The sequence below is a fragment of the Mus caroli genome, unplaced genomic scaffold (assembly GCF_978045245.1).
Source record: "Mus caroli unplaced genomic scaffold, Mus_caroli_1 scaffold_4, whole genome shotgun sequence".
In the NCBI taxonomy this organism is placed as follows: Eukaryota; Metazoa; Chordata; class Mammalia; order Rodentia; family Muridae; genus Mus; species Mus caroli.
This window is the reverse complement of record NW_028227259.1, coordinates 94,198,218-94,486,575: the sequence shown is the minus strand read 5'-3', so window position 1 is coordinate 94,486,575 and position 288,358 is coordinate 94,198,218. Positions and strand designations below refer to the sequence as shown.

The 288,358-nt window shown below is 41.5% G+C and overlaps 5 protein-coding genes and 1 long non-coding RNA gene across 17 annotated transcripts; 1 reads left to right on the top strand and 5 right to left on the bottom strand.

Annotated features, from left to right (window-relative positions):
* Positions 1-82,043: 82,043 nt before the first annotated feature.
* On the bottom strand, positions 82,044-101,240 carry LOC147005198 (uncharacterized). Of its 2 annotated transcripts, none has more exons than XR_015046952.1 (3): positions 98,337-101,240; positions 82,958-83,133; positions 82,044-82,344 (listed from the first exon to the last, which is right to left on the bottom strand). It is a non-coding gene; the product is annotated as an uncharacterized LOC147005198 (long non-coding RNA). The 2 variants fall into 2 exon arrangements; XR_015046951.1 differs by lacking the exons at positions 82,044-82,344; positions 82,958-83,133 and adding exons at positions 92,674-94,241; positions 95,188-95,263.
* Positions 101,241-101,303: 63 nt separating this feature from the next.
* Positions 101,304-141,961, top strand: Rassf6 (Ras association domain family member 6). 7 transcript variants are annotated; one of them, XM_085836847.1, is made up of 12 exons: positions 101,306-101,452; positions 110,385-110,483; positions 122,389-122,545; positions 124,206-124,284; positions 126,053-126,195; positions 132,119-132,216; positions 132,951-133,180; positions 135,086-135,187; positions 135,496-135,547; positions 137,581-137,699; positions 137,799-137,896; positions 137,991-141,960. In XM_085836847.1, the coding sequence occupies exons 5-12, from the start codon at positions 126,083-126,085 to the stop codon at positions 138,064-138,066; spliced, it is 888 nt and encodes a 295-aa protein (XP_085692973.1). In that variant the 5' UTR covers positions 101,306-101,452; positions 110,385-110,483; positions 122,389-122,545; positions 124,206-124,284; positions 126,053-126,082; the 3' UTR covers positions 138,067-141,960. The 7 variants fall into 7 exon arrangements, with proteins under 7 accessions (XP_029333786.1, XP_029333782.1, XP_085692973.1 ...); XM_029477926.2 differs by lacking the exon at positions 122,389-122,545 and having other exon boundaries at positions 101,304-101,452; positions 132,990-133,180; positions 137,991-141,961; XM_029477922.2 differs by lacking the exon at positions 122,389-122,545 and having other exon boundaries at positions 101,305-101,452; positions 137,991-141,959.
* Positions 141,962-144,189: 2,228 nt separating this feature from the next.
* LOC110294754 (alpha-fetoprotein-like) lies at positions 144,190-188,562 on the bottom strand. 5 transcript variants are annotated; one of them, XM_029477063.2, is made up of 14 exons: positions 187,928-188,562; positions 185,445-185,496; positions 185,145-185,283; positions 182,880-183,091; positions 179,595-179,727; positions 177,450-177,547; positions 176,413-176,542; positions 164,799-165,013; positions 163,090-163,222; positions 160,845-160,942; positions 159,522-159,660; positions 158,901-159,127; positions 149,396-149,528; positions 144,190-144,619 (listed from the first exon to the last, which is right to left on the bottom strand). In XM_029477063.2, exons 1-14 carry the CDS (start codon positions 187,977-187,979, stop codon positions 144,551-144,553), a joined length of 1,830 nt encoding a protein of 609 aa, XP_029332923.1. In that variant the 5' UTR covers positions 187,980-188,562; the 3' UTR covers positions 144,190-144,550. The 5 variants fall into 5 exon arrangements, with proteins under 5 accessions (XP_029332923.1, XP_021018849.1, XP_021018850.1 ...); XM_021163190.3 differs by having other exon boundaries at positions 187,895-188,561; XM_021163191.3 differs by having other exon boundaries at positions 185,445-185,492; positions 187,928-188,560.
* Positions 188,563-195,580: 7,018 nt separating this feature from the next.
* On the bottom strand, positions 195,581-218,327 carry Afm (afamin). The gene is made up of 15 exons (XM_021162458.2): positions 218,206-218,327; positions 215,727-215,775; positions 215,388-215,520; positions 213,724-213,935; positions 212,743-212,875; positions 212,063-212,160; positions 211,195-211,324; positions 206,390-206,604; positions 203,007-203,139; positions 201,175-201,272; positions 200,218-200,350; positions 198,709-198,932; positions 197,638-197,770; positions 196,520-196,577; positions 195,581-195,722 (listed from the first exon to the last, which is right to left on the bottom strand). The coding sequence occupies exons 1-14, from the start codon at positions 218,291-218,293 to the stop codon at positions 196,530-196,532; spliced, it is 1,827 nt and encodes a 608-aa protein (XP_021018117.1). The 5' UTR covers positions 218,294-218,327; the 3' UTR covers positions 195,581-195,722; positions 196,520-196,529.
* Positions 218,328-224,467: 6,140 nt separating this feature from the next.
* Positions 224,468-242,137, bottom strand: Afp (alpha fetoprotein). Its single transcript, XM_021162958.2, has 14 exons — positions 242,041-242,137; positions 241,319-241,370; positions 240,285-240,405; positions 236,843-237,054; positions 235,702-235,834; positions 234,660-234,757; positions 233,281-233,410; positions 231,367-231,581; positions 229,286-229,418; positions 228,559-228,656; positions 227,901-228,039; positions 226,241-226,464; positions 225,026-225,158; positions 224,468-224,522 (listed from the first exon to the last, which is right to left on the bottom strand). Exons 1-14 carry the CDS (start codon positions 242,123-242,125, stop codon positions 224,478-224,480), a joined length of 1,818 nt encoding a protein of 605 aa, XP_021018617.1. The 5' UTR covers positions 242,126-242,137; the 3' UTR covers positions 224,468-224,477.
* A 20,773-nt stretch (positions 242,138-262,910) lies between these two features.
* Alb (albumin) lies at positions 262,911-277,648 on the bottom strand. Its single transcript, XM_021163503.2, has 15 exons — positions 277,498-277,648; positions 276,759-276,816; positions 275,717-275,849; positions 274,363-274,574; positions 273,581-273,713; positions 272,594-272,691; positions 271,084-271,213; positions 269,863-270,077; positions 268,948-269,080; positions 267,788-267,885; positions 266,486-266,624; positions 265,950-266,173; positions 264,806-264,938; positions 264,170-264,237; positions 262,911-263,050 (listed from the first exon to the last, which is right to left on the bottom strand). The coding sequence occupies exons 1-14, from the start codon at positions 277,574-277,576 to the stop codon at positions 264,196-264,198; spliced, it is 1,827 nt and encodes a 608-aa protein (XP_021019162.1). The 5' UTR covers positions 277,577-277,648; the 3' UTR covers positions 262,911-263,050; positions 264,170-264,195.
* Between the last annotated feature and the right edge of the window lie 10,710 nt (positions 277,649-288,358).

The window sequence follows — 288,358 nt, the reverse complement described above, 5'->3', positions numbered from 1 at the left end:
ATCAATAATACCATCATACTGAATGTATAATGGTGTGCCTGTCTTTCCTCAAAAGTGTGTTTTAAAGACTTCCATTTACATCGAAGCAGACAACCGTTACAATTCAACTCTGTGATCATTGCATTTTTACTGGTCTGGCTAGGAATGGACCACAGTTGTTCTTACATAAATGCATTTACCAACAGTGTCTCTCTTATAAGCATCTTCATATGACCTTTTATGGACATGGTTCAGAATGTCTCCAGGATGACACTTGAAAGCATTAATACTGGGACAAGTTGTGCATATCTCCTCCTAAGTATTATGCTGTTTTAGAAGGTGTTTATATGCACACCCAATGCTCCCTCATCATGGCTTACATTTGGTTCTCTTCAGTGACTGTCTTAGTAAGCTCTCTGTTGTGATAAACACCATGACCAAAAGCAACTTGGAGAAAGAAGGGTTTATTTCAGCTCACACTTCCAGGTAATAATCCATCAGTGAGGAAGGCCAAGAAAAAAGACTCAAGGCAGGAGCTTGACACAGAGCCCATGGAGGGAAGCTGCTTCCTTGCTTGCTTCTTGCTTTCCCTTTGAACCCAGGACCATGAGCCAGGAGTGGCACTGCTCACAGTGGGCCAAGACCTCCCACATCTGTTAGCAATCAAGAAAATGCCCCACAGACATGCCCAGAGGCTAACACAAGGGAGGCAGTTCCTCAATCAAAGCGCCTTCTTTCCATGTACCCTAGGTTTGTATCTAGTTGACAAAAACTGATCGGTGTAACCCTCGTGAAAATGCACCAAACCAAAACAGATGTTATAACAAATGCATGATTAAATCCTATTAACTAGGTGAATGTCATCAGAGACAGAAATGAGAAAAGGATGTATAGGAACTCAGAGAAGCATAAAATGAAATGAAATGCATCTTGAATTAGGGCTCCAATACCATGCTATCCAGAAAAAGGACTGCGTTTTAGTTCATAGCACTAGCGTTACTTAGAAATTGTGGTAAATGGACTGTGGTCTGGAAGAGGGAAGCATTAAAGACAGCAAAGCAAGGCATGTGTGGGACCGTCTGGTCTCTGCAGTCCTCTAAATCTGCTTCTGTAACAGTCTCATAAAGTAGAAAATTAATTCTTTATTTACCTGACTGTCACAGTTATATTACTTTATCATAATGAATGAATATTATTTAGAATTAGACATAGGTACATAGATAGTATAGATAAGTTTATAGGTATAAGTATATAGTAACAATAAAAATTACATAGATAAGTATGTAGATATAAATACATAGAGAGTAAAGATAGAAATTATATATGCTTGTTTCCTATGTTCTTGGAAGACTCATGTATTAGGAATTATATTTACTGGGTGGATGTTGATTCTTACAGAAACCAAACTATACAGAAAGATATACCCTTTGTGAAATTGGTAGCTTTTAATGAGATTTATTCTAAGGAAAAAAAGAAAAAATACAAACAAATATATACCTTTACTCTATGGACTTTCTGTAGCCCCAAAAGATTTTAACAAATTAAAATTATGTGATATTCTTTATTTTTGGTTGCTTTGGGTCCTTGAAGTCTTGAATTTCTCAAGAAATCTCCATATAAATATAAATATACATATCTTTAGTTGGACTTGGTGTCTCACAACCTTAATTCCAGCATGGGGCTAAGACAGGGAGATTGCAATAAAGTCAAGGCGTGTTTGCACTACAGTGTAAGGTTCTGCCTCAAAAACTACAACGGAAAAAAAAACAGAAAAAAAGGAAAACATAAAATGCATGTAATTATTAGGCATTAATAATCCAAGTTTATATAAATCACTTTACTCAAGATGTTTCTAAGGAAATAAAAAAAATGTACAGCATTCTACAGTGGTCCTAGAGTGTATCACAGAAAATCATGTTCTACTGGTAACTTCACATAAAATAACTCTGTAAAAAAAAAAAAACTATGTTGTCTAAGATTTATTGAAGCCCTTTTAAAGAGACTCCAAGTACTTAGAAAAATTAGTTACAAACTATGACTGTGTGTGTGTGTGTGTGTGTGTGTATGTAAAACCATGGTATTTTAAGTATCATTTTGGAAACTGATGAAGTTTTCACCCAGCTTGGCTTGCACAAAATTCAAAAGCTTTGACTAATGAATCATTCTCTATGGCTGAACAAAACTCCATTGTGTGTCTAAGCTATCTGTTATTGGATACCTACGCTGATTTCATAACTAGGCCATTGTAAATATTGCCGCAATAAACATGGATTTTAAGTGTCTCTGGAATGTTGACATGGACTTTTTAAGGATGTAGTTCCAGAGTGGCGTCGAACACACGGTTGTTTTATTTTTAGTCTTTGATAAATCTCTACTCTGATTTTCATAGAGCCAGAATAATTTACACGCCCACCATAGTGTTTGAGAGTTTCCTTTCCCTCTCCTCTCACCGGCATCTGTTGTTTGTCTTCCTCATGGCTGCCATTCTGAAGTGTGAAATGGGATACCAGGAAGTTTTGATTTGCACTTCACTGTGACTAAGAATGTTGAACCATTTGAAAGTATTAGTTAAGAATTTATATTTCATTTATTGAAAACTATTGGTATATTTCATTTGCTCATTTGCTGGGAGCCTCCAGCCTGGAGAGGGTAGTGGTGGAGCCACAGAGTAGGACTTTGATGATGGCTAGATATTTAAGCTATTGGGATAGTATTATTTGTATTTCTTTCTCAGCATATCTATTGCAGGCATGGAAGAAAGCTAATAATTTTGAATATATTTGACATTTCTAAGAGTTTTCTGACAGAGTCTTTCCCTTCTTCCCCAATGGTCCCCGAAACATTGATTTATTTAAAGTACAATTTAACAATACTCTAAATTTCATTGTTATCTGTAGTGATGTCTTCCTTTTACTTATTTTTTGTTCTTTTTTTAATTAGATATTTTCTTCATTTACATTTCAAATGCTATCCCCTTTCCTAGTTTCCTCTCCAAAAGTCCCCTATACCCTCCCCCTGCCCTGCCCCCCAGCCCACCACTCCTGCTTCCTTGCCTGGGCATTTTCTCCCCTCCTTTTACTTATTAATTTGGGTCTTCTCTTACTACCTTTTGCTTAGTATAGTTAATGGTTTGTCGGTCAATATCTTTTAAAGGAGTCACATATTTTTTATTGAATTTTTGTGTGTTTTTTATATCTATTTCACTAAACTATACCTTGATAGTTGTTATATCTTTCCATCTATTTTTTGGTTGCATTGTTCTTGTTTTCTAACACTTTAAGGTAAATTGTCAGATTATTAATTTGTGACATATGCAATTTTTAATGTACACATTTATCACTATTCTGCTCTTAAAAACACTTTCATCATGCCCCAAAGATTTTGTTATGCTGTGTTTTTATTTCTGAATAGTTCCAGAATTATTTTTATTTCTCTCCATATTTATTCAATGCCCATTAATAATTCAATAGTATATATTTTCTGCGTTTTCTCTAGATGCATATTTCCAGTTTTAGTCCAGTATGCTCAAATAAAATGTAAGAAGTTACATAGACTTTTAAAAATCTATTGACTTGCCCTCCATCCTAAAATATGACTAATTTGGGAACCCATGGATTACTGAGAATAATATATATCCCCTGCTCTTGGATAGAATGTTCTAAGAGTATCTGTTATGGACGTCTGATCTAAGATGTCATTAACGTTGATGTTTCTTTGACAACTCTTTTTGTGGGTGACCTCACACCTGTTGAGAATGGGAATAATAAAGTTGTCCACTATTATTATGTCGAGGTCAACTTGTGCCTTTATATACTGTGGTGTTTATTTTAATGAAACTTGGTGCATACATCTTTAGAATTGCAGTCTCACCTTGATAGGGGGTTTTCTATAGCCAATAGAGTAGTACCTCCATCATCTCAGGCAATCATCTGACTTGTGGGAAAACAAAAGGAGCAACTACAAGACTTTCTGTTTGGAAAGTCGTTGAAGGTTTTTGCTCCTATAAACTTTAGCTTAATCTTTATATAGTTTAGCTTCACTAGCAATGACCCACAGGAACTGGCCAACACTGGCTCATGAGAGCCAAGCAATGACCCACAGGAACTGGCCAACACTGGCTCATGAGAGCCATTTATCAGCCATGCAGAAACCTCAGTACCCAGCTGTAAACCACAGAGATTTAGAGGGAACATGTAGCAAGCATTTATATTAGGAACTGGTGAGTGCTAAAATCAGGATTTTTCTTTTGGAGAGCGTTTTATGAAAAGCTGAGGCAGACAGAAACCCACAGCTGTAATCCATCACTACTTTTGCTTAAAGCCCAGCTTTCCTGACCTTTGCCCTTAGCTAATAAGGAAGTCAAGCAGGAAGATTCGTGCAGACCCCTTTCCAGAACAGGTAAGTTTTCTGGGACTGGTAACTGGCTCTAAGATTCCCCGAATGATATAGCTAAGAGTTCCTTTGAACTACACTGCCACCCAAGATGTTTCCATTCAACCTACTCCTTCATTAGGAACAAGAGCTACATCACCATCTGACAGCTCACCCAGCCTTTCCCACACTCATTTTCCCTTGTAATCCTCCTGCATATCTAACACGATGTTGACATGTCCTTCTTGGAGAATTCAGACTAGCTCATATGAACCTCCAAGCACAGCGTCATCTGCACCTAGCCGGGTTTCCCCGCTCCAATCTCTTCTTCAGAGGTTTTCCTCCTCATTCACGCTCCTGACTCCATCTTCTGGGATGGGCTTCCATCTGTCTCTTCGTGTTCTGTTCACTTCAGACCATGATCACTCACTCCTGTAAGATGTTTCTAGTTGCATGTGAAAGGTGCACAAATTTCAAGCTGAAGAATCTTCGCAAAACTGAATCAGCTTCTACTTCACAATACAGAGCATTTCCAGTACAGTCTGGAGCCTGTGGGAAGGCGGAGTGTATCATGGCTGAAATTAAGTGTGGAGAATGGTACTCACCTCATGGTGGTGAGAAAGAGAAAGAGAGGGAAAGGTTCAAACACAGACTGACCACCACTTAACCTTCAGTGCCCTGGCCCTTAGAGGACACCATCAAGCCCAGCACTGGATCATGGGATGTCTGCCTGTCCCTCAGCATGTGGAACCAGCTCCCCAGAGCCAACAGAATTTAATAGCTACAGTTGCTCAAGAGTCACAGCAAATACTGAAGTTGTTTTTTTTTTTTTAATTTACCTGCTTTGATGATAGTTGTTCAGCTATATTGCACTGATACTTTAAAGGACACCTAATTGCCTTGCCTCTGAATTTCATACCATAAATAGTGATTACCATCTATTTTTAAATAGTATTTATTGGTGTGTGTGTATGTCTGTATATGAGTATTTATGGTGTGTTTGTATGCATGTATATGTGGCATGTGTGTATATGCATGTGTATATGTTTGTGTGCACATGTGTGCGTGTGTGTTTGTATGTATATTTGCTGTGAATGTTTGTATATGTGTATTTATGGTGTGTTTGCATTGTGTGTGTGTGTGTGTGTGTGTGTGTGGTATGTGTGTGAGGTATGTATATGCATATATGTATGTGTGTACACACATGTGTGTGCACCTGTGTGTATGTGTGTATGCATATGTGTATGCACATGTGTGTGCACCTGTGTGTATGTTTATATGTGTGTTGTGTATGTTTGTGTCTGTTTATGGTGTGTTTGTATGTGGGTATGCATGTGTATCTGTGTGTGTGCACATGTATGTGTGTTTGTATTGTGGTGTGTATGTGTATTTATGGTGTGTTTGTGTGTATATGTGTGTGGTGTATGTGTGTATGCATGTGTAGATGTATATGTGTGTGCACCTGTGTGTGTGCATGTGTGTGTGCATATGTACGGTGTCAACAGTTTGAACTATACTGTTTTATTAAGTTTAACTCTACCTTTGAGTCAAGATGTTGCTACCTTTCACATCCTCCTGAAATGCATAAAATGATGGTTGTCCTCAACCCATCCTCCATCTTGATGTAGTGCACATTCGTGGATATTCTGACCACATATCAAAGCAGTAGTCTATTTCCAGATCAAGAAGTATAGTGACTTAAATGTCCTTTATCACTGTCTGTCTCCCTCTGATTCTGTCATCTTAATCTCTCTCTGTCTCTGTCTCTCCCTCTTTCACTCGTGTGTGTGTGTGTGTGTGTGTGTGTGTGTGTGTGTGCTTGTTTGCATGTGTTTCTGTGTGCTTGTCTGTACATATCCATATGCATGCATGAAGAAGCCAGAGGAGGATACCCGGTGTCTTTTTTCTATCATTAGCTGCCTTGTTTAACTAAGACACAAGGTTCAAATTCACACATTAAGCCAAAAACGTGGTATTTTAGATAAGCTAGCAGGCCAGCAAGATCCTGGGATCCTTCTGTCTCCATTCCCCAATACTGGAATTACAGACTCTTATGCACAAGCCCAGAACTTTATGGGTACTGTCTCCCTCTGATTCTGTCATCTTAATCTCTCTCTGTCTCTGTCTCTCCCTCTTTCACTCGTGTGTGTGTGTGTGTGTGTGTGTGTGTGTGTGTGTGTGTGCTTGTTTGCATGTGTTTCTGTGTGCTTGAACACAGAGCCTCGGGCTTGTGGAATAAGCAATCTCACCCACTGCCAAGCCATCTCCCCAGCTTCTTGAATGTGTTCTTTAGAAATGATCAGCTATGACAAGGTCTGTTATTGTTACTATAGCAACCAAGCAAAGGTTGGCAGAAGTGACACAGCTCCTACTCTTCTGGCCCTAGGCCATGGGAGATAAGAGCTAGTTCTGGGTGTTTCCCAGCTTTGTTAGTTTTGCAAAGATAACTGCTTTCTTTTTCCTTTTCCTTTTGTTCTGCCTCCATACATGTCTTTATTTGACATTATGGAATGTCAAAATTACTCATGGACACTACAAAAATGAAGCCAAGATCGTTGGAAATTTTCTCGTTCAGGAAGCAATAGGATTTAGTAGCATGCAAATCCAGTAGCGCCAAATTGGAAAACAGTCTCCAGAATTGAAAAATTCAAACGTGGGTTTTTGAAATTTTGTAAACGGCCTACTTCTGATAATTCTAGCTTGTTGGTTGTATATGGCTTGGATCCTTCTTTTCTTCGGGCACCCAATTGATCTCTACTTCTGTACGTCTTGGCTTCCCAGAGGAACCCATGGAAATTCTACACTTGGGCTCAAGTTAGCAAAAAAAAAGAACAAAAAGCTAAATTTGAGGGTATGAAACTTCTTCATAGCAGTGCATTGTGGTTTTAAGACCCAAGGATATACTAAAACTGAGAGTACTGTAGACAGAGCTCTGCACTGATCACGGCCAGTTGCCTCTAATCATCTTTGGAGTCAATCCAGGCTACGTGCTTGAAAAATATTTGTGTCACAAAGCACACTGGCACAGGTCACTTTTCCTAGGAGACATGCAAACGATGTAAAACTTTGGCATTTACATCTCCTCAGATTGCTTTCCCAAGAAGTGACTATATGGTAATCAGTTGCTTTCTACACCTTTATTTTTACAATTTAGTGCTTTGAAAAATCTTAAAAAGATGGAAACATGACTTGCTTACTTTACAGAGTTTAATGGATTTTATTTAGTGTGTGTGTGTGTGTGTGTGTGTGTGTGTGTGTGTGTATGTGTGTGTGAAAGAAAGAGACAGAGAGACAGAGAGGAGAAAGAAGAGAGAGAGAGACACAGAAAGAGGTATGGATGTACCACAGAAAGCACAAGAAGGTAAGCGGACAACAATTTTTTTGAGTTGTTTCTTTGCTTGAAACATGGATTCCAAGGATCAAACTCAGCTGGCAGGTTTACGTGTCAAGCAAAGCATTTTCCCCTGCTGAGCTATCTCACCAACCCAAAACAAGTTCCTGAAGGATGCACAGTGTAAGTGGAATTATTACATTTGAAGGAATAGAAGACAAATGAGAGAATGAAAGAGAACAGAAAATACAAGTGTGTGGGATGAAGAGACGAACAATGTGTTTAGCTTTGCACTGCCCTGCCTAACAATGTGCCAAATTGACTCATAAATGCATAGACTGTCCATCTACAGTTCGTCCATGTTGGCAAATGTAATCTACTAAAGATGAAAGTTTTACCTTTGTGTCACATGAGTGAGTCACCTATGGGTTCTGACTGTTTCTGTGGGGCTGACTCTGTCTAGGGCCTGAACACAGTGCTTAGGGACAGCTTCCTCAGAGTCCAGGGGTAGAAAGGCTGTCCATGGCATGCTTAACATAGTATGTTAGACATGATTGCTGCCCAGATTTCACAGAAGTGTGTGCCTTTATGAAAATTCCAACTTTACACAGCACTTGGCAATGCCTGTGGCATATAGAGTATTCTGCTGTAAGTACAGCCAACGTTAACATTAATAACTACATTTTACTCAGTATGAAACAAGAGGAACTGTGGCTTACATATATTGCCTAAACTTTCCAGCAGAGAGACTAAGAGATACTTGATAATTAATTCTTATGAAACTAGTTCGAATGAACTCACAGAATCCTGTTACGTAATAATAAAGAGAGACTTGATCCAGAGGACCCAGTACCAAGTTGTGGCTTGAGGCAATCTTGAGCAAGTCCAATAAATTATCTAAATTTTAATCTCAACTATTAGGCTGGATAATATTACTTTCTCAATTACCGTCCTGAGAGATATCTCAGTTAGTAAGATAACTGATAGTAAGACCTCTGGCAAGCCTGAGGTCTTAAGTTTGATTCCCCAAAACCCACATTTAAAAGAGCATGGTGGCACACGCATGCTTACAATCCCAGCCTCAGGAAGACAGAGATAGGCAGATTCTTGGGGCTCACTAGCCAGACAGACTGCTCCACTTAAGGAGTTGCAGGTCAGTAAGAAACCCTGTATCTGCCGGGCAGTGGTGGCACACCTTTAATCCCAGCACTTGGGAGGCAGAGGCAGGCAGATGTCTGAGTTCGAGGTCAGCCTGGTCTACAAAGTGAGTTCCAGGACAGCCAGGGCTACACAGAGAAATCCTGTCTCAAACAAAAACAAACAAAAACAAACAAACAAACAAACAAACAAAAACAAAAAAGAAAAAAAAAACCTATATCCAAAGAAAATTGGATGGTATCTGAAAAAATGCCATCTGGGTTGTCCTCATGCATACATGTACACACAGCCAACATACATATGTACCTGCATGTGCGTGTGCACATATGAACACATGAACTCAATATATTGTATTAAAACAGAAGGATTTATAAATGTCAATGAAAAGCAGGTATAGGAGTGTATTGTGTGGGTAACATACATTTCATTCTTGTGAGTCTTGAACACTAACATTCAGTGAGAATGAGATAATTGTTTGTATTGCTCCTTTTTGCACTTAGAGTGAGGTATTGCTTTAGCTTCACACCTGATTTCCCCTACAGAAAGAATTTCCTGGAAGCCTTTATGAGACGTTATCATATGCAGAGCATGGGTATAAATAGCTTTATTAGCATCAAGTCACATTGAACTGTGAGGTAACTACCCGTGCATACAGTGCCACTCACTCTACTGGAGAACACTGATGTCCCACTCCTAGCAGGTACAAGTGATAACTCAGTTGTTAGCTTCTACTTTAGTGGCTAGGCTTCCTTCCTTCCTTCCTTCCTTCCTTCCTTCCTTCCTTCCTCCCTCCCTCCCTTCCTTCCTTCCTCCTTTCTTTCTTTCTTTCTTTCTTTCTTTCTTTCTTTCTTTCTTTCTTTCTTTCTTTCTTTCTTTCTTTCTTTCTTTCTTTCCTTCTTTCTTTCTCTCCTCCCTCCCTCCTTCCTTCCTTCCTCCCTTTCTTCCTTGCTTGCTTGCTTTTTCTTTCTTTCATTCCCTTCCTTCCTTCCTTCCTTCCTTCCTTCCTTTCTCTCTTTCCATTTTTCTTTTTTTTTTAAATATAACAAAATAAAAGATCATAAGATAAAACTAAAACTATCACATCAAAGTCGGACAGGACAAACCAACAGAAGGAAAAAAAAGCCCAAGAGAAGGCGTAAGAATCAGAGACCCACAGACTTGCACAGTCAAAAAGCTCATTAAAACTCTAACCTGGAAGCCATACTGTATTTTTAACAATTCCACACATGTATTTTGGTCATTTCCACCTCTATTACCTCCTCTTGATCCCCACACTACAACTGAGTTTTTTCTCCTCCCAACAAATCCCTCAGCTGTCTCTGTGCCTTCTGTTAGCTTGTTTTGCTTCCTTGTGACCCACTGAGTTGAATTAGGGTTCCTAGCACAAGCAGGAATGGACAGAGGCTTATTAACTAGAACACAGCCAACGGAACCATGGCAACACACCCGAGCAACTATTACCTGTCCACAGTTCCTCGTGGAGAAGAGAGACCTCATGAGCCTCTTTTTCATCCACTGTGGAAGGTTGGTGCATCCCATCTTGAAAAGGTCTTGTGTGTTAGCCACAGATGCTGCAAGGTCACACATACAACATTGCGTGTCACACACTGTTCCTCTCCATCCTCTGGTTTTTGTGTTCTTTCTACTGCCACAGAGGGGTGTGGTAGTCGACCTTTTCAGGGATGAAGACCCCACAGTCACTTATTCTTAGCACTTGGACCAGTTCTGAGTCTCTGTGTTGACAATTGCCCACAATCACCAGCAGCTTCTCTGACAGAAGCTGAGAGCAAGATTTACCAACATGTATCAACATAAACGCTTAGATGACAGTTTAACACCGTGGGATTCCCCTCTGTGACCTGTGATTTCCCAGCCATGGGCTTTTGACCAGGAAGTTTACAGAACTAGGCTAGAGTTCTGTGCCTAGATGCTCTCACAAGGCATCTGGGTACCACCCATAACCATGGTTACCCCCCCTAACTATCACCCCACCTTTGCACCAGTGAGGACATTCTGATTGGCAGGTCAGCCTGCAGCCTGCAGGACCCACAGATGACTTTCCTCCCCACAGGCTGCAGAGCCTCTGACGCTCTGAAAGCCAGCAAGCAGGAAACCTCCAGTCAGCATGGTATCTATAGTCCCTACAACTAAAGTGTATAGTGTCTTCAACAATAGCACCTCCATTCAAACGCTTAGTTTTTCATTATATTTTAATTAACTTATAAACTAGCACATTGGTATTTTCAATACATTCTAGATTTCAACTAATGATTCCCACACTTCTTCTCTAGGCCCCTCTACCATCTCCCCTTAAACCTTCCCACTCCCCCAGTCTGACCCCCTGTATTTCCACATCACATGTTTTCTACTATTATACCTCCCTTAATGTCTCCCCCTGTGACCCTCTTCTTGCTTTCTGGACTCTACTGGCATTCTGAATTAAACACGCACGTCTAAAACATAAAGGCGGGTTCCACATTTGAGAGGGGGCATGCAGTGTTTGTCTCTCTGAGCCTGGCTTACTTCCCTGGCATTTCCAATCCCATCCATTTTCCGGAAGTTTTTGTTTTTCTTTATATATGAACAAAATCCCATTGTGACTATGGACTGCATTTTCATTATACATCCACAGGTTGATGGACATCAAGCCTTATTCTACTTCCTAAGCTATCATGACTAGAGCAGTGATGAATAAGGATATGAAAGATTCTATGTGGTAAGATGGGGTTTGTTGTGGATATATCCAGGCATGGCATAGCTGGGTCATATGAGAATTCTATTTTTATCTTTTTGGTTTCCATGGTAAACAACAGTACACAGGATTTCCCCTCTGTCTCACCCTTGCCAGCATTTATCTTCATTTGTCTTCTTAATCATAGTCATCCTGACTGGAGTGAAATGGAATCTCAAATATAGTGTGAATTTGCATTTCCCTGACAGCCTGAACACTCTTTGAATCTAGTGAAATTTTAAAGCCCTCATGCTGACTTGTTCCATTGGGAGTGAGGGAGGAGAACAGTAGAAGTGGGAGATTGGGTGGAAATGAACAAAGATAGAAAGAGAATTCATAAGGCTGTCCATCACCTTGTGGATGTATAATGAAAATGCGGTCCATAGTCACAATGGGATTTTGTTCATATATATAAAGAAAAATGAAAAAGTCAGGAAAATGGATGGAATTGGAAATGCCAGGGAAGTAAGCCAGGCTCAGAGACTGCATAAACATTTACCTAAATAAAAGGGGAAAAGAAAACATAGGCAGTGCCTGCCTATGCTTGACCTAGAAATTCAATACAGTTAGTCTAAATTTAAAAATACTTGAATATTCCTCACCTACATCTTCTCAAGATACAATCCTAGACTATCTGTTTCTGTCTGCCAAATTCTTTGTTTTTAGGGCTAAAGAGAAGATATCAACCTTAAGTTGAAATCAAACTGGAGGCCATTCTAGCCAGGCAGAGAAGCTAGAACCAAAGGGCAGGTGCAGGTAAGGGGAGGGTGGGTCAGAACTGGAAAACCCCTCTCCATTATTACCTCTAAAGCTCGCAGGGAAGGCTGTAGTTAGAGGACAAGAAAAGTGGTCCAGCGTCAGAGTTGCTGAAACAGAACACAATTAGGGAACTTTATGATTCTAGGAGAAAGCCACAGGCTAAGTAAAAGGGATCTTTGCTTTGGTGGGATACCAGGCAGCTGTTATGGAGTCAGAAGACAGTCCTGGGTATGCCAATCCATCTTTTTCTGCCTTCACATGTCCCTCACCCTGCCTTTTGTTTTGGTTTTCTACAACTGGGAGATTAAAAAAACAAAACAAAACAAAAAAAACTCTTTCAGAAACAAATTGGTACTAAAGAGAAACAAGTATATACAGGGCAACAGAAAGTGGGGAGGTTTTCCTCCTTATCCAGATATCAGGGTAAATACTCCCTTGATTCTAACACACACACACACAGAGAGAGAGAGAGAGAGAGAGAGAGAGAGAGAGAGAGAGAGAGAGAGAGAGAGAGAGAGAATTACAGAAGGGCTGATCTGGAGTTCTCCAAAAGCACCAAATTCAAGAACCAGCTCATTAGAAGAGCCAACTAATAAATGCAGGTGTCCGTGCTTGCCTATGTGTTCACCAGCATCCCCATGTTCCTGCCTGTGTGCTTACCAGCATCCTCATATGCTCAGTTATGTGCTTACTAGCATCCTCAGGTGCACTTCAAACTGAAAACCAAACAAAAACATCATCATAGGATGTTTTAATGTTACTGGTAAGATGCTAACAAAAGGATATATTTTGATGGAAAATAAAGATGGTAAAACAATCACAGACATTTCCAGTTCGAGCATGTCTAGTAGTGGTTTTCACAATGTCTTTAACTTAGGAGAAGGTTCAGAAGGATCTTAAAATCTGAATTTTCTCAGTAGGACTATTCCCATCTGTTGAATTGATAGCAAGGCTTCCTAGATTGAAGAAAGCTTATGGCTGAGCTAGTCACAAAATTGACTGGCAGCTGTAAAAAAACATTTACAATGTGGCTGGAGATAGTGCACGCATAACAAAATGAGGCTGCTGCAGATCTGTGAATGCCTAAGTAGCAGCCAAGTCCTCACTTAGATGCAGTCAAATGGCACCACAAGCAAAGCAAGCTAAATACATGCCATGAAACAGAATTTTTAGATACATTCAAATCACCTCACACTGAGATATTTTTTTAAGGTACTTCAATATTCCTATAGACATGGCTGGACTTTCCCTATAAACTGCTTTCATTGTCTTCTCATCTTCATACATCAAAGGTAGCACTCTTTAGTTTGCAGCATATGTTGTCAATATGACTTATGAGTTAATTAAAGAACACTGTGAAGTGTACCACTAGATATGCTCAAAGTGGAAACTTCAATGATTGTCTTTCCATCTTTATTTTCCATTAAAGTTATTTTTTTAATGTTGATTATTTGAAAACACAGAAATCAGTGGCTCTTTACTCATGAGTTGGAGAATCCCTGACTGCCCCTCCTAGATTGGCCCAGTACCTATTCTGCCACTCTGAAAAGTCCCTGACGGGTGTACACAGTCCCTGCAAAGACAAACTATGCAATCGACCTTGACTCATTGTTGGGTTTTCCTTGTAAGCATCAAGTGGAGAAAATTATGTCTTAGGAAACTTTCTGGGTCTTGTAGGTTGGTACATCTTAAGAAATATTCATTTACCGTATTTCTACCATAAGTGACCTGGCCTTAATTTTTCTCCAAAATTTACAAAAATGACCCATATAGTAAAACATTTATTTTGAAGTTAAAAAAAATTATCAACCAATTTCTTGAGAGTAAATTTTTTTGTGTTTTGGGAAATTTAGCTGGTGGATCTGTTTCTAAACAGAACTAAAAACACACTCTGTAAATATTCTGAATAGTACAGATTTTAATGTAACATTGGTCAGATAGACCCAACGTATAGCACTAATTCACAGACTGAATACCACTAATGTATTGTAATAATATTTTATAAATGATTAATACCACTAGATAAAATAAAATGGGGCATTTACATTTATTTTAATGTCATTTCACTTATTTACAATTTTATTCAATCATGTATGTTTTATATGTATGTTTTCGATCATTCTATGCAATCACTTTATTGCTATATTTACTTTCCCTTTCTTAAGATAATGATATCATTTGACTCTTTTACGATGACTAGGTTAGCTAAACTAGAGAATATTACCCACAGCTATACTTAGATATTGATGTATTGAAATCTTCTTAGCATATTTACCCAAGGTGCCACAAGCATACACAGCCCTTTCCAGTCAGAAAACATATTTCCTGTTCAGTTGCTGTAGAGTGACAGTGATTATGAGTTACCATGCTGGGATGAAGCAGGCTTCCTATACCAGGATGATGTTTTGTTCCTGTGACCTCAGAAGGACATCTTTACCAAAGTTCATTTTTCAACATGTCCAGTGCATTTTTCATGCTGATGATAGACAACACCAAGGCATCACTTTCTTTAGCTCTGTTCTTTACACCAGTCCTTGCTGGTCGTACAAGAATTCTTATGTCCCCTATCATGCTATTGCAGGAATGATCGTTCCCCAGAATCTATATCTACTCATACCTGTTATCCTAAGTGTATGATCACGGACTCCCTTGCCCTCTCAACCACAGTAAGCCAAACTTCCATAAGAAGGCAACAGACCTCTCACTGAAATTTACCAGAAGAAGCCAATAGTTGCAACATTTAAAAAAAGAAAAGCAAGCAAGCTACTTTTCTGGTTAGAATCTGTAATAGTTACTTTGTGTCACTGTTACTAAGATACTTGCCAGAAGCTATTTAAGGGAGGGAGGTTCCTTTGGGCTCAGGGTTTCCCTATTCAGCAGCAGAGCATCTGATACACATTGTTCTTTCTCCTCAAGGAAGCAGGAAGAGTGAGGAAGACGGGATCCAGGAATAATACATCACCGAGGAGCCACACCCCCCACCTAGTAACCTACTTCCTCCCCCGAGCCTCTTCCCCAAGTTTCCATAATCTCCCAGATATTGCCACCACCTGGATACTAAAAGGGAAACTGTGAACTTTTCGGCCTAGGTCAGAACAGAGTGAGTGTAAGGGCTTGACAGTACCTCATGACTAATCTCTCGGTTCACAAGCACTTGACAATATCAAGAGTCAAGTCAAGTCATCAGTGGTCGCATTAATGCTAACAGCAGTTTCTCACTCCGAGAGCTCTTTATTGGTCTATTGCTTTGTTGCCTCTTGTGTGGTTCTGATAAGTTTCAGAACTTTCTGGACTCACTCTGTTACTCTTCCTTTTGACCACGGCAGTTGAAGCCAAAGTCTTTAATCATTCTGAACCATTTTCATGACATTTTTACTTCAATTAAAATGAATTTAAATAAATTTAGATAATAGAAAATAAAGATGATATGAGCAGTATTTCCTGTCAAAGTTGCCAGTGGTGAAAATTATTTAATTTTTGTGTGTTGTGTTTAATGCACGTATTATAATGTTTTCCATTTAATAAAAGTTTAAAATAAGCATTTTTTTATGATCATGTCGTGACTTTTAATTTTGATTTTATTTGGAAAGCTAGATTTGTAATTTAAAGGCCATAGAAATGGACCAAAGATCTGAGGCAATAGTTTTAATAAAATATTTATCTAAGCATGTGTGCTAATAATAACTCTGTCTATATATCTAACTTAATATCAAGGAAAAGCCTTTTTCTGAAAACAAAAACAAAAATGTATATATATATATGTATACATATATAATTATGGTAATATCATTGAAGCAAAATGCAGCATTGATTTAGGTTATCAAATTCCTCAGCCTTCCCTTACTCTCCTTTGGTCTTAATTCACTCTCTGGTATCTGTTCATTCTCTTCGTGTGTGTGTGTGTGTGTGTGTGTGTGTGTGTACATTTTCATGATACTGAAATTCCAGTTTGGTCTGTGTGACTCCCTTTTAGTAAAATATCTTGCTGTCTCATAGTTAGCAGCAATATAGACCGAGGGTAAAAACCTCATTTAGAAGATTTTAAAGACAATAGTCTCCATGGTGAAGACTCCAGGTCTGCAATTGTTTTTACTCTGCATTCAGTGTTGATCCCTGATGAAACCACAAGTATGCACTTCCCCTGTCAGAGAGGGTTTTCTGAGGCCCTGAAAAGATCCTAATGTTAGACATTTTGTGCTGTTTTGTGGCTCCATGCTTTGGAAATAGCATAAAACTCCACAGTTTGAAATTCGCCTACTTGAAACACATTAACCTTCTGACCCATTCTCAGATGGCTCCACAGACACTGACAGCAAGGAAACAGCCATCTCTCCAAAGACTGGACAAATACCCCCCTCCCCATATCCATTCCTCTAGGTTCCTCAGAGACACCATCACCACAATGTCAGCATGAAGCAGCCAGATATCATCGATGACCCTATTCCTGCTTTGCTATCACCTCTTTCTAATGTTTTCTCTTTTAGCTAAACCAAAACGGGGAATGTTGGTATACTGTCTAAACTGCACCCCCACAGTTCCTGGCAGTAGCCAGGTAAGCTCCTCCCCACAGTTACCTGGCAACAGTAGACTGGCCCAGTATAAGAAGGGGCTGCTTGACCTCTCCTCTCTCTCTTACTCTCTTGTCTCTCTTACATCTCGCCCCCTTGCTACCCATTCCCTTCCCCCCTCTCTCCACGTGGTCATGGCCAGCTTCTACATCTCTACTCTCTTTTTTTCTGTCTTTCTCTGTCTCTGCTACTCTCTGAACTCCCCTGCCCACGCCCTGAATAAATCCTATTCTATACTAAAAGAAAGAAAGAAAGAAAGAAAGAAAGAAAGAAAGAAAGAAAGAAAGAAAGAAAGAAAGAAAGAAAGAAAGAAAGAAAGAAAGAAAGTTGTCAATTCTAACTGCAATCTAATTCAAGAGATGCAGGCTCCACTCTGTGTTTAGTCCAGGTGTATGTTCAGCTTCACAGCAAGCACCAGTCACACCAACTGCTCAAGTCATGTCTAGGTCTTGTCTTCAGCTCACTCCCTCCTGCTGTCTAGACCTCTCAGACCATCACCTCCTTCTTCCCATAGAGTGACTAAACCCCACTCATTGTACAAGGAAAAACATCAAGTCAAACTTTCTCATGAACTTCTGAGTTCGTCCCATTAGACCATTTCTCCTGCTTTCGGTGAACGCTGTTTTGTTATTAAAACCCCTCATTCAGTTCCCTTTGTATTCTATGAAACATACAAGCTGAGATGCTGCAAAGGGTACAGGGACCTTCGATTGAAATGGAGGAGCATGAAGAACGTGGGGAGATGACTGAGTTACTAGAGTGCTTGCCTAGCATGCACCAAACTCTGGATTCAATCCTCAACATCTGGCATAGAGTAAAACTGGGCATGGAGCCTCATGAATGTAATCTCAAGAACTGGAAGATGAGGGTGGAAAAATCAAGAGTATACGGTCATCCTTAGCTATGTAGCAAGTTCAAGAACAACCTAGGCTAAATAAGACTTTGTATCAAAAATGAGAAAGGTGGGGGGGAGGAGGAAGGGAGGGAAAGAGACAGAAGAGTACAGAAATACATTTTAGCTACAACTCACAAGAAAATTAAGAGATGTTTGCAATGCCCATAGAGATGGGAAGAAATCTCTAGAGGGCAATAGTGAGATGGCTCAGCGGGTAAGAGCACCCGACTGCTCTTCCTAAGGTCCAGAGTTCAAATCTCAGCAACCACATGGTGGCTCACAACCATCCGCAACGAGATCTGGCGCCCTCTTCTGGAGCGTCTGAAGACAGCTACAGTGTACTTACATATAATAAATAAATCTTAAAAAAAAAAAAAAAGTTGTTTCTCAAATATGAACGCCAGACTGAATTTCTAACTGGTTCCTGTTTCCGTGTCATTCATATGTCTTTTATTAACTCCAGTATGTTTTATTAACTCATGGTTTTATTAACTCGTGTAGTGACAATTTTCAACTTTTCTCCACCCCACAGATGATGTTGACACACAGAGACAATAGCAGCTGCCACCACACATTTTACTGTCAGTAACCAGATAACCTAGGAAAAGTGGTTGCCAAGGCAACACCACCACTGAGAAAAATCAGAGGATGCTCTCTTCCTCATCTTAGGTGTCCCTTAGCATGCCCTATAAATATGAAAAGAGCAAGTGACTTCAGAGGACCCTGTGTCATCTGTGTTACAGAAAGCTGATTAATTAATGTACCAAAGCCTGCCTTGCTTGTGACCTTGGAAAGCCTTATTAACACAGAAGAGTTTTTGTAGATTGGATTTGAGTCAAGACACTCCATCTGCCTCCATAGAATTCTTGTGTGGCTTTGCCCAACTGTTTCCCTGTTGCTATGAGTCTTAGTGCTAACTAGGCTTTAGATTGCCTTTTCCAAGTGCTTGCTCCTGGAGTTTAAGGAAGCAACCCCATAAACTGTCTGCATACCCATCTAAAATCTTTATCCTCCATTCAATTCCACCTTGAAAATACATGATCCCTGTTCATTATTATTACTCAGGCCATGGCTTGGTGAACAAGGGAGTTTTCTGCCAAGTTGATGAGTTACAGTCCCAGAACTCATTTGATGGAAGGAGAGAAATTATTCTCTTTCTCTCTCTCTCTCTCTCTCTCTCTCTCTCTCTCTCTCTCTCTCTCTCTCTCTCTCTCCAAATAAATAAATATAAAACAAATTAAAAATATCTTTGTTCCCATCTCATTGCCTGCCTAAGGTATTCCAGCAACAGCTGTCAGTTCTTACGTGCAACTGAGGGCTGAGAGATGAATTGATCTAAGTGTATCATGGGAAATCATTAGGAGTTGATATAATATTGTGTCAGTTTAGCCTGGGATAGTAGTGTATGCCCTTAATTCCAGCACTTAAGAGGCAAAGCCATGTTGGTCTCTGTAAATTCAAGGCTAACCTGGTCTACAGAGCTGGTTCCAGGACAGCCAAGGCTATGTAAGCAGATCAGGCTTCAAAAATCTAGATATATATAGATATAGATAGATAGATAGATAGATAGATAGATAGATAGATAGATAGATAGACAGACAGACAGATAGATATTATAGAGATCGATGACATAGATATAGGAGAGAGAGAGAGTCATTTAGCTTAATAAAGTAGAGGATTTTCCCCTAAAGCTTAACTGACAGGTAATGGGAATCTATGCCTGGATCTTACTTTCTCTGTCTCTGTTGCAGGTGTAACGTCCAGAAAAAAAATATATTTGAGGTTCTCATGAAAGAAAGTAGAAGTGAATATGGAGTTGAATAAAGATGAAAAAGAGAATATTCATATTACATAAAATCAGTATATGTATAATGTTTCCTTTCTCCTTGTTCAAAGTAGCAAAGCCAAATCTAATTTTTAAAAATTAAAAGTGAGTCATCCTGCCAACCGAGGCAGTCTTCTTGGAAATTCTGGTAAAGCCAGAGCAATGGGAAACCCTGGCTGACAGGAGGTTTGGTGTTCATCCTTCATAGTCATTTCAGGTCCCCAAATGGACAAGTGAGTCAAGAAAAGCCTATGCCATCATTTCACATAAAAGGGAAACAACATTTAAAAAGACAACTCACACTGTGCACAGTTTTAGACACAGGGTCAATTGTTCTCCCAAATTCATGGCAAGGATAGTGACGAAAACCTTCTTAACCTTTCTCCTTTAACTTGGGGTCCCAAATAAGACTTCCAGGTTGGACCTCTCTGCTGTTTAGGGGATAATTCTCCCATTTGGGGTGAATTATTATTTGTCACAACAACCATCTACACTATAACCTTCTTAACTCTCCCACACTGCTTACTAAATGAAATCCCTCTTTGTGGTTCCTCAACCAGGAAGGCGGAACCACTTCCCACAAGCCCTAGTGAAGTTCTAAAAGAAAGAAAAGTTGTCTGGTTCATCCAAGCAGGTGGATGAACCTTCCATACACTTCCTTCCCCTGTGCGGTGGGAAGTTTGGAAGCTAATGGCACTGGAACCTGCAAAGTTGGAGAAATGGGAGGGAAGAAGGTAGACAAGAAATAATACACACTCACGCAGGAAAACAAGATGCGGAAACACTGTCACATGCTCAAGAAGAAAGGAAGCAGGTGTTAGAGAGTCAGAAATGGATTAAAATGTCACTTTTTTTTCCTGGCTTTGACCTATTTGGACTTTAGCAACAGATACAGAGTTGCTGCTTAAAAGTAATTGGGTGGACAGGATCTTGTTGCTCAGTGTATTTTATTCTGGTACTATTCACGTCAACCCTACATTTTGGTATTCGTTATTCTTTTTTTTTTTTTTCAAAGTGAGAAAGCACACTCAGAGGCATGAAACAACTTGAAGAAAGAAGTTTATTCCCCAAATAGGAAACACAGCTAAGCTTCAACAGGTTTCTCTCTTGTATCTACCAATCTCACAGACTGCTTGGGCACAGGTCTTTTTCTTTCCTCCAACCCACCCACCCGAGAAGATTGAGAAAGCTGAAAGGGATCTCCGAGTGCAGCATGGAGACAGTGGCATCACATGCAGCAGAGGGGCTAGCCCTGCCTCCTGGTGAGGCCTCAGACCTCTGGTGTATTCTGGAAAAGCATTTCTGCCACCTCCTCTTCTGTTTTTCTGTGCAGCTTAGTGTGTAATACACAGAACTCCCTCTATAATGGGGATTTCCCCCAACATTCAGATTCTCCAAAGCTTTTGGGGAATTTGTGCTTATCCTTGAATGCTGTTGAGAAAGTTCTCAATGTCGAGAGAAGGGTGTGGGCTTAAGAAAGGGGAAGGCTAGAGAGAGGGGTTGAAGGATGGTGACACTGACCATAGGACATCGCCACTGTACCTCACACAGTGGGGTGTGAGCCAACCTAGCCTAACTAATGAGCTCTGTTGAAAAAGAGAGACTCTGCCTCTGAAAATAAGGTGGCTGTCTACTAAGCAATGACTTCTAAAGTTGATGGGCAACCTCCACATGTACCCACGCATATGTGCATGCACACACAAAGGCAGACACAAGATAAACAACATGTATCTCTCACCTCAACCACCTTAAAAGTACATACTTTAGTAAGTGTGCTGGCACTGTCATGGAACCAGCGACCACCACCACCACCACCACCAGCTGTCTCCAGCACTCCTCCCACCAACTTCAGAATACATATTATTTTCTTCCCCTGACACAGGAGACTCAACATCTGAGGCTTCAGTTTCTCCCATTTTCAAACTAAGACATCTTTACAGGCGGATATGATTACTGTAGGGGCTACATAATCCTTGTGAAGTTCTTAGTGCAGTGATAAATTACAGTGCTCATTTTTGTTATCATTTTAACTTCCTGGAATTCTGGCCACCACTGCCTCCCAATGAGCACCAGCATCCCCCATCATTACTCAACACGATGAGGAGTCCCTGGTCTTAGATGCCTGACAAGTGTGTCTTATTACCCCACAGATTTCCTACAGTGTTGTTATACATTAGGTTTGGAGAGCATGTACTGATGTGTTATATGGCAGAGCAATAGCTTGTAGTAAAAGGTAGACCCAGAGCTAGTGCAGCCATCCTGGTATCCATCACTACTTTGTTCCAATGTCTTCAAGCTGACAATGCATCTGTACAACCACAACATTGAAGTCTGAATCAGGGCAGAGGAGCCTAGCTTCTGATGGAGCCTGGGACAAGCACAGTTTTGCCAGAAGAGTGTCCACCTAACATGGCAGACTCAGTGACCTTATGCATGCCCTGTCATTGATGCTTTTTAAGAAGACTCCGATTTTTATGTCTAGTTGTGTGCAGAAGGGTGCGTGCATATGTGTGTGCGCATGTTCACATGTGTAAAATACGTGTATAAGGATGCCTATGGAGGCCAGAAGCAGACAGAAGCTGTAGTTATAGGCAGTTGTGAGCTGTCCAACATGGTTTCCAGCACCTGAACTCAGGTCCTCTGCAAGAGCATCTCTCCAGCCCCCACATGTCTAGTTCCTATCAGTGCAGTGGCCAAACCAGTGGTCAGGCAGGGGGCTCACAGTCAGCCTCCTCCCTCCAACCAGACCCTGGAACCATCCGATTTCATATATATTATTCCAATTTGTTTTCAGCTATGGCTCCTCATCCAACCCTCTCTTTTTTTCCTTGTCTTTCTTGCCCTTTTCCTCCCTAACTTTGAATTTCTAATTAAAATATGAAGCCCTTTTGGTACAGGAAATCAAGGACATAACAAAAATGTAAGAAGGACGTATCTGTGACCTCACCTCCTAGAGAGACTGGTTGACATATTCTTTCCAGAATAGTGTATTTAGTTTACATATTGAGATTGAGATATCGGACATGCAATGAGGTATGTCTTTGGCATGCTGTATTCCTACTCCAAGCAGCATTTGCTATTATCCAATATTTCTATTTATAGTTTTTTTTAATTTCTGTGATTATTAGTCATTTTTCATAATGTCTCCTTATCTGGAGGGGATCTTCATCAGCAGAGTGCCACTGTGCTACACCTTTCCCTGCATTCTGACTGATCCAGACTCCAGCTTCTTCCCCCTTCCTGGCCACTACGTCTCTCAAGAGACCTTCCCGAGCTGCAGCTCCATCTTGGTCTTCTCTTAGCTTTAGCCTTCATTCTAATCATTGCCATGGTCTTCAGAACATCACTTATGTTCCTTGCCCAATCAATCGTCCTTCTCCACATAGACCTTTTTAATCTCTGCAAGCTCTCCCCGTCCTCTCTTCCTCCCTTTGCCTTGCCAATGTGTGCACATTCTTTCTGAGAGACACTTCTTCCCTTCTCTTAATACTCAATACTGATTCTTTTTAAAATGTCCCAAGACACACGCCTTTCTCAGCACTGCTCAACTCTCTCCACCTGGCTCCGGTAGTCTAAGGTCTGCAAACCATCCCTCAAGCCCAGGATCACTTCGGGCTCTAATGTGCATCAGAAGCAGCTGGCAGGTGCATGGGACACAGTCCAGTCACTGGGCTCTGCTCCTACAATCTGTTACAGAGGTCTAGAGCCCTCCAGAGTCAGCCCTTCTAGCAAGGCCTTAAGTGACCTGATGATCAATGTCCTGGAGCAGACGAGTCTCTGCTTTACCCCCATGTACTTCTTCATAAATGATCTGTGGTGGCTCTCCCTGCCTTCTGTATAGCAACAGCTGTGTAGCAGGGTCTCAGTTCATTCCCAAAGTCCTCATATAAGTACATACAAGGCTCTCCAGTGTCTGGGGGAGTGGTTCAGCTGGAGGATGCTGGCATAGCATATCTGAGAGCTTGGGTGCTATGCCTGGAGCTGCAATAGATAAATAAATAATAAATGTAATTGTCCTAAAGAGAAGAGCTCCCTCCTGAGTTCTCTAGCCCAGAAACTATTGATGGTTAGCTTTCTTTCAAAGGCTCCAATCCAGTCTCAGATTCCTGCAGCATGAATCAGTACCAAGTCCTGTGAAATATCATTTGCTGTCATAACCCAGGAGTCACGGGGGTGAACTCCTTGACCGCAAGTGGAATTTCCCAAGGATTTGAGAAATCTCCCTTTTAAGTCCCCTTTCCTTCAGTGAATTTTCCATTGAAGATGTCTCAAGGAGAGCAATTATAAGGCCTCGCTTGCCTGAAGGTAATTTCCACCTCCCTAAAGGTTTCTCATTAGCTATCAGGAGTCACCAAGAAGAGTGGGGAAGAAGAGAGAGGAGGGGAAGGGAGCTCTGTGAACTTTATCTCAACATTTTGATAAAGCATCTTTCATTACCATTGTGTTTGGTAGAGCTGTAGAACACAAGAAAGGCAGAATAGAATGTTGAAGAAAAACAAAAATAAACAATGTCATAGACAACAAAACCCCCCTTTGAATGTAACCTAATACAAGTTTCTTATGGAAAAGACTCTAGTCTATTAGTCACACTGCTAGTCACATCTACTTCCCACTCTAGGCTACCAAATCTAGGAAAACGGCTGTCAATCCTCTTAAGCATGAAGCCAAAAAACCAAGTCCTGTTTCTCTCAAGTGGTCTCACTTCATCTTCACACGATGAACTATTATGTATTAAAAACAGTCTTGTAAATGTGCTAGTAATTGTATGTTAAGGAGCAGACAATGGGCTTCGTGGTTAAGCAGATGTACTGCTCTTTCTGAGGACCCAAGTTTAGTTCCCAGCACCCATGGCAGGTGGCTCCCAACCACTTAAGACGCCAGCTCCAAGGGATCTGATACTCTTTTCTCAGTTTTATGGGTACCTACACTCACATGTGCATATACCCAGACAAATAAACATACACGCATACATAATTAAAAATAAAATTAATCTTTTAAAACCACATAGTAGTGATTTTTAGTAACTTTTACAGTATACACAAATAAAAGGATTCATTCTGGCCCCATGGTTTTGAAGAACCCTAATAAAAGAAATTTCTAGTGATTTTAGTGATCTTTCACATTAGGAGCTAAATTTTCTTCCCAGTATTAAAAAAAAGAACCATACAACTGCCATAGCACACTTACCCATAAGTTTTAATGAATACTGCCTACCTTTATTACAGTTACCCAACTTGAAGTGGTTTTATCCCTTGACTAGCCAAGGCATAAACTTGAAGATTACTTCAGAAGACAAACTAAAGCATGATGCTAAGAGGGACTTGCTTCTTCGATGACGAACAACTCAAAGACGATTTTAAAATACTCATGCCACCCTGGTTACAGCTCAGAGACCAAGAAAAAGTTGTATATAAACATATAAATATTTTATATTGACAATTGGACAAAATTATATAATATCAAAACGAATCATTTCTCTGAAAAGAGACAAAACTCCATCTTTGAAGTTTTGGTGATCTGATCATACAAGATTAGTGTCCCAAACTACAGAAGCATAAAAGAAAGCCGTGAATGTCCCTAGAATATAGTCATAACAGGGCTTTTGTTCTTTGTATTGGGAGAGGGCATTCTGGTATTAACTTGCCATTGGGCATTTGGCATCCATCCACTGAGTTAATATTTATTAAATCTCCATTAATGATGACATCAGCATTACTTCAAACATGAAGTTTGTATTTGTAACTTATAAATATTATTTCACCCAAAGCTCATTTAAAAAAATTGCCCTTTCCTATGGCCAAAGGGAAAATAACCATATTATCACTATGATACAAAACTCTACCACCTGATCATCCAAGGACAAAGCCAGACTGTGCCCACAGTTTTATTTTTCAGGAGTGTCTAGTCCCTCACACACAGCCTCACCAGATTTCCTCCCCCCACCCTTCTCCTGAAAGTCTGTTTTCCTCTCTTCTGGTGAGATGCAGGATGAGGTTGCCAACCAAGCAGCCATTGCAGGGTAGACTTTGAGTCTCAGCATCTCGGGTTCTACACCACAGGTTAGCAATGACACGTAATGTCTTGTATTTTTCCCCCTTCCTGCCATTCTTTCTTCTTTCCTTCATTCTTTTGTGGTTATATGGTGTCTCTTATGTACCTAAGAGGGAATGTGGAGGGAGAAGAGGTGTGTTTCCTTACTGAAGTTTGCCATACTTGTTTCCAGGGTGATTTTTGTTATGTTGCAAATATCAGAAAAAATAAGCCCATGAACATTGGGTCTCAAATCTAGAAGACACGTCTTTTGAGGACAAGCGAAAGAACTGGGTCTCCTACAAGGTGTTGGTCACCATGGAATTCCTACTTGGACTTCTTAACCCATTCCTTTTTCTGTCAGCCACTGATCTCAATGGGATTAACTACCAACAGGCTGGAGTTGGTATGTGAAGAAAGAACAGACATCACTGCTTCCTGGCAGACTGTGATTCGTGGCCTTGAATGGGATCCAATGGCAATAATGGATAAAGACATCAAATGTACCAACTGTATGTGTGTGACTCCATTCCCCCATGCACCCCAGCCCTGGATGGTAATATTCTGACTTTTGTGGGCACAAGATATTATATCAATGTATACAAGAATCTTTCCTGGTATGTGAAAATAAATAGGAAAGACTTATCAAATACAAAAATGTTTCTTGAACTTTTCAGTAAAGAGAAATGATCTGGGAAGAATTCCACTTTCCTATGGGCCAACAAGCTTTTAACCAGCAGCTCTCTGCCTGGCCTATTGGAGAAGCTCTGCTGTGAGGCAGAGAAGAAATAGACAACCATGATGGTCTCCCACATAACCCTCACTCCCCTCTCTGCAGCACCTGACAGCTTGTTGCAGGTAATTGGTCCTCCTCTGAAGACAGAGCTGTGTTATTTCAGTATTCTGTCTTTTTCACTGGCTCCAGAGTATGGCTTGGTACCCCATAAAAATATCAAGACTCATACATTCCATCACAAATGTTAAACTGGGTCTGTTCAAGAAGAGCGTTAGTGGGAAGGCCTACTGTGGGTTCCTGCACACTGTGTGCCATGCTGTCTCTAGAATGCTCACCTAAGATCCACAACTCTTCTTCCTCTTGTCTTTTATAACATAAATCGCCTTTAAAGGGTAAAGAAAATGTGCCCTTTTCTCCTTAATACACAAAGAAAACATGTTTTTCAATAGAAAATAAGAATTGCAGACATCAGTCTGGGGGTGGATAATTTAGTCATGGGGCATTCCCAGTTCTGCTAACTGCACACCACCCAGACATTACATATGCATCTGGCTTCTAAAACTGGCCCTAAATCGACCCTAGGTCATAAGTCAGACTGAAATCACATTTTTATGAAAAAAATGCTAATTTTTTTCCAAAGTCTAAAATATGCTGTCGGTACCAGACAATACTGCACACCCTGAGGAATTCGTTGACATTCACATGGACTTAAACCCAGAGTAGAGAAAGTTCTGTTCTTCAGACTATAAAAATTTCACTGAACCTGAGATTTTCCTTTTGTAGGCTATCCAATGAGAAGAATTTGGGTGAATTACAGCAAAGCCTATTTAACAGCCTATTTTTACCTTGACCAAAGTTATCCCTAGGACTTTCCATGTTTGAAGTCATTAAATCTCCACCTATGGAACCGGCACTGTTATCCCCTCTTGCAGAAGAAGCCTCTAAAGGAGAGAGGTTACACCATTTCCCAACAGGCCCACAAGGAGCCGGAGGCAGAACCTGAACTCTGAGATCTGTTTCCAGAGGCTGCCATCTAAGCGACAGGCCATGCCCTGCAAGGCTCTCCCAAGACAAGAACCAGGCCTCTCTTATGCACAGAACAGCTTCCTAAAGAAACTGCATAGCAGGCCAGGCCCACAAGGTGGGATAAAACTCCCCAAAAGGTACACGTTCATTGTTTGTCTGAATTTCCATAGCATGAACACTTAGAAACGCTTTTCGAAACCTCTTTCCTTTAGACTATTTTAAAGTTCTATCATATTTAAATTCCGGAACACTAAGATAAATAATAGATAATCATCAGTGTTGACCATTTCTTTCTCCCTCTCATGAACCCTAACAAAAGGTTCATCCCATTGCATACAATTTAATTACATGTAAGCCACAATGCCACTAAACTACTCAGTGCCACGTCGAGGCTGAGAGCTGTATCTTGCATTATTGTGTTCTTCAGTTTTCCCACAGGATGGGCTTTTGTGGTGTGTTTCAAGCACCTTTCAAGGATTCAGAAATGTTTGTGGGATAAAGGGTTTCTACCTACCAAGTCACACAAAGTCTTTACACATGACATGGGCCATTGTTAGCACAAGAACTGAGGTGTGTGTCAGAGCTGTGTGTCAGGACCTCTGGAGGAATCCTTAGCCTGTAACCTGATACGGACTCAGCATGTTTATCTATGAACTACCTTTCATTTATAATCTGCCACTTGTATGTGACCAAAGAATTGGACACTGATAAACTTCTTTTTTAAAAATTTTATTAGATATTTTCTTTATTTACATTTCAAATGTTATTCCCTTTCTTGGTCTCCCTCCGAAAACCCCCTATCCCATCCCCTCCCCTCTCCCCTTGCTCACCAACCCACCCACTCCCACTTCCTGGCCCTGGCATTCCCCTACACTGGGGCATAGAGCCTTCACAGGACCAAGGGCCTCTCCTCCCACTGATGACCAACTAGGCCATCCTCTGCTGCATATGTAGCTGGAGATATGAGTCCCACCATGTGTACTCTTTGGTTGGTGGTTTAGTCCCAGGGAGTTCTGGGGGTACTGGTTAGTTCATATTGTTGTTTCTCCTATGGAGCTGTAAACCCCTTCAACTCCTTTGGTCCTTTCTCTAGCTCCTTCATTGGGGACCCTGGACTCAGTCCAATGGATGGCTATGAGCATCCACTTCTGTATTTGTCAGGCACTGGAAAAGCCTCTCAAGGTACAGCTATATCAGGCTCCTGTCAACAAGCATTTGTTGGCATCCACAATAGTGTCTGGGTTTGGTGGTTGTATATGGGATGGATCCCCAGGTGGGGCAGTCTCTGGATGGTCCTTCCTTCAGTCTCTGCTCCACACTTTGTCTCTTTAACTCCTTCCATGAATATTTTGTTCCCCCTTCTAGGAAGTCTCAAAGTATCCACACTTTGGTCTTCCTTCTTCTTGAGTTTCATGTGGTTTGTGAATTGTATCTTGGGTATTCCAAGCCTCTGGGCTAATATCCACTTATCAGTGAGTGTATATCATGTGAGTTCTTTTGTAAACTGGGTTACCTCACTCAGGATGATAACCTCCAGATCCATCCATTTGCCTAAGAATTTCATAAATTCATTGTTTTTTATAGTTGAGTAGTACTCCACTGTGTAAATGTATCGCATTTTCTGTATTCATTCCTCTATTGAGGGACATCTGGGTTCTTTCCAGCTTCTGGCTATTATAAATAAGACTGCTATGAACATAGTGGACCATGTGTCCTTATTACCTGTTGGAGCATCTTCTGGGTATATGTCCAGGAGTGGTCCTTGGGTAGTACTGTGTCCAATCTTCTGAGGATCTGCCAAACTGATTTCCAGAATGGTTCTGATAAACTTCTTAACTATTCAAATACCTTTTACATGCCCAGAAGTTCAAATAAATCTCAAATAGTGAAGTCTTTTTAGTAGTAAAAGTTGATAATAAAATAAAATGATTTCATTTAACTTCTCTCCCTGAATGTAAACTAGCCACACCAGAGAGCGCTGACTTGCTCAGCTGGTCCATGACTTTGCAAAAGCCACCCGATTCCCACCTACTAAAGTGGGTGGTCTGTTCTTTACTGATTCTTGCATGTCCTCAGTGACGAATTACATGAGGAACCTCCACACTACAGTCTTATTTGGAGAAATGGCCTAGGTCAATGACTTCATCCTTAAAGTTCCTCAATCAAATCCTGTGTGGAAAGTTGTGGTTTCTCCAAGTATTAGCCATGATGTGTTCGCATTATGTCTTCCCTTGTAGATTTAAAAAAAAAAGTTACATTTTGTATACTTACAGTCAAACTTCGGGTGTGTGTTACTTTAAAATCACAGCCTTCGGTGAGCTAGGCTGAACAGGTTGCTCTTGAGGACGGTGGCATGTCACCAGTAAGGGCTGTAGTGACCCCTAACTGCCTTCAATGTGACCTTGGTGCTCACTTCAGCTGACATCCGTCTGCTCATGTGTTATTCTCGCATTTTGCTTTGTGGACCCAAATTATTTGCCCAGTCCTAAGACAGATAAATAAATGTAAAAGATTCTGAAGTGCAGGGGGCCAAGATAGGGCCAGCTCCTGCTACTGCGGCTAGAAAGGCCTATAGAGAGCAGCTATGGGTGTTGCCTCTCACCCTCCCCATCCCGGCCTATAAGGTTCCACCAAGTTCCTACGCTTCTTCTCTTTCTGCTTTACTTTTAAGGTATACAGAAAGCAACACATCCTGCCTTCTAGCAATACCAGCCAAGAAAAGCAAGCAGGGAAGGGGCAGAGTGGGACAGAGACCTACCTGTTAGAACAGAAAGCCACAGACAGCCTCAGTGTGGCAGAGCAGGCCTCTCCCGGACTCCACCTAGGCAACTCCCTCCCCTGTCCCCAAGGCAAGGACAATAGATAAGATCTTGCTGCTGAAACTTCGGAATAAACACACCTAAAACCCTTAACCCCCAAATTTTCAGACTTCATTTAACTGCTGTTCTTCTCCCTAACAGGAACAGCTAAAATGATGTTCATGCCTTTTAACCCAAAATTCCCATGCTTCTTTATTTAAATGTTTGTTTTTCTCCCTAAGAGGAATACCTGAAACAATGTTCCTGCCTTCTGACCTAAAATTGCCTTAAAATTTTTCAATTGGTTTAAAATTTCTTTTAAACTTCAAAGATCATATTGAATCTACTCCCACAGGTCAAACCAACTATGTCAATAACCATTTATTGGATCCTTAACTAACAACCAGTCTCCTTTTACAGACAAGCTGTTACTGCCTATCCCAGATACATAGTTAACATGTTATTTCTTCCTCAGCCATCCAAAGCAGATAAAACCTCAACTCTTCGCTTTGCTTTCTTTAATACATACAACACTTAATGGATTCCTTCCAGGTCTAACTTTCTCAAACACCCTGGCCTTTTTCCTAGGACCATAACAACAGACCACCAGTGTGCTCCCAAGCAAACTGTTACAGGCTTAACATACATTACCTACCCCATACAGACACCCCCACCCCTACTGGGGTTCTGCCCCCTTATTGTGATTACTCAATAGGTTTATCTCTACAAAAGGGAAAAGGACAGCACAGGCCAGACACAGAAGTCCCACCATCTTCTTGGATCTGCCTGGGGCAGTAAAGCCACCTTTGTCCAGACACATCATCTACCTGAAGACTTTCCAGACAGAGCTGAGACTCACAGATGACAGCTGAGACCCACAGATGACAGACTTGGGATGACAGATGAACTCTCTTGCCTGAACCTAATGACTAACGAACTTGGGGAAACTTACATGATGTCTATGTAAAACTGATGTTAATACCCTCACAAACTATATAATCCACTGAACAATGAATTGGTTCAATAACCCCTTGTCTTCCTGAACCCCACCCCTCATTACCCCTGGCTTATGTTGTGCTACCCCTCTGGCTTGTGTTGTCCCAGGCACCCACCTAGACTCCTGGTCTGGAACATGTGACCACACTCCCCATGTCAGTCATGTAGCCCAGAACAGAGTTCTTCATGCTAATGAGGTATCCAGAGGCCCTGAGTGTTTAGCCAATAAGCTTCCCTTCCTTGACATTCCTTCCTGCAAAAGGTATTTAATCTCTGGTCCACCCTGAGAAGGTGGGATGCACCTATTTTCCACAATGAACAATCAATAGGCAGTTTTGAACCAAGGACTGTCTCTTTCATCAAGAACTGTCATGGGGAGCACAGAGAAGGCCTTCAACTACTATCTGAGCCTCCAGCAGAAGGCCCCTCTGTTCTCTTAGACAACCGCCTCTAAACTAAGGACTATTGTCTGTCAATAAGCTAAGCCGGAGTTCCCATTCCCCTGCCCCTGGGCTTCTTGTCGTAGTCCTCAGCCTGCGGGCCCCCAACTCCATTCCCAGCTCCCTATGACCCAGCCACACCTGTATATCCACACCTGTATAACCAATCCTGGGTTCCTCATCACAGGCCCATGAACCCCCAATCCTTCATTTCCAACTCCTCTGTGCAAGTTTTCCAGCAGTGACTGGATGTCCAGGAGTCAAGGAACACCAGCCTTGGCCTCCCGCATCCTAGGTTGTGTTTTCCCACCCCCTGAACGGTGTCTTGGTACTTCTCTCAAGCCCAGCACCCAACAGGCACAACCCAGGGTAAACATAACCTAGCATCTCCACATTTCGTCTCCCTAGGGCCCTAACAGTGGGGCAGAAAAAGGACCCACATGATCCTTTATCCAGAAAGAGTTGGTTGAGATGTGTGAGAGACTAGACACACTTAAAAATAAAATTGTGACCCAGTGTGTCTTTGGGCATGCAACTAGAGTGTACACTGGATGATCAGATCATTCTGACTTTCAACTCTGAATGTGATACATTCATCAGCAGAACAACCTTCAGAACTTATCCTTTTAATTACAGAGCCTCTGGTTTCTTCTATGGACAGGTTCGATGATGAAGGATGGACTTAGTAAGTGTGTGTGGATATGTATGTTGTATGAGCAGTATACAGTAGGCATTTGATAAATTAGAATTATTTATTTAGTATCATTTAGTTATTTTAAATGTTTTAAATTTATTATTATTATTATTATTAATGTCCCAACGGCAGTTTCTCCTCCCTCCTCTCCTCCCGGTCCCTCCCCCACCCCCCCTCTGCATTCCCCCCCATCCATCCTTCCTCCATTTCTGTTCACAAAAGGTGGGCCTCCCGAGGATAGCAGCCAAACATGACAAATTAAGTTTCAACAAAACTAGGCACCTCCCCTGGTCTTCAGGCTGGACAAGACAACTGAGTATGAGGGGAAAGTGTCCCAAAAGCCTGCAAAAAAGTCAAAGGCAGCCCCTGCTTCCACTGTTAGGAGTCCCACAAGAAGACCAAGCTCCATAACTGTAACATATGTGCAGAGGGCCTAGGTCAGTCCCATGCGTCTCCATGAGCCCCAGTGAGCCCAGATTAGTTGATTCTGGTTAGGTTGTTGTGATGTCCTTGACCGCTGTGGCTCCTACAATCCTCCCTCCCCTTCTTCAGCAGGGTTCCCCCTAATGCTTGGCTGTGGGTCTCTGCATCTGTTTCCATCAGTTCCTGGGTGAAGTCTCTCTGATGACAATTGGGCTAGGCACCAATCTATGAATCTAGCAGAATAGCATTAGGAATCATTTCATTAACTTTGGTTTTTTGTTTGTTTGTTTTTGTTTTTGTTTTTTGCCATTGTGTTTGGTTCTATTCTAGGTCTCTGGGCTATCTAGCCTCTGGGTCCTGGCCCTCCAGGCAGTGTGAGAGGTAGACTCCTTTTCATGGCATGGGTCTCAAGTTGGACCAGTCATTGGTTGGCCACTCTCACAATTTCTGTTCACCTTTACCCCAGTACATCTTCTAGGTCAAAGGACAAATTGTAGGTCAAAGGTTTCATGACTGGGTTAGTTCCCCAATCCCTCTACTGGAAGTCTTGCCTAGTTACAGAAGATGGCCAGTTCAGGCTCTGTATCCTCTATTACTAGGAGTCTTAGTTCGAGTCACTCTTCTAGCTTCTAGCTTGTCCCCAAGATGCCCCCAGAGAGTTACTCCTAAGTCAGCTTAGAATAGGTTCAGAGTAGCAATGAGCCCTGTCACTCATGTTAGTTATTGGTTAAGTATGAATATTGATGCTTCTTCAGGAAGTTGCTACAGAAGACGGCCGGACATGAAAGCAGCATCCTCTTCTCTCGCACGCTACTGGCACCATCGTGAGGCAGCATGTGTTGTGATGATTTAGGAGTTGGTTCTGCTTATGAAGACGCGAGCATTTTGAATTCTATGTGTCAACTCTTCTGCCAGGATTCTGTCCTAGAAAGTGAAGAAAGTGATGACTTCTCCTTTTGACATCACGGTTCTAACTGTAAAGGTTGACAAACGGCTAGAGCGTTTAGTTCCCTTTTAAAATTCTCTTTCCTCTCTTAAGTCTCTGTGCTTTGCGTGTGTGCTCTGTGATTGCTTGGGAGCACATTTCTTTTCAAAGATAGAGTCATGGGTACTCAAACTCTATGCAGCCCAGGCTGACCTTGAATTCCTACAACTGGTTCCAACAGACTACACCACTATAGCTGTTTTGGCTTTTGTTTGTTTGTTTGTTTGTTTGTTTGTTTTATCTCATTTTCTTTTTTAACGTAGGGCTACTAACTATTGAAGACCCAAACCAGGACTCTGTACATGTTTGCCAAGCATGCTACAAATGAAGATACTATTCCGAATCTATTTTGTTTTTGTTTTTGTTTTTAAATATCCTTTAGAACCATGTATCACATTTTATCTCCAAACTCTGTAAGGTAATTCAGCAGAGCCTGATGACCTAAGCACAATGCCCAGGAATCAGATATTAGGATAGGAAGGACTCCTGCAAGTTGTCCTCTGACCTCCACAGGCACACTATGGCTTGCACCACCAAAAACACACAATAAATTAACTAATTAGTTAATTAATTAAACAAGAGTAGCTTACTCTGTATTTTAAACGTCTTAGAGTCTGTGCTGGTCCTGATTATGGATGAAGCAAGAGTGCTGGACACAGACCATCTGTACTTGTTTTCACGACCTGAGCCCCTGCCACTCTAGACAAGTCTTCTACTGCACACCCGTCTCTTTCTTGTTCCCCAGGACTGTGGCACCATTTCATTTGCATTTTTAACTCCCTTCTTGAAAGTTACAGCACAACCCTAAGGAACATACTCTTATGTCAGGTGTCCCTGGGCTGACACCTGACTCATTTTCAAACCTTGCCTTCACTGCAGACCTGGGCAGCAGCTTTCCCTTCCCACATTTCTGCCAGTCTATGGAACGGCTGTTCATACTACCTCATAGTATACAAAAAAAAAAACAAAAAAAAAACCAAAACAAACAGACAAACAAAACAAAACAACTCTACAAAGAATTAAGTTTCCAAGCATGGTAGCTCTTTCCTTTAATCCCAGCACTCAGGAGGCAGAGGTAGGTGGATCTCTGTGAGTTTAAAGCCACTCTGGTCCACAAAGTGAGATCCAGAACAGCTAGGATTGGCTGTGTTACACAGGAAAACCATGTCCCAAAAAAAAAAAAAAAAAAAGAAAAAAAGAAAAAAAAAGAATTAAGTTGATATTAGTTAAGGTGTGCAATTCATAATAATCAGGAACTTTCATTGTTACCATGAGTAAACAAAACTAAGAAACTTACTATAATTCAGTTTGTGTGTGTGTGTGTGTGTCCTTACATGCTACCTCCAGATCAAAACATAACAAAATAGGAAAGTTCTTTACAAAGTTTTCAAAAGTTTCAAACTCTCTATCCCACTTGGGAGCACTCTGTTATCCTGCCCAGGATGATTATCAGTGAGTCAGGACACAGATCATGACTAGAATTCAAGAATTCTTGGTAGTCTGGCAGGCTTGTTCCTCAAATGTAGTCAGAGAACTCATTTCCCTTTCCATGGTGACGCCAACAATGTTCAGTGTCCTGGCAAGAAGACAAAATGTTCTTCCCTCTGCTGCTCTACTCACAGTTATTCACCTAAGGTGAAGATGCAAATGTAGGAGCCACTGAGTCAGATCTTATCAGGAAGGACACGATCCAGAGAAGTCTTGCCCCACCTCTCCATGGTTCTCATCAGATATCTGATGAATACATTCCACTGCGACTGTCTTGACGTATAGCAAAGACCCCAGAGGGCCATCCATCTGTGAAGGCAGCCTTCTCAGGTCTGGAACTCTACCTCTGTGATCTTCTCAGTTTCTTTTTCTTCTTTGCTAAGTGGGGGAACTGTTAGCCCTCCAGACTCACTCAGCCCAGAGCAGGAGAGACTGAGACCATTGGCAAGCCCTGGCCCATTATTAATATTGGTAGTTAACATCATGAGAGTTGGAGAAGTTAGTCTCCATGAAGATTGGTCCTGCTACTGAGCATAGTAGCACATACTTGCAACTCAGAAGGCTGAAGCAGGAGGATGGCCTCAACTTCAAGATTAGGCTGGGATGTATAGCAAGACAACCAAAAGAAAGGTTGCCAGTCAGGCTGAGGAACTAATTCAGGAGTAGTGTGTGGAAGTTCTGGGTTCAATCAACCAATATTACAATCAGCCAATCAATAAGTAAATAGATAATCTTTTTTTGCTAAACAGTATTTTACATAATTACTTTGTTTTAACACAAGCACTTACATCTTACTACAGCTTTCTATTATAGTTTTCTCTTTCTGAAGGGCACAAATGATCCTTGAAAATACACTAGTTTTCTATTTTCAAATAAATTGAAGCCAAAGAAACCCTGTTTTAGGAGAAGAGGAGGAGATGGAAGAAAAAGAAGAAGAGGAAGAGGAAGAAATATGAAATTTATTTTCTGTGTATTTTTGTAGTTCTAAAATCTCTCCTGGTGGCCCAGTCTCTGTTAGCTGATGATGTATGGGCAGCCCCCTGGTTCAGCTGACAGCAAGTATGAAGTCAAGGAGCTCTAAATTGGACTCCAAATCCCTATGCATCTCTGTGGCGATACCTCTGGAGTCCAACCTATTTTCTAGAAAATATGTCTAAGGATCTCTCCTTTCAACATCCGTGAGATATCACATAAATAATGGTTCACCAAAAGGCAGCAGGCCGCCTGTCCCAAAGCAAGCCTTCCATGTATACTTGAACTCTCTCCCCCTTTGCAATCTTTGCTCTACTGCAATCTCAAAATTCAACAATCCACATGCTGTGCAAATCTTTGAGACACATCAGTCTAATGCTTTTCATCATTTGCATTTATTTTGCTGGACACGAGAGATTTGAGAGTTGGTCATGTGCAGTGTAGCTGAGGAACGTGGCTGATACAGGGGGTGTGCTTCACCTCATGCATAGTTGCACCATACTATATACTCTCTGGAAAAGTTTCACTAAAATTGATTATGAAGGTAACTATTTGAGGTTGGCATCATTGTTTCTGAGTGACACTGAATGGAGGAGATGCACGGTACAATTCTAGTCCTGCAGTTCACTGTGCAACAATCACCGATAAGTCATAGGAGCCAGACACATAGGAGAATATCCTCAATAAAATGGCCACTCCAGTGGGATGGATACAACCACAGTAAAGTGCATCTATCCTAGAAGAGGCCTGGCTGACTGACTCCCTTGTAAATGCCCAAACGGAACGACCTACTTGAAGCGAGTAGCATTCTTCTTTCACAGTTCTTCTAGGACCAGCTTCTAAAAGTAATTCTATATAATCAAATAGAAAAGGAAATGAACACCTCAACAGAAATTATTAAGGTGTTAATTTGCAGAAGAAAGTCTCTTGTGCTCTCCTGCCCTGGTCTTCTCTTTTCTCCGTTGAGTCTCCTCCTAGTTCTGGCTCCAAGCCCTTTACTGAGGGCACCTTGCTTATCTTCAGTGCTGCTCAGCATCACAGGAGGCAAGCCCTCTGAAGACTGTCAACATCTACCTGTGCCACTGCTAAAAATGTAGCTTTTTTTAAAGGAAGGATGCTGTCTGTTTTATTTACAGGTGAGTCCCAGGGGTTGACAAGAAGAGTTGTTACTTAGGAGATGTTCACAGGGATTGTTTTAAGAGACAGTCTATTTAGCATGAGTAAGGAAACTGGCTGTGACTTCACACAAATTCCACAGGGCCGAGGTCTGTCCATTGGTCTAAACTGCTAAGAATAGTGGACCAAGAATTGTCTGTCTCCCATTATCTCTTACCAGCCCTGTGAAGTATCTACTACTGAGTCCAGGTCTTGGAAAGAATAGCCACCATGGCACATGTGAATAACCTTTTTGAGAAATCACTCTTCTCTAGGTCTCTATTTCTCTAAGACACATCAAGCCATTATTATGGGTTAAACGTGCTATCAGATGGAATGTTTACATCTTGCTATACACATAGTGGCATAAGTAATACCTTCCTTTAAAAACCCAGAATGCTGCCAGTATCCTGGCCTAAAATCTAGATAACATAGTGCAGGTTTAAAAAAAAATAAAAAGACTGAACATAAAAGCAAGGTGGAGGGTTTGCAGGCTGTTTTATCAGAGGCAGGGAGTTATCTCTACAATAAAACCACCTTCGAAGCCGGGCGTGGTGGCGCACGCCTTTAATCCCAGCACTTGGGAGGCAGAGGCAGGCGGATTTCTGAGTTCGAGGCCAGCCTGGTCTACAAAGTGAGTGCCAGGACAGCCAAGGCTACACAGAGAAACCCTGTCTCGAAAAACCGAAAAACCAAAAAAAAAAAAAAAACACCTTCAGGCTCCCCAACCATTGGAATATCCTCCCGAATTCCCCAAGCTCCTTCTTTGTTTTCTATATAATGACTTTAATTAACATTTTATATAAAATTCTAATTTCATATAACTCCTAAGGAAAACATGATAAGGTAAAAGTTTGAAATTTTTGGTACTGATTTTAAGTAAATTTCCACTTTGGCTTTAGAGTACTGTCTTCTCAGTGACTGCCTTTCCAGCAGGTCTCATCCAGTCCAGCTCAGTACCTGCCATGAGAGTGGTGACCACAGGGAGAAATTGGAATGCCTGGCCCCAAGTGCACAGAATCCTTGAGGGATTTAAGTAAGGAATGCCACAGATAACAAAGGAGATTGCACTCACCACCTTCTCAGACAGCAAGTGGCACATCACCCCCGGTGAAAATTATCTCAGTGTTTCATAGGACAACTAAAAGTCTTCACCATAAGCAGGTCACGTACCTTGCAATCTATTCTGCAACTAAAAATTTAATTCTAGGAAAGCATTAATTCTAAAAATTTAATTAATTTAATTAAAATTTAATTAAAAATTAATTCTAAAGCATTTAATTCTAGGAGTCCCAGTATCTAAGCCCATGTTTAACATATATAGTGAGCTACAGAAAATCAACTATTTTTAGAATTGGATACATGTTAATAACATTAATATAACAATAATAAATCAGGTATAGTTAAGAGTGGCCCACAGTGGACATTAGGGCCTTAGCCAGCCCCAACAATACATTATGATTGAATAAAGTCAAAGCTTACCATATACTCATTGGAACAAAGAGGAGAGAGTTGATTGTTTTTAGGTGTTGTCCTTTCTCACTCAGAGCCATTGCATAGCCCCTCTGTCACAGCCCACAGACTTTGACGGTGGATTAGGGCTTGGTGTGAACATCAAAAACGAGGTGGGAGCAGTAACAGCAGTCTCCAGACTAGTCACTCAGAACTGCTTTTTGGAAAGTGGATGCTACACCAACCCAGGACATTCAGAAAGGAATGGCTGCTTTCATGGGGAGTAAATTCTTCATCTTTCACGCCTCATTTCTCTCACCATGGCTTGTATCCAGAGTCTAGTCAAAGTAATCTTTGGACAATCACTATCTGCCAAGAAGCATCCTGGGTGGGAAAAATGGTCTGACTGAACGTTAACTGGGACAATGGAGCTACCCAGAGAGAACGATGCAAGTGGCAGGGTAGCTATCTATTCCACTCCACATATTCATACAATACAGGAACGGAACTCCAGGTACCTGGTGGCCAGATATGGGCTCCTGTAGGAAAATGGGACTCTAGTTGTACTCTTGCAAAATGCTTCTCGATGGGGATTTTATTTTAGTGAAACTTACGTCTGAAGTATAAATGGCTACCACCTTCTCACTTTAGTGTTTTTATTGATTGAAAGGCAAGAGTTTTTTGGTTTTTTGGTTTTTTGGTTTTTTTATTTTTTTGCTTTGTTTGTTTTTTCTTTCCTATATGGAAGCTTGGCTAAAAACAATTGACCAGCCCTCACGTAACAGTCCCTTTGTTCCCAGGATTAGGTGGTCGTTAGATGAAACCTGGTCCCTTGAGACAGAGGATGCGTAATATTAACTGAACATCATCAGTGACAGTGCCTGGCATGTCCTCACCCTGGCTGTAGGTCCTGACTTCCTGCCTCATGCCTCAGACCTTGGTCTTTCTGTGAAATGAATTCCCATTGGCACTGGTTCACATGATGTTTAGAAGCCAGACTACAACACAGAGTAATACTATCCTTGTGTTTGTCACAAAGGAAACCAGGAAATGTTTGGCACTAAGAAGTAGCCTTCGAGAATCATTTCCCATGTTGCATTTGCATTGAATGAACATGGCCCTGACTTTCCAGAGAAGGAAAAGAGCGTGACCAGTACCTGGTGGCATCCCATTGACCTCTACAGCCAGGGTCAGGCTGTTTGTCCTCTTGCCCCATCCCTACTCCTCGTAGCTGCCTGCCAACAGCAGAGCTGACCTGCCAATAATTGTGTTTAGCATCGTGTGTGCTCCGGGTGAGCAGCCTGCATTGTGCAACCAAAACTCACTTAGCAAATATTTCAGTTTGTTGAGTCATGAGCCTGACAAGTAGCTACAACCCATGAAGTAGCATTTCCTGGGTCCTAGCATGTGAAAGGGAAGTGCGGCTAAGCCTTTGTTCAGCATGGTGCCTTCTGCACGTCCACCTGAGACCACAGCTGCATACTCAAAACAGTTTTCTCTCTACTCGATTCAACATCAGTTCCCGTTAATCCAATGCAAAGCTCAGACCTTCAGGACTATAACCCAAGAAACACAATGAACAGTAACGGGTGCCTTCTCCTGCTCTGGGAAAGTGGCCCACCAGGAAGTGACAAGTACCCTTAGCCTGCTAATACATGAGCAATTGGATGCCTCTTACATGGTAGCACAAGCTGAGAAAAGAATTTCCTGCTATTGAAATACCAATACCTTGGGAATTTTTCAGGGAAGAAATACAAGTTTATTCTTTGTGTTAATAAGGCAAAAAGTATTTCATAAAATTCATCAACTGAAATGTCTTAATACACAGGGTGGGGTGGGTTTCTGGACCATAACATCATGGCTCAACCTCATGACTAAGCTTTTTATCCCTCAAAGAACCAAGACAAACAAGGTAATGATTCTTCATTTTTCCTGGTTATGCCTCATTTTCTATATTATTACCATTTCATGGTGGCCTTCTATACCATATGATGAGCCCCCTGGTAGAAGGAACTGCTTCAAATGACCCCTGGACACCCAGTGTGAGTACTGGGAACCGAACTTGCATCTCCTGAAAGAACAAAATGTGTTCTTAACCATTTCCCGGTCTCTAAATTTCTTTTAATTATCACTTTGGTTAGCATACGAGGAACTGAGTTTCACTAGGACATTTTCATATACATATCCCTATTTTTTGTTACTTGCCCCCCTATATTGCTCTCTTCCTCCCACCTTTCTCTCTCTTTCCCCCCACAAACAGTTCCTTCTTTTGCTTTCTGCAGACACATAATTTTTTTTTAATTTTTGATATTTTTATTACATATTTTCCTCAATTACATTTCCAATGCTATCCCAAAAGTCCCCCATAGCGCCCCCCACTTCCCTACCCACCCATTCCCATTCTTTTGGCCCTGGCATTCCCCTATATTGGGGCATATAAAGTTTGCAAGTCCAATGGGCCTCTCTTTCCATTGATGGCCGACTAGGCCATCTTTTGATACATATGCAGCTAGAGACAAGAGCTCCGGGGTTCTGGTTAGTACATCATGTTGTTCCAACAATAGGGTTGCAGATCCCTTTAGCTCCTTGGGTACTTTCTCTAGCTTCTCCATTGGGAGCCCTGTGATACATCCAATAGCTGACTGTGAACATCCACTCCTGTGTTTGCTAGGCCCCGGCATCGTCTCACAAGAGACAACTATATTTGGGTCCTTTCAGCAAAATCTTGCTAGTGTATGCAATGGTGTCAGCGTTTAGAAGCTGATTATGGGACGGATCCCTGGATACAGCAGTCTCTAAATGGTCCATCCTTTCATCACAGCTACGAACTTTGTCTCTGTAACTCCTTCCCTGGGTGTTTTGTTCTCAATTCTAAGAAGGTGCACAGTGTCCACACTTTGGTCTTCATTCTTCTTGAGTTTCATGCGTTTATCAAATTGTATCTTATATCTTGGGTATCCTAAGTTTTGGGCTAATATCCACTTATCAATGAATACATATTGTGTGAGTTCTTTTGTGATTGTGTTACTTCACTCAAGATGATGCCCTCCAGGTCCATCCATTTGGCTAGGAATTTCATAAATTCATTCTTTTTAATAGCTGAGTAGTACTCCATTGTGTAAATGTACCATAATTTCTGTATCCATTCCTCTGTTGAGGGACATCTGGGTTCTTTCCAGCTTCTGGCTATTATAAATAGGGCTGCTATGAACATAGTGGAGCATGTGTCCTTTTTACCGGTTGGGACATCTTCTGGATATATGCCCAGGAGAGGTATTGCTGGATCCTCCGGTAGTACTATGTCCAATTTTCTGAGGAACCGCCAGACTGATTTCCAGAGTGGTTGTACAAGCTTGCAATCCCACCAACAATGGAGGAGTGTTCCTCTTTCTCCACGTCCTCGCCAGCATCTGCTGTCACCTGAATTTTTGATCTTAGCCATTCTGACTGGTGTGAGGTGGAATCTCAGGGTTGTTTTGATTTGCATTTCCCTGATGATTAAGGATGTTGAACATTTTTTCAGGTGTTTCTCTGCCATTCGGTATTCCTCAGGTGAGAATTCTTTGTTCAGTTCTAAGCCCCATTTTTTCATGGGGTTATTTGACTTTCTGGAGTCCACCTTCTTGAGTTCTTTATATATATTGGATATTAGTCCCTTATCTGATTTAGGATAGGTGAAGATCCTTTCCCAGTCTGTTGGTGTTTTTTTTGTCTTATTGATGGTGTCTTTAGCCTTGCAGAAGCTTTGTAGTTTCATGAGGTCCCACTTGTCAATTCTCGATCTTACAGCACAGGCCATTACTGTTCTATTCAGGAATTTTTCCCCTGTGCCCATATCTTCAAGGCTTTTCCCCACTTTATCCTCTATAAGTTTCAGTGTCTCTGGTTTTATGTGAAGTTCCTTGATCCACTTAGACTTGACCTTAGTACAAGGAGATAGGAATGGATCAATTCGCATTCTTCTACATGTTAACAACCAGTTGTGCCAGCACCATTTGTTGAAAATGCTGTCTTTCTTCCTCTGGATGTTTTTAGCTCCCTTGTCGAAGATCAAGTGACCATAGGTGTGTGGGTTCATTTCTGGGTCTTCAATTCTATTCCATTGGTCTATTTGTCTGTCACTATACCAGTACCATGCAGTTTTTATCACAATTGCTCTGTAGTAGAGCTTTAGGTCCGGCATGGTGATTCCACCAGAGGTTCTTTTATCCTTGAGAAGAGTTTTTGCTATCCTAGGTTTTTTGTTATTCCAGATGAATTTGCAGATTGCACTTTCTAATTCGTTGAAGAATTGATTTGGAATTTTGATGGGGATTGCATTGAATCTGTAGATTGCTTTTGGCAAGATAGCCATTTTTACAATGTTGATCCTGCCAATCCATGAGCATGGGAGATCTTTCCATCTTCTGAGATCTTCTATAATTTCTTTCTTCAGAGACTTGAAGTTTTTATTATACAGATCTTTCACTTCCTTAGTTAGAGACACGCCAAGATATTTTATATTATTTGTGACTATTGAGAAGGGTGTTGTTTCCCTAATTTCTTTCTCAGCCTGTTTATTCTTTGTGTAGAGAAAGGCCATTGATTTGTTTGAGTTAATTTTATATCCAGCTACTTCACCGAAGCTGTTTATCAGGCTTAGGAGTTCTCTGGTGGAATTTTTAGGGTCACTTATATATACTATCATATCATCTGCAAAAAGTGATATTTTGACTTCATCTTTTCCAATTTGTATCCCTTTGATCTCCTTTTGTTGTCGAATTGCTCTGGCTAGGACTTCAAGTACAATGTTGAATAGGTAGGGAGAGAGTGGACAGCCTTGTCTAGTCCCTGATTTTAGAGGGATTGCTTCAAGCTTCTCACCATTTACTTTGATGTTGGCTACTGGTTTGCTGTAGATTGCTTTTTATCATGTTTAGGTATGGGCCTTGAATTCCTGATCTTTCCAAGACTTTTATCATGAATGGGTGTTGGATTTTGTCAAATGCTTTTTCCGCATCTAAGGAGATGACCATGTGGTTTTTGTCTTTGAGTTTGTTTATATACTGGATTACGTTGATGGATTTCCATATATTGAACCATCCCTGCATCCCTGGGATGAAACCTACTTGGTCAGGATGGATGATTGTTTTGATGTGTTCTTGGATTCGGTTAGCAAGAACTTTATTGAGGATTTTTGCATCAATATTCATAAGGGATATTGGTCTGAAGTTTTCTATCTTTGTTGGGTCTTTTTGTGGTTTAGGTATCAGAGTAATTGTGGCTTCATAGAATGAGTTGGGTAGAGTACCTTCTGTTTCTATTTTGTGGAATAGTTTGTGAAGTACTGGGATTAGATCTTCTTTGAAGGTCTGATAGAACTCTGCACTAAACCCATCTGGTCCTGGGCTTTTTTTGGTTGGGAGACTATTAATGACTGCTTCTATTTCTTTGGGGGATATAGGACTGTTTAGATCATTAACCTGATCTTGATTCAACTTTGGTACCTGGTATCTGTCTAGGAACGTCTCCATTTCATCCAGGTTCTTCAGTTTGTTGAGTATAGCCTTTGGTAGAAGGATCTGATGGTGTTTTGGATGTCTTCAGGATCTGTTGTTATGTCTCCTTTTTCATTTCTGATTTTGTTAATTAGGATGCTTTCCCTGTGCCCTCTAGTGAGTCTGGCTAAGGGTTTATCTATCTTGTTGATTTTCTCAAAGAACCAGCTCCTTGATTGGTTGATTCTTTAAATAGTTCTTCTTGTTTCCACTTGGTTGATTTCGCCCCTGAGTTTGATTATTTCCTGCTGTCTACTCCTCTTGGGTGAGTTTGCTTCCTTTTGTTCTAGTGCTTTTAGGTGTGTTGTCAAGTTGCTAATGTGTGCTCTCTCTAGTTTCTTTTTGGAGGCACTCAGAGCTATGAGTTTTCCTCTTAGAAATGCTTTCATTGCGTCCCATAAGTTTGGGTATATTGTGGCTTCATTTTCATTGAACTCTAAAAAGTCCTTAATTTCTTTCTTTATTCCTTCCTTGACCAAGGTATCATTGAGAAGAGTGTTGTTCAGTTTCCACGTGAATGTTGGCTTTCTATTATTTATTTTGTTATTGAAGATCAGCCTTAGTCCATGGTGATCTGATAGGATGCATGGGACAATTTCAATATTTTTGTATCTGTTGAGGCTTGTTTTGTGACCAATTATGTGGTCAATTTTGGAGAAGGTACCATGAGGTGCTGAGAAGAAGGTATATCCTTTTGTTTTAGGATAGAATGTTCTGTAGATATCTGCCAGATCCATTTGATTCATAACTTCTGTTAGTTTCACTGTGTCCCTGTTTAGTTTCTGTTTCCATGATCTGTCCATTGGTGAAAGTGGTGTGTTGAAGTCTCCCACTATTATTGTATGAGGTGCAATGTGTGCTTTGAGATTTACTAAAGTTTCTTTAATGAATGTGGCTGCCTTTGTATTTGGAGCATAGATATTCAGGATTGATAGTTCCTCTTGGAGGATTTTACCTTTGATGAGTATGAAGTGCCCCTCCCTGTCTTTTTTGATGACTTTGGGTTGGAAGTCAATCTTATCAGATATTAGAATGGCTACTCCAGCTTGTTTCTTCATACCATTTGCTTGGAAAATTGTTTTCCAGCCTTTCATTCTGAGGTAGTGTCTATCTTTTTCTCTGAGATGAGTTTCCTGTAAGCAGCAAAATGTTGGGTCTTGTTTCTGTAGCCAGTTTGTTAGTCTATTTCTTTTTATAGGGGAGTTGAGTCCATTGATATTAAGAGATATTAAGGAAAAGTAATTGTTGTTTCCTGTTATTTTTGTTGTTAAAGTTGGCATTCTGTTCTTGTGGCTGTCTTCTTTTAGGTTTGTTGAGGGATTACCTTCTTGTTGTTTCTAGGGCGTGGTTCCTGTCCTTGTATTGGTTTTTTCCTGTTATTATCCTTTGAAGGGCTGGATTCATGGAGAGATAATGTGTGAATTTGGTTTTGTCATGGAACACTTTGGTTTCTCCATCTATGTTAATTGAGAGTTTGGCTGGGTATAGTAGCCTGGGCTGGAATTTGTGTTCTTTTAGTGTCTGTATAACATCCGTCCAGGATCTTCTGGCTTTCATAGTCTCTGGTGAAAAATCTGGTGTAATTCTGATAGGCTTGCCTTTATATGTTACTTGGCCTTTTTCTCTTACTGCTTTTAGTATTCTATCTTTATTTAGTGCATTTCTTGTTCTGATTATTATGTGTCGGGAGGTATTTCTTTTCTGGTCCAGTCTATTTGGAGTTCTGTAGGCTTCTTGTATGTTCATGGGCATCTCTTTCTTTAGGTTTGGGAAGTTTTCTTCTATAATTTTGTTGAAGATGTTTGCTGGTCCTTTGAGTTGAAAATCTTCATTCTCATCCACTCCTATTATCCGTAGGTTTGGTCTTCTCATTGTGTCCTGTATTTCTTGGATGTTTTGAGTTAGGATCTTTTTGCGTTTTACATTTTCCTTGATTGTTGTGCCAATGTTCTCTATGGAATCTTCTGCACCTGAGATTCTCTCTTCCATCTCTTGTATTCTGTTGCTGATGCTTGTATCTATGGTTCCAGATTTCTTTCCTAGGGTTTCTATCTCCAGTGTTGCCTCATTTTGGGTTTTCTTTATTGTGTCTACTTCCCTTTTTAGGTCTAGTATGGTTTTGTTCATTTCCATCATCTGTTTGGATGTGTTTTCCTGTTTTTCTTTAAGGACTTCTACCTGTTTGATTGTGTTATCCTGTTTTTCTTTAAGGACTTCTACCTGTTTGATTGTGTTATCCTGTTTTTCTTTAAGGACTTCTACCTGTTTGATTGTGTTATCCTGTTTTTCTTTAAGGACTTGTAACTCTTTAGCCATGTTCTCCTGTAATTCTTTTTTTTTTTAATATTTTTATTACATATTTTTCTCAATTACATTTCCAATGCTATCCCAAAAGTCCCCCATAGCGCCCCCCACTTCCCTACCCACCCATTCCCATTCTTTTGGCCCTGGCATTCCCCTATATTGGGGCATATAAAGTTTGCAAGTCCAATGGGCCTCTCTTTCCATTGATGGCCGACTAGGCCATCTTTCGATACATATGCAGCTAGATACAAGAGCTCCAGGGTTCTGGTTAGTACATCATGTTGTTCCAACAATAGGGTTGCAGATCCCTTTAGCTCCTTGGGTACTTTCTCTAGCTTCTCCATTGGGAGCCCTGTGATACATCCAATAGCTGACTGTGAACATCCACTCCTGTGTTTGCTAGGCCCCGGCATCGTCTCACAAGAGACAGCTATATTTGGGTCCTTTCAGCAAAATCTTGCTAGTGTATGCAATGGTGTCAGCGTTTAGAAGCTGATTATGGGACGGATCCCTGGATACAGCAGTCTCTAAATGGTCCATCCTTTCATCACAGCTACGAACTTTGTCTCTGTAACTCCTTCCCTGGGTGTTTTGTTCCCAATTCTAAGGAGGTGCACAGTGTCCACACTTTGGTCTTCATTCTTCTTGAGTTTCATGCGTTTATCAAATTGTATCTTATATCTTGGGTATCCTAAGTTTTGGGCTAATATCCACTTATCAATGAATACATATTGTGTGAGTTCTTTTGTGATTGTGTTACTTCACTCAAGATGATGCCCTCCAGGTCCATCCATTTGGCTAGGAATTTCATAAATTCATTCTTTTTAATAGCTGAGTAGTACTCCATTGTGTAAATGTACCATAATTTCTGTATCCATTCCTCTGTTGAGGGACATCTGGGTTCTTTCCAGCTTCTGGCTATTATAAATAGGGCTGCTATGAACATAGTGGAGCATGTGTCCTTTTTACCGGTTGGGACATCTTCTGGATATATGCCCAGGAGAGGTATTGCTGGATCCTCCGGTAGTACTATGTCCAATTTTCTGAGGAACCGCCAGACTGATTTCCAGAGTGGTTGTACAAGCTTGCAATCCCACCAACAATGGAGGAGTGTTCCTCTTTCTCCACATCCTCGCCAGCATCTGCTGTCACCTGAATTTTTGATCTTAGCCATTCTGACTGGTGTGAGGTGGAATCTCAGGGTTGTTTTGATTTGCATTTCCCTGATGATTAAGGATGTTGAACATTTTTTCAGGTGCTTCTCTGCCATTCGGTATTCCTCAGGTGAGAATTCTTTGTTCAGTTCTGAGCCCCATTTTTTCATGGGGTTATTTGACTTTCTGGAGTCCACCTTCTTGAGTTCTTTATATATATTGGATATTAGTCCCTTATCTGATTTAGGATAGGTGAAGATCCTTTCCCAATCTGTTGGTGGTTTTTTTGTCTTATTGATGGTGTCTTTAGCCTTGCAGAAGCTTTGTAGTTTCATGAGGTCCCACTTGTCAATTCTCCATCTTACAGCACAAGCCATTACTGTTCTATTCAGGAATTTTTCCCCTGTGCCCATATCTTCAAGGCTTTTCCCCACTTTCTCCTCTATAAGTTTCAGTTTCTCTGGTTTTATGTGAAGTTCCTTGATCCACTTAGACTTGACCTTAGTACAAGGAGATAGGAATGGATCAATTCGCATTCTTCTACATGTTAACAACCAGTTGTGCCAGCACCATTTGTTGAAAATACTGTCTTTCTTCCACTGGATGTTTTTAGCTCCCTTGTTGAAGATCAAGTGACCATAGGTGTGTGGGTTCATTTCTGGGTCTTCAATTCTATTCCATTGGTCTATTTGTCTGTCACTATACCAGTACCATGCAGTTTTTATCACAATTGCTTTGTAGTAGAGCTTTAGGTCCGGCATGGTGATTCCACCAGAGGTTCTTTTATCCTTGAGAAGAGTTTTTGCTATCCTAGGTTTTTTGTTATTCCAGATGAATTTGCAGATTGCACTTTCTAATTCGTTGAAGAATTGATTTGGAATTTTGATGGGGATTGCATTGAATCTGTAGATTGCTTTTGGCAAGATAGCCATTTTTACAATGTTGATCCTGCCAATCCATGAGCATGGGAGATCTTTCCATCTTCTGAGAACTTCTATAATTTCTTTCTTCAGAGACTTGAAGTTTTTATTATACAGATCTTTCACTTCCTTAGTTAGAGTCACGCCAAGATATTTTATATTATTTGTGACTATTGAGAAGGGTGTTGTTTCCCTAATTTCTTTCTCAGCCTGTTTGTTCTTTGTGTAGAGAAAGGCCATTGATTTGTTTGAGTTAATTTTATATCCAGCTACTTCACCGAAGCTGTTTATCAGGCTTAGGAGTTCTCTGGTGGAATTTTTAGGGTCACTTATATATACTATCATATCATCTGCAAAAAGTGATATTTTGACTTCATCTTTTCCAATTTGTATCCCTTTGATCTCCTTTTGTTGTCGAATTGCTCTGGCTAGGACTTCAAGTACAATGTTGAATAGGTATGGAGAAAGTGGACAGCCTTGTCTAGTCCCTGATTTTAGAGGGATTGCTTCAAGCTTCTCACCATTTACTTTGATGTTGGCTACTGGTTTGCTGTAGATTGCTTTTATCATGTTTAGGTATGGGCCTTGAATTCCTGATCTTTCCAAGACTTTTATCATGAATGGGTGTTGGATCTTGTCAAATGCTTTTTCCGCATCTAACGAGATGACCATGTGGTTTTTGTCTTTGAGTTTGTTTATATACTGGATTACGTTGATGGATTTCCATATATTGAACCATCCCTGCATCCCTGGGATGAAACCTACTTGGTCAGGATGGATGATTGCTTTGATGTGTTCTTGGATTCGGTTAGCAAGAACTTTATTGAGGATTTTTGCATCAATATTCATAAGGGATATTGGTCTGAAGTTTTCTATCTTTGTTGGGTCTTTTTGTGGTTTAGGTATCAGAGTAATTGTGGCTTCATAGAATGAGTTGGGTAGAGTACCTTCTGTTTCTATTTTGTGGAATAGTTTGTGAAGAACTGGGATTAGATCTTCTTTGAAGGTCTGATAGAACTCTGCACTAAACCCATCTGGTCCTGGGCTTTTTTTAGTTGGGAGACTATTAATGACTGCTTCTATTTCTTTGGGGGATATAGGGCTGTTTAGATCATTAACCTGATCTTGATTCAACTTTGGTACCTGGTATCTGTCTAGGAACTTCTCCATTTCATCCAGGTTCTCCAGTTTTGTTGAGTATAGCCTTTGTTAGAAGGATCTGATGGTGTTTTGGATGTCTTCAGGATCTGTTGTTATGTCTCCTTTTTCATGTCTGATTTTGTTAATTAGGATGCTTTCCCTGTGCCCTCTAGTGAGTCTGGGTAAGGGTTTATCTATCTTGTTGATTTTCTCAAAGAACCAGCTCCTTGATTGGTTGATTCTTTGAATAGTTTTTCTTGTTTCCACTTGGTTGATTTCACCCCTGAGTTTGATTATTTCCTGCCGTCTACTCCTCTTGGGTGAATTTGCTTCCTTTTGTTCTAGTGCTTTTAGGTGTGTTGTCAAGCTGCTAATGTGTGCTCTCTCTAGTTTCCTTTTGGAGGCACTCAGAGCTATGAGTTTTCCTCTTAGAAATGCTTTCATTGCGTCCCATAAGTTTGGGTATGTTGTGGCTTCATTTTCATTGAACTCTAAAAAGTCCTTAATTTCTTTCTTTATTCCTTCCTTGACCAAGTTATCATTGAGAAGAGTGTTGTTCAGTTTCCACGTGAAGGTTGGCTTTCTATTATTTATTTTGTTATTGAAGATCAGCCTTAGTCCATGGTGATCTGATAGGATGCATGGGACAATTTCAATATTTTTATATCTGTTGAGGCCTGCTTTGTGACCAATTATGTGGTCAATTTTGGAGAAAGTACCATGAGGTGCTGAGAAGAAGGTATATCCTTTTGTTTTAGGATAGAATGTTCTGTAGATATCTGCCAGATCCATTTGATTCATAACTTCTGTTAGTTTCACTGTGTCCCTGTTTAGTTTCTGTTTCCATGATCTGTCCATTGGTGAAAGTGGTGTGTTGAAGTCTCCCACTATTATTGTATGAGGTGCAATGTGTGCTTTGAGCTTTACTAAAGTTTCTTTAATGAATGTGGCTGCCTTTGTATTTGGAGCATAGATATTCAGGATTGATAGTTCTTCTTGGAGGATTTTACCTTTGATGAGTATGAAGTGTCCCTCCCTGTCTTTTTTAATGACTTTGGGTTGGAAGTCAATCTTATCAGATATTAGAATGGCTACTCCAGCTTGTTTCTTCATGCCATTTGCTTGGAAAATTGTTTTCCAGCCTTTCATCTGAGGTAGCGTCTATCCTTTTCTCTGAGATGAGTTTCCTGTAAGCAGCAAAATGTTGGGTCTTGTTTGTGTAGCCAGTTTGTTAGTCTATGTCTTTTTATTGGGGAGTTGAGTCCATTGATATTAAGAGATATTAAGGAAAAGTAATTGTTGTTTCCTGTTATTTTTGTTGTTAAAGTTGGCATTTTGTTCTTGTGGCTGTCTTCTTTTAGGTTTGTTGAGGGATTACCTTCTTGTTGTTTCTAGGGCGTGGTTCCTGTCCTTGTATTGGTTTTTTTCTGTTATTATCCTTTGAAGGGCTGGATTCGTGGAGAGATAATGTGTGAATTTGGTTTTGTCGTGGAATACTTTGGTTTCTCCATCTATGTTAATTGAGAGTTTGGCTGGGTATAGTAGCCTGGGCTGGAATTTGTGTTCTTTTAGTGTCTGTATAACATCCGTCCAGGATCTTCTGGCTTTCATAGTCTCTGGTGAAAAATCTGGTGTAATTCTGATAGGCTTGCCTTTATATGTTACTTGGCCTTTTTCTCTTACTGCTTTTAATATTCTATCTTTATTTAGAGCATTTGTTGTTCTGATTATTATGTGTCGGGAGGTATTTCTTTTCTGGTCCAGTCTATTTGGAGTTCTGTAGGCTTCTTGTATGTTCATGGGCATCTCTTTCTTTAGATTTGGGAAGTTTTCTTCTATAATTTTGTTGAAGATGTTTGCTGGTCCTTTGAGTTGAAAATCTTCATTCTCATCCACTCCTATTATCCGTAGGTTTGGTCTTCTCATTGTGTCCTGTATTTCTTGGATGTTTTGAGTTAGGATCTTTTTGCATTTTACATTTTCCTTGATTGTTGTGCCGATGTTCTCTATGGAATCTTCTGCACCTGAGATTCTCTCTTCCATCTCTTGTATTCTGTTGCTGATGCTCGTATCTATGGTTCCAGATTTCTTTCCTAGGGTTTCTATCTCCAGTGTTGCCTCATTTTGGGTTTTCTTTATTGTGTCTACTTCCCTTTTTAGGTCTAGTATGGTTTTGTTCATTTCCATCATCTGTTTGGATGTGTTTTCCTGTTTTTCTGTAAGGACTTCTACCTGTTTGATTATGTTATCGTGTTTTTCTTTAAGGATTTGTAACTCTTTAGCAGTGTTCTCCTGCAATTCTTTAAGGGATTTTTGTGCTTCCTCTTTATTGTCTTCTGCCTGTTTAGCAGTGTTCTCCTGCATTTCTTTAAGTGTGTTATTAAAGTCCTTCTTGAAGTCCTCTATCATCATCAGGAGATATGCTTTTAAATCCGTGTCTAGCTTCCGGTGTGTTGGGGTGCCCTGGACTGGGCGAAGTGGGAGTGCTGGGTTCTGATGATGGTGAGTGGTCTTGGTTTCTGTTAGTAAGATTATTACGTTTACCTTTCGCCATCTGGTAATCTCTGGGGTTAGTTGTTATCGTTGTCACTGTTTAAAGATTGGAGCAGAAGCTGTGTTCCACTCACCAGCAGTCTCTAAATCCTGCGGCGGGGGTCGTGGGTAGCTGACGGTACCCTGGTGCTGGTCCAGCCGGAAGAGGCCTGTGGTCCTACTCAGGCCGTTTTTCTGCTTCCCTAACTAATGCAGACTCTGGTCCTGCGTGCAATTGGATTGGAGCAGAAGCTGTGTTCCACTCTCCAGAAGTCTTAAGATCCTGTGGTGGGTGTTGTGGGTAGCTGGTGTGTGTCAGCCGACCCTGCGCCCCAGCTGCCCTGGTGCTTTTCTGACCAGAAGAGGGTTGTGGCCCTATGTAGGCTGGATTTCTCTCTCCCCAACCAGAGCAGTCTCAGGTCCCGCGTGATTGGACTGGAGCAGAAGCTGTGTTCCACTCACCAGCAGTCCCAAAATCCTGCGGCGGGGGTCGTGGGTAGCTGGCGGGTGTCAGGCAACCCTGCGCTCCCGCTACCCCGGCGCTGATCCGGCCGGATGAGGCCTGTGGCCCTACTCAGGCCGGTTTCTGCTTCCCTAACTAATGCAGTCTCAGGTCCCGCGCAATTGGATTGGAGCAGAAGCTGTGTTCCACTCACCAGCAGTCCCAAAATCCTGCGGTGGGGGTCATGGGTAGCTGGCGGGTGTCAGGCAACCCTGCGCTCCCGCTACCCCGGCGCTGATCAGGCCGGATGAGGCCTGTGGCCCTACTCCTCTCCTGTAATTCTTTAAGTGAGTTATTAAAGTCCTTCTTGATGTCCTCTACCACCATCATGAGATATGCTTTTAGATCCGTGTCTAGCTTTTCCGGTGTGTTGGGGTGCCCTGGACTGGGCGAAGTGGGAGTGCTGGGTTCTGATGATGGTGAGTGGTCTTGGTTTCTGTTAGTAAGATTATTACGTTTACCTTTCGCCATCTGGTAATCTCTGGGGTTAGTTGTTATCGTTGTCACTGTTTAAAGATTGGAGCAGACTCTGTGTTCCACTCACCCGAAGTCTCAATATCCTGTGGCGGGTGTCGTGGGTAGCTGGCGGGTGTCAGCCGACCCTGCACTCTAGCTACCCTGGTGCTAGTCCGGCCGGAAGAGGCCTGTGGCCCTACTCAGGCCAGTTTTCTGCTTCCCTAACTAATGCAGTCTCAGGTCCCGCGTGCAATTGGATTGGAGCAGAAGCTGTGTTCCACTCACCAGAAGTCTTAAGATCCTGTGGCGGGTGTTGTGGGTAGCTGGCGAGTGTCAGCTGACCCTGCGCCCTAGCTACCCCAGTGCTTTTCTGACTGGAAGAGGCTTGTTGCCCTACTCAGGCCGGATTTCTGCCTCCCCAACCAAAGCAGTCTCAGGTCCCGCGTGATTGGACTGGAGCAGAAGCTGTGTTCCACTCACCAGCAGTCTCAAAATCCTGTGGCGGGGGTCGTGGGTAGCTGGTGGGTGTCAGCCGACCCTGCAGTCTAGCTACCCTGGTGCTGGTTCGGCCAGAAGAGGCCTGTGGCCCTACTCAGGCCGGTTTTCTGCTTCCCTAACTAATGCAGTCTCAGGTCCCGTGCGCAATTCGACACATAAATTCTTATCTGGTCTTCATTTCTAACTCTCTTCTGGCCAAGTCACATGTAGGTAAAGACAAAAGGGGAGCCATGCTGCTGGAAACTGGCTGCCTGCACAGTAGTCAGAACATCTACCTAGACTGACAGCATTATTGGGTTAAAACATGCCTGCCCCTCCCCTTCCACTCCACCTCCCCCCCCTAAGCTTTATGAAGTTAATCTTAAAAGGAAAAAGAAAGATCTTTAAAAGCAGAATTGATGAAGTTTGCTTTGGAATATTGATGCTGAGCTGCCTAACTACAGGAGGAGAGAAAGCTGTACAGGTCACTTGAGATGGGCCAGGAAGCTCCTTGGGGGAGGGGTCATTGAGAGCCTGGTCTACATCCCCCATAGTGAAAAAGCAGAGTCCACTTTAACCCCATGTGCACAGTAGAGCTACCTTTTCAAAAGCAGGCAATTTGGGAAGATTTCCAGAAAAAGAATGCCACAGAGAGTGGCTGCAGAGGAAGCCCTAATGTTGGCCTGGCATTGCAGGACCTTCCTGAAGCTCTCCTGCAGTGGATCCTTACTTTTTTTTTTCTTTAAATATGAGCTTCTATTCACATAAAGAGCAAAAATACATTTGTAAACTTTATTATAACTATGAACTGATGTACAAACACCACCAGACTAAGTAAGAAGTAACACTACAACTCCCTTCCCACTCGTCTGGTAGACATGACTTTTTTCAGTAATCATTCCCTGTCTTTCTTTACATCTTAACCTTCTATGTGTGCATTCTGAAACAACAGGATGCATTTTGTGGGCTCGGTGCTTTCTGTAAGAGGAATGGCACTGTTTGCATTGCTGGGCCCAGGTTTGTTCACTCTGGGGTATGTTTGTGTGATTCACCCAGGACACTCATGCAGCTGTAATTGACTTGTTTTCTTTTCCATTAGTGGCTAAGAGTGGGCACTGTAAAGCTGGACTGAACACAGAAGAGACAGCATTGGATATCAATAGAGGGATGTGCTGGGATGATCATTTACAATTCTATGTATGGAAGGAAAATAAACTGCTCTAAGTTTGTTTTAAGCCCTAGGTTTAAGTCCCAGCTCTGTCACCACTCAGCTGTGAAACCTTGTACTGATTATTCCATCTCTTTGTGCTTTAGTGGTCTTCACCTTGGAGGTATTGTTGAGGCATGGTGTGAGTTAAAGTGGTTTTACGTGGACCTCCTGGAGAAACGGTCTGTGAGCTTACAGTCTCTATGCTTAGTACTTATTGGAAAATGGGTGCTGGAAAGACAGCTGAAAAGCACTGGGTCCAAGAGGTGGGTGCCAGAGGAAGACAGAGAATGGCAAAACACATCAAGGAGGCGGCAGCAGACACCATGCGGAGTGCTGGCTCTACAAGAGCCATCCCAACTTGCCTCAAATTCCTGGAACTTATACCTTTACAGCAGCCATTCTGGGGGTATGCGCTGTCTCAGAAAGAAGCTGGAGCCTCAAGCAAAGCAGCTTTTGTAGGCAAAAGCTTTTTGTAGGCTTCTTCAGAAAACATTCATCTATGGACTGCCAACATCAATGCTTCACCAAGATAAATTACCGTCACTATTCTGAATGGGAAGTTTGGACCAGCTACCACAAATTTAGAGCGGTTTAATTTGTTTTCCTGTATATAGAATTGTACCTGATTGCCCCAGTACTTTTCTCTATTGGCGTGCTATGCTGTCTCTTTTGTGTTAACTATTAACACAGAATTCCTTCAGTAAGCTCCTTTGAAATATTTCCGATTTTCAGGTCAATTACTTAATTAAAACAGATTTCAAGTAACTTATGTGTAGATAGACAATGGAAGAGAGACAAAGGGGAGAGACAAAGTCTCGACTGTCAACAGTGTCTGTGATGCTCTTTAGTCTTTCTCACTGCCTTTCCTGTGAATAAAATGACCTCACCTGTCATAACCTTGCGAGACATGTCATAACCATGCAGCCTTCAAGATTAAATCAGTCTATGATTGACCACAGTAGTCCTCATTAGCCTTATTCCCATGTAATTCCTCAGAACCTCAAAACCTGGCTCATAACATGCTATATGTTCACATCCTGAGCCAACTCCTACCTATGTGGTCCTTATCTTACTACGTATTTATCTACATGCTTTAATATCTTTGTAACTATTTATCAAAGCTGAACTTAAAGTGATTATTGTGTTTTTATCTTATTTTCTATTCTAAAAAATAACTTCTCCAGTAGGGGTCACGGGCTCACTTTTGCATTTCCACTGTCTAGGTCTAGAACATGGTTTCATGCTATGAGTAGAAGGTGAATTCAGGAGAGTAATTTTCAAAGCTCAGAATGCAAATAGCATGTTGCCTTATTGGTAAGAAGAGTCAAAGCCATTCACTGATGTCTAAATCCAGTACTGGAAAATTCAAACCATAAAGCTAACAATGATCTCCTGAATTCAAAGCCATCACCACCCTACATAGGAGCTCAGTTCTTCCTATACGTTACAGAAAATAAACTGAAAGAAGAGGAAGAAGAGGAGGAGGTGGTGGTGGTAGGAAAGATCAAAGGACGGAAGAATAGAAGGAAAATAGAAAGGGAGGAAGAGAGGAAATAGATGGGAGGGAGTCGGAAGGGGGAATAAGAAGAAAGAGGAGGGGAAGGGAAAGGGAGGAAGAAAACAAGGATAAGGGATAAAAGGGGGAGGCGAGAAGGGCAGGCCGTGTCTTAACACAGCACTGTGCAGGCTCCGAGCCTTGCAGTATTTCTCCTTCAAAGGCAAACAACAATCAGCAATAAAGTTGACCATCTCAGGTGAGCATCCTCCAGAATAACCGATGTGTACAATGTTGACAAACATATGCTTTTGTACCCCAAGCCCAAAAAAAGAGAGGGAGGGTTCATAATCTTAAAATAATTGCTCGATCCATTTCCAGGAACAATACATCCAGAAATACTGAGGTCTGCTTTTTGTTAAAATAAACATAACTGAATTTGTTCTGCTTTTGATTTTTTTTTTCATGTTAACCCACAAGAAATTCAAACCCTGGCTGGCTATTGCAACAATGGGCAAGTGTGACTATTGGCCTGTGGTGACCCCTGAATGAGTTTTTCGTGAATATCTGTATGGGAAGGCTTTAATCATCAAATGAGACCAAATGACAGGGTCGTTTTAGATATAACTCACTAAGAGAGCTTGTAAAGGAACAGGGCCCTTACTGGTGCTGCCTCCCCAGTCCACGCTGTGTGGAGGGTGAAGTTACTCTGGCCCCTTCCCTGCCCTAAGTTCTGAAGACGATGCTTTTATCATTTAATATGACTTCACTGTGTCAAATCACAGTCAAAAAAGTAGACTCAACAAAAAGAAATTTATCATATAAAAGTGACACACACACACAAATTCCTTTCCTATTATCAGTAAGGTTCCTTTGGTAGAAGAAAGATGAAAAATTGAGACCAACATTGGATCCTAGAGCCTGTAGGCTCTGGGAAGAACACAGAAAGAGCCAAAATTGACCAGACTGTCCTGGAGGTTGAGCCAAGTTGCCTGGTCCCACACAGCTATCTAAGGCTATTTACAAGGTCATGGAGAATGTCTGTTCCTGTTTCAAGGCTTACGGCCAGAGGATGCTGCGAATTAGCAGGTATTTCTTTCCCAGAACCACCTTTGTTTGCCCTGAAAGCACCTTGGCCTTGCGGTCAGGGCTCAGCTCAGTGAAGCGGAAGTGCTTTCCTGCTGTGGAACTTAATCTCCCTCCTGAGTGACTATTATTGAAGGTGATCATATGACAGCACTCAAGACCTGTGGGATTTTAGGTCAGTGGGGCATGAGGGAAGTAGGTCAACTTGGCGGCAGTCCTGAAAGGATAGGTCTGTAGACTTTATCCTTCCACCAAAGGCAGTGTGAGTGTGGCTGTGTGTGACTAGTGTCAAAGCAAGTTTGGGTGACCAAGCTCTGTCTAGCTGAGCTATCACCCACTGAGGTGAACAGCCTGAAGGGCTAGGCATGGGAAACTCAGGATGCACTCACCACACTTTCTGCTCTCTGTCAGCACAGGTCTCTCTGAACCACAGAACACTCAGGGCAAAGACTCAAGTCCTCAAGTGGTTGTCTGTTTCAGGATATTTGATCACACTGTGAATCCTGGGTTTGTAGTGTTTAATGGAAAAAAGTTGTTTCTGGTTGCATAGCTCAGCCTCAGCATGCATCTTTAATCCCGAACAACGAGAGTAAAGTTAGTTGTAAAAGAAATCACCCATGTTTGGAAGTGATGTCTAATTGAGTGGTAAAGTGACAAGTCAGAGGAAGATTTGGCAGCATAAGATGTGCCCAACTCTCAGGAGAAGAGAGAAGAAAAGGAAGCTACTTATGAGAGCTGTGCAGAGAAGGAGAGACAGAGGCGGTTTTACTGGAAGAGTTTTATAGAGACAGGATGAAGAGAGAATGAGACAGACATAGGTGAACACAGAATGAACCAGAGAATGAGAAGGAGCCAGAAGGTTAGAACATAGTGGGAAGGTTACTATGAGGCCAAGCAGAACAATTCAGTCAGAAGCTGAGAGGAGCCAATTTGAATCAGTCAGCCTGAAGAAGAGTTTGAGCCAGAACACCTGAGTTGAACCAGCCTGCCACAGTTTGGAAAGAACTAGAAAGCAAGTAAGTCTCAGAGGCTGAAAGCATTCTAGGTCTAGATTGGATTGAACAGAGGCTAGAAGCTTATAGGAGTAGGCCTAGGTTAGCAGACAGAGGCAATAAGCCTCAGAGATAACAATTAACTCAAAAGAGTAAAAAATACTTTTACAGTTGCCATATGTTTTGGCAAATATAATAACAAAAGCAAAAAAAAAAAAAAAAAAAAAAGGGACCTGTAGGATTCCAAGACAGCAAATTCATGGACCAAAAGACAAAGAAACAGACAGAATGCAAACATAATGACGTTCATAGAGACCATAAGTTTTTCATTTTCTGATATTTTAATTACTGGACAGATTTTGGGGGGTTAGTTTTCATAAGTGACTACATGCAATTCTGAACTGGCCATATGGAAGGGAGTAGAAGTGTCCCCTGGGAATGTTTTTTTTGTTTGTTTGTTTGTTTGAAGAAGAGAATTGTTTTGTTTTGTTTTTTTTTAAATTTTTAATATTTTTATTACATATTTTCCTCAATTACATTTCCAATGCTATCCCAAAAGTCCCCCATAGCGCCCCCCACTTCCCTACCCACCCATTCCCATTCTTTTGGCCCTGGCATTCCCCTATATTGGGGCATATAAAGTTTGCAAGTCCAATGGGCCTCTCTTTCCATTGATGGCCGACTAGGCCATCTTTTGATACATATGCAGCTAGAGACAAGAGCTCCGGGGTTCTGGTTAGTACATCATGTTGTTCCAACAATAGGGTTGCAGATCCCTTTAGCTCCTTGGGTACTTTCTCTAGCTTCTGCATAGGGAGCCCTGTGATACATCCAATAGCTGACTGTGAACATCCACTCCTGTGTTTGCTAGGCCCCGGCATCGTCTCACAAGAGACAGCTATATTTGGGTCCTTTCAGCAAAATCTTGCTAGTGTATGCAATGGTGTGAGCGTTTAGAAGCTGATTATGGGATGGATCCCTGGATATGGCAGTCTCTAGATGGTCCATCCTTTCATCACAGCTACGAACTTTGTCTCTGTAACTCTTTCCCTGGGTGTTTTGTTCCCAATTCTAAGGTGTACAGTAAGAAACCAGAACGTCGGAAGAGGAGTTATTGGATCATTGGATGGTTTCCATGAGCATGAAACTTCTAGAATTTCATCTTCATAAACACCACTTGAGTCATCTGCACTATGAGATCTAAATATCCTGCAGTCCTCAGTCCTTCATATTTCAACTACCATTTATTTCTTTATGCCCTTGCTTTGCTCCAGCCTTGCTTGGTCTCCACAGTCTATCAACTCAGTCTTTCCCTTGCCCTTTTCTTTGAATTAAACTTTCTGTCAGAGCCCGGCTCCAGATAACTGAACTGCACCTTAGCTCCCTGGATGCAGGAGATGTCTCCTGACCACACTACATCCCCCAACACGTAGACTTTCTATGCCTCATATCTCCCCCATATCATATCTCATGCCAATGTGCTCACTCTGCCAACATTTTATTTCTTCCCAAATGAAGTAATAAAGCCATCAAGATTAAGATAAGCATTTTACAAAGACACAGTAAATAAAGCTGTCAAAAAAAATGCACATTTACTTAACTGTGTTTGCATCCCTCCTTTTGTCATCTGTAAACCAGCCTGGCCTGTTATCACTCACCCCAGCTCTTTATTTGGAGTATCCACACTCAGACTTCTCATCTGTCATTTTGAACTTCCTGTGTGAAATGTCGGCTGAACTGCCTACCTTCTCAAGAACTAAAGTCTTGTGCACTCAGTTAAAGGTATCTAGCTGATTCACCATGTTTTGCAGTATAGCAATACTGAAGTTCATGTTACAAGATGTATATTATTTAGCTGTAAGTTGTTTTACTCCCCTTTGCATTGCACACTCCCTGTAGAACAGTTAAGGTATTATATTGACTTTTGCAAAATTAAGCATACATACAGATTATACTGCTTCTGTATTTCATTCCTGGATATTAAAGAGTAATACAAAATATTTGCAATATTAAGGAGGGACTTATATCGTGTACTTGTAGAGAATAGAGATAATCCAAGTTCTCCATCAAATACGAAGGGGCAGATACTCTCCAAGATGGCAATGCTGTTGACAGTTGCAGAATGGAACAAGGATGTCAAATGACTTCCATCCATGCCTCTTTATTCACAGTAGATTACTATAATAGCATTAAAGTTCTTGAAGTATTAATAAAAAAATTTTAAGAAGAAAAAAATTATTGACCATGAATTTTTCTTCTAAAGAAAAATGTGAATCACAGTTGGATTCTCTGAAAGCACATCTATGAAATTTTAGTCAGAAGTGGATTCCCTGAACTCACTTCCAATTCTTGATTTCTTCAAGATGTCTACCAATTATGTCTTCATCATTGTGAAAATAGTGTGCCCGCTCACTGCACAGCTGTATCACTGCACAGTTGAGTTTATAACATTTAGTTTTTGTTGGTTGTTCAATTAAGTCTCCCAACACTGTACCAAATGTACACAAAACACTCCTGGAATGGGCATGTCTTCACTTTCTGTAGAATAATCAAATCCCACGGATTTCATACCATCAAACATTACATAGGGAGAGCTGCAAAACAACAGCATTTCAAATTTTAACATACGAATGTGACAGTGTCCACTAAAAAGAAGTCACCAACAAAGCCAGACTTTGAATGGAGATGCGTTTTGTTTATTAAGAACAAGTCTTTTTGCTTGGGAACCTGACACATAGATGAACACGGTAGCCATGTTAAAAACAGTTTCAAACAATGACTTGTGTAAGGTGACCTCAGAGTACCTTTGCGTCTCTCCTCCCGAGAACCTGTAACTGTATTTGCTTACCCTCAAGTGGATTGTGTTGTGTCTATATTCAGATATAGGATCATTTCCCACAGATGCTGTCAGCAAAATTTGTGCCAGTATCATAGCATGAGTCACAAGGCTCTGCCTTAAACTACTTGGCTACATGCCTGATTTGTTGCAACACATATCTCCACTAAGCAGAATAATTTAGTACCTTCTGAATATTAGGTGCTAGAAGTAAGAAATAAATATGAGGCTCTCTGTCTATGTGTTGAAGAAATTGCCTGGTTTTAAAAGAAAACTACATGCTTTTATCCATGGTCCACTAGTTCCATGGCTGTTACCCTTCCTAATGCCGTGGCCTTTATTACAGTTTCTCATGTTGGGGTAACCACCAGCCATAAAATTATTTTCTTGCTACTTTATAACTGTAAGTTTGATACTATATGAACCATAATGCAAATATCACATATGCAAGATATCTGATATGTGACCCCTGTGAAAGGACCATTCGACCCCCCCCAAAGGGGTAGCGACCAACAGGTTGAGAACCACTGCTCTAATAATGGCTTGGTATGACTCCAAACAACACAATTTTGTGTTTTCTTTTGCATCTTAGAATTGCTCGTGGATAAAAATCTAAGATTAAGCTAGGAGTTTAAATGTTCTCCATAATATTCTACTACATGGTCTACTACGTGACAAGATCCAGTCATATGGAACTTCTTAAAGTATCAGTCTATTCTAAGGCATCTGGATATATTCGCAAGCTTGTTTCCCTTCGAATAGAAAAACCCAGTTATTAAAATGCATACCTTTGTGCTCCAGTGGAGATTCAGTTTGTTATTGAAAGATACAATGAATTATAACTTTTGTCCTTTCTGTTAGCTAAACACAAATATATTAATATGTACAATTAGTTGTACTTTACTCTGTGATTATGAATAAGCAGGAAGAAGTTTTTTTCTAGTGGTGACAGGCTTGAGCCCTTAAATTCTACAGGTTTACTGGTTAGACTAACGGGTTCAGAGGGCTTTAGTTGAAAGCCCTGAGAACCAGAGGTTTTAGGCTCCAAGTTTGAGAGAGCAAAGAGCTCAGGTTAAGGTCTTTTTGCTCTAGGTTCTGGTTGGGACTAGCCCACACCTCTAAGCTACTATAATCCTCGCCACTAGCAGCTAGCACTATGTGCAGCCATACAGTTAATATCATACTTCCCAAGCCGTGGGTATCAAAACCTACATTCCTTACAGCAGCTAGGGTGGACCTTTATTAAGACATCTTCAGCCCATGGAGAACAACCCAGTGCTATCCCTCATCTGCAGTTCTTCATGACTTCGACTTTGTGTGTATTTCCACTGTCTTCCATTGTCTCCTGTGCCTCATCTCTCCCACGGTGCCTGCCCCTCATCATTACCAGAAGCTCCTCAGCCACCTCCTCAGTCTTTTCAGCTTCATCACTGTTGCTGACATTTGTTACTCCTGCAAGTGCTGGGGGCTCTTCTTCAGGTTACCCAGCTCTTCCCATTCTCCCCAGGATAAATATCACAAGCAGGCAAGAAGAGATCATTCTTAGACAGAGCCACTCCAGACGACCTTCCTTACCTTGTAAGGTTTTTTGTTTGTTTGGTTTGGTTTTGGATTTTTTGGGTTTTTGTTTTGTTTGTTTTGTTTTGTTTTGTTTTGTTTTGTTTTGTTTTCTTAATCTAATGTTGCAATACCCGGGAGAAGCAGCACATGAATTCATCTCCTTACTGACTTGATACACAGCCAAAAAAAGGTACACAGCATGAGCATGATATGCAAATGTGGCAGTGTAATTTGTACCAATCGCAGCACAGATCCCAAATCTACCAATCACGGACCTTGCATAAGGACTGGGCACAAGCCTCACATTTCATAAATGATGAGTTTCCTGCTGAGCCACGGAGGGAAGCCTACCACCTCCAGTTCCACCATACAAGGTGAGGAGGGTCATCTTGTCTAAGAGTGATGTCATCTGGAGAAACCTTGTCTAAGAGTGATATCTTCCAAGGCAGGTAGGTCTGTGTTATCTGAAGGAGTCATAGACAGGTCAAGGCCTTCTAAAACAGAAGTCACAGAATCAATTGTGGCAGTCCTTGCAGCTCAGGTTCCACAGGATGGTGGGGAAGGGTTTAAAACATCCTGGCTGTCTTGGAGGCAGGATAACTGACTGTCCAGGGGCTGCTCTCTTGACCATTCCCTCCTTAAGTAAGTCTATCTAACAGCTTCTGCTCAAGAGGTTAAACTGATGACTTATTCTAATTGTTCAAATTATTGAAAGGAAAAAAAAAAAACCCAAGGCATACACACACATCAAAGACCTGGCATGAAGCTAGCATTCTTAGCATTTAGCAGAGCTTCATTTTTCTTCTCTATTCAGTGATAAGCTTTGCTTAATCCCCTGCCGAACCCTGGGAGGAATAGTTGGGTTCCTCTCCTCTGTCCTATTGGGACCTTTAATACAATAATTATTGCCGGATGATGAATGTTACAGTGAGCCTCCCTGTGCTATCACAGGGAATGTGTGTCACTTCGCAAGACCAAGTCAGTGAATAGGTCAGCTGGATGAGGCAAAGGCTCGTGAGCTCCTCGGGTTACTGACAGGTGATGTCTGCTGTGGATGGAGGGTGGGACTACTGATGGATCTACCATGTCACAGTGAATGGCCTCGCACTCATAGGAACAACACAAATTTCACTCCATGCGTTTATGGATGCATACATGTGTGTGCATGCATGTGTGTGTGTGTAACATGAAGTGTGTGTGTGTGTGTGAGTGTGTGTGTGTGTGTGTAATATGAAGCTGGAAGGGAATTAGAAGTGGATCTGAGAGGAATTTGGAAAACACGTTGGGGGAGGTGAATGTGATCAAATACATTTCATTCACACATGAAATTATCAAAGAAATAAAAATATTACATTTAATAAAATGCTGACATAAGTATTATCTAGTAACATTAAGTAGCGTCACTCTGGAAACTGAAGTTCAGGTGACAACTCAGCATAAGAAGACAAAGTATCAACGATAAGATCTGTCTTCAGTGCTATGCTTTCACAGGAATCGTTTGAGTCATATTTATTGAAAGATAAGCATTAAAGAGATAAGAACCTGGCTATGGGGGGAAACATTTTCCTTTCTTGGTTCCTAGATTTGCCAAAACAGTTCACAAACTTGGAGTGGCAGTTAAAGTGATAATTCAGAGATGATCGCTTAAGCAAACGAAGATTTCAGAAGAATAAACAAATCAACAAATCGGCGCTCGTCTTACACTTCCCAAACATTGTTTTCGCTCAGCTAGAATGTGCCTTATTCCAGGTCCCAGAAACATCTTTAGGAGAATGTATGAGAAAGAGAGAGTTTAAGGCAGTTAAAAGAAGTTTAATCCACTAAGTTCTCTTACTTTGGCATTCTAAATGCACTTCAAACCTGTGTGCTTTCCTGAATGGTCAGTGCATAAGACCAAATATCTTCATTCCTTACCTGGACCACCACAGCAGCCTACCAATAATGCCTTCATTATTCTATTCACCAACTAGAATAATTGTAGGGAAAGAAATCCCACTGCTGTTTTGCTTATAACCTTCAATACCTTCCCACTGTATTTAAAGTGCTTGCCTTGTCACAGACCCTCCGACTTCTCACACCCTGACCTCTGTCTCAAACGTCACTGCCTCTGTCGCTCTGCTTCGGCCTACTTTCTGATCACAGTTCCTTTCTGACTTGGGGTCTTATCTCTACCTGAATGCTCTGTTTACAGAATGGCACACAGCTTGAAGTCAGAGTTCAGTATCCTCACAACCAAAGTGAATCACAACTCTCCCTTCTATGGAGTAATTCTCGTGCTATTTCTTGTTTTATTTTATTTTAGATAGAGTTTCTCTATGTAGCTCAGATTGGTTTAAACTTGCTATGTAGTCCAACATGACTTCAAACTCATAATCCTCCTGCCTCAGCCTCCTTGGTTCTATGACTAAAGGTGGGATCTACTTCATCTGGCTACTGTGCTCACTGATCTATTATCTATGCATCTTAATTTGTGTAAACTCTGAAAGAAGACAGCTGATTTCCTGGTGACTAGAATGGTGTAGCACCTAGTAGGTGCTTTGTTTTGTCCATTTCTCCCATCTTTGTCTTTCATCAAGATGATTATAATCTGAGGGGGGTAAGAAAAGAAATTCACATTCTCAGAAGTAGGACAGTTCTAGGTCAACAGGAAATGAGAATCGAGGAGATGAACTTTGCACACAACATAAAAAATATACATCATAAGTAGACTGGTGACCCTGACCCACTCTAGAATTAGGGGTTTTCACAAATTGTCTTTGAAGTGTACATTTGCTTTTCATGGGTCAAATATATTAAAAAGCTCCACTATGTGTTCACAGGACTCCATCCAAACTGATGAGTCACGATAGTTTCCTTTTGTTTTTGAGCAAAGAGGTTTCTATTGACCTAAGATGTGTCCTTTGTTCTGTAGATAAACAATTGCTCACATGAAAAGAGGCTTTGTTACTTTGATACTTGAACTGTTACTTGAACAATTAAAATTCAATGTGAGGATGATGAATTCTATTTAAGATCATCTTGACTTAAAAAAGAAAGAGAAAACATAGTAGTCATGGTTACAAACCCCTTGAGCCCATGGTCAGGGGACTACTGTTGAAGAACCCCAGACATACTACTGGAAATCAATTACACTGCTTTTAAAAAATGAACTAAAAAGTAAATACAGTTTCACAGAGAGCAGCTGCCCTCTCTGACCAGAAACTAGTACTTGTTTTAAGCACCAAGCATCATGCTCACCCAGAATCAGCCTTGGGTAAATTCTGACCCAAAAGTCTAATAGCAGCAACTCTGTTTTCTTGGGAGGCTCTTGTTTACTGGCACAATATTAACTCCTGTTGCTTCAGAAAAAAAAAGAGAGAGAGAGAAGATGTTCTGGGATATAAGGAATATGAGGAAACATATGGGACAGAATGCTGTAGTGGAAAAACAAACAGAAAACCTGATTTCTAACACTATAACTTCTTTGAGTTTCATATTCCAGAATGTAAAGTAAGAATAGAACACTCTTAGGAAGGAGAGAGACAGAGAGAGAGAGAGACAGAGACAGACAGAGACAGAGACAGACAGACAGAGACAGAGAAAGACAGACACAGGGGGCGAGGAGATTAGCATTTTCCTTGGGCAGCAGATGATAAAGGGTCTATCTACACGGAATTATCAAGAGAAGAATAAAACATCGTAAAATATGGCCTGGAGATGAGGAAATGGCTCAATGGGTAAAAACTTGCTCTGCAAGCATGAAGACCTAAGTTTTAATCCCGAAATGCTGATGTAAAAAGCTGTCATGGCTGTGGGTAATGGCACGCTGATCTTGAGAGCTCGCTGGCCAGTCTAGCCAAAATTACAAGCTTCAAATTCAATGACAATATCCTGTGTTAAAATCACAAGGTGGAGATAACAGAGGAAGACCCCCTAACATACATACATGTACATCACACACTCATATGCATGTAACACCGACATTCACGTACACACAGACCCATGTGTGTCACACACACAGACACACATACTCACATGCACATCACACTAACATGCACATACACAGAGACCATGTCACAAAGGCCTTTTCCTGCTATTTATTTGTTACTGAGATGGACCTCACTGGGTTTCCCAGATTAGAATCAAATTCATGGGTTCAAAGGATGCTCCTACTTCAGGCCTCTCGAGCATCTGGAGCTAGAGGCTCCATCTACCTCACGTTGCTCTCACTTACTTTAATTAAAATGATACTTCTTGCAGCTGGAGAGAGGACCCAGTGGTTAAAAACACTGGCTGTTCATAAGGATTGTTTGATTCCTAGTACCCATATGGCATTTACAACCATCTATAACCCCAGTTTCAGGGGGCCTGACAGCATTTTCTGGACTCTGTGGGCATCAAGCGTATACATAGTATGCATGCATACATACAAGCAAAATAATCATACACAGAAAATAGTGTAAATATATACTTAAAATGAAAATATTTAAATTGGTACCTTCCTGTGGGCCTAGTTACTCAACTGCCTTCTGTCTTCTTAGCTCTGTTCAACATCTGCAATATATATTCATGTAAATACTCTCTCTATGTATGTGCTTGCATAGAGTACTTATTAAATACATTTTAATACATTGATTAAATATACTCAATAAATTTGCCCATCTTTTAGAACAAGGGAGGATAGTGACAAAATGGAGAAAGAGGATTCAACGCCATTGTGTGGCTGGCTGTTTCTTTCTTCTATATCTTCCAAAATGTTGACAATGGCAACAATTGTAGCTCATACGAGATGAACACTCTACTTTCTTCTCTTCATGAGATGACCACACTCTTTAGTTTCCCCAGAGGTAACAAGGCATCTTCACACATTTTACTGTCCTGCATGCAAAGCTGTTAGCTAAAGCCTAGGAATAAGGTCTTGATAAAGGTGTACCTGATACCAACTTCTTTTCTCTCCCCCTTTCAAATCCACAATCTCTAGCCTTGATTTCATTGGTCTGGCTGACACTGTCAAGTTTGGAAAGCTTGTTTATATTCTTTTTTTTTTTTTTTTCCGAGACAGGGTTTCTCTGTATAGCCCTGGCTGTCCTGGAACTCACTTTGTAGACCAGGCTGGCCTCGAACTCCGAAATCCACCTGCCTCTGCCTCCCGAGTGCTGGGATTAAAGGCGTGTACCACCACGCCTGGCCATTGTTTATATTCTCAATGCACTGATAAACCCTAGCAATTGCTTGCATGCCTTACTCTTCCTCCATCTGTGCTGTTGGTCAGTGTAATTTCCCAGTTCTTGAGCTCCTAGAGAGAACAAAATGAAAAGGCAGGGTTCATCTTCTCCTTTCTTATTGGGCTTAGAGGGGAGCCACTACCATTCTAGGATCATCAACAAAAATTAGTGTCTGATGATTCTTAGTAGATGACATCCTCTGGGAGCATTGGGAGACAATTCCTGTTTGTGTCAGAAAGCACATGTTATATAAGAACTCCTAACACTGTACCTCATTACTGAAATTCTCTATAATATGATATAGTTACTGAACAGCACTAGGATTTTCTGAATAGATATAAAATTGGGAAAGTAAATATATGTTTAGAAGTCCCTCGCTCCTGGACTGTGCTACAGTGATGCATAGGACTATGAATACCCCCAGTGTCTCTGTATTAAATACTCCTGACATCATACAAAGTAGCTCAACTACTTGATCTGGAAATATCCTTTCCTTAAAGTGGCAATATTAAGTCCCCAGCTCATGTATGAACACTCGACAGTGTCTCACCCAGACGTACTTCAAGGTCTCTGCCTTGCTCATCCTGGTGTTCACTGATTTCCCCTGCCCTGCAAAACTTGCCGTAAGATTGCTCATTTTGAGCTCTAAGCCAAGGTTATTTTCCCAATCTGGCATTTTTAATTTGTGACCAACACATGGCGGTATCCTAAAAGACAACATTGTTTCATCAAGAGGCTTCTCGGGCAGTCTGTGGGGAATTGAGAGCCAACAACCTGAGTCCAATATGTTTTATTTTAAGGATTCTCTTTCCTCGGTCAACAGATGACAATATAAGTAAAAACCAATCAAGTCATTTGAGGATGAAGAAATTAACTCAACTATTCAGAACCTGAGATATCGATCACTCTTGAACTATAGCATGCATAGAGTGCTAATATCATACATGAACTGTTAAATAAATAGATAGCATTTATTATACTAATTTTGCTAATGAATAATGTGAAAAGTAGCTGAAGTAACCTTCCCCCAGTCAAACACCCTGTAAGTAACGGAACCTAGATTTATCCCCAAGCCTGGTGTTAAACCATTCTTAATAGGCTTTCCAAAAATGGCTTCTATTGGAAAGCCACTCCACAACTCAACTATTAAAAATAATTCCAGTGTTATTTTCATTAATTTAATTCATGGTAATTCACCACAAATATTGTCACACATAGGTCCTAAAGAGGCCTGTTAACCTTGGAATTACACAAACACACTACAGCATGCCATGGTTTTTGTTTTTGTTTTTGACTTTGTTTATGTTCTTTCTTTTCTTAGTCCACACCCACCACTGATACCCAAGGAAGCATTATTGCAGAAACGTCTATTCCCAGATGGCAGAGAACAGAACCTCAGACTCCCTTCCTAGCCTTCCTGGCACCAGACTGCCTATTACAAAGAAGCTTGCTCTATATTTTCCAAGTGAGTCACAGGAGAGAAAGCCTTTGTCACAGGTCTCTAAGCATCTATGGCCAATCTCCATGAGGTATTTAGTGTGTGCTGACTCTGAACTCTGCATGAATGCCCTCCTAAATGTCCATGTGTTAAGGGTTTGATCCCCAGCGTGGCACTACTGGGAGATGTTACAAACTAGAGTCTACTGGGAAAGCCTCAGGCACTGGTGTGTGGCCCCAGAAGGAGTTCTCAGATACGGATCTCTCTAGTTCTTTTTCTGTTTTACTCCATAGCTTTAGATGGAAGCAGTTTGCTCTACCACATGCTCCACTGTAGTGTATGACACTTGCCAGGGGCACAAAGAAATTGATCCTCCTGCCCTTGGATTGGGACCTCTAGGGCTGTAAGCCAACGTAAATCTTTTCTACTCAGAATTTAATTGCCTCAGATATTTCATTATAAATAATATGAAATTGAAAAATGTATCATGTTGGGTGATTCTGTAGATAGGTCTCTCAAGCAAAATCAACCAATTTAAAATATGGAACATGAAACTAAACAGGGAGTTCTCAAAAGATGAAATACAAATTAGGGAGAAATAATTTTCAATGTTCCACATCCTTAGCCATGAGGTAAATTAAAATGACTCTGTAATGTTACCTATGACAGTCAAAATAACCAATATCTTGTTAAAGACAATAAATGCTGGTACAGATTTGGAAAAGGAGAGCAAGGATTTACCTCAGGTAGGAGGACCTACTGGTACAGTTGCTATGGAAATCACTGAGGAAGTTCCTCAGAAAGCTAAAAATAGATCTGCTCTGGGATCCAGCTGTACCACTCTAGGACATTTACCCAAAGGACTTCATATCCTACTCTAGAGATAACGTGCTCACCCATCTTTATTGTTCTGTTCACGATAGCCAGGAAATGAAAATAGCCTAGATATCCATCGACAAATGAATGGATGACATAACATTACACATTATAAAACTGTTGTAGTTCCCTATGTTAATCACCATCATATCACCAACAATAATATTGCACATACATAATGGAATATTATTTTTATATTTTAAAAAAAATCAAAATTGTTAAATTCACAGGAGCTGTATGCAAGCATTCTGAATGGGGTAAAACACACCCAGAAAGAGAATGGTTCACTGTTGTATTAGTTACTTTCTTATTGCTCTGAGAAAACACTATGCTCTGACAGAGGCAAGTTCTAAGGGGAAAAGTCTATTTGGGGTTGTGATTCCAAGGTGGTAGGAGTTCATCACTATCACAGTGAAGAGGGTGGCAAGAAGCTGAGAGCACACACCCTAAACAACAAGCACAATGAAGAGGGGGGATTAGAAATGCCCCACTCTTTAAACACTCAAATTCCACTCAGTCACGAACTCACTGGCAAGGACACACCTCCCAAGCCTCTCCAAACAGTGCCAATCTGGGGACCAAGTATCCAAATGTCTGAGACTACGGGGAACATATCATTCAGATCACCATACATTTTCTTTTATTTCTGAATATTAGCTTGAATCTTTAGATATGTGTTCCATTGGAAAAAGCTGTAGAGGTCATAAAGTTAGTAGGTGCCAAAGGAGTCCGGGAGGATATTAAAAAGGAGGGGAGAAAGACAACTGTGCTTCAAAACCTTAAAGGGGATTAATGGATCAGAACAAGGAGGGTTAATTTGTATGGAGAATAGGAGTGCAGAGCGGAGGAGGGAACGTGAGGAGGGTAAGTAACTTAAACGACCTTTCAAAAATAGAAAGTGGAAGGCTGGAGAGATGGTTCAGTGGTTAACAGCATTGACTGTTGTTCTACAGGTCCTGAGTTCAATTCCCAGCAACCACATAGTGTCTTACAACCATATGTAATGGGATCCAGTGTCCTTTTCTGGTGTGTCTGAAAATAGCTGCAGTGTACTGATACATATTAAATAAATAAATAAATAAATAAATAAATAAATAAATCTCTTTTAAAAATAGAAAGTGTGTGGTGTGTGTGTGTGTGTGTGTGTGTGTGTGTGGAGAGAGAGAGAGAGAGAGAGAGAGAGAGAGAGAGAGAGAGAGAGAGAGAGAGAGAGAATATTGACCCTTTGTTGGGACCCCATGCCACTACTAGACACCACATAAGCTAACCAATAAAAAGCCCAGTGTGAGAAACAAATTTTCTTTTTGAAATTTTTGACTAATCAGGTAGCCTAAACATTATAAGCTATTACCAATGCTAATGGCTAGCCCCCAGAAACTTGACAGTAAGACCCTTTTGATAAGACACCATAAACTTGCATGCTAGAACTTGAAGCTGTTAAGCTGTTACTAACCAAGATGTATTCATACAGGCTAGAAGGTACTATGTAAGCTACTGGAAAAGAAAAGCAGCCATCACTGCCCATCTGTGAACACTGTCATCTACAATATTGACTGGCCTGGCAAGAAATGCCCACTGGTGAATTAATGGTTCATGGGAATATCTAACCACTTCCCTATTAAATTTCACTCACACTTCACAAGATGAAAAACATCCGTGGCACCATGGGCCAGGAACCTGTGACAAGACAGGTCACAGTCCATAGAAAAGAACTTACTACCACTATTGCACTAAATGGACTCACTCTGACCTATTGTTTCGCCCTTAGATTAACACATCTGAAAATCTTCATCAGAGAGGTTTCCATTTGCAGTGGATGGTGATTAACATAGGGACCTACAACAATCCAATATACAGAAAACAGAAGACTGAGGAGTGCTCTGAAGTGGGTCAACCCCGCTTCAGTAGGAGCTCGTACAATCATGAATATGTGAACAGTACAAATTGGACTTTAGTGAATTCTTTTTTTAAAAAGACACAAAGTTAGAAGTGTAAGGAAGATGGACAGATCTGGGAGGAGGAGTTTGGGTGAGGGGTAAATAGGGCCAAGACACGCTGCACAGAATTCTCCAAGAACTAATGAAAAGATGAGTAAATAATCACTGGCAGAGGGCTCTCCACGGCTGAGAGGAGCCCTACAGTTCCTGGAAGGTGAAAAATTAGAATTGCAGTGGCCCAAGCCCTGCTGGCTGCCCCTCAATTATCCAAGGTCTCTCAGGGCAGGCAGCACTGAGCATTTGAACTACTGTGTTCATTGAATTGAATGTTGCCTCGAAGTACACAAAAAGGGGAAATGAACACAAGTTAGTATTCTCATTTATATGATATTACCTATAGTCCTGGAAGGACAACAGTTTCCACATGTATGTCCTTGTATCTCTTCTTATAGACTCTCATGATGTTTGTGAAAATGTCTCCCCTTCCATGAGTTTTCTCATGTAAAAGTGAGATGATAAAAGCTCTATTCTAAAGGGTAGTCAGATCAACGCTAGCACATAGCAAACACTCATTAAAGACGGCCATTACTACAGCCGAGCTGAGTTCAATATGGCCTTTGGCAAGTTATTTCTCCCTTCCAAGAGCTTATTCTCAAGCCTTGAGAGTTTCTAGTGGCTTAGTCTATCAAAGAAAGCAATTGAAAGAGGTTGGACTCATTGAATAGATCATAATAAGGTCACAGCCTGTCTCGTCATGACTCACAAATTCAAACAGAAAACAAGGTGGGTATCCAATTCCAGCACCTTGTAGTCTCACCAGACCTAAAACCATTAATAGAAATGCAAAGTAGACTTCCCTGAACAAGTCTTGGTGCTAACCAGGAAAGGAATAGTCTCTATCAGTCTGCTCCTTGACAAGGCAGAGTCAAGGATTGCCTCTGGGCAGAAGTGGCTTTTAGTCCCAGCATACAGGAGACAGAGGCAAGCAGATCTTTGGGCTTCATAAACCATCCAGGTCTATGAAGTGAGTTCCAGGACAGCCAAGGCTACATAAACAAATCCTGTCTTGAAAACCCAAAAACTAATTAATTATTAATTAGCTAATTTGTTAGTTGATTAAAGCTCTCATCATGGGAGGCAGAAGAAGGGAGGGGCCTGAATGGGTAAGGGTAAGGAAGGTGACTCCTCCTGTGGAAGAGTTAGGGAAGTATTGAAGGCCCTCAAGGAGATGGCAACCCCTCAGGAAGACCAACAGCAGGGTCAACTAGCCTGGACCCCTGAGAACTCCCAGAGACTGAGCCACCAACCAAAGAGCATACATGGACTGGTCTGAGGCCCCTGATACATATGTAGCAGAGAGTCACCACTTCTTGCCTCAGGAGAAGAGGATTTGCCTAATCCTACAGACACTTGATGCACCAGGGTGGGGGAGCTCAGAGGTGAAGGGGAGGGAAGATGGGAGAAGGAACTCTGCCGGTGGGATCAGGGGGAAGGGCAACATTTGGGATATAAATAAACCAATAAATTTTTAAAAAGAAAACCAAAAAATTAATGAATGAATTAGCAAATTAATTATTTAAAAATAATTCCTCTCATCACTGAATTGTTTATAAAGGTACTGTCTGCAAAGATAGAACTAATCACTGAAATACAAATGCTAACTATAGAGTGGGGAAAGTACTTGATGTTTTAGCTGACACTCACAGTCACCTAATGATGTAGATTAATGTCTTCACACTAGTTCTCTAGGCAAGAAAATAGATCCTTGGGTCATCGAACCAGCCTAGTCACATGCCAGGTGTGTGTGTGTGTGTGTGTGTGTGTGTGTGTGTGTGTGTGTGTGTGATTCTGAAGACTTCAAATCAGGAGCCAGTGCTTCTAACCAGTTTCTGCAATACCAACAAGGGTCAACCCACAGGCCTGCTGGAATAGTCTGTTGAAAGTGCCCACCACATGGAGTGTACAGATGGGTGCATTGGTTTTTCAGAGCCTGAATAGCAAGACAGTTCTTTCAGACCAAGATACACTGCTGTGCACAACACTTACTTATAGAAGACATCAGAAACTATTGTGACTTCTGAGTAGTGCCAACTGCGTGTCATTGTGTATAAAAAGAAATCCTACCATTATATGACCTGTTCGTGAGTCTTTCTCATCTCTAAAGCAGGATAATTCCTCGGTACCACAAGCTCTACTTTCTTCTAAACCAATAATAATCCCACCATTCAATCCTTCCTAAAACAAAGACCGTGAGGAAATTCTAGTGTCTCAGGATGTTGGGTGGGTGGGGAGATTATGTGATATCCTAACCAGATCATGAAACTGGAAGAGATTATATCAACCCTGGAATTCAGCTTTCCTGCAATCAGGGTCGTTGCAGGTAATTGGATTAATTGCCTATTTGCCCTGGCACTGGAAATGACCTGCTTCTCAATCGATATTGTTAGTTATGAAAATAAACCATTTTATTTCACATAAACTGATTTTTTTTTTCATTTTAATTTGAGGGTAAACCACTTACAGGTAAGATATTTAAGAAATTTTAACAAATAAAAATATCAATGCTGACTAGTGACCCTCTAAGTAGCTCTATAATGTCTAGTACTCCTGTAGCTTAGCTGTTGTCCAAGTTGGTGCTAACTGTATACAAATACCCACTTACAGTTGTTCCTATGAGTTCCTATATGAGTGCTTTCTATGTGGCACAGCTTGCATTTAATGTCCATCATGGCTCTAGGATAGAGGTAAAGAGAGTAAAACAGTAAGGCAAAGTCAGGTGATGTGAACAGCAGAAGACAGACTTGAACCCAGGACATGTGGCCCCAGTGTCTGAGCTCTTAGTCACTACACTCTGACTCACTGACACTTCCAGCACGTCAGCGTCAAGCCCAGGGCAACATGTATTCGTGAAGAACTATCACTGAGGGAAGCCAGGCCCTCTGTTTCCTTTCAGGAAAGATGACGAAGGCTCTCAAGACCAAGAATGACTGGCAAGGCACCAGGTAACTGGTCTAGCCTGGGTCTGTTCGCCTGACAGAGCCTCAGAGTGCTGCCCTTACCAAGAGTGTTCAAAGTCCAACCACCTACTGTGATATGGTGTGCACACCACCCTCTGACCCGCAGTCTCAGCTACATGGGAACAGGGTTAAGTCTGCAGAAAACATCTACGTGATGACTGAAGGTGTCAGAGAGTAAAGAATTATATATAGGCTTCTGCAATCCAGAAAATCACATTCTAGCATCTAGAATCCTCGGGTGCTCTCAATTTCTACTCCCCTCCAGTGGTCTTTAAATACCTTTGAAGTGTTTCATTTTTGAGAAACTTCTAGAGTTACATGTTGCTTCTGTATTTTCAAACTGTGATGAGCTGTTCATAATCACTCAGCCCATGAAAGCCAGCCAAACAAGATCTAGTGGCCACGTCCACTCCCCAATGCTCTGACTCAGACATGGCCTCACGGATGCTGGATGAGTTGGCCCCTGCATGACTGATGTCCCTCTTCTAGAATGGTGGGCCTTAGTTTGCAAACAAGCTCTGGACAAGAGAAGGCTGTGTGCTAGGAAAACAGGGAAAACAGGTGAATCCCTATGCCCACTTAGTATATGCCAGAGAATAAATCCATGAGCTGCTAAGTAGAGCATTCAAAATAACTCACTACTAACCTGGAAGGTCTCTCCTAACCCGGAAGATCACTGCTAACCCAGAGCGTCGCTGTCAAGCTAGATAAGGTACAGAAATCAGAAAATTAAGACAAAGACAAGAATCTTATCATACTGCCAACTAACTTTGGGCAAAGCCACATGCCTGGACATTGTTTCAGCCCAGCATTTACTGAACCAGAAAGCACGTTAGCGTCTTAGAGTACAAACAAGTCGTAGCCACCATGGATGTAAAGCTGGTAACACTGCACCAATTGAAGCAACAAATATACATGGCATCTTAATTCAAGTGGAACAAATCTGACTGGGATTTCACCCCCCCCCCTCCCCCAGGAAAAAAATCTGTTTTGAAGATAACGTAGAAAGCTGGTTTACTAACAACTTACTCTCTTAGTCTTAGATTTTAAAAAGAATATGGGTATTAGTGTTCTCCGTTGCTAAAGAGAACTTCTAGAAAGTTCTTAATGGTGAACAAACCAAGGAGACAAACTCTGCATGGCACAAGCTAAAACCATCTCGTGTAGGTAATCAGTTTGCAGGTGAAATGCTCCCAGGACTCCACCAGGACCAGTGAACTGTCTGCCTCCGAGCTGGGAACAGTCAGGACCCTGGTGCAATAGAGATTCTGGTTGCCAATCCATTAGCCCACCATCTCCCTTTCTAGGAGGGTCTTGACTTGACCATGTATCCCTCAGAGTGAAAAAGTAGAGTCCAACCCCTCCGCCTAAATTTGGGCTGCTCTGCATTCGGCTGAAAATTCCTCCCACTGACTTTTCCTGGCCTCTTAGATAACAAGATAACAAGAATATTTACCAGGAGGCACCTGAAAAGCCTTTCTTCTCTGATAATGTGATAAAGATGTGTTTGTGTACCTTGAAGGCAAAGCACTTGGAGCCACCTTGCTATCTCAGAACCATGACAAATGACAAGTCTGGGCCAGCAAGATGGCTCAGCTGGTAAATGGTGGCTTGAGTAGTTTAATGCCCAGGAGCTATGTGGGGAAAGGAAAAGAACCAATTGCCACGAATTGGCTTCTGATGATGCACATGCCGTAGGTGGCATAGAAAGGCTTCTACACAAATGTACATAGAAAATAATTAATAAATAAATAAGTAGTCTCACAGGAAAAAGTTAAATGGTATTGTCAATGTGACCTGCTTAGAAGAAGCTTTCCAGTGCGATCAAGTTTCCAAGGAACATTTGAAACCACCTCAGGGCTTCCTGTTACGTGAGACCATAATAAGTAATTGTTTATGCAAATAAGCAAATCACCTTGCCCAAAACGCAAAGAGAATAAAGTGAAGGGGCAGGATTTCAAGCCCAATTATATCAGATGCTGAAGCCACTGACTGAGACCTTTATGCAAGGATTAAAGACTTAAAAACCAAGACAATAAGGAATGGATTTTCATCATACTGGCTAACTTCTTTGAACATGAATTCGCCATTTGGCAATTGCCTTTGCCCTGTTTACTGGTGAGTCCCAGACAATCCTGGATTTGCCCAGGAGTCTCTATGTCCATACCTGAGTCCAGCCATTTGAACAGCAGCCAGGGACATGGTGAGTAGTGGAGTTTACTATAGTTTGGTGACAAGACACCTTAGGGATCCAAATCTAAATAGCAGAAATATTGAGTTATTGCTATCTGATTGAGTATTGCTTACTTTTGTAGTATAAAATTATTGTCTTTAAAACTTTTCCAGATCAGGAAGATGACTGATTGAGTAGACTGCTCGCTACACAGCAGGAGACCAGAGTACAGATTCCCAGGGACCGAACACACAAATACAAGCACACACAAGCACACACACATTTTAAAAAAATCTATTCACTTTACATCCCAATATCACCCACCCCTTCTCCTCACAGTACCTCCTCACGCAGATCTTCCCCACATTCCTCCCTCACCTTCTCCTTTGAGAAGATGGAACACCCCCTCCCGCACCCTCTGGATATCTATCCCCTCCACTATCCTATCCCCAACCTGTCCCATCAAGTCTCTACAGGATTAGGCATATCCTTTCCCACTGAGGCCAGACAAGGCAGCCCAGTTAAGGGAAAAGGATTCACAGACAGGCAACAGAATCAGGGACAGCCTTTCCCCTGCACTAGTTGTTGGGGGACCCACATGAAGACCAAGCTGCACATCCGCTATATATGTCTGTGTGTTTGGAACGAGGTGGGGGGGGGAGGGAGTAGGTCCAGCCAATGCTTGCTCTTTGGTTGGTGCTTCAGTCTCTGGGAGCCCCCAAGAGTTCAGGTTACTTGACTCTGTTGTCTTCCTGTGGAGTCCCTGTCCTCTTCCTATTCCTCAATCCTTCTCCCAACTCTTCCATAAGACACCCTGAGCTCTGTCTAATGTTTTGCTGTGGGTCTCTGCACATCTTTCCATTGGTTGATGGGTAGAGCCTCTCAGAGGACAGTTATGTGGTACACTTTTACATATATGTGTGTGTGTGTGTGTGTGTGTGTGTGTGTGTGTGTGTGTGTGTGTGAAAAATACCTTTGCATGTGAGTCAAATTTCTGAAGGTGTCTATGTGTTGATGTTACATTGAACACCTCACGGCTACTTTTTACTGTTTAAAGGGGATTACCTTTAATCATCTTCTGCTGAGAGAAGAGTGGGTCCATTTCTTACACAAGTCCAAATTTCTCTAAGACTTATAAACAAAGCTCGGGACCTAACTTAGTGGGTGAGCACTTTCCTGGCCTTGCATGAGGCCATCAGTTGAAATCTAGCTTGGGGGAGGGGATCATTTGAAACTAGAAGGTGACATTCTGTCCAAGCATGCATCAAGATGGATGTGGCTCAAGGAGGAAGGTAGTCCTTGGGGGAGAGTGTCTTTTACAAAATGTTCGGTTTGGTGCTCTCGGCATTTCAGTTTGGGTGTTTTTACACAATTGGGTGGAGATGGAGGAAGAAAGGAGGCAATACACTTCTTAGAATCAGTTATAGTCTCATCGAAGCATGGTCCAAGAACCAGAATCTTAGGGATCTAAAGCCTAATGCTGAAAGTGCAGGGCCTCAGGCCCCAGCCCAGAGCTGCAGGGAAATGACCGCAAGAAAGGACAGGTGACTGCCAGACAGACAGCACAGGTGACCACCCGCATGGCTGGAGTCTGAGAAGAGTGACAGAGCAACCAGTCTCTGCCTCCGCTGCACTTGGGACTTTTTGAAGTTTTGAAAAGTCCCAGGGTGCAGTTCAAGGCCAGACGTTAGGTCTGTCTAGCTGAAGCTGGAGCATCGAGGTTCTTGAAGGTTTTGCAGATGGTTAGAGTATTTTGTTAAGGCTGAGGGCTGCAGGCTTAGTGCGCTCGCACTTCCAGCTTCTTTGTGCTTCTGGCTGGCACTCAGAAGCCTATGGAGTCCTGGTTAGACTTGAAGCCAAGAGGCTCCGTAATGAGAATTCCTTATAACAGGTACAGAATATTTGACAGTGTGCTGAGAAGGAAGCGCTCTGCACTGTGTAGTGGACATTTCCTTCCAAATGTATGTATGTATGTGTATATATCCCGTTTATGTTGTGCCCTAAATATTTATCATGCACTGTGCAAGACAATCCTATCCATTATATGTAAGCATCCCACATGTTCTACTAAGCTGTTTTATCCCTAAGGATAGGGCCCCACAGCTTGTTACTGGGCATTCTTTTTGGAACTTTATTTGGAAACTGGAACTAAGAAAAGTTAACGATGGACTCCCAAGGTAGCCCATCGGAAGGACAGGGTTGCCAGGATGTAGGTCTCATCCTCAGCGCTGGTTTATACGTCTTCCAGCAATGTGGGCTTGCTCAGCAGGAAGTGACTATCCTTTAACCAGAAACCTGTTACTGAGTTATTTGATGTAACAGAAACACATCTGTTGTCTCCGAAACTAAAGCATCTCCTTGACCTAACGCCTCTGTGCATGGTAATTCTCCCTGAGAAGAATGCCCAGTAGCAAGCTTTTCTGTCCTTAGCCCACTTCAAAATGGTATCCCCTTTGCCAGCAGTTACCAAGTATCACAAGGTGGGCCACAGTGTATGCTTCTGGTACTGTGGTGTGGTGCTTTGTAGTTTAAGACTGCCACCTAGTCCTCAGGTCAACGAGAAGAGTCTGTCTATGGCTAATAAAAATGATGTTGAGGGATGAGAATATCAGCCTCCAGACATAGTGGGCAGAACACAAATGCCCAAGCCACTAAAAGAGATACCTTGAAGGCTCTGACAGCTGCCCGCTTAACACACAAACATCTTGTTCCAAGAACAACAAGCCCGTTCATTCAGCCCTCATGGTGACTCTACACGGACCGTTTTACTGATTTCATTTTACAAATGGGGAAGCTGAGGCTGCTTAAGCTACCTGCAGAAGTTTATTGTTAGTATTTTGTGAGCTAAGGATGCTGGGGCCTCAGCCAAATCTAGCCCGACACTGCCACCTACAGGTAAGATGAAGTATCACTGTTTACTAACCTTAACAGGGATACCGACCATTCAAATGTCAAAGTCCTGACTGGAATCAGATTCTCTGCATTCCCCTCCACGTCACAACATCGGTTTTTCATTTAAGGAAATACCTGAGATTAGTGACCGTGGAGTCGGAGGGTTCTGACCCGTTCTTGTCTCAGGAGGTCAGTGGGCACATTCTCATGTTTTCCCAATAAGTCTTGTCAATTTACTCTGCTCAACCTGAGTCAAGATTTGTGAATATGATCGGAGATTCTAAAGGAGGATACTTTCTAGCTTGGGTGTGTGTGAGGAAGCATGTAAGCCAGATGGCCGCAAGGGAAGCATCTTGCGGCTGTGATATCATAGCTAGGGATGAAGACAAGGCCAGAATGAAGGTGGACAGAGCCGAGGTCTTGACCAAACTTGTCTGATGTTGAGTCTTCCTTTGGTTTTCGGCTTAGGTACCCCCAAGCCTCCTTTGTTGCTGAATTCCCACTAGGGTTTAAGAAACCAAACTTTCTTAGCCTTTGTGTCTGTTCCACTGTACTGTAAGTCACTTCAGGTGAAGAATTTGTTTTTCAAGCTACAGTGAGTGAAGGTCCCATTGCGGAGCTCTTCCTGCAGAGGAAGAGGCAGGGTTGTCTCTAGGTGAGCACAGTGTTCAGATAACTCTTCCACAGAGCATCCAGATGTCACCATCGGGAGAGGGTAGGGAGAGGAAAGATGCTGGTGCTGAGTCAGCCCGGGTCCTCTCACCCATTTGCGTAACTGCATGAAATCCAGTTTATGTCAAATTCAAGGAAAAGCCAGCTCTGCTTCCTGCATGTTTGGTGGAAATGCAGTCATGGCTGGTACTAAGAACAGGAAATCGCATTGAGAAATAAAACATGAGCAAACCGATTGTTCTTACTTTGTGCGAAACCATTCCTCCCATGACTCTTCACAAGAATTCAGGAAATTAGCCGGGCACAGTTGGTACATGCACGCCTGCAATCCCTGGACTTGTGAGGATAAGAATTTGACACCAGGCTAAGCTAGATGGGAAAGCCTGCATTTGTAAGATGTAAGAATTAAGATAAGATATAAAGACTCAGGAAATCCTGTGTAGTGTGACTCAGTCTTCCACGCTGGCCTCGTTTACCAAGGATGGCAGAATCTTGCTCCCTAGATGTTGGAGTGACACATCCCCCAGAGATAACCATCGTAAGGACCCCCTTTAGGCATGTTTCCTTTTGTGTCCGCCAATCCTTCTGCTCACTCCAAGATGCTCGGCTCAAGTCTTCTCACCAGTAGGAAGCCTACAAGTATCAAGTATCCTTCCATGGGACAGAACGATGGCTCCGTGGATAAACCCTTTGCCCCACAAATGTGTGGACTGGAGTGCAGGTGCACGTCTTCAGCACCAAGGCAAGTGTAGGTTTCATGTGGTGGCATGCCTGTACTCCAAGGAGACAGAGACATGCGATCTAGCTAGACAGACAAGCAAAATCAGTCTGCTCTGGGTTCAGGAAGAGACCCCATCCCAAGATATAAAGTGAAGAGCAACTGATGGAGACATCTGACGTCACCCTCTGGCTTTTACAAGCATGTGCATACACCACAGGTGAGTTCACATGCCTGCAAGCACATGTCCGAGCATGCACAGCTCAGCTCAGCGGATAAGGGTGGCTGCCACAGAGCCTGATGACCTGAGTTGGAGCTCTGGACCCATATGGTGAAAGGAGAGAGCTGGCTGGCTCTTCCGACTTGTTCTCAGACCTCTACAGGTAGAGCACATGAGCACACCCCTTCACAGCACACACAAAAATATTTAAAAGAAAATATTAAGTATTATAGGCAAACAGAAACTGGATTATCATATACTTCATGAACAATTCTATTATAATATCACTTAACATGAGAACAAATTTACATATTTGAATATGTATTAGCTATATATTTAGGGAAGAGGAAGGTTGCCAAGTACTTGCCAAAACTCTTGCTACCGTGTTTACTGTCTGAAGTATATTGGAAATTAAGAACAGATTTTGTTTAATTTAATAAAGTTAACCTGGAAGAAACAGATTATTTTAAACGACAATTTCCCTTGGTGCTTATTTGAGGGAAAAAATTGTTTTGTCCTCCAATTAGTTTACTTGTATCAAGTTGAAATCAATAGTAGACATGCGGTCAAGGATCTCTGGAAGGATCATACCTGAGATTGGATACATAGTGTGCATAAAGAGCAATTAAGAGCATGGGGGGGGGACGGGGGGGGGGGAGAGGGGAGGGTGTTGAAGCTGGAGTGCTCAGGAGGAGCACGGGACAAGGTGGGTAGAGGGAAGCTAAGGAAGCAGGATTGCTCCGGATTGGATGTTGTCAGGACAGTGCACTGGTGTTCACGGATCTCTCAACTCTTACCTGAACCAAGGAAGATGAAAGTTTAATGAAACAGGTCATCAGAGTCACGGATGAGCGACCACACTGCCTAATCAGGATGGAGGTGGGCTGCTCATCTCTGTAGCTGAGCACGCACACTTCGCGGGTTCAGACTCGGCTGCAGGTCCTTCCTTGGTCATGATCCAGCCTGGTTCTGTCTGATAGGAGTGTTTTATGAAACTGTCAGTTTCAGAAGAGAACATGAGAAGCAGGTATCTCTTTCTCAAAATCACATCTTTAAGTGTCCAAACACAGAAAGCAAATGTATTCACTAGGCAAAGAAAAGGTCCCCAATGCCTTAATAGGTATTTAGAAATTAAGGAGTGAATAGGGAATTGATTTTTACCAAGTCAACAGAGGTTTTCTGTATGCAAGTTGATAAAGTTTCCCAATTTCTTCATTTAAATTTGGATAAAATTTTAGATGCTTCTCAACAGAGGTTTTAAAAATAAGATAACCATTTTCCCCCTGCTTTTTAAAAAGCTTACAACCTGTCTCGAAAAACCAAAAAAAAAAAAAAAAAAAAAAAAAAAAGCTTACAAATATCTTTCAGGCATGTTGGTAGACACCTGTGATCTCAGCACTCAGAAAGCAAAGGCTGAGAAGATTCCTGTAAGCTCAGAGCCAGCCGAAGCTACATAAGGAGACTGTCTCAACAAACTAACAATACATTCCCTAATTTTTTTTTCATATACGGAATCAGAAATGCTCACAGAGTTTGGGTATGTGGGAGCATGTGTTTTGGATTATGCCTCGGCCAATCCGCATGGCCCTTTCCAAAAGCGAGCACAGAGGCTGAGCAAAGCGCCCACGCCCGGGCTCCCACGGCATGTAAGAAGTGGAGTGGCTGCAATTCCGAGTCGTCCTTGGACACACGGGCAACACGAGGATCTTGAGGCCAGCCTGAGCTACACGAGATCTTCCTATCTCAAAACAAAACAAAGCATAAGCTCAATTAAATCACTGCTCAGACAATAGCTGGCAGGTCTGGAAGCCGAATGCCAGAGGTTGGTACTGCTGTACCAGCTGTGCATTGAATGTAACTCTGGCGGCCCAACTCCCAGAGTGCACTGCTCTCTGCTCACATCCCTGCTAGGGTCCCCCTCACACAGGGAGAGTGGCCCTCACCAGGTTCTAGGACTCTTTCTCCCCAGAGGAAACTTAGGACTGAAGAATAAATAAGAAGAAACCCCACCACCACCACCACCACCACCACCACCACCACCACCACCACTGAAGCTCAAAGGATGGCAGTTAGTATCTCTGTCCTTTGATGACATCTGTGGATGTCCCTTCTCTGTGGCTGACACTTCTGATTCTCTAAGAGGCTTTTCTGGTATTGTGAACCAAAAGGCTGGGCCATAATTACTGCAGCTGTCTATTCACCCAAACCAGGCAACAGAGCACCAAGAGGCACCAAAATGCATCGTATGAGTTGGGTCTTCTGGCATGGGATCCCAAGTAACATTATGTCCAGCCCAAAGATACACAAAGTATGAGGGAATCTGCACATGGCCGTGAAACCTATTCAGGAGTCACCAGCCTGATAGATATTAGAAAACCCCAGTACCACTTAAAGGTAATACTGAGAATTCAGAGCCATTATCAGGTACATCTATGTTTACATGTGTCTACACCTTGAAACCTGGGCCTTCATATGAAGCAGTGCCCACATCCGGATGAGTGCACAAATTCAACAGACAAAGAATGATGCATTAATGAACTTGGTTAAAACTGGCCTGAAGGACACATGTGAAATTGATGCTTTCTCTCCCACCAACTCTGGACTCTTCATGGTTAAAAATTAGTTCTAGGGGCTGGAAAGATGGTTCAGCAGTTAAGAGCACTGACTGTTCTTCCAGAGGTCCTGAGTTCAATTCCCAGCAACTACCTGGTGGCTCACAACCATCTGTAATGGGATCTGATGCCCCCTTCTGATGTGTCTGAAAAGAATGAAGGTGTATTTACATACATAAAATAAGTTAATAATCTCCCCCATGTCCCAGCCAACAAGAACAAGTCACCGTCATAACAAAGTGAGCCAGACCATCTGACGTCAGAGGAAGCAGAGATGCAGGGTGTTCAGTAGGGAATGTGTGTGTTGGCACAGCTGGACTAAATCCATACAATTCAATCCCGACCTGTGAAGCACTCGTGTCTTGACACACCCAATGTGCCTAATTGTTCTTGCTCAAGTGACTTAGAGTGGAGTCACTGACAAAGCAGATAAATGTGACAATCATGGGCATCAGTTTAGGTTATATTACCCCAGGAGGCAGAGGAGACTCTGGGAAAAGTCATAATTGTATATAAATTGCTCGATCCACTTGAGAGGGAATTCTTCTTTGACGAGACTGGGAATGAGCGCTCTCACCTCATCAGTGGTTCCATATGGGTGAATTAAAGTCAGGCTTATTCGCTCTAGCAAGGGCAGTGCTTATAATGGGCAAGATTATCCCCTGCTTGCATTTGTGAAATGCGACCATCCGCCAGTCTCATTTGCTTGCTTCAGGAGCCAAGCCATGAAATATAAGCAGTACCATTTTCTTTTCCTTGCGATCTGTGAGACTGGTGCTAATTGTCACTGCCTATCCGTCAGGATACTGTGTGCTTCTGTACAGTGATTGAGCCTAGATAGGTAGCTGGCAAGGATGGTGTATGTGCATCCACTGGTAGCCTCCACTAGCACAGCTGTTACTCGATGCCAGAAAATGCATCTGCGACAGCCCTCAAGTACACATATTCCAGTTATAAATCTGGAAACAGAGAAATGACTTCCAGGAGGGTCAGTCTGTGGGTTCACCAAACCAGGAAAAGTACCAAGACTTCCCATAGGATGCACTCATCTGGCAAGGATCTCGGTCCCCCACTGGTGTGTTCTCAGCATTCCCGACTCCCTTTATAAACGTCAGAGAAGCTGAAGGGTAATTCACACATGACAAAATCATCAAAACTGTGAGTGCCAATTGACAATATTTGACAAATAGTCACTAGAAATGCAGTTTGTGCCATTCATTCCCAGAGTTCTCTGGTTCTCGGGTCGACCCGTCCCCCTCCCCATCCTGAGCCTCTAGGAAGCATTTTTTCTAATTCCCGTTGCTCCAGTTTTATGAATATAAGGATTCTTTGTGATTGAAATCACGAGTCATCAGTTGTCCCCGATCTGGCTCCTTGAGCACAGAGTGACGTTTTTGAAATTCATTCATGTTGACGCGTGAATGAATCGTCTCATAGAGCTCCTCGGTGTTCCGCCAAACCACACAGCTTACTCGGGTCTTCAGAGATGTCTGTGTGTTTGAATTGTTCCCATCTGGGCTAGTTTACTGTGAATGAAGCTGCTGTGAGTGTTTTTCGCTAAAGTGCGTAACAAGTTTGCATTTCCCTTTTTATAAGAAGAAAACTCAGCAGATTGGAATCTGAAATCCTCCTAGACTGGAAGCTCCTTGGACCCTTGAGGCCAAAGAGCTCCTATTTCATTCATTCACTCACTCCTGTTTGTTTGTTTGTTTGTTTGCTTGCTTTTTGACAGGATTTTTCTGTGAACCCCTGGATGTCCTGGAACTCACCACAAAGACCAGGCTGGACACAAACTCACAGAGATCCACCTGCCTCTGCCTCTTGAGTGAAGTGGTGCCTAGCCTAGAGCTACTCTTTCCCCTACAAAGGTCATATTCGGTTAACTAGGTATGTTATTTGTTCTGTATGGCTTTTGTTTATACTATGGGGTAGTATAACCATTACAACTTCCCCTTCCCTGTCAACAGGGTGGAGGAAGATGGAGCCATGGGAGGCTTTATAACTTCATAGAAGTTTGGAAGAGCCTCTTCTGTAGCTTGAGAAGCCCTGATGTGTTATTTCTCTTGCCCCAAACAAGCTCTCTCCTACCATTCTCTTCTCTCTTTCTTCCTTCTTGTTATCATGGGGCAGTCAGCCATCTTGGTCTCTGAGTCTTGGGGGTCTTGCCAAGCCTGGACACCCCGTATCTAGAAGCTCTACATACCTAACACCTCTCTGCCTTGCTGTCAGGGAACCCTCCGGGTGCCCTCAGGGAAGGAGCTGAAGCTGCCATTCAGGGGCTCCAGGATTCACTGACCTTCCCGTTCCAATGTAGACAGATATCCTCTCATCTCTCAACACACCCAAAGCTCTGCTCTCTTTTTCTCCTCCTCCCACCTGATTCTTCTCAATACATTTATCTTTAGGGAAGCAGAAATCAGAATGACTGTACCTCTAATGACTTCTTCTTTCTAGATTTCCTGGGACAAAGGAGCACAAGAAATAGGAACCAATGAAGGGGAAGTCCAAGGGGGAGCTAAGTATCTCGATAAATTACACCATTGTCTTCGTACCTAGGAGACAACTTATCATGGTCATGGTCATTTCAGAACTGCTGTCAGTGAAGACTAGAAGGAGGAAAGTGGGGTGAGGGGAGTTTGACAGTGGGAAAGAGGAATGGCGAATCATTGGCTAAATTCTCGGGGTGAAGCTGCAATGGTGAAGGCTCCTTCGAACATTCATAAAATCCCAAAGGCTGGTAGATTTGAATCAATCTTAATGCCAACCTATGGCCTTTGACCTCTAATTAACTCTTCTCATTTCCTAAAATAGCAACCGTGCCCCTGAACAGTGAAGGAGCCATGGTGGCAAGATGGCACCACCTCAGAGGGGACTGAGTTTTCTGTTTCCACTGAACTCGATGTGTCCTGGGTTTCTTTGTATAATACTTCCCTTCTGCATTGTTCCTTACACCCCTGCGTCAGCTTCCCCAGTCTCCCGTGTACAGGGTGTGCAACCAACCTGATCACTGACCCCTCCTTTACATGTCAAGACAAAAGTGTGCACTAAGACCTTTCTGGGGACCGGCCACACTGATCCCACAGGGGGCTGTACGGTTTGCACTCCCTCCCCCCACCCTGCTGTCCCAGCAATGGATGGTGTTCCCCTCTCCCTACCTCCTCACCAGCATAAGCAGCCATTTGTTTTACTGATCTTGGCCATTGTGACTAAGGTAAGATGAAGTCTCACAGTAGCTTTAGTTTGTATTTCCCTGCTACCTCAGGCTGTGGGACATTGCTTCACTTGTTTCTTCAACATTTATGTTTCATCATTTGAGAATTCTCTGTTTAGTTGTATACTGCATGGTTAACTGGGTCATTTGTTTTTGTGATCATGGGGATATAAATATATATATATATATATATATATGTGTGTGTGTGTGTGTGTGTGTATATACATGTATATGCATATACATATATATACATATATGTGTGTATATGTATGTGTGTGTATGTATGTATATATATATATATATATATATATATATATATATATATATATATATGGTGGTGGGGTGGGGTGTATACATCTATATATCCTAGTACTAATCCTCTATCAGACGTACAGTTGGTAATGTTTTTTTTTCCCATTTTAGAGTCTTTCGCTGTGCTCAAATGATGCTGTGCTTTGCAGCCTCGTGAGGTCCTATTTATTAGCTGTTCGTCTTAGTGTGGTCTCAGTGTCCTGTGCAGAAAGTCCTTTCCTGTGCCAATGAGTTCAACCTGTTTCCCACTTTCTTATAAAAGAGATTTGAGGGATCTGATCTTAAGTTGATATCCTTGATCCACTTGGAGTTGAGTGTTGTATAGGGCGGTAGATATGGGTCTATCTTCATTCTTCTACATGGGGACATCCAGTCTGAAAAGCACCATTTGTTGAAGTTCCTGTCTTCTATCCAGTGAGTGTCTTTGGCTTCTTTGTCAAAACCCAGATGGAATTATTTCTTCATTTCAGTTTCGCCGAAACATGTGTCTGCTTTTCTGCTAACCCTATGTTGCTGTTTCCCCTGTAGCTCTGTCTGCAGGACAGCTTGAATCTGTGCTGGCCAGAGTTCCAGTTCTTTTTCTATGCGGCATTTCTTTTTTTTAGATATCCTGAAATTTCTGTGTTTCCATATGACGTTAAAAATTGCACTTTCTTTTGTTTCTTTTTATTTTTTTTCCAATTTCTGTAAAGAATGGGCTGGAATTGTGATAGGTGTTACAAAGGATCTGTAGATTGCTTTTGATGGGATGATCATTTTTACAATATTAATACTACAGATCTCCAAACATGAGGGACCTCTTCACCTTCTGGTATCGTCCTCAATTTCCTCAATATCTTAAAGCTTTTAGTACACAAGTCTTCACCATCAGTCGTGTGAACAGTATTAACTGTGTCACCACAGCCTCATGTGGGTCTCTTAGCCCAGCACCTCAGCTGTGCTATAGAACTGTTAACTGGACTGAGTTCCTTTCCTGTCTAAGAGGGCACAGTTCTCAGGCAGTCAAAATGCCCAGGGAGCCTGCAAAAGAAGGGAGAAAAGAAATTTGGGTTGCCACTAGAGGGAGCTACAGTCTACGCCCTAAGATGTGACTGCCTGAGGCTGTGGTATCATATGGTATAAACTTATGTGGTAATGCTTGAATTTCATTAGAAAAATATTTTATTAGCTAGTCTAATATGTCTATATATTTAATAATAATGCCTATAATTAAATGTATCAATTAAATAGTCAATACATGTTGCAATACATCAATAAAAGAAATGGCAGAGCATGCTGAAATAACAAGAGATGAAATTGGAGCAAAACCAAGCCTAAGTCACTCCAAGCAGAACCCAGGCTCGTTTTCAGTGACAGATGTCACAGTTATAAGGTCACAGTGACCTGTCCATCTTGTCTCCTCAGAACCTAGACCCTTGCTTGCACATGGTAGTCACCAAGGAAAATATCTGAAAGGATGAGACACGATTCTCTTGCACATATGCTCTTATCTGGTTGGACAAGCAAATTCATCAACTACCCCTAATGTCAAACACAAGGAACTTTGATTACCCATAGCCCTTAGGTGTTTCCCGAATGAGCAACTTGAAAATCGGAATTCTGTGGTGCAGCGGTGGGAACAGCACCTTTTTTTTTCCACATTTATTTATTTTTAGTTATGTGTATATGTGTATGTGCCCGCTTTTCTGCACGTGCATCAAATATAGATGCCCTGGAACTAGGGTTACAGAGGGCTGTGAGCCACCAAGCTGCTCTAGGAATGAGAGAATAGCAAGTGCTATTATCAGCCAGGCTGGCCACCTCTCCAGCTATCAGACCTGCATTTGTTGTAAGTGCCCTCGGTGTAGATCTAAGTCCCAGGAACACACATTCATCTCATGCCCAGCTCAGTCTTCTACATTTTGTCATATAAGAATTACTAAATTAACAAAAATTCCTTCTTCAATGCAAATGCATTGGTGTTACCACTGTGGAAGATTGAAGCTGCCGAAGCAAGGGCCTGGGATAGTGAGACCCTCTCCTTTCACACAGTTCCTCATGCTGTGGTGATCTCCCCCTAACCATAACATTATTTTTGTTGTTACTTCATAATGTTTTTTTGATATTGTGTCATAATATAAATGTGGTTTTTTTTTTTAAAGAGAAGGAAGAGAAGGAATATGTTTGTGGATACGTAGTTAGGTTTGGGGAAAGAGGGTGCCTCCGCTGGCCCATGCTGAGGCATCCCTTCCCCCTGAGGGACCAGCCACATGATGGTATAATATAGAATAGAGTTTATTTGGGGCATGGGGAGGGGAGTTAAGAGGGTAGTAGAGACAGAGAAAGGCAGAGAGAGAGAGCAGAGAAATAGAGAGGTAGAGACTGGCCATGAGCACGTGGAGAGAGGGGGGGAGAGGTGAGAGGACAGAGCAGTAGCAAGAAGGCAAGAGCAAGAGAGAGCAGAAGGGGCGAACAGCCCCTTTTATAGTGAGCCAGGCATACCTGGCTGTTGCCAGGCAACCGTGGGGCACAGAGCTTAGACAAATGCTAACAGTAAATATCTGTGGGTTTTGATTGTCTTAAGAGACCCTGTGGAAGGATCGTCCGACCTTCCCCAAAGAGGGTCTCTTGTTGAGAGAACAGCTGATAATCTTTAGGTTTAGCCAGTAGTGGGGTCCCTGGTTTGAGGAACAGTACCTGGACAAGGGGCCAGCAGTGAGGGTGAGGAGTGTTTTGTGTCAAGATATAGAAAAGAAAAGAGAGCATAAACAATCAGTCCCCACTCCAAATTCTAGTCCTATTCAGTGGTGACACCCGTGACTGTGTCAGCAATGTGAGCTCTCCAGTTCACTCTGGGCTTTCTGCATCAGAAACTCTAGATGGAAGCCCAGTTCTCCGTGTTTTAGGACATCCTTGTCACACGGGCGATCTCTAAGTTTGAGAACTGTATGCAGTGCCCAAAGCTAGCTGAACCAGGAGAACTTGAAATCCCTGATCCTAAGCTCCTTTGTAGGTTACTGGTTGTACAGGCTCCATAAAGGTAGACCTCTCTTTCACAAATCAAGCAGGATCTTTGGCAAGAAGTCCCTCTTGGGAAATCCCAGAGACCATTAAACGGTTATTTAAATACTTTCTTGATTGCTTAGCAAGCTTCTTTTTCTGCTAAGAAAAAAGAATTCTAAGGAATTACAAGTTAGACATTGGAATTCTCCTGTGGCAGAATAGTAACTACTTAACGTCCTAAATGAGGGGCCTTTACAGGAAAGGGCTATGCATTATAACAGGGGTAGGGTAATGGGTTCACACACAGGACCAAACAGGGAGGGGCAAGTTACAGAAGCCGCCTCTTGCAGAAGGTTGGAGAATCATTCTGAGTATATATCGTGTGTGTTTCCTTTCTTGAAGCTGCTAGGGTTCCTCCATCACACCTTCCCTTGCTGTACAGTAAAAGCTATAAATTCCAACCTGCCAACCTCCACCTATAAAACACCACCCAATGTTAGTAGTCAGGAACACGATAATGTAGAATTTCTGACTGTAACATCATGACAGTGGAATGACGTGCAATACATGGAGTACATGCTGACTCTAAAGCCAATTCAAAACTTTCTGTGTAAAGCAAAGGTAAGTTAAAAAATGTCCAATAGAAGCCATTTTTAAAGTAGAATTTCAAGCTTAGTTTTATATTAAAAATAAGCTTCAAATTTCCACAGTGCAAAATAGCAGCACTTTTCAAATTAAATATTTAAAAATAAGGGAAAAAATACCTCATATTAAATAGCAACAGAAGCAACCACAAACCAAATAAAACTTCTTGATAAGTACAACGTAAAATCTGGATGTAGATCTAGTATGGCTTCTGTATTATCAATAGGCAGCCCACCTTGATTGTTCTCTCAGCAAACTTCGATCTGACATGATACCTGCCATACCATTTAAAGTGTAACCCATAGCAAATTAAAAATTTTTTAAATGACAAACACCACGATCACCACACGGAAGTTTAGAGGACACACCATGAGCCTACCTAACCGCAGCATCCCATTGGTTGCATAGTCTCAAAGGTATGGGGAATTCTTACCATACCTTCAAAATAACAGAATTATCACTCAAATATGCACTTCTTTGCACAATGAGGAAAGTTGAGATTGACAGGAAATATTTTTATGATTCACGTAGCAAACTGGAGCTACAGGGAGCTGGGTTTGGGGTTTCATCTTTCCTTGGATCAGTTTGGACGAAACTCCTGTAGGTTTGGCTTTGGAAAAATGGGTTCTCTTGAGATCGGGGCCTTTAAAGGATACCAGAACAGACTGGTCTATTTCAAATCGTTACTTTCCCCTCTCCCCTAGAGCATGAGAGGGCACGCGCGCGCACACTCACACACACACACACACACACACACACACACACACACACACGTTTACTATAACAACATAGCGGAACCCTGGAGGCAAACTCACAAAAGTTTAGGGGTTCCCTAGGACTGGGCCCCTCCACTGGGTTTCACCCTCTGCCTTGTCCACACTAAGCCTTCAGCAGTTTATCAGTGGGGGCAGGTCTAGCCTTCCTCCCCCAGCACTGGCTCTCATGGTGGCTTTTGTCCATGTGATTCAAACCAGTTAAGTTGTGACACAGAGTCACAAATGGGGGAGCAATGGTCTTCCTTGTGACCTCTCTTCTATCAGTGAGGTTGACTTTTCTGTTTGTTCAGCATGTGTCCATGATTGTGTGCCCAAAGAAAACAGGATGCAGAAACCGGAAGCCCGGGAACCAGTCTTGAGTTCTGGTCCAGGAAGGCTCAGCAGTCCACAGACTCCAGGATAGTGGCAGGGCGGTAACCAGGACACAGGCAACTGAACCTCCCAGCTCCATGACTGTACTCCTTCAGCCCCCATGCTACAGTCTTCTTCACTTACCCTAATCTTTGCTCTCCCTGATGAGGTGCAGTAAATCGGTGTTCACACATGAAATCCAGAAAGAAGAGATGTTTCAAAAGTCATCTTCCCCTTGCCCCTTTTATCTTACACACCACCGTAAAACAGCAGGAGCCCGCTTTGAGGACACTGGAGAAAGTAAGATGGCATTCTTCTTTTTGTTAGTTTGCCCTTAATAACTATAATACTTGAGAACTTGCTGAATCTAAAGTCCTTTAATTGCATGCAACATCCAAAAAATATTCACATCCTGATAGCACCATGATAAAAAATATGTGTTGTGTGTGTGCATGAGTATGTGGGTAAGTAGCTGACTATTGTCATATTTTTTTTATAGCTAACATACACGTTCTCTGTGGGAGGACTGGTTTTGGGATGACTGATTTTATCTTGACTTGACACAGTTGGAGTCATTTTGGGAGGAGGGAGTCTCAATTGAGAAAACACATCCGAAAGCCTGTAGGGTATTTTCTTAATTAGCGATTGATGGGGAAGGGCTCAGCTCATGAGCAACAATAAAGCAGGCTGAACAAGCCAGAAGGAACAAGCCAGTAAGAAGGACTCTATGGCCTCGGCAGCAGTTTCTGTCTCTAGGTTCCTGTCCTGTTTGAACTTCTGTCCTGACTCCCCTCAGTGATGGACTGTAAGTAGAAACTGTAGGTTGAAATAAACCCCCTCCTCCCCGCCTTGCTTTTGAACACAATGTTTCATCAGAGTGATAGAAACTCAGTGACACTCTGTGACCCACTGAAGGTGCCACAGGGCCTCAGACAGGAAAACGAAGACACTGAGATATAAGGCTGGAGATGGGATTTCTGTTGAGGAGATGTGTGGTTTGATCCCTGGGGCCACTGGGTGCTCCCTGGAGTCCATTTAAAAGGCACCAGACAGGCGAGTCTATCTGGCTGAGCCACTCAATTCAAGTCCACTGATGCAGCTGAGATTCCTCTACAGTAGCGTCCTTGTTCAGCCCTCTGTTTGCGGCAAAACGCAGGGCAGTAGGAACTTCTGCCTGCAGGATACAAACAAGCTAGGAGGAAGAAATGTCACATTTCCAGACATGTCCCCAGAAGACTTAGAACATCGAGTTTCTTCAACATCTTCTTCCCCCACCGCACTGCACCTGTCCTATGTACGTTTTTTCCTATGTACGTTTTTTCTCTGAACTTCGGTGTAACCGAGAACAACAAACCACGCCCCCTTTCCACACTAAACTGCAGGGCTCCTGGTCACTGGAGAGACTGTCTGCCGGTGTGTTTTTGAAGGGAAGTGTGTAGGGCACCTGGACCATGGCACCAGAGGAACTGGCATGCAACTAGCAAGGTAGAGCAAGTTCAAACCTGGGAAATCTCAGAACTTGAGACTGGCAGGAGTAGAGCTAGGTCCTTCCCAGTTTCCCTGCCTCAGGGTGCGCACCCAGGTTGATTGCCACCCAGGTTGTCAAGGGCAGTCAGCCACGCAACCAGCACCTGGGCCACCTCTCCATAATAATGAAGCATCTCAGTAACTTTAACCTTCAGCCAATGACCTTCCCTCCCTGGATATTCTCACGCCCTCCCACAAAAACTGTATAACCCTTGGTTCACCCAGAATAAAGGGTTTGCCTTTAAACCCACTCGCAATAAAGAAATACGAACAAGCTAAGATCATCGCAGAGAGTTGCTTCATTAAAGATCGTCGGAGAAGGACCACATCCCGCCTTCACCTGCAGTCTTCAGACTCTGCTTCACCTGCTCCTGGCCTAGTGCGCAATGGCATCCGATGGGAGCCGGGGAGGGGGGTAGAGGTGAATTGTGCACCTGACCGGAACTAGAACCATTTAGCCCTGTCTTCTCCGAGCCTATGTGCTGGTGGTGCCCAGACACCCCAAGAGGAGAGGCAGAACTGGAATAACAACGGTATACTTGAAATATAAAGAGAATGTAAAGCTGACGTCATGTAGCTCAATGAACCGTCTTTAAGGCTGTAGTAATTACCTAATACCAACTGTAGTCACCATTTAATGAGCAGTCACTGTTGCTAGGGCTGGCTGGATCATGTCCGCTTGCTAACCTATAAATAACCAGGGGTAGTATTAGACTCATTCTATACCCAGGAGAGTTCTTTCCCTTTGCTGTCTTCACTCCAGCTACACTTGCTATATCCTGGTCTTTGGGTTTTCTGTCCCTTTTCTGCCACTACTGTTTGCATATACCGATTCAGGCCACTCTACCTGGAAGACAGTTTAGAGCCGTTTCAAGGTATAATTGGACATTGATTGAAATCATTTTCAAATAACATCTGCCTCCAAACTGACACTCTTGAGTTTCGTAAGAACAAGATCTATAAAACGTCTTTTTGCTGACTGCTGTATCATGAGGAGCTAGTGCGATACCAGGGACGGGGTAAGAAATCAATAATATAGAGTCCACATATTGGCAGAACGGTGGGCCAAACTCAATTCTGTCTAAGCCCAAAGCCCAGTCCTTTCATGCTGTGGCTTACTGTCTCCAACACAGTCATATTAATTTAGGAAATGAAATATTAAAAAGCTATAAAACCATGCAAAAAATGGAGCATGGCAGTTAATAGCACCATTGTAATTGCAAAGCAGCGGGTTGGATGACATTGCAAAGTCCTTAGCAGCTGGGACTTGTGGGGAATCCCTGTCCTTGTCTATCATGGAGCACAGAGCAATCGTTCTCTCTCTCTCTCTCTCTCTCTCTCTCTCTCTCTCTCTCTCTCTCTCTCTCTCTCTCTCCTCCCTGAGAAATATGTGCCGAGTATTTTGTCTCCTTAGCAGCCTAGCACGGACTAATTTCTCAGTCAATGTGTGCCACTTTCTTCCTGGCACACACATTGTTGGAAAATATTCTATGGTAAAAATAAGAAGTTATATGTTTCAAAACGGAAGTCACTTTATACTCCTCAATACAGTGGCTTTCTATCGTTGAAGCTACAGAGGCATCTGGGTGGTACTTACTTTCCAAGGCAAATCATCTAGCCCTGCACTGTATTTGCCAGAGGACAAAGCTCCTAAAATATTCAGCTACCTGGAAGTTCACGATGACTTGAACATCAATAAAAGCATTGCCTTAATTAAAGCTGTGGGGGATTCTAAAAGGAATTCTCTCCTCATTTTATCTCTTTGGTTTTTCCCACAAAGACTTTTTTGAAGCAAAGTTATAAAATCTGTTTCCACAGAAAAGCTGTCCCACGGTCCTTAAAAGAAACCGGAAATGATGTTTATTCTTCAAGTTCTGCATAAATGTCCAGAATTTTCCCATGGGAATTAATCTGTTGTAGTTATTGTAATGTATTACAATATTATGGCAAGATTTCCCAATTATAAACTGTGTTTTAAACTTTCACATTGGAAAGATAACATCTGCTGGTCCATTGTAAAGGCAGCTTCCTAAGCAAGGTGGTTTCCAGTTGGGTTTTTGTGGGAGTCCCCTCTTTATCAAGGGCTACCCTGCTTCTGCTGGAACTCTAGTTAGTTAGCTGAGTGAAGCCTCAGGGAGGAAATAAAAGTGTAAGGCCATGAACCAAACTGACAGGTCAGCCCTGTCCTCCAGTCCACGGAGTTGAAATGGACAATTGTTTGTCTCTAAATATTTTCTCTTATGTTATAGAGACTTCTAATTATTTTTCAGAAGTCATTTCATCATGGCTTGCAGAAATTACTCAGCCTAATGATGACCCAAATCTCTTTTCTCATTCTTTTCTGCTTCCTTTTTATATGAGGTCAGAGTGCATTGCAACCCAAGTTTTTTTTTCTTACTTGCTAATTACTAATATATTGATGAGCATGTAGATAAATATGTGAAAAGCACATCCCAAATTTAGTGGATTAAAATATCAGCTTTGGTGTGGCTCAAATTTCTGATTGATTGGCAATGTATATTGCACTCAGTGGGGCAATTTTCTTGTATCTGCAGTCCTTTGTGAGTTTTTAATCAGCTGTGGGTTGGCTCAGAGCTCTAGGTCTAGGCTGTGGTCGGGGGTAACCAGGCAGGGTAACCAGGCAACTGAACCAAGAGTCCCTGTCAACCATATGTTGACCTAGGTTTGTTTATGTCATCATTGTGAGTTTTAAGACCCAAAGCAGGAAGTCCCAGTGAAAAAATAAAATTATTTAAGCCCTGTTTGGTATTGATCCATAGGTCAAAACAAATATCAAGACCAAGCCCAGAATTAGTGTAGGTAAATCCATTCAAAGGAGACGTGGTGGCAGTGGGGGTGAGGATAACCAAATCAGATCCATTACTGTAGTTCTTAGTCAGTAGTCACACTGTCCTATTCCAACACTCACATCAGTAACCTAAGTCAAAATCAAAAAACAAACTCAACACCCAAGGAAAATCCTCTAGAAGCCTTTCTCTCTTCAACCTGAAATTATCAATTGCCAATGTTCATATATCAGGCCTAGAAGATTTTGATAAAGCTTTACAGTAAATAGGGTAAATATGTAGTTAACTCTTAGTATTCCACAGGGAGCCATTATTTGTGGTATTACAAGGCAAAAATAATCAAGGAATGTTTAGAAGTGACAGTCAGGTTGAGTTGTTCTTACAGCCAATGGTATGGAACTGGTGACCCTGCATGTATACGGGACATAAAAGCAGATGTAAATTCTAGTTCCACCTTATATTTGTTTATTGTATCAAGTGCCATTTCAAGTGAGGAAACATTATGATGTACATTGGTTTATTCCAAACATATTTACAGTCACCATTATTCATTTATGAGTCGATGTAAGACTTCTTGGGCTTCCACATGTGTCTGACATTACTCTGGACACCCAAGACAGCCACTCCTCTGTGTCTGTGATAAAGCACCCTGATAAGGGCAACTTCTAGGAGGAAGGGTTTCTTTGGGCTCATGGTTCCAGAGATGAGAGTCCACAATGGTTGGGAACCATGGCAGCAAACAGCAGGCATGGTGGAAGGAGAGGGTGGCCCACCTTCACTGACTCATTTCTGCATCAGGGAAATCCCACCTGAACCTCCTCAAACAGCCCCACCCACTGAGAGCAAGTGTTCAAATGCCCGAGACTCTGGGGATGTCACTCACACCACCGCAGCATCAGCTCTGTCTTGGAGCTTACGTTTTAATGAGAAAATACACAAGATACAGAAATTACCTGAAATGTAAGATGTGTTTAGGCAATGAGCACCTCCATGCACACAACAAAAAAGGGTGCTGTGGTAGAGACAGAATGGAGACTTTCTTCAAAAGAGTGTCATCGGGAAGGCCTCCCTGAGAAGTTAGCCTTTGAGGGAAAATAAAAACAGTGAGAAGACGCTGTGACCAGAGCAAAGATTTCTTGACAAATGCAATACCAAGAACTAAGGCAGTAAAGTCAGAACAAGGCTGGTCTGTTCCAGGAGAAAAGCTAAACCTGAAAGAAGACTGTACAGGAAACACCAGGAAAGCAGAGAGTCAACAAGGCTGAAAGGGGTGAGCGAGACCTTCTATGTCTTAGTAAGGAGGTCAGATTTAGAGTTCATTCCACAGGTATGGGGCAACCACTAGAAAGGCTTTTAGCAAAGGAAGTTGGTCTGATGTGATGAGAATAGTTTATAAAAGATCCTGCTGGCTGAAGTAGAACATGAGCTACCGAAGGACACAGTGAAGGCTGTCGGAGGCCATTGTGGTGTCCAATCCAGGACTGTGCTGTCCTGAAGTAGGGAGAGAGCAGTGGAGATATTGTATCAGGTCTCACCAATTTGCTGGGTATGGGAGGAGAAAAAGAAGGACGGCACCAAGGGCTGTCCGAGCCTGGGACTGCTGAGCCCTGTTCTAGGCTTAGGGGATGAACTCAAGACATACAGGATTCCCGTCTTGATGTGAACCAATCAATACTTTGTATGATTTGATAAGTACGACTTATTTAAAAGTTGAGGAGCTTAGAAAAATGAAGTATGATTTAAATGTTATCTTTTTAATGTAAGATATCCAGATGGGTAGAATTTAATGAGTAAATAAATATCTGAAGAAAACCCTAGAAGAAAATGCATACATGGATCATCAGAAAAGCTGTTTATGAAACTCAATTTCAAAATAACAAAGAATAGATTTGATTATTTTTTTGAAACTGTCGTATGTCAAGAATGTCACAAACAAGACTAGGCTATAAATGAAAATCCTGGGAAGTCAAGCCACGACATATCCAAGGTAGAGTTGTAAGCCTCCTCTGTAAAGACACATTTTAAAGAAGAGGAAGATGGGCAAAGAGAAAATTTCAAAAAACAAAAAAGTGAATATGCAAGGTTAATGTAAGAAAGACTTCGACTTTACCAGTAACTAATTCTGTACACATTTACAGCATTCATCAGCTGAGGATGGCATAAACCTGAATCCCAGCACTCAGGAAACGAACCAAAGAGTCGAGAGTTGGAGACTGGAATAGCTATCAAGTGAGCCCTGTCTCAAAAACTAAAATAAAATATGAATTCTAAACTTTCAAACTGATAATAATTTAAAAGAAGTACAATAAGTCATGATCACATATTACCCTAGGATTTGGAACTTTTAGAATCTAGAGGCATGGCTAAGGACTTAGCACCTGCTGCTCTTGCAGAGAACCCAGGTTCGGTTCCCAGCACCCACATGGTGACTAGCTACTGTCTGTGACTCCATTGCTGGGGGATCCAATACCCTCTTCTAGCCCCAGCAGGCACAGAAAGAAGATGGTGTGCACACACACAGGCAAAACACCCATGCTCATAAGATAAAAGTAAAATAAATTTTAATATAATTTAAAGTATATCCCCTTTTTCATCCCGTTACTTCACTTTGAAGGTTGTAAGGTCGTAACCACGGTTTGGAACAATTATACATAAACATTCGCTGTAGTGTTGTTTAGAAGTAAAACTCCCTCTCAATAAGGAACTGCTTAAATAAATAATGCTGTATGCATATGGCATATTACAGTGCCGCTAGTTAAAATACATTGTAAGAAAAAAAATTAACCCACCCTGACATATGGTAAATTGTTCACAATATCTTTTATGAGATAAAGGTAAGTTATAAAAGAGCAAACTATGCAGCCACCTTCAGATATGTACCCAGAGTAAATATGTCAGCCATGACAGTCAGCCCGCTGCTTACAATAATTTTATTCCAGAGATAGATTTGTAAATATTTTTGTTTCATTTCTGTGTTTTTGAAAATTTTCACATTGTGCATGCTATATGGCTTTACATTCTACAGAAAAACTATACATCTACACGAGGATAAAGTATTCAAAGGGAAGGCTGCAGATAAAGGCAGAAACCCGGTGTTACCTAGACACTGAAAACAAACAGGAGATCCGTTTGAGCACGGGTGACTGGGTGCAGCCAGGATCTGAGCAAGACACTGTAGAAGTGGAGCTGTAAACACTGCAGGTCCTGTTCCTTATCATCCAAAGGTCAGTCCACACCAGCAACCACATACCAGTATATTGTGAGCCAACGTGGCCAAACTAGTACAAGTGATGGCCGATACCTCTTTTGACCAATGCCTGTTAAATCTCAAAGCCCCTCACCTTTTTCAATGGCCACAGGCTAATTCAACAGTCTGACCCTTTCTGCATGAGTTTAGAATCCTATGGAAGGCACATTATAGACACATCAAACAAGCACTGGGACTCTAGCATCACTGTCAGACCTTCAGTTCATTCAGCATTCCACCTCAGAGAACACAAGTCAACCCTGCCTCACCTTCTCTTGAAATAATAAGGCTACCCAAGACCCAATTTAAGTCAGGTGGTCAGGCCAGGCACATGAGCCATGATGTTGCAAGCTGCCTGGAAGGTTCTGGCACACCCTAAGGGTGTGAGGGGAAAAAAAAAAGTCTTGGGTGCAAAGGTGCTGGCAGAAAGCCAAGACTAAGGAAAAGAAAATTAAAAAATCACAAGCTGAAAGACAACTTAACTTTTCAAAGACAAAACGCAGAGTCCTAGCTGGAGCCGTTTATCTGCAGCACAGTTGGCTAGTAAAGATCTTGCAGCCTGTCACTGACAAAGGTCCCCACCGTCAGTCCACTACTGCAGAGAGCAGGGTACCTGCTGGCCGCAAGGACAGAGTAAACACTCCCAACATGCACTGAGGCACTGGGCGTGGCTCAGGTTGCTCACACCCCCTTCGATGTGCAACCTTGTAATAATTAACTGGGGCTGGGGCTGCGAAACTCTGCCTGGAGCAGCACTGTGGGGCTAGCCATGTGTCCTCCACTCTGACTGCCTGCCTCAGCTCGGAGCAGGTGAGTGATCAGGTGAGTGACAAGGACGCCTGGTCACCCGCAGGCAGCTCCGCCTTCCCACTACTGTAAGGGACGGCTCGCCACCTCAGGCTCCGCGCTGCTTGGTCACAAGAGTCTCCTTTGCCCGGCACAATAGCAGGTGAACTTGGAAGTGGAAGCAAAGAGCCCCACTCAGTCCACACACACGCACACCAGGTAGGGGTGCGGGGAGAATTTGAGAGCGGGTCTAGAGAAACTGAAATCCAGTGTCAGGAAGCGTAAACCGGTGCGTGCATCAGCGCAACCTGAGCCCTGGTGTGAGTTGGCCTTAAATCAGAATTTTTTTCAGAATACTCTCCTAGACAAGGTAAGCACGTGAGGGGGGTAGGACACAGTAGGGGGGAGGGGCGTTTGGAGCAGCAAGGCCACCCTGTCTTCCCCTTTCCCAAAGAGCCAGCTCGTTGACTTTTACCTTAGCTGCTTCTTGTGTTTCAAGTTTGTCATACATGACTGCATCGTAAAGGAAAGATCCTTTAACCTGAGGGGTCAGTTAAATGTCCCTGTCTCAAAAAACCAAAAAAAAAAAAAAAAAAAAAAAAAAAAAATGTTCCTTTCTTCAAGGTAAATCAGCTTCACTGAAAAGGGATTGAGATATAATGAAGACCTCACCAAACAATGTTAGGATAACCGTCATCCCAAGGACATCCGTGAGTTAGCATCCAGATTCTGAAGCTGGAGAGTCATAGGATCAAGTCTTGTGTCTGCTACTTACTAGTTTGTCACTTTGAACGTTACTTCCCATATCTAAGCCTCAAAAGTCTGGCATCTATGAAACAAGCATGATACCATGTGTCTCAGGGCGCTTTAGTGGGGATTAAACAGGTGGCCGTTCTTCCACAAATGGCATCGCATCATATGTCACCACCCACAAATCTACAGATCTGTAAAATGGGTGTGACGGGGAGGACAAACTGACCTGAGCTGGACAGACAACACCAGACCCTGAGGATGCTGGAAGAGGAACAGTGCTTGTGAGACTCACCTGGTGACCATGGGCCAGCAGCGGCAGCTCTGTAGTGGTGAAACTGCCTGGCTTCTCCTCACTTCCAAGTGTTTAGCCTACCTGAAGGCCAGTTTAAACTTAAATGCTATCCACTTTTATTTTGTGAAAGTCGTGTTTATTTCTGAGGAAATAAAAAGCATCTGTAGTGAGAAAATTACTATCTATTTTATGCTGTAAAGCCCTGGCCTTTACATTTCACATGAAAGACTTCATTTGAATGATTTTCATCAAATTAGACTATCTGGGCTAAGGCCTTCTGTTGTAGCACATATTGAATGGTTTACAGTCAAATGATGGTGACTTTCCTTTATATGCTTTCAGTCTGGTGCTCATGCTTTGTCAGGCTCTAACTCTTCAGCTTAAATGACAAGGAAGTGGCTTTTTATTATACGGTGTTGTGTAAAGGACACTTTTGTGACTCTTGCTATGAGTTTTATGAATGTTGCTAAATGGTTTACAATGCAAATCATCATTGTCTTAAATGTTCATTTTTCCACTATAGAATTTGAATTTCCTAATGCACATCTAATGAGATACTGACTGAAGAATTTTGGGTAGATTTCTAATGCCAAGCCAACTGACATTTGTTGTGCCATTGGCTTGTAGGATCTAGCAATGCCAGTGCAGTTTGGCTTATAAAATAATCTCATTTATTTAGACTAACTCAGAGTAATAACTAAATATTTTTCGTCTATTATACTGAATATAAACTGTTGAATACAATTTAAAGTATTTGATTTTATATTCCCTAATAATATATCAATATAAAAAACAGTACCCCAAGTAAGATAAATCTGTTTGACTATATTTAATATTTTAATATTGAGATGAATCTCCTTAACCTCATAAAAAACTATCTTCCTAGTTAGCTTATATGCTATACGTATATGTTTATCTGTTGTTACTAAAATATATAACTCTTTATTGCAAATTATAGAATGGCCTAATCAACAACACAGAAAAATAAGGAGGGTTGTATGAAATAATGAACTTTTCTAATTATATTTAAAATAGTGCAGATAACATAGCATTAAATGTTGTACACTTAATGTTGACTCCTATTTTAGTTTCCTGAAATGAATAGCTTATAATTATAATTAAATTAGATGTTTTATGCTAAATCTCCAGTTACTTGTATAAATTCAGGGATTCTGGGGCTTCAGAAACACGGATTTAGGCTTCATGTGAAAATTTTAATTTTTAAAAAAATATTCAAGTCATCCATTCATCTGTTGAAGGACATCCATCAGCCGCTTGGCTTCCTTTTCCTGGCTAGAGTGAACACAGCTGAGCAAGTGTCTCTGGGATGGATGTGGAGTCCTTGGGCATAGGGCAGGGACTAGTGGAGCTGGGTCAGGTAGTAATCTGACTTTCAGCTTTTTGAGAGTTCTCCATGCCGGATTCCACAGTGGTGACATCGGTTTGCATCCTATCCAACAGTGAATGTGGGGGATCCCTGTCTCCCACATCTTTACCAGCATCTGTTGTCGGTTGTTTTCTTGATCTTGGCCATTTTGACTGGAATACAACACCACCTCTAAAAAACTTTAATTTGCATCTCTCTAATTGCTACGAATGTTGAACCCTTTTGAAGATGTACTTTAGCCATTTGCATTTCTTCTTTTGAGAGCTCTCGCTGAGGACTTGTGTGGTTAGTTTTCCTCAACTTAACACAAACCTAGACGTGTCTTGGAAGAGGAATTGTGGAATATCAATTGAGGAATTGCCTTTATCAGATGGGCCTGTAGACAAGAGTGGGGGCATTTTTTTGATTAATGATTGATGTGGAAAGGCCCATGCCACTGTGGATTTATATATATATATATATATATATATATATATATATATATATATATATATAATTTATACATATATACATATATGTGCATGTGTAATATATTAAATATCTATATTATAAATTGTATGTAATTACTTAATAAAGGATATATAATTATTTAATACACATATACGTATACATATATAATAATATACACTTATAATTATTTATATGCATACATACATATATACATACATACATACATCAGGCTGAGCAAACCATAGGAGGCAAGCAAGTAGGCACCATTTCTTCTTGGTCTCAGCTTCATTTCCTGTCTACAGGGTCCTGCCATGAGTTCCTACCCTGACTTCCATTCATGGTGAATTAGAAACTTTAAGTGTAAAGCCTTTCCTGTCCACATGGTTTTTAGTAATGGTCTTCATCATAGCAATAGAGAGAAAACTAGGACAAATCTGTGTCCTGCTTTTAGCTGGCTCGTTTGTTTTCTTGACTCCGTGGGTTTTTAAATAGTTCTCTATGTTCTGGGTATTAACCCTCTAGCAAATGAGTAGCTGGCAAATGCACGTGACCCTGAATGGCTTCAGAGGTCGGATTTATAGTTACGGCTCTGTCCATGTGCATGGATAATGATAATTTAAGAAGGACAGATTGTGATTTTAGAGGGGGTAGCATGAGAATAGTTAGTCAGAGGAGAGAGTAGGTAGAAATGATATAAATGCAATCCGTACTCATGTATAAAAAAAAGAAGAATGTGTTTTAGCAAAATAAAAATGAAATATTCAAGTATTAACAACATGTGAAAAGCACTTCTCAGTACTCTCTCAGGCATTAGAAATCTATGGTAGAGAGCTATTCTTTTTGCAAAACTAAACCCGTGTCTGTCAAAATAGTGCTCCCCCAACCTCTGGTACCCTGATTCCAGCTGATGGTCTTAGGGATGACTCCTCATGAGAGGCCAGGACTGTGTGGAAGGCAATGTTCACTGTTACTCAGGGCCCAGTCAGTTGGAGACTTGAAAGAAAACGTGTTGGTGATTTTACAGCCAGTAAGTGAATAGGAAAAGTAAGCCATGCCCCTCAGGACATCAGCTTTTAGAATTTCCTTTTGGAACCTCAGAGGCAGCAGAGAATCCTTGAACCTGGCCACCACAGCTGCAGTTGCTGACTGAGGGGAAGAAGATGCCTGCAGTCCCCAGTTGATGATCAGCTTGCCTATTCTTCTAATCCTGTTCTCCTCATGTCCCCAAGGCACTCTGAGGGGAATACAGTGCACTGCACGAATGCCATGGAGCCATGCAGTAGATTTTAGGGACATTCATATGAACGAAGAGCACCGGCCTACTCAAATGGACCCATACCATCTTTAGTACTGCCTTAAATTCACAAATTAAGATTTAAAAAAAGTTTAAAACCAGGTCTGGTTACACATACCTGTAGTCATAGCACTTTGGAGGTGGAGGAAGGAAGCTCAGGAATTCAAGGCCGCTCTTGAATTCTGAGACAACTGACAATCACCTCTACAACCAAGCCACTGTAGAAGAGAAAATTATAGAGCCAAGCATTTCCTGGAAACCATATTTCTATAAGCCCTCTTCCGTCTTTCAGAAACCGGATGGTGCATGGAGTTACAGACAGTTTAGAGCTACGTCTCGTTTCCCCTAAGAGGGAACTGCTTGCAGCTATGCTCTTCCGTCCTCCAAGTTTTGGAGAAAACATCTTTATTTTAGAGCAAAGTACATATTTGTACACTCCCAATGCTTCTTCAAACTACAACAACTTTCTCTTTTAAAAAAAATAATGCCATTTGTATAGACCTTAATATAATCTCACCTCACAATTAAAATGCATAGCTCTACTTCCCATGTGATACTTCTGGGATTATTTTTGTTTCTTAATTACTTTCATTGTAGGCAAAAGTACACGGTAAGATAAGTTTCTTACATATGTTTTGAAAGCGTATGTATGAAATCAAGAGGAAAATCATCCTCTTCGAGAGCTTAATTTTTGTTATTAACACTTTAATGTTCCCCTATAGGTTGAGTATACTTAATATTTTATGAATTTTTATATGTATGCCTCATAGACTGACTCTAAATGATGAAAATGTCATAACAATCCTGCTGAGAAGAATCTGGTAGTTGACTTGAGGAAAATAAGGTCTGGGAAAATGAGAAAAGAGAGCAGTTAAGTGATTAGCAAGCTGTGGGTGATCTATTATAAAAGCTCAGAAGCCAGCGAAATCCTGGGGGTGCAGCAATATTGTTTTGTTTTAGTTTTCTGTTTAGCTCTTTTTCAAAGAACCTGACCCACCGGCTAAAAATTCAGCCATAGGCTACATTTCTATACCCAGCATGGCAGCAACCTCAGAGAAGACACTCAAGAAACAGTTCATTGGATATTCGGATGAGTGGACCGAAATATCCACTGTTAAATAAGTAACCACTGAAGGCGTCCATGGTCGGGCTCGGGACGGCATCTTAACTCGTCTATTTGCATTCATTGGGACTTGGTTTCCCTTCCTCCTCCCTGCACCTCTGGCCTCCTTCTGGTGACTGGCAAATCCAGGCATGCCTATCTGTAAGCAGGAACAAAGAGCTGGAGGAAGTGAACCCCAAATCCCTCTTCATTATTTTCTCAATTCCCAGGGCAGTCCACACACTGGTGCTGTCTGTCACCATCTCTGAAGGCTCCAGATCTGTCTGTCAGCTAAAAATGATCCTACTTCCCTGGGCATCTCCCATCCCGGCTCCCCTTCATTAAACCTGCCTGTTGTCCCCAGGGCTCTCTAAGGCTTGATTACCTTGTCAAATTTTCTCTCTTTTGAAATCCATCCTATAGGGCAAAATGGAAAGGTAAATAACCAAGCTTATTAAACCAGTGCTCTTATTTTGCATGTGATCTAAGTCAGTCAATTCTCGCCCCTGGGCCTGGTAGTGACAATGACTCACTGTCCAAGCAAAGCGAGTGTTTGTAACAACCGTCCTCCTTCTCAGGCCATAGCCCATTGTGTTCCACCAAAGAACTGGATGCCCGAAGTAGGACCTCAGAAAGTTCTAGACTTACAGTTCTTCTCCCTTGTTTTCCTTCATCCTCTTTAGCTGTGCTTCTTCTTCCTGGGTTTTTGTAATAACTGATTCAAAGCTTTAACCTCTCAAGTCTTACTAATTTAGAAGATTTTCATTAGAATGCCCTAAGGCTTCGTTTGCTGAGTCATGGTGACCAGGACTAAGAGCGAGAAGGAAAACAATCTGAATTTACAGATCCATGCTTCCCTCTGAGTAAACTAAGTGACTGAGATATTACCATTCTCTTCCTTTTTAGTTATTGGGACTCTGAACATTTTATTAGGCAGGTTGGGGATCATGCATGTTCAATATTATTTTTGTTCAATTATCATACCCTACCTACATACACAGTTTTAAAAAATTCTTGTCCACAATTTCTCTTCTTAGCCTTCTTTACCAAGGCTCTATCTTCCAGAGTCTATCTGCTGTGCTTTACTTTAGCACAGATCACAGTCTGACGGTCTACTTGAACAATGGTTGTTTGGCCTCCATAATGGTATTTCGGACTTTCTATGAATACAGAGAGATGGGACTGACAGAAAGCTGATGCAATGAATCTTTGGCCCATCACTTCTTTTCACTGCACCGTCACATGGCACTTCCACTGACAGCCTTTACTTCTAAATGTCCTCAGTGCATGATGAGAATTTGCCCTCTGGCTCGTAAATGATGGCTTCTGGGTCATCCTAACAGTGGGAAAGAAAGCTCTCCAGGTCTTGAATTCAGTTTATATTAAAAGTACAGTCAGAGAAAACTTAACGTGCACTTATGATAAAAGGAAGCCTAATTGGACAGATGGGGAAGAATTGTGGAGCAGGAAGTAGTAGAGTTGAGAGGAAACTGATGCTTCTATTACATCCAGGTGGCTCGAAAGGCTGTTAGACGGCTTAGTAGAAACTTGGTGGTAGCATGAGTCTAGAACTCATGTCCTAGCAGGAACTTAGTGGCTTGGTCCACAGAATCATTTGCTTGGAATTATAGCTAGAGAAGTTAAGCTAGAGTTGACTGTTGAAGCTGCTGGTATTTAAACAGTACATAAGGAAGTCAGCAGAACAGACTAAGATGCTGAGAGCCCCAAGGTGACAGGAAAACAGAGCAAAGTCGCCATGGCTATTTTCATCTCAGAAGCCTAAGAAGAAAGTATATGGGGGGAAGAGAAAAATCAGTCTCATCTAATGCTTCTTTGAGTCAGACAAAATGGAGAATTTAACAAAGTACAGATGATTCAAGTGTGGAAGGAGAGGCACTGGATGGGGTAAACTAAACAAATAGATGATAAATAACACCTAAGTAGATCCAGGAGAAAGAATGTAGTGTTTGGGCCACATCACCATCACTGGAGGACCTTGGTATGAGATACCTCCAGTGTTTTGTTGTAGGTTCTAAGAATGAAAAAATATAAAATAATACTCAAGGTTTAGAAGCTAGCACAAAGGTCTGTGTGGCCAGACATTCAGATCCATCAAATCCTGTGGATGTGTGATTGCAATTTGTTAGGCTCGAGGACAAATTGTGTCTTCATTGGAAGGCAAAGTAGCATGGAAATGATTGTAGCTAGAATTTGTCCCTTCTGGTGTGAGTCCTCCATGACACAGGCTTTGGCTGATGGTGTGCCATGGAAGAGTATTCATAAGTAGAACACCAACCGTGATTTGAACAAGGCAAGCATAAAGAGACATAAGACGTAAGTCAGTATGTCAATTTTGGAAGCAGAAAGCCAGAATCAGAGCAGTACAGACAAAAAAGAAGTAGGGAGATGTAAAAAGAGGTCCCCATATGGCTGAGAGACATCTGGACCTACAGTGAAGATTGCTTTGTGGTCAAGCTGAATAGATGAGGGGAGATTTGATGGTATGAAATTTCATTGCATAAGACCTGTCACTGAAGAAGTGCTTCAGGGCTGAGTTTGTAAAGATAGGTTTGAGAACAAGTAAAGAAAACGTAAATACCAAGTTAAGAGACTTAGGCTATGTGTACTAAGCAGTAAATCCTGGAAGGTTGGCACTAAGAGAATAATGTAATGGTCAGAACTGTAGAAGAGTCTTTTTTTTTTTTTAAGACCACAGTAAACTACTCAGCTTAGATTGTGATGCAAGATGCCTGTGTATATAGCAAGGATTTTATAAGACTAGAGAAATAACCATTTAACTATTAGTCTCCTTTCCTTCCTTTCCCTTCCCCTTCCCCTTCTCCCTCTTCTTCTCCTTCTCCCTCTTCTTCTTCTCCTTCTTCCCCTCCTCCTCCTCCTTCTTTTTTCTTCTTCTTCTTCTCCTCCTTCTTCTTTCTTCTCCTCCTTTCTTCTTCTATGTCTTCTCTTCTTCCTCCTCTTTCTCCTTCTTCTCCCTCTCTTTCTCCTCCTTCCTTCCTTCTCCTCCTCCTAATCTCCTTGTTCTTCTTCCTCCTCCTCCTCCTCTTTCTCTTCCTCTTCCTCTTCCTCTTCTCCTCTTTTCTTCCTTTCCCTCCTTGTATCCCAGGGAACTAGGATATGTAATGTCTTCCATTCTTCTTACCCTACCCAAACAGTCTGCTATGAAAGTAAAAAATATCCCATATAGGTTCCATTTGTTAAGAAAATTAAAATTTTCTTTCCAGCCCAGCTTTTGATTCTGAATATAGTGCCTATGATTCTTCAGGCTCAAAGCAATGATAGCTGCATATGTATCTATGCAAAACAGACTAAGCAGAAAATATACTTAATACTTGCGGCTCACACCCTAGTGCCATATATTTGATCTCATAACAGAGATGATTGATGATATCTGATCTCGGGTTCCAGTGCCTGCAGGAGAGTTGGAGCCTATTGTGTCATATGAAGACAGTTCTCTAGCCAGAACTTGACTTCAGAGCCTGGAATCTTGTCCATTTCCAGGGTCCAGCCACTTCTGGTTAGGTTGCTGCAGTGTAACAACTGTAATTCCTCATACAGATTTAAAGCCTTCTCATATACATTAAAGACATAAGCAAATACTCAATTTAAGTAAGAAACTAACCTAAGGATGTCTCCCAGCAGCAAAGCAGTAATATTGCTTTAATGTTTCAGGGCACCCTCAGATCATCTTGGGAAGGGAAAAAGGATGACAGCAATGGATCACCAGTTCCCTTCTTGGATCGTTGTCGATGAGAGCACATCCATAAGCAGGTAACCATACACCATATGCCTGTGTGATATGTTAGTCTGCTCTAGCCACTGGTAGGATATGACATTCAGAGCTTCTATGACCTATGACCAACAAGATCAGTGCTGTGAATCACTAGGTAAGATATTAGCTAAGACTGCTAAGCCATACCCCGTCATAGAATGGCTACTCAGACTTCATAGACATTTACCTGATTTCACTTAAAATTATATGTCAGTTTTAATAATTCACTCATGAAGACTGAGTTAAGGAGATAAAGTTGCTCATATGTGGTATCACTTCACTCAGAGTTTATTATGAGGCCATTAATTGCATGTTTAGTCCTTAGCTCTCTCGAGTTTTCTCTGTCTCTCTCTGTCTCTCTCTCTGTCTCTCTCTCTCTCTCTCTCTCTCTCTCTCTCTCTCTCTCTCTCTCTGTGTGTGTGTGTGTGTGTCTTTCCATTTCTTGCACATTCCATTTTCCTCCTGTCGTGAGATTGCATAAGATATGGGCAACATCCTTACCTAATTTCCTATAAACAGTATATAGTGTATTTTATTGCTTTGGGAACAGAAGTTTAAAAACTAAAAGGATGAGAGTTGAACCTGGCTGAGCCAGGGCAGATGCTGAGAAAGAGAAAGTGGTAACACAGACTCAAATGGTACCCAAATGTGCCCAAGTCACAGTGGGTGGGGGGGCTGAGGTGAGGGTTGACTGCCACTGAGGAATGCCAAGGTTGTAATGCCACTGAGGTTGAATGCCACTGAGGAATGCCAAGGTTGTAAAACAGAGTAGCAAAGCGAATGGGACACAGATGTGGTCAAAAGCCACCACGAGAGGATAAAGACGAAATGTAAGAGTGGAAAGGAACGTAAAGGGAGATGTTTCCTTCGTTCAGTACTCAGATGCTTGCTGGCTGCTTGCTGTAGAAGGACTGGACTGAGCACTGAGCATCCACAATAAATCAAGCAAAACCTTTACTTTCAAAGTGCAGAGGGTACTGTCAGTGTGAAGATAGATGCTTAGATAAAGGCAACACAAAATAAAGCAGCAACAGTGAATGAAGAATCTGGAGGCAGACAGACAGGGAGGATCTAATCCAAGGAGGTACTCAAGGAAGGCCGGAGTAAAGACACAGGAGTGGAAGGAAAAGCTTCAGGTAACGGTCATGGGCATCCCTCCCTCTGAAACAGATGTATGCTCACAGTACTCATTTACCTGGCCAGCATAGATGAATTAAAGTCGAAAGGGAGTAAGCAAAGCTGAGGGCAGAGACACAGAGTGTCCAGGACAAGAACGCACAGAGTTTTGGAGGCCGGGGTGAAACTTAGCCTTTTTTACCAAAGAAGATGAGAAGCTTGTCACTGATTTGGAATATGCCAATGAGGAACTGGAGAAACGGCTCCGGGGTTAAGAGCACCGACTGTTCTTCCAGACCCGGGTTCAGTTCCCAGCAACCAGATGGTGGCAGATTTGTAAATTAACTATTTCTATCCCCACCTAGCTTCCAAATGAGTGAGACTCTGGCTATGATTTATTTATTTAGCTTTGCACGATTACTGGTTGATTGCCCCTGATCTAATTCTCTAATGCTAGACTGGCTACTTCCCCAGCTGTGTCCCCCAAATACTTGCTGTGTGTGTTTCTCCCGGGCTATTCCTGTTCCAGCAGGCTGTCCTCAGGCTGTGCTCCACCAGCACAGTCTCTCACTCAGGCATGTGCTCCTGATCCACCATATCGAATGGAGACCTCCTGCTCTCTTTGTCTTCCTACTCCTTCAAGCCCCTTCTCCATTCACTCTTCAATTCCGCATGGCCCCTGCCTGCGACTGAAATTCCACCTGTTTCTGTTCTTTCCAGTAATTGGCTGTAGCCACTTTTATTTAACCAGTAGTTTTAAATGGGGGAGCAAGGTCTACACAACAAGGACTGGTGGACATGGGAATCCACTTGTCTCAGGGCAACCAGATCTTGGGGTGCAGAATTCAGCATTCATAAAGCAGCGCCAGACCCCTCCATCCCCGCAACACAGATTCTATTTTACAAAGCTGAGGCCACACTGTATCTTTTTTACAGGCCCATCATTAGATTTTAAATATTCTCCTGTACCACTGGAGGAAATCCTCCTAAAATGTTTGGAATGATATGGCAGCATTCAGTGACAGAAACACCATCCTGATTTCTGTCTTCACGATGGCTGTAGTTCTGTTTTGACACATCAAGCTGGTTGGCAGAAATAGCTCTAAATCAATATTTGCAAATAATGTAAGGTTACTTCTACAAATGCCATCAGCTGAAGGTCTCACAGCCTCTCTTATTTTTAACAGGAGTGTTTGGCTCTAGTGGTTACAATGTAAATCACTTGAGGTGGGGGCTCCTGATTTTTTTGCATATGTTTTATGACAGTTGCCAGGTGGGTGAACCTGGTGTAGGAAGTGATTATTAAATGTGACATAGATGCACATCCTTAACACTTATGGGTAGTATTAAGAAAATATAAGTATACATGATCTTTGCTTTCACAAATATTACTTAGAGAAAAATAACAAAGGGGAGCAAAATCAGTTATAAAATTACTGGCAATGGATAACACCTTAAATTGACCTAAATTATTAAAACAGTAATGCATAATTAGCTCCACAGTACTGCCACAGCCCTGCATCAGACTGTATTTAGATTCCTATTTTCTTTCTTTTTGTGGGGGAGGGGAAGGAACGGTTTATTTTGGCTTGCCAGTACATCTGTTTTCTTACACATTAGCCTTAACGCCTAATATCTAAACTTAGCATTTCCCCCTCTCCGAAAAATATTTTGACAAGGGTTTTCAAATACCCAGCTGTAATATAGAGAAAAATGAATGCATTGCGAAACCTATGCATAGCTATCCCCACAGTGTTACCTATTGGCAATTAAATATGTCACGTGAAAACACACATGGTGGGGGGGGGGTGTTCCCAAAGATGCTACGATTGAAGTGAGCTTTATTTTTTTTAATCTTTGAATCGGTCAATTGCAGAACTTAGAGTTTTAGCTTCCATAGCATGGATGTCCTTTAGGCCATGGGCTCTATGTGTGCTCACTGGAGCCCCGTATGACTGAGCATCATCAGGAAGCAGCACCATTCCACAGACGCTGTGCATCAAGACATCAAGTGCATCTGTGCATCAAGACAGACCTTTTCAGTATGCAGTCTGCAGAGCACTTGATGCTGACTCGGAATTCACCAACAGTGTAGATGCTGGGCTCTGTCCCAGCCCTGGTCAGGTGACTCTCCCGCATGCTGTACTCAGTGAGCTGAGCAGAGGAGGCAGAGATGGAAGTCTGGGTGTTTCTAACTTCCTGTCACAAAATTCCCGAAACTGTAAGAAATCTCTGCAAAACTGTCATTGAAAATTATACCAACGCTGCTAGCTAATTATGGTATCTGGTATACACACAACCGGCAAACAGCCCCCACTTGTTTACTCTCTCAAAGACTTTTCAGCTCCCCATCTGCATTTGGCATCATAGTAAGCAAAACCAGAATTGTCAACATATTAAGGGTTTTTTGTTTGCCTGAGCTGAAATGCAGGAAAGTGTTAGACGTTGATATTAAAATAGATTTTAAAATATGAAAAAGTAGTAGCAACCTAATTGAAAAATTTGGTTTTAGCACATTCGATGAGAATTAACATATGATCTATAAAACAAGAGGCCCTGTGGGTCATGGCACCACAGCCAGTAAAGCGCTTGTATCTTAGGACTGGGTGACAGTTTGTTTCCAGACCTCCTGACTTAAGGGTGTTGGCACCAGTTCCTTTCATACTCCAGTGACTACGGTTCCAGTTGACGCTTCATTGCCTGGAGTCACCACTGTGCTGGGTGCCCATGCAAATATTCCAAATTAAATATGGTTCCATTTGGTTGCTTTCAAAGAGCCTTCATTCTACCTTTTTAAAATTAGGACACTTGAGAAGTGAGTAAATACCAGCCCTGTATTTAAGACAAACAAAAACAAAAAGTCCACTCCAGTTTCAAATGCCGGTCAGATTTCAGAACCTGTTAGGTTTTTCTGTGCTTCTTAGAAACTGGTATCAACCCCTCACAGGCCAAGACTCACATGCGTATTCTTGTCCTTAGTAATAAGCTTAATTAGCATGACGTCATAAGTCTGCATAGAAAGTACATAATTCCTCATAGGTTCTTGTTCCAGGCATGCTAGCTAACACCCTTTGCTGAGACAAAAGAACCAGCCACCTACATTACAGTTCTAAGCACAAATTATACACAAAACGACCATGTTTCTGAGGCTGCCTCCTACCTGTTTCAGAGAGCCAGAAGGCATTGTTAAGATGGGAGCCCAGAGTCTCCTGCTCAAAGGAGAGAGCACAGGTCCAGCCAGCCCTGAAAACATATCTATAAATAGACAGTATTACTCTCAGGAAGACAGCTTCTAGGTTTAGTGAGGATGTGGTACACCTCTCTAAGGTTTTTGGGTTTTGGTTTGTTTTCTTGTTTTTTAAATAAAGAATTAAGAGTTTAAAATGAGCTAGAGACAAAGGGGTTTGAAATGTGTTTAGGACCTCCCTGCCCCACCCTCACCCCCCTTGCTTTAAAGCATGGACATTTTTCCATGTAGAGGCCACTTTTAAATTTTCACAGTATTATTACTGATGGTCTGGTGAAAATAAGAGATTATTTTTTTGTTTTGTTTTTTTTTTGTTTTTTTTTTTATTTTGGTTTTTTCGAGACAGGGTTTCTCTGTGTAGTCCTGGCTGCCCTGGAACTCGCTCTGTAGACCAGGCTGGCCTCGAACTCAGAAATCCGCCTGCCTCTGCCTCCCAAGTGCTGGGATTAAAGGCATGCACCACCACGCCCAGCGATTATTTTTAAAAACTGAATGATGCACATGGCACTACATCATAGAAAGTTCAGCAGTGTCACCAGATATGCAGAAAGATGGTGCTTGTTAAAAAAATTTTATAGCCAATATTTCCCAAAGAGCATATGGATTTTCAGTAGTCATTGGGTATATCAAAGGCAGTCCCCACTACCACCAGTAAAGTTTATCTGCTCTGTAGTCTCTCATTCTATCACTTCAGTGGATTCAAAAGAACAAGGTCTTTCCAAGATTTACAGAAACTTGCCCAGAGTCTGAAAGTCAAACTTCAACCCCACTTCACCCCCACCCCACACCCCCGTTTTTATGTCCTCTATAGAATTTACTTGAATTTCTAATGTCTTCATTGCACTGGTAAAAAGATACCCACCTTCCTACCCGCAACAGTAGACTGGGATTCAATTTTCCATATTTCAGTCCCTAAACAAATGAGGTCTGAGAGTGTGCCTTGAGCCAGAAGCTGTTGCCAGAATAAAAGCTAGGGTGTTGGAATAAAGCAGGACCCTTCTAGAAGGAGCTTGCTGGCTGATGCTGCAGCTCTCAACTTGCCCAGAAAGTTCCCTGGAGGCCAGGCCCTTCCTGGGTCTGCGTTCGGGACTGGGGTGGGGATCTGCGTGGCTAAGTTCCCAGATAGTTCGGCTGCTGTGCTCTTCGGGAAGTCCCGGTCTAAGGTGGCAAAACTAAGTGAGGTAAACACTCTGGAGGGACAGGATCCCACCTTCCTGACTTCAGGGAGAGGCTGTATGGACCAGAGAGAGAGCTAACCACAGGATGAAGAGGTATGTGGCACAGGAAGTCTCCAAATCCTGTGGCCAGTACAGCAAGCAACATGTTCCAGGCTAGCTGAGGTGCAGGACACACAAGAGAATATATTCTCTTTACATTAAAAATACTTACTTTATTTAAATGGATGTCCTGTCTACAGGTATGCAAACCTGGTGCCTACAGAGGCCAGGAAAAGGCCTCTCCTTCTCTGGGAATTAGATTCTCTGGGAATGGAGTTGTGAGCTTCCCTGTGGGTGCTGGGAATCCTACCCGTGACCTCTGGAAGAGCAGAAGTTGCTCTTAACCTCCGAGCCATCTCTCCAGATCCAAAACCATCTCTTAAAGGAACACTAAGAAAGAAAGCCAGAAGAGGAACCAGGCAAGATCATTCAGTGCCACGACAAGGATCGGAGGATTTTACTCAAAGAGCAAGAGAAAGACATTTAAGGACATTGAACAAAACCGATGATACCATTGGACATGTTCTAAGCTCAGAGGAGATCCTGTGAGCCATAGACAGGTGTTACTCAGTTGGTTAGTGTATTTATTTTAAAATGAGAAGAATCAGTAGTCAGTCATGAAGGCAAAGCAGGTTACAGTGGTTGCGAGCCTGTGTGCTGTAAAGCTCCCGCCTGGAGCGACTCCGCTTGCTCAGTGGCCCTGAGAATCATGGTCAACTTCCAGCAACAATCTCACAGGCCTGGTGTGGCTGGATGGCTTACAGGAAACTAGTGGACTACTTCTCTAAGTAGAATAGCCCAATCGATTCCCACTCCAGACGGAGCAGGGAGGGCCGTCGAAATGAGAAGCACTGTTGCCCTTCATTCTTAGCAGGCACAGAGCCCCTCACTGTTCACACGCAAACCACAATGTTTCACAGCAACACTTGCGCCTGTCCAAACAGCGACCAGTGATGTGTGGCACAGCCCTGTTTACTTTCCAAGCGACTTTTTTTTTTTCTTCAAAAATTTCCATTAAACTTTGTTTTAGAAGAGGTGGGAATTTTGAAAGGAGAGCGTCCAGCAGGGGTGAATGAGAAGCAGGCATTTGGAACCATTCGCCCCGCCCACTACCCGCCCAACTCAGCCAATCCCTTCACTTCTGTAGCACCCTCAGCCTTTCACCCTTGAAGCTGATAGATCCCTGGCTGAACCGACTACAACAGCCGCCTCCTGGGGCTTCCCTTCTGAGATCCATCCTCTTCGAGCTATCAGACGTTCCTCTCTTAACGTGTTTCCATTATCTTGGCTAAATCCTCCAAAGATTTCTTGCTGTGCACATTCCTCAGAAAACCTTCAGAGGCTGGCAGGGCCTCTAGAACCTACCTCATTTTGAGCGCGACCTTTCCTTCAGACGTGCCCGAGTAGCCCTACACTCAAATCACACATTTGTGTGTCTGCCTGGAATCTCTCCCTCGCTCTTCCTCTGGCTGAAGGGTCCAGTTACTGAGGTCTCGGCTTACTATCTCAGACCTCCTGAGCCCAGTCTCTCACAAGTCTTCTTCCTAAGCTTGGAGAATCGTGTTTTCTTCTCAGAGATCTTACCCTCTAACAGATCATGGTGTTCCTTTGTTCTTTTTTTTTTCCTTCCTTGCTCTCTGCTACAAAGTTATCCTTATCTGCAGAAGCCTCCACACTTTGTTCAAGGCTGTACCCTGCTTCTACTACACCTGACACACTTCAGTCCCTCACCAGACTCCCACTACATAGAACTGAGTATGTAACCAGCCCCAAAGACCTTGCTCGAGCTTCATTATGACTTCACGTGCGTTGTCCTCGGGTGCTGCATTCTCATCAAGGGGTGAAATGATGGTCCACTTGGTAAAACTCGATTTTGACGCACATACGAATTTAGAGTCATCAGAAGCAACCAGTGTAGTTCTAGTCAGAATGACTACACATCTGAACTGACACTCTCCCCAGAGAGAGCCTCCCCCCTCTTTTAACATGATAAATCACTTGGGTTCTCAGTGCTATAGATGTAAAAAACAAAAAGGGGGGGACCCCAAAGTGGGAATCCCCGAGCTGCACTGGCTTCAGTGAGGACCTGCTAGGCATGCAGATTCTTACCCATAAGCCTGAGGAGGAGGCAACAAAAGAGGTTCCTTAGTTCTAGGCTAACCTGGGCTACATAGTGTGACCCTATTAAAAAAAGAAGGCCAAAACGACTTAGCATTCGAAGCACCGGAAGAGGAAATGTTCCATCTTCCTATCCTGTCCACACCTTGTATGGCTTAGTAGCATCTCTCCAAGTAGCGAGAGCTCTCTCTCCTAGGGTGGAGTTTGCACAGTTGAAGCATCTGTCTGAGCCTTTCTCGTATTTACCACCTAGTTCTCCACCTCCCGGGCCCTGTGCAGGGGCAACTCTGCACCCTCTAGCATAGATTTTTCTAGAGAAGCCAGGAGTTCCACCTCTTTGAAAAGGACAGAAGCCTCGCCTCGGGGCATGTGCACCTGCGCAGGACTCTGATGCCAACATTTACTTCAGTTAAGAGGGCCCTCTGCCCCCCCAGCCTCCCAGCTTCCTGACTTTGGAACCCAATCCCTTCATTTGCAATGGAAATGGGCTAACCTACTTTGCTAGCTGAGGAAAGTCTGTGTGCCAGGAGGTAAGGCATTCTTTCTTCCATGTCCCAGCCAGAAAAAGAGGCCCAGGGCAAAGAGACCTGGCATCCAGAGCCCCTTCTGGGAGAGGCCCTGATGAAGTGTGTGATTTCCGTTCCAGGATTCAAGGAGGTAGTGAAGATAAGATGGGTTCTAAGCATTTTGCCAGTGCTTACAGACACCAGTTCCTTAAAATGACAGTCTTAGCTGCCTTACTGATCCGGATTTATTTTCTGGAATAAATCATATCTCCTGATTCTACCTTTCCAGAGGCAGGCAACCATGTATACTATGAATTGTGGATGTCAATTGTGGAAAATCACGAATATATTGTATACTTAATGCACAGTTTGTAAAGTGTGCAGCTCTACAACCCACAAAATAACACAAACTTAATACCCGCAGTAGCTGATTCTAATAGACTTATATGTTTAACTCTTAGGAGATTTTTAAGATTTATTTTATTTGTACATGTGCATTGTGTGTGTGTGTGTGTATGTGCACTCTTGCAAACAAGGACCAGAAGTTCGAGAGCCCCTGAAACCTCAGTTATAGGCAAGCTGTGAGCCCACCTGATATGAATGCTGGGACCTGAACTTCAGCCTCTGGTACAGCTCTTAACCTCTAAGCCATCTTTCCAATTTATAGTTCTTTTATAAAACAAAATACAAAATGTTTTAAATTAAGCATTTTGAACTGACCATATGAAATTGTTAAATAATCTCATTGCTAAAATGTAATATTATGAACACAGTCCACAAAGTAAAGAAAACTAAATGTGAAAAACAAAAAGGTAGTGGTGTTCATATTCGACCCTGGATGAAACAGTCCTGCTCTATAACATGGGAGGATCCACAAAGAATGTCACACAATGTCAACTTCAGGCTACAGTTCAGCGACTGACTTAACCACCAACATTTTCCAACAAGTCCCCCAGAGAGTGCCACAGACGTAGGGGACACAGCCATTTGTGGCCATGGACATTACTTGGTACATGGTAGTCTCAGAGGTTCACGTTGGGTTATAGCATGTGACAATATCTGTACTTTGTTCACGTTGAGTCCAATTTATAAGGATCAAGAATGGAAGAGGGTCCCTTGGTTTCCAGGGAAAGCATAGAAGAACCACTTTACGGGTGCTCTGAACAACTGGAAAAACAAGAGGGGTTGCTATGTTACAACTCAAGCTTGACATCCGTGCGTCTCTGGATATGAGGTGTAGCTCTCTTCTTCCCATGGTCCTGCCTCATGTCTGTGTTTGTTGCATTAGACAAAACCGCGTAAGTGCTTCTTCTAGACAGCTGAATTGTACCACAGGAAGAGGAATTCATTTCTTGCTAAGTTCACTCTCCGTGGCACACGTCATGTTGTGGGTAGCTCCCATCTGCTGAGCGGCTGCAGCTCCAGCAGCAAGGTACAAAGTGCATGTTAGCATCTACAGTTCAGCCGCAGACGCTATTAGTCACTGAAGCCAAACAGGACTTGAAGGACAGACACCTTGAGTGAAAGACACTCGGGGCCCCTCCTTCCTGTGCCAGTTCCTCCAGAGCTTGCTAGAGTTCTGGCTTGCTTTCCTCCAGAACCCATGCTAGAGAATTCTAGGCCCCCTCAGCACCTCCCGACATCCCTGCCTTGAAGTGCCAGTGTCGGGGTGCCAATTTCTATGGTGGAAGCTACTGGACCCATGAGTTCCTTCAGATAGAAGTTGAGTTTGTATAGAAGCTTGATATTTCTCAGTTTAGCAAAAGCATCTTCCCCTTGATGCAGAGTGTGAAGATGCCCTTAAAATCACATGGTATGTACTCTGAGGTAATATTTTATGTTCCAAAAGAAATCTCAGACTTTCCCAGAAAGTCAAGATTTGATGACTCATTCAGATGAGTTTAAATCTTATTTTTGTTTCTTTGCCATCTCTGTGGGCTTCTAGACATTCATTCCCAGGTTCATTAAAAGATAAAAATAAAAAATGTTAAAAAGACCAGATGTGTAACTGTTCTGTAAGCAACCATTTTAGAGCTTTATCAAAGTATTTGAATGGCCCTGGTCTGTGTTAGGTAAGGACCTATTTGAAAGCTGAGGCAGAAAGAGGCACAACTTCTTTTTATTTGTTAAGAATGGGTCCATTTAAGGGGGCTCTTAAAATTCTGCTAAAAAACCAAAAAAAAAAAACCTTGACAGCACTTTTTATGTGCTAGCCATTACTGCGCATACTGCAGTTATTTGAGACTCCCTCTAGATTCCAGGTCATCCATATATATGGGACATTCAACCATCTTCCCAGCCTTGATCCTGAGCCTCAATGTTATGATGGCCTCAGTCTCCCCTGCTGCCTCCACGTTGCCTAGGACCAAAATCTGCCTGCACCTCTGTACCTACTAGCTTTAGTGTTGGCCTGTCTTCCTCTCGCCTAGAACTTCACCAGCTTCCCATTGCCCAGAGGATGAATCTAAGTTTCTTAAAGCGCCCATTCTTATAAAAATCCCTGGGACATGCTCAGAGCTGCTCATATAGATGGCAGAAATGATAATATGCTTTGGTAATGTTCCCCTGACCTGATTGGCTCTTCTGGTTGAGTTATTGCCCACCCAGGTTCACCACAGGGAACATCTTGTGCTCACCTTCAACACATGACTTGGGTTTTTGGACTGTGCTCACATAGTGATTCTGCTAAGGTATAATTAAATGGCATTGGGTCAGGCGTTCTGTTACTATGCTTCATTTGCATTTGCAGACACAGAGGACTAACTCCTGACCCTCTTATAACCCTAGTTTCAACTAGTCAACCTGGTATATTAGTGTAATCACAAGCTAACATTTCTTCCCAATGTTATGTCCACCCATCCTTCACTGGGTCCATAAACTGAAATTGCCTTTCTGGTGAGATGCACAGGGTTAAAAAGGCCTTTGTAGAATGCATTCACCTCTGCTCAGGGACAGAGCATTTCCACTGCATGGTCCTGAGTGATGCTTCAAAGACTTGCACCACTCCACATATGGGGTTTTGCCAGAAGCTAAGGGGTGAGATTACATAAAGCTCTGTGTGCTTTCATAACGATGCTCTGAGCTCAGCATATCTGGACCCGCATCCCTAGTGAACCTGAACTTCTTTGTGCTGCTCTGGCACAAAAGCTTAAGAAGGACAAGCATGCATTTTAGTGGTAGTACAATTTCAAAGGAAGTATCTCACAGTAAGGACCCTAAAGGAACACGATCAGAGTAGCCAGTGAGATTTAGAACAGAAATCTTCTTTAACATAAAAAAAAACTGAAGTAAGCCATTTGGGAAGGGGAACCCTGGAGGCAGCCTTCACTGGAATTCTTTCTAGGGTCATTGCCCGGAATGTGTGGACCCCTGGGAATGTGCATGCTGGAAATGGCAAGTGAGGAAAAGTGAGTCTGAAAAGCACGTTGTTCTGATTCCAACGTGTAGAAACAGCGTGTATAGAGCCTGTTGTTCAGTATTCAGCCCGTGTTTGTTGAATAGCAGCTTCTAATAAGCAAGCATCCACTCTGATCAACAGGAAAGGTCAGCAAGTGAAACCCAACCTGACAGCTCTCGATGCCCGTATGAGAACGGCAAAGGTGTCTGAGGATCAAGGAGATAGAATGGTCTCCACAGAATAAGCCTCTTCTCCTTTATCTTCTTACTGTTGCTTTTTGTCTTTTGTTTGCTTGGTTTTTAGAAGAGGCTATTCTGATACATTTACTTAACCAGAGTTGACTGGTTGTCTACCATGCACCAAACACTCTACTACCGGGGACTGAAAATCTGAACAAAACTTCCAAACATGCCAGCCTCACGGTGCTTCGTTCTTGTGGGGAAGGCAGAACACACAACTAGTAAGTTTACAGCCAGACATGGTGGCTCATGCCTTTAATGCTGGCACGCTGGAGGCAGAAGCAGGTGGATTGATAGAAATTCAAGGCCAGCCTGGTCTACACAGTGAATTACAGGCCACCCAAGGCTGCAAATAGTAAGACTTGTCTTGGGCTGGAGAGATGGCTCAGAAGTTGAGAGCACTGGCTGCCCTTCCAGAGGTCCTGAGTTCCATTCCCAGCAACTACATGGTAGTCACAACCATCTGTAGTGTGATCTTGGCACCCTCTTCTGGTGTGCAGGCATATTTGCAGGCAGAACACTGTGCATGATAAATAAATAAATAAATAAATACATACATACATCTTTAAAAACTTGTCTCAAAAAAAAAGTACAGGAAAGAGAAATGGGAGGGGGAAGGAAGTCAGGAAGTCACATTTATGGATCATTAGAGGATACCTTAGGGACAAAGGTGAAGGAAGAAAGCAAAAGATGAAATATTGGAAGAGGCAAAGATTTGGAGTAGACAGTCAAGATAGACATTTTTATTAATGGGGAGGGGTAGTTTTATTTTACGTAGTTTTATGTGTATGTGCGTGGCATTTTGCTTGCATATATGTTTGCGTTCCATGTATATATAAGGCCCCAGAAGAAAGTATTGGATCCTCTGGATCTGGTGTTACAAACAGTTGTGAGCCAACAGGCAGATGTTGAGAGTAGAACCCAGGTCCTCTGGAAGAGTAGCCATTGCTCTCAACCACTGAGCCACCTCTCCAGCCCCGTAGCTGGCTTTTGATTAAGTAATTAAAGAAAATGGGTGAATGAGATAGCAATGTGATGGTGGAGGGGGGTTATTCTAGAGGAGCAATCAGCAAATCCAAAGGCCCGAGGACCTGCTGTGTCCAAGAGACATGAAGAAAGTTGAAAGTAGTGTCTAAAGGAAAGAATGATGGAACAAGGTCGATGAGGTGACAGACAAGTAGATCAAACCCCATCTCTCAAGTCACCATAGCAACAGGATGTTGAATTCTATTCTGAGAAGACATTGAAGAGTTTTGAGCAAAGGAGAAAGATGGCTGAGTTCACATTAAAATGGTACCTGTGCTCCCCACAGGATCCACCTCTGCCCCCCCCCACAGGGCCTACCTATCACCTGTGCCCTCCACAGGGTCTACCTGTCACCTGTGCCCCTCACAGGGTCCACCTGTCACCTGTGCCCCCACAGGGTCCACCTATCACCTGTGCCCCTGACATGGTCCACCTGTCACCTGTCCCTCCCACAGGGTTCACCTGTCACCTGTGCCTCCCACAGTGTCTACCTGTCACTTGACTGAGATTCCTCTGCAGCAGCAGACATTAGTTAAGCTGACCACTGTTTTAACATCAAAGAGAACCGTGATGTCATACGCATGGCAGGTGTTTAGTGTCTGGGTGGTTAACTGTTGTGAAACAGGTAGTTAAACTGTTATGAAACAGAACAAAGCAAAATGTAAACCACATTTGCTTCATAGCTGCCTCCTTTGACCAAGCTCTTCCACCAGTTCTGCCTTCAGTCACCCCCATGCATTTTAATTACTAATTAGCATATATAATGTGTTAATGTTCTAAGGATGCAAATGTGCTATATTAACTGTTCTAAGGCTGACGATTGATTGTGACTTGTAAATATTCTTTTTTTTTAAGGGAACAACTCAATTATTTACTGGAGACTTATAATGTTTTCTATGAAAACCAGAAAAATCTGCATATACTGTATGGGCAGGTAAGCCCACTAAAGAAAGCAATAGCTTGATTCACAGAGAACAGATTTATATTTATATTCTATAACCATATAGATGTATCAGGGTAGGCTCAAGTCTAGAACCTAATAATACGTGTGATCCAAAGAAGCTGATAAATCTTTAATTTATGATATTTAATAATGAAAATTTATTCATTTTTTATAGGCTATGTCACAAAATAGTAGGCCTGGGTTATCTGCAAGTTTCTAAGCATTTTTCGACACAGAAAAGCATATAAGTAATTTTAAGGACGCGTTTGCTTTCTGTCTTAAACATGGAGAATTTCTCAAATATGGATAAAGCTATCCCCTGCGCCCTTGCATTTGTGGCAATGTGTGTGGAGAGGTGTGCACCGTGACACTGTTTGCAGAGAGATATGTGACGGTGCCTTGTGGATGCCTGGGTGGGATTATTACAAGTCACGCTGTAGCTATAAAGCCAAGTTTGAGTTGTTTCTTAAAACGTGTACGTTGAGTTTGAATGGCTGCATGCTGCCGCACAATGACAACAGTTTAGAAATGTTGGAGAAATACTGTAGTCGTTTATAATGCCTAACGACTGGCGTCTCACAGCAGCCGTAGTCAATGATTTTTATTATAACTTTTCAGTTTCTATAGTCTCAAAGTTTCTAAAACAATAATAGATTTTAATTAAAAGATACTTAATATAAAAGAGGTTATATAGATGCTATAAAAGATAAGTTTGAAAAGAAATATGAGAATTGCTTTGTTCTGAATACTTCATGTATTTGTAAAATACATTACATATACATATATATGTTTGCTAATTTTTCTTCATTTACACACTCCTTTTGCTATACTGTTTTTATTGTGAATGAGCACTTCAAAAACTATTTATTTTTCACAAATGCATCTCAATGTTGTGTGCGTGTGTGTGACATGCATGTGAGGCTGCAAGCATGCATGCCACAGTCACACACGAGCAGGACGTCTCTGCAATCTCTCCTCTCTTGCTTTGAACCAAGGTCTCTCGCTGAACTGGAAGCTTGCAGCTTTGGGCTAAACTGGCTGTTCAGAAAACTAGAGCTCAGACTGTCTGCAGCCCCCAGCGCTGAGGTTACAGACATGCCCGGCTTTTTACACAGGTGTTGGGGCTCAGAACCCAGGTTTCCCAGCCGTTTTGTATTATAGAGTATGTTTTCATATGCATTCTCTTTCAAAAGAAAGAGATGGAATCTCAGTATACAGCCCTGGCTGGCCTGGAACTCACAGAGACCCACGTGCCTCTTTTGAGTGCCGAAATTAAAGGTGTGTGCCACGACCGTTCCTTCATGAATGTTCTTTCTTTTGAACTACATAACATTATGAGTTGAACTATTCCTGTTTATTCGAATAACTGTGAAATCTCTCAGCAACTATTTATTCTAATTTCTAATACAGTACAGTTTTTAAAGCTGTCACATTGTTTTAATTAAATGGAACTAAAGCAATATAACTCCATCTAATCCAAGAGCCAAAGCTGAGAAAGTGTTTTAATGCAGTATACCCATTGGTGCACATGCAAAACACACCGTGGCTTATTTTGCCAGATATTCTGTTTTAAAAATAAGACTATTTCAAAATTAGAATTGGTTTGCAGGTAGGCTGAGAAGCTGAATAATCTATCCTGGGAGATGTTTAAACTAGAACTAGCTCCGAGAGGCTGTACTTTCTACTTCTTCAGTTACAGCGATTAACTTTCTATAGGCAACGCAAAAACAATGACTATGGGTAATGGTTTCTTCCTTAGACCGAAGACGGACAGCTGATTGTTGAAGGGATGCTGGACATTTTCTGGGGAGTCAAACGACCCATACAGCTGAAAATACAAGATGAGAAGCAAATCTCTTCCTTTGATCTCTTGAACACACCGGAAACCTTTTCCAGCAAAGGGTAAGCTGCCCTCCCTTGTACGTCCTCAAATGGTCTTGTTCTCTGCTTTTGTTGTGCTCTTAGCACGGGTTTCATATACCTGTGCATGCATGATTATAGACAAACTCACACCAACGCCAACATCAGCAATCTCATGCCAATGTCAACATTTCCATCGATTAGTTGTTTGAAAACCATGTCTCTGAGGTTAGGATCCCTAGTTACCACCTGGCAGACCAAAGGGACCTTTGTTCCATGGGCTCTGGAGACCCCTGCTGGGGGCCCTTTTGCCCCTTTGCATTCCCCAGGAGAGTGCACTGGAAGAGAAATGGCAAGATTTGGATAGTCCCAACGGGACCTTCAAAAACAGAGAAGAAAACTTCAATCTGTCCAGTCCTTGGAACAAAGAACTGGTCTTGCTTTCTGGACAGGAGATTGAATTATGCTCTCGTTCAGAACGAGCAGAGCTGTTTAGCAAAGCACATCTGAAGTTCCTTGCACAGGGAAGCTCCCACCCTGCATGGGTGGATGCAACTATAAACTTGAATGTTCGGCTTGAGTGGGGTTTTGTTATTACAATTTGTAGGGTTTTTTTTAATTATCATCATTCAAAATTATACTCTTAAAAGAGCTGGCTTCCTTTCTTCTCCATCTTTCACTCCTATCTCATCTTCTGCCACCAAAATTGTCTTCACAACTCCCACCTTCCCATCCATTACTGGAAGACTTGAGGTTCTCCGAGAGGAGAAAATGGGTGACAGCTGCTAGGATGGTGCATTTGTATAGTCTGATATTTGGCCACAATTAAGGAAAGTTACATACCACCTTGTCTCTCTCTCTCACACACACACACACACACACACACACCCATGTCCCACCATGTTTACCTACTCAACAAGTCTCAAATATAGTCCTTGAACAGAGCTGAGCACTGTGCAATATTGTAAACATGCCATGCAGTTTCTTATTTTCCTCCGTCCATCTGCCCACCTGACAGCCAGCCTGCTGCTTATCCACAGCCAGTTGTCTAACTCTCCTCCAACAAATTCAAAACATTCTCCTGAAAGCCTTCTACGATCCCTTGGTCCATACTGAGCATACCGACAGCTACTCTCTCATCTCCAGGGCATACAGTTTGTTGAACTTTTATACATCCTGTCCCCAGCTACATTGGGAGTCTCTAGGTAGCAGGGGACATATCTTTCATTGTTTTTGCATCCCAGGGCCCAACTCAAAGAAGTAAGGAAAGAGAGAGGTCAGAGAGAGGGAGAGACAGAGGGGTAAAGAAAGAGACAAAGAGGGATCTATAAGTATAATAGACAGAGAAAGAAAGTGTGAGTAGCGGAAGGGAATAAGATCAGAGGAAACCTGTAAAGATATGACACCTGTTTTGTGTGACAAGCTTCTCACCCTCTTCTCACCAGTCTCCCATCCAAGCTATGGGCTGCTGGTGGGCACAGGACATATGCTTGTGAGCACAAATGGAACCACAATCTCGGGCAGCTTGTGAAGTCCAGCATCCCCCAGGTACAAAATAACTGACAAGACCCATCACTCAAATCAGTAGGCGCAGCATATAAAAGTGATTGAGCCTTGCTTTAAAATAAAAGAACTATACAAGATATGAATAAAAATTTGTGATCATATTTCACATCTACCTAAGAACTCATGGCAAATTTCTTTGAGGGGCAGACCCCTTCTGCTATATTCTTTTTGTTTTGTTTGTTTTGTTTTGTTTTGTTTTGTTTTGTTTTGTTTTGTTTCTTGAGACAGGGTTTCTCTGTATAGCCCTGGATGTCCTGGAACTCACTTTGTAGACCAGGCTGGCCTCAAACTCAGAAATCTGCCTGCCTCTGCCTCCCAAGTGCTGGGATTAAAGGCATGAGCCACCACACCCAGCTTTTATTTTTTCCTGCTAAATTCTGATTCCTTCCAGTTCATTAAAACTTCATAAGTGTGCAGTGTTACAGTGATACATCGAGGAGGTTGGTACTTCTACAGTTGTGATAAGCCACTATTGTTTTAATAGCTATTCAAAGATATGTTTTAATCTCGCCAATTCAACATACTAGCTTTGAAAGAAAGATATGGAAATTGCCGGTGAGTTTTAGGAGCCAAGGGTGGGGACAGGTCATATGGGTGGTGTTCTTGCCTGTGCCACAGCAGATTATAAACTATCACCTTCCCTTGCCTTCTGCAGAGCCCATTTCCCTGAGCACAGTGCTGGTATGCTAGTAACTTTGTGGGGGGGGGGGGGGCAGGGGGTTCAAGACAGGGTTTCTCTGTAACTCTTCTCTTCAGCATAGCCAAGCATGACAGAGCAATGGACGGAGGAGAGGATTGTTTGGGCTCACATTTTCTGATGTCAAGACCACCACAGTAGAGAAGGCTTGGGAGCTGAAGGGACTCCAGCCAAACAGTAGGAGCTTGAGCCATCATGGCATGCTCATATCTTAGCAAGTCAGGAAGCAGGGAGCTCTGATCCAGGTATCTTCAAGGTCCGACCTCAGGGACTAACTTCTGCAAGCTAGGTCATGGTCTCAAAGACTCCACACCTCCCAACACAGCACTACCAGCTGAGGGGTCCAAGTGTTCAAACCCATGAACCTGTGGAGTACATCTCAAGTTCAAGCTATAACAGCTTTGGAAGCAAGCAGAAGTTATTTCTCATGATTTAAACTTGAGAAAATACACCTAGACAATTTCATAAGCCTGTGATTCAACAGAATAGCCAGACATGTACTAGAACACTGGAGGTATTAGCCTGACCTTTAGCACAGTAACAAGACTTACTAGAGCATTGTAATTATGCGTCTGCCATGAATCTTCTCATTCTAGTAAGAATTAGCAGGAAGAGACCACACCCCTTAAGCATACAGTGCAGACTGACTGATTCATTCTCTCTCTCTGTCTCTCTGTCTCTCTCTCTGTCTCTCTCTCTGTCTCTCTCTCTCTCTCTCTCTCTCTCTCTCTCTCACACACACACACAAGCATGATAGCATTATTTAGTTGGTGCAGTCAGCTTGCTCTTCAAACATGAAGGCACACTGCAGAGAGAATGGCTCTCCCTGGCCTCTCTGTGGTGGCGTATAGAGACACCGGAGTCACTGTTCTCTGTGTCCATTCAGTCTTAGGTACTCTCCCTCCCTTGATCACTTCCTCTCAGGTGACTCACTCAAATTATGGGCCCCATTAAATTGTGTAACGAATTTGACCATTCCCCTCTTTCAAAGCTTCTCTCATTCTTTGTCTGTTTTGGGCATCTATGGTCAGGACTTAACACCGCTGCTCAGACTTACTGTCCCCTGTTGGTGGGTTAGTATACAACGAAGGACATGGACAGTGTGTGCTCAGCTGCAAGGACTCCAGTTGAGCATCTTTCTATTCCTTGGAGAAAATATTCGCTACTGTTATCTTGCTTTAGTCATGTTGGCAGTGAGTCACGCTGAGGAAGTATTACCCTAATGGGGATGGTGGAGGTTTAAAAGTACAGCCATGTGTTTGAGCTCTGACCACTTGCGAGTATGGAAATGACTCTGTAGGAGGGACTTTGATCTCTATCGTATCAGGGCCAAATGTTTTCTTATAGAAATTGTGTGTGTTAAAAACCAAAATAGACAAGAAGAACCTCACTGGAGTTATTTTTGCTCTCACTGGTTTTCATTTCTATCTTAATATCTCTTTAAAGTCAGTGTTTGCATATTTTAGGCAAGCCATGGCAGAATGAAATAAAGAGCAAGAAGTGAATAGGTGCATATATTTTGTATCAGTAATGTCTTTTTTTTTCTTTTGTTATGAATAGGGAAGTGGCGGCATTTTCTTTGTCTATCAAATTTCTACCTCCATTTTATTCTGAAGCCCATTACAATCCCTCCCCAGCATTTAGACCCAGTACACTTCCTGCTGTTTAGCCAGAGCAACACAAGCTGTTCCATGTTTGCACATGTTCAGTTGTTTGATGTTAAAGTTCTAACCAGTTCTTGCTTGAGAAGTACAGAGAGCCACCCTTAAGCTTAGTCATGTGCACAGTGTATGGAATGCTTCTTGAATTACACACTCCCAAACTGTAAGGACGTTGTTGTTCACTTCAGCAAGGAGGGGAACACAGGAAAGAGGCCAAAAATGAATCTATTGAGTCATGTCTCAGCCCCGGGGTTTGTGGCACCACACCACTGCATGAAGCGAAGGAAACTGAGGGGGTGGCTGTCACATTTGCAGGTCACTGCTCAGCTGTGGTGACCATAAGTCATCATCATGTATAGGAACTTTTGGTCCCCGCCCCGTAGGAAACAGCATCTGGTTGCTTTGCCTTTTAGTTTTAGGTTCTCATTGGTATCCAGTGTCCTTTGCTTCCCCCTTTCAATGGCTTTTAAACATGACTACTTTTGATTTCTAATATATTGCAAATTGGAGGAAATGTTCAATTTTCTTCATGCATATTCTATGGGTCTATGGATCTCATCATATTCTATGGATGGAATGTGAGTAGAGACTTGAGCTGCCAGCAATATAGTTCCTCTACTTCTTGACATGTATTTTGACTGACAATATTTCCAGCTAGTAGAGTTTGCTCGAAGTTTTATTAGCAAATATATTAGGATCATATTATCTACATCTTATAGCTGCTGTAGATCAAATAATACAAGAGTTACAAAAGGCATCAGGAGAATTTCAAGGTCAGGAGGAAAACAGCAGCTTTGCTTTGTCAACGCCTGCCATTGTTGCTTAAGGCGTTGACTATCCCAGTGCTGTCATTTTCTGTTGCTGTGATAAAGCATCGTGGCCAGAAGCATCGCAAGGGGGGAATTGTTTTGGCTTTGGTTCCATAAGGATAGAGTCTGTCTTCCAGAGGGACAGGGTCTGTCTTCCAGAGGGACAGAGTCTGTCTTGTCTTCCAGAGGGACAGAGTCTGTCTTGTCTTCCAGAGGAATATAGTTATCTTCCAGAGGGATAGGCTCTGTCTTGGCAAGGACAGCCTGGCATGGCTTCAGGAGCAGGAAGCTGGCTGATCACATTGTCATGGACACACAGGGATCAGAGAGAGACAGAGAGACAGATAGAGATACAGAGAGACAGAGAGAGACAGATAGAGATACAGAGAGACAGAGAGAGAGAGGCAGAGAGAGACAGAGAGACAGATAGAGATACAGAGAGACAGAGAGAGAGAGGCAGAGAGAGATAGACAGACAGACAGAGAGACACAGCAGAGGAAGCAGCATAAGGCTACCAACAACTCTATTCTACCTCATAGTATGATTATTCCCATTTCATAAATGAGGACAGTCAGGCCAAGAGAGGATATACAACTAACTTGTTTAAGGCCACATATAAAATCAACATAAATGATAACTGCTGGAAAGTAAACAGTTGTCATGCTCCTTGTATTCTGGACAGTAGAATGTTTGTAAATTTACTAATACTTTACATGAGATAATAATTTCCTAGTGAAGAGTATTTTCAGTATTATAAAATAGAAAAACATTTCTATTTTATAAACTGTATTTTTCAAAGCAGTTCAGGCCTTAAAGATAAGTACCATATGTTATCAGGTTAGAGTCACTTTATGTAATTGTTTTCATACTGTGGATACTAGATTCATGAGTGTAAATGACAGTTTTCTAAGTCCCCCAAAATCTTATGAAATATTCATGCATTCATGGCTCACATTGGTTTCTACCCTTCCCTCTCTGAACATTACAACTTACAGAATCCATGTAATGCTGCATTTCAGGATATAGCTTATTTTGCCCCAAAACATACAGGGTGTGTTTGAAATGCATGCTTTATCACTCTAGTATGACTGTGATCTTTGTAACACGATAAACTTGTTTGAAATTTGGGTACTGCATCTACCTACAGAGGCCCTCGGCCGCAGTATCACCATTGTAAAGCTGCGACCTAACACGTGGAACTAGTCTCATTTACAAGATCTGTTACTTCGCAGGAGGATGACTCGCTGGGGAGAATTTGATGACCTTTACCGTATCAGCGAGCTGGACAGGACCCATGTTCTAGCATCTGAAGCCAGGCATTCCCCGGAAGGTTAGTAGCAAAGTCTTATCAGTGTGGTGCATTTTTTAACAACCTAAAACACAAAACCATTTGCCTTTTACACAACACTGCTTGGTGAGCTCACGCACATGTGCTGCTTAGCGTCACCGAGAAGCCTGGTAGCGTATGTGTCTCCGTTGCTTTGGTGGCACCCAACAGGCAGCCGCTAGTCTACAGCAGCTTTGCTTTTATGAACTTAGGGGCAAATTCTCTTAAGTCTCTGTATTCCGTGAGAGTCATTTCTCAGGAAGAGGAGCTAAGGCCCAGAGTCCGTTATCTTAGGAAAGGTCTGATAAGCTTGGCATCAGGACAAAACAGAGATGCAGGCCTGGGTCTCATCATTTAGAAGTATTAAATTCATGTAGAAGATACTTGGCTTACCATGTTTTTCTCTCAGAGTCCAGACTGACAGAAAAACAGGTTTGTCCAGCTCTTCCAGGCTAAAATTCGGTATACTTTACAACCCCAATAAAGTAAGATTAAAAGACTGGAAACTCCAGTCACGTGACCACACCAATACTGAGACACAACTAGCAGCATTTGCTGCCTGCCAGGCTCACACAGCAAACACCTAATAAGTCAATGTAAGCCAAGCCAAGCCGTGAACAGCTTGGAACAGCCAGGAAATAGCAGTCATTCTTGTTAATAAAAGCATGCCAGCGTCCCTACGTTGCAAGAAGATAGGCAGCTAAATGATGCGGGCTTGTGGTCTTTATTCTTCCCAGACTATTTATCTTACCACAGCACTCTGACACCATACGCAGACGAAGAGCTGGAATCCCCGTTGCTCTACAGGACCATGAGTGAGGCAGAATCCCCATTGCTCTACAGGACCATGAGTGAGGCAGCTTTGGTGAGAAAAAGGATGAGGGCCCCAGAGATGTACAGAAAAGATAGAATGGGGGTGCTAAGTAACCACAGAGCCTCTATCAATGGACACGTCTACGACCATGAGGTGAGTTGCAGTTTTGCTCATGAGGAGCAATGTCACTCACACTGACAACACTCTTTACTTCAACTTAGCATCTACGTCAGTAATAACTGCGGTAGCAGATGCCTAACACTCACCCGGGTTTTCTCCGTAGTAACTAATAAGCTAACTTTAAATACAGCCGTATTCACTTTTTTCTTTGTTAGCTCTGCTAAGCACAGATTTAAATTAGCATGCATAGGCCCAGCTGGCTCAAGCCCACTGGGCTCCCTGTACCGAGATGGGAGGAAGTAAAGAAAAGGTCCCACTCGTAACTGAGATGCTGTCTGCAATTGATAGCTGCTGGCAAAGGGAAATCCCTTTCCTCCAGCGGAATGTCACTGGTGTATCAACCACACTCCAGGGCAGGCCTCACTCCCAGGGATAGCTGGCCAACACAAAATTAACTTCATTTTTTTTTTTTAATGAGAATTGTTTTCTTGCCTGTGTGAAACTGGAGTTTCAAGCAGTTGTGAGCTGCCATGTGGGTGCTGCTGGGGATTGAACACTGGTCCTCTGAAAGAGCAGTCAATGCTCTTAACTGCTGAGCCATCTCTCCAGCCCCACATTTCGGGGAAGGGTGCTTTTCGTCTCGTTTTGATTTGTTTGGGGAATTTTTAGTCTTGTTGATTTTTTTTTTTTTGGTCTTGAGTTGTTTGTTTTGGGTTTTGGTTTTAGTTTTGTTTGTGTGTTTGTTTTTCTTTGTTATTTGGGAGAAAAGGAAGAGAGAACATGAAGTTCAGCGGTTAGGGAGGCGAGGAGGATCTGGGAGGAATTGGGATAGGGGAAACCATGATCGAAATATATTTGTGAAATTTTTAAATCAAAAATAAATAAATGAATTAAGAAGCACATACTTGCCAGGCATTGCTACAGAGCTCAGGCTGGTCTCTAGCGCTAAGATTATAGACATGTGCTACCAAACCTAACTTTGAACATATTTTTAATAAATCGTCTCATTAATCATAAAACCTCTTCCATGAGGGTGGATATCATTTTCTTCTTTATATATAATCGAAGTTCATAGACATCAAGCAATTTCTCTTGGGTCACACTGCTTTTAATAGTATTTCTGAACTTGACCCCGCCATATTTGTGTCACGCCAGAACTCAAGTTATTAACCAGTGTGACAGCTGAGTTCCGTCAGGTGCTGGGAGCTGAATGCATAGATAAGCTTCCCGAGGTGTGGGCACAAAGCGTAAAGAGGAAAGCCAGCACTCCAGCAAACAACCAGAGTCACATAAAGGCCCCCAGAGAGACGGTTTAAACGCATTGGAGCTGCTGATTTCACCCAGATGTACATCACATTCTGCAATCTGCCCTTTAGGTCTCAAACTTACACACAAGTTGTTTATACAAGTGTGGCCACGGTTTAGATAAAATTTCTGTTCTGATTTGTCTTTTGCTACAATGTGTAAAATGTGTGCACATCTTTCTATAACACATATAAGACATGTCACATGCCGAAGGTCAGAGCTTTTTCCTGCCACAGGGTCTAGCAGTCACTTGTGTATTCATTCATTTGACAAATACGTATGAGTTCTCTGCCAGAGCTGCAAGTGCTCTCAGCACTGACTCTCAGCCCCTAAACATGTGACGTTTATATCCTATAACTTAAAATTCATTCTTAGTACTTGTTATAAGAATTAAGTCAATATTTATGAAGAGCTTAGAACACTTCATATAGTGTTTAGCATTGTCATTCATACAATAACAATCATTAAATCTGTGTTTATTTGTGAACACTGTGACATCACAAGGAGTTGCGTCATCGCTTCTTAGAATTACATTCCCCCCCTCCCTACACACACACACTTCAGGTTCAAGATTCTGATGATAGTTAGTTGATAGAGTCTTGAGGTCTCGTGTGATTTATTATTGTCTTTTAGACGTCCATCTTCACCCCAACTTTCGGATCAGAGACTAAGGTCAGAGCCAATAGTATCATGAGAACTGAAGAAGTAATAAAGCAACTTCTCCAGAAATTTAAGGTAATCCTGGCCACTAACCCGAGCTTTACCACGTGCGTAAGTAAACGCTAATGGCGACACATAAATGCAGCTTTTGGGAAAAGAGCTGAGGGCTGTGAACCAACATCATATGTTCAACTTTGATGGACGAGAACTTCCTCAGATTTCCTCGGGGTAGCTGTAGCCCAGAAATTCACATTATCCCCCCAGGAGCTGGGAAGATGTCATGCCGACAGTGAAGGGGCAATGGGACCCACCCCCCAAATACTTTGGGTCTAATAACATCGTCTGAAACAATTACATTTATTCCATTTTTTTTCTATTGACAGATTGAGAATAGCCCTCGGGATTTCGCTCTTTACATTATTTTTGGGACAGGAGGTAAGAAAAATTGACCACTGCAGAATGTTAGTTTTCTCTCCATAAGGAAGGCAGAAGAGCCACCTGAATCTGTCAACAAAGGAAAGAAACAGAACACGAAAGAGAGGAGAGACGGGAAAGGGTTTGTTATCATGGTTGTTGGTTACAGTTTGGGTGTAAGCCTAACACACAGTCTAACCACTGAGCTACACTCCCAACCTGGAGAGATGGTTCTTGAGTATCATATATATATCTTCTCCAATTCCAGGGAGAGATAACTTAGGATAAATACCTTCCAGGAGGTTAGGATACAAAGGACTTTGCTTGTGTGCCAGACGTTGCGTTGTCTGAGTAGAGATCAGAATCTCAGGAATCTGTCCGTGGAGGGATGTCCAGGAGGTGTTGGACTCGCTGTGAGTCACCTCTGCACCCTATCTCTTGTCCCTCCTTACCCTCGTGTGTTGGTCATCACAACATGCCACCTCTCTGACCCTGCCACCGAGTCTGACACATTGTAAGACTCTGAGCTCTCCTTTGGGAGGGAATGCGTACAGAACTCAGGGCTGGGGGCTGCGGGGGATGTGTTTTCAGTAATGGTTCCAGGTCACCAAGAAGCAAGAAGCTTGGGAATGTCAGCTATGGATGCAGCTGAGGGTGTGAAGCCAGGTTAGCGTGAGACTCAAAGGTAGAGAGAGGATTCTGCAGCGCTGAGGAGAGGAACAGAATTGTGAGGGCTTCCCGTTGCCCCAGACATGGCAGGGGGCAGAAATCGGTGCATGGAGAATGGGAATGGAAACAAGAATAAATCTAATCCAGAGATGAGAAACAGATTTGCTCATCTCGAGGAAGGAGGTGAGAAAAGAAGAGAAGCTGGAGGACTGGGGGCTTTTCTCTGTGCTTCCCTTTTGTCAAAGTGAAATCCCACATGGGAGGTGGCTTGGAGGAAGTATGAGAAGTACTTTTGTGGTAGGGCATTTATTCTAACATTTTACATTTGAAATTCTGAAACTCTATCCGTTTTCTTTTGTCTCCTTCCCATGGCTGAAGAGATAAAACCCACAGATAATGAAAAAACTAATCTCATTAATTCTGCATTCTTATTTTACTTCTTGGAAAACCCAAGAACTGAATGAGAGATAGGAACAAAAGGAGTTGAGAACAACTATCAAATGGAATTACAGTAACTGAACTTGGAAATAAGTTTGTTGAGTCAATGCATGAACAAATGTGAATGAATGAATGAATGAATGAATGGAACCATGTAGCTCCCTCAGTAGGACCAGAGCTTTGTCTAAATAACTGAAATTAAGGTCAAATTATTTGAACTAGTAAAGTCAGACCCTATATTGAGAGGAAGAAGTTCATTTGGAGTTTATGTAAAGGTTTTTCTTTTTAATTTCAATTGATACAAATGTTTTCTTATCTAAAATGTAAGGTTACTGTTAGCCAGTGTCAAACATAGTCAGAAATAACAATTCATAAGCTTTAAAATGTGTACCATCAGATAGTGATGAACTCTTGTTCTGTTCTTCACTGCCGCTTCTGGGATGATTCATCCACACTGTAGATCCAACCTCCCCATTAGTCACTTAGTATCAGCTTAGTTAGCAGGTTCACCATGGAGGCTCCATAGTGTTAGTCTTCAGGTAATACTTCAGCAGGGGATGTAAATGCTCTCAAAGAAGTATAAAAGCAATAACGCTGACAGTTTTATTAAATTATATTGTGATTGCTCTATCTTGTTACTAGTGATGCTTCCCTCTTACTGTGACTAATTTATAAATTAAACTTGATTATAGATATGTATGTATATGTATGTATAGGACAGACAGATGAACTATGGCATTATATACCATTAGAGTGTCGCATGTTCCTTGGGGTCTGGGAATGTATTCACCATGGGTACTGGGGCATGGCTCTCCTTTTTGCAGGATGGGAGTTCTTGGGTTCTATTGCCTCTAAAACAAATCAAGGGAAGACCAAAAGACAAAATTGCCTTCTTTTCTTTGTCTAGGATTAACGTTTACTGTGGTTCATTCCTTATACATTTGCAGAGCAGAGAAAGCTAAAGAAGACCGATGTCCCACTGCTGCAGAGGCTACTACAAGGACCATCCAAAAGCAACGCTCGGATCTTCCTCATGGATAAAGATGCAGAAGAAATCAGCAGAGATGTATGGGCGCCCGTGGCCTCTGCATGTTTGCGTTTGCGCTTGCGCGTCTCCCACTGACTGGGTGCGTCTTAACATAAAACCTCCTGTTTTCCTTTCCAGGTGGCTCCGTACATTAATTTTCACTTTTCTTTCTTGGAATCCATCCTTCAAAGATTAGATGAAGAAGAGAAAATGGAGATCGAGAGAATTATAGCAAAGTGAGTCCAGAGTGGACCCCTGGGTATTTTGTCCTTCCGTAGGTCTCATGCCCTCCCGGTACCCAGTTTTTTATATTCTAACTCTCCTTTCCAGATTCAATACCGAAAGGGCCTTTATCCTGAAGTGTCTACAGAGTAAACAGGCAGCTAAAACGGAGACCACAGTCTAGAAGCCCTGCTCAGCGGAGTTAGAGGGAGCACTGCAGAATCCGTGTGTGGTCTGCTCTGCATCCTAATACGCATGGCTCTGAAGCTTTGGACAAACGAATGCCGAGCAGCCTGCTTCCTCTTTGAAATGCAGAGGTTGGCTGCGGTTCAGAGTTGGACTAAGGCAAGATGGGACTTCATTTCAGTACTGAAGGGAAGCCTGCACACTGCCCATTCCAAATGTCCTCGATAGCAAGTTCTCAGGTGAGCTCAGACTCAAGTGGACTCTGCTCTTATCACCTGGGTTAAGCTTGTTTTATCTTGCACTCTTAAAAGAGCCGAGATACTTTGATGACTCATAAATGATGGGAAGTAAACATTTCCAATTCCTGATGTCAACAAGAAACACATTCTCAAGCCATCAGCGATCTGAACTGACCCTGTTTCACAGCTGTGTAAACATCTGAGCATTTTCATAAGATTTAGGAATAGATCTACAAGGGCTGATGATTTTAAACTCTGAAGTATCAGAGTGCCTGACCTTTTAGAATAAGGTGGTTTTGGATTTTTGTAAAGAAACCTAAACTCGAGGCTGGAGTGATGGCTTCGTGGTTAAGAGCATTGAGTACTCTTCTAGAAATCGCCAGTTCAGTTCCCAGCATCTACAGGGCAACTGGCAATCATCTGCAACTCCTGTCCCAGAGGATCTGATACCCACCTATGTGGGCATTGCAAGCACAGGGCGCACAGACACAGAGGGAGGCAAAACAGCTATATATGTTATAAATAAACAAATATTATTTTAAAAAAAAAAACTAAACTCTGATTGTTCATGCTCTTCATTTGTCCCCACACCCTTCTGTGTAACTGGTAACATCCAAGCTGTTTTAAATGTTTTTAAAAATGGGTTGTAGTCATTATCTTTCTTTACCCTTGTAAACAAATATATACCACAAACATAAAGTATACTGTGTTTGCTAGGAGAGGACTTAACACAAATGCATCTTACCGCAAATGTGTCACTGTTGCAGAAGATTCCTGCAGATAAAGCCATGCTACTATAGCTGAGCCAGGCAGGACATCACAGCATCCTTGCTGTTGTATAAGACCCTCTCCAGGGTCTCACAGGTCTGCTAATCCCACCTGGAAAAGCAAAAATACTATGGGGTTTTATTTGTAAACTTATATCAACAAGGAGGTTTAATCAATATTCTTCTATCCCCAAATGACTTCCATTTGAATTTCGTCTGACATTGTTCAGTCGTGTTACCTGTACTACGGTGAGGTTGTATTATCAACATTAAATTGTGGAACAGTTCTAACAGTGAGCGAATCATGCTCAGCATCGCCAGAACTCGGAGTCGGATTCTGGCTGACAGGATAGGAACAGTGTGGCCTTTGTGTCCAGGGAAGCCTACCTCACTGGTTGAAATGAAATCTTACATTTCTAATGTTTTGCCTATTGATCAAGAAAGGCATGGTTTCATCTTACTAAAAATGGACCAAAAGATCGTAATATATTGGAAAACCTACCCAGGTATGATGGCATATCCTTGGAATCTTACCCTCAGGAGGTGAAGGAAGGAATATTTCTATAAATTCGGGCCAGTGCAAACTACTTAGTAAGCTCCACGCCAACCTGTGCCTTAAATAAGGCCCTATCTCAAAATGAGATATATGTGTACATGAAGTCTACAAAGTACGTACAAAGCCCAGCAAGCCTTACAGAGGAAAGGGAAGATGGTATGAAAACGCATAGGAGAGAAATGCAAATAACTGCTAAGTGTTTGCCAAGTATCATATCTAACAATGACCAACTGCATCATCTGTTCAAATCACTAAAGAGAAACCGTGCAGTCACATAAAGTGAGTTTAGCATGAAGAATTATTTAACTATGATAGGACAGCAACAGAAAGGACAGAAATAGAGCTCTAACGGGTACCTGGCAAAGCCAGCCCCACACAGCCCTGTTTTGAGTGTTCGTGGAGATGAGGACTAAATATAGACACGAGGATTCTGGCTAGTGATCTGACCTGCACTGGGTTCTAGTTATAGCACCACTGCCTGAATCAAAAACTGTATAAATGGACCAGGTAGACAGAACCACAGAGCACTGCACCTCACAGGCTGCTAGCACTGGGAAGAACACGGGATAAAGGGTGAAGGAAAAATCTGGTCTCCAGGAGCCATGGAAGCCTCAAAGACCTCCAACGGCTATGTTTTTACAGTACGCCCTCTGCTGGCAACATATGATATTGTGTAAGCTGCGAAGGAAACTTCCGAACCCCCACCACCTAGGGCCGACTTCAAACTGAATTTGGGCAGAGAAAATAAAAGCTACCATATCAGTGCAACAAAATCCCTATTAGCAAAGATTAAACTATTCGGCAGATAGTGACAATGTTTGCTGCAGCAAATGTTTTTCCCCCTTGAACACAAATTAGATGTTAAATTTATCCTATAATTTATTTATAATTCTATTTATAAGATGTTATATGGGCATCAGAGATACAAAGGCTTTCCTCAAAGTTCTTTACTGCGCTGATGCTGCAGTCATTAAAATTATATTTTAATAATAGAGCTAAATTTTCTTTATAAATATAAGAATATATAATCATATCATAAAATACTCATCCATTAGGTTATTATTTACTTGTGTCTTTGCACACTAATGCTGTGTATCCACTCACAAACTCAAAACAAGTTATGTGTAGATTATAGAATTATTTGTGATTCGTGTTTCTCCAACTTTTTATATTTATTGAAAATTATACAATGATGCATTTCAATCAGGAAAGAAAGATAAGTTGCATGAAAGTCATCCACAAAGAGTAAGAAGTACACGCAAGAATAGATTCCCACTAGATTTTTTTTTTCAAGACAGGGTTTCTCTGTATAGCCCTGGCTGTCCTGGAACTCACTCTGTAGACCAGGCTGGCCTCGAACTCAGAAATCCACCTGCCTCTGCCTCCCGAGTGCTGGGATTAAAGGCATGCGCCACCACGCCCAGCCCAGGAGATATTTTTAATTAGTCAGATGACACATTGACCTTAGCTTTGTGAGATTTAACAAATCTTTCCCATCTCCCAAAATCCTTCTGCAAATCAGCTAAACATAATGATTGCCTTTTATTTTTAATTGAGAGACAATTGGGAAAGTATGTCATCTAATGTGATGCTGTCGGGTAGGATGTGGAATGATTGATCCGGCAAGCTAATCACATCACGTGCTTATCACATGCTTTCAGCATCTAGGAATGCTAAGGGACAGAGCAAAGCAGAAGGGAGAGCACATGTCTCAGAGTTGCTAAGGCTCCCCAAATGCTCTGCTGGGTCTCTTCCTCAGGCATGTGATGGCCTGAGCCCACCGGAAAAGCCTGTTTGATCAAGCACTGCTGCACCTGTTTATGGAAAGCCAGCAGGCGCCCCTCTGGCGAGCTCTAGAACATCCGGTTCTCTCAGACGTGAATATCTGGACTTCAAAGGCCAGCACTTATCCTAACACCTTTGGTGCAACTTCCTAAGCAACGCAGAGCCAGAAAACCATTCCCTGGGGTCCTGGTCTTCAGAAACCGTGAGATCAGAAACGTTAGCTGTGCTGTGTGGCTAACTGCTAAGATGGCTGCACAGACCTAGATAACTAATGCGGTTTCTAAGGCCAAATCTATTTCAGCTGGTTTTGCATGGCGCAAGACCATAGATGTTTTGTCAAAAGAAAAAAAAAGTTTTTTCCTTGTTTTAGGTGATCCAAATATGTCATTGTCAGTTTCATATGAATTAAAATTAAACCCCAGATATCATACCATGATTATTAATCATAGAGTCTGTTGCATTTTACAGTTGTACTTTTTGTATTTCATATTATGTATTATATATAGGATATGCTCAATAAAATGGATAAACAGTTCCTGAATTAACTATCTAAAACACTCATAAACTCAACTGTGCATTCTTCTCTTTATTCACAAGTCTGATCCAGTAGCTAGAAATTTTGCTAGGTTTTTTACTTAACATCAACTGCCCCCACAAAAAATAAAAGCCACCCAAATATATTTTATTACCTCAGGACTCTGAAGTATTCAGCTAGCTGGCATTACTGTGGAAAGTAGTTCCAGGCTGTGACTGGTGTGAGAAGCTGAGGGGGAGGCATGCCCTGAGCGAGGCGGCTGATGAAGGGGAGAGTTGGCAGGTTTAACTACTATGTTCAAGTATGTACATGGGAAACACGATAGGATAGAGTCGTTAGAAAGGAAACCTTCAGCACCATCCATTTGTACTCTTACTGGTATTTAATACGTTAGGGTTGAGTCACTGACATCAATATTTGAGAAAAAAAAAACAACCTGAGATTTCATATAGTTGTTATACCATTTGCCTTCTGCCTTTCAGTCTCATAAAGAAATTACTCTTTGAATCATATGTTATATATGAGGAATGTAATTCTTGAAAGGCTACGAGATTGACTGAGACACTCATTAGAAGAAATGGATAGGATTTGAACCCATGGGTGGATGTTAAGGGTTGAATTCTAGTAGACTGGTTCCAGGACTCTGCTCAGACATTAAGGATGCTAAAGTACTTCCCTAAAAGTGGACAAACTTCATGTAACCTGCCGCCTCCCACTAACTCCATCATCTCCAGCTTACTTTTGACAAGGTAAGTGATGTGTGAATACTGTTATACTGAATTGATTAGGGGTTAAAGACAAGGAAAACTCTATTTGGCACAGTAATGGTTAAGTATCTTTTCTCCACAGTCAACTGACTGCACGGGAGTAGCCTCCACAGAGGAGATGTGCCTGTAGCTGTTTCACTGAACAATTGTGAGAGAAGTGTGAATAACACATGTAAATGTTGGTGCTTTGCCTATTAAAGCATTGAGAGAGAGTTTCGGTTACATTTAAATCAGCATATGTCACACACACCCCGCCCCCTGCCATTGCAGCCTTCTCTTCCAGTAAGCCTCATAGCCCACAACCACTTTGTTTTTGTCTTACAGCCAGACATATTGGACTGGGGAGCCATATTGGGCTGAGGAAATGATTCAGAGGGTAAAGTCCTCGCTGTGAAAGCACGAGGATCTGTGTTCAGATTCCCAGAGTGCACGTAACGCCAGATATGATAGCATACATCTGTGATTCCAGGGCTCCTAGGGCAAGGTAGGGAGACCAGAGAGTCCTGAGAAGTTCGTCATCCAGTTGGCCCAGTGAACCCAGTGGCCAACAAGGCAGAAGGTCAACACCTAGTTTGTTCAGCTACTGCCAGACATCTACCATGGCATTCGTGTGCCCACAAACACACACACACACACACACACAATTAAAAAATACAATACAAAAACCACAGGCAAATGGGTCACTCTCACTCTCCGAATCCCCTTCACCTCTTGTCCAGCTGTGGAAGCCATTCTTGCTGTCTAGTTCTGAGCAAGGCTTTATTATAATGCCTTAAATTGATTGTGTCTTAAATCAGCTCATCAGTGGCTTAGGCTCCCTGTATTTACCTTTATTTTATCCTTTTATGTTTTCAAGTGTGTGTGTGTTTGTGTGTGTGTGTGTGTGTGTGTGTGTGTGTGTGTGTGTGTGTGTACAAGCGCATATGTGAGAACAGGTCCAAGTAGAGGCCAGAAGAGAGATCCTCCAAACAGGAGCCATAAGCAACAATGAACTGTACATATGGGTGTGAGGAAGCAAATTTGGGCCCTCTAAAAGAGCTGCATGTGCTCTTAACAGCTGAGCTGTCTCTCTGGTCTCCACCACAGTATCTTGCACAGTGTATTGGACGCATGGGATGGTCAACAAATGTGAATATTGCTAAGGTACATAAACATATTAATAACTCTGGAGTAGAAAAAAAAGATCAAATATAGAGCATCATTAAAAGTTTTCTGTTTCTCAAGTCAAAATAATTCACTTACTCAGTAACTACTAAACTATTAGTGCTGATGTTATTAATATTAATACATTGTTATTATTAATTTACATAATTAAATTAATATTGAAAAAAATCAGAAAAAATTAAAGTCCCAATTATAAATCCGTTGTGTCATTTTCTGTACAATTTACTGCTCAAATTCATATAAATGTATTGCGTGCCATTGTTGGCAAAGTCAGCTTTGAATACACCCAGGAGAGCCAGGAGCCAGAGCCCAGTCATGAAGATAACTTTATTCGTGCCTTTCCCTCTTAGAAGTAGTACAGACTGCTCCATGTCAACCTTGAAGCCTCCACTGTGGGGACAGCAGCAGTTCCCAGAGAAGTGTGGCCGCACAGTAAACTGTCTGGAGGCCTTGAATGTTCTTTAGGTTCTTGTCCCTGCCACTGCCCTTGAGAGGCAGGCCGTGAGGTGGGAGAGCTCTGAGGGGGGGCTGATCTGGGAGTCCATATGTCATCTGCTGAGGGGAAAGGGAAGGTGGTGTGGACCGGCCAGTGTTCTGAAACAGCGCTGAGCCAATGAGAAGGCTCTCTGTCAGCTGCCCCCTTCCACAGCGCTGATCTCAGCCATGATCCTACATCAACCGACTCTGGGATGAGCTGGCCTCTAAGAGGGACTGGCACCTTGTGATCAGTTGAAGTCCCTAGGGGAAAGAACAGGCATGACTGTGAGAGGGAAGAAGTCAAAACTATCATGGTCCAGGCCCCTAAACAGAAACTTGGGCTTCCATGATGGATCCTGAGATGACTCCATGATGCCCCTTCCTCTCAGTGTCAGTCCTTCCCACAGGCCTGGTGACTTAAAGACTCAGTTAATTGCAAGTCCTTTCTCCCTTTCAGGTCATCTGAACTAAAATAGTTTGATCTCTTCTCAAGATGGCCAGGCTCTTTCGCTGCAGGATAACACATAGGTACATGTACATACATACAGATAGACTCATGTACATTCACACACAGATGCACAAATACACATGGCACATATACATACATACATACATACATACATACATACATACATACATACATGTGTGCACATGTGAGCTGGCTTGCCTTCCAAACACCGATAGCATTCCTGGGAGAAGACTGAGTATATTCATTTAGTCCCTCCCCTTGGGCTCTGACATCATCACAGTCCATCCTTTAGGTAGAGCAGACTTTTCAGGCTTGCTTTGAGTTATAAGCTTCTGGACTTTAAGAAATCCCTCCTCCTTCAATAACCTGTAAGTTTTAAAGTCAACTTTCTTTCTTTTTTAAGAAAATGTATTTACCTTTATCTTATGTGCACTGGTGTTTTGCCAGCATGTACGTGTACATGAGAGTGTCAGACCTTGCAGTTATAGACAGTTGTAGTAAGCTGCCACAGGTAGCTAGGATTTGAACCAGGGTCCTCTGGAAGAGCAGTCAGTGCCCTTAACCATTGAGCTATCTCTCCAGCCCCCTTTTAAGTAAAATTTCATGAGAAGTCATTGTATTAGCTTAACCAAAGACCCAATTTGTTCATTTCTCTGAAGTTAATAGTAACAGCAGTCTGATGTGTATCTGTCTTTTCTGACATCATGTATCCCATAGTTCCTTGGTAACTTGTGATTGTTACAATAACCAGTAATGTGCAAATATGTTTTTGGCTCAGGTAAGATAGGGGAAAGGCATCCAGGAAAACCAATTTGTTTATTCTTTTATGCTGTTGTGGATTAAAATTAGGGCCATGTGCTAAGCAAAGGCTCCATCAGGAAGCTATGTAGCTGTGTCCTGAGCCTAGAAAAGCAGAAAGCAATCTAATCATGTAGGCGGCCCAGAATAAAAGGGGAACTACACAGTCTGACTACAGTCCACGAAAGACTGCCAGGGAAAAATGGGTGTGGGCTAGGTGGACGTGCTCACAAATACTTTTAACCCCAGTTTGCCCAGGGCTGCGTAAAGAAGACACCCTATGAGGTCAGCCAACAATTCGTCTAAAGATAACTCTGTCTAAATTGAAAGATAATGCAACATTTTATTGCAGAAACTATATAAGTAAAACCCAGAGTTACTCTAATTTTGTGAGAAAAGTACCTGCTTGTGCTTGGTTTGGGAGCATGGAAAAGGGGAGATCAGGAAACCACACACACACACACACACACACACACACACACACACACACAGCATCATTTCATGATGTCAGTGGAAGCCTACAAAAGAGACACAACTTCACTAACCAGGTGGCTGCTGTAATGTCTCTTTTGAGAGATAACAGGAAGTCTCTGACCTTTAGCAGACCCATCTGCTATTGTAAATAATATTTCCAGTAAATCTGCCATTGAATAGACTACCAGTTTCTAACTTCAGTAGCAACCTGTTAACAGAGAACATACATGTTCCAGTTTGAAGCGGGTGCTTTAAACCAGGCAGTGTGACACAGTACGCTATAGTATACAATACTCTGTAGTACATAATACACTACATTAATTAAATGATGACAATGCTTCTTTAAATTATTCCAAGACTCGTAAGAGGATGAAAAAACTTAAAATTGTCTCTTAGAAATAGAGAATGTTCTCTGTTCATCTTATTTGTGTTATAAGCCACATTGTGTATTACTTGGTGTTCAACTTGTGGAATTTATCAAAATACAAACCATTGGTGGTCAGTGGCTCAGTGCGACCTGATCCATGTGTATTTAGCTAATCATCCTACTTACCACGCCATCATTCTTTTCTTCCTAGTTGTATCGTGCTATTGCAGTAACTTTGAGAGTAGACTCATTAAGCCGGGCCAACTCATCCTGTGTAGAGTCTGGCCTATTAAAATCATAGGTAGATTCGTTCTCTGTTAACCTGTGTGGATCCGCGTCTCAGAGAAAAATTAACCTTTCATTCTCCTTTCACGTTGACTAGCAAGCACACTTCACCACACCCGACTCCTGCTGACTCGCGATAGCTTTGTTCAGTTCTCACGTCCTGTGAGGTGACGAATAGGTCTGGTGCGGCTATCCTTCCTCACAGAAGATTTTGCACGATTAGACTACAGAATTTCTGTGAACAGAACGCTTTCTTTGTACCTGCTGAGACGTGTTCCTATACTCTCGTTGTTTCCTGAACTGTGGAGTCTCCTTCCTTGGTCTGTCCAGATTCAGCCTGGTGCTACACACCAGTGCCTCTCTTCTTCAGGAAAAATCGGACTGAGTGCCAGGTTGTTTCATTTCCATGTTTTGGTTTATTCTGGCTGGTGGCAGCCTCCACAGGTGGCCAGCCAGCCAGCTGAGCCCTCTTCTGGAATCTCAGCTCCAGGAAGACTCTTGGCACATTACAACATGTTCTCCATGGCTACTGAAACCCAGAATCAGTTGGCCAACAGAGAAACCAGAGGCACAAACTTCTGAAGACAAGACTCCAAGATATTTTCTTCATTGGTTCCTGCATTTTAGGCTAACTTCTTTACGCATTGCACAGTTTGTTTGAACACATATTCTAGCCTTAAATACTGACATTTAATATCCCCCAATTTTCTTCCATATTGGTGTTGTTTCCAGCAGTTTCTTTATTTCTACTACCACCCTTTCTTCTGGCTTCTCACCCCAAGCTAGACCTAAGGACATGCCGGGAAGGGTAGAGAGTAATCTGTCCACCTTCACAATGAGAAGGGGTTCCTGGGATGTTCTCCTCAGAGAACACACCACACCACCAGCAGCAGCAGTACCTGGAGCTTGCTAGAAACATGGAGTCACTCCACACAGACCTACTGAATCAGCAGCCCTGAGGGCAGAGCATGCTCACTATGTTTTAGCTGCCGTCCAGATTATACACACTAAAATCTGACCAGCCTGGCCTGAAGCAAACAAGTAAACACGACCCTCCGAGAAAGAATCCAGTGGAATGATGCGTTAACACTCATAAGTCCTAGCGCCTTTTGACTCGTATAACATAGCGTTCAGGTAACTTGTATGGCCTTCTCAAATGAGAAAGAACCTCAGAAGGGACAGGGTAAGGAAAAAATCTTTAAAACTAATAAGTAAAAATATGCTACAACTTGCCAACCCTTACACAGACTGTCTAGATAGCCCCCAATCTATGAAGGCTCAACTTAGATTTTTTTTTTCTTACTTTATGTGAACGCTATACACAGTGGCAGTGGACTTTTACTGGAAGCATAAAGTTCAGAGAAGCAGCAGAAAGGAGCAAGTAGTTAAAGCAATAATGAAGGTTATTATCTTTAAAAATATTCCTGAGAGCCACTGCTAAACAGAGCTCTGACCAGCCCCAGCCTGCCTTGCCAAAGGTAGAGGAGCCTGTGGCTCAACCACACAGTCACATGCCCTGCCCAGTCAAGTTGTCAGACAAGCCGTCCCTCCGGTGGCTCCCCTGCATCCCTTCCTCATTGAGATGGTCCACGGGTTTGCCGAGACACATTCTATGGCACCCTAGGCAACTTTACAATCCTGTGATTTACAATCACTTACTCTTAACTGCATACAACAGCATTAATTATAGAAAATTGGCTTCCTGGTGGTTATTTGTGTGTGTGCATGTGTGTGAGTGTATAAGTGTGTGTACACAGGTGTGTGTGTGTGCATGTGTGTGTGTGTGTACACAGGTGTGTATATGTGCATGTGTGTGTGTGTGTGTGTACACAGGTGTGTATATGTGCATGTGTGTGTGTGTGTACACAGGTGTGTATATGTGCATGTGCGTGTGTGTGTGTGTGTACACAGGTGTGTATATGTGCATGTGCGTGTGTGCATGCACGTGTGTGCGCACATGCGTGTGTGTGTGTGTGTGCGTGTGTGTGAGTGTATAAGTGTGTGTACACAGGTGTGTATATGTACGTGTGTGTGTGTACACAGGTGTGTATATGTGCATGTGTGTGTGTGTGCATGCGTGTGTGTGTGTGCATGCGTGTGTGTGTGTGTGTGTGTGTGTGTGTGTGTGAGTCTGGTCCTGTTCTTCCCTTTCTGAGTTCCTGAGCCCCTCTGTTCATGAAGTTCTGCCCACTGAGGGAATAAAATTCTTTTTTACCTGATCCCCAGCTTCTGTCCTCAAAGAGCAACAATTCCTGATCATGCCCTAGAAATTTCTAGAAAAATAGGAAATCTCACAATTTTCTCCAAATGTCAATTTTTTTAAAATTTTTAATTTGTAAATGACTGTTTCTCTGCTCTTAGAACAGGCTTCCATTCAACCGCCCGCTCCTGCTTCTTATTTTTCCCTCCCATCTGGCACCAGAGTTATTGTGTCTAACTCTTCTATTTGTGTCTGAGTCTTCCAGTTTCTCCAAACATACATAAATGTTATGATACCCAAAGCCCAGGAACGTACTGTACAGTCCGGCCCGTCACTCCCACCCATTCATTCGGTCTGCGATCTTTCTTCTGATCTCACAGTTGCAATGGGGAAAGGGTAACACCCCAACTCTCCTTTGTGTGTTTGCTTGAATAATATAGATACCTCTTCTTGAAAACACACGTCTCTCCTCTGTGCCTGGCAGCACTTCTCCACCAGTTGAACAAAATTCTCGCCAATGGAACGGAACACGTCCTCTGCTGCGTGGGGCTTCTGCTTCACCAGGGTGCTGAGGAGCCTAAAGCAGAAGTGGGGGAGGGGTATTAGCTCCTGAGTTTGCAAGGCCACCTTACTGACTTAGATCCACAGAGCATCCTTGACTTCTCCACACCGAGACATTCTTCAGGTTAAGGATACTGAAAAGTGACCCCGTGGCCTCAGAGTGCACACAGTGTTCATCTCTCCCTTCATTTCATATGAACATTCCGTCAATTTTTCCTTCTTAGTGTGATGAGCACACCACTTTAGTTATCACTGTATAACTCCTGCTAAGGTGAGCAACTTCGTTTCCTGCCATTTTCTTGCACACGGATGAAATACAGTAGCTTCATCCCCCCCTCCCCTCTTTTATTTTACAGTTTGGGCAGCTAGCTAACTTCCACTCGAACACCGCTAGTCCTACATGGTGGAAACTGAGAGCTTCCTACATGTTGTTAAGTACAGACCTATACATGAATTTGAAGATGCAATGGCTGGCCTGCCATCTCAGATTTCTCTCACAGATGGCTCCGTCACACCAAGCAGGAGCATTTCAGCCACCAGGAGCATTCAGAATGTCAATCTAGTTGAAGTAGCCCTACTTACGCACATCTAAACCTTCTAATCAACATTGATTACATTACCAATTTTTCCCTTTCTATTTTCTTCCTTCCTTTCCTTTCCTTTCCTTTCCTTTCCTTTCTTTCCTTTCCTTTTCTTTTCTTTTCTTTTCTTTTCTTTTCTTTTCTTTTCTTTTCTTTTCTTTTTTTTTCCTTTCCTTTTCTTTTCTTTTCTTTTTTTCCCTTTCCTTTCCTTTCCTTTCCTTTACTTTCCTTTCCTTTCCTTTCCTTTCTTTTCTTTTCCTTTCCTTTCCTTTCTTTTTCCTGCTTAGGTCAAGAGAAATTTAACGACAAGAAAAATAAGAATGAAGAATAAGAAACGGGACTCTAGGGCTATGACTCAGTCAGTAAAAGAGTCTGCTGTGCAAACATGAGAATCTACGTGTGGATTTCAGCATCCACCTAGAAAGCCAGTTTGGCCCCCTCCCTTGCCTGTGGCACCAGCTCTGTGGGTTTGGTGGAGACAGGGGATCACTAGGGCTAGGCTAGATCCAGGTTCCTTGAGAGTCCCCGTTTCAGAGGAATTACACAGAACATGATAGAGGGTTGCACAATGCCCTCCTCTGACTTCTACACATGCTACATGCTTCTACACATACGTGTGTGCATATACCATACATGCACATAGACACACATACTTGTATAAAAAGAATAGGGGGCATATGCATTAACCAGTATTGTACTACTTATCTTAAAACCACTCTTTGCCTTTTACAAACACATTGGTAATCCCCAGTGCTCTGATGCATGCTGTAAATGGTATAAAAGCAAATATGTCCAAGCTTTAAGCCACACTTCTTTGACAGGCTAGGTCTGGGTTCAGACAGGAAATAGTTCAGGCTTTTCTGACTCAAAGACAAAATCTGGGATATTATTGAGTTCTAATATTAGGAGATGGGAAACTCTAGCTCCTCCCATCCTGGCTCACTAGACTGACACAGGCTACCCCAAGTGGCAGAATTGGCAGTGACAGTTATCATCCAATGGGTACAAGGAAGCCACGTGAGATCATGCTCTGTCCCCACAACACTCAGGTCCGAGCATGGATCTCTTCCCTGCTGTCTCAACATGGGGAGCTGGCCTGAAACAAGACAGGTCACAGGGAACTCTGTTTCCAAGGCTGAAATGCTTCCTGCCCTTTTCTGTCTCTTGGCCACTACTACTCGCAAATCCTAAACATGTGTGATACAGAACAGGTCCCGGGCAACTGTCAGCATGGTCACCAGCTGGGCAGATTGGACTCTAGAAGCAAGGTAAGGAGAACAGAGCCCTCCGGCTCACCAACTCAAACAGTGCCCACAGGTCCTACAAATTCTGGGTGGGTGTTGACTATGAACTTGACACAAGGCATTAAAAGCAGATGTCCATCTTGGCATGGTGCCTGACTAGCACACTTCCTTAAAATTCCTGTTTTTGTCAGACATGATGGCGCATACCATGAATCCCAGCATTTGGGAGGCAGAGCCAAGAGGACTCTATGCATTCAAAGACATCCTGGTCTCAGGTTTAATGGTGTATACCTTTAATCCTAGCACTTGGAAGGCAGGGCCAAACAGATCTCTCTGGGTTCGAAGCTAGCCTGGTTTACATATGGAGTTCCAAGTCAGCAGAGCCATGTAGTGTGACCCTGACTCAGAACACAAAACTTCCTATCTTCTCCACCCCCAAAGCCACACCTTTACCTCACCTGAGGACACAGACTGTTGAGGCAGTGTGACTGTCATTAGTGAGACAGCACTAAACTTCCAGAAGACTGACACGGCCTACTTCTAATAAGTTCCGTGGCAGAGCCAAGGGAATTCAGGCCATGTCATCTAAGCTGACGTTCCCCTAGCTCTAGGTCCTAGGAATTTAGGTAAAAGCAGATATGGTGACAGAGAGTATAAATTAAAATTTCTTCCTAGTAATTTATAATAGAAAGTGAAGATAATGTTCAAGTGCAACAATAGTAAACAGTTAGAGTCATATAACAGAACATTACAGGATCATTAAAATGCCATTGTGAAGAATAACTAGTGACAGAATGTATATAAAATATACAGTGTAATGTTTTAAAGAAAAATATAAAATAATGGGGGTAGCAGGCAGCTTTTGGCGTATGTTACTCTTTGCTGTTATCTCAGCCTTTGTGCCTATAATTTTATTTATAATTTCAGTGTTACGATTTCTGTCTTCACCTGAAAGTGTCCTTCATTTTGCTTTTGTAACAGGGAATTTTTTCAGATTCCTGGGCTATAACTCACAAGTCGGTGGGGTGAGCTTCCATCGTAAAAGCTGAGTGAGAAGTCTACCTAATGAGAGATGCTTGGTCTGGAGAAGCCGGGGAAGCTCTGTAGTTGCCTGCTAGGTCTCCCTTCATTAGACTCAGTTCCGAATCATGCGGGGGTGGGGGGCAGCAAACTCGTTGAAAAAGGATCGAGAAAGTGTTTTCTGGAAAGTCCTGCAAATCATTAAGGCCCATCAGCTCCGCCATGGCGGACCCCCGCAAGCGCAAGCACGTCACCCTAGGAGGGGGAAGGGACGCCAGCTTTGTGGGTGGTGGCAGGGGCTGCAGGCCAGGACTTCTCCCTGTGAGTCTGGAGTAGTGCCAGGGTGGCATGCCTAGAGAGCTTCTGGGGGCTGTGAGGAGGTGGAGTGCCTCACAAACTCCCCCACTGAGAGACAAAGGTGATGGCTGGCAGGGAAATGCTACAGCAAGCAGGCTGTAGCAAGAGCCGCCAGGACCTGCATTACTAATCATAGTGAACCCAAAGACAGGTGAGCAGGAAGCAGTTCAAAGTGTGCGCCCACCATACAAGTATGACATCATAGACTTCTGTGTTACACATGCATTTATGACGTGTGTCTCCACACTGTTGGGCTTAAATGATATTTTTTTCTCTATTTATCTATATTTTACAAATGATCATAGTTACCTTTATCATAAAAAGAATCAATTTCTTGCGGGGGGTGGGGCGCACACCTTTAATCCCAGCGCTTGGGAGGCAGAGGCCAAAGAATCAATTTTTTGTTTTGTTTTGGTTTTTGTTTTTTCCAGGCAGGGTTTCTCTGTGTAGCCCTGGCTGTCCTGGAACTCACTCTGTAGACCAGGCTGGCCTCGAACTCAGAAATCTGCCTGTCTCTGCCTCCCAAGTACTAGGATTAAAGGCGTGCGCCACCACGCCCGGCTCTCAATAATTTTTTTTTTAAATCAGAATATAATATAACATAATCTTTCTTGCCAACTGTTCTGTCCATATTCAGCCTTCATTCTTAAGTCGACCTAACCGGAGTCCGTCTCCAATGAAGACAGCGTGTTTGTGTCTCTGTGCCATTTAATCTACCTAGTGTGGGTATATAATCCAACCAGGTAATATCACCTTTGAATGATAATTATCAGATTCTAACAAATTAACTATTCAGAGTAAGGAACACAGATTTCTTCCCATTGCAGTTGGGTCTGTACATACACACACACACACACACACACACACACACACTCCTACTAAAGCAATTGCTTGTGGCACTGAAGTATCTGGGCCACGTGCCAGGAGATGAGTCTAACCTGAGTCCCAGGCCACAGAAACAGACATACATGTGAGTGTATTTGTCAGAGAATCTGAAGCTCGTGGGAGCAGCAGGACTAGCCTGTCAGGCAAGTCCAGAGAGCCTCCTGTCTCTGCCTCTGTTGTTGCAGGAGTTTGAAGCTTCACTTAGGTTCTGTAGGTGTGCTGAAGGTGAAACTCGGGTCTCATGCTTCTACCGTAAGCACCTTAGCCCCACCCCCACCCCCACCCCCAGCCATCTCTCCAGACCTAGAACTGGCTCGTCCTATAGTTGGAAATGTATACATGTTGATAAGCATTTCCTTATTTCTCTTAGTGTTCCTTGGAAAACATCAGATCATGAACCCTGGCAACCTACACAACGGGACTTCTCTGTTTCTAAGCATGATGGAGGTGGGGATGATGGGGATGATGGTGATGGTGGTGATGATGGTGATGGTGGTGATGGTGACGGTGATGATGGTGGTGGTGGTGATGGTTGTGGTGGTGATAATGGTGACGGTGGTGATGATAGGTCCACCTGCACCCATTTTTAAATATGTTCTTCCATCAGAATCCCCTTCCCTCCTGACACCCACACGAAAAGGGTACCTCACCCCAGCTCTCTTACATATACAGGGACGGTCTTGACTATCCTAATGAAGTCTTCCGTTATAATGAAGCTTCCTCACGTACACTCCCCTCTCTCTTCTGACTCACAACTGCGAGTTCCCAAACACCTCCTCACACCTCTCAAGTGCTCTAGTCTCATCTCTGGAAATAGCTTTTTCTCCCCGCCCCAGGCATGCTGTCCGCCCGCCCAGCAGCTAGTTCATGGATGCAGTTCTCAGAATGGCCAGTAGAGGGAGGAAGAGCACAAGAGCTGAGGATGGATGTTCACCCCGAAACAAGAAGAATGGGTCTCCCGTCTCCCGAATTCAGGACATCTGGAAATGAGGTTCAGAACGGGAACCTCGGGGAGTCGTTACTTCTGACCACTCCAAACACAAAAGCTGCCGTTTCTGTAAGGGCGATGGGCGTGGGAGGGCTCTGCTAGCCCGCAGCAGAGCTCACCCCCACTGAGGTCACACCCAGGGGGTCCTTTCGAAGCTGTTTACCTCTTCTGTCCTCTCTGCTCCTCAACCCCAGTCTCTCCCAGGCAGCCTCTGCTCCACTTGTATTCTCAATATTTCAGTGTTTTCGTTTACCTTTACATTTTTTATGCCCAATTTTGACCCTAATTACTACCAATTTGTTTCCAGGTTTTTGTTTCCACAGTTTTCAATTTTCACTAAATTATCTATCATTTCGTTTAAAGCAAATCCTTATATTTAAATGCTATTTAAAATTAATTTTCACATTAGTTTTCATACTTGCTTTCAAATAGTTTCTTCGAAGGTCTAGTATCTAGTTTCTTTTTCTTTTTTACTCAGTACTAGGGAGTAAAGACAAGCCTTACTCGTGCTTGGGATGAATATATACTGTATACTGCGCATATACACTGAGCTATATCCCCAGACCTTTTAAAAATATTTTTTCAGATTTAGAGACAGCCTCACTACATATGTAGTAGGTCAGGCTGGCCTCACTCACTGTGTAGCCCAGGCTTGCCCAGAACTCTGCAGTCCCTCTGAACAGTTAGGACTCCAGGTTCCTCCCAGCAGGCCCAGCTTCTATTGCCTGTTAACTTGTTACTCTTCAGTTTTCCTATGCCCTCAGCTTCTGCTTCCTGCCCCTGTTTCGTGGTCTCAGAGTGAGACCTGCTTTCTCATCCCCTAGTTTCTTCATAACTAGAACGGTGCAATGATGTTACCAGCCTCATAGACTTGCAGTGAGGATTTGATGAAGTGATAACACAAAGTGCTACCTAGCTGTGTCTCCTCTTCAAGGAGCAGCAAACCTTGCTTTCTAGAGTAGAAATTAACTTCTTCCTTGTATTCTCACATGGAGCCTGGGCTAATTGTCACTATGTTACAGCAGCCTTTAGCAGAAAGATACAGTATTTCGTTTATGCTGTTTAGTGTAAATGCTATAGGCAGAGATACATTTCTGTGGTCATATGCAAGTCTGCAAGGTGTTGCTCATCCCTGTTCTCTACTTTCCCTGGACTTTCAACTACAGACTAAGAATGTAACTAAGCTCTACCTGATCTTCAGGTAACCTCCAAGTAGAAAGAATGTGTCCATTCTTGTTATAAGAGGAAGGAAAGGGAGAGGAATGTATATATATATATATATATATATATATATATATATATATGCACACATTATATATTATATGTTATATTATATATTATATGTTATGTATTGATATTCTATATTATGTATGCTATGTGTTGTGTTATAGGTTATAATGTGCTATACATTATATTTACATATGTGTTGTATACTATATATTATGTGTTATATACACATAAATATGTTGGGGATTGGTCTGGTACTATGTATGTAAATGTACGAATGCTAAATACTGACTCCCAAGATCTACTTGCCCTCACATGAGTCAATTCCCACATACACCAGCCTTTGTTGTATAAAGCTTGCTCTCCAATTTAAAGCTATTGGCCAAATAAAAGTGGCTACAGCTAATTACTAGGGAGAACAGAGGGAGTGGGAGTTTCAGTTACTGGGCTGGGCTAGGAGTAGCAGGCAGGGACCATAAGGAGAAAAGGAGGAGGAGGAGGAGGAGGAGGAGGAGGAGGAGGAGGAGGAGGAGGAGGAGGAGGACAAGAGAGGAGGAGGCTGCCAGGAAGCTGAGGGGATCATGAGCACATGGCACATGGGATCATGAGAAGTGGACCCTGAACAGGCTGATGGAGCAAAGCTAACCTGGAGAGACACAGTCAGCAAGTTCTTGGGAAGCACAGCTGGGAACTAACAATCTTGGGTGAGAAAAATTAAATTATGTTGTAAAAATTATTTAATCCCTGCCTGAGGTTTCTATCTTGCATTAGACATCCCCCACTTGGGATTGGAGGAGAACCAATATGTTATAGTAATTATTTAAATCCAGGCCCAAGGATTCTACTCTGCCTTTATCATTCAAGTTCCCAGATGAAAGACACACACATAACCTTCATATTTATAAGCCTTAAACAACACAAGAGCTGGGCAGATATCTACCCTCTATGTTGTTAGAATCTACCTTCCTATCGATAACCCTGAGTTATTACTTACTGTGTTTCATCTTGGCTGTTCTTAACTCCAATTGTGCAGCCTACGGGGCCATTTTCTTTACTCCTAACCCTTGGCAGCTTCGCCTTCCTCCTCCTCCACTCTCTTCTGGTGAACCACAAGCCTACAAAGCCTAAACCCCGCCCATGTTTCTTCTGCCCAGCTATTGGTTGTTGACATCTCTATTTACCAATCAGAAATAACTTGGGAGCAGCGTCACATAGCTTCATTTGTGTCTATGTGCCAACTCCAGATCTTGGGGGCTGCACACTTAGCATTACAATACACAGCAAGATCAAACCTCAAAAAGATTAGGGGTAATTTTCCCAGTAATTGTACTAGAGCTGATTTTTAAAAATCCATAGGACTCTGCCTTGATTATTGGGGGGCTGGCAGGGTCATATCAATAACTAATAATTTGTTAAAATCCACATACATATATAGAGAGAGAGAAAGAGAGAGAGAGAGGGAGAGGGAGAGAGGAGGAGGAGGAGGAGGAGGAGAAGGAGAAGGAGAAGGAGAAGGAAGAAGGAGGAGAAGAAGAAGAAGAAGAAGAAGAAGAAGAAGAAGAAGAAGAAGAAGAAGAAGAAGAAGAAGAAGAAGAAGAAGAAGAAGGTGTCCTTAACAACACAGAATTCCTTGAAGTACTTTACACTGTAGTTTCAAAAGTAGAACCACGATGAGAAGTAACAGGAAAACAGATTTCTATTCAACAAAAGGACGAACTTCTTAATAAACATTTCTACTGATAAAATCAGTGGCTGTAACTGGAAATATTTATGAAGAAATTATGCAGTGCATTTTGGATTGGTTTCCTAAATTTGGTGTTGGAAGGACTTAAAATTTCTCCTGTTTTCATGGTGTTGTGTCTTCACAGAAAATAACCGAAATGCTTATTTACTGTATTGTTACTATCTAGGGGTATCCTACTTTTTAGTGTTATAGTAAGTCACTACAAAGTCTTATCTGGGGCATAGAATCACATTTCAAGAGAAAAGGGAAAGACTTCAGATGTAGCTCAGCTGGTTCGTGTTTTCTTAGCAATCATGAGGTTCAGAGTTTATGCACCACTGCTGCATAAAATGAGCATGTGCCTGTAATCCGCACTCTAGAGGTAGAGAAAGATCAGTAGTTCAAGGTCATCCTTTGCTAGCCAGTGAGTTGAGACCAGCCTGGACTACATGGACCCTGACTCATAAAAGAATGGAAATCACGGATTTCAAGACTTGTGTTCACCGGTAATGCACTGCAATGCAGCTGTCACCCTCTACTATCACACAAACAAACAAATGAATAAAATCGTTTCAAACAATGCTCCTAATAGTAGCTGAAGATGCTATTAGTGAATATAACATACTATAAGGTAATATCCTCAGTTCTGATGGGACGCCTCAAAAGACTTCTTCAACATACAAGTCCTGCAAAGTCCTATTAAATTCTGATATCTAAATTATTCATTTTAACTTTCAACCAATTAATTTGCGCGTGTGTGTGTGTGTGTGTAAAATTAGGTGCACATGAGAACAGAAGAGGACATCAGATCCCTTGTAGTTGTAATTGCAGGTGTCTGTGACCGACATCCTTCTGACAGGAACACTGGGAACAAGGCCCAGGTCTTCAGCAAGTCCAGTGTATGCTCTAAACCACTGAGCCACCTCTCAAGCCCCATAACTGATTCTTAATAAGACCAAACTAGATTTCTTAATTCCAAGATTTCTCTGACTTCCTTGTTTACTTCTCTAACAGATTTTTTTTTAATAGAACACCTTCTTAGATGAATGTCTGGGCTGCAAAATTTTGGAAACATTATATTAAAGTATTTTATATATTTCTTATAAATTTTTATTATAAATTTGCTCTGCCTATATTTTCTTAGAAATTTGCTTCATTCTCTGATTCATTAACTGACCAAGCAGGGGATCACAACACGGTAGCTATACCACATAATTTACTTAATAAAATTAATTCCACTTGATTTCCAACAGAGCATTTAGTTGCTGTGTTATTTATGCAGGAGTTGCATCAGTAGCTGGATTAAAGTTCTCCACACGAGCCACCTTGTGCCTAGCAAAACCCAAAGGAAACCCAGGCTTACTTCTGCTTTTCCATTTGGAGTTCCTCGTCCTGAGCTTGGCACAAGTCCTCTTCAAGACTAATGGCTTGGTCACAAGATAAAGGTGGAGAGATGTAAGTGCCATCGACTCGCAGGTCATCAAAGCATGGCTTTCTGAAGGCATAGGAGTCGTCGCAGCAGTGGCCCACTCCTGCATTGACAGGCTTCCCACCGTGTCTTCTGCACAGCTCTCCAAGAATCAGCTTTGTCTTTTCCGGAAGAGAATTAAAGGAAGAGGGGTAAGGTTATGTTTGTTGCCTTTTTATCCCTGTGAATGATCACACTCAGGTACTAACACAATCACTTGTGAGATCCACCAGCGTTGGGCAAACATCTGCGGCATCTTTGCAAAAGCTTGCCAACATCAGTTTTGTCAACTTTAAAGCCCTTGTACGTAACCCAGGGGACTTGAACCTAACCAGACAAGTTTGAGAGGAGACAGTCCTCCCTTGCTGCTAAGTAAAGACAGTTGGCATGAGATGCCTGGAAATATCCTCCTCTGAGAATTTTTAATTCCAATGGTAAGTCATAGATATAGCCAAGAAATGAGGTTGATTCCGGGGGACCAGAGAGAGATGGCAGACATGTCATGCGTGTGCTTACCTGGTCCTCCACGCAAGCCAACTGCAGCTCATCCCTTAATGGGCAACATCCCCTGGCAACCGCTGCCATCTTCTTCACGAACACCACCAACTCCTGGGCAGACAGCTGCGGAGCTTTCTTAGTATAAAGCACCGTGAGCCTAAAAGAATAAGTTCTTATTCCTGGTAACAGGTACACACACACAAACATGCATCTTCAATTTCCCATGATAGCCAACATTATTGCTAATGTCTCAAAGCCTTTGAATAAGCCAGGTGAGGGGCGGGGCTTAGGTAGGATAAGAGGATTTGGGAAGTCATTGACTGTGGGGTTTTATTGTTAAGGTAAAGGAGAATGGCCTGAACTGGAAAGTAGTGATGGAGGGGGAAAGAGGACATGGTTTAAAGAGAAAGACCATAGAGCCTCGTGTTGAAGACCACAGACAACTAGCACTAACTGCTGCCTTGCCAGTAGAAATGCATGTGGAGAAGGAGGCAGTTTCCACAGCAGCTAGGTGGACAGGCAATCTTGAGGAGACTAACCAGCTATGGCAGTATCGGCCTCCTGAGGTACTTGTTAGAAACCCAGGACTTTCCTCAGACTTCCTGAGTTGGAAACGCTGAGTTTGGGGCCTGGGTCGTAAGGTCTTCTGGAAGGTTCTGTCACACTAAAGTTTGAGAGTCACAAGTCTAATCCTTATAGTGAGCACTGCACACTACATAAAAGGAAAGAAAGCACCAAGCTGAAAGCCCCCGCCTGAAAGAATCAGGGCACTCTGTGATCCATTACTTTGGACTTTTAATTTAAACTCGATATTATGAGATGCTATGTCAAACTCAACTTTCCTCTAATGCCGTGCTTATAAATAGACTGTTCTAGGAGACCCCGGTGATTCCTAAAGTGGCCTTTACTTTTGGATTATGCAATCCTTGATAAATAGGATTCACTGGGCTCTCTGGAACCACTGTGTTTGCGTTCCCTTGACAAATGACTAAGCCATCCATCAAGCTCTTGGTGGTCAAAATATTAACCTAGCCTGAAAAAGCAGACAGGTAAGTGGGCCCTGGATTCTAATCTCAGCCGCAGCTTTGATTCCAAGTCACAGGGATGCAGGTCATGGTGGCCCTGCAGGGCCAGCCTGCTTTTCTCTCTTACCTCAGGGGCATCTCAAGACTGCGTTGGGGGCAGGATAGAAACTGCCAAACTTACCTAAATATCTGTTGAATCAGCACAGAGGGCTGGTTAATACTCAATGGGTGGATGAACACTCTGAGCCAATCTTAGCACCAGGGACTAACTAATAGTCTCTGATGAGGATGAGTCTGGGGTGTCTGGGGAGCACACCTGTCCTGGAAGCTGCTGCTGCCCAGCTGCTTCTGTAAGTCACAGTAAGTTTTAACGTGGTCACGGCTTTCAAGTATCACTTTTTGGAACACTTCTTTCTTAAAAAAAAATAGATGATGTTGTTAGTGTTTATCCAGGGTCACAGCAATATGCCAGGGTCATGGGAAAGATTAAAAATTCATTTTATCATGACATAAACTCATCTTTGGGCCTAAATGTTGTATTCTATAACCACAAGGCAAATCATGCATCAAGCCAGAAAGAGAAAGTGTATAGACCTAGTTAGCTGGTATATGTGTGTCTGTTCATTGGTTCATTTAATAATTAGGCTTTTTATATTAGCAGTGTGCACACATACACATAAGCACAAATATGCAGGTATACAGATAGTATGTGTGCTAAGGAGTCACAGTTTTATATATATATATATATATATATATATATATATATATATCAGTCATGGTTATAAAACCACAAAGTACACTGAGAGGAACCAAATGGGATTTTCAGAGCTCAAAGTAAATCAAAGTGTTCTCCAACCATGAAACAGGCTCCAGTAAGAAGAAGGCATTAGTAACCTTGCAAGCTCAGCTCTTAGACAGGAGCACACACCCCTTAGCAAGCCAGCACAGTGTACCTTAACCTAATAAGCAGTGTTTGGCACAGAGAAAATACCCTCAGATTTGCAAGCTGTTGACCTGGATTTTATTCTTATCCCTGTCTTTACTGCCAGTGTAACAGGAGGCAAATTGCCTACCCACCCGAACTGCTATCTTCTTACCCACAGAATGCACGCAGGAGCTGCAGTGTTGCCTGTCTTACCAGGCTACCAAGAGAGTCAACTGGATGCCAAGGTAAGGCCTTCCATGCAACCTCTGCCCACCTATGCCTCTGCATGGGGCTGTAGTTGTGGATCACTGTAGAAGCTGTCTTAGGACTGCTATTTCTATGGTGAAGCACCATGACCAAAGCAACATGAGGAGGAAAAAGTTTATTTGAGTTTCTGCTTCCACTATTTATCATCAGGGAAAGCAGGAACTGATTTAGAGGCTATGGAGGAGTGCTGCTTACTGGCTTGCTCCCCTTGTCTTGCTCAGCCTCCTTTCTTACAGAACTCTGAACCAACAGAGTTGGCTCTCAATGGGATCAAGGCTCCACCCACAACGGACCTGGCTTTCACATCAATCACTAACTGCCTGCAGCCTAATCTCATGGAGACAATTTCTCAATTGAGGTCCCGCCACTCTGATGACTCTAGCTTGTGTCAATTTAAGGTAAAACTGTCCAGCACAGAAGCCTCACCGTGATATTTTGAGAAGGTGCACGGTAGCGTAGCCTTCTCTCTAGAAACAGAAACACCAGCTGCACCTGCTTGAACCCAGACACAGATTTTCCTCTTCATCCCTGCTTTGATCTCCACTCTTCTTTTTAAATATTTTTTATTAGGTATTCTCTTCATTTACATTTCAAATGCTATCCCAAAAGTCCCCCATACCCTCCCCCCACCCACCCCCCTACCCACCCACTCCCACTTCTTGGCCCTGGTGTTTCCCCTGTACTGGGGCATATAAAGTTTGCAAGACCAAGGGGCCTCTCTTAGGCCATCTTTTGATACATATGCAGCTAGAGACACGAGCTCTTGGGGGTGCTGGTTAGTTCATATTGTTGTTCCAACAATAGGGTTGCAGACCCCTTTAGCTCCTTGGGTACTTTCTCTAGCTCCTCCATTGGGGGCCCTGTGTTCCATTCAATAGCTGACTTCTACTTTTGACACAATCTTCTATGTGTAAGTGATCATTTTATAGTAACTAAAGTCAGAACTACCTAGGCCATGGTAATCCATGGATAACTCCCAAAGCTGGAGCTTGTGTGCACTCTAGCTTCTCCTTAAAAGTGCACATCAAGAGTTGCTACCTGCAGTCAGGCAGATTGCTCACCACACAACATGGCACCCAACCAGGCTCTACTACCCTACTGCTGTATCAAACCGCCTTCCACATTCACTTCAAACAGACACTACAAGTGTCTCCAGAAACAGTCTATAAGACAGACAAGTCTCTATGCTGTGATGATCCAGCTTTGGGTAAGGAAGGAATCTTGCTTCTGGCCTAATGCTCATAATTAACCAAAAACATGGAAAACTCGTTTTACAAAATGAAGTGATTCTAACAGCACTAGAGCATTCACTGTTTGCAAGCACTCGTGAGGAACGGGTTTTTAAAAAGTAGGTAAGAAAGGAATTCACCCCAGGCTGGTGGCATTCCAAGGAGTTTTCTAGCTTGCAACATTTCTCCAATACACGTTTGTATGTTTCAAAGACTCTTAAGATCACGGGAACCGCCAACTCCAGGTGTCTTCTTGAGTATTCATAAAGAAACCTGTATTGTACAAGACACATGAGAAGACAAAAGTTAGAACTCGGAGGCCATGAGTTTGTGGGGTTTTTGTATATGTGTGTTTTGTTATTTTCAAAAAGCCATGAAGACCATGAAGTTGAAGTGACCCCCACTTAGAAACCTTGGGAAGCTGTCAGAAGCTTCATTATAATATGCTGAGATAAAAAAACAAATCAATAAGATCAGGTGATTTTCCAAAGCCATGTGGTACCAGGTGGCAGATTCAGAACCTGAACCTGAAACACACTGGCTGACTAGAAGGTTCTGGCTCAGACTCTAGAAACTTCCATGTGAGTTCAGTGTCAAGTATTTGTATGGAAAAATGTATTTTCCAATTACCTTTGGGACTAATTTTTTTAAAAAAAAAAAAAAAAAAAAAAAAAAGACTTCCCAAGAATGTACTTTTGAGGTATTAAATCACCATTTCTCACCCCCCCCCCCAAATAAGCCACTAAGTGGGAGTGGTCGAGTCGTAATCTGTACACTGATCTGGCTCACCAAAAGAATTAAAATGGGGGCTGCAGAGATGGCCCAGTGGTTAAGAGCACACACTGCCCTTCCAAAGGACCAGAGTTTAGTTCCCAGCTCCCATATACAGGAGCGCACAACTGCTTGTAACCACAATTCCAGGGAATCTGGCACTGTTAGCCTTAGTATGCACAGAAACACACATATACATAATTAATAATAATAGTAATAAATCAATATTTTCAGAAGGCAAATACAATGGATTCTAGAATGTTTTCAAAACACAGGATGAAGATGAAACCTTTGATGCGTCCTCACAGCCCGCCTTAGTTTACAGCCCGGGAGATGAAGCCGCTGCACAGTGAGATTGGACAGGCACCCACAATGCTCGGCTTCATACGCCTTTTGCTACTGCATCTAGTCAGCACAAGTCTGTTGGCTTTTCAATACCAAATGCAAGTCTAGGAATTTATGTGGGTGGGGTTCAGATAGTAGTAGTATTGGATTTTATTAGCTAGGACCAGACATAATTTGTAAAATATAAGTGAGGTCTTTTAACTTTGAGGAAAACTCAATTCTCATGGCTGCACACGTAACTCTGGAAGCAATTTAATTGCACAGTGTTATTGTCTTAATATTATGTTTTGAAATCACTTTGCTTTGATGCACAAACTAGCATCCACTTCTGAATGGCCAGCAATGATGCTAGTGTCCCAACTCCTCAATGGTTAGATGCTACGTGTATTTGATAGTGTATATTAAGTTAACTAGAATAGAAGTGCTAGCTAACAATACTAATCTGGTCTTCTTATTTGTCTCTAACTCCCTCATCCCAATGCCTGTAACACTTAACTACCAACACACTCTTTTTTAAAAAGCCTTTTTTCAACATTTGAGAATAAAGGACCCTCTAGCTTCCCTTTCATGCAGTGTTCCCAAGCACCTGAACCCATGGTCCCACACGACATCCTGAGTGGCCCTGAACAACTTCAGACTCTGATTGGCCAGACAGTCCATCACCAGCACCATTTACATTCAATTTACATCTTCCAAATGAAGCCATAAGTCACTGGAAGGAAAGCTGCCTTACTCCTGTAGAAAGCTGTCCTGGTTGCTGCTGAATTGTTGGCACACAGACCAATCTTCTGTAAACCTTGTGAGCAGCAGGGGTGAAAGGTCAGGCTTGTCGTCATTTTCTGAGTTGATAATGCACTCCCCGCGGAATGGTTCTGGTTGTTCACAGCACTCAGCAAACTTGCTGGATAAGATGGCCTGGTTAGAGCAGGTGTAACTCATAAGCTGGCGCTGGGGACAGGAGGGAAGTCATTCTTTGATTACTTTATCCTCAACTTAGTTTGCTGTCCTTAGAATAGCAGAGGAACACTTGATCACACACACACACACACACACACACACACACACACACACATGCACACACCGCTTTGCCCGAGGCAAGTTGAATCCCAAAGAGACATTCATCATTAACTCCTTTTGGAAAGAAATACATGTTTATTTGACCTTACATAGTATCTCAAACACTATTGAAAATATAGGAGGAGACCGATTGTGTCAATGATCCCATGTTTAGCTCCAAAACTATAAGCCAAGGCTCTATTGTCTTCCTGTTGTGCTTACTGTAGGGTCCCGCTCTGAGAAGCTCTTGTCTTGGAAAACATCACACTCTCTCTGCTACTCAGTATACTCTGTTGCTGTCCTAATGCCAGAGCTGCTTAAATACACAGATAATTGCTTATATGTGAGGATTAGCTAGTCTCTACACTTAACAAATTCATGACCTACTCAAGGAGTCAAATAACTAAATCCAAAAATCATAATATTTAGGAGCTCAATATGATTCTTCAGAATAAATCAGAGAAGCTTACAGTCCAGGTAGGGTGGACCGTCACAGTGAAGGTCTTCAATGATTCAAGTCACGAAGGACAGTTAGAAGTTAATTTGAAACAAGTGAAAACATCTAAAAGTCTAGAATTATTTGTTCTCATGGGTATATAAAATCTTAGAGGTAAGAAAGCCATGGTTGGGAAAGGGTCATTTGAAAGTTGTTGAGAAAATTAGTTAAGGCTTGGTTGGGCTTCTGTTTGGTAGAACTAAAAAAAAAAAAAAAAAAAAAAAAATTTTAACAAAAAGGAGCAAAGGGCCTGAGGAGAAAGGATCTGGGATTGCTTGAGAGAGAGGGAAGTAGAATTCACTGAAGTTAATGTTCGTGGGCAAGACAAGATGAAGCTTGCCGCTGAAGAGAGAAACTGAAGAATTTCCTGTGGCCTGTGGCCGTTGACTTCATAATGGCTTCAAGCATCAATAAGGCTTTTACAGGGAGATTTGCCCCAGCCATGGCCACTACTGATAAAAATCTAGGAATGATCAACCCAAAAGTCAAAGACTAAGAGTGGTGGGTGGAAGCACACTGCGGGTAAGTTTGAGACTCCCAAAGGACGCATGCCTGCTGGTTCACTGGGAAGCTGGAGTGCTCTCTGCTCGCACAAGCGCTTTCTATCTCCCTCCTGTCGGGGAGGAGAGCTGAGTCTCCTCCAGGCAGCAGTTCCAGGAATGAAGCACAGTCATTTTACCGTCTACTTGTGGCTTCTGGCGTTGCCTTTAGCATTAAAAGTTACTGGGTTAGAAATCCGGCCTCAGTAGGGCCACAAGCCTCTCCGGTCAGAAAAGCGCCTGGGTAGCTAGGGCGCAGGGTCGGCTGACACTCGCCAGCTACCCACAACACACGCCACAGGATCTTAAGACTTCTGGTGAGTGGAACACAGCTTCTGCTCCAATCCAATTGCTAGCGGGACCTGAGACTGCATTAGTTAGGGAAGCAGAAAAACGGCCTGAGTAGGACCACAGGCCACTTCCGGCCGGACCAGCACCAGGGTAGCTAGAGCGCAGGGTCAGCTGACACCTGCCAGCTATCCACGACCCCCGCCACAGGATTTTGAGACTGCTGGTGAGTGGAACACAGCTTCTGCTCCAGTCCAATCACGCGGGACCTGAGACTGCTTTGGTTGGGGAGGCAGAAATCCGGCCTCAGTAGGGCCACAAGCCTCTCCGGTCAGAAAAGCACTGGGGTAGCTAGAGCGCAGGGTCGGCTGACACCGCCAGCTACCCACGACCCCGGCCACAGGAGTTTGAGACTGCTGGTGAGTGGAACACAGCTTCTGCTCCAATCTTTAAACAGTGACAACGACAACAACTAACCCCAGAGATTACCAGATGGCGAAAGGTAAACGTAATAATCTTACTAACAAAAACCAAGACCACTCACCATCATCATAACCCAGCACTCCCACTTCACCCAGTCCAGGGCACCCCAACACACCGGAAAAGCTAGACACGGATCTAAAAGCATATCTCATGATGATGGTAAAGGACTTCAAGAAGGACTTTAATAACACACTTAAAGAAAAACAAAGGAACACTGGTAAACAGGTAGAAGACATTAAAGAGGAAGCACAAAAATCCCTTAAAGAATTGCAGGAGAACACTGCTAAAGAGTTACAAATCCTTAAAGAAAAACACGATAACATAATCAAACGGGTAGAAGTCCTTACAGAAAAACAGGAAAACACATCCAAACAGATGATGGAATTGAACAAAACCATACTAGACCTAAAAAGGGAAGCAGACACAATAAAGAAAACCCAAAATGAGGCAACACTGGAGATAGAAACCCTAGGAAAGAAATCTGGAACCATAGATACGAGCATCAGCAACAGAATACAAGAGATGGAAGAGAGAATTTCAGGTGCAGAAGATGCCATAGAGAACATCGGCACAACAATCAAGGAAAATGGAAAATGCAAAAAGATCCTAACTCAAAACATCCAAGAAATCCAGGACACAATGAGAAGACCAAACCTACAGATAATAGGAGTGGAGGAGAATGAAGATTTTCAACTCAAAGGACCAGCAAACATCTTCAACAAAATTATAGAAGAAAACTTCCCAAATCTAAAGAAAGAGATGCCCATGAACATACAAGAAGCCTACAGAACTCCAAATAGACTGGACCAGAAAAGAAATACCTCCCGACACATAATAATCAGAACAACAAATGCTCTAAATAAAGACAGAATACTAAAAGCAGTAAGAGAAAAAGGCCAAGTAACATATAAAGGCAAGCCTATCAGAATTACACCAGATTTTTCACCAGAGACTATGAAAGCCAGAAGATCCTAGACAGATGTTATACAGACACTAAAAGAACACAAACTCCAGCCCAGGCTACTATACCCAGCCAAACTCTCAATTAACATAGATGGAGAAACCAAAGTATTCCATGACAAAACCAAATTCACACATTATCTCTCCACGAATCCAGCCCTTCAAAGGATAATAACAGAAAAAAACCAATACAAGGACAGGAACCACGCCCTAGAAACAACAAGAAGGTAATCCCTCAACAAACCTAAAAGAAGACAGCCACAAGAACAGAATGCCAACTTTAACAACAAAAATAACAGGAAACAACAATTACTTTTCCTTAATATCTCTTAATATCAATGGACTCAACTCCCCGATAAAAAGACATAGACTAACAAACTGGCTACACAAACAAGACCCAACATTTTGCTGCTTACAGGAAACTCATCTCAGAGAAAAAGATAGACACTACCTCAGAATGAAAGGCTGGAAAACAATTTTCCAAGCAAATGGTATGAAGAAACAAGCTGGAGTAGCCATTCTAATATCTGATAAGATTGACTTCCAACCCAAAGTCATTAAAAAAGACAGGGAGGGACACTTCATACTCATCAAAGGTAAAATCCTCCAAGAGGAACTATCAATCCTGAATATCTATGCTCCAAATACAAAGGCAGCCACATTCATTAAAGAAACGTTAGTAAATCTCAAAGCACACATTGCACCTCATACAATAATAGTGGGAGACTTCAACACACCACTTTCACCAATGGACAGATCATGGAAACAGAAACTAAACAGGGACACAGTGAAACTAACAGAAATTATGAATCAAATGGATCTGGCAGATATCTACAGAACATTCTATCCTAAAACAAAAGGATATACCTTCTTCTCAGCACCTCATGGTACCTTCTCCAAAACTGACCACATAATTGGTCACAAAACAGGCCTCAACAGATACAAAAATATCGAAATTGTCCCATGCATCCTATCAGATCACCATGGACTAAGGCTGATCTTCAATAACAAAATAAATAATAGAAAGCCAACCTTCACGTGGAAACTGAACAACACTCTTCTCAATGATACCTTGGTCAAGGAAGGAATAAAGAAAGAAATTAAGGACTTTTTAGAGTTCAATGAAAATGAAGCCACAACATACCCAAACTTATGGGACGCAATGAAAGCATTTCTAAGAGGAAAACTCATAGCTCTGAGTGCCTCCAAAAGGAAACTAGAGAGAGCACACATTAGCAGCTTGACAACATACCTAAAAGCACTAGAACAAAAGGAAGCCAATTCACCCAAGAGGAGTAGACGGCAGGAAATAATCAAAATCAGGGGTGAAATCAACCAAATGGAAACAAGAAAAACTATTCAAAGAATCAACCAATCAAGGAGCTGGTTCTTTGAGAAAATCAACAAGATAGATAAACCCTTAGCCAGACTCACTAGAGGGCACAGGGAAAGCATCCTAATTAACAAAATCAGAAATGAAAAAGGAGACATAACAACAGATCCTGAAGACATCCAAAACACCATCAGATCCTTCTACCAAAGGCTATACTCAACAAAACTGGAGAACCTGGATGAAATGGAGAAGTTCCTAGACAGATACCAGGTACCAAAGTTGAATCAAGATCAAGTTAATGATCTAAACAGCCCTATATCCCCCAAAGAAATAGAAGCAGTCATTGATAGTCTCCCAACTAAAAAAAGCCCAGGACCAGATGGGTTTAGTGCAGAGTTCTATCAGACCTTCAAAGAAGATCTAATCCCAGTTCTTCACAAACTATTCCACAAAATAGAAACAGAAGGTACTCTACCCAACTCATTCTATGAAGCCACAATTACTCTGATACCTAAACCACAAAAAGACCCAACAAAGATAGAAAACTTCAGACCAATATCCCTTATGAATATTGATGCAAAAATCCTCAATAAAGTTCTTGCTAACCGAATCCAAGAACACATCAAAACAATCAACCATCCTGACCAAGTAGGTTTCATCCCAGGGATGCAGGGATGGTTCAATATACGGAAATCCATCAACGTAATCCAGTATATAAACAAACTCAAAGACAAAAACCACATGGTCATCTCGTTAGATGCGGAAAAAGCATTTGACAAGATCCAACACCCATTCATGATAAAAGTCTTGGAAAGATCAGGAATTCAAGGCCCATACCTAAACATGATAAAAGCAATCTACAGCAAACCAGTAGCCAACATCGAAGTAAATGGTCAGAAGCTTGAAGCAATCCCTCTAAAACCAGGGACTAGACAAGGCTGTCCACTTTCTCCATACCTATTCAACATTGTACTTGAAGTCCTAGCCAGAGCAATTCGTCAACAAAAGGAGATCAAAGGGATACAAATTGGAAAAGATGAAGTCAAAATATCACTTTTTGCAGATGATATGATAGTATATATAAGTGACCCTAAAAATTCCACCAGAGAACTCCTAAGCCTGATAAACAGCTTCGGTGAAGTAGCTGGATATAAAATTAACTCAAACAAATCAATGGCCTTTCTCTACACAAAGAATAAACAGGCTGAGAAAGAAATTAGGGAAACAACACCCTTCTCAATAGTCACAAATAATATAAAATATCTTGGCGTGACTCTAACTAAGGAAGTGAAAGATCTGTATAATAAAAACTTCAAGTCTCTGAAGAAAGAAATTCTAGAAGATCTCAGAAGATGGAAAGATCTCCCAAGCTCATGGATTGGCAGGATCAACATTGTAAAAATGGCTATCTTGCCAAAAGCAATCTACAGATTCAATGCAATCCCCATCAAAATTCCAAATCAATTCTTCAACGAATTAGAAAGTGCAATCTGCAAATTCATCTGGAATAACAAAAAACCTAGAATAGCAAAAACTCTTCTCAAGGATAAAAGAACCTCTGGTGGAATCACCATGCCGGACCTAAAGCTTTACTACAGAGCAATTGTGATAAAAACTGCATGGTACTGGTATAGTGACAGACAAATAGACCAATGGAATAGAATTGAAGACCCAGAAATGAACCCACACACTTATGGTCACTTGATCTTCGACAAGGGAGCTAAAACCATCCAGTGGATGAAAGACAGCATTTTCAACAAATGGTGCTGGCACAACTGGTTGTTAACATGTAGAAGAATGCGAATCGATCCATTCCTATCTCCTTGTACTAAGGTCAAGTCTAAGTGGATCAAGGAACTTCACATAAAACCAGAGACACTGAAACTTATAGAGGAGAAAGTGGGGAAAAGCCTTGAAGATATGGGCACAGGGGAAAAATTCTTGAATAGAACAGTAATGGCTTGTGCTGTAAGATCGAGAATTGACAAGTGGGACCTCATGAAACTGCAAAGCTTCTGCAAGGCTAAAGACACCATCAATAAGACAAAAAAACCACCAACAGATTGGGAAAGGATCTTCACCTATCCTAAATCAGATAAGGGACTAATATCCAATATATATAAAGAACTCAAGAAGGTGGACTCCAGAAAGTCAAATAACCCCATTAAAAAATGGGGCTCAGAACTGAACAAAGAATTCTCACCTGAGGAATACCGAATGGCAGAGAAGCACCTGAAAAAATGTTCAACATCCTTAATCATCAGGGAAATGCAAATCAAAACAACCCTGAGATTCCACCTCACACCAGTCAGAATGGCTAAGATCAAAAATTCAGGTGACAGCAGATGCTGGCGAGGATGTGGAGAAAGAGGAACACTCCTCCATTGTTGGTGGGATTGCAAGCTTGTACAACCACTCTGGAAATCAGTCTGGCGGTTCCTCAGAAAATTGGACATAGTACTACCGGAGGATCCAGCAATACCTCTCCTGGGCATATATCCAGAAGATGTCCCAACCGGTAAAAAGGACACATGCTCCACTATGTTCATAGCAGCCCTATTTATAATAGCCAGAAGCTGGAAAGAACCCAGATGTCCCTCAACAGAGGAATGGATACAGAAATTATGGTACATTTACACAATGGAGTACTACTCAGCTATTAAAAAGAATGAATTTATGAAATTCCTAGCCAAATGGATGGACCTGGAGGGCATCATCTTGAGTGAAGTAACACAATCACAAAAGAACTCACACAATATGTATTCACTGATAAATGGATATTAGCCCAAAACTTAGGATACCCAAGATATAAGATACAATTTACTAAACGCATGAAACTCAAGAAGAATGAAGACCAAAGTGTGGACACTGTGCCCCTTCTTAGAATTGGGAACAAAACACCCAGGGAAGGAGTTACAGAGACAAAGTTCATAGCTGTGATGAAAGGATGGACCATTTAGAGACTGCCGTATCCAGGGATCCTTCCCATAAGCAGCTTCTAAACGCTGACACCATTGCATACACTAGCAAGATTTTGCTGAAAAGACCCAAATATAGCTGTCTCTTGTGAGACGATGCCGGGGCCTAGCAAACACAGGAGTGGATGTTCACAGTCAGCTATTGGATGTATCACAGGGCTCCCTATGCAGAAGCTAGAGAAAGTACCCAAGGAGCTAAAGGGATCTGCAACCCTATTGTCGGAACAACATGATGTACTAACCAGAACCCCGGAGCTCTTGTCTCTAGCTACATATGTATCGAAAGATGGCCTAGTCGGCCATCATTGGAAAGAGAGGCCCATTGGACTTGCAAACTTTATATGCCCCAATATAGGGGAATGCCAGGGCCAAAAGAATGGGAATGGGTGGGTATGGAAGTGGGGGGCGCTATGGGGGACTTTTGGGATAGCATTGGAAATGTAACTGAGGAAAATATGTAGTAAAAATATTAAAAATTAAAAAAAAAAGTTACTGGGTTGAGTGTGATAGGAGAGCATATATTAGAGACCAAAACATTGAGATTGTCATAAAAGAAACACATTCTTAAAGACAAATAGGAAGTCTTCCTTCATCTGGACTTCATCTAATGAACAGAGCACGCTAAGGAAAAGTCTGTACAATATGAAAGTGTGAGAGGTGGTACTGTGGAAATGTCTGAGAGAGGGTCATGTTGTGGAGGCCTGATGCTTTTGGGTAAGGGTAGGAGTAGGGGTGGGGATGGGATAGGGTTGGGATGCAGATAGGGGTAGAGGGTGGGAGCAGGAAGTGGGGTGGGGGGTGGGGGTAGAGGTAGGGGTAGAGGATACTTTTCCCCCTAGCTAAGTACTGTCCTTGATTGCCACCTCCAGACTGTCATTTGGGGAACTTTCTTACATCCTTGTGCCTCAACTTTCTAGTCTGCAAAATGAGTGACCAAAATGTTCCTTGCTAAGACAGTGGGAAATGAATGTATTCTTTGTCAAGAGTTCAGTAGTTGCTCTCGGTGTCTTGAGATAGTCAGACTCAGGTCTGGGCACTAGCATTTAAAAAGTTAGTCCTGTAAGTAATGACCACACCGTCTTAGATTATTGTCCCTACAGGGCTGCTGAGTCAGAGAGAAGCTGAGAGGACCTTACTGAGTTCTAGTGCTTGACCAAGACTATTAAATTATAACAATGTCAAAGATTAATGTTGGGAGTAAACCCATTCCTTTTGGTCTGTAAGTAGCTGTGAATCAAGACGGTGTGATAGGATGAGATAAGGGCTGGGAGCAGTAGGCAAAGCTTGGAGGCACGCAGCAAGCACTGCTGGGTGCAGTACGAAGCTCCTTCCTCAGAGTGGTAGGAGAAACAGTCTACTCAGGAGAGAAATGGATTGAGATGACAGGAACGGTGGAAGACAGTATATGAAAGAAGAGATTGGCTTTGGAAGTTTTGATGGGTGGTGTAGCGCCAGCTTAGGGTATAAAAGGCCCTAAGTTCAATTCCCCTGCACCAGAAAGGAGAAAAAAAGAGTAACATGTTTTTCAGATTGAATAGTTATTAACACTGTTATTTCTAACAGACTGGGAACACCACCAAGCCTACAACCAAAACGTCTGCAGTAGAAGCAGCAGACAAAGCTAAGAAGTGAATCAATATAATTCAAAGCATGAACCCAGTGAGTCAGTCCAAGAATTTGTTTTGAAGAAGACCAAGAAATTAAACCATCGCTTTTTCTCAGAGCCAATTAACTAAAAGGAAGATCAAACACATAAGAAAAAGGACATACAATTACATAATTGATGGTGTTTTTATTTCAAGCAAGAGTATCATCTATGGCTCTATCTCCCTTAATGAAAACATGCTAACAAGCGAGATCTTCTAAACAAGAGTCCCATTAAACACACAGACAAAGTAAACAACCGATCCCCAGTCTAAACACTGAATTGGTGCATACTGAATCAATGACGCTCCAGGAAAAATTCAGGGCTCCCCTTAGCCTCTGGCCACACCATTAACCAATCAACTAACCAACCAACCGAGACAAAGCCTTGCTTAGAACATGTCCTGGGTGAGGGGCTGTTGCTTTCTCAATGTTGGACTCATAGCCAATAGCAAGACAACACGGTGTAGGGCAGAAACTCTCTACCTAATCTGCACATTTTCCATATAAGATGATATGCATCTTGTACTTAAGGCAGCATTGCATCGCTGCATCTGGAACAACCTTGAGCATCAGAATTGCCAACAAAAAGGTTGCCACTAAGTAAGAAAAAGAACATTTGATTTGTTTACAGTGTGAGAGCTGAAAAGAATCCAGAACAGAGTCTTGTTGGACCTCTCGGGGCTCAAAGTACATGCATCGAGCAGTTCAAATTTTTGGCTGCTCTGAGCACGTGTTAGCCTGGGCACAACACTGGGAGTGCTGCGAATGTTGGTTTCTCATCTGGAAAAGCAGATGAGTTTAGAACTACAGACTCCACGAGTCATGAGGATTTGCTGGAAAAACATTAAGACTGGCAGATGTGGAATGGAAAAGTATTCTGTATTTTCTGTCCCCACCTCAACCTGAGGTTTAATGAACAAGCTCAAATACCTCAAATAACACATAGCCTCAGTCCTATCTGGAAATGTCAAAGGGGCTGGAGAGATGTTTAAGAGTACTGGCTTCTCCTCTAGAGGCCAAGGATTCGATTCTCAGTACCCACTTGGCAGCTAACAATCATCTGTAACTCCAGTCCCAGGGGATCCGACCCTCCTCTGGCCCTCTTGGGTGCCATACATACATGAGACACAGACACATACAGGAAAAACACGCATACACATATAATATAAAAATAAATCTATTTTTTAAATGTTAGACATTTTAAAGGGAAAAATAAAATTCATTTTAGAAATTAAGATAAACAAATACCCAAACTATATGTATTCAGATATACATACATGTATATATATGTGTGTGTGTGTGTGTGTGTGTGTATTAAAACAGTTATAGCCTAAATAAGAAAATTTTAGTATAAACACATAAACATCACAAGTCCCAAAATACACCAAAATGAGATTCACAAAGGTGTTTAAAATGTATAAATTATTTTTTCACTATGTCTTTTTGGTGTGTGTGTGTGTGTGTGTGTGTGTGTGTGTGTGTGTGTGTGTGTGTGTGTGTGAATGTGTGAGTGCAGATGCATGAGTGCCACAGTGCACAGGTGCACAGATCAGAGGTCAACCATGACTTTCGGTCCTAGCCTTCCATCTTCTTTGGAGCAGGTTCTCTGGTTGCTTGCCACCATATTAGCCGGACTAACTGACCTGAGAGCTTTTGGGCAGTCTCCTGCCTCTGGGGTCCCCTTTACACTGTGGCCACACTAGGATTACAGATGTGTACCACCACATCCAGCATCTCATGAGCTCTGCAGATCAAAATAGCCATCCTTATACATGTGTGACAAGTACTTTCATTTATAAGATCCATGGGTGGGGGGCTGGAGAGATGGCTCAGCAGCTAAGAGCACTGACTGCTCTTCCAGAGGTCCTGAGTTCAATTCCCAGGCTCACAACCATCTGTTATGGAGTCTGATGCCCTCTTCTGGTATGTCTGAAGAGAGCTACAGTGTACTCACATACATAAAATAAATAAATCTTTAAAAAAAATACAATAAAGATCCATTGGTGGCAGAGGCAAGATAGAAATCAAAGGATCATACAAAGATAAGGAGACCATGCATCCCATATTGTACTGTGCATATCAATGTTCCAATTCATTCTAAGTGAGGATGGAAGAGCAAAGGCTCCCTAAAGCAGAATAGGAGCCCCTCAGACATAAAAGCATGGGCTTTGGCAAGCCACTCACCTATTTCCACTACAACCTGGAAATCCAGAACAATTTGCAGTTACTTTAAGCTTGTTTGTGACAACAAGACAATCCATGCCTGCTACAGCCCAGCCCCTGGCAGTCCTGCGCTGCTGGTTGGGCATAGGTGCTGTTTATGTGTGGAGGGAGGGCTTCCTGAGATTTTGTTGTCTATCTACTGACAGAAAGAAGCCAGAAGCAATCATTACTTCTCTAGTTTCGTTATTTGCAAGTGTATCGTTGCTTAGGAATTCTAGTCCTTTTAAAGGTTAATATGTGAGAGGATGGTAGCAATCAGTATGTGTTGTATGGGTATGAAATTGTCAAAGAACAGACTTAATTAATTTAAAAAATTAATTATGAAGAAAGAAGAGCTGTCTTACCCTGCCCAGAGCACACGCTAATGTGTTCCCCTCACAACAGGTCTCATGCAGATTTTTAACATCCATGGTCAATTTGGCGATTTCAGGAAAATTAGCTTGAGGTTGCTTTTTGGTGAGTAGAATCAACTCTCTGTAAAGAAAATCAAGTACGTCAAAACATTATATATTTTTTTAGAATAAGCATAGCATTCTGTTTTTAGTAATTATTTTCTTTTTGAAATTATAATATAATTAGAACATTTCCTTTCTCCCTTTCTTCCATAGTTTGAATTTCTACTTCAAGGAACCAAAAGTATCTAAATGCATTAGCAAGTATTAGGAAGTGTTTTCAACTGCTTTGGTGATGGTGTGCAGACCCACCCAAAGATCAAATCTCAATAATGGGAAATCTGGTCATCTTCATTATTTAAAGTAGCTGAGACATTGAAATGTACACCTTGGTAGCCTTAGAAATATGTGCAGTCTCATCACCAAGAAAAATGAATGAGTCACAGGACTCTTTAGTGCCCATTGTCAAGTCTCTGGAGTTTCTCTGGAAACAAAATATCCCTGCCCTTCAGGAACTCCAGTGCTGTCACTCACTGGGGATGATGGGGATAAGAAAAAATACATGAATTCAAAGTGGAGAGGCTGCCTTAAGGCCTCCTCCATTCCTTAGTTCCAAGAGAAAGGAGGATATTTATTTCTCTGTTCTTTATCATAAAGGGAAATTCAGCTAATCTCTGCATCATCATCATCATCACACCCCCATAACCCAAGCTAGCTTTGAACAAACTGTGTAGCCTAGGATGACCTTGAACTCCTGATTCTCCTGTCTATACATCTTAAATGATGGCATTATAGCCAATATGCTGCCATGCCCAGCCTTTATAAGAGTTGCCTAGGTTGTGGTGTTTCTTCACAGCAATGGAAACCCAAACTACGGCAGAAGGGCTCCAGGCTTATATTGACAGTGTCCAAATGACTTTTCAAAGTAGTTTAGCCAAAACAGATGACCTAGCAGCAGCAGAGCACACAGATCCATGCGGGAAACTTACACTGCACTTGCTACTTTCTCATTGAATTTGGTGCCAATTTCACATAAGTGATGATGTCTTGCAGATATTCCTCTAATGTATTTTCTGATGGGTTCTAGCTGCAAATGGAAAAACAACTCATTAAAGAAATGTGTTAGTAACAGATAACGTTAACAATATCATTGGGAAAAGATAGAAGATTAAAAATCATCAATGTGTCCTCACCATTTAAAAGTCTTCAACTGACAAGGCTTTTGCAAAAATAGCACCTCACGCTCCCCAAAGATCATTTGTCTCAAAGCTTCATAAACAAAGTAATTTCTAGAGAGCAGCCAAAGAGACTCAAAACTGCCCTACAGCTGTGCTTTCTTTTATCCAGGTCATTAACCATTTTATCCTGGGCGTGTCTCCAGCCGCTCAGCTGAAAGAGATGGTTCGACTCTGCAATGCCTGTTAACTTCTTAACCTCCACATGTGTGTTTCCTTTAACCCTAGATTTCCACTTAAAAGGATGGTGCACAAGCCACCATGTTTTCTTCACGTTCGGTTTCTTCACTGAGGAATTTTCCTAAGTGTGCAGCTGTCGTGTTAAACATAAGCAGACACAGGGAGCCAGGCAAGAGGCCTTCCCGCCGTGATGCTCACCGTGTTGCTGCCTCGTCTTGTTCTAAGGGGCTCTTGTTCTGTCCTTGGAGAAAGTTACATAATCAATTATATCGCATGTTAATTGTGCCTGTGATCCGAGCATGATGAAGCCTCAGAGACCCTCATGAAAATGGGCAAACTTATTTGTATTTTATTTTGAAATGCTAGACAATGAGGCAGGGCATCAGTGTGTAACCATTGCCTTTCAGGCTTTAATTAAAACCAAGAGGAAAGAAAAACGACCACCCGCTTAGGAACTGAGAATCGGCTTCCAAAGGAACCAGAATCCCCCAGGATAATAATGGGGATGTCAGAAATATAAACAAATAACTTTAATGAAAAATAATGCAATCATGGAGTTCTTAGCCTGTGGCAGAATATCTTCAGATACCACCCCCCCCCTTTTTTTTTTAAATACACAAGGAAGAACTAGGTAGGAGAAAGAGATAAAGTTATATGAATTTCAGAGGAAATGAGGTGGTTTCTTACTCAGAACAATAATGACATCAAGACAAAACCAGTCATACTTAGCCTTGAGTTTTTCACCATAATGATTATCAAATTACCATTAGTTTTCAGCATGGCATGTAGAAAATCTGTTTGGTGGCACCTCAAACATGGCTGTTAGTGTTTAGAATTTCTCTGTTCAGAACCTTTAATGAGCACAACACACACAAATACAAAGGCCTATTTGTACACACACACACACAAATGCTTTTATCTTAAAATGAACCACTGGTTTGCATCTATCTATCCAATGATGATCAAAAGACTAAAACATCTATCCCGTGTTTTTCTGAAAAGGAATTGATCATTGTTATCCCAGTGAGAAGTAAAGTCTACATACAGGCTCTCTCCAACTGGTGAAGTCTTGCGGTATTTTAAACAGGAGAACCTGGTAGAGACGACTTAAGAGGCTAGATTACAAATGGCAACACAGCCTCATCCTTGTCTACTACAAGATTCCTTCCAGAAGCTTTTGGCTACACGTAAGCAATCCAGTTGCCCTCTGGCCACCATGCTGTGAAACAGCCCAAAGTAGGCCAGGCAAGAATACTGCATACACATACTTGAGATTGTACACTAAGAGAAGAGATGGTGTATGAATGCCCAGGACCCCAGCTCCTCCTGAATCCCAGATCCAGATGTTTTCTAATTACAATTACATGAAAGTTTATGACCCAGAAAGCCCCAGGTGCGTTACTTCCTGAGTTCCTGATTCACAGACAGTAATGGTAATAAAATAATTATCATTGCTTTACATCTCTGAATTTTGGGTTGTTTGGTTACCTAGCAACAGTGCCTGGAATGCTTAAATGTTTATTTTCAAAACTGTCCTGCTTCTCACATTGCAAGACTGACTACATAGCTTTCTTTTCTAAAACAGACGCTATTTACTAGGTCCAGAGAAGAGCTTGAGATTCTGCATCTCTGGCATGATGTGGGGTCATGTCATGCTGTTTCTCTACAATCCACAATTTCCATCGCAAAGCCCTAACAACCGCACTACATACACAATACCTTTGTCCGCAGGCACTCTGTTTTATTCTCTTCTTGACAACATGACTGAACAGCTGTCTCATAGCAAGCAGACATGGTCAAGATAGTGGGTCCATATAAGAATGGGTGTCTTCTAGATATTTCATAGCTGAACCTGTAATTTGACAATTGTAAAGTTGTGAGCTCTGCCGTTGAGGCCCATCTGACAATGTCCTTTCAAATGCCCAGCATTTGTTCATTCTGTATCTGTCTGAAACTTCTAGAAATCCCAGTGATTGAGATTTGGTAGAACTTGGCCTAAAAATCATCAAATGTTCACTATGAACAAATCACCAGAGTCACTCTCCAGGTACAAATGAAGTGACTGCATCAGGTGGGTTGAACATAATGAGAAATTACATCTCTCCACTTCCTTAGAGAGACAGGCAGGTAGGAAGTTCAATAGTCTAAGTTGCATTAATATGCAGGATTGTTATGCAGGATTGTTCATGTGGGCCAGGAATGGACTTTACAAGTATTGATGGTGGTCAGAAGTCTCTCCAGGTCATCCAGAAGTTCTTTCTAGGCTATCACAGTCAATACCATTGCCCTGAGTCCTGCCATTCAGTATGTTTGCTCGTTACTAAATTCTCTGAAATTATGTTTCCTCATATGTGCCTGTGGAACACGTTCAAAAATGGACTCATGTACAGGATGAGTATAACACTCAGCACAAGTAGACACTGTAGGCCAAAACTTGTGTGTTCATGTCCTTTTCCTGTGTATTTAGGGATGCTATTTTCCCAGCCTGTGTAGTGAAGTTAGCAGCTTTGATCAATAAAAGATGAATGGGCATGCTACGCCTTGCTTCTAGGCTTGACCATTTATTTCTTTTCAAAACTCTCAGTCCTCTTTCTTTTATAAACACAAGTTCCTGATGCTGTAACCCAAGGCAGAGAGAGGCATCTGAGATCCACTTAGTCATTAGATAAGAATTGTCAGTATTTGAACTGAGCTGGAAAAAAAAAAAAAAAAAAAAAACTAGGCTGCCAGATGTCAAAGTAGTCAAGTATGGCTGGAAGCCAAGATAAAAGTCACAGTTGCACTGTAGTTAACTATTTACTAGGGTGATGAAAAGAAAAGCTAACAGAAGAATGCCAGGTCTTCTAATCAGGCCAGTTGAGGGTCAGAGAAATCAACCTAGAGGTTAACAAGGTGGCTCAGTGGTAAAGCTTGCCTTGCTAGCTGGTGACCAGTTTGATAGCTGATTCACATGTCAAGGGAAGAGGAGAGAAATGGTCCCACAAAGTTATCCTTTCACACACACACACACACACACACGTTTGCACATGGTAACTTTTTATTCAAAAGGGAATTAGCATAGATATTATTAAATCTTCCCCTTCCGGAGGGAGCCCTAGGGAAAAGCTACTGATTCACGGACCCTGGAACAAGGATGAAGAGCTAATGAGACTGGGAACAAGAAGGCCTCTGCTAAAGTCCTGACAAGCAGGCCTCCAAGAGCAGGCACTTCCTCGGGGTGTACAGCTCAGATGGGGAGCACGACGTCCACCCAAGTCCCTGACAGTGCCTTTCAGTATACTGACTGTGGGCCTCCTCTGCTGTGAGAATGCTTGGGGGTTGCCTGAAACCTTTAGTAAACAACAGCACGCATAGCACTTTAATACATGAGTAGCTATACTCATAGTTTGTCCTTAATCCCAGACATTTTGGAACTTGTGTGACATTCGGTCCCCTAATCTTTTCTAACTGAGTGTCTGAGGCCATACACTTCTTTCATGAAGCTTCAGAAACCTCTGAGGTCACTTCTGCCCCTGTAAACATGCGCTAAACAAGTTTGGGTTGTTCAGCTCCACGCTTTCTAGTCTCCTCAATTATCCCTGGCTTGGACTAACATTGGTAAAATCCATGATAAGATCACCACCAGGCTCCCAGACTCCAGATCTAGCAATTGGATTTCTGCTTTAGTCCTCATGTCCATGTCTGACTCGAGTCATGTGGACACAGCCGCATTCCATGAGAGCCACAGTCTTGTGTTCCTCTTGTCCTTGCCTGGCTCTAAACCCTAACTACCTGTTAGTACCTGACTCTCAACAGAGGCAACTTCATGCTAATTAGGGTTCCAGACTTAATCTTGATAATACCATAGTACTACCACTTACCCCAGGATTACACAGTCCATTTTTTTAACCTGAAAATTTACCTCTGTTTAATCTACAATTATTGCTGTTTCTTGGCTCAAATGACAGACGGTATGCCACACCTCTCAGAAGCTCTGCCTGCTATTTATGGATGCATCTCACTAGGACTGGGGCCTGTTACTGGCCTCTATCCCCAGTGCTCTCTGTTTTTTGTGGATTTCCTAGGTTAGCCTAGTCAACTGGAGCCTTTGTTGTACATGGAGAGATACATACAGCGCCTTCTGAATCCCCTCATATCCCAAGCTCTGAAGCAATCTCTATTCTTATGCTCCCAAAGTAGAAGTCACATAGTGGCTCTGGAACAGTAACTCATCAGACGTGGTTACGTTAGCAGGTAAGGATAAAGAAACACAAGCATCCCTCCACAGGACAGGAGGACCAAGCCAAGAAGCACGGGTAAAGGACAGCCCTGGAATCTGGATTGACATCTTAGTCCACCATTTCTCCTCTCTTGGGTCATCCCTGGGGTAGCCTGGGATGGTCTCCTTCCTGAAGCAGATAGCAGCCTGCTGGGAAGCCATTGCCTCCAGTTTAAACCTTTTTACAATCTGATGCTTTAGATACAAAACACGTACAAAGTGCATCTATCTATGGTGCTGGGGTGTTCACAGGGGTGAGGACGGGGGCCTTCCCTGCTTGTGCTCCTCACAGGGGACAGGTGGGCTTCCTGAGAATCAGCTGGAGCCTGCCTCGAGTGGCTTGCCAACTTCCCAGAGCCTTGTCTGTCCTCTTATTTGATACGCAGCCACACGCCCTCCTTTTTATTCTCCTAGGTGTTACGATGCTATTTTAACCTCAGCATTTGTTTAGCACTAACATTGTTTCTCACTACAACACTGAATATTGTTTCCTGCTGCCCTTTCTAATGAAAGAGGCAAGCCCTTTACAGGGTTTACTCCTTTTAGTCATCCACAGCAGACACTTCCAGGCCCTATAGGATATCAACTGGCATCCTTTCTAGAAGGATCAAAAAAGAATCATAGCTCAAGTTTCCATTTTAATTCCATATAAGAAAACATTGCTTTCAGAGAATTTTATATGTGAAAGGGGCCGTCTTAAAAATTGTAACATATTCTTTGTAAAAGACCATGGCAAAGAGGCTTACCTCTCCTTCAGGGACACATTATTCTCCTCAGCCACCTCACAGGTCAGTTCAGGCCTTGGAATCAGGGGTGTATCATGGCTGTCTGCGTCGTCTTTCTTGTAAGACAGGAAGCACCTGAGTCTTGCTGCAGTTTTCATCTTACAACAGTCAGTGAACACATGACTATTCAGCAGGCCTTGGTTGTTGCAAATGTGTGTAAGGAAGGCAGCCACCTATTGGAGGGAAGGGAGGCATACAGGGGAAGTGTGGGAGACGACATTCCTCACCATAGGTAAGTTAAACTAGCTACATCATATGCTGAGCTTTGGATCCAATAATATCTGGACGGAGAGACTTCAATTTTATATGTTTATTTTTTTCATGTGTACATGTGCATTTTAAATTAATTTTCTATTTTATTTTTGTTTTTTAAGTCTGTGTACATGTGTGTGCATACATGTAATTGTGAGCACACACGCATGTGCACAGGCAGAGGCCCATGCTGAGTATCTTTCTCAATCACTGTCCATCTTAGTTCTAAGATAAGGTCCTTCATTGAACCTGCAACTAGGATTGTACTGGCTGATTAGCAAGCTCTGGGATCTATCTACCTGTCTCTGCTTATGGAAATGCATGGGTGTGCCTGGCTTGACATAGCTACTCGAACCTGCACTTAGCTCTTCATACATGTACAAGTATTGCACAGACTGAACTACATGTCAGCACCCAGGCATACATTTTAAATACAAATCTTTTAGATACTCTTTAAAAAAAAAGAAAGCATCTATTTCCCTATTGTGTATGGTGAGCATGTGTGCCTAGTAGCACGTGTAGAGGGCAGAGAACCATTTTAGAAGGACAATTTTCTCCTTCTGCTGTACAGGTTCCTGGCATCAAACTCAGGCTGTCAGGGTTAGCAGCAAGCACCTTTACTGAGGCACCTCTCCAGCCAGCCCCTCTTGGGTCTTAAAATCTAAATTCACACCTCCTCCTTGTCGACCACAGAGAATCCACCATTTCCCCTTCCCTATGACGTTGCTTCATTCGCAAGCGATCGAAAGGCTTTTGAAAAAAATAACTAGATATCATTCAGAATACCCAGGGCAGCAGGATATTTCTAACGAGAACTATCAAAAAAAAAAAAAAAGCTGCTAATTTGGTTTATTTCCTACTCGTTTTTAGTTTTGTTTCCATGGGAACATATTTTAAGAATTGAACTTTGAGTCAGTGTGTGCTCACTGTCAGCTTTACAGCTGGAGATGTAATAATTCCCATGTTTTCAAATGTTTTTAGGTGGCAGTCAACATGTGGTGTTTGGTAAACCTCAGCTGGCAAGTGAGTTTTATATTTGAGAATAAATACAGAAAAAAAGGTCATCTTCTGCAATGGAAAAAAAAAAGAGAGATTGTTCTATAAACTAACATAGCCACTGGCAGAACCTTCATTTAAAATGTGGACTGATGGCACCCCTTCCCTATTCAGAATCTAGCACATGGTACACACACAGACAAGAGATGGAGCAGGAAACTCCCCAAATAAAGGAGGAAAGCTACTCCTCATGTGCATGTTATATTATTTAGCATGAAAATAACTGATCCCAAAGCTCTGTATTCTAAGAGAATGATAGTGTTAATCAAGAGCTTCCCAGGGAGGGGTGATGAGATGGCCCAATGGCTGAAGGCACTTGCGGCCAAGTCTGACAACCTGAGTTCAATCCCTGGCACCCACACAGTCAGAGGAGAGAATTAATTTCCACGAGTTGCCCTCTGACACACACACACACACACACAGTTTAAAAACTAAAAATATTTCTACTGAAATTGCTGATCACAAGACATATACAGTTTTATAATGAAGCGAGCGATAATAATACCCCTAATATTCTAGTGACAGAGAAAGGAATCTGTAAAACTATGTCTCTTTTGCATATCCTTAAAGAAATTCTTTTTAATTAATTTAAATCTCAATTCAGTCTCTTTGTGTGAAGATGCCAGACACCAGCATTTTGGTGGCTCTGGCAGAGAGACCAACATAAATAAGCTCGTTGCTCTTCAGAACTGTGATTCATTGATTCATTCTCTCGAGTGCTTGGCCCTCAGAACCTGGACTCCCAGAGAGAATTTGGTTAAATATAGATTTAGAAGCCTACAAAGATTATATCTGGAATGTGATTCATATGTATACTCTTGCTTTGCAATGTCCTGCCTACTTATTCAACCATCTTTTGTTTACCCTCTAGTTCAGACAGGAAAATAAAGCAACACACGAGACACATGATCCACCTACCAGTTGATGAGCACACTCTGAGGGTGACTCACGTTTGAGACGCTTACACTTTTCAGCAAGATTCAGCAGCTCTTTAGCTATGGTTTGGACTTGGTCATAAGCTGCATCCTGAAGAAACTGAGCCACCATAATGCTGACACTGAAACATAAGTTGTGTGTGTTGAGCATGCAACAATGTTGCCCCTTCCTTCTTTGTTGTATCATCACCACCACCACCATCATCACCGTCCTCCCCCAAATATTTTCCTTCCAAATTAAAAACAAAAACAAAAATAAAAGAATATGGATAAACAAACTCACCTGACTCCTAAGTTCTCCTCCAGGTGATCCTGCCCACTGACATGCTGCCTGGCTGGGAAAAGGGTTTGTTTAGCTCTGTGATTTCAATGCTTTTATGTGCCTAACTTTCACGTGTTGAAATCCTAACCCAAGGTAGAAACGTGTAATAGTCATAAGGGTGGAGCCCTCATCCATGGGATTAGTGCCCTTTTGAAAGAGGCTGATGGGAGCTCATTCATCCTAACACATGCAAGCATAGCAAAAATTCATCACTTATTGGCCAGACGAATGCACTAAATACAAGAACCTTTACCAGATACTGAATCTGCTGGCATCTTGGTCTTGGACTTTCCAGCCTCGGGTGCCATGAGAACTAAACTTCTGATGTTTATAATCCTCCCACCTTGCAGAATTTTGGCACAGCAGCTCAGATGGACTAGGACATTTGTATAATGGGAAATTTTCCAGCTTGAAAGCTCCCTTTAACTTCTAGAACCTACACGTACTCAATCCCAGATTCTGGATTTATTTTCATTAGCGGTAATGATAGGAACAATTGAGCGGTATATATCTTCTTCTGAGTTTAAGCTGTTCCCTGTGAATGATTTCTTTAATATTCCAACATCGCTGAACTCTATCACTGGTTATAAGAAAATTGCATGTGGTTGAATTCAAAGTTCTGAATGAGACCCTGGGGAAATGGCTCAGTCGGTAAAGTTCTTGTCTTTTAAGTACAAAGACTAGAGTTCAACCATCATACACACTTTAAAAATAGCTGGGTGTGGTGGTGCAAGCTTGTTATCCCCGTGCTGATGAGGCAGAGGTAAGCGGGCTCACAAGCTATCTGATCTACCCTACAAGGCAAGCTCCAAGCCAATCAAAACCCAAATGAAACAACAGGGCATCTAGACATTTTAACAGGAGAAGGGACTCATGAGGCCTTAGCCCGAGATAAAGAACTAAGCAGCTAGGGAAGAGAACACTGACTGGTTACCCAGTACCAATTGGACAGCCCTGAAAGCATATGCATATAAGTAACATTATGCCGGCTGAGCAGTACGCATGCACACACACACCAATTAAAGAAAAAGAGGCCATGGATTTGAGGGCGAGTGAATGGGATCACATGGGAGAGTCTGAAGGGAAGTAAGGGAAACAGGAAATGATGTAATTGAATTATAATCTCAAAAATAAAGGACAACGTTTTTTCAAAAATCAAGATGAATGGAGTCTGAAGTTCACACAGATTGCCCTCTGTTCACAGACACACAGCGGACTCTGAATTCTTTAAAGTTAGTGATTTGGTTAAACTCTTTGATTATTTCATTATAAGCTATTAGCACATTCAAAGTAAATGTCAGGGCTAGGGAACAAAATCCCAGAGGTTAACAGTCTACCGTTCTTGATTTGGCCAAGAACGAGTCTCCCACACTCTGTGAGGGAGATTGCATCTCCACCAGCCACTCACTACACACACACACTCACACACAGACACACACATTCACACACACAAACACACTCTCTCTCACAACACACACACTCACACACACACACACAAACACACACACACCTCGATGGAGCTGTGTCTTACTTCTTACACTAACGGTTTCCAAAGAACCAAGCAGTTTTCTTTTAAGTAAGCAATCACTAGCAATTACCATTGCTGCACAAAAGTAAAGGTTTTAAAGGCAACTCTTTAGATTTCAACTTCTATTTATAAAACGCATTTGCATGTACGTGTGAAGTTTTAGCACTTTGTGTGGGTACGAAGAGCGAATGAGGGGCTGGGAAAATGACTCAGTCAGTAGAGCACTCGCTGTACAATCATCAAACTGTGAGTCTGGATGCCAGGAACCTACTTTAGAGACCCAGCAAGTACCTTGCATCTCTTATCCCATTATTGCTGCAGGAGGATCCCTGGAGCTCACTGGCCAGACATTCTAGCCAATCAGTAATCTCCAGGCTCAGTAAGAACCTGTCTCAGAAAACTAAGGTTGAGGAGCAACTGAGGAAGACACCCTATGCCAACCTCCAACCTATACATACACATGCACATACGCGTATGTACAGAACGCACACATGTAAAAGATTATTAAATGGAAACACGTGTCAAGTGGTAAGCACATTGCCTTGTAATAACAGGTAATAATGTATCTTCTAGGATTATTCCCGAGTCATTCCCATTTTTTGCTCCATTTGAATTCATTGGCTTAAATGAAGCAGTCTCTCACCTAGACTGGGGACAAAGAAGGGAAGCTTAAAGTGGGGTAGTCCCAGAAGAGTGGCCTCAACGTACAGGCCTGTTTCTCAGCTCATCCCACTCACAGGTGTCTAGCAAGTGTCAATGGCTGTTTTTGACAGCGATGACCACTGAGAAAGATAAGGCTCTCCACACACGTGTTAGTGACTGTCATGGTTCCTCATAGAATCCTTACACATAGGCCACACAGGCAGCAGATGGCATTTCCTACCTGCGTGTAGTAAACTTGTTTGGAGAGACTCACATTTACTGTAGCTGAAGAAAACAATGAAGGGGAGAGCTTTAACAACCTCCATTGTTTCAGATGAAGTTCCGCCGTTTGAGAGGAATGAAGGCGTTTATACTCTTTTTCCAGCAATTACCATTAACCGTTAGCTTTTCTAGTGAATATTAGTTTTTCTTAAGGCTCCCATGGACTGTCATGAAACCGGACAAACTCAGGATGGTGAAGAAATGTCCATGTTTGTTAATGAATACAGGATTTTAAAGCAGGTCATGTCGACCTATGATATGTTCGAGATTGCAACACACAGGCCTCGTGCTAGCAAGCGTTGCACCTGTTTGGTAAATGCCAGTCTACAGTAACTCGTTTCATAGAAATGCTTGTTTACATGTGCAAAGTTCTAAAGAGGCAAAGAAAAAGCAAACATGAACTACCTTTGACTGCGCAAGTGGTCTGAACTCAGGTGTCAATGCCAACATTGGCATTGCCCAGACCCTGGAGAGGGGAGAGGTGGAGGGCACAGCCATGCCAGCAAACACAAAGGACACCTATCCCTGAGTGCTGGTTGTCAATCAGGACCATCATGTGACCTTCACTCACACATGTCACCACTGCCTAATTAAGACCAATTCTGGTTTTTTTTCCTTGAAAATCTCAAATAAAAAGTTTAATTTCAGAATCCAAGCTCATCATTTATATAAATACACTAAAACATAGGCCACACAAACTCAGACCGAGCCTACATACAGTAATTCAACAAAACATTTTTTTTTCTAAAAGGTCAGAGGCAAATGAGTGATTTGTTTCACCCATATTTAATTGATTTGAAATGAGGAAATGAAAAACCTTTTAGACGTTATAAGCAGAAACTTTAGAGTCCGGTAAAGAATCTGAGAGCTGATACTTCATGTTGATATCCTTGGGATTCTATAAAATCCCAATGATGGTTGGGGCTTCCCTATCACAGGAAAAGAAATGTAATGCCTAAGGCTTTTCTCATGACTGCAATAAACAAGCACTTTCCCTGTCAACAGGAGACCCCCTCAAAGTAGATTCTGAGCTATATCTGGTCAAACTGTGAGGGGTCAGTGCGTACTTCTTATGAGATAGCTTTATTGTATAGAGACACAAAAGTAAATCAGTAGCATGGAGGTTTTTGATCAACAGGCCATCTGTTGTCAACATGTCATACCATGCACTGGCGAAGTCCTAAGCATGACTTTAAGACTTGGATCCAATTTCAAGGAGCTCATGCTAAGCCAGGTATCTCTGAGTTAACTGACCGTGGAAAGCCTGAATGCATCACCTGACGTGGGAACCTTCTCATGACCCACATGCCGTGATACGCCCAAGTTCAGTTTTGTTTTCAGATGCCTGATTCTGTAATGTGCACAGCTTCCAGAACATTCTCTCTTCGACATACTTTTGGAGCCTGTGGTTAAGAACTGTTCAGTCAGGATGGCTTAGCCTCTACCTCCTATTTACAGGTTTCGTTTATCAGACACAGACGCTGTTTTGTTGCAATTGAAATATTTAATTAAAATACAACACCTGATTTGTGGTTTTTACACAATTGAATAAAAAACCCCTACACAATAAAATTGTTTACATATTCCTTCCATTCTAGTAAAACAGATTACTATCCACTCAAAACAAAACAAAACAAAGCTTTATAGTTTTATACCTGATCATCCTATTCCATAATTGCCAAGACTTTGTTTCTAGTGGGCTTCTGGCCTGAAGGAGGAGTAAGGCCCGTGTGGAGATTATGGTAAGAACTGGCAGGTAGCCCCAGATGCTTGCTCTGGGGTCCTGCATGGCCCTGCCAGGCAAGTCAGCCCTGATACAATCATAGCACTGAAGCACATTTCCAGTCTGGTGGCTCCATCTCTGAGTTCCATACTGAAAGCCTCCTAAGGGGAGATTCACATTTAAAAAGATGAGCTTTTCAAAATGCTCCATCATAAGCCTGAGCTGGCCAAAGCTGCCAGCCTCCCTGGACATGCTCGACAGCTTTTCTGAGGGGGCTGTATGTGGGGGACAGCCCAGAAATCGGACTGCTAAGGTAGACAGCCCAGGCCAAGATGACTACTTCAGGCTTCCAGTAAGTAAGTGGGTCACAGCTGTGTTCCAGCACCTCTTCCTCCAAATATGCAAGCACCATGTTTTCAGGTAGCTTCTCTCTCTCTCTCTGATCTCTCTTTATTGGTGCGAGTGACCACAGGCTCTCCTCTGTGCCAGTGTCTTTAAGTGGAGACCCTGAGTCACAGCCGTTGAAGATGGCCGTGTCCCCTGAGGTAGAATTCAGTATTTCTAGTTCCCTAATGAAGTCTTGCCTGTAGTGCTCTGCCTCTTCCTCTGTGAACAGGGAAGCTTTGTCGTGAGGGTCCAGCAGTGTAGCAAAGATGTACCTGGGATCATGGAGGGTAGCAGACAGGTGGCTCTCCATGGCTTCCTTCAGGGACTTAAGCATGGTGTCCATGCAAGTGAGCAGGTGAGAACCCGTGAGAGAAGAGTAAGTGTTGGCCACCAGAACATTGGAAACGGGAGGTTGCTGGTTACGACTTTAGCGTTCCCCACCCCCAGTTCCCTCATTTCCAAAGGGTGGCTTTTGTTAAATGAAAAGGTAGTTTCCTTGGAGACAGTCTCTCTGGGAAAGCAAGCTGCTCTTAGGAGTAGGCTGTAAACCCAGCACTACATGGCCAGTTATGGCCAACATAAAATGAACTCAGTGACATCTCTGGAAGGTTTTTATCTCATAACATCATATTTAAATCTTTTAAAATTTGTATTATTCTTATTCTAGTTGTGCATATGTTTTTCTCTTTACCCTACAGGTATTTTAGGTATATATGATGGCTTCAACTTTAGTAGTTTTAATGGAATTTCTAGGTGTGTAAACTAGTAGGTCTTTTGGGGGGCCTTTTTTGGGGGGGGACTATTTCTTTGCTTTGCTTTTGTTCTATTATCCTATGTTAGTTTTTATCTTCTTTTCTTTTCTTTTATTATTATCCTTTAGAAGCTCTTCCCCCCCCCCCCCCCCCGCAACTGAGAGACAGAAAGGAAGTGGCTCCAGAGGAGGAGGTGGGAGGAAACAGGGAGAAGTAGAGTGAGGGAAAACTATGACCAGGATATATTCTGAGAGAGAAAAAAAAATCTATGTTCAATAAAAAGAAAAGAGTTTCAAAGGAGTACAGTCTATTAGCTGATTCTGCTACCCACAGGTTCCCTCCTCTGGCTTCCTGAAGAGGAACCTGTCCATGTGTATGCACACACACTTGTCTTAAGGGAGAAAAACAGAACCTGACTGGTTGTCACTTAGAACTGGGCTACACCAGTTTCCGAATATGAATGTCCGTGTGAAATAGAAAGCCATGGTTAACAAGGGAAAGGTACCTTGACCTTTGACCAGTTGTCACCATCTTTTGGGGCCTTCTGAATGTTCTTAATGTTCATTGTCTCCTTTTTATTTATTTGACTGGTTGGTTGGTTTCAATTTTGGCTTTTGAAACAGTAACTTTTTGAAACATTAGTAAACTGACTATATATCCATCACAGCCTCCCAAGTACTGGAATTATAGGTATGCAACATCATTCCAAGCTGGGTAGGTCTCCTGAGGTGCACCCTCAGCAGCATTTCCTTGAGATCTTATTCTACAGCTCCTGAGTTGGCCAGAAAATGAGCTGTTACACTTGTGCCAATGCCCTGAATAAAAATACCAGACTGTCAGCAAGCACTTGTTGGCATCCCCAATAGTGTTTGAATTTGGTGACTATATATGGGATGGACCCCCAGGTGGGGCAATCTCTGGATGGCCTTTCCTTCCATTTCTGCTCCACATTTTGTCTCAAATATCTTCTCCCATGGGTATTTTGTTTCCCCTTCTAAGAAGGACAAAAGCACCCACGCGTTGGTCTTCCTACTTCTTGAGCTTCATATGGTCTGTGAATTATATCTTGGGTATTCCGAGCTTCTGGGCTAATATCCACTTATCAGTGAGTACGTACCATGTGTGTTCTTTTGTGATTGGGTTACCTCACTCGGGATGATATTTTCTAGTTCCACCATTAGCCTAAGGATTTCATAAATTCAGGAGGGGATAGGGGGTTTTCAGAGGGGAAACCAGGAAAGGGGATAACATTTGAAATGTAAATAAAGAAAATATCTAATAGAAAAAAAAATACAAAACTGCCACCCCATGCAGACGTCACCAACTAATTCTGTGCTCTGCCCCTCAGCTCAGCCTTAGATTTACTCATAGTGCAGCCACATCAATAGATTGGGGGGAGGGGACCAGGACTAAACTAATCCTGCCTTTTAAAAAACACCCAAATTTTAATCTCCAGAGGCGTTCTCCTCTCATAGATATTTGAATATTATAAGAGATTTTTGTAAACACAAGAAGAAGCTAGGTGTTTAATCAATGGCTAACGGTAGAATTCAGACAACAAGAAATACAGGTGGTGAGGATTTTTTAAACAGTGGCCAATGAATGGGATTTGTGATGTCATTCATTCTGTATAATTTTCTATGAAACCAACCACTTTAAAACACTTTTATGCTGGCCTCTGAGATTAAGAAAAAGAAAGGCACCCAAATATAAAACAAAATAATGATTTGGGATTTTGTTTGCTTGCTCACTGGAGACAGGGACTCAGGCTATCTAACAGGCTGTCTTGAGACTCAATCTTCTTACCTCAGACCCTGAGTGAGTGCTGGCATTGTAGGCATCTCTACCATGCCCACCAGTCACAACTTCTCAATAAATACTGTCTTCACAGCAAACAGGACCACCTAATTCTTGCTCACATTGTAGAGACAAAGTTCAAAAGGACAAAGACCAGGGCTGGATGCCATAACATCACTGCCCATTCCTGTTGAGCATGATTCACTGTGATGTACTTACAAGCTGTACAGGGCTTTTGCATCAAGCCCAAGTATGCTCTACTCGTTGATACAAGTCCTATGTGACACACACAGTAAACTTGAAGCTCCCTCACTCCAAATCCTCTGTCTGTCCTCCAAGCAAAGGGAAACTACAATTCTAGAATAAACCATTTCCTCCCTCCTCTGGTCAGGTGATTTTTTAGTGTGTTCTCTGGCATGGCAGTGCACTCCATTGGTGTGGCAACATCCTCTGTGACCACAGTCTGCAAGGTGGCGGCAGCTTCCAGAACTCGAGTTTTATATGTGCTGCCCACAGCAGAGTCTTGAGCTCAAAGCAATTCAAATATTAGGCGTAGGGTCAGACTAGCCAATTGTGTCTGCTCCACTCCTGTTCATAATCTGCTACTTATTGTTTAAATAAACCATTTCATCATGTCATTAATAAATAATCAAAGAACAAAAAAGCTTTATGAATGCATTTATAAATTCGGTGCTATAATCCAGAGGCCAATGTACTTGGCAAGTTAATATATTAATGCAGCTCTTTGTGGTAGTATATCATATGAATACAACAGCAGAAAAAAAACCCAAAATACACGAAAACAAAGACACACACATACACACAAACACACACACACACAGAGAGAGAGAGAGAGAGAGAGAGAGAGAGAGAGAGAGAGAGAGAGAGAGAGCCACAGAGTCTGAGGCCCTACATCAAGTTCTTCAGTAGAAATCTGAAGCACCTCCAAACACCACACACTCATCCTTAGCCATCACAATGCTCTGGAAAGTGGTGAGGGGAGGGTCTTTTTTTTCATCCCCCCCCCCCCGTCTATTATAGCCCTACCTCCTGCTTACCTGGTATCTCCTCACAACTTCAGAAAGACACAGGGGCTGACACATCTCGCTCACATTCACATCTACTCTGTCTGACACACATTGAGAATCTAAGAGCTATTGTGAATAGATGACTAAGATTCAGAAAGTATGTCCAAAGCTCTGTGCCAGAATAACTTTGTGAAGACCATCCTGGGTTACCCACGAAATGGTCATCACCTTTGAGTGCGGGCAATGGTCATCACCTCCTAGTGCAGACATGAAATTTTCAAGTTAGAAAAGTCAGGACAATCGGGCTCAGAACCTGTCTTTGTTTCCTGATGTTTCTGCTGAGCATTGACAGCTCTGGCAGAGCAGGAGTTTTGGTGAGGAACACAGGTCCAACCCTCCCACTACTGCTGACATAAACGCTCTTTGAACCTCTGCATAAAAAGATGACCACAAAATGGTCAGAGAACAACTTACAGGAGTTGATTCTCTTCCTCCAGCATCTGGGCTCCAGGGTTGAACTCAGCTCATAGGTTTTTATCCACTGAGTCATCTTGCCATCCCTGAATAGATGTTTAATGTCCCCTGCATGGAAGAGCTATGAAGTGGTATTCACAGTATTATCCTGCAGTACAAAGGCCCCGGTTCTTTTTCCAATGACCATTGAACAAAACTAGTTCCTCTCCTCAAACCTTGCGTCTCTGTAAAGTGGAAATAAAAGTATATACTCAGGGAATTGTTAGAACTAACTGGGGCAGTTCATATAAAGCACTGGAAGCAGGGTTTGATGCAGCCCATAGAAGTTGGCTGTGAGTACTACCCATGGTGTGCTAGCATAGGTTCATGCCCTCACCTCCCCTGGTCCTCCTCTCAGTGACAGCAAGGAGATCTAGATACATTCTTTCCTCACAGAAATATACAGAGACCTGACTTCCAGAGGGTAGGGCAGGTTCAACAGCATAAAAAAAAAAAAAAAGAGAGAAGATTATGACAAGATAACTGAATCATGATTGTTTGATTGTTTACTCCTGTGTGTGTGTGTGTGTGTGTGTGTATGGAAGCATTGCTAGAAGTCAATCCCGTTGGGTACCATTCCTCAGAATTCGTCCACATTGTCCTTTAAGACAGGAGGTTGACTAAGCCGGGTGGTGGTGGTGGTGGCGGAACACACCTTTAATCCCAGCACTTGGGAGGCAGAGGCAGGTGGATTTCTGAGTTCAAGGCCATCCTGGTCTTCAAAGTGAGTTCCAGGACAGCCACCAGGGCTATATAGAGAAACTCTGTCTCCAAAAAACAAAACAAAACAAAACAAAACAAACAAACAAATAACCCTCCCCCCAAAAAAAACCAGGTTGACTAACCAGGGAGCTCAAGGGAGCCTGTCTCTGTCACCTCACCAGGAATGGGATTAAAAGCGTATACCAACATGCCTGACTTTTTAATATGGGTCTTGGGGATCAAACTTAGGTGACTGCACAGTGCGATGGCTAATCTTGGTTGTCAAGCTGACACAGCTGAGAAGAGGAACTCTCAGTGGAGAAACTGTCCTCATCTGACTGGCCTCTGGGCATGTTCATTAGGCACTTTTTCCAAGGGTGATTGATGTGGGAGGAGCCAGCACGTTGCAGGTGCTACCATCCTTGGACAACTAGACGTGGGCTCTATTAGAGAGGAAGCTGAATGTGAGCCTGGGAGCAAGACGATAATGACCAATCCTGTGTGGTCTCTTCCTTCCTGCTTCCAGGTCCCTGTCTTTAGTTCTTGCCTGGGCTTCCCTCAATGAAGGAAGGACTATAACCATAAGGTAACATAAGCCTTTTCTTTCCCAAGTCATTTTGGCCATGATGTCTGTCACAGCAACAGAAGCCAAACTAGGGCATGCAGGGAGAACTTCACCAACTGCATGCACCTCAGTTGATTAATTTTGTGATCATGTTGGTAGATGGAATTAGTCTGCGAAATAACTTTATCCTTTCATTTTATTGCCTTTTGTAGGAACATGATTCAAGAAAGGGTTACAGAAGAAGCTTCTATTCTATTCTTCTCAAAAGCTGAACTTCACCACACCACAGGGCGGAGGACGGTCCTGTAAGCTGGCACTGGCTGAAAAGAAAAAAGAAAATTTCCTGCAGTGAAAGAATCTGAACTCGGGTAGTAGTCATATATTTAATAAGATGTTACTAGTGTGGCCTGTGACTTGTACATGGAGTTACAAACAAGCCCTCTCCTGGGTCCAGGTCTATCTCTCCTGGCCCTGGGCATCCTTTATGAATATTTTTGAAATTATAAATATATTTTTGTGTACAAGGCTCTTTATTTTTATGTCGGCCATGCCTCAATACAGTGATGTTCAATGACAGTCTCAAATGAGACTTTTAGAAGAACACAGAGGTAGTGTGTATGTCTAGTCCTCCCTGAGAACTTAACATTTCTTTCCCCCTCCCCCACCTTAGCTCTTTGAGGTACTGACTCACTCTATAGTCCTGGCTGGCCTGGAACTCAATATTTAGCCCAGGCTTGCCTTGAACTTGCTCCCATCTTCCTGGTCCAGCACCCCAAGGGCTGTGGTTCCAGAAATGTACTACCCCAGGTTTACCTCTCTAGAGAGAAAATATCTCTCTTTACTGATTCAGACAAAAGAACACAGAAGGGCAGAGAGACGTGGGTCCCTTTGTGTTACTGAGAAATTAGACAGTCCTGACACAAATGCAGCATTCCTGCCCTGCATATAATGCCTGACATCCAGAGGAACACACAAGGGTCTGAGCTGGGAACTCTGAGCTCCTAGGTGAATGGCTAAATCAGAAACAGACATCTAACACACAAGAAGGAAAAGGTCATGGAGACCAAGCATTCGCATGAAGTTTGGACATTTGATTGAGACAGAGATGTTTATTCACCTCTGATCGGTTATCTTTGTTTCTCTGTAGCTTGACTTTCATTACCAGTTTTTGAACTCTGGAAGAGAAAAAAAAAAATCAGAAAAAAAAAAGAAAAGTTTGAGATGATCATGTTTAAGTTTAGGGAAGCATATTCATCTGAATATTGAATGAAGATATAAATGGAGAGAGAGAGAGAGAGAGAGAGAGAGAACCTTGAGAAAAAAACACTGAAGTCTTTTTATGAACTACAAACAAATTCATCTCTCCTTTTTTACAGACCTTAAGGACACACTCGAACAAGTGGGAGATGGAGGCTAATGTCTTCTAATTAAAGAAAATATATTTTAGCAAACTAATAAATTTATTGTAGCATTTCCAAAGACTAAGTCACTCAGCAAAGTAGAGAATTTCCAGCTAAAGGAAATCCCTGTGAGTTGTGTATGTGTGTGCAAATGTGCATGAGTGTGTATGAGCAATAAAGAAGTTGGGAAGGACATCTTGAGCTACTGGGAGAGAAAGAATGAGAGAGCAAGCTAGAGCCTTCCTCATGTCCTCCATCCCAGCCATCTACTGAGGCTGACACTCACAAGTTCCAGGGTCACACACAGCAGGTTACTACAGATGCCACAGGAATAAGGGGAGCAGAGACAGCTCTCCCCACTCCTCACTCCCTTACCCTCATCTCCATCTTGTTCTGTCAACTGAGTGACCTTAAGAAGACCCAGGAGGAAAGAGCCACCTTGAATGACTTCCTTCCTAGTCCTGCCCTTCTCCCTGTCAGCTATGATTTCCTTGGCAAGTTGCCTTGACGCCCTTTCATTCAGGTGACAAGAGAGTCAGAGCCAAGGAGTTAGGAGCAATTACATAATTCCATAGTTATTTCCATCATTTACTATGGATGCAACTTTGTTTAAATGACACAGAGAAGACCGCAAGGTTGGAAAGCTTGTGCTTTGCTTGACAGTTTTCCTTACATGGGAAAGCTTCTATTGTGGACATCTATCATCTAGCTTTGTGCTCTGACACACAAAACTACTGGACATGTGGAGAAGAGGAAGATCCCATAGCAAATTCTATTGTGTTCTTATTTCCAGAGACAACAGTAGAATTTCCGTGGGAAAGCAAGAAATAACTACCTCTGGACTGAAACAGGACTCAGGCTCCTGCACTTCACTGCACTCCTCCCCGGCAGCAGTGAACTTTGTGAACAAGCACAGCCGCTCCTCATCCGTGATCTCTGGCATCCACTTCACCAAGTTGACCAGAAACCTGTGCTCAAAGACACCCAACAGAATCGCTGAATGATCCTCCCTACAGCTCCCCTTCTTCCACGTGTTTGTTACAGACACACATGCTAGGTTTCAAACTTGGTGAGTGTAAAATTTTAAATGTTCCACTTCTGCAAGGGTCTTACGAAACTTTCTAATTCACTAAGTGGACTTTTTGAGGACTATATAATCACAGACAAAAGTGGATCCTATTGAACATAGTAGGTCTTCTAAATGATTTGTTTCCCAAATCAATTCCCTTTCCTCAGTGGTTAAATGCTGTTTCTGTTACACTTGGTACAGACAAGGGTCTAAATCCAAGACCGTGGGGTCTTATTCTTGACATTTGAAACGTTATATGAGAGAATAAAAGAAAAGTTCCTGCCCCTTTGTGTCTCTCCTGTTTTAAAACACTGAAAGTCTCAAGGCAAAAATCTGTATCATTGGAGATAGTGAGACGGCTCAGCGGGTGAAGGTGCTTGCCACCATGCCTGATGGCCCGAGTTCCATCCCTGGGACCCACATGATGGAAGAAAAAATAAACAACTGCCAAAAGTTATCCTCTGACCTCTCAACTCACATACATGGTGGGTGCTATGGCACACACACACACACAGACACACAAACACACAGACAAATAAATAAAATGTAATAATATTTTACATATCCATATTATTCTCCCAGCTCATTTGCACCTCTCCAGCAGCACTCTGGCTAACTGCCTGACCCATCTTTCCAAACCACAGAGCAGTGAATAGACTCTACCAATAAGGAAAAAGATAAACTAGATGTTTGGTTATAAACAACAGCAATACATAAGCAATGTTGTTTTGTGCCTAGGAGAGTAGACAATCTGTTGAACTAAATGAATTGTATCAGCTGAAGTACCTAGCTACCATGGTATGTTTTCTGAGACAGATGTGCCTCTGGGCTTCATACCTGTGTTTCTTATTCTGAAGGTCCTCCTTGCGAGGCTGACACCAGTCTGCATGCAAAGCAGGTACAAGTGCGGAGACTGATGGGAGTGCATAGGTTGTGTCGGCTTTCAGATGCTCAAAGCAGTGTCTTCTGAAGGCGAAGTCTGTTTTGCAGCAGTGATCCACAGCAGGATTGATAGTTCGATTTGTATTTACCCCACATAGTTCTCCAAGAACTAAATCTGCCTATACCAATGAGAAGTGGGACACTGGTATGATTTTAAAATTCTAAGGGCACTTTAAAGGTGTGTGTGTGTGTGTGTGTGTGTGTGTGTGTGTGTGTGTGTGTGTAAAATTAGATGAATAGCTAGTTGTGAGATCACCAGCAACCTTACTTAGGAAAATACAGGTATCCAGGATACTGTACTGTGTAGCAAGAATTGTAAAGGCTAACCAGCAGTATTGTAAAAATTCAATCTACAGCAATTAAGTGCCTACGAGTTTCTATTCTGTGCAGAGACTTGTGGCCTCAAAGTGACAATTGAACATGGGTTTCTAGGTTTACCCCAGACTCTCCACTCCATTCCTAAAAGACTAGGCAGAAAGTAGCATTTCTCTTCTGAACTCTCCCTTTGGAGACAAAAAGCAAAATTGCTAACGCTAACTTGTTAACAAAATTGCTAACAAGATTGTAGGGTTTACAATCTGAGATGTACAGTAGAAGCCTTCCTACCATGTGTAGGAACCACAAAATAAATGGATAAGGCTTCCTAGGTTATTCTGGAACGATACTGTGATTCTTAAATCATTTGCCCTAACCAATCACCTCTGACATAGTTTAAAAAGAAGAGAATTTGAGGAATCCTTGAACATGACTCCGCATATTCTCCTCTGATTCTCAAGGGCTTATATGATGAGCCAAAAATAAAATATTTCTGGCTTGGACAATGTTGAAAACAACAGAGAAAAGTAGATAATTAGTATAAATTAACAGTGGAAGGGAGGGCATATGAAAAGTCAAATATCAGGTATGTAATCCTAGCATCGGAGAGGCAGAGGCAGGAGGATCACCACATTTTGGAACCAGTCTGACTTACAGAGTCAGTTCCAGGCCAGCTAGGACTGTAGAAGGAGACTGTCTCAAATTACAGGAGCAATAGATGACAGAGAGAACACTGACAGACAATGTGGAACGGGGAGCTCTCTCATCAGCCCCACCTCTCAAGCTACAGACAAGTGACAACTACTGAGAAAGGATGCATTCGTCTTCCCCAGGGATGAGCCCCCTAATTAGTTATCTAATACCAAATGGCCAGGCCTGAAAGCATTATACACTAGAAACACTGAACTGACTCATGAGGTTTTATTTATATATTTATCTATATATGTCTGTGTTTAACAATAATAAACACAGAAAAAGAGGTCACGAATTTAAGAGGGAGTGAGGGGCAATGATATAATTGTATCTCAATTTTAAGAACTTCAGATTAGAATAAACAACAACATAATCTGGTACATAGATCATACTCACCAAGTTGTCAACGCAGGCAAACTCGTCACTGAGAGTGCAACAGGTTGCCAGAGCTGCGACCATTTCCTTACTAAGGGAGACCAGCTCTTCCATGGGGAGCTGAGGGGCTGCCTTGGTGAACTTGACAAGGAAACTGAGAGAACACACATCTATTTGAACAACTACTACCAAACCCACAAGTGAGAGGACTAATAGCCAGTGCCCAGTGTGACCCTCATGCCATGATAGAAAATCCTTGGCAGAAATGACCTTGGCCAGTAAGTACTGAGATATGTTGTGTTGGTGCTAAATTGTTTAAAAGGACCGTTTGACAGCCATGCTAGGAATAAGATGAATAAAAGTAGGATCCTTAGGCAGACTGAGGTTGGCACTGCAGCTCACAGCAACACTGCAGGAATGATGAAGTCACATTGTAAACTGTGTTTTGTTTGAATCAAGGATGTTAAGCTTCAATAAACTCAGCTCTAGCATGATCACTGTTTACAAACTTAAATTAACTGCACAGTATTCTAGAATTCTCATAAAATCACGAAAGAGTAAATACTACTATGAGAAGCAGGCCCATTGACAATTCTGTAATTATTACTGGCTTCACTCCTGAGCTACCCATTGGTTTCCCAGGAAACGGTCGACACCTGAAGTTCTCTCCATTCTCCTTATTCAGGACAGAATGCAAGAGTCCTGCTTTGGAGGCCAGAAACTCAAATTCACAGACACTTAAACCTTATAGGAACAGTGCCTAGAATCCCATATTTCTTTCCATTTGTGGCCTCATTTCTGGTCAAAGAGTCCTGCAAAGGCTCAGTGGGAATTCTTGACTTTTATGTCTTTGTTCCTTCCCAGAGTTGAATTGGCATGACTGAAAGACCAGCCTACAATAATACAATGATAGTCTACATCTGAGAGATTATTTGAGCCTGGTCACAAGTTTTAGCCCAAGTCATGCAGATGACCTACTGGCGCTGCAGAGTGTCCTTCCCCAGCTCCTGGAACTGTTTGCACTCCTGCTGCACCATTGCAAGGCTTCGCTGAGTTGTCTCATTGAATTTATCCTCCTGAAAATTAAAAGCAATCATGGGGCCATGCAGAGAACCCACACGGCACCACATAGGCACAGTGGAGCATCGATGTATGTCTCCGTAAAAAATGAGAATTTTCTAGCACTCTGATTCATCCACAGATGAGAACCACAGTAGCTTATTCAGGACAGTAACAACATAACTGTAAGCCACGTTCTCAGGGCCACCCAGCTAATAAGCATTGCTGTAGAACATTGAAGATGTATTTATCTCTATTTGTATCTTTTCCCATCATGTTGGTTTGCAACTTAAAACCTCCCAGAGTTGTCTTCAGTTATTTGATGGACTTTTTTTCTTTTTTTTACAGCATAAACTGAACATTTTCCTGGAGCTATGAGAGAGACCCATTCTGCCACACATGGACATGGGGAGACAAACGTGCCTCCAAGAAAACAAAGAATTTCCTAGCACCATCTTTCATCCAAGGATGAGGGGAACAGTGACTTGTTAAGGACAGCAACAGAGCAGAAATGGAAAATAACAGTTTTCTTATTGCATTACCTAAATTTGCATGACTATAAACCAATTTTTATAATATTTAGAAGAAAAATGTAAAATGAAGCAAAGGTAGCATATATAACAAAGGAGTTGTGAAAAAAATTGTCAAATACTCCTATAATCCATGAAGTTATATCTTCTAAGTATATATAGAGAAAGGGCTATTAATTAGAACATGAAAACAAGATGCAAACATGAACAAATTTTTTATAGAAAATTTAAAATAATATACCTATAATCTTGGGGGAGAATTTTGCATTAGTTTTTAGAGAATTTCATACAATTTCATTTCATATCGGTCCTTTTGAACAGAAAATTTTTAATGTAATTTTAGAAATCAAGCCCATACTTAAAACACAGACACATTTTTACATTTTACATTTACATCTGTTAGGCCTAATTTGTATGTGAAGTGTCAGCAATAGAAACATTGAAACAAGCATGCCCATGGCTCTGGCAAAAAAAAAAAAAAAAAAAGAATTTCCAGAAGTTAACTTAGCAGTTTGGGTCAAATGTTTTTAAAAGTCTGTATATTCTGACCCCATCACCCTCTCCCCCAGTGATCCATCCTGAGAAGAACACTACAAATATTAAAGAAAAATGTGGAGAATAAGATTCTCATCAATGAATCACATACAAAATTATAAACACATAACCATCACACTCAGTGTCCATACATAGTAGGAGAGTAAATAAGTCAATTACTCCACATTCTGAGAGAATCCCAAGCTCATGAATGGGAAAGCTTTCTATGTTAGAAGCCAGCAGTCACATGTTCCCTGTAGGGGGGACACAGCCTTTTTTTCCACTCAGAGTTGAGCCCTGTACGGTTCATTTCATACACTGATATGAAATATGGGGAGAATAAATTTCTGTTCTTTTGAGTCAGTAATTTTGTGATTGTAATAGGAAACAAATATAGCATCATTTAACACAAAACGAAGCTTCCTATTATACTAAATAATAAAAGGTCCAAACATTTCCTAAGGAATGTACCTCTTCAATCTTATTTTTTAAGATATATGCAAATATAGAGAAAGAAGCATAAAAGAAAGTATTTAATATATTATAATTATACATTGCATATAATATATTATATGTAATTATATATTATGGTATCTTATTATTATATCATTATATTATAATCAGAAAGCTTTAATAAAAACTGATTATTGCTTTTCAGTTTTTTGAATCTATGTTTATGGGACCTACCGCATGGCGGTAACAAACTGCTGGGCTTTCTCTGCTGCAGCAGTCTTCTAAGAAGTCCATATACACTTTAGTAATTCTTAGGAGCTCTGGTGTAGACAGGTCAGGATGTCTCCTGGAGTATTCATAAATAAACCTGAGGTGTGTCAAACATTTATGCTGTTAGAACATACAAAGAAGAAAACACCCAACTCCACCAAATCAAACTTCAATCATAAAGACTTCCTGGACACACTTTCTTAGTCAGCTTCACTTGGTCTTTAAGATAAACACTACCTTGAGTCTGAAAGCACTAAGCCCTAGGTTGGGTATGCACAATACTACAAGTTAAATTTCCCTATTTCTGGAATCTGAATGCCAAAATGCCTCAGAACCCAAAACTATTTGAATGCCAATATGATACTATAAGTGAAATTCTCTACATCTAAACTCACTTGACAGGCTATCACCAAAATGTAAGTGTACTAAAAATCAGGTATACATTTTTATTTAATTCAGTTTATACACATAAGATATATATGGAAGATAAATGAGTTTGATGTTTAAACTAGGGTCCCCATCCTCAGCATATCTCACTATGTAAATGTAAATATCTCAGATTTTGTTTCAATCTGAAATTAAAAAAGAAAATAAAAACCACTCAAGAGGCTTTTGCACAAGATGGTGGGGTAGACATTGTCTTTATATGAGCTGATAAAGGAGTCAGTATGCTAGAGAATCACGGTGTTCCAAAGACAGAACATAAGCTAGAGCATCAGAAATCTACAAAGGAAATGAAAAGTCACCTAGACCGGAGAAAACGGTGGAGGAACTGCCAATAAGACATGCGTGGCTGGAAAGATGGCTCCGTGGTTAAGAGCATGTATGTCTCTTGCTTTAGTTAAATTCCCAGCACCCATGCTGGCTGGCTCACAGCTGCCTATAGTCATCAGGCCTCTGGTGACCTCTGGCCTCTATGGACACCTGACTTCACATGGGCACATACCCACACACAGATACACACATACGCACATAACTTAAAAGTAAAACTAAGCACAGCCACCGAGCTGCCTGACAGCTGGGAAGATGCAGAAGTCACTTCCACAAGCAGTGTCTTCCTCCTCGCTGAGTGCTATTAGGGCTCAAGACTTTAAGAGTCTGTATATCCAAACCAACGGAGGCACAAATCGCAACCCAGATACAGAAGGACATGAGAAGCAAAGCAATGTGATCCCTCCAAAGGATCATAGCCTCTTGACTAATGAACCCAAAGATGCCGGCTTACAAAATGCCAGATGCAGGTGTCGAAAGTTTTGTGGTAAGGTCATTCGATGGCTCGAAAAAGAAAAAGAGAGGCACAAACAGATGACTTTTTGCCCAGGACCTGAAAGGGACAGTAGAAAAAGATAAAGAAAACTCAGCAAAACAGATAAGACAATTAGCAACGTGGGTGGAAGAGAATGGAGAAGCATTCAGCAAGAAAACACAAATGAGTAAAAAGTGTTGGAAATAAAAAAAAATTGACAATCAAATTTTTTAATAAAACAGTGTGGAAAGCACCACCAACAGAGTTAATAAAACAGCTGAAAGTACATTTGCAGTGGGGGACAAGGTTGACAAAATATAACACTCCAACATCAGAAAACACACAAGACAAACAAAAAACATAACCACAATGTCCGAGTACTTGGGTAAATAATCAAGAAACCAAGAGGTACAAGAAAGAGCTTTGACAACCTCTCAATTCTCAAATCTAGAGAAAGAAACAGACATTCAAGAACAAGAAGCATTTAGAACCTCGGATAAACATGATTGGAGAAGAACCTTGGTAATATAATATAGTCAAGATGTCAAAAATACAAAGAAAAGGGGCCACTAATGAATACAAACTCATTGTAATGTCAGGGCTCTCATTAGAAATCTTAAAAGCCAGGAGATCATGGGATAATCTACTCCAAGTTCTGAAAATAAGTAACTGACAAACAAGATACCTGTATACAGACAGGAAAGTTATCTTTTAAGATTGATATGGGGAAGGACATTTCAGGAAAAATTCAGTTTGTATCTAAAGGAACATTATTCATATAGGAAGAGGAAAGGCACCCTCAAGCATGAAAGGACAGGCAGGAGTAAATGCATGAGACTAGGTAAACAAAGAGCTAAGAAAGAATCTGTCAAGTCCAACACTGTGAAGAGGACAAATTAAAACCCAAACAACTAGCAAAACAGCCTACAAAATTATAAGAATTGGGAAAAAAATCACATCAATTATAAGCCTAACTGTAAGCTCACCTATAAAGACACACAGACAGGTTGACTGGATTAAAAATCTAAATCCAAGTATTTTTGTGTATGTGTGTGTGCATGCATGTGTACATGTGTGTGTGTGTGTGTGTGTGTGTGTGTGTGTGTGTGTGTGTGTGTGTGTGATAAAACCAGAAGTGGTCATGGGAGATCTTAAGAGAAGGGGAGGGAGAAGAAAGGGCAGTGAGATTCACATGAATTAAAATCAGATGGAGAGTCACCACTCAGCTAGGTCAGTCAGTAGAACATGAGACTCTTAATCTCAGGGTTGCGGGTTCGAGCCCCACGTTGGGCGGGTACTTGTGCCTAAAGAAAGTGGACAGAAGTCTGGAGATTGGAAAGGATTAAGAAGTTGACAGATATCTGGAGGCTGGAGAGGATTAGCTCCAGTGCCAAGAGAACATTTCATACACTGGGCAAAAGAGTCAGAATCCTATAAAATCAGATGGAGAAGAATTGTAGGGGAAAGCTGTGTGAAAACGGAGAGCAGACAGAATAGGGGAAGGCAATGGGACAATAGGGTGAGAAAGAACAAAATCCAGAGGTGTGTAAATATTAAAATGTCATAACGAGCCCCATCACTTTGCACTGTTAAAAATAATAAAGCTGATAGTTCAACTTGACCCAGTGACTAGGATTCAGATTTAGTCCTGTGGCTTCCAGTCCACTAATCTTTGCCTTGGGACACAGCTGGGCAGCCAAGCCTGTGACTTCTTAAGAGCAGAACCCCTGGAATCTGTCCCTTCCTCTGTCATTTTACCTGTGAATCTTGAACAAGTCACTTAACTTCTATATTTCTCAAAGTGCTCAGTCAAAGTATTGGGAAATGGCACTTATTCTACATTTGGTTTTAGAATTAAAATGGACAATCTGAATAACATATTCAGCCTATTGCCTGGCACATATTTGGTGTTCAGTAAATGTAGCCATCATTATAACCAATCAATGTTTTTACTTAAAGGTGTACAGAATAGCTCAGGTACACACCAGGATCTTTATAGCTGGTGAATTACAGTGCCTTATCCTTCCACCTGAGTTAGCCAGCATAAAAATGTCTTATTTTTTTATTTGCCTTCTAAACTTTTAATAAAGAGTTATAGTACTCAGCAAAGAACTTGTCCGGGTCAGAATCTCGTTCTTGACACACATTTTCGCTGTCAGTGAATTTGGCTTCTCTGAGAGATAAGCCCTCCGGTCTGTCGTCTTTATTTGCATTAATTATACAGGCTTCACGTTCTAGTGTCTTCTTTTCACAGCACACTTTGATTTTACTTGAGATGGAATCTTGTTTTGAACAAATATGGTTCATAACCTGGCTCTGCATCAAATAAGAACAAGAGAAGTTGTGACTTTTTAGATTTTTGTCAGGAGTGCTCTTTCCATCCAAAAAGAACGGCTGCTCACAAAGCCAATCCTGAAAGCAACATCAGCACCCACCCATCAACTCACTAGATAGACAATGGTCATTTAAATTTCACACTGACTTAATATTCAAGAAGTTTCACATTAGTGCAGCTGTTCTCTCCCCCTTAGGATTTTAGGTCATATAGCTGTGGAAAAAAAAAAAAAGCTCTATCATAAACTTACATCCGTTGTTAAATATTGGGTTTTTAAGTACTTTCCCCTCACTCTTCTGGTACATTGATGTCTTTACTTTTTAAAAATTACTGTATTAATCTATGGAGTTTTAGGGGAGGGGACACACATGCCTGGCATGGCACATATGTAGAAGTTAGAAGATTACTTGTGGGAGCGGGTTCTTTCCACCGTAAGAGTCCTGAGGACCAAACCCAGGCCCTCAGCCTTGAAAGCATGTGTCTTTACCACCGAGCTATCCCTCTGGTGTCACTGTCACCTTATTTTTTATTGTTCTTGCACCCCATGAGAGCTGTCTCTGCTTTCCGTGGTGGCTACTAAAGGTATAGCAACACATCTCTGCTAGTCTAGATCTCCTGTGAACTAAAACTATCTTTCCAAGGACACAGCAAAACCGCTAACATTTGATGAGTGAATGAAAAATTGGTTAGGGGGCCAGAAAGATGACTCAAAGGTTGTTAGCACTGACTGATCTTGCAAAGGACCAGATATTGTTCCCAGAACCCACATAGTGGATCATGGCTGCCAGTAGCTCTTGTTCCAGAGGATCTGAAGCCACTGTCTTCTGTGAGCACTCATACAGTTGTGGTGCACAAATACATATATATGTACACAAATAGAAATGTTAAAAATCTCTTTTATAAAGGAAGGAAGGGACCGTCAAAGGAAGGGGAGCTAGACAATGGTGTTCTAAAGGGAGAAAGGAGAAACTAGAACTGGAAGCTTAAGTGAGGAGGCAGGTGAGAGGGCAGAACAGAGAAAAGGATGTGGGGAGGGACGACTCCCTCAAGAGCCCTTGAAAAACCATGTGAGACCTACTGCCGCAGAATCTCCCTAAATACACATACATGTAGATATGCATACATGTAAATATGCATACTTGTAAATGTACATGATTGTAAATATAGATACATGTGAATGTACATGCATTTAGATATACATACATGTAAATATACACATACATGAAAGGAATTTAAATGGAGTTACCATGTAATGAGAAAGAAAAATGCCCCAACTAGAAATCTTAGGCTAACAAGTTAAACCCCTAGTAATATGAATGGGTTACATCTTGTTGAGTTGTTGGCCAATGGTGTCCCACCAGCCTCCCCCAAACAAAGGCTATTGCTATGGGTTACCCCTCCACAGCCTGTCTGTAAGGCCCTACTGCTAAAGACACCACTTATTTATGTCATTGAACATGGAGAACTCTAGATAGTGCCCAACTAGAAGTTTTACCCCTACTGACTGGCATATATAGTGCTGGAAGGTACTGTGTGTATTATCAAAGGAGGAAGGTAGTCATTAATATCACCCCAGTTACAAACCCTCTGATCTATGGAACCAACCTGTCTGCAAAATATACTAATCTAATAGTGGCACAATTATTATGGAAGCAGTCACTTTTTTTTTCTTTTTTCTTTTCTTTTTTTTTTTTTTTTTTTTTTTTGGTTATTCGAGACAGGGTTTCTCTGTACAGCCCTGGCTGTCCTGGAACACACTTTGTAGACCAGGCTGGCCTCGAACTCAGAAATCCGCCTGCCTCTGCCTCTGCCTCTGCCTCTGCCTCCCAAGTGCTGGGATTAAAGGCATGTGCCACCACACCCGGCAGAAGCAGTCACTTTTGATTTTATTTTTAATAGGATTTAAGTCCCACTCCAGGAGATGGAACACATACATGACACTACTAAAGAGGCCAAGGATGGAGACTAGGTAGGTCATGGGCCTAGGGGAAAAGCTTCAACTATGGTTCCGCTAAACATGAATATAGCAATAAAATGACTCCTAATGACATATTGTTATAACCATAAATTAGTGCATCACTAAAGCCTCATCAGAGAACCCTCTTCTTGCAGTAAATAACACAGAGACCCAGAACTGGAGCATGGGTAGAGAGTGTGAGCTTTATAATATACTGGGTTCTGAATGGGATGTCTTTATCAAACCCTTCCCCTCAAAGATCCTGGATCTATGTGCAAGAGGAGATAGAAAGACTTTAAGAGCCAGAGGTGGTAAGTATTTCTGAGAAAATAGCATCTTTCAGATACAGCAGAGGAAAGTGGACACACAGCTCCATCCCTAACCAAGAAGCTGTTTACAGCTGACACCTTCTGGGAGAGAGAAAATCATTTTTCTCCAGTGGAGGGATACTGGCTATATCAATCATACTGCAGAGCATGCTCCATGCTCAGGAGCAGCTGTTAGTCAACATGTGTGTGTGTGTATGTGTGTGTGTGTCCATGTCCTTTCTGCTTGTTTTGTTATTGCATTGGATTTGTTTGGTTTGTTTATTTTTACTTTTATTTTCTGAGAGAAATAAAGGACACAAAGTTAAACAGGTAGGGAGATGGGGAGGATGTGGTTGGTTGGGGGAGGGGAAAGAACGTGATCAAAGTATATTGTAAGGGGGGAAATGTCAATAACAAAGGAACCAAAGGCTGATTAGGAAATTAACTATGACAGAAACTACCAGAGAAGACGTCCCAGAAGAAGAAACTTTCTTTTTCATGTAATCATTTCCACGTGGCTACTATAAATCTGCAGCTATTCAAATAATCAAATGTATGCCCTGTATAAAAGAGAAAACCCTGCCTTGCCCCCATTCTCACCATTTATCGTTGCTCTTACCTCTACATAAAGCTTGGGGACAAGGGAACAAAGGTTACCTTAGCCACACAGGATAAATTTTGAAATCAGATCCAGCTCCTGGTCCCCTCTCCAGCTTCTCCTACACCTTCACCCTACCCTGTCCCACACTCTCTGGGTACCTCAGGCCTCCCGAACTTGACTCAATGGATTCCCACTATCTGGAATCTTCTGGTGGCCTCTGAGGGTGAAGGATGGGAATGAGTCTGAGGCTAAGGTGAGAAATGGGATATAAATTGGTACCACATTTCCAGCATTCATAGCTCATCTGAAGCCAGCATTGTTCGAGGCCCAGCACTTTCTAGTTTCCCAAGAATTCATTCCTATTTTCAGTTAATGACAATTGGATTTCTTGCATTTCACCATAAAGACATTAAAAGGAGGAAATTTGAAATACAATATGATCCCTCAGTTTCAGCTTCAAGCCATAGAAAATTTAAATTATTATACTAGTTTAGTAAATTTGATTTAACATTATTAAACCCATATTCCCATAAACAACCAAATACTAAAAAATAAATTATGAGTGGCATCCCTTTAACTGGGTTACAGTTGAGAATAAAATAATTCAGGAGGACATCTTCTGTCTACTCCTTAATTTGAAGCACACATTTCCCAATACCTAAAATTCAAGTCATTTAAGTAATATACTGTCCTTAGTGTAAGTAAAACAAATTTTAAATCATCACCATAAAGCTTAATTTTAATTAAGAAGAAAGCTGTGCATTTTTAATGAAATTGTATTGACTTTAAAGTGCCTGAAAAATTTCAACTCTACAATATGTTTACCAGTATATTCCTTTAAAAATTCGCTTTGAGGGTTATGAGATGCTGGGGTAGGAGCAAGAAGTGGAAAGATGTTGGTCAAGGACAAAATTTCAGATCTATAGGAGAAATCATTTCAGGAATTCTACTATAAATCGTGGTGACTATAGTTAATGACGCATGTCATATAATTTGAAAATTGTTAGGTAAATAAATTGAAAGTACAGTACTCTTACCACAAAAATATAAGTATGTGAGAATAACGTAGAAATCCGTATTAAGTCATTTGATTTAGTCATACTACAATGCACACATATTAAAATATTATGCTTCATGCCATCAAAAATACACACACACATAGATACATACATACATACATACATACATACATAGATTTGTCAGTTAGAAAGAAAGAAAGAGGGAGAGAGGAGGAAGCTGCGAGGGGGAGAGAAGAAGGATCATTTGAAATTATTTGAAAAAACCTTAAGAAATCAAAGAAAGTAATTTTTTAAAATGTAATAATAATGTCATTTTCTGTGGGTTCCTGGGGACTTTTGATGTAAAGGAGAATAATTGCTAATGACAGGAAGAGATGGGGATGCTTGATAACAGGAGTTCTAGTCCAGTAAGATCTCTGTTCACAGCTACCTATTACATACTGTATGAAGAGCCAGAAGAGAAGAGCCTTGAAGTATCTAAACATATGGAAACAACAAACAGACAATGCACAAGCTGATTACTATGCATTGTGCACATAAAGGTATCACAATATTGTACCGAATCTCCTAACTATGAGAAATTTTATGTGGAAGTTAGAATGTAAAGAATAAATATTAAAAATGATTGGATTTTGCTTTTTTTTTCAAAGGGGTTTTTTAAGGTAAATCTTTTAAAGAAAATGTACCTGGCTTCGGATACACTGCACAACATCTCCTTCACAGCATCCTTCATACATGGAAGAAACATCTTCTAAGAGGGAAGTAAGGTCCTTAAATCCAATCTTGGGGAATTTTTTACTGAATACAGCAACGTTTCTGGAAAGATCATTGATAGAGCACTAAAATAATTTAAATAGACAATAAATAAAGAAGGCCTTTAATTAACTTACACGCATTGTAGAAGGAGCAAGGGCAATTGATACCATGAGTTTTACACAGAATTCCTATCAAATAGCTGATAGTGCTATTACAAGATCTATATCAGTGGCTCTCGCCTTCTTTAATACAGTTCCTCAGGTTGTGATAAACCCAAATTATTTTCATTCCTACTTCATAACCGTGCATATCTGCTACTGCTGTGAATCATAATATAAATACAGATATTTACTAATGGGTTACCCTTAGGTGACCCAGTTGAAAGGATCATTCAACTCCCAGAGGGGTCACGATCCACAGGTTGAGAACTACTGGTCTATATGCTCTCTTAGAAAATCACAGGGTGTTATTTGGCTGTTACTACCCACAATTCTGGATTCCAACTAGAAATGGCAAGAGAGGGGCTTCTCTGCCATAATTACTACAGCCAAACATACCACGTGAGCTGATTGCAGTTATAGAAAACCCATCATATACACTTTCGAAATGTATTTCAGAACAGCCTCTTTTCCCTTGGCATCCTCCCATCCCTGTGTCCTTAAGAATCAGAAAGACTACAAATAAAGTCATCAGCTACTTAACAGAAACAACAACCAAAAAAATAATAATGATGATGATAATATGTGTCACAAGCAAAAAAAAAAAAAAAACACACAAGAAACACAACACAAAACTTACATAGAGTTTAAGACCTTGGGTCCAAATTTTATAAGGGCTCCACAAACATTTCTTTGATAAGAAGATGATGCTTTTAAATATTGTGTGATGGGAGCTGCCTGAAAGCAAAGAAAATTCTGGTGAAACAAGACCAACACCTCACTGTTTTCTTAGTTTTTAATTACGTGTGTATCAACGACTCTGAAGATTTCCAGCTGCACAAAGTACATGGGGAATTTTTATCTCAGTAAATGTGCATGTTGAGAAAAATGTGCATCCTTGCCACATCACAAGAGTTGAGCTAGTATGTGTCATGACAGCATTGCATTTAGTAGAAGGTTTATTGCAGCATGTCCCTTGAACATGGCTGTCACTACCAGCATGATTCTACCTTACTATTAATGGCAAAAGAAAGTTTGCCACAGACAGAGAGCATCCCATCAGCATTTACCCTGAATATTTGTACACTTGGGCTTTCTTGCAATTTATAAGGGGAAACAAAACCAAGAGTGAGAACCTGGTAATTAGTGAATCTCTTTTAAGGTTTTCTGGTACACAGTACATTCCTATCAATGAGTGTACTAATATAATATTGAATGTGGCAGACACGCTTTTTGTAATGTTGAATTTTAAATGAAGATCCAGAGCCCATGGCATAGGGCAATTCCTCATCTCCTTGATGAAATAAGTGTGGTACCCACCTTGGCTTGAAAGCAGGTGGCTTTCTGTTGCTGCTCACAACATGTGGTTGCTGCCTCCTCAAACCAAGCAGCAACAGTTAGAAGAACAGGGGCGAAGACAAAGGGGTTCCTTCTGGCAACCTCATACATATAGCTATAAAACATTAAGTTGTTTTTTAAGGGGGAAGATGGGAAAGGAAGATGGAGAAGGATGAATGATGACAAGGGGAAATGGGGGAAGGCATGAAAAGCAAATGAAGGGAAGGGTAAGAGAGGAATTTCTACTGTAGCAACATTCATTGAGAAGCTGAACCAGTCATTTCCAGCCCTTAAAGTTAGAGATGCTAACTCCAAATTAAGGATGGCATGGGCAGTTCTCATCCTGAACACCACTGTATGTATTCTTCTTCCTTCCCTCCCTGTGATGTAAGAAGCCTGTCTCCCTCTCCCCACCACATCAAAGAAAAAGTCATCTGAACACTGCATATCCAAGATTCAAGAACATCCTTAAGTTCAAACAAAGTTGTGATTATTTCAAAGCACAGTAGTCTTCCAGAGGGATGGGGAAACAGCTTTCTTTCAGCATTCACTACACTATTGCAAAGAAATGGGCACTACATATTCAATAATGTAAGTCTTCCCACAGCAAAATGAGCAACTTCCCTTGGGAAGAAAATACTCCCATCCCATGTAGCCTAGCCATTCAGTGCTGGGCATATACCTCTGCCCTGAGGACTATCTCATGAGAAGACACAGAGCACCAATGTTGGAGTCTTAAAAGCAAGGTCCATAGCTACAGCCTCACTGAGCACAGGTCCTGACCCAATAAACATGGAGTGAGTTTATGAATCAGCCAATTCACCAATAAACCCCAGACAAGCAGAAATAAGGAAAAGCTGAAGCTGTTTGGAAAATAAAATTATGAAGCTCAAAAAAGAAGAATAGATTTTAGCCCAACAAGAACAATACCTCAAATCCTTTTGATACCAAAATTAAACTTACAGGTGTAGAAAAGATTCACTGTTATTTTTATAAGCTTGGCATTTCTCTTCTGGATCCAGAGTGGGGAAAGGGGGCAAGAATCCTACGTTAGCTTTCTTGTTGTAGAAGAAACAGAGTCTTCTTGGAAAGCCGGCTTTCCTGCAGCAATGAGAAAAGTTGTACTTCTGCAGCAGTCCCTCCATGTCACAGAACATGTCCTGGATAGCGTCATTCTGAACAATAAAGAAGAAGACAATGTTCTGTCAGGGTCAGACTCTTTCTACCCACCAAGAAGGTGCGGTGGACACATGAAGGATAGTACCACCTTTGAGGAAAAGGTTCCAGTTTCCTCACAGCTATGTACAGGATGTCTTTACCTAAAGTCTTTGGAGAGCATTCCCCATATGAGAAATGTCATCCAACAGGGAGCCTCCTTCACCTGGTACTATTTCTACAATGCCTCCTTTGTGGTTCCATAATAGACATTGTGCCAGCAAGTTGTCACGTGCTCTTTAAGCTCGTTGAAAATGGATTCTGGGAAGGAGGCTCTCCCTTGTCTCAGACTCAAGGATGTTTATTTCAAGTGTCTTCTAAATATCCCTGTCTGGGGCAAGCTGGCCATCTATTCCATGGCAGGGAGAGAGGAGCCCAGCAATCAGCTAAGAGCAGTAACGACATCATGCTCCTTCTAACAGAGGTTATTATGGTTTGTCCCATGATACAAAAACGTCTGCAGTGGGATGAGAAGCTACATCCTCATTCCTTGAGAGAGCATGCTGATGTCCTGGAAAACTCCAATTGGGAACTACAACAAAGCTTTTTCTTCATGAAACACCTCCCCAGCCGTTTCTATTGAGTAGTGTAAGTGTCCAGTGTTGTTGAGTAGTTAAGGTGTCTGATGCTATCTTTGTTCGTTCTCTTCAGCTGGGTGGTTCCAGTCACTTCTACGAGATGCTGTAAGTGCCTGGTTTGATGATGTTTTGCTATCTATATGCTGCTCCTTTTTGCTACTTGGTTTGTTTGTTTGTTTGTTTGTATTTTTGCTTGCTATATGCTTAGGAAACTCTCCCCCTTTGAAACTGAAAGTGGCCATTATTGATTAGTCCCAGTACCAAACAACTTCCTCTGTGGGCTTTCTTCTTATCTTCCAAAGTCGAAAACTCAATGTGGCTTTAGTCATGGTGTTCAACATTTTTTTACTGGGATTCCATCTGGAATCAGTCCAGAAGAGAGAGTGTGGGAGCAGAGCATGAGACAGTAAGAGGAACAACTAAGAGCCCTGGCCCTGTGCCCGTATCTCAGAAGATCGCCCCTGCCTTCGAGGATGTGACTGTCAATAAGTCATAGGCATAGAGATCGAAAGTGCATAACTTAGTCTTCCCATGTCCCGTAAGACAGAACTGTATTTCCCTTGAGAAAAGCACCTTATCCCAAATCCTGAAAACTAAGCAAAATAACAATTATATGGCCAGGCTGGAGAGATGGCTCAACTCTTTGGAGTGCAGAGAGAGAACCCACGTGTGCTTCCCAGCACCCACGCTGTCAGCTCACAACTGCCTGTAACAAAGGCTTCAGAGAGTAGACAGCCTCTTCTGCCACTCACACACAACTAAACACAAAACTCTATGTGTCTAGAGCACCATTCTTAGGCTTTGTTCAGATGAGACTCACAAGCAGTTACTTACAGCTATCTTTGAACACTCTGGAAGTGTGCTGTGAGCCCAGCACCTATCCCTGTAATCCAGCATGACTTTCACCAGCGTTTCCACCTCATCAAAGGATGCTTCCTGGACATACTGGGAAAACGCGATGATGGCCCTGTAAGGGTTCATGAAGAGTACACAGTGATCTTCTGCAGAATTTCTACTTACGTCTAAAAATAACTCATAGAGACATCGAATGGGTTTACTCTCTATGCAGCTGCTATTTAACTAAATTATCTATGAGGAACACTTGCCTTCCTGGAACATATCAGACAACAATACAATAAGTGTTATCATCAAAGGGAATCCAGAACAACTCACAGGTATGCAGTGTTCTCATCTATGAATTTCTGGGTAGCATTGAAATGATCTGAAAATCAAGGATATTTGGGTTATTACTTATCTTTATATTTTTACATTTTCCTAATAAGTAATTTTTCATGACATTCAAGTGTGAAACTATAAAAGGTGGAAATATTTTAACACATTTAATTTAACACATTTATTAAGGAATGTGAAAGTCTCTCTCTCTCACACACACACACACACACAAATATGAAACTTAATCACAGATGAGTATGTATTCAGAAGTGAGAATTTAATTTATTTGAATTTGTCTAAAACAGAGCAGAGTTTAGATTTTCCAATGATGGTGTGCCATTTCTGTGCAGTGTGTATGTCATTTATGACAAGAGAAGCTGATAGGTAATCTCCTCAAGACAAGGCCTGGTGACAGATATTATGCATCTATGGGTGGTGGCAGTCAATACAGCTTTTAATGCTAGCCAGTGAGGTTCTTCAAAAACCACAGATCCTTTCTCAGGGTATAGAAGATTTGTTTGTCCACATAAACTATATTTCTGGAGTACTTATTTCCTTTTTGCAATATTTATCTGGGCGCTATGAAATGATTGTGAGTTATATACTCGGCCACCTTCCTTGAACCTTGGCTTCCTGAGCACTCTCAGAGTAGGAATAACTTGTGCACATGCACATAGAAGGAATAGTTTGTGCACAGGGCTATGATCTAGTTTAGAATCAAGTTAAATATTAATCATGAATGCTTTGTAATCCCTAAGTAAAGAATCAGAAACGATTTCACGGGAGTTCCCTGTGAATTAATACTAAAAAAGAAGAGGAAGAAGAAGAAGAAGAAGAAGAAGAAGAAGAAGAAGAAGAAGAAGAAGAAGAAGAAGAAGAAGAAGAAGAAGAAGAAGAAGAAGAAGGATATTTCAAAAATTAGCAAGAGAGTTAGGTGCCCAGTCTTATGTGTAGAGAAAATATGTAAGAAAAACAAATTTGTAAGGCAAGAAACCTTGAGACAAATTCTGGAGGCACAATCCATTTCATAAGAAGAACGAGGCCTCTTATAGAGTTTAGGTTATGAGGATCTTGCATGTAAAACCAGAAGTGTGGGCCTCAATTGGAAGCCATTGAGTTCTTCACATGGGATAGGAATATGGTCATGTTTACACAATAAGAAACACTGGACACTGAAGCATACTATGTGCTGGGCCTTCCATTGGTGCCTAACAAATGGAAAGCGATAGGAACTACATGTCAAGTAGAAAGAAGGATGATCAGATGGGATAGCATTGGAAGATCTTTAGGGGACTGTAGCGATTGTTCTATTGCAAAACAAAAAAAACAGAAAAACAAAAAAACAAACAAAAAAAACAATAGGATCTGAATTTTTCTGGGAGTAATGCAAAAGAAAGAAAGTACAGATGCAAAACACGTTAAACAGACAAAGAGCATCAGGCTCTGAAATGGGATGTTACATGGGGAGAGCAGAGGAGAACTTCAGGCACTGCCATCTCATCGAGCCTGCGTCTGCTCTCACTGGCAGGTACCTCGCAGTCAGGACCACTGTGATATGCTGAATACACTTGTGCAAATTATAATCATTTATTAATTTAATTTTTAGGATTGTATTATCATTACATCACTCTTCATTCTCCCACCTGTGCTCCAGTTTACCCCCCACCCCCTTGCTCTTTTTCAAGTGCATGGCCTCTTTTTCATTAATTGATCAATTGTTGTTATATATACATTATATATATTTATGTATTCTTTGATACATAGATACAACCTTATCAGTCTGTATAATATAATCTCACGTAAGTATATGTTTTCTGGGCTGACATTAAGCAAACTACATTCATGTGCAGAAGATGTGGCTTTCTGACCAGAAGGATTTAAAAGGACCTTCCTCTGGATAGGAAAATTTCAAAGTTTCTCCATTTGGTAAAATGTAAAAATTGCTCTTTCCTCCAGGTTGACACTCCTTACATAGTCTGTTGCTGTGGGTATGTAACAAACAGCTGAAGGAGAAATCAAGGTCTCATATACCCCGAGGGCATTTATTATCTACTTGGGAGACATACTGGACAACCAAAAATATTTTTTAAAGATTGTATATAAATGTTTATGCATGTGTATGTGAGTGTGAGTGTGTACATATGTATGTATGTATATGTACTGTATTTATGTTATTCTGTTAGACTAAATATATCCACCATAAAAAATTCTAATATTTTGAAGTCCAAATTACATCTCAAGAGAACACTATTCAGACTGTTGGCCGTTTCTAACTGCTAACATCCTGTAGAATAGATAATATGACAACCAAAATGAAAATCTATAGTGGGTTGTTTGCAATTACTGAAGAGTACACATAAACTAAGAAATGAGAGGAAAAATAAATTAAACCACAGGAATAATTAAAGTTTTTAAAGGCTAAAGAAAAGTAATTCCCCTAACTTAGCCACTCCTGGTAATACACAAGTAAACTTCTTACCTACGTCCTGAGGCTTTGTGGGTAGGGCTAGGGATTCAGTCAAAGACAACAGGAAAAAAATAAAACCTGTAAGTTTTAAGTGTCTCATGTTTGAATTTTAGAAAGAGGCTACATTCAAAAGAGTAATATGACTGGGGAAAAGAGGCACAACTTTTTATAGTATTCTTTGACCTAACATTTGTTAAAAAGTAACTTAGTTAATCTATTTCTGAAATACATAGGCTTTATTTTTTTTTTGGTCCTGGTGCAAATTTCTTGGTAATTATTAACTAGGGGAAAATTATGCTGTGTTTCACTGAGGAAAAAAAATCTGCTGAGTTGGAATAAAAAACCAAACCAGCCCAGCGAGACTCTGTCTTAGCAAAACAAAATAAAATGAGTTTGTAAATGTTCACACACACACATACACACAAATGAGTTAATAGAAAGAAAGAGAGAGAAGCGGGGGAGGGAGGGAGGGAGGGAGGGAGGGAGGGAGGAAGGAAGGAAGGAAGGAAGGAAGGAAGGAAGGAAGGAAGGAAGGAAGGAAGGAAGGAAGGAAGGAAGGAAGGAAAGATGATACAATAGCTTCTGTCCCAATGGGAACCAGAGAGAGTTGATTCCAGACCTAATGAGTGGAAATGGATGGCCTTGGTGCATGGATTTGTATCACCCCAAACACCACATTCCAATGTAATAGAGACTTTATGAAGTTTTCATTGCAGCACAACAAAGAAAGTCATAAATCAAGGATAAATCAAGGGTCTGTTTTTTTGTTTCTTTGTTGGCTTTTTTTTTTTTTTTTTTTTTAGATTTATGATGAAAACAGCAAGCAGCAGGCATGTTACAGTAAAATGTCAAAGTCTCTTTGAGGAGCCTCAGATTTCAGGGCTCTGAAATCAAGCAGATTTGCTGCTGTCTGGCTACTGCAATCTCTCTACTCTAGCAGGCTGCAGGCTATACTCTCCAGAGGCTCAGAGGTTTGAACAGTTGGTCTCTAGCTCTTAGCATCAGTGTGTGTGTGTCTGTGTGTGTGTCTGTGTGTGTGTCTGTGTCTGTGTCTGTGTGTGTGTGTCTGTGTGTGTGTCTGTGTGTGTGTGTGTGTTGTAAAGCCTCTTGAAAACGGATCATTAAGAATGTAGGCCACACTCGATACAGGGAACCTATACTTGACACTGACAACGTGGCCAAGAGCCTGAGATTAGACAGGTCATGGGCTTAGGGGAAAGCTGGAACTACTAAAGGAACATAGCAATAAAATGACCCACCCATGACATAATTCCATATCTATAGGTCAGCGCCCCCACTCAGCCTACAGCAGAGAAGCTCCTTCTTAAAGTAAGTGGGGATTATCAAAGAGATTCACAATTGGACAAGGTGTGGAGAATGAGGGACAACTTTAGAGAACTCAGTTCTAGACGTCTCCATCCCCTCAAGGGTCAGGAACTGTGTGGAGAGGAAGCAAAGTACTAAGAACCGCATCTTCCAGACACAGCAGGATTGTTGCACATATGAGAAATCACAGACTGCGGCAGTATACATAGGGCCTGCACAAGTTCAAGCATGATGGAGTCCTAACACTGAGAGGGAGAAGCAGACATGGGGTCCTACTCCTGACCAAGAAGCTATCTGCAATTGATACCCACTAGCAAGGAGAACATCACTTTTCTTCAGTGGATTCTGAGTGTATCAAGTACTACACTCCAGGGTATTCTCCATGCCCAAGACTGGTTAGCCAACACAAAACTCATGCAGTGGGTTTTTTTGTGGACTTTGCTGGTTTCATTTTGCTTTGTTGTGGCAATGGTCTTTTGCTTGTTTGTTTTGATTTTCATTTTTGTGTGTGTTTTTTTAAAGACAGGAGAAAATAAAACATAAAGTTAGATGGTTAGGAAGGCAGATGATAAGGAAAGAATTCAGAGAGGGGAAAAAAACTGATCAAAATATGTAGCATAAATTTTTTTCAATAAAATAATAAAGTCTGATTACCACTATTAAAAAAAAAAGAATATAGGCCACTAGAGAATATCTCTTGGAGGTCGTAGCTTGATCACTCTTCTGGATTTTTATGATTGATTCCTGGTCAACTTCATGCAACAAGAAGCCGTAACTGCTCCTGCCCCACAGAGTGAACCTTTGGCCATACCTTCTCCACCAGGATAAACTCTGAGCCCTTGTTACATGAGCCAAAACAAAATCTCCCTCCTGTTGCTTCTGTCGGGTGTTCTGCCCCAGAGCTGTGACTCAGATGCCCAGCCATGTGCACTCTGCACTTCAGGAGGGTTGAAGTCTGGCTTCCATATCAGACAGAGTTGCTGCTTAAGACAGACAAGAACAGAAACTGCTGTCTATAAAAGTCACATCCATAGCTCACTTCCATGCCCTGGGCTGGCCTGTGAGGCTGGGTTAAGTTGGTATTTCTATTTCTAGATCGGGTGTGGTAATACCCCACACTCTGTAGCAATTCACACAGAGGACACCAGGGTATGACCTAGAGCCAGATGCTGGAGATGACTCAGCCAGGTTGGGATTCTCTCTTTTAGTAATATAATTAGTTCAGTCTATACGGGGTAATAATTATGCAATTATAAGTCTGCAACATTTGAGTGGATTTAGTGAGTCAGAATCATTGAAGTACAGTTGATACATACTTAAACTGCACATATTTAAAGTGACAAGGATTTATGTAGAACTATCGTTACAATCAAGATGTGAAAATTTATCCAGCACCTCCAAAAGCACCCAGGGCCTTTTGTAATCTCTCACCCCAACCTCACCATTCCTTGCTCCCCCAGACAAACCATGGTCTGCATCGTATGGTTATACAATGATCTATATTCTCTATATTTTTGTATGGATGGAGTAATAGAATGTGCACTCTATTACCTTACTCTTCATTAGTAGTGCTAGAGAGTTGTAGTCATGCTATCTGACATGTCAGTTACCCTTCTTTCCTAAGTAGTCCTTCATTGGGTAAATATGAATACCCCATGGTCACCTATTGTACAATTTTGTTGCTGTCAGTTTTAAGTCATTTCAGGTGAAGCTTGAACATCTATGTGCATTTCTTTATATGAGCATAAACACCTCCGGTGGGGTGCATATCTAGGAACAGAATGTCTGTATATAGCGTTTATGTGTTTATAAGAAAGAACCAAATTGTCTCACAAATAGGTGGACCATTTTACATCCCCATAGGCAATGTGTGAATTCTAACCCTTTTGACAATTGATATAGATGGTGTTTTCATTACAACCATTCTAATAACTATGCGATTGTGTTTCATTTTACTTTTAATGAGTGATATTTGGCATATTTTGTGTTTTGTTTGTTTGGGGCTTTTGTTTGCTTATTTGGTTGGTTTTACCATTATTCTCTCTTGGTAACCCTTAGATAAGGGGGTTGGTTAGTTACTGTTTCTTTTCTATGGCAATGCTTCCTTGCTCATTGTTTGGTCTTGAGAGTTGGTCCGGTTATGAGTAAGCTCTTGTCACACATGCCTTGACTACCTTTGCTTTACAAAAGTAATGCCCGCTATCTTGGATTCATCTTTTTCATTCTGTTAGTGATGCCTTCCAGAGTTGAATAACACTTTCAATTTATTTCTTTATGGATTATACTTTAGATTTTATATTTAAGGATGTGTCTACTTCTCAAACCAAAGTATTTTCTCTGAACGTTTTGTAATTTTGGATTTCACATTATGATTCACTTTGGCTTATTATGTGTGGTACAAAGCAGAGCTCTCAGTTCTCCAGGCACTCAGAGTTCCAATTTTTTCAGAACCATTTGTTAGAAAATCTCTTCCCTTGCCTGAGGTTTACCCTGTCATGTTTCCCAAAGATCGGTTCTCCATATTTGAGCGAGTTCTTTTCTGACCACTTAACTCTGTTATGATGACCCGTTCATCTATATTTAGACAAATGTTCTATCTTTGTTTCTGTAGGTTTATAAAAATCCTTAAAATATAAAGTCATATTGGCCCTGATATTTCCTTACTTTTGAGGGGCTATTTTAGTCATGGTCCATCACTTCCATTTCTGTCTAAATTGTGCAATCAAATTGTCAATTTCTAAAATAAAATACAATAAAATAAATTCTTGGATTCTGACTGCGATTTCACTAAATCAAACTTCAAAGGATTGGTTTTTCATCTTCCAGCCTCCCGACAATGTTCTCTTTAATCATTCTTGAAACTGTTTGTTGTTTTTGTAGACAGCCTATTCATACATTTTGTAGTTCCTGCTTCTAAGTGTAACAGACGCACGCCCAGGGGCTGGCTGTGTTGCACTGGTATGCCCAGTCCTTTTGCTGGGCTTCTCTCTCCCTGGATCGGAACTGAGGAACACAGGCTCATCTCCTAGAGCCTTCCTCAATGATGGTGGCAATTTCTTCCACCAAACTGACCTCATCCGCAGCACTCTGGTTCTCTCAGAAATTTATTATTACCTCCATAAGGTCACAGCCTGGGGACACGGTGATTCTCTTTCTCACTCTCTGCCAAGGCAACTGGGAGTCAGTGACCATTGAGTGACTATTCCCAGGACATGGCCTGCCAACCAGAGAGTGCGATTCTTGTAGAATTTTCATGTATCCTATGAAAACATGGCCAGTCTATGCCTCGTTATGTTACATTTCTCACTAGTACACTTAAAGTAGGCGTATACGGAGCAGGATCAAGAGGACCAGGCAGAAGCTAACAGCGAATATCCTGAGAATGCTTTTTCCAGTCACCTAGGCATCCAACTTCTACTGTGGTAGATCCATTATGGGTGGCTTTCATCTTCTACATTGACTGCTATTCATGACTTTTAAAAGAATCTGTTTAGGCAATGCAGGGGTGGAGGTGGGGGTGGGGTGTGATCCCTAGGATACACCAGAGTCCTTGGATGAGGGATGTCCAGGAAGTCCATGAGAGGGACTCTAGCTGAGACTCCTAGCAGTGGGAGATATGGAAACTGAAGTGGACACCTCCTGTAGCCAGACAGGACTCCTAGTGGAGGAATAAGGACACTAATCCCCACCCCCAAACCTTCAACCCAAAATTTGTCCTGCCTACAAGTAGTGCAGAGACAAAGATGGAGCAGAGACTGAGGGAATGACCAAACAATGACTGGCCCAACTTGAGACCCATTCCTTGAATAATGACCAATGATACTCTTTCCTTCTTTCTTTCTTTCTTTCTTTCTTTCTTTCTTTCTTTCTTTCTTTCTTTCTTTCTTTCTTCCTTCCTTCCTTCCTTCCTTTCTTTCTTTCTTTCTTTCTTTCTTTCTTTCTTTCTTTCTTTCTTTCTTTCTTACAGACAGGAGCAAAGCAGAACTGTCCTCTGGGAGGCTCCCCCTAGCAGCTAATAAAAAAAGATGCAGAGACCCACAGCCAAAATTTAGACAGAGCTCAGGGAGTCTTGTGAAAGAGTTGGGGGAAGGAATGAGGGCCCTGAAAGGAATCGGAATTCCACAGGAAGACCAACAGGGCAACTAACATGGACCCTTGGGGGCTCCCCAGAGACTGAACTACCAACCAAAGAGCATACATGAGCTGGACCTAGGTCCCCTACACATATGTAGCAGATGTGCAGCTTGGTCTTCATGCAGGTCTCCCAACAACTGGAGTAGGGACTGTCCCTGACTCTGTTGCCTGCCTGTGCATCTTGTTCCCCTACCTGGGCTGCTTTGTCTGGCCTCTGTGAGAGAGGATGTACCCAGACATGCAGGGACATGATGTGCTAGGGTGAGTTGGTACCTGGCACAGGGACTGGGGAGAGGCTTCTCATTCTCAGAGGAGAAGTGGAATGGCATGTGGGGAGAGGGACTACAAAAAGTAGGGACTGGCAGGGACTTCGATCCAGATGTAAAGTGAATAAAAAAAAATAAATGGAAAAAGTCTTTTTTTTTTAATAAAAAAGCAGACTAGGAGAAGAGAAATAGTTGAAAATTTTTTTATTCCAAAGGTGTAGAAATCTCACATGGAAGTCTTCACCATGTGGTTAAAGTACTGTCAGTTACAGTTAAGCCAAAAGGCTCACACCAAATCATCAACACATTTTTTTGTCCACTCTTCCTTCTGCAATATAAAAAGGAAATAGTTTATATTACTAATTAAGTAGAAAGCCTTCTGATGGCATTTTCTGAAGCTTTTTAAATCTCCCCAAAAGTTTTAGTGACCTTCTTCTTTATTGCATTAAATTCATTTTAAAGACTATTGAGGATACTTCTTAGAATCATCACTACATTGATTGATAGAGAGAATCAACATTTGAGCCTGGGCTGCATTTTTTTCTTACCTGGAGATGTTTAAACGCCCAAAGCATCACGAGTTTTGGAAATCAACTTTGGACCCTGGAAGTGAAGAACATATACAGATGCTGAGATAAAGAGACAGAGGACTGTGCCAGTCAGACAGCAACTCAGACATTTCCTTATCCCCACTGTCAGTGTGCAGAGGTGTGCTCGCTCTTAAGTGAGGTCAGGAGTATTTCCTACAAATATTCTTCAAATGTCTTGATCACTTAATCAATATGCTAACTAGTGAATTCCTTTGATCCATTTCATGAAAATCAATTTACTTTATCTCAGAAACAGTCTATGTTACCATCAATTACTTATATATTTAATTATCCTATTAGGAAATAAATAAAAATTACTGGTTCTCTTAATATAGAATAAATTTTTAATTCTCTCTAGTACTTAGAAAAATATTAGTTTTTAAGCCCCATAAGATTTTTTAAAAAAAATTTAAATTGGTCATTATTTTAAGTTACGGCTGTGTAGGATAATATTTCTGTTCTTTACTGCAGGATGCACCACACCGAGACTTTGGGGAATGAGATGTTCATATGTACCTCTTCTGCAAAACAGACTTCCTGGTCCTGGGCTTTGCAGCACTTCTCCAAAAGACCCGAGAAATCTGCAGTGCAGGTCGCTAGCTGCTCCTCTGTCAGTTCAGGCTTTTGCTTCACCAGGTTAATGAGAAGCCTGTGGTTTAGAACAAAAGAAAATACAGGAGAGTCTGCCATGCAAAGCCGCACCTTCCCAGAACGTTTAGTAGAGCGTTTTCAGAACCCTAGCAGCCATCCTCAGCCGCCTCTCCTTCCTCTCCTTGCCAAGGTTAGCCCTTACACTTCTCAGCCTGAAGCACACCACCCGCTTGCCTGCCCTGGTGCAGTTTACAGAGGAATCACTATGTCAGGACTCTGTGTGCCTTTATGGAGAGGGAACTGTGCTCTCTGTCTTGATTACCTACATTATCCTTGCCTCTTGGCTCCTCTGCAGTGCAGTTAGGCATACCCACAAGCCCAGATGTCAAGATGCTGACACCCGCCAGCATCATAGCTTAACCCGAGGAGCACTGGCTGCCTGTAATACTCTCTTAGCAGTGATCGGTGATCCTGTGTTGAATTTAAAGTTGGCAAGGCCATAAGCAAGCTTGGGAAAGGAAGTACCATTCTTATTATCTCTTGAAACTCGCCTCTGCCTGGGGTGAAGAAAACTGGGAGAATGGATCTCCCAATGCAGGAAGCTCATGTACAAAGCCAGTGAGCATTTCATTTAAATTAAAATACATGGATATTTAAGAATAGTTGTTCCCCTGGCTTCACCCCATTACCATTACAGAATGTCTCCCCTCGAGAATGTGTGTTTATTTCCTTTTTTAAAAAACAACAACAACATGGTTGAGTCAGGTATAATTATACTGCTTATAGATGCAATCACTCATTTCCTATCATTAGAAATATCCTGACTCACTACAAAGATCTTTTCTAATTTTTCTAAATATATCGTCCATTTTCCTCCTACTCACAAATATATTGCAATTGTTATGACAGAGAGAATTTTTCATAACCAGAAAATTGTCTGCCTCAGTGGATTTTTTTCAAACTAACTTCCCACATAAGGCTGTGTAAAAACTGAAACAGAACTAATTTTAAAGATAGTGTTGAGTGTTTCAAGGGCAGCAATGTTCTAGTGAACCCAGAAGTTCTCAACATGTAAGGCAGGAGTCTCAGCTCCTCCCTGGATGTTGGGCTTCTCTATGCTAGAAAATAACAACATCTTACTCTTGTTTCATGGTCTGTAGGGCTTTGCCCTGAGCTTGGCACAGATCCTTGTGGAAGATGAATTTATCCTCAGAGAATGGGGGAGGGGCATAGGTTTCATCCCTCAGAAAACTGGTGATGCAGAGCCTCCTGTTGGAATACGAAGAGTTGCAGCAGTGGTTGATACCAGAGTTCACAGGGCTTGCTTCATTCCTTATACACAAATGTCCAATGAAAATGTCGGCCTGGTTAAAAAGAATGAAAAAGAAGGAAGCAGGCAGACAAAATTAGCTACCGAGGTTGGCTCACATTTCCAGAAATCTCATGCGGTGGCTCCCAAAGTCTAGGAGCTTATCACTAATGCTACGGGAAACTTTTCTATGCTGTATTGTCGCCTTAGTAACGATATGTTAAGGACTGCACTGTTTACACATTTGCTTGGGATAAAACTTAGTATGTAGTGATAGATGTTGGCAGATGTGGTGTTGTGAAAAGACCGTTAGCTATTTGAAATATGCTTCTGATTGTAGACAGACTTTCAAAAGGGAAAAACCATTTCTATCTTTAGAGTAGAAATCAATTTTTTGAGCTTGTTTTCTGTGTGTATCTGATTGAGTTTTGCTTTTGTTTAAATATCTATGTTATTTTAAATTATGTATAACTAGGGGCTGGTATGCACAGGTGAGTGTTGGGTGCCTGTGGAAGTCAGAGACATCACCTCTCTATGGAACTGGAGTGATAGGTGTTTGAGAGACATTTTCAGTGGGTGTGAAGGTCCAAACTTGGGTCCTCAACAAGAGCAGGACACACTTTTAACTGCCTAAGCCATCCCTTCAGCCCCTGCATTTGCATTTTGATACAGAGAACTCCTTTCTGAAAGCTAGAATAGGGAAAATCTACCTTTGCAACTTTTCTGTATATGCACTTATACACACACACAAAACTAGTAGAAAATAAATGTGTGTGTGTTTAAAGCTTTCATATAGATCCTTTTCATATAGATCCTCCCAATCCCCCATACTTCAAAGATAACCAAGTTATAAATACCAAGTTATAAATCTTAATGATTGTTGGGGTGCTTGTGAGCTTACAACTCTCAAGCTATGCCTGGGTGCATCCTTGGATTCCCTAATCTAAGACAAGTCACTCTACAAATTGGTACTTTTTTTAATTCTCAGATGTCAAATGCAAACAATTCAAGCTTAGTGGCAGAAGCTGCCCTCTCAGTGTGACATGAAGATTAAGGGGGTGACTATCCAGAGCATGGATCTTACTCCTGTGCTTCGCTTGGGAACAAACTACCCCAAATAGCACTATAATGATTAGACTGGTCTGCAAAATGCAGAACTCTTTAGTGTGGCTAAAATAAGATGACTAATTGTGATCTCTTAGAAGTGAATTTTTCTTTCTTTCTTTTTTTTTTCTTTTACTTTCCAATATAAGAGTGAGAATTTAGAGAATAAGAAGCAATAAGTTGGATAATATATTGGGTGTTATCCTTTGTATGTATAAAGTTTGCCTTTATATTGTTGAATAATCCCTCTGTTTGCCCCTAACCATTCGAGAAGGACAGGACGCCTGGCCAAAGGCAAACCACTGAGAGATAAGTCTCCCACACACCCTCCACCTGAACTTACTGAAGAAACCAAGGAACACCACCTCTACACAGCTCTCCACTCACCATTCCCTCGCCACAGCCGGACCATTTCTCCTCGCTGAGCTGGCAGCACGTGGAGGCAATGCTCACCATCTTCCCGGTGAGGTCGATCAGCTCTGCTGAGGTCAGCTGAGGGGCTTTCCTCGTGTAACCAATAAGGAACCTTGAAGAAACATTTTTACCTCGTCATCATGAGTGTTCACCCCTTCCTCCTTCTCTAGGACCTACTTCTGGTGTCAGAAGGCATGAGGCATGTGGCCCCACAATGAGAAGTGTTTATTCTGCCAATCACTCCATATACCCCACCCCCATCTCTCTCATGTGTCACTACGTGGGATGAAGACTGCTTTCCTCCTAACCTTAGCACTTCCTTGATTTCAACCGTGAACTATGGGTGTTGGAACCTTGACAAACCAAGAGCAGAATGGATATCTCTTCTGGAAAAATCTACAGGGTTTGGGGAACCCGAAGTCAATTTAAAAAATCAGACTTCATGGGTTGTTCTTGTTAATATTTAATGGGGGATAACCTGGGAGAAATCATGTAGTCACACTTATACTGACTTTGATCCAATTGGGAATAGAAGAAAGAGTAGCAGTGCCTGGTGCCTTGAGACTTTAAATTTATGCTTCCTTCACCTATTAATAATTTTAATTTACTGAAAACATTTTAAAAAACATACAGATTTTGTAATTTGTAGTCTCCTAAGGTCTGGTAGAGAGCACAGCTTTGCTTGGCCAGCGCCTGGCTCTCCTCGATGTGTTCCTGCAATTCTTCTTCCTAAAAATACCAACATTATTACATGCATTATTCTCTCCTCTCAGACACACAATTTTCTATATGCCAGTATCTTATTATATTATAAAACCAATCTTAGAAGCCTTTATGAAATATTGAAGATGATAATGCATGACTTTTAAGAATGAAAACAAATGAACTCTTGAGGATATAGCCACTGGACAGAAGATTTTGCCTTCCTGAAGCTGGCAAAGGTGAATAGCATCTCTATTCTATTCACCATAATGCTTTTAACTAATATTTTTCTTTCTTACATAAGCCATTGGCTGAAAGTTAGGATAACTCATTAATTTCGAGATTACTAGTTTATAATTATAACTAGCTAAGTATAACTAGCTAATTACTACTTAACTAATATTTTTAATTTTTTTTCATTATCCAGTGGGGAGCACTGCCAAAGGGCATGTGTGAGTCCCACTCCAGCTCTGTGGAGTGCACTTCTTTTACTTCTCCCTTTACATGGTACCCAAGGATCCGGCTCAGGTTCCCAGGCTCGCACAACAGGCACCTTTACCTACTGAGCCTTCTCACTCACTAGCCTACAAACTGTAGTTTCAAAGACTACTATCAATGCAGTTTACAGATTATCCCCCAATTCTAGTACCACCTACCAGATTGTCCTGACATCCAGGTAGATTTCCAGACTGGAAACACTTCTCCAATATTTCCTGGTACCTTTTAGCAACTCTTAGAATGACTGTGACAGGAAGGTTGGGGTGAATTCTTGAATATCCATGAAGAAAGCTTAAATATGTAGGAAAAAATATCATGTTGTTAGAACTAAGATAACATTACACTATTAACTCCCTAAGCATTCCTATATAGCAGTCAGAGCATACAGACATTAAAAATCAAACAGTAAGTGAAGCAGAAAAACAAACATAATTTGAATTCTGTGAACAGCAAAACTATTAAGGCAGGCTATATATAGTCCCTCAAATCACCCAGTAAAATGTCCTTTCCTGAAATCATGACATTTGCCAGAAAATACATGGAACTGGAAGTCATTAAGTGAATAAGCCAGGCTCAGACAAACTGCATGTTTTCTCTCATATACAGAACCTAGGTATAAACTTATGTATGCATGCATGCATGTGAAATTATTTTTAATTAAAGAAGAACAATACAAATACACCACTTTGTTTTGTGTCTCGCTTTGGCTTTTCAGTGGCAAGATTTCCATTCATTTATCCAACAAATATGCCTTCAGAGTGTACGGTATGCTTTAAACAGTGAAGAGCTAATGCCATGTAAGAGAAAATACCTCCCCTCCCTGAAGTATGTGTCGTAAGGAGGCAGACACAAGCTTAAATGGGTCATCTCTCTTTGATAGTGATAAATCAATGAAGAAAAATAAGAAAGATGAGGGCAGGAAAAGAGGCGACACCCAAAGACGAAGGGACACTAATTCAGCTTGTGGTCAAGAACAGCTCCTTTGACTGAGGGGTAGGGCAGCAGATGTGTGAGTAACAGAGGGGATTACAGGCTTGGTGGAAGTCCGTTCTCAGCTGAGAAAATGTCTCCTGCAAACATTCTCTCCACTGAAGGCCTGTTGCTATGAAGCCAACTGTTAGCTCTCTTATATGTGTATGCATATGTAAGTGTGGAGATCACTCTTTAAGATGAATTGTGCTCTAAGTTTGTAGGTGTGGGCAGTCGTGATTTCTACCACCAACAAAACACCAAGATGTTCCCCCTAAATCTAATCTTTGTTTTAGTTTGCCGAACTTTATTTAGCAGTACAAATGACATGTAATACCTGATTTTAGTGCAGCCAAAGAGCCACAGCTTTTGGGAATACTGGTGAGAAAATTGAGCCATTACTTTGATTGCTGCATTAGCATCAGACGCTTAGCTTAGGCAAAGCCCTTGGAAACTATTAGGCATGATGTCCTAAGAGCTGCACCAATCTGTCTTCTAATAGAGTGCATAGAGACATCCAAGAAAGGGGAAGGTATTAACTTGACTGTCGGCTTCCCTTAAAGGCCAACAGAATGAATACATGCCTGTTGACTATAGTACGGAAAACTACCATTGTACAAATGTCTCTAACCAGGTTTTCATTTCTTAAAAATTCTATCAAGCAGTCTGTTTCAGTGAAAGAACGGTTATCTGGCACTATCTATTGAGTTATATTTAGGGGAATGTTTATTTTTTCTGAAGTGTGTATTACAAGTCATTATATTCATGAGCTTGAGCACTTCTTATTTTTAAATTTAATTTTATTTATCTATTACTTCTAGAGGGGGCATGTTTGCCACAGCATGCACGTTTTGTCAAGGACCACTTTTAGAAACTGGCTCCATCACTCCACATCAGTTTCCTTGAGTTGAACTCAGGTAGTCAGGTTTGTGTGGTGTTTACTGAGCCAACTTGGCAGCCTATGCCCTCCTTATTACAAAAATATACAAATTATCTTTGAAAGTTCGTGGTGATTTTCATATGAGATATTGAAACAGAATGGCATAAAACAAAATATAGATTCATAAGCCAGCCAATTAATAGTGGTAATTGTGGGAACTTCATCACGTTACAGTAGATCTCATTCCTAGCTTCAAGTTCTATGCTTACATCTCCTGGGTGTCACGGCATCTAGACAGCCAGCCTCAGTTGAGCTAAAATAACTTTAGCCCCCACCCCAGTCACATCATGGTCTTTATCATTGCAAATATACATTTACAGGGCATGTTACCTTGCCATGAACATGATTTTTTCCTCTGAAGAAAATTGAGTAAAATTTCTGTCTCCCAAAAACTGGCTTGGATTTAGAGATAAGCCTTCAGGTTTGACGCCATTCTCTGCATGAATTATGCAGAAGCCGAGTTGGATCGTGGGTAATTTGCAGCACTCTGCTGTTTTGCTTGACAGAATATTTTGTTGAGAACATATATGTGTCATGACATTTTCCTGCAATGGGTAAAGTAAATAATATAATATAAATAATATAATATAATACAATATAATAATATGTAATATAAATCTCAAAGGTTTATCCTTTAAGGTAGGAACTTAGAGCCCGGAAAGGAAGTGGGAGAAGAAATCAATGGCGAGATGAAAAGGAAGATCAGGATCAATGAGATATCTCTCCTCATCACTCCTCTTTTTTTTTTTAACCTATCTTTCCCTTTTTATTTTGCTCATCTTTGCTCTTCCTCATTGCTTTCCGACTTGTTCGAGTCCTCTTCGCACAGCTTTCATCTAAGTCCTGCCTTCTATTTTAGTAAACATCTTCAAGATGAGAGGGAAGTGTGTTGTTTAAACCAGACAGCAGCTTTTTACTGTTATTGAAATGTTCCAATGTGCAATATTCACCTCTGACATTCATTCTAACCTTGCTAGCTTTCCCTTTCATCTTGATCAGAAGGATCTGCAGTGACCCACTCTGCCCGCCAGAGGGCACTCTAGAAGACGAACTGGCTGTGCAAAATCCTGTACACCACATTGTCTCTGCTCAGGGATGTGCTTTCTTACAGTGACCCTTGAAAGCTATTACTCAGTTGTTAAAGCCTTCCTGGAAAGCACTGAAATTATTTTTCCACTCTCAATGAAAAAATAGCGACAAGCTCCGAAAGTTAAAAGCTAATTTTTTTCTAACTAGAAAAATAAAATCAATAAAATTGTCAATTACAAACCAAGAAAGCTGACCTCAAAGAAAAACAAAATAGTTTTTGCCAATACTCCTAAGGGGCTGATGAATTCCTAATGTGCCTGAGGGAAAAAGTAATCAAGTCCATGCTTCAGGATTCACCACTGCTCATGACAGAGGTGCCATCGGTCCTGGAAGATCCAGTCTGCCCCCTGGGAGCCCGGTCACTTGCTGACTTCCCTGACAACCTCTACAAAGAACAAATGGCACTGAGTATGTTGAAGTGAGTCTTTTTTGTCCCTTTTTCCAACATCATTTGAGCCTTTAACAACAGAGATAAAAAAAAAAAAAAAAAAAAAAAAAAAAAAAGCAGTCCTTGGTGTCACAGGGATGAAATGGGGAGTAATTTGGTATATACAGACCTCTCATTCAATATCTAGAAAGCTCAGAGTTAACCCAAATTAGCCACGTCATCTATATCACCAGTTCTTATATAATCTGCTAAATAAAGGGATTTAATTATTTTAGATCCCTTTATTCATTCCTCTGCCTTACAATAAATGGACATTTTCTCTCTTGTAACAGTTTCTTGATTATTTTTACTTATACATCTGTCATTAAACTATGTCAGAACCCTTCAATGTGCCACATATTGCCCTGTAGAGACAATGGTAAACCAAAGACAGTCTATAACTTCAAGAAGGCCAATTGTTTTATCTCTCCAGTTAAACTATACATTCTTTGATGTCAGTTTATAAGTTTTCCTGACAAGTGGCACTCACTGTAAACCAGCAGTTAGCTAGCTCATGGGAGAGATTCACTGTCTTTCAGTCAAATAAGAACTGAATGTCTCGCAGTCTCATGAAAGTGATCAGATATTGCTAATGCCTGAGACTCCAAAGCAATCATGACGTAGCTTAAATTTTACTCTTCGAAAGTCTGTAAGTTCACTGCACCCCAGCCAAGCCAGGCATAGTGAAACATTCATTGAGACAAAACGGGAGAGGGGGAGACTCCTACCCCATCATGCAGACACTCCAGCGAGTTTCCTACGCAGCACTCCTTATGGATGTGAGCCACATCCAGGGCCAGCTTCCGAATCTCAGTAAAATTTGCTTCAGGGAACTTTTGACTTAGCTTAATAATGGTTCTGGAAGAGGATCATTTAAAAAAAATTATCTTGTTTATCAGGATGAAATCACATTGTCTGTAGAGTATCTGGGGAGTTACCTCCAGCGGGAAAGAACAGAGATGTGTTCTTTTAAAAGAAAAGGAAACACATCTTAGGTCTCATCAGCTTCCGCTCCACCAGGCACAAGCTCTGTAGATTGGGGGGCTGGGTCCTCAAATAATTTGGAAGTCATTTGTAGCTTCCTGAAGACTTTCTAGGAACTCAAGCTAAATGTTGCCCTTGCTTGTTCAGCCCTGACCCTGAGCATTTGGGATCTTTGTTGCAGACACAGAAGCACTCGGCTACAATTCCAGCAAACCAGAAGTGGAGGCAGGAGAATCAGGAGCTCAAGTCCAGCCTGAACTACCAGATTCTGCTTCAAGGCATCAGACCACAGCAGAAGGAAGTATAAAATAAAGCTGCCAGAATTCATGGGAAGAGGTGCCTGTGCAAAGACCCTGCTTCCTTGAATAAAGGATTGAGTTTTTGCTACTGATAGCTTGGGAATCACTGTGGCATGTGTGGCTTTTCTTGCTGATAGATACATTATGTCATTGCAGTCATTGTGTCCTCTCATTTCTATTTTACTATTAAGATAAAATTTTAAAGTGCCATATGAATTGATGACTAAGTTTCTAGTAGAATTGGGAGGTAATTGTAGAGTAAGTCTGACCTCTTCTAGGAGAAAGGTGAAGCCAGTCTTTGGAAGAAACTACAGGGCAGAAATGTGCATTGGATCTTGGCTGTGCACAATACCTAGGCTTCAAGGCACTAAGGACCTCTGTCCACCTGTCACTGGCTTCTAAAATTGTTGCCTCAAGGGAATATTTTACCGAGAAACAACAATTGACAAAATGGGGTTGATTGGGAAGCCTGGTTAACAAGAAGGATTTCTTGTTACGCTACAAGTCGGAAGCGCCTCTCCATAAAGGTTGATCTACTTTGAAGAAGAGCTGGGGAAATATGGTCTAATGGGGTGGTATAACTTGAGTGTGGACAGAAACTGAAGTGTCTAGAACAAACAATAAAAACTTAAAAACTCTTCCTTGAATACCATGCCAGTGAGGCTTTTCATAAATAGCAGATGGCAAACTGATCTGCTAGTTCTGTTCTGATCCTTAGATCTCATGATTCTAATCAGAGTCTACCTCCCAAAGGAGGCTTTACTCTGGAGGAGTGACAATGACATTGAGCACATCAGATTGCCTCCTTAGAAGCTTATACTTACATAGCCTGGAGGTTTCGGGAGCCAAATTTTCTTAACAATGAACATACATGCTCATTTAACATGCTTCCTTCTCTTAATTCCTTTGCAATCGATGCTCTCTAGATGCAGAAGAAGTGAGGTGTTTAGAAAACCCTTCATTCTCTCTTCAGATCTAAGAACTAGAAATGCTCAGTACAGATGACACAGGAAAGTATAAAATAGCTTCTACTAAACTTAGAACTCAGGACGTTTAGGCATGTTATTCTATTTTCATGACTTTTAGATTAATTTTTATGTATGCATGCCTGAGATCTCTTTAAAAGTCTTTAAACCAATACATCATCATTTTGATACTGGGATCACATGGACAGCTGCACCTGTCCAGTCTCCAGGTGGGGTAAAGCCTGTTGGCTCCTGCTCTGTTAAAAAGAAAGGAAAAGACAAGTAAAAGAAAAAGAATTGCACTACAGTCATGATTCTTAGGAGTTTGGGCCCAGTTGGGGCTATATAACAAGAGCCTGCCTCAAAAGGCAACATAAAATCAGCAAACAAAAGCCAGAAGCATGGAATATGCTCCATTTTGTGGACACATTAGCATCCCCACCAATTTCCAGCTTCCTTGGCTCAGGTTGAACTTGTAGTATGTTCTCCACGTGTCAATTACCCAAAGACTGGTTACTCTGTATCAACATTGTTTTCTGCTCTAAAGGAGAGAGAGGCAATCCTATCACTCTAACCTGCTTATCTCAGCTACTAAATTTCCTCCTCTGAGTACATACATTGCTGTTACCTCTGCTCTCTTTAAAGATACAGTAAATGCTGATCCAAATACATTTTTACTTCAGCCTAAAGTTGTACCTTACTATTATGGAGTATTGTTTCTAACTATAAGTAGAAAATGAAATTTCATAGATAATTGAAAAGATCAAGTAAAAAGGACTTTCATCTAGGATGAGAAAAAAGATGGTATTCTCCACAGGAGGCACATTGCTGCCTTTAATTCTGCTTTTCCGAGCCATGGCTAAACCCTATTTAGCTTCAGATAGCTTCACAAAGATACCACCTTTGTCTGGAAGCACTCCTCCATGTTGTCAGCTTTGCAGCATGCCGGAACGATCTTGTCATACTGAGCAGCCAAGGACAGAATGGCTGGGGCATACATGAAGGGGTTCCTCCTTGACACTTCATAGATGAAGCTGTGGAATGGACAATGCTTGGAGATTTGCAAACATGTAACAGGTGAAGGAACTGCCACCTCCCTGAACTGAGCTCTGGAATTTATTTAATGATCAGGGTAACCAACTGCAAAGGCAACAGGGTCCAGTGGACTTTTTCTCTACTGTGCTGTTATGGGGAAATGTGCAGGCTTGTTTCAAAAGTCGTCAAAAAGTTCCTACACGTCAGCCTCAGGAGAAAAGTAGAGATCCAATATGTTGATCCAGAGTCTTTTATGAAAACAAACAATGATGCTATAATTGCTACTGAGATGTCCTTTTCAATAAGCCTGCTCAGACATATCTGGGGAATCAGCCAGGCTAGCTTCTAAGTAAGACAGCTCGAATCTCTATCAGTGAAGAGTGGAATGATCACCCTAGGGTGTCCTCTCTGTCTCTGTCTCTCAGTATGTCGATCAGTATAGCCAGATAGACATATAAATATATGTTGTATGTATGCATGTATGTATATGCCTGTCCTCTTGGCACCTGTAAGGTAGAGACAGAAGGATAAAATGCTCAAACCCACCCTTAATACACACTTAGTTCAAGGTCAACCTGGTTTTCCTAAGACCCTGTTTTAAAAATAAAATGAAATATTTTAAAGGAGAAAGGAAGGATAGAGGGTGACATCAAAGCCTGTGAGCATTTGTGACAAGCACATTTATCCCAGAATCTGACTACATGGTCTTAATTATCAGCTTTATGGGTGTACATGAACACTTGGCTCTCAGAAGTCATTTTTTGCAATCCTGATGCACTTTTGTGCAAAGCAAAAATCAAAACATTAAAGGTGAGAAAGAGCTATGTTTCCGGAGGCTGATGGATCAGAGGCTGAGTCTGCATGTGGTCTGTTCTGCATCTCACAGTGTGTGTCTAACCTGTACAGACCTCAGCAGACATACTCTGGCTACATTTCCTACTTGTACACACTTTGGAGTACACATGTGGACTACAAGAAACACTGGCTGCCCACTGGATGGTCCTTACCTGCTCATGAACCCTGCACTGTTTTCTTCATGTGCTTTGCAACTCTCAGCAGGTTCTGGAAACTTGAAAGGTGGGACAGAGGCCAGAGCAGTCTTCTTGCGTGCCAGCAGACACTGATGTCTTTCCACCCCACTTTGGCTGCAGCAGCCTGAGAGTCCATACTTGTTAGAGAGTTCCGTCTCATGGCAAATTTCATCCAGAAACACAGATAGCTGAGAAAAGAAAATCTTTTATTGTTAATGAAAGGCGACTATCTAACTCCACGGGAACTAGTGTGTAAAGTTTTCTAATGTCCAAAATGAGACCAGTAAATTAAGACAGATCCCCATACGCGTTCAATATATTTCCTCTCGGTCTGATGTGAGGACTTTCTTTGGTAGCTTTTAGGGTGAAGGGCTTTAAACTTATATCTGTTGGGTAGCACACATTCTGTGTGAGAGATATAATTATTTTAAAAGTGAAAGGGGTTAGCAGTGGTTTATCTTTCCTATCCTGTTTTAGGTTAAGTGAATTTCACACTTTTATTTCATGAAAAGTTTGGCCCCAAGATAACAGAAATTTTCCTCTTTTTATATAATCATTGTTTTATAGATACACATTCCTTTTGGCCTTCTAACAACATGACAATAGTAAAAAAAAATGGATACTATTTTTAGTTAAAAATAAGAGGAACTTCAAATATAGAACCACCCTTCATTAGTCATAATTACCGATTTAGCTACAGTATTTTAAAATGCTTTCTTCCTTAGCACCTAAATTCACTGAGATTTGGACAGGACCAGTATTTTGAAGGACGTCACCCACCTTAGGAATAGCTTTATTTAACTATTACAATTGCTAATACTTTAAAAATCTCGACAGTCTTACTTAAGACTCCTTCTCTATATTCATTTTTGGTTTGTGGTATTCTCTAAGAGGATGAGATAGTGTCTCTTCCTGATGAAGTCACAGCTAACCTGAAACTAACTATGGAAACTAGACTGGCCCCAAACTCGGATCCTCTTACCTCAGCCTCCCAAGCCCTGACACCATAGAGGGGCACCGCCATGTTTGTTTCAGTCAACCTTTTGTTTGTTTGTTTGTTTTATTACCTTTTTTTTAATTAGGTATTTTCTTCATTTACACTTCAAATGCTATCCCAAAAGTTCCCCCATACCCTCCCCCCGACTCCCCTACTCACCCACTCCCACTTCTTGGCCCTGGTGTTCCCCTGTACTGAGGCATGTAAAGTTTGCGAGACCAAGGGGCCTCTCTTCCCAATGATGGCTGACTAGGCCATCTTCTGGCTACATAATCAGTCAACCTTTTTATAGAAATCTTTTGAATTTGTAGTGACGAGCCACCCCATTTGCAACATTACCCTGAACACTAACTGAATACGAAAGGCTCAATAAGAAGTGCTTTGGGCATAATTTATCCACGCCTTTTTAACTGACTAACAAAGAGTGACTGAAACTAACATACAAACCGGAGACTCTTATTAACTCATGAATTCGAGAGCCGGAAGATTCTGAGGTTGCCTTCTTTCTGGCAAGATTTCATAATTCCAGAAGGGCATGTGCAAACCGCTAGGGGGAGAAAAGTCATGTGATGTCATCTATGGGGTTACCCCCGCTGTAAACCCTGTGAGCTACAGTCAGCCTGGCTAAGGTATAGCCATCTATACAACAGTGACATAGATTCCTGAGAATGACAAACAGTACTCTCTGACAGGGTGGCACTCAGGCCTGGCACTGCAAGCTGGGCCAAGAACCTATGGCTGAGTATGGTATAGCCCCTAAGAGCGAACCTATTTCTATTTGTTTTAATGAATGGGCATAATACCAGATTGCCTTCTAAACACAGAGCAGCAGAACTTTGTGCAGCCCGCAGTCTTCATCCCAGGAGGCTCTATTTGCAGGGGATGGTGATGAATACAGAGATTCACAACTGGCCAAAATACAGAGGATAAGTAGCCGTGATGCACTCAGCCCCAAATGGGACATCTACAGAAAGGAGAGGCTCTCTCCCCTCAAGAATCAGGGTCCATCGGAGAAGGGGGAAAAGATTTTAAGGGCCAGAGACTCAAGGAAGACTGAAGCAAAAGCTTTTCATACATAACAAGGCAATTGTACACATGGAATATCAATGGCTGTAGTTGTCGGCACAAGACCTTCATAAAATCAAGCTAGTCAAAGCTCTTGTGTGGATGGAGAGGGGCTCACAAACCCCGGGTCCTTGCCGAGGAGCGACTAGCAGTTGCTGGCTGATGGAAGGTAAAGAGTGGCTTTCTTTAGGGTGGGGCCCTTGGCATATGCACCGTTGGAAGGCCCATGCTCTGGTGTATGTATTCCATACTTAAATCCTTCCAACAAGTATAAAGCTCATTTCCATACACAAGTAAACTACAGAATCGTAGCTATTTTGTATTGAGCTTCTATACCAGGGCAGCTGGGTGCATAAACGTGCTTGTTTTTCTCAAGTTCTGACTTACTTGGATATCAGACACTGATGCTCCTGTCTGGGTGCGTGCTATATCCAGCAACTCGAATAACCTGCTGCAGGCCTCACACCCACCGTGCTGTTTTGAACAGTGTGAGCACCTTGCTAAGGACCTAATTCTGGAGCCAGAAGACTTCATTTAATCCTCAGGTCTACCAAACTATAGCTCTCCAAAGGAGTGATTTCCCTGTTCCTAAGTTTCCTCCACAAGAAAATTGTCCTCAACTTTCCATCATAGAGATTTAATTAATCAGTCAATTAATTAAATTATTATTGTATAATGTGATATAACATTATATAAAATTATAACTATATGACAAATATGGATTGTTCATATATAATATGTAATCTATAATATACAATATAATATGTACTATGTCTCCATATATAATATAACATAGTATGTAACCTGTAACATATGTATAAAATATAAATATTATAATAAAATTTAATAAATTAACATTTATAAATAAGATAGGGATTCTGATGATATGCTGCAGCCAATTTCTTAGTTGACTGGACAAATTTTCTGCGGGCATCACCTTCCATGCAGCATTTTGATTATCAATGTGTTTGCAGTAATCCCTAGAATGCCGTCAGCCACACTGTCTGCATAAGAGGCAATATACTGCCATTCACCATCAGCATAACTCCGTGACAGCTCTGAGTGGATCTAATGTCACTCCATAATTGCAGGTATGGAAGCTCAAAGAAGAGAATGTGTTTGTGGTCACTCAGATAACGTTACTCTGGAACCTTAGCTATGAGTCTCGTATTAATCTCAGCTCCTTTAAGCAGCCACTTGCTCTGCTTCAACAGTGCTGTTTGGCGGGATTCCAGAACTTATCGAACCCTACTTCCAGAAAACAGTTTTCAGATAACTAAACCCACAACTTCCTGACATCTTCTGCAGCCTAAATTTTGGTTAAGTGTCAACGTGGCTTTCTCTCTAATAACTCACCTGGTTTTCTAAACACCCGTTGACAGAGCTTTTCTTCATGGCTGCCAACACATCGCTAGTCATTTTGTTCACTTCCTCCTCGGTGGCTTCCGGAACAAACTGGGTAAAGGTGATGGTAGCTCTGCAAGGAGACCACATGCAGAGGCTTGAGGCTGAGACCCAGTCATGCGTGCCTTTCAAGTACAGCTTCGTCTGCTGGTGGCTTTCTGCTCTGATCTGTTTAGAAGGAGCCCTTTGCTAAAGATCTACGGGAAACTGGGTTCGAGTCACTCAGAGGGAAATGCTAGCCTTCTTTCTGTCATTTTCACCCATAAATACAGGTGCAAGTCTTAAAAGTCAAAATAAATAGATTTTCCCCAAATATACTTCCTCCTTTTGGGATCACTGCTCACTGAGCATCTATACCTGGGAAGGCCTACATTCTTTACACTATTTTTCTTACTTAACTTAAGCAAAGATGAAGCTCACTGGACCTTCAGTTATATTTGCTCCCTGCTTGACTGAGCCCCAATCCTAGATTTCACTAGTGTCAGATTGACTCAAAGTGATCCGTGTCCAGCTTTCTACATGCAGACATTACCAGTGACACACGTTTAAATTCCTTACTATAAATTTCAAAGAAGTAGAACAGAGACAATATTTAAAGGAATAAAATATTCTCCACAAATAACAAAAATAAAAATATTTTACTTCCTATGACTTGATATTAAAAAGTTTACAAAATAGAGGATGTTGCAATATCTTCCTATTGGTTCTGACAAGACAAGTTGCTAAGCCCATACAAAGCTGCAGAGAAATTAATCTTCAGTTTTGAAAATCTGATTTGGCTTGCTTTCTGGAATTCCAGTCAATGTAAAGGCTAAGATCTAAAGCACTGACCGAACTTAAACATTTTGCTTATCAGTGTGATATTCAGCATAAGCAAAGCCTTAAAACTGCCCAATTTGCTCCTGTAATTTAAAACCTCACATTCGGTTCCCTAGAGTTATCTCTGCATGCCATTTCTGCAGCACATTTATGGAAGCAACACTTACATGCTAAGCACATTCTTCTCTGTCACGCACTGGGAGGAATCTAAAGTGGAAGCTGAAAAGGAAAACAGACTTTGACAAGCGAGGATTTCAACGGGGAAAGCAATCGTTGTTGAATTTAAACCCAAGCCATAAAGTTTAGAACTGCCAAGTTGTTGGGAACCACCTGTCCAGACATCTTAATTTTACACTTGGGGAAACTGGAAAATTAAGGAACAAAGTTAACCAGAATGATCAGTTGCAGACTTAGCACTAATACTCATCTTTCAGGTTCCCTTACCATTTGGCTCCCTCATAGTATAATATTCAAAATGGCTTAATTTAGTAGCTTTGGACATAATTATGCTACAGTTGTCCTGTTCACATTAAGGCTTTCCAGAGAGTCGAACAATTGGCACTTTTAAAAAGATTGAGAGTAAAAATGTTATTTCTGTCAACCCGAAGGAACTAGACATGAGGCCCTACTAAATAATTACTATCAAAAAAAAAAAAATTGAGCATGGAACACATCCAAAATTGATTGTGTTGAACACTGCTGTTATTTTATAAGCCTCTTACATAAAATTACATTTGTCCTTCATCTAAATCTATCTACCACTTAGATCCATACCTGGTCTTCAATAGTATATAGAATGCCTAAGTCAAGATACCTGGAGAGGCAAATGTGGGTATTTTTAAGAATATTTTTTATAGGAAAATAGCTCCCAAGTCAGAAAGCATCTTACCTATCCCAAACTCATTTTTGTGCAGTGCTTTGGCTCCAGCAAAAAGTAGCAGGAGGATGAGGGAAGCGGGTATGCTCCACTTCATGGCTGCTGGTTCCTTCACTGCAGGCAGTGCTGGAAGTGGGATGCTGTGAGCAGTCCTGCTGAAGTTCTTTTATACCCTGTTTAAGTGATGCCTGTTAACTAGTAACCTTCGGTGAGCAAACATATTACTCTATTTCCTTACGTTGAAGTTAGGCAATTTGCCAATAATTAACAGTGCAGGGGTCACTTGTATCCTATGTTCAAGGACAAAGACCACTTCAGAGTGGAAAAAAAAAATCTCGCAAGTTCTGCAAATGTTCTTCACCATCTAAACTGTTCAAATAGATCATTTCCCCTGAAATATAATTCATTCATCTCAACATAAGACATAGATATAGCCATAAAGAAAAGGTAGCAGACTTACTATGTAACTCCAAATACATTAATTCTTTTTGAAAGAAATAATAAAATGCATACCATATGCTAGGCACTGAACAAACTGTTTCAGTAATTCAGGCTACTCATTAGTGGATATATTTCTTGATTATCCAGTTATTATTTCGCTCAAAACCATTGGTCAAGTATATTTTTATTTTCTTTAGTGTATCGTATATGGTTTAACATAGAAAACTTACAGCACAAAACCTGATGAACCAGCTCCCATTCTAATTTTATGTGCCAAAGAATAATTCCATATGTATGTCACAGGTGCATGGGTCAGCTGCAACATCCTCTCAAGCCCTAAGATAATGATGCTAACAGGAACAAATGGGCACTGATATACTTCTGACCCTAAGAGTGCTTCATCTCATATCTTCACCCTCAGTGTCATAGAGTCTATGATGGTTTTCCATTTCTCTACACATTAGAGTTAATGGAAAACTTTTAAAAATTCCCAGTGCATATCAAAACTAGAACTCAGACGTTGGCATGTCAGAGTCTGTGTGTCTAGAGGTCCAGACATGTTTGCTAAGACTTCATATGTAGTTGAGTTTATTTTTTATTTTTTTAAATTCATTCTTTAAACATTTCTTTTATGTGTTTCAATGTTTTGGTTGAACATATGCCTGTGTGCTATGTGCATACCTGTTTCCTGAAGAGGTCTGAAGAGGATTTTGGATCCCCTGGAACTAGAGTTACAGATGGTTGTGAGCTGCCATGTGGACACTGAAAATTGAACCCAGGTCCTCTGGAAGAGCAGAAAGGTGTCCTTAACTACTGAGCCATCGCAGAGCCTGGGAGCAGTTATGTTAAAGATGTGATTATAAAAACAAGTAACTTACACTAGAAAATATAGTGTACTCATCAAATGGAGGGGAATACTACGTTCAAACCGAGTTCGTAGGGTAACATTTAATGCAATGGAAAGATTCTCATAATATATTAGTAATAGAAAATGGGAAAACAAACATGCAGTATGACTGTATTTTCAGACTGTACCTGCACTTCTTTCTGTCCTCAAAATAAAGTGTAGATAAGAACACAGCAATGACAGGCCAGAGTTTAACATTAGCTTTTTAAACTCTCTCTCTCTCTCTCTCTCTCTCTCTCTCTCTCTCTCTCTCTCTCTCTCTCTCTCTCTCTCTCTCTCTCTCTCTCCCTTCCACCCCAACTCACTGAATAAAATAACAATAAATGATTTAAACACACTGAGTACGTTGTACACTATGCATAGCATATCAAGTGTCGAGACAGGACCCAACACTTGCTGAGTGGATAATGAATGTATTTATCCAATAACAAGGCCTGTTTTAGTTTGGATGTTTGGCTGGTCAGTCGTTTGGATGGTTGGTTTGTAAATGGCTGGCTTTGAGTTTCTGATTTTCCTAACTTAGCCTCCTGGGTCCTGGATTACAGGTGTGCTCTACATCTCCTTGACCATTCTGAGAGCTTCCTAACTTTACTGATCCTATTTCAAGTTTTATGCTAGTATGCATACAATCTGCAAGGCTAAGTGCCTGGTTTCATCATCTTTTTGGAAAGGCTAGATGAATCATGTGTAAATATGATAATACTTAAAACTATGAATATATATATATACATGCATACGTACACACACCAAAAACTCCAGATAATATGTACACATCAAGATAGAAGCGTGTTATGTCAGCCACCAATTCAATGGCATGCTTCTGCACCTAAGCCAGGAGGAGCAGCCCAGATCAGCCAGGTACTGCAGGGTTTGTGTCATCCTTAATTCCCTTCTGCACTCTGCCTTGTGGGGAGATCTCCGCAATTCCAAAGCACGTGATCAGAACGGTACACAGGGACATAGTTAAACATGAACATATGGCGACTGGGTTTGAATTTTGCCCTCTCCGTTATCTGCCACATGACTTTGTGTGAGGTCTCTAATACCAACTGCAAACAACCCTAAGCCCACGTGTGCTGTTGCTCAAAGCTTTGTCGCAAATACTGAGCTCACACCACATACCTCTCATAGCTCTATGTCTGGTTCTGTTTGTCACTTCCTGAGCCCATGAAACCCCTCAGAAGCAATATGGTTAAACAAACTGGACTTTAGTCTATGAAAGGCTCTACCCTTGACTATTCAAACTGTCAGCCAGATGACAAAAACTCAAACCAGCTTTATTCTCAATATATTTATCTATAAAATTATGAAAAATTAATACCTTTCTAATAAATGAAGGTTAGATAAACTAGTATGAATTAATCACTCAGAATAGGACCCACCACAGAGTAGAACTCAACAGATGAGGGTTTGATTTATTCATTCAAGGAAAATGTGAAGTCTACATTGAGATGATATTCGCTGAAGGGAAGAGTCAGCAATAAGAATTAGGCAGGATTACTGACTGAGACCATGTCTCATAGGGTGGACAAATGACTGCATCCACTATATCTAAGTTCTATAATGGATGTTGTGCTAAATGGAAGGAAAAGAGCTCCTAGCATCTTTGTACAGGTGAGGTATTTTTGGAGAAAGTCGCATTTCAAAGAGACCGAAAGAAATGGTGTTAAGCAGGCTAAATAAAGAGGCTTACCTCTGAACTCAAGGATGTAAAAGGCAATGGAAGGCCCACTGAGGGAGAGAAGAGCATATTTCAGGAATGAGAAGAAAGGGAATGTCTGTGAAACACTGAGTTCAGAAATGGCAGAACTCAGCGGATTGTAGCTCACCGAGTTTGTGTGAGACCCTGGGTTCAACTCCCTGTGACATGAAACATTGGCACGTACTCATGGCAGTCAGAAGACGACCCTGTAGATTCTGTTCTCTCTTTCCACTCCTCCGTGAGCTCCAGGATGGAACTCAGGCTGTTGAGCTTACAAAGCTAAGTGCTTTACCCATCACCAACCTAACAGGGGGAGTGTTTTTGATGAGGCTGGCAGAGGCTGTATCTTAGGGATCTCACCGTGCTCCCACTTCCTCTGAGAACAATGGGAGAACCACAAAGGGGAGCTGATAAAAAAAAATCATCATTGTCCTTTGAAAATGTCTCTGCCACTGGCAAAGGAGAGCAGACCAATAAAGAACCTGCTGCAAGGTGTAGTCTAATAAGCCACACGGGTGAAAGCATTGCTAATAGGGAATGAGAAATACACATGCAGGTCAGTAATGTGAATGAAGTAAAACACAAAGAATTTGATTTAAAAGCTAAGTTCACGCATACTAAGTCCTAGAGAGTGAAGGAGGAAGGGAGGTTGAGAGACGGAGAGACAGAGGCAGACGCTGGTTTACCCTAACGGTTCTGGTTAGTAATGTAGTGACTTAATGTAACCCAATCTTGCTTTTTATTCCCAGGAATGTTGTGGGTACAACACCCTGATTTGCAGGTTGAAGAAATTGACAGGCATTGGCTTATTGCTTCCTATCTCCAGAACTACACAGAGGGGATGGATACTGGAAAATCTCCAGCTTACTGGGGGGTTAGTATAGCCGTGGGAGTGAATGAGAAACTGTGTGATAGAGCAGAACCAGAGACAGCAAATGCCGCAAGAAGAGATAAAGTGGAGCTTTGAACCACAGTTTGTGTGCTGACTGCAAACAGTGCTAAAGCTTGCTGTGCCATTGCTCAAAGCGCAGTCCTAAGTACAGAGTCCACAGCAAATACTTTTCCGGCTGCTCTGACTCTTGTTGTTGACTTTTTCCATAAATCCTTGAATCTTCCCAGGTGCAATGTGACCCAGTAAACTGAACTCTGCCATCAAAAAGATGCTAATCTTGCTTGTGCCTCAAGTGTACATTTGTATGGAGGTGGAATGATGTATCCTAAGTGCTGGGTGGCTACAAATATTTCTAAAAAGATGAGAGTAAATATCACCATTCTTGGGACTGGCATATTTAGAATGTACAGTTAAACTGCACATGTGAGTTAGCAGAAAATGACTTTCACTCTTTCAGGATCCTCTGTGTGTGTGTGTGTGTGTGTGTGTGTGTGTGTGTGTGTGTGTGTGTGTGTGAATATGTGTTCCTGAAAGCATAGTCTTACATTTCTAGTACCTTACCCATCAATGCTTATAAAATCTTACCAGTACTCTTCAAGGTACAGATCATATAATTGTCTGTGGGTGTACCCAAGTGCTCACTGGAGAACGTCCCTCTCTGACAACGTCTAATGCTCTTTAGATGGTTTTCTCACAGTGCTTCCCATGTGCCCTCACATTCTAGTCTGCTGTGAGCCACCTGACTCTTCCCAGATGATTAGCTTCTTGAATTTACCATGGTGGTTAGCACATCTGAAACACAGCACAATCTTTACAAACAGAAATTAATTGTCATCGAATCAAATGGTAGTAAGACTTTATGCCCTCAAATGAATGACACATGTCTCATGCTCTTCTGGTAACAGAATGTTTGTGAAATATTCATGCATTCTCTTATCTAAGGCTGGGATTCCTCAGGCACAGGAGCCTATGTGAGAATGGGATGGAATCTGGCATCTTTTGAGGAGGCCAATGCTTGTCATCTTCAGACTTTAAAACGAGCCCTGCAAAGCAGACAGACTCCAACTACAAGGAGTGTTTCAGACCACTAGGACCCTCCTGACTGAAGATTTTGTTACACCTACCCTTTTCTCTTGTTATCTGTGGGTAGAAAACAGACTCATGGCTATTATCGTCTCCATATCACCGGGACCTCAAGGATTTAAGGAAGCAGCACACACTTTGCCTTGACATTTTCTTCCCCATTCCCTGATGCTGTTAAGTTCTCTTTACTTATCCTATACATGTTTCTTGAGTCCATATGATAAGACCCTCCCTACTCTTTCTCAGGGAACCCCTAACATATGATTACATCAAGGAACTAAGAAGTCAAACATGGAAAGATGTTTCTGCTGTGTGTGAAGTTGTGTAAGGAGCATCACACTGCTCATGTTGAACCTGACCAATGTCCTCTCTGCTGGTCGCTTCCTCAGTCTCTTCACATTAGCCCCAGATGTCACATAACTGTCCCCTCGGCTGGTTTCTGTCAACTCTCCCTCTTTTGTTTAGCTTAAGCTGATCTAGGGGGAAATGCCTTCCACACTTTCTGTGACCATGTTTTGCTCAAAGGAAAATCAAAATGGGGGGAAAAAAGGACTGTTTTCCTTCATCAGAGGAATTTTATCTTTGGATCTTTGGTGCTTAGGGGAGAAAATATTTTTTCTTCCCCCACACAGGAACAAACTAAAAGAGATCAGAGACAAATTGGGCAACCAAGCTGCCTGTCGAACTTAAAAGGACAGAAATATGTCAAAGTCAATAAGGGTGCACCCAGACATCGATATAGGTCAAGCAGAGCTACAGCAATGTCAGTGGAGGGTCAACTGAAAACCAGGTTCACAGAAATGTACATTCCACATGCAGTGTTTGCCCCTCTTTGGACAGGCTGGGTAGGGGTAGGGGTCCTTAAAATAGAAAGTTGGTCCACACAGTCAAACTATAAACCACTTTGGGGAAACACTGCATCTGGAACAATGACACATACAGAAAAATCCCTCCCTAAATACTTGTCTGGTGGTGATCTCTTCAAATGAAGCCTGCCTCTTCCCAGCTGCTAGAGCAATGGGCAGATGTAGGAAATATCAAATGAATGCTAAGCCTTCTGCCAGACTCCCTGCTGGACACTCCTTTGCTGATGAGTTTTTCTTTGCTCTGCTCTCACAAAATGCCAGGGATGAAGAAATTTACAGATAATATAAATGTATTTTTCTATTCTGAAGCCTTGCGTGTTCAAGGTCACAAGGTCCCCATAGACTCAATGTCTAACCATAGGTCATTCCTCAAATATAGTGCCATAAATGGCAGAAGGAACAGAAACACCAGCAACACTAGGAACATCCCTCAACCTCTTTCTTGAGAATAACCAACTGGCTGTGACAGCAGATGCTTGTGATCCTAGAACTCAGTAGGCTGAGGTAGGAGGATTGCCACAAGTTTGAGGCCAACCTGAGCTATATATCGAGATCAGTTCTCAAAACAAAATTACTAATCTATCCATAAGAACAGAGCCCCTACTGACAAACTGGACCTCATGAAACTGAAAAGTTTCTGTAAGGCAAAGGACACTATTAATAGGACAAAACAGCAATCTACTGGTTTGGAAAAGACCTTTATTAACCCTATATCCGATAGAGGGCTAATATCCAAAATATATAAGGAACTCAAGAAGTTAGACTCAAAAAAATCCAATTAAAAACCGGGGTACTGAGCTAAACAGAGAATTCTCAGCAGAGAAATTCTGAATGGCCGAGAAACACAAAAGGAAATGTTCAACATACTTAGTCATCAGGGAAATGTAAATATCATAGACCCTGAGATTCCACCTCACACCAATCAGAATGGCTAAGAGCAAAAACTCAGGTGAAAGCAGATGCTGGTGAGGATGGGAAGAAAGAGGAACACTTCTCCATTGCTGATAGGATTGCAAGCTTGTACAACCACTCTGCAAATCAATCTGGCTGTTCCTCAGAAAATTGGAAATTGTCCTACCTGAAAAACCAGCTATACCACTCCTGGACATATACCCAAAAGATGCTCCACTATACCACAAAGACACATGCCCCACTGTGTTCATAGCAGCCTTATTCATAATAGCCAGAATCTGGAAACAGCCCAGATCTTCCTCAACAGAAGAATAGAAACAGAAATTATGGTTCATTTGCACAATGGAATACTATTCAGCTACTAAAAACAAGGACATCATAAATTTTGCAAGCAAATGGATGGAACTGGAAAATATCATTCCTGAGTGAGATAACTCAGACCCAAAAGGACGTGCATGGTATGTACTCACTGATAAGTGGATATTAGCCAAAAATTACAGATTATCCATGATACAACCTACAGACCATAGAAGTTTAATAAGAAGAAATACCCAAGTGAGGATGCTTCAATCCCACTTAGAAGGGGGAACAAAATCACAGGAGGAACAAGGAGGGAGGAACCTGGGGGGGAGAGGGGAGGGGGGAAAGGGGAACAGGATCAGGAACGGGGGGGGGGGCTGTAGACATGAGATAAGCCCAGAGGATCAGGAGAATGAATGGAAATATGCAGCTGCGGGGGTGGGGTGCGGTGGGTGCAGGGGAACCTCAAGAAAATCCCAGAGAAGTAGGGGTGAGAGGCTTCCAGGACTCAATGGGGATGAACGTAATCAAAATGTCCAACAGTAGGGGGATGGAACCTGAAGAGACCACCTCCAGAAGATAGATAGGGCCCCCACTATCTATAAGGAAGGATAGAGTCATCAACCCACCTTCAAATTGTTTGACCCAGAATTGTTCCTATCTAAAAACTATATAGGGACAAAAATGGAGCAGAGACTGAAGGAATAGCTGACCAGTGACTGGCCCACCTGGGGATCCATCCCATGGGCTGGTACCAAGCCCTGACACTATTACTGATGCTATGTTGTACTTGCAGAAAAGAGCCAAGCATGACTGTCCTCTGAGAGGCTCTACCAGCAGCTGACTGAGATAGATGCAGATACTTTTAGCCAACCATTAGACTAAGGTCAGGGACCCCCATAGAAGAATTGGGAGAAGGATTAGAGGAACTGAAGGGGATGGCGAGTCCATAGGAAGACCAACAGTATCAGCTAACCCAAACCCCTAGGAATTCCCAGAGACAGCATATATATAGCAGAATACTGCTTTGTGTGGCCTCAGTGGGAGAGGATGTACCTAATCCTTTAGAGACTTCATGCCATGGGGAAGGGGAATGCCCTGTGGGGGTACCTTCTCAAAGGCAAAGGGGAGGGAGTATGGGGTGAAAAACTCTGGGAAGAGGACCAGGAAGGGAGGGCAATGTTTGGAATGAAAATAAATAAAGTGATTAATTAATTAAAGAAAAAAGAACAGAGTCCCAGTGGCTTAATAACTTGCCAAATGTCTTTAGCAATGGAAATTAGATCTCCACATAAGAATTTAGAAAGGACATATATGCTTAAACTGTAGCATCTAGCAAAGCTGGTGATGGCTTACAGGTGATTCAGAACCCCTCCCCCCACCCAGCCCATAATGTGCCTTCATAAGAAGAGACTTCTGAGCAGTTGCTTGTTCTCTGTGGTGTTTGAGGACAGCCTAAGAAGCAATCATATTTGCCACAGTGCAGAAGCATCTTAATTTGGGAAAATATTCTGTTGCAGCCAAACTCTGAGCTTTATTTTTTATAGTTTTCCAAAGACAGGGACTAATGTTACCCCCACACACACAGCTTTGTCTTGTGTTGCTTCAATCACTAGAAGGTTTGGGACCCTCATAAATCACAAACCCATTACTCTGGTTGCGATGAATGAGAACTTCACCCTCCTCAAATAGAATGGACTCTTCTCCATCTTTATGTCACCCAGGCCATCCACCCTTGCTCACCAGTGCTACTGCTCCTCAATTCAGCTCCCCTCTTGTTCTTTCTTTCTTTATTCTCTCATATGTTATATCCTGACTGCAGTTCCCTTCCATCCCCACTTCCCCTTCTCCAGATCCACTCTGCCTCCCCTTAGAAGAGAGCAAGCTTCACAGAAACATCAATCAAACATGGTACAACAAGCTACAATAACACCAGGCACACACCATCGCATCAAGGCTGGACAATGCAGCCCTGTAGGAAGAAAAGGGCTCCACAAACAAGCAAAAGAGGCAAGGACAGCCCTGCTCCCACTGTTAGGAATCCCACAAGAACACCAAGCTATACAACTATATAACATATATGCAGAGGACCGAGGTCAGACCCCTACAGGCTTCCTGATCTCTATGAGCCCCTGTGAGTTCCAGTTAGATGATTGTGTGGGCCATGTGCTTATAGTGTCCCTGACCCCTTTGGTTCCTCCAACCCTTCCTCCCCCTCCTCCACAGAATTCACCAAGCTCTGCCTAATGTTTGGCTGTGGTACTCTATCTATCCCCATCAGTTGGTGGATAAAGCCACTCTGGTCTCTCTGATGACCATTCTACTAGGCTCCTATACCAGAACACTCTGCAGGCAGAATGAACTAGTAGGTCAAAGGTTTTCTGTCTGGTTTGGTGTCCTAATCCCTCCGCTTGCCTGGTTACAAAGCACAGCTCAGCCTCTGTGTTCCCCCATTACTAGGAGTCTCTGCTAGAGATTCTTGAGATCAAATTTTTAAGGAATCAGTCAAACATATTTAGAGAAACTGAAGTAACCAGAGTTAATATATAGAACAAATACAAATAAATGGTAATCACTTGCATATAATATTTTAAATTATAGGCTAGTCTAAAGTTTACAGTCTATAGTTGAAGAAATTAAACAATGTTTCTGTGAATGAAATAACTTGAACAAATCATTTATTACTCTACTTATCCATCAACCATGAAATATAATATCATGGTAACTCTTCCATCAATCAAAGGATAATTCTTCCTTTCCCCACTTATCTCAAAATATTAATGTTCTTTTTTCGCATCACACAAAAATATTCACCTATTTGCTAATCAGTTGGTCACATAACAAATGCAAGCCAGATAAAGCTGGATGAAATAAATCGAGGCACAAGTGGCTCAACCATATGAAAGAGTAATTAGATCTATATGACATTTTTGATGTACCTAATTTGTGGAGTTATTTCACATTTTAAAATAAAATGAATTATTATTACCATAAAGGGCAAGTTTGCATGACTCAGATTCATGTAAGTTCACAATTTACTCTGTTCACCATTTTGGGAGTTCAGGGTGAATCAGGATTCTGTGATGTTAGCTTGTGTGATTATATCATGACACTGACAGCTACATTGCTAGGTAAAAGGAATTTTTCAGTGGTGTTTTTATCTTTTTTTTCCTTGCATTGTTTTTTTTTGATTTTTAATATTTTTATTACATATTTTCCTCAATTACATTTCCAATGCTATCCCAAAAGCCCCCATAGCGCCCCCCACTTCCCTACCCACCCATTCCCATTCTTTTGGCCCTGGCATTCCCCTATATTGGGGCATGTAAAGTTTGCAAGTCCAATGGGCCTCTCTTTCCATTGATGGCCGACTAGGCCATCTTTCGATACATATGCAGCTAGAGACAAGAGCTCCGGGGTTCTGGTTAGTACATCATGTTGTTCCAACAATAGGGTTGCAGATCCCTTTACCTCCTTGGGTACTTTCTCTAGCTTCTCCACTGGGAGCCCTGTGATACATCCAATAGCTGACTGTGAACATCCACTCCTGTGTTTGCTAGGCCCCGGCATCGTCTCACAAGAGACAGCTATATTTGGGTCCTTTCAGCAAAATCTTGCTAGTGTATGCAATGGTGTCAGCGTTTAGAAGCTGATTATGGGATGGATCCCTGGATACGGCAGTCTCTAAATGGTCCATCCTTTCATCACAGCTACGAACTTTGTCTCTGTAACTCCTTCCCTGGGTGTTTTGTTCCCGATTCTAAGAAGGTGCACAGTGTCCACACTTTGGTCTTCATTCTTCTTGAGTTTCATGCGTTTAGCAAATTGTATCTTATATCTTGGGTATCCTAAGTTTTGGGCTAATATCCACTTATCAGTGAATACATATTGTGTGAGTTCTTTTGTGATTGTGTTACTTCACTCAAGATGATGCCCTCCAGGTCCATCCATTTGGCTAGGAATTTCATAAATTCATTCTTTTTAATAGCTGAGTAGTACTCCATTGTGTAAATGTACCATAATTTCTGTATCCATTCCTCTGTTGAGGGACATCTGGGTTCTTTCCAGCTTCTAGCTATTATAAATAGGGCTGCTATGAACATAGTGGAGCATGTGTCCTTTTTACCGGTTGGGACATCTTCTGGATATATGCCCAGGAGAGGTATTGCTGGATCCTCCGGTAGTACTATGTCCAATTTTCTGAGGAACCGCCAGACTGATTTCCAGAGTGGTTGTACAAGCTTGCAATCCCACCAACAATGGAGGAGTGTTCCTCTTTCTCCACATCCTCGCCAGCATCTGCTGTCACCTGAATTTTTGATCTTAGCCATTCTGACTGGTGTGAGGTGGAATCTCAGGGTTGTTTTGATTTACATTTCCCTGATGATTAAGGATGTTGAACATTTTTTCAGGTGTTTCTCTGCCATTCGGTATTCCTCAGGTGAGAATTCTTTGTTCAGTTCTGAGCTCCATTTTTTAATGGGGTTATTTGACTTTCTGGAGTCCACCTTCTTGAGTTCTTTATATATATTGGATATTAGTCCCTTATCTGATTTAGGGTAGGTGAAGATCCTTTCCCAATCTGTTGGTGGTTTTTTTGTCTTATTGATGGTGTCTTTAGCCTTGCAGAAGCTTTGTAGTTTCATGAGGTCCCACTTGTCAATTCTCGATCTTACAGCACAAGCCATTACTGTTCTATTCAGGAATTTTTCCCCTGTGCCCATATCTTCAAGGCTTTTCCCCACTTTCTCCTCTATAAGTTTCAGTGTCTCTGGTTTTATGTGAAGTTCCTTGATCCACTTAGACTTGACCTTAGTACAAGGAGATAGGAATGGATCGATTCGCATTCTTCTACATGTTAACAACCAGTTGTGCCAGCACCATTTGTTGAAAATGCTGTCTTTCTTCCACTGGATGTTTTTAGCTCCCTTGTCGAAGATCAAGTGACCATAGGTGTGTGGGTTCATTTCTGGGTCTTCAATTCTATTCCATTGGTCTATTTGTCTGTCACTATACCAGTACCATGCAGTTTTTATCACAATTGCTCTGTAGTAGAGCTTTAGGTCCGGCATGGTGATTCCACCAGAGGTTCTTTTATCCTTGAGAAGAGTTTTTGCTATCCTAGGTTTTTTGTTATTCCAGATGAATTTGCAGATTGCACTTTCTAATTCGTTGAAGAATTGATTTGGAATTTTGATGGGGATTGCATTGAATCTGTAGATTGCTTTTGGCAAGATAGCCATTTTTACAATGTTGATCCTGCCAATCCATGAGCTTGGGAGATCTTTCCATCTTCTGAGATCTTCTATAATTTCTTTCTTCAGAGACTTGAAGTTTTTATTATACAGATCTTTCACTTCCTTAGTTAGAGTCATGCCAAGATATTTTATATTATTTGTGACTATTGAGAAGGGTGTTGTTTCCCTAATTTCTTTCTCAGCCTGTTTATTCTTTGTGTAGAGAAAGGCCATTGATTTGTTTGAGTTAATTTTATATCCAGCTACTTCACCGAAGCTGTTTATCAGGCTTAGGAGTTCTCTGGTGGAATTTTTAGGGTCACTTATATATACTATCATATCATCTGCAAAAAGTGATATTTTGACTTCATCTTTTCCAATTTGTATCCCTTTGATCTCCTTTTGTTGTCGAATTGCTCTGGCTAGGACTTCAAGTACAATGTTGAATAGGTATGGAGAAAGTGGACAGCCTTGTCTAGTCCCTGATTTTAGAGGGATTTCTTCAAGCTTCTCACCATTTACTTTGATGTTGGCTACTGGTTTGCTGTAGATTGCTTTTATCATGTTTAGGTATGGGCCTTGAATTCCTGATCTTTCCAAGACTTTTATCATGAATGGGTGTTGGATCTTGTCAAATGCTTTTTCCGCATCTAACGAGATGACCATGTGGTTTTTGTCTTTGAGTTTGTTTATATACTGGATTACGTTGATGGATTTCCGTATATTGAACCATCCCTGCATCCCTGGGATGAAACCTACTTGGTCAGGATGGATGATTGTTTTGATGTGTTCTTGGATTCGGTTAGCAAGAACTTTATTGAGGATTTTTGCATCAATATTCATAAGGGATATTGGTCTGAAGTTTTCTATCTTTGTTGGGTCTTTTTGTGGTTTAGGTATCAGAGTAATTGTGGCTTCATAGAATGAGTTGGGTAGAGTACCTTCTGTTTCTATTTTGTGGAATAGTTTGTGAAGAACTGGGATTAGATCTTCTTTGAAGGTCTGATAGAACTCTGCACTAAACCCATCTGGTCCTGGGCTTTTTTTAGTTGGGAGACTATTAATGACTGCTTCTATTTCTTTGGGGGATATAGGGCTGTTTAGATCATTAACCTGATCTTGATTCAACTTTGGTACCTGGTATCTGTCTAGGAACTTCTCCATTTCATCCAGGTTCTCCAGTTTTGTTGAGTATAGCCTTTGGTAGAAGGATCTGATGGTGTTTTGGATGTCTTCAGGATCTGTTGTTATGTCTCCTTTTTCATTTCTGATTTTGTTAATTAGGATGCTTTCCCTGTGCCCTCTAGTGAGTCTGGCTAAGGGTTTATCTATCTTGTTGATTTTCTCAAGGAACCAGCTCCTTGATTGGTTGATTCTTTGAATAGTTTTTCTTGTTTCCACTTGGTTGATTTCACCCCTGAGTTTGATTATTTCCTGCCGTCTACTCCTCTTGGGTGAATTGGCTTCCTTTTGTTCTAGTGCTTTTAGGTGTGTTGTCAAGCTGCTAATGTGTGCTCTCTCTAGTTTCCTTTTGGAGGCACTCAGAGCTATGAGTTTTCCTCTTAGAAATGCTTTCATTGCGTCCCATAAGTTTGGGTATGTTGTGGCTTCATTTTCATTGAACTCCAAAAAGTCCTTAATTTCTTTCTTTATTCCTTCCTTGACCAAGGTATCATTGAGAAGAGTGTTGTTCAGTTTCCACGTGAAGGTTGGCTTTCTATTATTTATTTTGTTATTGAAGATCAGCCTTAGTCCATGGTGATCTGATAGGATGCATGGGACAATTTCAATATTTTTGTATCTGTTGAGGCCTGTTTTGTGACCAATTATGTGGTCAATTTTGGAGAAGGTACCATGAGGTGCTGAGAAGAAGGTATATCCTTTTGTTTTAGGATAGAATGTTCTGTAGATATCTGCCAGATCCATTTGATTCATAATTTCTCTTAGTTTCTCTGTGTCCCTGTTTAGTTTCTGTTTCCATGATCTGTCCATTGGTGAAAGTGGTGTGTTGAAGTCTCCCACTATTATTGTATGAGGTGCAATGTGTGCTTTGAGCTTTACTAAAGTTTCTTTAATGAATGTGGCTGCCTTTGTATTTGGAGCATAGATATTCAGGATTGATAGTTCCTCTTGGAGGATTTTACCTTTGATGAGTATGAAGTGTCCCTCCCTGTCTTTTTTAATGACTTTGGGTTGGAAGTCAATCTTATCAGATATTAGAATGGCTACTCCAGCTTGTTTCTTCATGCCATTTGCTTGGAAAATTGTTTTCCAGCCTGTCATTCTGAGGTAGTGTCTGTCCTTTATCTGAGATGAGTTTCCTGTAAGCAGCAAAATGTTGGGTCTTGTTTGTGTAGCCAGTTTGTTAGTCTATGTCTTTTTATCGGGGAGTTGAGTCCATTGATATTAAGAGATATTAAGGAAAAGTAATTGTTGTTTCCTGTTATTTTTGTTGTTAAAGTTGGCATTTTGTTCTTGTGGCTGTCTTCTTTTAGGTTTGTTGAGGGATTACCTTCTTGTTGTTTCTAGGGCGTGGTTCCTGTCCTTGTATTGGTTTTTTTCTGTTATTATCCTTTGAAGGGCTGGATTCGTGGAGAGATAATGTGTGAATTTGGTTTTGTCGTGGAATACTTTAGTTTCTCCATCTATGTTAATTGAGAGTTTGGCTGGTTATAGTAGCCTGGGCTGGAATTTGTGTTCTTTTAGTGTCTGTATAACATCTGTCCAGGATCTTCTGGCTTTCATAGTCTCTGGTGAAAAATCTGGTGTAATTCTGATAGGCTTGCCTTTTTATGTTACTTGGCCTTTTTCTCTTACTGCTTTTAGTATTCTATCTTTATTTAGAGCATTTGTTGTTCTGATTATTATGTGTCGTGAGGTATTTCTTTTCTGGTCCAGTCTATTTGGAGTTCTGTAGGCTTCTTGTATGTTCATGGGCATCTCTTTCTTTAGATTTGGGAAGTTTTCTTCTATAATTTTGTTGAAGATGTTTGCTGGTCCTTTGAGTTGAAAATCTTCATTCTCATCCACTCCTATTATCCGTAGGTTTGGTCTTCTCATTGTGTCCTGGATTTCTTGGATGTTTTGAGTTAGGATCTTTTTGCATTTTACATTTTCCTTGATTGTTGTGCCGATGTTCTCTATGGAATCTTCTGCACCTGAGATTCTCTCTTCCATCTCTTGTATTCTGTTGCTGATGCTCGTATCTATGGTTCCAGATTTCTTTCCTAGGGTTTCTATCTCCAGTGTTGCCTCATTTTGGGTTTTCTTTATTGTGTCTACTTCCCTTTTTAGGTCTAGTATGGTTTTGTTCATTTCCATCATCTGTTTGGATGTGTTTTCCTGTTTTTCATTAAGGACTTCTACCTGTTTGATTAGGTTATCCTGTTTTTCTTTAAGGATTTGTAACTCTTTAGCAGTGTTCTCCTGCAATTCTTTAAGGGATTTTTGTGTTTCCTCTTTATTGTCTTCTACCTGTTTACCAGTGTTCCTTTGTATTTATTTAAGTGTGTTATTAAAGTCCTTCTTGAAGTCCTCTACCATCATCAGGAGATATGCTTTTAGATTCGTGTCTAGCTTTTCCGGTGTGTTGGGGTGCCCTGGACTGGGCGACGTGGGAGTGCTGGATTCTGATGATGGTGAGTGGTCTTGGTTTCTGTTAGTAAGATTATTACGTTTACCTTTTGCCATCTGGTAATCTCTGGGGTTAGTTGTTGTCGTTGTCACTGTTTAAAGATTGGAGCAGAAGCTGTGTTCCACTCACCAGCAGTCTCAAAATCCTGTGGCGGGGGTCGTGGGTAGCTGGCAGTACCCCGGTGCTGGTCCAGCCGGAAGAGGCCTGTGGGCCTACTCAGGCCGGTTCTCTGCTTCCCTAACTAATGCAGTCTCTGGTCCCGCGTGCAATTGGATTGGAGCAGAAGCTGTGTTCCACTCACCAGAAGTCTTAAGATCCTGTGGCGGGTGTTGTGGGTAGCTGGCGAGTGTCAGCCGACCCTGCTCCCCAGCTGCCCAGGTGCTTTTCTGACCGGAAGAGGCTTGTGGCCCTATGTAGGCCGGATTTCTCTCTCCCCAACCAGAGCAGTCTCAGGTCCCGCGTGATTGGACTGGAGCAGAAGCTGTGTTCCACTCACCAGCAGTCCCAAAATCCTGCGGCGGGGGTCGTGGGTAGCTGGCGGGTGTCAGGCAACCCTGCGCTCCAGCTACCCCGGTGCTGATCCGGCCGGATGAGGCCTGTGGCCCTACTCAGGCCGGTTTCTGCTTCCCTAACTAATGCAGTCTCAGGTCCCGCGCGCAATTGGATTGGAGCAGAAGCTGTTCTCCACTCACCAGAAGTCTTAAGATCCTGTGGCGGGTGTTGTGGGTAGCTGGCGAGTGTCAGCCGACCCTGCGCCCCAGCTGCCCCGGTGCTTTTCTGACCGGAAGAGGGTGTTTTTATCTTGTGAGACCACTCTATACACACCCTGTCCTTAACTCCAGAATCTGTAAGTAGCACAGATTCTTCCGTGTCAAATGCATCGGATTCCTGCTAACGTTTGTATCTTCAACCTCGTGAAAACCATGGTAATGTCATGTCTCATGACTCATTTGCTCTGAGGAATCAACATTGATGCAAACAAATCATCTTGCCACCATATTTTCTTTTTCATTAAGCATTTAATTTAATGTCCATAACATCGTTATCTCTACTATAGCACTGATTATGTCATTATGAATTGTGGCCTCGGTTAACTCACTTAGATGTTATTGTGATATGGCTTTGATGAAAACCATAGGGCAAGCCTCTGGTCATGTGAGGGTTCTATTTAGTTTTCTTTTTTTTTTTTTTTTTGATTTTTAATATTTTTATTACATATTTTCCTCAATTACATTTCCAATACTATCCCAAAAGTCCCCCATAGCGCCCCCCACTTCCCTACCCACCCATTCCCATTCTTTTGGCCCTGGCATTCCCCTATATTGGGGCATATAAAGTTTGCAAGTCCAATGGGCCTCTCTTTCCATTGATGGCCGACTAGGCCATCTTTCGATACATATGCAGCTAGAGACAAGAGCTCCGGGGTTCTGGTTAGTACATCATGTTGTTCCAACAATAGGGTTGCAGATCCCTTTAGCTCCTTGGGTACTTTCTCTAGCTTCTCCATTGGGAGCCCTGTGATACATCCAATAGCTGACTGTGAACATCCACTCCTGTGTTTGCTAGGCCCCGGCATCGTCTCACAAGAGACAGCTATATTTGGGTCCTTTCAGCAAAATCTTGCTAGTGTATGCAATGGTGTCAGCGTTTAGAAGCTGATTATGGGATGGATCCCTGGATACGGCAGTCTCTAAATGGTCCATCCTTTCATCACAGCTACGAACTTTGTCTCTGTAACTCCTTCCCTGGGTGTTTTGTTCCCAATTCTAAGAAGGTGCACAGTGTCCACACTTTGGTCTTCATTCTTCTTGAGTTTCATGCGTTTAGCAAATTGTATCTTATATCTTGGGTATCCTAAGTTTTGGGCTAATATCCACTTATCAGTGAATACATATTGTGTGAGTTCTTTTGTGATTGTGTTATTTCACTCAAGATGATGCCCTCCAGGTCCATCCATTTGGCTAGGAATTTCATAAATTCATTCTTTTTAATAGCTGAGTAGTACTCCATTGTGTAAATGTACCATAATTTCTGTATCCATTCCTCTGTTGAGGGACATCTGGGTTCTTTCCAGCTTCTAGCTATTATAAATAGGGCTGCTATGAACATAGTGGAGCATGTGTCCTTTTTACCGGTTGGGACATCTTCTGGATATATGCCCAGGAGAGGTATTGCTGGATCCTCCGGTAGTACTATGTCCAATTTTCTGAGGAACCGCCAGACTGATTTCCAGAGTGGTTGTACAAGCTTGCAGTCCCACCAACCACTCTATTTAGTTTTCTTTAGCATAAACATCTAGTAATGCACCTTCTATACCATTTCTACCCTGTGTTCAGTGATGTTGGTCACTACACCTATGTCTTCTAGTCACAAAAAAAGAGTAGTTACAAGGCTGACTATAAGAAAAGGAAGTGGTTATATTCCTGGAAAGGCAATACCAACTTGAGGAAACACAGTGTGAATACACTGAAGAAAGCAAGATAGGATGCACTAAAAAGGCCCAAGAGAGTGACGGAGAAATAATCTTTAAATCCCTGGGAGGAAGTAGGCATGCCATTCCTGGTGACTGAGAGACAATTGAGATGGAGTTTGTGGAGAGATGGGAATGAATGCCCTAGATAACATTAGCAGAGAGTGCACTGGGAGACGGATGCTTGCTACCCTCTCTGCTACCTTTTTATACTATCAACGGAGGCTTCTCTACTGAAATATAGGAAAGACACAATGGACCAATCTGTGCGGTATAAACCAAAGAATCATTCAAAAGACAGAGCCTAAATTTGTCTTGTATCCTATGTAAATGTGATTCAAGCTAAACTATACCATAACCTCACTGAAGAATATAAAGAAAAAAATAGAATTGACCTAAGTAACTTTGGAAAACAATATTTTGCCTAAAAACTATAAGGTTAAAGACAAAAGAAATTCCATGTAAGTACTATATCCTAGCTGCTGATGGTTCTTATGAAAGTATGAGGTCAATAATTCTGAAGCTCCTTAACATATATCCTGGGCTTAAACAAATATATAATATAAATATATATCTGAGGGCAGATAGTGGGTGACAAGCCCTCACAATCAAAAGGACACTTATAGATCAGCAAGAGGAAAGTTGGACTGAGCCTCCTGGCTCTGAAAGAGAGTCAGAATTATCAGTTGAAACTCTTATGTGCATAGATAGATGATGGATAGATAGATAGATAGATAGATAGATAGATAGATAGATAGATAGATAGATAGATAGATAGATGTTGTGTGTGTATGTCTTCATACTTTATGTTTCTTAGTTCTACTCTACAAAGTTGTGTAAACAGTGAGCCCTCACTATTGAGGGGCAGAGCCAGTAAACAGATCTTTGCCATACCATTCTCTAATGAAAGGAACCAGGACTGTTCCCCTTCCAGAAGCTTAGTACCTTTCATGTCTCACTTTGGTGAGAGAGCTGTAGTTAACAGTTTGCTCCCCCAGAAAGACTCTGCAAGGGGAAAGTAATAACTTCACAGTGAGGAAACTTGGCAAACACCACCTTTAAGGAAATAAATGATCAACCTAACATCCTGTGTCAAGTCACGCTGACAACATAACCTGTTCCCAGTGTTCTATGAGACCATCTCTAACACACACACACACACAGAGAGAGAGAGAGAGAGAGAGAGAGAGAGAGAGAGAGAGAGAGAGAGAGAGAGAGAGAGGGAGGGAGGCCTGGAATATTCTAGTAGCCCAGCCTTTTGGATCATGAGGCAAAATACAAGACAAACAGATAGATGGCAGACAGATAGAAATTATTTCCCCATGGATGCCCTCTCAAAAACAGAGCTCACTGGGCTCTTGAGTTTCATGCGTTGACTCTGTGGAAAGCAGAAGTGGCTCAGGAAATAGTGCATTGGAAGGCATAATTCTCTTAAAGTTTTAAGCTCCCCTTTGGTATGTCGGAGTGGGTACTGAACCAGTGCCCTTCAGATAGCGCTTCCACACCTGGCTCGTTATTAGCCCAGTTGATAGCAACACCTTACTCGAATTGTCTGGCTAAACTTTCTGGTTTCCATCAGGTCAGGGCCCAATCTCCATTCTACCCTCCCAGTCTCTTTCTCTTTGATATTTTCACCAGGAGGCCAAAGCTCAGGTTGAAGGAGAAGAGAGTGTGGGGCACAAGGGGATTGAAAAGGACCTTTCTTTACATATGGTCTCATCATCACTTCAAGTACTATGCTTAAAGTAAAACTATAAAGGATAAGTAAGAGCTGGTTGAAGAATAATGTGTACAACCTGAAGCCAGGTCTGTAATAAAAATGTCATATGGCTATAAATGACTGTGTATGTAAACTCATACACAACTCATACACAGCACTTGGACAAGTCTATAGAATTCATAGACTAAAGTGTATATGAACAACTGGATCCTGGAATAGAGAAAAGAACCTAGCCGTGAAGGTGGCATCTAGATTTTAACATGACTCTTTGACCACGCAACTCTTTAGATTCATCAGTCCAGCATCCCTCCCGATCACCCAGTTTCCTCTTCCATCAGGACTTCTCAAGGTTTTAGCCTGTCATCTTGAGTGATATTTTTTTTTCCTCAGTTCATTTACTTTATCAGTTCAACTAGTCATCTTTAAAGCCATCCCTATCTCTTTTGTCCCCAACTTATTCTTAGAGTCCCACTGACAAAGGAAAGCCACAGTTCATAAGCTTTTAGTCTCTCATTCAGAATTCTCATAATGTTGAAATATTGGTTTCTAGGGTCACCACCCATAACATGGGAGAGTATTAATGTTTATTTTCATTGTGTTGCCCAAGTGGAGCGAGATTCTCTGCTGAGATGAAGGGAGGAAAAGCAGGGTTTCCCCGAGCCGAAGAGGCTGCTAGGGCGAAGCGCGCCTTTGGAAAATAGAGTTCTGAACCACAGAGTAGATTCTTTCCATTTTTTATTAATTGCAGCACAGAGACAAGAAGTCAAATGTTTAAATTTGTGTTCCTTAGGGTGTTGATTTTACACCAACAGAAAAGATGAGTCCTGAGTCTTCATGTCTTTTTTTTCTCAGGGTAGCCTGGAAAACAAAAAGAGAAATGTAAGTGTCCTTTGTAAAATGGAATACGGTTTCCAAACCTATTTTCTAGAAATGTGGAATTTCTTAGATTCTTTTTTCGATTTTCACTGGTGTAGACAGCCTACACATGACCTGGTCTTCGCTGACATCTGTTACTTGGTGGGCAGATGACACACTGATAGATGTTGCGACACCCTCTCACCCCAACTCGTGTATGTGTGATATAAGTTGTGCCCTCTTCATCACTGGTCCCTCAGAGTCCCCAAGTGTCAAAGTCAGGGGTCTCACCATTTCTGAGGACCTACTTATTACCTATGATTACAAATGAAAGCTGTTTTCTCCGAATGCTACAAAACTTTCAATTCTTTCTAAAACTGAAATAATTTTGAAATAGCCTTATGTCTATAGGTTCTTTGCTTGAATAAAAAAAGTTCTTGTTTTCATATGGAGAAACAACTTTTTTGCCAAAGCCTTCCATTATTGCCCTATTTTTAAAATTCTCTCTCCAAGATTATAAACGAAATTGATCAACATAGCTGTGTGCAGTTGTCTATATTTTCAAAGGAGGCTGCTTTGTCATAAGAAGATAAATTCTGTTAAAGCTTAGCATGGGGCACATCAGAAATTTGGAAGCGGATCTCTTATTATGAAACAGAACCCATTGTATCTTCTGTTGAAATGGATTCACAGAATGATTGGGTCAAACCACATGGAATCATTGATACACAACTGTTTTGACCACCCCCCCCCAAATATTCCTTCATATGGTTTCAACTTCATCCAGAGGATACTCTTGGCTAGGCTAACACGGACAACTCCACATAGTAGTTCATGTAAGTCAGAGCAAAACCAGGGTTAACTCCTTTGCTCTGGTTTGAATTTTTAATTTTGGTTCCTTCTCTCCCTGGTTTGGTCTCCTCTTGTGTAAATTGCATTAACCTAGACCTTTATATGTTCAGTTTCTTATCTACAAACTGAACCCAAACTGATGACCATACATGAAGACCTAAGAGTGCCAGCTGGTGCTTGTCCGTATGGCTCTTGTCAAATGGTTATCAATCTTGATCATTTTAGGAAAAATGATTATGATTATGTTTTTAAAATCCCAAGTATAGTTACCTGAGAAGGTTGTGGTTGTCATGTATTTAGGCTAAGGCTTCTTTGCATCTAGTGACAAGGTTTGGACCCTGAAAACAAAGAAATGATGGATGTTAGAAAAGTCTTAGCAGGACTGTTAGGATTTGCACTTCATAGCCATAGGCGATGACATAGTAAATGTACATGCCTTGCATTGCTTAATTACAGTTCTATTTAGAATTCCTAAAACAGGCTCTCTGACATCTGTTGTGCCCAAAATAAGAAGATAAACTGTTGTTAGGCCATGGGAGGGAATGTGAAATGATTCAGATATGTAATGGAAACTGTCCATTCATGTGTAAAATAACTCAATTCAAAACGAAACATTTCAGGGCAAGGTTTAAGTGAGTTCATGATTCTGGGCTTTGCAAGTATTCCTAACTATGCTCATCTGTGTCACAAATTTGAAACCAAATAGTGATAATACGCATTTAATAGGCAGCAGTGTGGCAGAAAAAAAAATTAAAAGCTATGTAAGTCAGTTTCTATTACAGTTACGTAGAGAACAACATCTAGATTGGTGGAGTTATTCAGTATGTGAGTTCCAGAGAGCTACACCTGACCAAGTGCACAGAAAATGGAAACTGAACATCGTCAAAGTGCAAAAACGTTTCTGACCTCAGTAGAGAAGCAGGTGTCCTTGTCAGCAGCCTTGCAACATGTATCCAGGAACTGTGCAAAGTCACCCATGACAGTCTTCAGTTGCTCCTCTGTAGCCTTGGGCTTGTGCTTCACCAGCTCAGCAAGAGCCCTGCAGTAGGACAGAAAGCAAGAAGAGCAAGGAGACTTTACCCCAGTGCAGGAAAGTAAGACAGGAAGGAATGTGAGGCCACAGTTTAAGGCTATAAATCTTGGAGCCAAGTAACTTTGGCTTTGAGGATTAAGCATGCCAAGGCCAACTTAGGAATCTTGACTGTGTAGGAGGGGAGTAGCAGGTGTCACTCTGCTAGGACTAGCTAGATCAAATAGAATAATCGATGCCAGTCACATGGGTTTTGTCTAGTTTCAGGAAATCTCCTGAAAAACTTATGTCTTTGCACTTAATATGTGGATTTTTGCCCTCTTAACACCTGCCCCATTTGAAATTAATAATGGGGAGGCTAGAAAGACTGACAAGCCAAGCAAGAGGAGATGGCTGGGTCTCTGTTGTTGACATCTGTAGAACAAACAGTACCAGAGACATAGGGCTGTGTAGGGGATGAGTTTTGTAACTCTGTCTGGGGACCATGATGACACGCCCCAAAGGTGATGACAATACCCTGCTACATTCTGTACTATTAGAACCTCTCCCTTCAGTAGGGTTCGAACCTCTTATGTACACTTCCAGATGTTTCTTACTCCATTCTCAAAAGTCACACCCATGACGTTGCCTTGCCCCTGGCATAGCTTCTTCCTGGAACATTTTCAGTCAACTATTCCTACCTTGAAATAAATACTTGTATGATTTCCATGACCAGTTTTTCTGTCTATGTCCACTAACTAGTATTTAGTGTCTTCTATTGGGCCTCCACTAGAATTTTATTCTACTGTGGTTTTTGCTCGCAGTAATAAAGATAAGTGAATGAAAGATTTTAATACAAAATTTTTTTCACAGAGACAAAAAATTTTGACACTTTTTCAACTCAGTGATGCCAACATCTAAACACTTCTCTCTAAGGGATATATAATCACTGCATCAAAACAAAAAAACTGTCCAGTTGTCAGTTCTCACTATCAATACATATGCAGTATGAAAATGGATGCAATAAAAAATATTGCTCACGTTTGTTTCTTAATCTGCTTCTCCTTCTCTGGAAGTGTGCAGATATCAGAGTGGAAGGTGAAGGTCTCAGCTTTAAACTCTTTGGGGACATATGTTTCATCAACTGTCAGAGCAGAGAAGCATGGCCTCCTTTCCACCAGGGATCCACTACAGCACTTGGTAACATGCTCACTCACTGGGGTCTTCTCATGCAGCAGACACACACGGTTCAGGATTGCAGACAGCTAAAGAAGAGAGAGTAGAAAGGTCACATGTATTTCACAAACACCCATTTTCTGGTACACTAAAAACTGTCATATTGAGTTAGCCACTAGAAATACAGCCTTGATTGGCACGGCAATTTATCTATCTTTGAAACTACACATGTGAGAGTTATTAAAAACTGTTTCTCAGTTAGATATGGGGGGCCATGACCCAGATACCACACACATACATATGCATGTATTAGGACCCCCTTGCTCCTGGAAGTTAGATTTATCGGGGTCTAAAGACAGCAACCCAGCCCTGTTAACTTTGTTGGTGTTTAAAAGACTCACATAGTCTTCCACACAAGGCAGTCTCTGATCTTCAGGAAGTGTACAACACTTGGTGCCCACTCTTCCTAGGTTTCTTGCAGCCTCCACGAGAGTTGGGGTCGACACCTGAGGTGCTTTCTGGGTGTACCGAATTAGAATGCTGTGGAGCAAAAAATAACTTACATGGTTTAATCCAGGCAGAAAACTGGCCAGATGTAATAGATTTCAAGAAGAGATGATTCACCCAACCCAACTAAAACTTTCCCCCCACTAATCAAAGTATCTTTACTACTAGGGTGGCATAGTACTGGAAGAAGACCTTGTCCTGAGAAACCAAGTATCTATTAAAAAAAAAAAAAAAACCTACTTAGAGCATAAGACCTTAGTCTTAAATCTGTAGTAAAATCATAAAGAAGTGACATTTCTCTAACCCAATGGCATTAATGTGCTCTGTGCTGCTTTAAATAAATTCTAACACAAACTTACACATATCAACTTTGTGACAGATTCAAAAGATAGAGGTGAAAAGAGAGATGGTTTACTGGAAACCATGCATGGATTAAAGGAAAGGGAAAAAATGTCTGCCTGACACATTATCTAGCAATTAATAGCACCTGGCGTTTAATAATGCCCCATAACCAATAGAAGTCAATTTATTTCAGGTGAAGAAGTGCCCACTCCAAACTCTAGAGTTTCAAGAGTGCTAAAATTGTATATGAAATGAACAAGGAATAATGTGTCTCTTCCAGTATGCTCCCTTTACTTCCATAGATAAAGTTCTATGGAATGACTCTAGAAGGCCATTCAGTCTTTATCTCTAGGATTGAAATTCCATAGGAAGACAAGGTTACAACTACCAAAGTTTAGCTGTAACTCCCAAATTCCAATGTTTTCCCCAAGTGAACTCCTATTCATGTAATGTTTCCATTTTATCGAAATCTTTTGTTATATTTTTGTGTTTAGCATTTCTATCGGTTCTTGAGTTTCTGCTGCCCAAAGCATGCTACCTCTTTTTCTACTGAATATTATTCTATTGTTTGCTCATGAACTCCACCTAACCCCTGAAGGACACTCTGAGTTCTAATGTATCAAGATTTGCTGAGTCCTCAAAACTTCTTCTCCCAAGAGACCAGTGTTTATATTATGTAGGGTTACAGTTCTCTTCATCCCTCTAACTAAGCTATCTCCTTCCCAGAACTTCTTGATAGATCTGTATTATAAATAATGTTTTCATTGTGAAAGCCATATGCTAGATAGCCTGTATGCTGTTTTAAATAATCACAAACTGGTCAAGGAAAAAAACTAGCTGATAAAACTACTCACGCATTTTGGAATCCATATTCTCCAAGCTTCTCATAAAGATCACAGTTGGTTTTGACCAAGTTCTTAGGCTCTTCTACAAGAGGCTGAAATTCAGCAAGCTGCAAGATAAAAGAATTGTGTTTACAGCCCCCCTTCCTGAAAGCCCAAAGTAGGCCACTTCACACTACTGCCATCCCTCTGTCCAAAGACAAGTCAGGAGATCTTTTGTGCCACATCTGTCACCTTGCGTTTAAATTGTTCCTTTTATTTGCAAGGTCATTTGGCGCAAGTCAAATGAGAATCTTCAGGCACTGGGATTCAATGGCTGTACTTGAAGCAGGCCACCTGATGTACTTTCTTGTTGTGAGACTGTTCTTCCCACACCCAAGCTTCAGACTGATCATGTCTACACTGTCCTGGGCTAAGTGTCCTCAGCACCAGAACTGGTCTCTTAACCCACTAAGTGGATGAGATTAACATCAACTAGTGCACAGCAGAAGTTCACTAGATGGTGGCCATCACTTTTAGCAATCTCTCTAAGGTCTCTCTTGAAGTCTCTGAGATGAGAGCATCTACCCTGAGGCTCAATCACTGAGTGGTATCTAGTTTTCATCAGTTTCTTTGTAAAGTATGATTCTCTTCTGGTCCCCAGTGGTTCAGAAACTAGTATGCGCTGACAGGAATCCTGATGTTCTCCACAACAAACTTGCAAGTAAAACTTCTCAAAGAGCTACACCAAAACCTTCTCCAAAATGGTAAAGAAATAGAGTTCACAGACTCCTTTGAGATATTAATTCGAATAGTTGACAGTGTGGTGGGACAGGTTAATAGTCTTTAAATCTAAGTTGAATAAATGAATTTTAGTTGGCATTGGACTTTATTCTCTAATTTTATCCTCAGGAGTATGAAAAGGGGAAAGCTACAATAAAGATTTTATGCAAGAAAAGATTCCCCCTCTCTTTGAACCTTTCTTTTCTAGAGCAGTTGTTCTAGGTTTCCTTATATTTTATCCAAAGGGTTTATCCTATGATGCTGAAGAACTTAAAGAGCTCGAACTTGCCTCCATCTCAGGAAAGCATCTGTATTGACCTACATATCGATTATTGTGAATTCATCTCTTCCCTCATCCTTATAGAAAGCACCATCCACACTGTAGGTGTTCTTGGCTCATGGAAACCTACCACTGTGCCATAGCAGGCGGGAGGATCGGCTTCAGCACAGCACTTTTCCAGAGTGGCTTCATATTTCTTAGCAAGTCTCAGCAACAGGGAAACAGAGTAATCAGGGTGTCTTCTTGAATACTCATACAAGAACCTAATTGAGATGAACGTAGGCTGAGTTAAGTAAATGAATATGTAATAGAGCTCCTTAACCAACCTCAGTAGTGTTTCTCAGCCCAGTCATCCTACATTAGAGTGAGCTCCATGCAGAAAACTAAACAGCAAGAATGTGGGACCCAGAGAGAACTCTTCCCACATTCAGCTTTGCCACTGAAACCTATTTTAATATTCTGGGTGGGCAACTATCAATGCATTAACTCCCTCCCTTGTAGACTGGAAATAATTGCTGCACTTTCTGAAAACATATTGTCATTTGTTATTAGTTGCATCATGTCTTGCTACACTGTGATATTCTGGTCTTTTCAACCAAGTATGAAACAACTAGTGTCATGTTGCCTATATACATAGATATAGATATCCTTGATATCATCACAGAGCTAGATAGATAGAGCTGGGTAGGTAAATAGATAGATAGGTAATATATTTCTATACACTATATATTTAAGATATATGCTCATAAAAATGATTAATTGGTACATATGATTTACATATTCATAGAATATTTCTAAAGATTTCCAGAAATATTCCTATGAAGTAAGGAACATCAAATTTATGCTGAATGCATGTGTGATTTCATAAAAAATATTTTAAATTACTTAAAATACTTTTCGTGGAAATTTTAAAGGCTGAAAATGGCAAGGATGAATAATTTTTCTGAGAACCATAGAAGTCCTGCTAACACCAAAGGAGAGCCTGGTGTAGCGTCCTAAACCATGCAGCTCTGACAAAGCTATGAAAGGAAAGGCATCTACTCACGTGCCCAGGAAGACATCCTTGGCCTCAGCATAGTTCTTGCACACTTCCTTATCCTCAACAAAATCAGCAGCAATGGCAGGCAGATCAGCAGGCATGGTGTCATGCTCCACCTCACTAAGACACTGGGCTTTCTTCAACAGTGGTTTATCGCAGCAAGTCTGCAGTTTGCTGGAGATAGTCGCCTGGTTTTCACACATGTACTTGGCAAGTTCCGCCTGTGAGAATGAAAAACAAAGGTTTCAGAGGAATTATCTTAGCTACATTTTGTCCCTGCACCTCTGTCATGTGAAGAAAGCGTCTTCATCCTGCTCTAAACCAGACACAACTAAAGTGGTTTCTGTAAACTCATTCTCAGCCCTGCAGTGCTGCAGAACCTGTGGACTGGGATACTATGATCAAAACATCCCAATTAGACCCAAGAAAGACCGTTCTCGAGCAAGCTATGTATCTATTTAAATTAATTTGTTTTATTTATTAAGTCTATGCCTTTCTGACTTTGATAATTCAGGTTACTTTTTCTATAAAAGTTAGTGCTTGAAAAAATTTTTTTCTCCCAAGTTAAGGGTAGGCATTTTGAAACTAAATAACCCATTAGAATATGAAGTATTATTAAATAATCAGTAATGAGCACAATTACAGGCCTTGCTGACATGTACAAAATATCTGTCTTGAGTTTTCCAGAAGATACTATGGTAGAAGAGGATTCTGGTATTTGGTTATATTTTTAGTCTTTGGAGCAGGGAGGGGAGAGAGATAATAGGACAATGTTGGAGAAAATGAGATCACAGTGACTCTGTATGTACTTAACGCAGACAGTAAATTAGGGGAAAGACCACCAAGGGATAGACACATTTTTTAAAAGCCTCTCCGCTCTGTGGGATGTCTAGCTCCTCCTTCTCTCCCCAAACACTCTTAGAAATCTACATTTTGTGGCTTATTCTCTTCCATTAATGCCTTCTCAAAGTGTGACTGAAGAAAGGAGTTTTGGGTCATTGAATAATTCCAAAAACATTTTGAGTTGGTGTTTTTGGTTTTTGGATTTTTGGGGGGAGTTTTGTTTTTTGTTTTTTGTTTGTTTGTTTGTGGGATTGTTTTCTGGAAAGTGGCAGCAACCAAGGAGAGCTTGGTGGAATACCGGCCACACCACCCGCCATTGATGTTCTCCGATGAAGCCAAACACAGGCGCTCAACTGACTAAGCATGCCATGACTCCTTCCTTACCCTGTCATCTGCGCATTCCAGCAGGTCGCCGTGGCAGCACTCCTTGGTGACTTTGGTCAGGTCTGTTGCCAATTTGGTGATTTCTGCAAAGTCAGCATTGGGGAATGTCTGGCTCAGACGAGCTACTGCCCTGAAAAAGAAAAACAAACAAACAGATTTTCCATCAACGAACTATCATATTGTATTTGTATGAAAGCAATAACAAAAGACGCTATTTTTAACAAGTTCAAAACCTATTATAAACTGTTTTGAAGTTCAAATCCAACTTAACTGAGCAAATCATAAAAATTCATTCGTTCTTGTAATGCTAGTCTGGCATGATAGATATGTCTTTTTTTGGCAGAATTATCTGCTAAATGAATGGCAGTGGTGCGTGGAAAGCTAAGGCCTCATTAAATTAAAATCATAGAAGATTTTCCCCAAAGGGGCAGCAGTAAAGCTTTAAGTCCTTATCTGACTTCTGTTTTCAGTTTGATCCCATCTTAGCATTGTGACCACCAGCAGGCGTTAGCTTTTAGAGTGTTACAACATGCGGAATCAAAGATTAAATTACATAATGGCATGAAAGCATTCTCTCATCTGGAAATGAAGATTCGTCATCTTTCATCATAAGACATATTTCTCTGAATCCTAAAGTTGGGGGGTTGTGGATGTCCTTAACTTCTAGAGAACTGGAGAGTTCTAATCATGCATCCTCCTGCCAAGAAACTGTTCCAGCAGACCGCCTCTAAGCTCTACGGCAAAAACCAAGATTCTCATTCTAAAATAATTTTCAGTTTCTTTACTCCAGTAAAGAGACCCCTTTGCAGGAGCCAGTCACAGCCTGTGTAGCAGTGTATTGTTTCGGATTGAAGCTGCTTCTTTGGTTGGTTTGGCTGGCAGTGATCATTTGGAGAGTGGGAATGACTTAGTGAGGATAATTGTGCAGACAGTTTCTAGAGAACACACACAAAGTCATCTTAATGTTCTCTCCTATCGTGTTGGTTACGTGAGGTACCAGAAGAGCAAGCATATCTTTCTTGGCTGCCATATTAAAGGGTGCACCCAGACTCAGCTATAGCATATAAAAGCAAAGAGAGGGTCAAACAAAAACATGAGATTAAGAACACAATTGGAGTAGTAATAAAATTCGAAGTAGTAACTCCAGCTTGCTTGATGGCTAAATTCAATTATCAAGACATAAAACAGTCACTTTTAGACTGAGGGAACATAAATTAAGTAAATTCATCACCCTGACTAGGACTGCACTTTGTAAGCTTTGAAAATGAGTCCCAGACTTTATAAACAAATGAGATTTTAAATACTTATCTTCTCTTAGAAAAAAAAAAGTCTTCTAAATTCCTTGATAATTTAAAACAAAACGATGAGACAAAAATGTCAAATTATTACTGTTATTCTGACTTCACCTCTATTGTCTTTTCATAAAGTGCCTTATAAGGGCACAGCTTTTTGGATTAGACAGCTATCAACAGAAAGATGCGAACTGTGATGTTAAAGAAAAGTCATGTACCATGCTTTAAAAGCTCTCTCTCCAAACTTCTGCATACTGGAGCACTTCATTCTCTGACGAACAGATGAGACCAATGCTTTCTCCTTCACACCATCAAGCTAAAAACAAACAAACAAAAAAGAAAACCCAAGTGGAAAAAAATTGGAAAAGATTATTTATATACACACACACCTCCCAAAGTTTCAGTTGGCCCTATGTATGCCAAAATAATTGATTTGGTTGGGGAAGAGTTGAAATCAGGACCTTGTGCATGTTAGGTATGAACTCTACCATTTAGTTGGACCTTCGATCCAAATGAAAACTTTAAAAAGATAATTTATGCCTCAATTCCCAAGTACTCCCTTTTGGCAAATAATTATTTTGATATCTAAGGGAAAAGAAAATCTATCCGGTCATAGCATCTAGCTACTTAAAGCACCTTGGAGACATTGCTGAGGGAAGGGTCCTGAAAGGAGATGGCCCAGCACATGCACCTGTACTGACTTTTTTATTTTGTGACTAATCCATTTCAGTCCTTCCTCCATTAACTTTCACAAAATCAGTAAGTGCCTCCAAAAAAAATATGAATGATGCATGTAACAAATATTTATGGAAGGAAGGAAGGAGCTCCAACTTCTAGCCTCCGTAAGAATTCTCTTCTCTGAATTTTAGCTCCAGTAAAATGCCTCAGAGAACGTCAAAAATATAAGCAAAAACAAAGAAAAAAAACCAACCATTTCTGCAGAATTTGACAAAGAGTATTCTACTGTAGACAACATTACCATGAAGAATGAGAAGCCAAGTAACGCAAGTACAAGAATTCCCTCTCTCAGACCACTGCTAAAGTTTAGAAGGAAGAAAGGCATAAGAACGAAAATCTGTTGGTAACTTAAGAAGAAAGAGATGTTTCATTCAGAAAGCCAAGTCTCCTGAATCTAGCCATAAGATGATCAAAATCTTAGGTTGGAATACAAAGCAGGTGTTTTGTGCGCCTTTCCAGGAATTTACCTTTGGGGTCAGGCAGCTTTCTTTGTCAGCCTCTGCACAGCACTGGGTCAGAATCTCATTGTACTGCTCAGCATAGTAAAGAAGTTCTGGGGCATAGAAATAAGGATGTCTTCTGGCAACTTCATGCAAATAGCTGAGTTTTGGAAAAGAAGAAGAAGAAAACAGGCAGTTATTCCCCACAGAACAACACTACAGAAATGATTAGAATCAACCCACACCCTTGGATACTCATGGGATTTGTAATTGACCAGTTTCACTCAGTGTGGTCACCCATGAGGGATGGACTTTGTCTGTTGTTAAGTGAGAAAAGAGAGATATGTAGATGTGTGTGCGTGTGTGCGTGTGTGTGTGTGTGTGTGTGTGTGTGTGTGTGTGTGTGTTTGTGAATGTTCACACATCATGTGTACATTTTTGGTAAGTAAATTTAGGTGATGTAATGTTGATGACTAAAATGAAATTGATGCAGAGAACATGAACACCACACACACACTCATATTCACACACATATACACACACATGCACACAAATGCTTTCAGAATATTTTGCAACTTCTCAGTCTCAGATATTTCACACAGGTCCTGTTTTCAATATAAAAACATCATTGATCTTTTTACTGTCATTGTATAGTTTGTGGTATCAAATACTATGTTTTTAAACACCATCTCAACACATTCCCAGACTTGGTGTTGGATGCTTGGGGTTTTCATGACTATCAGCATAAGTGTTACTAACGGAGCTATTGCCCAGTTTTTAGCATAAAGTGTAGATGTCTGGGTACTCACTGTCCCATAAAGGTGGTTGGGTTTTCCTTAAAGGAGGTGCACATGGCCTCAGCCTCTGGCCTTTCAAATGGTGGCAGGCTGGGGTTGTCATCTTTGTGTTGCAGGAAACATTCGTTCCTTTCGGGCTCTTGTTTCGCACAGCAGTCAGCCAGTTCACCATAGTTTTCACGGAGGCTGGGAATGGCACACAACTTATCTCCAAAAAGAGTGTGCTAAGAGGAAGAGAGAAAAGTCAAATTCCTGCTGGTACCCCAACTTTCTTCATAGCCAAAGAGCAGCATCAAAACCAAATGTGCTGATAAAAATTGGTGAAGAAAACATGTACCTTGTATGAATGTGCATAGATGATATGTATATTGATAACACCTTGAGCTATATATTATTTTTTGTGGTTCTACATACCACTTAAAATAAATTTAAGTATAAAAAAATTGTTAATGAAGTAAGTTACGTTTTTAAACCGTGAGGCAAACAGAGATCATGTAGAAACCCCCTATCACTTACTTTCCTTGGACTTGCCTATTTCTGTGTAATTTTCATGATAGTCAAGTGCCACAATATTGTGTATGATGGATAAAACAGAGAAGCAAAGAGCTAATGGCCTTGAGGAATGTCACCTTCCATGTTTTCTATCTGACACTAAAAGCTAGGAGTAAAGTCATTATAATAAAAACAAATCAAGGGAATTTGAGGAGCAGGTAAAATCAAGCTGGGGAACCTTGCACAGCTCCTCATGGGCTCTGCTCCTTTGGGAGAAGCCTATGTTTTTACTATGTTCCCTGTAAAACTAAGGAATAACACCTCCCTCCCTCCAACCCCTCCCTCCAAACCCTCTCATGTAAGCCCCCTTGCTCTCTTTCAGATCCATGACCTCAGTTTTCATTCATTGTTGTTACATGCATATACATTTATGTAAATACATGTATATTCCTAAATGTAGCCTGCTTAGTCTGCATGTTATTCATACGTATGTTTTAGGGATGACCATTGGTATTGTAGAGGCAGTTGGTATGCTCTTCCAAGGCAACTTCTGCTCTCTGTATTCCTTAGTTGCCTACAGCTCTTTGTACAGGGTTTAGCTCTTGTGGTCTTTCCCTCATCCACTTTGGCATATCTACTGTCACTGTCAAGCTCCCATTTGGGCAGTCATGTGGTGAGACTTTTTGAGTGTAGCTTCTGCAATTACTATGAAATGGAGCCCCACAGCGAAATTCCTATCGCCCTGGCTTTATCAATCGCTCTGCTGCCCTCTGCCACAGTGTTCCCGGGGTCTTAAGTGAGAGAGTCATGACTGGCTTTGAAACAGAGTTCCAGAAAGCAGGAAAGTAGAGCCACAAAATCAAAAGGTACTCACAAGGGATTTGTCACAGTTGGCGGCAGACTCATCAGCAACGCACGTCTTTGCAAAGTCTGTTACTTCCTGCACTAATTTGGCATGCTCATCATATGGGCATTTCTGGAGATACTGGGAAAAGGCAATCAGGACTCTGAAAAACAGACACAAAAATCTCCGTATGAGGCAAGTGGCTCTCCCAACCAGCAAATCGTGTCTGTGTCTACCTGCGAGAGTTTGTATATCTTTCATACAACTATCTAGAAAGCCTCTTCCCATCAGCTATTCTCTGAGGCATAACCGGAACACCTGCCTTTCCAAGCAAAGGAATATGGAATTCTACCATGCTGAAGTGCAGATGCACATATGTGTCAATAGATTTATGAACATGAGGCAAACAGGCAAACTACTCTCTAAATTTATTCATTGTCAAGGCTAGATATTATATAAGTCCTTTGAATTGTTTCTTTTCTAACTATATACCTCTGTTATTTGGAACACATGATACTATTGACCTTCTAAAAATAAATTAATTACTCATTTTTTACTACATTAAAACATTATTAAGGTTGGAGATGTGACTTAAGTATAGACCACTTACTTCACATGTATAAGGTTTCAGTACTACAAAGAGACAAAATAATGTTCTCAAGATACCATGAGGTCTTACTGCATAAAAAGTTAGTAAGTGAGCTGCCCCCAAAACTATAGTTCATAGACCTTTCTTTCCAGAAATAAAAAATAAGATTCCAGACTTAACAAGTTAGCTGTGGGCTCCAGATTCTCTCTCCAGGAAAGGAGCTACTAGCCACACATGTCTAGATATGTTCAATTAAAATTAACTATTATTTGAATGTGTGCTCCCCAGTTACACATGCCATGCGCAAAGTGCTTAATAGCCTCGTGACCTCTGGCTGCCACGTTGCTCAGCACAGATCCACAGTCTTTTTTCTACTGGACAGCACTGCTCTACAATTTTCACACTCAAGGTGGGAAAAGGTGTTTTAGAACTTGAACTAATACTACCAAAAATGTTAAGTGGGCTTTCAGCATTATAACTTACAGGCCTTTGAAATGTTGTTCTCCCAAATCATTATACCGATGGGCGATCTCACTCTTGTCTGTGGAAACAGGGAGAGAAAAACCACACGACGTATTTAAAGATTGATGAAGAGAACTAATTGTAATATGCTGCTTTTTGTTCTTCTCTTCACTGACCTAAGCTATTCCCCGAAGACGCCAGTTCCCAATCGTTACAGGAAAATCTGAAGGTGGCAATGATTCCTTTCTGCTACGTTCAAAGTTATATTCTTTCACCAAAATTATTATTTTTAAAACCTGTTGAGTGTTTATAACTGGGCATTCAAACTCAAGATTTAGTGCTTCTGTCATGTTTGTAAATATCTACTAAGACAATGGTAAATAAGAAATAAAGGTAAATATAAATGGAAACTCCATTTATAAAATTAGTAACACACACTTTTAGGTTTTAGTATAGCATGGTCGAGCAGGCAGGCCCTTTGAGACCGTAATAAATTCAACTGTATCCAACATAATTTGAGTCATTCTGTCTAGCATTTTTTTTTAATTAAAAGAAATTTAAAACTAAGCTTTCAAAATTCCCCAGATACCTAAAATATATTAATAATATAACCACATAAGGGTTCTCAGATGCAAATAATAAAAATAATAATAATAATAATCTAGAAATCAACACTAAAGGAAAATTTAACTATTTTAAAATACCAGGCTTCCATTACTAGAAAAATACAAGCAGAGATGAAAAAACATAAAACTCTTACGTGCTTCTCGGCGAAACACACCCCTGGAAAAAGCAGAGCCGGAGATGAAGAGGAGGAGGAGAAAGGTTACCCACTTCATTTTGCCAGAGGCTAGTGGGGTTGATAGGAAAGGTGATCTGTGTGCAGAGAGACTCGCTCTAATATACTTCTTTAACCAATAACTGTAGATCATTAACCATACTTACCTCTCATTTCATTGGTCCCTACCCCATTACAAAATCACACCATCTTTGCCAAAAAGTTGTTTGATTAAATCCCTTGCGTATGTTTGCCATCTGGAGCTGTTCCCCTCTAACCCCACCCCCACTCCCATGCACAAGACTTTGTCAATTCATTAAAGTTATGTAAAACAGCAAATTTTACATAAGAGCTTAATCTCGTTGTCTCCCATTTGAGCATTTCAATTTGGGCCTTTGCATGAAAGCATGCCACATTTAAAAGCTAAGAACTGAATTGCATAGGTTGTTCATCCCAAATATGCTTTTATGTACAGGTAATGAAGAATGTGTATGAGGGAGGGATGGGTCTCATTATAGGACTTCCAAGTCTTTCTCATCTTTTTAAAATTAGAATCTTCCATAAAGCACACAGTGTCTCAAATGTGAACTGAGAAGAAGCCAGAGCAGTAAAAAACAAGTGCAGAGGACTTTCAGAAGTCTTGTGTCCCCACCCCATGCTCAGGTTATGTGTGAAACAGGTCTGGAGTAGAATGTTTTCATCTAACATGAACCTCTTTCTCGGGGTGTTTTAGAGGAGACACTAGAACAGGCACTCCAATGACAGTGATGATGGTCTTTGCCATCATAACATACTTCCTCTAACACCACAGGATAATAATTAGTAGCAGACCAGTTATCTCACTTATGAGTCAGTCAAGACTTCATCCAAATCACCCCCATGGTTCCTATATATACAGGGACTACTCAGTGACAAGAAGGAGAAGAGGAAGGAAGAGAAGAAGAAGGAAAAGGAGGAGGAGAGGAGGAGGAGGAGGAAGAGGAGGAGAAGCATTCTTCTTTATATCTGGTTATACAATGAGAGAAATCTATGTCTTATGACCTCATCTTGTGTCCTCATCTTCAGAAAGGTGTACAAATTCTGTAATCAACCACAGGAGTTAAGGCAAAATGAAGGAGAAGGGAAAAGTGTTTCCTTGCTTGTTTTATCACTCAAAGGAGTCCTGAAAGGGAATAACAGACTAGCCTCTGCAGACACAGATGAACAAAATGTTAAATAGATAGATAGATGATAGATAGATAGATAGATAGATAGATAGATAGATAGATAGATAGATAAAGTCTGCCCGTGGAATAACTTCTACTGAGGGTGAGGGTGGGTGGCAGAAAGCCAAAACGCCATCCTGGAAAAGAAAAAAAGAAACTAACAGAAGAGATAATTCTTTCTTGAATAAATTCCTCTTTAAACTTCCTAGAAAGAGTAGTCACTATTTGTTTGAAGACAGTAGTCATGCCTAGTCCTGTCCTCGTGTGGGTCTGGATAAACATAAACAAGTATGTAATGCTTAAGTCATCGAATGTATTTGTATTATTAACTCACAAGTATTATATAGTTATATGTAATATTGTGTTTACATATAATATTGTGTTATTAACTCAGGCTTTAACACTCACACATGTACTATGTACATATATACTTTTGTTTGACAATTAAGTAAAAAAAAAAAAATCATCTATGCAGCCAAAGCCTGGAGAGAAAGGCATCATAATGAAGAAGGCACTTGAGCTGGTTTAGTGACTGATGAAGCTCCAATACTTTTAAGACATAAATTAATAACAACTGAGCCTCTCCTTTGCAGTACTAACTCAATGCCTTACACGGGCATATTCTAATTAATCCTTAGCAGCCGAGAATTAAAGTGCTTAATTCTTGACACAGTCTCCGTGCTTACAGATCATCTCAACTGAAAAGAAACACTTGAGCAGTTGCATCTGGTGAGTAAGAATTTATACTCTTCCTTCTGAAACTCCTGGCACTCGTCCTCTATGTAGACTCTATACTGAGAGGAATGAAGCCACATAATTATTAGTTACTTATAAACATCCTGTTTTTCAAGCTTTCAAACTTGGTGGTTAGTCAGTCGTCAGAAGAGTTTGGCAGGCGCATAAATGCAAAAGTTAAACTAAGGGTTTAGTTTCTGAATAAGTAGAAAATAGCTCAAGTGATCTTTGAGTGTTTTCTCGTGCCGGCGGGAGGACTTTACAAATGAAGAGGAGCTGAGATGATTTGCTGTTTGGAAAGAACGGTCCTGTGCTCATCGTCTAGAAGGGAACAAGAACACCACCACCACCACACATTCTCTCTCTCTCTCTCTCTCTCTCCCCCCCCCCCCCCGATGAATACAAATGTGAAGCCTGCATGCTTCTTCCCCCATGATCCTACAGTACTTCTGGATCTCCTCTTAAAAGTAAAATCGGGAGCCAGGTGTGGTGGCGCACACCTTTAATCCCAGCACTCGGGAGGCAGAGGAAGGCAGATCTCTGAGTTCGAGGCCAGCCTGGTCTACAAAGTGAGTTCCAGGACAGCCAGGGCTACACAGAGAAACCCTGTCTCGAAAAAAAAAAAAAAGAAAAAAGTAAAATCGGTCCAGAAAAAATAAACAGCTGTCTAGTAATGTCTTCAGAATTTCACCACAGATTTTCTAGAAATAGTGACTTCACCTCTATCCACTCTAAAATATAGAAAGTTTGGTTTAATTTTGAAGAAAAATGGGGACACGAAGTCTTTTCTCCACGTTTTTCCTATTGTTCAGTGGGCATATGCAGATCCCTCCTACTCTGAGGGGCCAGAAATGCTTTATAAAAAATGGGAAGTGGAAGACCACTAAGCATCAAACTCAACAACTGAAACATAATAAGCAATTTAATTTCTCATTCAATATAAAAATATATTTTCCAACAAAAAGTAAAAAAATGTCCAAAGTTTTCTCATGCAAATAAACACTGTAATTCAAACATTAATTGTTCCTTGTCGTCCCCATATGTAAAGCCTTCCATGCTCCCAAACTATATCCACTTCAAATATTGAGAATATTGATTGTGCTAGACGTTTCCTTGTACATAAGAGTTTATATCACAAAAACTTACACAGTTCAATACTAAGTATGTTTTTCAGTGGGCCAACATTTGGCCAGCTGATAGAAGTAATGCCATGAAAGATGTTCAAATAACAACCAACTCAGTTGATGAATCCAGAAACTCCTGGCTCTTAGATTGCTCAATCTTCCGGAACAGGTTCATAGAAAACCAGTGGTAGAAAGGTCTGAGTTCACAATTGATGGGTCTGGGCCAGAACATTGATCCCCATAAACAGTCTATTCCTAAACACCTGGTGCCTCAAAGACGATTTCAAAACAGCCCAAATGTAAGCATCAACTGCTGAGAGTCTTCATCTCTGTGTAGGTCTGGGTATCAAACCCAGGGCCTCTTGCCATGGCAGGCAAAGTCTCTACCACTGGGTTATGACTTTAGCCCCTTAAGTGTTGAGGCTCTGAGGAGGGTGTCCTTCAGGCCTTATGGTGACAGACACATTTAACAATGGTATATTGATACTATATACAGCAGAAATTGTTTTAAGATAATGACCCACTATATGGACAAGCAGAAAGAACAGTATTAATGTGAAAGTGGCTTGAACAGGTGGTTTACAATTGACAACAGGGTTTCACCTTTTGGAGAGAGGCTTAAACATTTAGAGATGGTTTGTAAAGGGGATGCATAGAATGGGTCATGGGCCTGCCTGAACTAGAGCAATCAAAGGAAAAAATTCTGGATGAACTGAATAATGTAACACCAAACTCGATCACCCCCTTGATGCTGGTCAAAAGCAGACAAAGAATTTTTAACATGGACGAACTTAGTAACATGCTTTGCTGTGGTCAGATTCAATCAGTTAAATGAAGACACTGGCTAGTCTATCTGGGATGCTGTGGAGGTAGAGAGGCCAGCATTGTTTGGAGATAAAAACATTGCACGTCACCTATGTGCAGAAACTCCAAAAAAAGTGAGTCAGGGCCTTCTGAGTGAGAATCTTGATAGGGAGGGCACAGGAGTGTAGAGAATGGGCATGAAGAAGGAGCACTTCAAGCTGGAAAAGGACGCCGAGCTTTGCCACCTGAGAAGATTGCTGTACCATGCCTGCTGACATCTCTGTAATCCCAGCACTAATGAGGCAAGATGTGGTATCACAGACTTATGGCCAACCTGGGCTAGATGGTTACAGGAATTCTATCTCAAGAAGAGAACAAGGGAAATGCTGGAATGTAGACATAGATGCAAACGAGTGTACAGAGGCTGGTCTCCGAGGACAGGGCCGGTGAGAAAATGTCTTCTGAAACTAAGCAGTCTCAGCAGGTTTTCTTATACCCTCGTTCATTCGAGTGTGTGTGTGTGTGTGTGTGTGTGTGTGTGTGTGTGTGTGTGTGTGAACAATAGTAACTGAAGAAATAAAGCATGAATTTAGAAGGAGTGGGGATGAGAACAAAGAGGTAGTTGGGGGTAAGAAAGGAAAGGAACAAAAATTTGTAATACAGTACATTTATATGAAAGTAAAAAAAATAATGGCTAATGGAGCTGTTGGTGTGTGTGTGTGCACATTTGTGTGTGTTTCTTGACACATTTTCACTGTACATTGTTCTGACTTGTATAAGGGCATCTTTGTATCAGTACATAGTAAACCGTGAGTTTATTCCTCTTAACGCATCACCTCCCTTTCATTATCTCTCCCATTAGTCTCCTTTATTCCTTGAGACCACTTTACTTCTGCTTCCAGGTCATATATGTATACATGATTTTATATATATTTACTTCTGCTTCCCGGTTGTATATACATGCATGGTTTTATATATCTGCCCCAAGCCTAGGGGCCACAAATGAGAGAAAATACAGGATATTTGTCTTTGTAAGGCTGACTTAATTTACTTAATGTGATCACTTCCAGTCATAGTCAAGATCTTAATGCGGACATAGTTTTGTTCTTTAGAGCTGAAAAATATCCACTGTGTGAGTATCCCTCATTTTCCTTCTCCATTTCCTCTGCTGACAGACACTGAAGCCAGCCTGGACACTCAGCTAATGTAAACAGTGCTGCAGTGATATGCACGGATCTCTGTGTGCTGTTGATTTGGAGTCTCTGTACTCGGTTTCATGGAGATTGGACCACTTCATACTGGCAGTGTATGAGGGCTCCCTGGTGTCCACATCCACACCAGCATGTCTTGTTTTCTTTATCGCTGCCATTCAGGTTTTATAGCAAGATCTTTGATCTGTGTGTAGTTGGTTCTTTTAGAGAAAAGAATCTAGTTCATTCTTTTGCAAGTTAATAACTAGTTTTCCCAACACCATTTGTTGAAGAGATTCACCAGCACGCATAAATGTGTGTGTGTGTGTGTTAGTCAAAAACCAAGTGGCTGTATCTGTAAAGGTTTACAACTAGGTCTTCTACTGTTGTATTGATCTACGTTTCTGATTTTATTCTGGTACGAGGCTGGGAGTTTGGGGAGGGGGTCATTTGCTTAATTTTACTATGGCTCAGTATTATAACTTTAAATCAGCTGTGAAATTTCTTATAGCCCTATTCAATTTATTCAATATGAAATTTACTCCCAAGTCTTTGTGCTTCCATATGAATCTTAAGATTGTTTATGTGTTTCTGTGAAGAATGATATTGGAGTTCTGATGAGATTACATCGTTGCTTTTGGTAGTAGAGACATTATCACTATATTAATTCTTCCAATCCATAAGTACAGGGGTGGGGGCTTTCTTCTTCTAGTGTCTTTTTTTTCCCCCACTGTTTTAAAATTTTCTTTGTAAAAGTATCTCATCTCTTTGGTTAGATTTATTATTCCAAGGTAATTTTTTAAGGCAACTGAGAATGGAGTTGTTCTCCTGGTTTTATTTGCATCTTATTTGCACACGGGCTGGCTACTGGTGGTGGTAGATTAATTATCTATTCAGCTCCTTGCTGAAAGTTTCAAATGTAGTCTTCAGGGTCTTCTATATCCAGGATCGCATCCGCACACAGGGACAGTTTATCATCTTTTCATACCCATGTCCTCCCCACCCCTTTATTTTTTTGTTTTATGGCTTTGGCTAGGATTTCAAGCGCTATACTGAATACGAGTGAAGGTAGTGGCCACTTTTGTCAAGCTTCTTACTTTAGTAGGAATGCTTTAGGCTTTCCCCCTATTTCAATGTGTGTTTCCCTGATATTGTTAAAGAGTGTCCATCACATTTCGAAGCTGTGTTTGATAGTTTAAAAAAAATAAATGTTGAAATTAGTGTTTAGGGTGGTGAGCATGTTTTGGTATGACGTGCTCTGAACATTTGTATTTCATTACTGTGCTACACTTGATGCTTTGTGAAATGAACTTCCACTGAGTTTTGGCTTGACTAACCTCAATGAATCGTTATGCACAGATAATGCCGAGTTTCTTTGAGTTAGCTAAGTAATAATTATACTAGTAAATGCTCTAAATTTTCATCCAGAACTTTGAGGCTTGACTAGAATGTTCATATATGGTAGGTACCTAGCAGTATGAAAAGCTGTGCTGACTTGATGTAAAGTTATTTATATATCAACGTGCACAACATGAAGGATATTGGCTTTCCTGATTTGATGTTTGTCTATTCCTGTAAAGCCAAAATTTTACTGCTATACTTCAGTCTCTTTAATTTGCTGCATATGTCTGTTAACCAGATGCAACAGAACACAATTATCTAATAGGATAAATGCTGAGATTTAAATAGCTTTATATATTATTCTTTGATCATGTTAAATATACATGTGTATAAGTGTTTGTGTGTTTGTGTATGTATGTGTAGATGTGTGTATGTGTGCAGGTATGTATATGTATGTATGTGTATATATGTATATGTGTGTATGCCTATGTATGTGTGAATATGTACATATGTGTGTATGTGTATATGTGTGTGTGTGTGTGTGCACGCGCGCTTGTGTCACCACCTAGTACCCTCTCACATGCCTCCCCTTTCTCCTACTGAAAACATAGACTTAGAGATAAAATTATGGAAGATTTTTTATTTTTATGCTAGATCATCTTAAAAACCAGTGTGCAGAGACCTTAAAAGATAATTACTACAGTGTTCTCCACCCATTCAAGTTTGACTGTGCCTCAGGGAAAATCAAAGTAGCTATGAGCACAAGTTTTCATGTAACAACTAAGTCTTTCACTATATCATAATAGTTTATAAACCGTTTTTTCAACTAGATACAATTTTTTCTTAAAAAAGAAAACTGGGAGTTGGCCTGTTTTGCAACCTCCTTTTATATCTCTTTATTTGTTTCAGAGTAGCCTCTGACTTCAGGAAGGAAAGATCCACCCATCAGGGGAAATCAGGGTTCTTTGGAGCTAGCATCCCTGAAAACAAGTCTTGTCATAGCTATGGTGAAGCTCAAATGCTGACTACACTTCTCTGGTTTGGGTCTCCCTAAAAGATCCCTTTTAAAAGAACTCTCTGATGGGAGTAAAAATAACAGCATTTATGTTGAAACGATAACGCAGGCTGTCTCATCTGTCCTGGATTGCCTGTTCTTTCATTTTTTAGGACAGGAGTGTCTCCATATGTAGTTAAGGATGAAGACAGCACTTCCGGTCTCCAGTGTAGGCTGGCTAACAAGTGTCAGGGTCCTGCCAGCATCTCGTCTGCCTTCTAACTGCTGTGGCTCTGTCCCTCGGGTTCCCCTCCCTTCATTGTTTCTCTGTGGTTACACGTCAACACATTTTTATGATTTCTACTAAGATTAGAAAATGTGAGCAGAGAAGTGGTTGTGTGGGAGGAGACAGCGGCTGTGAGAGACACAGGAAGTGCTATAGCAAATCACTAAGGCTGAGTTGTTCTCATTTTGATGTCATAGGAATAGTTAAGGTGATGGAAATGCTTAATTCATCAATGACAATGACACAAGAATATTTAATTTTTGGCCAGAAAAAAAAGATAAAATAAAATGAGATTGCCAAAGAGTATTCATTGTAGAGTTCTAGTTTAGAGAATAACCTGGTGTTCTCAATGACTGTGCCTTGACACGGTTGTGTATTCGAGAATGGTCAAAGGCTGTGTGTTTACCCTCAAAGTATGAGGGTTTCTACCAAGCCAAGCACTCCATGACTTTAAAGGGCATCATTACCCAGTTATTTGGGTAATTTTGACATTATTAACGTTACAAGAAAAATATTATTTAAAGAAAAAAAAAGAGGTATGTTTAGGTGGACAGGGCCTACATTTTAAAGTTATCCATCAAAGCACTGCATCTATAGTAGAGTACAGTACTAGTCAGACTGAGCAGTCGCCCAAGGATGGACATGTTGGGTAGAGGCAGCCTAGGCTAACACATCCTTAAACCCCCTTTATTTTGCTATTCAACTCCACACAAGCACCTTTGCTGGTAGATATTATCTTTACACAAGATATTCTGTACCTGTGGAGTCATATTTTGAAATGCTAGATTCGGTGGTGCAGGCCTATAATCTTGACACTTGGCCAGCCTGGGCTACATGAGACCCTGCTGTAAACAAACAATGACTTAAAAATGAGGAGGAAAATGGAAGAGAAAATTGAGAGAGAATGAATTTTGAAAACATTTTATTTTATACAATGGGTTTGTATCTGTTTAAACCGCACTTCTCTCATTATAGCATTGTCGAGTATATAGTAAATAAATGCATACAAAATCACTATTTTTGATTTGTTTGATCTATTCGACCTCTTTTACCATAGTTCCAATGACAAAAATGTACTTTTCTGTCCTTCCTTCTTGCTAGATCGAGCTCCTGGAATTTATGCCTGTACCACTCAAATTTCCCATTATCCTCCCAGTTTCTTAGTTGCTGACTGAAGCTTAATTCAGCTCAGTTTCTTGCTACTGCCTTGGACCTGCAGATCTGTTATTGTCTCCATGCCGTGTAAATCAACTGGAATAAAATTATCCCTGAGGTCCTTCCTCCTTGAAATGTTGCGATTGTGTGCTTCCCGTGTGGCGTGTGACAGTCTTAAGGCATGAGAAGGTGTCCTCAAAGGTAGGAGAGGATGCATGGAGTTAAGGATTCCAAGCTGGAGAGTGAGTTCAAGCCAAGCTACACCGCTGCTTCTCACACACTCTTCACTCTCTGCTTAATATTTCTTAAGAAATTAAAAGATGGCAAAACACATCTAAACTGTATTAATAAAGCACTTGTTTTTCCAGTTAAAGAAAACGATGACGAATGCCTGCATGCTTATCTATGTTTCATAGATCATCAAGTAGAATGTTTAAAATGGAAGTGTCAGTAATTCTGCTCATAATTATTGCTGCAGATAGAATTCACCCCTAAGCAAATACACCTCTGAACATCTGCTCACAGTCTGTATGTTCTCCAGACATAACCCAAAAGACTTATTATCTGAAAAATTAATGTCACAAAGCCAGAGTTTTATAATCTCTTATAAAACATAGATTGTAGCCAGGCAGTGGTGGTGCACGCCTTTAATCCTAGCACTTGCAAGGCAGAGGCAGGCAGATCTCTGAGTTCAAGACCAACCTGGTCTACAGAGCAAGGTCCAGAACAACCAAAGCTAGAGAGAAAAAACTGTATCTCCGAAGAAAATAGACAACAAACGACATTATTATAGCTAAAATTATCCTATATTGAAATTTCTGTAGCTCAACTTTAGAATATTTTCATTAAAGGGTAATCTTTGATTATGATCACTTCTAAAACTTTAGAATTTATTATTTTATAATCTCTTGGTTTCAGTACTTACCTAAAATTTTCCAACCAATCACCCAGCTAAAACTTAAAATATATTTAAGTTCTAGCATTCCAGTTAGTTTTGCAAGTAACTATGAATGGTATTACAGTGAGAGATGGGGTATCTGATGTCTACTCACTTGTAAACTTTACACATATCAAATAGATGATTGTCTGTGGTCTTTCTTCTTTTTTTTTTTAGATTATATAGAGATAGATTCATCCATAATAAGCTCTATAAACAAACGTTTAAAAATAATTGTTAAATATTATTGTGTATATAAGTACCGAATTATTAAAATTGACTTTTTATAACATTGAGATAGATTAAAATTCACTTATTAAAATAATATATATGAATTTGAAGGGTTTTTTTGCAAAACAATTTCAGCAAGCAATACCATGACAAATGTGTGTATTCAAATGGAATGGGAAACTAATATCAGTAACTTATGATCCCGGTGTACTCATTCCCAGACATGCCTGATTCGTAGCTGTGACAGTTCCAGCATACTTAAGACCAAGACTTTAAATAAGCAGCCAAAAATGTGTAAGACTGCCATCTCATTAGTTTTAATTTTTATATCTCTACCCTTTCTACAGCCACATACTAAACCTAGACAAGTTGGCTTTTTCCTATTGCTTTAAAGGCAGATGGCTGTATTGATCAGTCCAAACTTCTTTCTGCATGTACATGGAAAACTGGCCAAGGTAAACATGTCCAGAATGGTGGTATTTAAGAACAAACATTCCGTGGTATCAGCAAGTACAGTGCCCTGCTGACAGAGCAGGAGACACAAAGTACCGTCTCGTTCCTATGTTAAGTAGTGTCACCTCATGCTCAAGGGATGCTGGGTGGCTGCTGTAATGCAGGTTATTTTCTAGGCTGTGAGGATACAAGAAAATGAAAGTAATTAAGGTATAACATTGCTCTGTGCTGTGCATGCAGAATGTGCAGTGTAGTCTAGGATCAGAGAGGGAAGGATCTAAATCAAAAAAAAAAAAAAAGCAAGCTCATGCCTAAAGATGTGTGGGTTGCCACCTCTTTAGCTCCCTATGCGATTCAAACAACTATAAAACTTAGAATTTGTTTTCTC

Excerpts from the sequence above, each read along its gene's own strand:
- Rassf6 (XM_029477923.2), top strand. The coding sequence starts at position 110,419 with ATGACAGCAATGGATCACCAGTTCCCTTCTTGGATCGTTGTCGATGAG. Across the intron at positions 137,700-137,798 it reads CAGAAGAAATCAGCAGAGAT|GTGGCTCCGTACATTAATTT; the intron begins GTATGGGCGCCC and ends TTTCCTTTCCAG. Across the intron at positions 137,897-137,990 it reads ATCGAGAGAATTATAGCAAA|ATTCAATACCGAAAGGGCCT; the intron begins GTGAGTCCAGAG and ends TCTCCTTTCCAG.
- LOC110294754 (XM_021163190.3), bottom strand. The coding sequence starts at position 187,979 with ATGGAGGTTGTTAAAGCTCTCCCCTTCATTGTTTTCTTCAGCTACAGT. Across the intron at positions 185,497-187,894 it reads AACAAGTTTACTACACGCAG|CCAGGCAGCATGTCAGTGGG; the intron begins GTAGGAAATGCC and ends CCCTTTTCCCAG. Across the intron at positions 165,014-176,412 it reads TAGCGTGTGCTCTGGGCAGG|CGCCAGCTTATGAGTTACAC; the intron begins GTAAGACAGCTC and ends TCCTGTCCCCAG.
- Afm (XM_021162458.2), bottom strand. The coding sequence starts at position 218,293 with ATGAGACACTTAAAACTTACAGGTTTTATTTTTTTCCTGTTGTCTTTG. Across the intron at positions 198,933-200,217 it reads TTGCCTGCGTTGACAACTTG|GCAGATTTAGTTCTTGGAGA; the intron begins GTGAGTATGATC and ends TCATTGGTATAG. Across the intron at positions 197,771-198,708 it reads CTTCAGAATAAGAAACACAG|GTTTCTGGTCAACTTGGTGA; the intron begins GTATGAAGCCCA and ends CTTTGAGCACAG.
- Afp (XM_021162958.2), bottom strand. The coding sequence starts at position 242,125 with ATGAAGTGGAGCATACCCGCTTCCCTCATCCTCCTGCTACTTTTTGCT. Across the intron at positions 229,419-231,366 it reads AAAATCATGTTCATGGCAAG|CTTTCTTCATGGATATTCAA; the intron begins GTAACATGCCCT and ends TACATATTTAAG. Across the intron at positions 224,523-225,025 it reads AAGTCTGTTTTGCAGAAGAG|GGTCCAAAGTTGATTTCCAA; the intron begins GTACATATGAAC and ends CTTCACTTCCAG.
- Alb (XM_021163503.2), bottom strand. The coding sequence starts at position 277,576 with ATGAAGTGGGTAACCTTTCTCCTCCTCCTCTTCATCTCCGGCTCTGCT. Across the intron at positions 272,692-273,580 it reads AAAGCTGCCTGACCCCAAAG|CTTGATGGTGTGAAGGAGAA; the intron begins GTAAATTCCTGG and ends GTTTGTTTTTAG. Across the intron at positions 270,078-271,083 it reads TGGAATGCGCAGATGACAGG|GCGGAACTTGCCAAGTACAT; the intron begins GTAAGGAAGGAG and ends TCATTCTCACAG.